Source organism: Canis aureus, chromosome 10, assembly GCF_053574225.1.
Source record: "Canis aureus isolate CA01 chromosome 10, VMU_Caureus_v.1.0, whole genome shotgun sequence".
Lineage (NCBI taxonomy): Eukaryota > Metazoa > Chordata > Mammalia > Carnivora > Canidae > Canis > Canis aureus.
Genome location: NC_135620.1, coordinates 6942452 through 7230809, shown reverse-complemented (window position 1 = coordinate 7230809; position 288358 = coordinate 6942452). Strand labels below are relative to the sequence as shown.

The 288358-nt window shown below is 37.8% G+C and overlaps 2 protein-coding genes, 1 long non-coding RNA gene and 1 pseudogene across 6 annotated transcripts; 1 reads left to right on the top strand and 3 right to left on the bottom strand.

Annotated features, from left to right (window-relative positions):
* Window positions 1-65578: 65578 nt before the first annotated feature.
* COMMD10 (COMM domain containing 10) lies at window positions 65579-255714 on the bottom strand. Of its 4 annotated transcripts, XR_013387431.1 has the most exons (8): window positions 255563-255714; window positions 253940-254030; window positions 249912-250022; window positions 248119-248274; window positions 222978-223088; window positions 127468-127577; window positions 69727-69786; window positions 65579-69004 (listed from the first exon to the last, which is right to left on the bottom strand). XR_013387431.1 is itself a non-coding variant. In XM_077911280.1 (7 exons), the coding sequence occupies exons 1-7, from the start codon at window positions 255601-255603 to the stop codon at window positions 68966-68968; spliced, it is 609 nt and encodes a 202-aa protein (XP_077767406.1). In that variant the 5' UTR covers window positions 255604-255712; the 3' UTR covers window positions 65579-68965. The 4 variants fall into 4 exon arrangements, 3 of the variants coding, with proteins under 3 accessions (XP_077767406.1, XP_077767407.1, XP_077767408.1); XM_077911280.1 differs by lacking the exon at window positions 127468-127577 and having other exon boundaries at window positions 255563-255712; XM_077911281.1 differs by lacking the exons at window positions 127468-127577; window positions 255563-255714 and adding an exon at window positions 255174-255400.
* On the top strand, window positions 200662-254840 carry LOC144321932 (uncharacterized). Its single transcript, XR_013387433.1, has 3 exons — window positions 200662-200863; window positions 204674-204835; window positions 252902-254840. It is a non-coding gene; the product is annotated as an uncharacterized LOC144321932 (long non-coding RNA).
* LOC144321929 (small ribosomal subunit protein eS24 pseudogene) lies at window positions 229058-230244 on the bottom strand (annotated as a pseudogene).
* A 12437-nt stretch (window positions 255715-268151) lies between the features above and the next one.
* On the bottom strand, window positions 268152-279796 carry ARL14EPL (ARF like GTPase 14 effector protein like). The gene is made up of 3 exons (XM_077911279.1): window positions 279701-279796; window positions 277421-277560; window positions 268152-273278 (listed from the first exon to the last, which is right to left on the bottom strand). Exons 1-3 carry the CDS (start codon window positions 279794-279796, stop codon window positions 273056-273058), a joined length of 459 nt encoding a protein of 152 aa, XP_077767405.1. The 3' UTR covers window positions 268152-273055.
* Between the last annotated feature and the right edge of the window lie 8562 nt (window positions 279797-288358).

Sequence of the window (288358 nt, the reverse complement as noted above, 5' to 3'; positions counted from 1 at the left end):
AGAAAGGGCAGTTGTTCAAATAGTGTTGTTGTTTGAGAGTGAACCATTAATCAGTTGTTCCTTCAACAGATCCTTCAAGAATCTATCAAGGGAGCTTCAGTTGTTCAGAGGGGAGAGACCTCTGCCAGAGCCAATCTGAGAGCAACTGGAGGATTCGTTACATCTGGTCAAAGGGAGCCTGTCTGGAGGAAGGAGGAAACCGGTGATCTGGGGAAAGCTTCGGATGGCACCTCAGCCAGTGGGGTTATTCTAGGTCGAGGCAGACCGTGGGAGGCCAGAAGCAAAGGGACACAGCCACCAGCAGGTGGGGCCGAGCGGACAGAGCAGGGTAGACCAGATGACTTTTCTCCTCAGCTGCCCCAGCCCTGGGTTCTGTACCTGAACTTTTTTCTTTTGTGAAGACAACTGTCTAGACGAATGAAGATAACCTTTCCAGACCAATCATGACCTTCCACTGGGACATTTGCATGCAATTCTTACAGAAAGGTCACCCAGAAAATTCCATGGTTGAAGAGCATCCTTCCAAACAACAAATGTGACAATTAAAACAAAGCACCCTTCTCATGTGGTGGCGCGGAAGCAGCTGGGCTCCAGGATGGCTTGGCTGGCCCAGGCTCATGGCATTTGTCACCTAAAGGAAACAATAGCAGCTCTGTAGGCATTTCTGTCTGAAAGGGCAGGAGCTATTGCTGGCTGCTCAGTTCAGGACAATGAGACAGGGCAACAAGAGACTTCCCATCAGGACTACAGGGTGGTTTCACACCTTCCCCAAGCCCCTACCTACCCCTGCCTCCCAGTGTGTGCGTGCATGTGCTGGTGAAGAAGACTTGGTTTTGATTCCAGAGCAGGACTTGAAGCTTGGGGAAGGGCACAGGCAAAGAGGCTGTGGGTGTGTCTCTTCCATTCTACTCTGAAAAAGCCAGATCGCCCACGGCTTTGTCTGAAATTGAAAAATGTATATTAGACTGTTAGAGCCAAAGACACATTTCTCACTTTCTCCTGTGGAACCAGCTCTTCCATAGAAACGAGTGTTTATGGATAGATTATGGCTCCTCTAAAAAGATACTCAACTGCTGGTTATCTTGCTGGGTACTCTACCTAAAGGGAAATTAACCCATGTAAAGCCCTTACAGCTTAGATGGCTTACTTTTGAACCTTCTTCCCCATCCATACGCCTCCTACACAGCTCACTGGGTCAGGGGTTGGAGGCCTAACCCACAAAAAGGACCCTTCAATACCTTTCCAAAGACCTATGAGCCATATGGTTTCCAAGAAAATAATAAAAGGAAGAGAAATAACTGAACCTATTACATTCCCTCTGCCTTTCTGTGTCTCTTTCTTTTTCTCTCTCTCTTGGACATGAGCCATGAATAAGAGAAGAATTTCCCACTGGCAGGAGAAATTACTCCTGAAGAGTCATGAGGTAAATTTAGAACAAAAGCAACCAAAATTAGGGGCGAGCTGGGGCAGGAGACAGGCAGAGGAAGCTCCTGTTGGCTGGGAGTGAGCAAGAAAGAGACATAGAATGTAGGTATTTTGTCTCGATGGTGCAGTGCTGGAATAATGACCCTGCTGGAGCCCCCTTGAATCCTGCTCCATTTCCAGATGACCCAGCTACCGATCCCCTGGTTTCTGGACTTCCTCACTTGCACACGCACCTTAACATTAATTCCCTTTACTTTGGCAAGCTTCAAGAAGTCTCTATCCCTTCTTTGAAAATAAGCCTGGGAGAGGGAAAAAAACCCCCACACAACAGACATCTTGGGGAGACTTGCTTTGCCCGGGCCCAGAAAGGAAAGGGTGATTATATTGAGAACACATTTAATTGTTCCTAATCTATTTGATTAAAGGAAGGAGGACCCAAAGCTCTGCAATCACTGGACACAGAGAGGATGATCCGAGGCAGTCAAAGGCGCTGCCATTTATACAGATTATTGAGTAACCTGATTGCCTCAGAGGGAGAGTGATGGGTGTCTGATCTCTCCCAGCAGGAAGGCTGCCCATTGGAGACTGGAGAAACTGAAGTCACAGCAGCTCTCCTGTCTCCCTCTGGGCAGGGCCAGCAGCATGGGCACCATAGCAAATACGGCTGGAGAAGAAGTCAAAACCCTGTTCCACCTGATTCCTTGAGCCTTGTGGACTCTGACACAAGATGAGAGGCTACAAGAAGGCTAGGAGGATGCTAAATTGTCAATCACTCAGGTGTTTTATCTTTTTCCTATTGGGTTTACAGTGAACATGCTCTAGGTGAGGAAGAATGCACAGCAGTATTACAAATATCAAGAAGTTTCTACGCCATTAAATGTTCTTTGCAGCCTGTTTGAGGAGGCTGGGAGGACAAAGGTAGAGCAGATTATGTAGTATAAAAAGACCTCAACTAACCAGAATTCAACTAACCATAACTTCTCAATTAATTAGACACTTAACTTTCTACTTTTATAAACATGAAAGGTCAAACGGCCAAAAAATTCAATTAAAAAATGTCAGACTAGGTTATTTCTTAGCACTACACATTGAGATCTCTAGGATTATGACCTTGCCATACTGCAGGATCTTGACTCACATGAGAATGTTTGTTTCGTTCAGTAAGTTCTAGTGACAAAGGCATGTGTATGATTACAAATACTTTGGATAGGTTTGCAATAGGTTTCTGTTTTGTTCTCATAGAAGCAGGGAATTGGATGCTTAAATGCTCACCCATGAGATCCTATACATTATTCTTTAAGACTATATTATAACAGCCTGAATATCATATTTTCTTCTGAGAAGAGGGATCATGAGGATGGATTTTTCCAGGTGCTCCCAACTTAAACAAATGCCTCAAGCACTCAATGACATGAATGAGCCATTGCCCATAAACAAGTCTTGGAATTTGGACTTCTTTGGTTAAGAGACATGGGTTTAAGTCTCAGCCTTGCCAGTCGAGGAATGACCTTGAGAAAGCCTAGTCTCATTTTCCTCAGCTATAAAATGGAGAGATTGTATCAGTGTCAAAAATGATCTATCTTGGGCAGCCTGGGTGGCTCAGCGGTTTAGCGCTGCCTTCAGCCCAGGGTGGGATCCTGGAGACCTGGGATCAAGTCCCATGTCGGGCTCCCTGCATGGAGCCTGCTTCTCCCTATGTCTCTGCCTCTCTCTGTCTGTGTCTCTCATGAATAAATAAATAAAATCTTAAAGGCACCTGGATGGCTCAGTGGTTGAGCGTCTGCCTTTGGCTCAGGTCATAATCCTGGGGTGCTGGAATCGAGTCCTGCATTGGGCTCCTCACAGGGAGCCTGTTTCTCCCTCTGCCTATGTCTCTGCTTCTCCTCTCTGTGTAATAGAATAAATAAATAAATAAATAAATAAATAACCAACCTTAAAAAAAAATAACAACAGGAAAGTGTTTTGGAAAACACAAAACAAAACAAAAAAAAGCAATCATCTATCTCCAAAGATATTTTCACTTCCAAAACCTGCCACCACCATTTGGAGAGGAAATTTCAAGGCTACTTGTCTTAATTTGAGCCCTAAATTCAAGGCAAGTTGTGGAGGGTGGTACCTTTGAGCGAATCTCCTGCTCAAAGTATTACAACTTTGCCCTCTGAGGGAAATTCCACCCGGGACGATCATCCTGCATATTTAGTCCTGATTGTAGTTTACAAACTTCTTGATATAGAAACACTTTGAAGGTTCCAGTCCATCACCACGGTTTGGCATTTAAAGATATATGCCTCCCATACTGGAGACCCCCTGACCAGACCTGAGATTACGTAGCCTGGAGGACACCTTTGTATCCCTCAGACCTCTCATTCCAGGCGGAAACTAGAAGTTCTTCCAAATCCATTTGGAGATGAAGAAGTGGCAGGCTTCACATGGGAAAATGATGAGGTGCTTCCTTCCTCTTAGAGCTGGTGACCTCGCTTTTCAGGACTCCCATGGCCTCATAGGCCAAGGGGTCAGGGGGCTGAAAAATAGGGCAGAACCAGGTTTCCTTTTAGACCACACACTCAACCCACTGCAACAGCTGCGTGTAAGCTAATGTAATCAGCGTGGGAGAGACAATATTCCTAATGCTAAGGCTTGGGCTCTGGAGCGATGAAGCTTGGACAAGTGACTTCATCTACTAAGATTTTAATTTCATAGGCAAAATGGGTTTAGAAACAATCCTCACTTCATAACCTTGGTGTATCCATTCAGTGAGAATTTATGCCAAATACCTGGCAGATAGAAAGTTTTTAGTAACATGTAGCTCCTATCTTGTCATATCCCAACGACCCCAAAACTTTTCTCTGTCCCCTCAGTCTCCCGAGGACAGGGCATCACAAGAGCCAAGTTTGCTATGACCTCTCTGTCTCATCTAGGAGGAGTGGGGGCTGAAGAACCTTCTGGTTTGTGGTGAGCATGAATCGGTTCACTGGCTGTGAGTCAACAGCTCTGATTTCTGCACCTGTGACTTCACTCAGTCCTGAAGTACCACCTCTGCCCTTTGTGGATAAAGGTGAGAAATGAGTCATTTTTGCCACCCTCAAAGCCCTGATGGTTTCGATCACACCTATGTTCATTAGAGTTCTACAGGAATCACAAAATAACTTTTAGTTGAGGTTTGGGCAATCAGATGCAGCCAAGCTTAATTAGAAAAGAAGAGGTTGTATAATTTGACACAAGGAGGGATAGCCAGAGTTTCATTGTGGCACTTGGGCTAAACCAATGGGCTTGAGCACATTGGTTCACTCATTCTGCCTCTGCCATTTGCCAGCTGCATAGCTGTGGGCAAGTTGGCCCTCTCCAAGCCCACACTGCCTTCATTGTGAGGAGAAGGTAAAACTCTAGTAGTAGCTCTATCCTAGGGTTTTGCTGGAGACAAGCATTCTGTAGCTTAGCGTCTGTTGATATTGAGTCTACTGAGCTTCTCTCCCAGATCCACTGATGGCTAGTAGGCAATTCCATGAACCATCTGATATCTCTCCATCAATGGCAACTGTAAGCAAGCAGCTCATCCTCCTTCTGGACTGGTCTCCCAATTTGCACCACATCTACCAACTTGGACTGCCCCAGGACAGCCCTGAGCCTGCAAATCCACCACCAGCAGGGGCACACTTCTTTATCCCCTGCAGGTCATCAGCCCTGGAACAGGCTGGGGTCAACAGAACAGGGAAGGCTTCCACCTGATCCCCTCTGGAGATCACCTGCCCCTAGAGAGACTCTATATCCAGCAGGAAGGTGGTAGGGACTTCATGACTCTGGGTTGTAGCTCTGGTAAGATACATGGCAAAGCTTCCTCCTCCTCTTCTTCTCTTGACTACCTCTTAGTCTTCCAGTGGAACTTCCCACCACCCACCTGATATCCTTCAAGTCTTGGTCATAGCATTTCCTACTTGGACTTAGTGTTTATTTCAACCTTTTTTTTTTTCTATCAAATGTTCAGCCATTCTTAGCATGGACTCTGGTCTCAGACTACCTGCATTGCAATGCTGCTTCCTATGGATGTGGCTTTAGCCAAGTTACTTAAACTCTCTGCAGCTATAACACTAGGATAATAATAGCTCCTCCTTTACAGAGTTGTCCTGAGGACTGAACAAGTGGATGCAGGTAAAGCTCCGGTGAGGCATCTGGAGCACAGTAAACAGCTGACTGCGGTGCTATTGTGTTCTTATGCCTGAGGGACATCTCATAACCTGTGGTGTTCTTCAGAGGTTTCACCTTGCAGGAGAAAGGGAGTAGAGACTGTCCAGTCAGCTCTCCACCAGGATGCAGAGTTAATCCACTGTGTTGTAACACACAGTTGGACTCTCCCTCTGCCTGTTTATCACGATCCTAGGGCAGCTCAGAGCTTCCTGCACTGGGGACAGTTCCTCTTCTGGAACTCTCTGTTTACTCACATTTCTGTAGATCCACCCTTCCCCAATTACACACAGGGAAATATGTATCCACATTTTACAAACAGATGTAGATTTAATTTTTAAAAACTCAGTATACCCCAAACATGTCCATCTTGCCACCACTCCCATGCTCAACCCCATATCTTCGCAGGAGATAGGCGAGAAAGGGGCAGTTATGCTGTGTCCCTCACTCTCCCTAAAGATGGGCTGCTGTGGTTCTTAATATTTCTCCTCAAGAGCCTCTTTTAACAATCTTCAACAGCAGAGGAGTAGAATTAAAGGAAGATTCTGGGGAGCATCCTGTCTTTTTGGCCAGTTGGGTAAAACTCATGGAAGTAATGTTCCCAAACCCCACCCTCCATCCTCTCCCTACCCAGACCCCAATCCTCACAGTCCTAAAAATGGCTCAGGACAAAAGTCATCTTCACAGAAAGTGCTGGCAAAAGACCCAGTGGGAAGGAAGCTACCTTTGCTGCATGCAGGGGCTTGCGAGGGCGACTCTGAGCACTCCTCACACCTCTCCCATCTGTGTGGCACAACAGACTCCAGACATTTCCAAATAATTGCCCATCAGCTTCCCAGTAAAACGAAAAGGCCGTAGTTGGCACTTTCTTTTCGCTCCCCACCCAAGCTGTTCACGCAAGAGGAAAAAAAAATTTTTTTTTAAGCCTACGAGTTGAAAGGCTTTTTTTAAGCACCTACCCACATGAAGGGAAGACTGTTTAATTTAGAGCTAGAGCTACAAGATCAAAAATAGGAATAATTAAAGCCTGAGATGTAACTGTTAAGATAGGCATTTTTATTTTCTTTGCCAAGTTCTTAAACAGGTAAACCACATATTTAAAGAAAGTGCTAAGATCTGAAAATCCCAATGGGGATTTTTTTTTCCCTTGTTTAAGACGTAATGAGTGCAGTCTTCAGAGACCAGGGAGCAGGGTTTGTTAAGCTCCCTAAACTGTCAGCTGAATAATTACCTAGCAAAGTCTGTGTGTAGGTGACTCCCCATGATTTAGCCTCTTTCCTGTTTTGAAACAGAAGGTTACTAACCTCTGGAACAAAATTTGGCAAACTCAGGGAATGTCAGTTTGTGGCCTTCTTTTTCATCATGTGATTATTTGATTTTTAAGCCTGGTAAATATACTGAATTTCACTCAAGTACCCTTTCCATTTTGTCCTAGAGGATGTAGAATTTAAAAACAAAACAAACAGACCAACAAATAAAAAACCCAACCAAACACAAAATATCTCCCTTTTTCAGAGTGGCTGGAGCCAAATGAACTTTATGTCAAAACCCACCAACAGCCTGACAGTTTATACTCCAAGGAGAAGATGAAACCGGCACATTAAGAACTGAATGCAAAATAAGAATTCTGAAAAAAAAAATCTCATGACTGCCAAACCTGTTGGTTTTTTAATATGATTATAATTTTAAATTATGGCTTTAAAATATCTGAGTGCTTAGATGTTATTGCTTTAAAATCTCCACTTGAGGGGCTGTGGCTGTGGGGTTTCCCATTCACCTAAAAGGAATCTGGACAGCTGACTAAAGGGCTCATCCTCTTGTGGCATGGATCTCCTCCTCATCATCATATTGAAACTGAAGTATTCAACCTCCTTCCCCACAGAGTGCAAGGTACCTTCAAACAAAGACAACGCGTGTCACTATGCTAACTTGACTGAAAGCACACCTAAGCAATGAACTCAAGAGCTGACACAAAACCTGATGTGGAGCAGAGATCATACCTGGCTTGCTGGTGTCCCAGAGGAACTTTGCCTGGGTGTTGGGCAGGTCTGGTAGCTTCACCTGACCAGGCGCGAGAGGTGGGATTTGCAGAAGAGAACACCAAAATCTCAGTTCCTTGTTGTAAAGGAGGAAAATTAAGAGCCCACCTGTTCCAGAGCTGGCCAGCTTCCTTTAGGTTCAGTTGAATAGGATGTTCTGTTGCTTCTGCCCTAAAATCAGCAAACTACCTCCCAGCTTCTGCTACTACCTCTGTCATCTGCCAAACATCAAAATGGGCCCCGAGTAGGCCACCTACTTCTCTATCAGGGATAGTAGGAGAGTTCAGAGGAGGGCAGTGATCAGCCAGTGTTATCTTAGACTCCTGTCCCCAGCTAGAAATCTCCATTGTCCATGTAGACAAAGGTCATTGGCAAAAGAGGCAAATCCCCAGTGTGGCTGTAGAGTGTTCCTGATGGGACCTTATTTCTAGACTTACCAGCCTTGATCGTGTTCCTGGGACTGGAGACTGGCCATCAACATTCACTGGACAAACCACAAAATGAAGAAACAAATGTAAAGGAGCGATCCTGTGGCCACATATTTGGTAGTTTCCCATTGGAATCAGGAATTAAGTTGTTAAGATGTTTTATTTCACTTTGATTTTTTTTTTCAGGTCACCCTTGCCCTGGAAAGACTTCTGTTTATATGAGTACCCCTTGCCTCAAGACAAGCTGCCAACTTCTTGGGAAACTTTTCTATCCTGACACCCAGAGTTATTTCCCAAAGTTTGGGGCTGGCATTTGTCTCCACTCTTTACTTAGGCTACTAGGTTATCAGTGTTCCAAGAACCTTGAACACCTTAGGATTTTCACTGTGTCTCCCTCAAGTTTCAAATCGCTTGTGAAAACCGGGTATGTCCCGATGTCTTGTAGATCCCAGCCAGGACGCCAGTTATGCCTCGATGGGGCTGCAAACCGGTTTCAAATATATGGAACACACATATACACCCGTGAGAGCTTGAAAGCCACCACTGTTGATGCCAGCCTGCCTCTGTGACCAAGAAAATGGCCCATGAACCCAGTCCTCAAAAGATGCTGAGAAAATATCTCAGCATAAGCAGAAAACAGATATTCCTCCAATCCCCACCTCCCATATTCTTTGATAATATTAACTCCATGGCTGCATGATTGCTGCTGTTACCAGATCCCACTCTTCCCTGCTGCCCAAATCCAGCCAAAAACTGTCTTGATCCCTCCACCCCACTTTCTTTCTTTCTAGAAACTACAAGGACTGTATGATTTGCTTGAGCCGAGCAGTGAATACATGGCCTGTGGTCATTTCAAGGAAGAGCTTTCAGTTCTGCAAAACTTACACATCAAACTGAGAAAGAGACAAGTAGACAAATGGCTTGGGGTCAATCAGGGCCAAGGGCTCAAATAACATCGAATTCTGATTCTGACAGGTGCATGGACTTGTGAATTAAAATTTGGGACACCCTGTAGGAAAGAAAGTAAATCCATGCTCTTTTTTTTTTTTTTTAAGATTTTATTTATTTATTCATGAGAGACACACAGAGAGAGGCAGAGACATTGGCAGAGGGAGAAGCAGGCTCCACCCAGGGAGCCCAATGTGGGAGCCGATCCCTGGACCCTCGGATTGTGACTTGAGCCAAAGGCAGACGCTCAACCCTTGAGCCACCCAGGTGTCCCAAAACTCATGGTCTTAATGGGAAGTCATTGGTCAAATGTTATAGTGTGGTCCTGCCTCACCCAGACGGGCCCCTTCATAATTCCTACGCTTCATAACGTTTCCTTCAATCTGTGGGAAACTGTTTCTGTTTGGGTTTTTTTTTCCCCTTGTGTAGTTCTTACACATCTTCTAGTTTACTCTGGGTAGCTTAGAGTTCCAAAAATGTCTTTTTTTTTTTTTTTTCTCATGACATTTTGCAATTGCTTCTTAATGAGATGTAATATCTGGCCAACTTACTGAGATTCTCTTATTAGTTGAGATTATATTTCAGTCGATTTGCAAGGATTTTTCAAAGAGACAATTATATGGTCTGCAAGTAAAAAACAGCTTTGTCTCTCCTTTTTCAGTATTTATACGTTTTGTTATTTTATACTATTGTATCCCATTAGCTAGGATGTTGAATCATAATGGTGTTTGTCTTTGTTTCTGATTTCAAACTAGAGATTCACCATTGAATATGAAGTTTGTAGAGGGGTTTCTTTCCTTTGTTAAAATGTGGCTGTTTTATTTTAATTCTATTTTGTGAAGTGGTTTATTACATCACAGATGGGACTTTGTTGAACTCACTAAAATATTTTTTTCTGAATCTATCAAGAAGACATTATGGTTTTTCTCTCCTAATTCCTGATCAAATGAATGACATTAATGTTTCCTCATGTTGAAATATCCTGGCATTCCAAGGATAAGCCCTACTTAGTTAAGATGTATTATTCTTTTAGTGCACAAATGGATTTAATTTACTAATGCTTTATTTAGGATTTTGCTGTCCTTGTTCATAAATGTGATTAATCTGTAATTTCTTCCCTCCCAATATCTTTGTTTAGTCTTATAATATGGTTACGCAAGGCTCATAGAGGAGCTGAGAAGCTTCCAAGTTTATTCTGTGCTCTGAAAGAAGTGATATAACCCCCAAATTATCTGAGCTTTATGGCTAACTGCCTAATTTTTACATGTTTCTGTAATTATTTATCTCTTTAGTCCATTTTAGAATTTATATTTACCAAGAAATCACCCATTTTAAAATCCACATTAGCAAATTTATTTTATAAAGTTGAGCATGGTGTGTTTTATGTTTTAATTTTCTTAATAGAATATATGTCCTTTCTTATTTATAATGTTTCATTAATTTCCTTCTTGTTCATAATTGGCTTTGATCAAAGCCTTGATCATTTTTCTTTTTTGCATTTATTCTATTAACCCCTGCATTTTCTCATGCTTATTAATTCTTTCCTTCTGCTTTTTGGAGGATCACTTTAATTTGTAACCTAGCTTCTTGATTCAGATGTTCCATTTATTTTCAAAAAATCTGTCATGGGGTGCTTGGCTGGCTCAGGTAGTGGAGCATGCAACTCTTGATGTCACGGTTGTGAATTTGAGCCCCATGTTGGTATAGGGATTACTTAAAAATAACTTTTTTTCTTTTTTTCTTTTTCTTTTTAGAGAGAAAGCACAAGCATGAGGTGGGGGCAGAAAGGGAGGGAGCGAGAGAATCTTAAGCAGGCTCCATGTGCAGCACAGACCCCAACACAGGGCTCAATCTCATGACCCTGACATCATGGCCTGAGCAGAAATTAAGAGTCAGATACCTAATCAAGTGAGCCACCCAGTTGCCCCCAAAATAGAATCCTTAAAAAAACTCCATCTCATTATCTAATTAGGATATTTCAAGCTATAAAATGTCCTCTGAGTATCATTTTGCATGCATCCCACAAACTTTATGCCTAATACTGTGCTTACCTTTTCATTTATTCCTGAGTTATTTGTCATTTTGGTAAGATTTTCTCGTTAACTTAGGACTTATTTAAAAGTCTGTGCTAAAATGTCCTGGTAATTATATCTAGGAGACATAAGAACTCCTACAAATCAATACTGAAAAGACAGCTCATTACAAAATGAATAAAAATTTGAACAGTCAACTCATCAAGAAGACACATAAGTGGCCAAAAACCATGTGAAAAGGTAGTCAACATTAGCAGTCATGAGGGAAATGCAAATTAAAACTACAGGGAAATACCACTTGACATCCACCAAAGGGCTGCCATTGAAAAGATGTTAAAATATCAAATGTTGGTGAGTAAGTAGAACAAAAACTCTTCTATGTTGCTGATGAAAGTATAAAATCACACAACCACTTTAAAAAAGAGTTTCTAATAAAATTAAAGATATCCCTACTCTACAAACCAGAGACTCTGTTTCTAGGTATATACCTCAAAAGAAATGAATGCATATGTTCAGAAAAACCCTTGTTCAAAAATGTTACTATTAGCTTTATATACAATAACCCCAAACTGAACTCTGTTATTACCAAGTGAGTAATATATCTGCACAGAGAGATACTTAATAAATGAATAAATAGGGGCACCTGCATGACTCACTTGGTTAAGCATCTGACTTGATTTCAGCTCAGGTCATGATTTCAGGGTCATGGGATTGAGCCCTGAATCAGGCTCCATATTCAGCTCAGAGTCTGCTTGAAATTCTCTCTTTCTGCCCCTTCCCCAACTCATGATCTCTGTCTCCCTTTAAATAAATAAATAAATAAATAAATAAATAAAATCTTTTTTAAAGAAATGAATAATAAATAAATGAACTGTTGCTACACACAATAAACAGGAATGTATCTCAAAATATGCCAAGTTGAAGAAGCCAGATACAAAAGAATATCTTCTGCATGACACTATTTACATAAAGTTCAAGAACAGATAGTGATCATCTCTGGATAGCAGGATGACTGGAAGGGGCAGGAGGAATAATTTTTGAATGATGGAAGTGTTCTAGATCTGCCACTGAATGATTATATAGGTGTGTACATTGAAATTCTATGAGCTGCACACTGAATACCTGTGCATTTAACTATATAAATAAGAAGAACAACACCATAAAAAAGAGGTTTTCTGCCCACTTTCTGTATCTAATTTACAGTATTAAATGTAGCTAATATTACAGTATTATTAGCCAATTAGCAGTTGGCTAGTAAATGTATTTAAATACTTTCAGCTACTTAATATTTATTGAGATTTCCTTTGAATCATAGTAGATAGTACATTTTTGTTACTGCTCCATGAGTATTTGAAGGAATATATGTAATTCTGTTAAAAATAACTTATACAGCTTGTAGTTTCTTATTCAAACATACCAGTTTTCTTTTTTTTTAATGGTCTTTCTGAGAGAACTGTGCTAAAATTGTGGATTTTTTTCACTTATTTCATCCAGTAAATATTTGTTGAGTTCCTACCTTTGAGGAACATACGTTAACACCTGAGAGCAAAGGGTGTGGAGCCAGACCACCTGGGTGTGAATTCTGGCTCTGGTATTAACTAGCTATGTGACAGTGAACATGCCACTTAGGCTCTCTGTGCTCCAGTTTCTATATCACTAATATGTGGGCAATATAGCACCTCTTCTTTGTGTCTGTCATAACTATTAAATGAGAACATGTGAAGTCCTAAAATAATGCTTGCATATAAGAACTTAGTAAGTTCCTATCACATGAAAGGAACTATGCTAAGCCCTGTTGATATTACAATGAAAGAGAAAATATAAGACATGGTCTGAGGCCTTCTGGAGCTCACAATAGAGGAGTCAGACTTTTTGTCAATTGCATAAATAAATGTATAATTACAATTGGGATAAGTGCAACAAAAAAGTGAAAACAGTATCACAAGAGCATCTAACAATGGGACATGCACTATTTTGAGGGATTGGAGAAGGCTTTCCTAAGGAAGTAGCATTTGGGCTGAGAAGAACCTGGTTCTGACTTTCAAATACAAAAGAATTTCTTAAACGAGTCACAGTAAGTATAGCCTATAAAATCTGATTGCATTAAATTTTAAGCTAGTGTAGTTCAAAAATGCTGCAAGCAAAATGAAAAGACAAATCAAAGACAAGAACAAGATATTGCAATGTATATGGCTGAGAAAAGTTTACTTTCCAAATTTATAAAGAAATTCTACAAATCAATAAGAATAAGACAAAATGTATAAATGCAGGGACAGATGACAGGAACAAGCCGTTCATATAATAAAACTGGAATAGCAAAAAAATACTATAAAGTTACTCAACCTCATTATTAAGTAAGGTAACACAAAATACAATAACAATGAAATAGCATATTATACCTGATATACTGGCAACAATTTTAAAGTATAACAAAATCAATATTTGGCAAGGGGAACTCTACCACCACTCTAAAAGTAAATTAATACAATTAATTTGGAGAGCAGTGAGGCAATATCTAGTAAAACCAAATCAGCACATAATTTTTGACTTAGAAATTTTACTAATGTTTTGGAGTGTATCCCCCAACTTTCTAATGTTTTCACATCATGGCCCACAGTGGATTTTATTTTACCCAAATCATGAGTCTCTGTCTCAACAGGAGAAATTTAGCCTATTTACATATATTATGATAACTAATATGACTGGATATATTTCTACAACCTTATTTAATGTTTTCCATGTATCCTACTTCAAAAATATCTGTTAGCTAGCACCCCCCACACCTTTTTCCTTTGCTTTAATAGGGGGAAGTGCAGGAAATACAGGCATAGTGGTGGGTGTGAACCCAGCACACGTTGCTCAGGCCTGTGTCAGGCAAGAGGCATAGAAATGTACTCAGCACATAGTAGAGATGCAACAAATACTTGTTAAGCTGCAATCTAAGGGAAAGCAGTAGTGGACTGAAGGATAGCAGTTTAGAGGAAGTCATTGGTTTTTAGCTGCAGGTTGAATTCTTTGAATTTTTTTTCCTCCAGAAGTTTGGACATTATAGATCCTATATCTATGTTTTTCTGGTGATCACCCTTACACTTGAAAACACATTTAGGCACCTATTTTTCTATGGATCTCTGGTACTAGTCAATGTCTGTATACTCTCCCTGAAAAGTTATCTATTGATTTGATACAATTCTAATATTAGCCTGCTTTCACTTTCTTCTCTGTCCCAAACCCAGCACACTGAAATCATTTGGGATTATTTTTTATTATTTTAAAAATATTTTATTTATTTATTCATGAGAGACACACAGAGAGAGGCAGAGACACAGGCAGAGGGAGAAGCAGCCTCTCTGTGGGGAGCCTGATGTGGGACTCGATCTCAGGGCCCCAGGATCATGACCCAAGCTGAAGGCAGATGCTCAACCACTGAGCCACCCAGGTGCCCCAAGATTTTAGTTCATGTTTAGCTGTATTCATTATTTTTCACATTGTACTATCACAAACTTTTTAGATTTAACTACTAAGTTTATATGCTTATTGGCTTGCCACTTTCTTATGACTTGATCTGTTTCTTAGGGTCGCTTTTCTTCTTGCTAGAAACACTCGAGTGTATCTGCTCAGAGAGGGTCTGTGGGGGTCAAGTCCTTGTGTGTCAGTGATTTTAGTCTGCCCTTGAACTTTGATGCTAGTTTGGCTCTCACCCTAACATGATAGTTCTCTGTAGCCTTTCTTTCTCCTGCATCTGAAAACCAATGACTTCCCCTACACTGCTATCCTTCGGTCCACTGCTGCTTTCCCTTAGATTGCAGTTTAACCAGTATTTGTTGCATCTCTACTATGTGCTGAGTACATTTCTATGCCTCTTGCTGGGCACAGAGGGGTGCCTGACGCAGGCCTGAGCATCGTATCGTGTGCTGGACTCATGCCTACCACTGTGCCTGTATTTCCTGCACTTCTCCTGGATGACTGGCCGAGGGGCTAACCTGCTCAGGCATAGCCAATGCCCAGGCTGGCCAACAGCACGGTGTGGTCTGATATTCCACAAAACCCCCAAAACAGCAGCAAGAGAATGGAGTTGCACTGATTTAGTTCTCATTCTTATGCATTTCAATGGGGGAAATGCCCAAAGAATAAAGCTGTAAAAATAACTCTGGCTGCTGTTTGGCCATCTGCCCACCAAGGGCAGAGCTTAGGGCATCTGGTCCCTCTGATAAATGCTCTGACCCAGCTCTGCCTGACAAACCACATCTTTCTCACTATCGCTTTCTGAGCAATGACGTTTGGGAGAGGAAAGACCAGCTTCTTGGCACCGCAGTTCCCTAAAGAAAGAAAATAGGGCTGGGTGTGGGGAGCGCATTTATTAAATCACCTGGAAGACTTGGGTCCTCAACCCGAGAATGAGAGTTGACTTGTTGAGGATGGTAGGGTAGGTGTTGGAGGGTTTTGGGGCTGGGGAGCAAATAGAGATTTGGAAAAAGTATTTCAGGAAGTTATCATCTATATTTTATGTATGACCACTCTGCCATCTTGAGTTGACAGCCACGGATGTTATACATTCCTCTCATTTTTGTAGATGAAGAAACCATGACCCAGAGAGGAAAGATGACAGATTTGTTTCAGGCCACATAGCTAGCCATAGCGGAGCCAGGATGAGACTCAAGGACACTTGGCTCCTACACTGTACTTCTCTTGACTTTACCTGAAATATGTCTTTAACTCTTGCTCTACTTGAGATCATCATCATCACCATCATCACTGTGATTACCACCATGACCACCTCCACCCCCATCATCATCATTGTTGTCGTCATCATCATCATCATCTTCACCAGACATTCTATTGGCCACTTATATAAACTTATCTCTCGAATTGACAATAATCCTACAAGGCAAGTATTGTCTCTGTTTCTCACTCCTTGTTCATGTTCCCAACCTTTACATACTATGCATACTATGCATCCTGACACACAGGATCTATTACCACCAGGTGCCTCTATCTGTGCTCTTTGTCTTTAGTTGTAAGATCTCTTCATATCTTGCCCTAATGGAAAATTGGCTGTCTCCCAAAAAGGCCACATCATCTGTACTTTCTCAAGTGGAGAGGCTATTTGGGGCTCACCATCATTCATTCCTTATATCAGAGGGCTTGAGGGTGGGGCAGGTATCCCAATGTATTTGTAATTCAATTCTCTTCCCTCCAACTTCAAAACCCCCAAGTCCTTCGAAATTCATGTCACACTTTCCTACCTGCCATTCTTACTTGCAACTGTTGTCTACCAATCTACTCTCCTTCATTCATTAATGACTCTAGCATCTAGCTCTCCATGCCAATTCCTGTCACCATTCTTGGTGACTTAACAACCTTTTAGAAGAGCAGACCATTCCATACCTTTCATGACCGCCTCCCCTCTAACAATCTTTAATCTCTACTCTCCCCCTCAGCCACCGTCTCATGCTTGTGTTCCAAACCCTGACATCACATCTCTCCAATACCAATCCATTGACTTTACCATCTTTGTATATTTCTTTATAAAGATACAAAATATATGCCAAGATAACATATATGCATATGTATGCAAGATTATTTATATACAGTGAGTTTTTATATATAAGGAGATATATATATCTCCTTATATATAAACACACACACATATGTGTTTATATATATATATATCTCCTTATATCCTCACTTACCTCCTTGTTCTGCTTCATTCCATGGTTTACCATTACAATGGATGCTTTATGAATTCTCGTATTTTTCTTGCCTTTTGTTTTCCATTAAATCCATCTGGCATAAGTCCATTCAAGAGTAAATCCATATCCACATATCTTGTGACCATAGCTGAGATGTTCCAAGTGGTAGCTGAAAATACAGAGGGGCTATAGGGTTTACCTTAAACACATTACTGCACACCCCAAGTACAAACCCAGCATGTTTGGCAGTTTTATGATACTTCCACTCGATGACAATTGTTTCACACCTTCCCCTCCTTCTTTCAACTTTATGAATGGCTATCTTCATTTGAGTTCCCCTAAAGGCTGTGCCTGAGAAACAGGCTTACTTGAAGATAGTTTATTCGGGAAGTGATTCCAAGGATCCAGAGAGAGGACCTGAGTAGTGAAACAGGGAAAAGTGAGAAAGGCAAAGATGTAGGACTGAGTTGATTGCTCCTATGGGCAACAGAGGACCATTGTAATTTCTGAAGAGCCTGAGTGAGTGTAGCTCAGATTTCTCTGCTCAGGTAATGAAATGGTGAGCGTTGACTTATAGGCTGTCTCCCAAGGGTCAATGGTGGCTCTTGCACTAACTCCCCCACATCTCCAGGCTGTCCCAGGATGAGTGCCCAGCATATTCTGTGGGCATTCATGCAGCAGCTTCAGGAACATCCTGGGGCAGACACTGTCACATTGCTGTTGGGCTGAGTTGTTTTGAAGCCTTCCAGACTGGTCCCTGAGGATTTGAAATAAGGCAGAAAGGAAGTCCCCGGCACTTTCCATATCCATCATAGACCCTCCAATTCAGCTGAGTCTTTATCCAAAGCTACAAGCTTTGCCCAGACTCCAGGCAAGACAGCGAATGAAACGAGCCCTGGTCCCCTTATTCCAGCTGATCTTAAAGTCATAGCTGATACTCATTGTCTATTTCTACCACTCAGTCCCCATTTCCCTCATTCTCAGCCAGCACTGAGATGGTAGAAGTTGACTGCTTTATGCAGGGACCTTTGTCCCCTAAGAGGCCCACCTCTTGATGCCTTGCATTTAGCAGGTCATAGGTGCTGAACCACCCATTTACCATAGTTATTGGTAAAGAAAGCACTGAAAGTCATTTGTGTAGATCTCCTGAACCCTGACACAGATTTCCCTGCTTTCCTGGGCTAGGTGGCAGCCATCCAGCATGAGGAATATGAGGGCACTAGCCTTGGGTAGAAGGTAAGAGGTAAAAAAGTAAGTTGTTAGAAGCTCAACCTGATCAGATGTGTGTAAATACAGACAGAATCATGCGCTAAGACATGGCCAGCCACTCGGCATGCCCCCTGAAGCCTCTCTCCTCCATGCTTTCCCCATGGTACTCTTTGCTTCCTTCCCTACTGTTCTTTTAGGAGTAGGGCATCTTGGGAAGATTCATGTCCATCCAGTGAAGGCATGTACCTCTCTCCTTCAGGTCACTCTCTTCCCAGAGCTTTGTGATCCATCACATCCAAGTAGGTCATCCTTGGAGGGGTGGGTGAAGTCCAGGGGTATGGCCAGCAAGCATCCAGGCCACCTCTTTCCATGAGGAGACCCTGGTCTGTACTGGGAGCAGCCACAACACAGTAATGACAGTGTGCAGGCGGGGGCAGGGCGGGGTGCAGGCAGGACCCAGATGGGATACTGGCCTCTCTTGCAAAAGACGAAGGGAGGCAGCCAGGTCCCAGGAGCACATTGGTCCCACTTGCAAGCACCCAGTAGCCAGGGAAGAGCAATCGGATGGAGAAGTCCTAAATCAGGAGATGTTGGCCTGCAGCAGCAGGCCACCAGGGCTGACCTGTGGTCAGAATGCTGGGAGCCACAAATAAACTATGGATTTGAGAACATCCAGCATGGAGGAGCTGTGGCCTCGGTGGGAGCGACTGGAACAGGGCTGGCCCACCCCGGTTCCCACGTCCCCTGCTCCACCCCTCGGGTTTCCCGCCTAGCATGTCCTCCTGATCCAGCCTCCTCCTCTCATGTCTCATTCCTGTACTCTGTCTGCTGGCCCCATGTCACTGTCCTTCAGGGTGGCCTGAGCAGCTCCAGCAGGCCTGAGGTAGCAAGAGAGAGGGCTGGTGCTGGGCATGTGCCTCCTCCCACCAGCCATGGGCCCACCTGGGTGTGCTGGCTCTGGGCCACGCTCCCAGCCTGGCTGTGAGACTGGGGACAAGTCACTTGGCTTGTCTCTGCCTGTTTCCTCCTCCATAAGATGGGGATGCTGGACGGTGATGAAAAAACTACCCTCCTCCTAAGTTGTTGGTTGAGTGAAGCAATATGTGTACAGTCATTTAAGAGGTGCAGAGCTGATGTGTTTTGAATCATTTCGATTACTGTTCAGAGCAGTATAATTTGGTACCATTTTATAGATGAGGAAATTGAGGCTCCAGAATGAATCGGCATTCACTGAATGACATGCATGAAGCAGGCACCACAATTGGAAATCCAAACTCTGTGACTCTAGAGCCTAGGGTGTTTTTGGCCTCTCTAGGTACAGACAGGCAGGCAGGTGAACAGACAAAGAACACTCCCATCTCAACTGGGTGGGCCCTGGGCCCCCGCCAGAAGTGGGGATTCTGAGTGGTGCTGCTTCACTTTTACTTCTACTCCGCATCCTAGAAGCAGACCACAGTCTGGTGCCAAAATTCCTGCCACAGAATGAGAGACCCGACTCCAGACTAGATGGAGGCAGGAAGAGAGACCCAGGTGTCTTTTCCAGCCCCTGGCTCCCCCCATCCCCCATCTTGCAGGTAGGGCTTCCTGGCACCCCAGCCACCTGCTGAGAAGCCATGCCTCCCCCCGCCACCCTGCTGAGCAAGAGAGATGGGTCCCTGTGGGGCATACACTGAAGCAGGGGCTGCAATCCAGTGCCAGAGTCACCCCAAAGTCCTTCTCTCGGCCTTCCCATGGCTCTGTTCCTGGATGGAAACCAAGTGGGAAGACGGATGTTGTGCAGTCTGCGCCCCGTACAAAGGCTCCCGCCAACCGCATTCTCCGAGCTCTCCCAGGACCTGCTTCTCTTCTCAGTTTGCTTCTTGCAGCCCTGTGCCAAGCGTTCAATTAACTACCCTGCTTCTGCCCCCTCCCCAGCCAAATGGGTACCAGATGCACCATGGAGACCTTGGATAAAGTGGGGAAGAAAAACTTTACTCAGGCAAATCAGCAGAGAAAACACAATTAGGCAAAGCAAACAGAGCCGAGGAGGCTGGTAAGAAAGCCAAGCGCCCGGGAGCCCACCTGCAACACATTTCCAGGAGCCCCTCAAAAACCATCCTTTACTAATGGGGGCCATATGGAAGCCCCCACTCAGCAAGGGGGGCTCTGAGCATAGCAAATCAAGACAGCCTCCCATGCCAGGGGCTGGGGAAGTGAGAAGAGGGGAGTTTGCTTGTGTTCTACCCTGGAGTCTCCAGGAAGGATGTAGGTAGGGCCTGTGGCTGCTGCAAAAACATGAGAACTCAGTGCCAAGAAGCCACCAGAAAATTGGCCCAGCTCCTTCCTTATCTTGCAATCTAGACCTCCAGCCAGAGCCAGGAGTTGCAATCCCTGGAAGAGGGAGGGGTCGAGGCCGAGTTTGCAATAACTGCTTCTTTGGGAGGCCTGCTCAAATCACTGAGCTGCAAATAGCAGCTGGATCTCTGGGGAGCAGGGTGAGGGCTCCTTGCTGGCCAGCTCCAAGCAGCAGGCAACCCCAGGGGAGCTTCTGCCAACAGCTGACACCCAGAGCCCTAGGTAGTGTGGTCCTGCCGGTCCCCGGGAATGGCCGCTGAATGCGGGGCTCACTCATCGTCCAGCAACATCACAGATACTGAAGCATGATTTGAGGAGTTGCCTCTTACCTCCCGGAGCAGTACAGAGCAGGGAGGTAGGGGCTGAAGCACGGCCTCTGGCATCCAACAGACAGAAGCTCGAATCCCAGTTCTGCCACTTATGAGAAGCTCTGCAATGTTGAGAAAGTACCGAACCTCTCTGGGCTTGTCTTCTCATTTGTCAGCTGGAGATGCACGCTGAGGTTGCCGGGAAAATTAAGTGAGCCAGGTGCACATAGCTGGCATGTGGCTGGAACTTAATAAATGGCTGTGGCTTTGTGCTGAGCGTATCAGAAGGCCCTAAAAAGCCCGGGAAATCAGGAGGTGGGGGAGAGAGGCGTGAACATGCAGAATATATAGGGAGCGGGTCGGTGCAAGGACATGAAGGAGCCACTGTTGAAGGGCACACAGCAAGGGGCTGGTGGAACTACGTCATGAGCCCTGCCAGCTTCTTAGCAGGGGAACGGTTCTATTTTTCAAAAGCAAACCAGCCCAAAGAAGGCGCCAACTGTACTGTGTCTACGTGGTGGGAATGAGCACCCAGCTGTTTCTTTTTCCCCCCGAAGCCTTGCATGGTACCTGAGCTGGCGCTCCACTCCTTTCCTGAGCCTTCCAGCCCCGAAGAGGGCTGCCTTGCCTCTCTCCTGTCCCCCTGCTCTCTGGGGCAGAAGTAATGCCAGAGGGAAGTGCTGGATTCCACCTGGTAAGGAAGGGGTCCCGGGATCTTGCAGCAGATCACCTGCGTCATGGCTCAGTCCCAGGAGCTGGTCTTGACAGCCCAGAGGTCTGGCTGACCTTGTGGTTGGGCCAGACAGAAGTTCCAGCCTCTGTGCACAGGTGTGATGCCCCACAGCCCTTGGCGGGGGGGGGGGGGGGGGGCTGACATCTTCTGGGAACCCTTCCTCAGAGTTGGCCAGAGATGTGGACCTCAAGCATTTGCAGGGGGAGCTGGAGGGAGGAGCCACATGGCTGTAAAGTGGGATCTTCTATTTTGAGATTTAATTTGACAGCATAGCATGAACTTCAATCTAGAAATACAGCTTATCATGTGTCCTATGCATCTGTGTGGTCCTATGGTGGTGCAAAGGAATGAATGGGTTGGCTACATCAGTGGCCCAAAAAACACTAGGAGCAGAGTCCATCCAAACTGGCAGCCAGGGACCGGCCCCCGGATGACAGGAAGGCCGCAGGGAGTCCAGCCTTTGTCCTCTGTGTCCTAGGACGCCACCACTGGTATTGTGCTGCATGGCACGTGAGCAGGGGCCCTTCCCCCACTGAGAAGGCTCGGGGTGGTGGAGAGTACAAGCTTTGGAATCAGCCGACTGTTTGAATTTGAAGTGAGCATCTTTGTGTGGTCTCGTGAACTTGGGACTTAATCTCCTTGGCTTTAGCTCCCTGCAGTGCTCAACTACTAGGGTTTCCGTGAGGATTAAGTAGCATCAAGTATATACCAGGTCTGGTTCAGGGGGAACAAATTCCCTTTCCCTATGGTTTGGGTTCACAGCCCAAGTTTGCGGGGTCTGGCCAGTCTTACTGCACCCAAGCCCCTCCTGTGCTGCAACACTACCCCTGACAGCCCCTGGGCGCTGGACCCCACACACCACCCTCCCTTCTGCCTGGAGTTGCCTCTCTCCAGCTCCTCAGTACCCACAGCAATGGGCTGCTCGACCTGCACTCCAGTGGACAGCCTGATGGCATCTCCACTCTTCCACCCATCCTGAATCACCCAAAAGCAGCTACTCAGGAGTTAGGAACAAAGGATCTTCTGAGCAGCAGCAAAAAGGTCAGAGCATAATCTGTGAGAAACTGGACAGGATAGCTAGCATGTCCAGTTGGTAGGAAGCCTAGAGCATCACAGAGCTCTGAGACCCAGGCTGGAATTCAGATCTATCCGAAGGTGCTTTGGTTCAATGAGAGAGAAAAACCAGTAGGATAAATTTTTGCGAGGAAATGCAAGTTGGCTTTTCTGAAGAGACATAACCCTAAGGCTCTGACTTGTTTTCTATTTGTGCACATCTATCTCTGAAGCCAAAGGAATGGACAAAGGGCAGGATCAGAATCAGAAGAGTCTCAGGTCTTATAACACCTCAGCCCTTACACCTGTGTCACTCACCCTAAACTGGTCAAGCATAGTCATATTTGTATTTTAACCTTGCACATCCTTCCAAAACCTTAAGGTATTCCAGCGCTCAAAGCAGAATTTTACCAAACCTCTTGTAAAGCCTGTTAACTGTTTCGAAGCAAAAACTGCGGAAGGAGCAAGCCTGTTTTATCCAGGATTGTGTCTCCAGCATCTGCCCCAATGCCTGGCACCTAGCAGGTGCTCAGTGAATGATTGTGAGACTGAACTCCTCTGATCTGCCGTGGATCTGTGAGTCTGACACTTCTCAGAAGACAGAATTTGAAGGTAGACTTTAAAAAAAAAAAAAAGATTTTATTTATTTAAGCAGAGGGAGTGGCAGGCAGAGGGAGAAGCCGGGAGCCTGACACAGGGCTCAACCCCAGGACCCTGGGATCATGACCTGAGCTGAAGGCAGATGCTTAACCAACTGAGCCACCTACCCACCCCAAAGGTAGACATTTTAAACTCGGTTCCACATCACTTCAAACCCAGAGTGACAGAGTTGTGGACAGGAAGGTACATAAAATCAGGCAATTAATAAAATGCAAAAAAAAAAAAAAAAACTTAATAAAATGCAAGGAATGGGGAGGAGATCTCAGCTACTAGACTTGTTTAGATCATTTGTCTACTTGTTTAGATAAGGACAACTGCTTAAAAGATTCAAAACAAAACAAAACAAAAAACCCAAGAGAAATACTCATGCCTCAGACAATGGGTTTTCTATTCTTTACAGGCATGAAAAAGAAAAGAAAAAAGAAAAGAAAAGAAAAAAGAAAAAAGAAAAGAAAAGAAAGAAAAGAGAAAAAGAAAGAGAGTGACCTCAAATTTTGGAATCTCCAGTAAAATTACTTTTCAACCCAGCCGATCCCAGCCAGCCTATCCCAGCCATTCCAGTCCAGCTGCTAACAGCAAAGAACAGCTGCCTGCCACTTCAGTACCACTCAGGCTGCTACCCAGGAGACACCAGGCAGGGCAGGATTTCAGACACTCCCAGACCACTGGTGAGCTGGTCCCTGCTCCTGTGCTAGAAAAATCTGAGCTGGGAAGCCAGAAGTGCCGCCTCTCCTCCTGCCGCCAGCACGCAGACTGCTGCCCAATTGGCCCTTCACTGTGGTTTCTGATCTGGGCTTTAATTCTCTGAACACAAGCGAGCTGAGTTTGCTGTATCTTACTGAGAGTTACCTGCAGTGGGACACGTCTGACAACACGCGTGGGAGCAGCATGCCTTAGGAGGAAATACTCCTCCACTGAGACTGGGAGGTGGAACGTCTTTGTTCTTGAAAGCTACAAAATAATACCACCCAAAACTGGCAGGGGGAGGCAGAGGGCATGTGATGAGGGAAGAACCTTCAAGCAACAAAACCAAGACATGAAAAATACCATGTCTCAGTAAGGAACTCTAGGAGCAACGTCCCTATCAAATCCCAGGACTGGCGGATCGTTGGCACAGTAAGCAGCTGCCACCAAGGGAACACGGGACTAACGTGACTGTGAGCTCACATATACTGGACATACCAACTCTTCCTAACAACTACAGCAGAAACTAATGCTAATTTTAACCTCTAAGAAGTGAGTGAACATGGATACCTAACAGGATTTCAGTAACCAGTAATTCACAGGTACGAAGAAGCACTTTCTAACATAAATAAGATGTTCTCTTAATTATGTTTTTCCACGTATCATCTCAGAAAAACTTATGTTTTAAAATCCAGATCTCCTCATAAATAAATAAATAAATAAATAAATAAATAAATAAATAAATAAATAAATAAAATCTTTTTAAAAAAAATCCAGATCTCTTGTTTCTCCCTAAATATCCACAGATAACTTGTGGCTTCAGTCTTGAGAGTTCTGGGTAATATCCACTGACTCCTTTAGCCTGTTTTTTCTGCTCCCATGAAATGTAGGTAGCATTCCACCCCCCACCCCCACCCCCATGCCTCCACAAAACAACAAAACAAAACCAAAAAGGGCACCTGGGTGGCTCAGTCAGTTAAGTGTCTGCCTTCAGCTCAGGTCATGATCCTAGGGGTCCTGAGATCAAGCCCCACCTTGGGCTCCTTGCTGTGTGGGGAGCCAGCTTCTTCCTTTGCCTCTACCTCTCTCTCTGTCTCTGTCTGTCATGAATAAATATAAAATCTTAAAAAACAAAAACGAAAACCCAATGACTCAGTAATGGGTCCCCAACCAACTCCAGTCAGTTGTGCAACAGCTTGTCCCCTTCCCGATCAGGAGTGTCACCTGCCTCCACTCCCTGGCTTCTGCTGCACTATGCAGCTTAGCTGTGGTAGCCCAGCCACGCTCTCAAACATGATTTTCTTGCTTGCCCCACTGCCCCCTTCTGTATTTGGTAGAGCAACTAGCAGTAGAAGGGCTGCGGCCAAAAGGTAAATCTTTGGTAGGGAAGGGACAGGAAGGGAAGGAGATGACTAATGGGACAAAGACCTGAATAATTCCAGGTCCTTCCTTCTCCAGTCTCCTCTCTTGTCTTCTCTGGTGTCCAGTTCATCTTCCGAGGAAAGCTTCCTTGGAAACTGGCCACCAGCCATTCCCACAATAGACAGTCTGTTCTCAGAGGGGTTAATCTCTTTCTATAGCATGTGTGTGTGGGCGTGCATGCAAAGACATACACACAATGCACACTCCTAGAGAAGCATTCTGATTGACCTGGCCTAGTGCTACAGTCTGCATGTTTGGGTTCCCATCTCCCTAATTCTTATGTTAAAATCCCAAACCTCCTCAAACGGTGGTATTACTAGATGGGGACTTTGGGAGGTGGTTAGATCATGAGGGAGGAGACCTCATGAATGGGACTGGTGTCTTATCAAAGAGGATCCAGAGAGATCCCCAGCTCCTTCCACCATGTGAAGACACAACAAGTAACAAGTCTGTGGCCTGGGAGAGGGCTCTTACTTGACCATGCTGGCACCCTGATGTCACACTTTTGCTCTGCAGAACTGTCAGAAATAAATTTCTATTGCTTCTAAGCCATAGTATTTTTTATTTATTGTTTTTATTTTTTAATTAATTTATTTATTGTTTTTATTTTATTTTATTTCATTTTATTTATTGTTTCTAAGCCATAGTATTTTGTTATAGCAGCCCAAACAGACTAGACACTCAGTAACCAAGATACACAGGTTTTGTGCCTATTTCCATGACTATTGGGTATTATGATTGAAGGTACCAATAATGAAGGTACCAATGAAAGGATATAGATGGAGTGGAAGATAAGTTCCTCCAAAGAAAAGGAGAGTGCTGCTCCAAAACGAGAGGAAGAGTGATTACAAGTACACACACACACACACACACACAAGTGGTATCTACTATACCCTCCTTGACTGCAATCTATACCTTTCTCAAAATATCTGCTTAAGATTACTGTGGCTCAAAGTGTCCCTTAGGCATCCTTCCTGTGACTATTTTTCCTACACTTCCAGGTGACATTCTCATCACAGTGTTCCAGAGTTCAAGAGAAGAATGTTTTTAAATCTTCTGTTATTCCTTTAATGTGCACATGTAGACACACACACACACACACACACACATACAGAAACAATTGTATTTTCAAGTTTTATTATAACCACCACCCCCCAAATATTATGACTGGTTTATACAATCAAAGTTCATTTAGGTTTCCCTAAATATTTTCCACTGTATTTGCTCTTTATTCTTTCTTCAATCTTACACTTTCCATCTGGGATCACTATCTTCTTGCCTAAAGTATATGCTTTAGAATTTTCTTTATTGTGAGTCTACCAGTGATTAAAATTTCTCTGTCTTTTTGTTTTGGTCCTAGACTTTATATTTGTAAATTTAATTTCTTCTTACTCTTACAGACTATATTGGATAGATATAGAATTCTATGTTGATTGAATTTTGTTTTTTCAACATGTTGACCTCATTATTTTAGTGGTCACTAGCTCACATGTGATTGTTGAGAAGTCAGCTGTTACTCTAATAGCTGTTCCTTTGATGATTATCTCTCTTTCCTAACTGTTTTGTGATTTTACCCTTTGGTTTGGTAAAGGAGTGGATTTCTTTCTGTGTGTACAGTTCGGCATATTATGTGGTTTTAGTTCTAGAAAATTATCAGCAAAGAAGGAGAAGAAGAAGATCAGCAATTGTCTCTTTAAATTTGCATCTATTCCATTCTCTCCTCTTCTTCTAGAACTCTTTTTAAGCTTATTTTTAGTCTTCTTACTCTATCGCTTGTGTCTCATTCTCTCCTGTATTTTCCTTCTCTCTAGTTAATTAGTTTTTTGGTCTTTCTGTGCAGTAGTTGAGATAATTTCTTTTGATCTATTTTCCAATTTACTAATTCTCTCTTCAATCTAGTCTAATGTGCTAATAATCCCATTCATTGAATTCTTAATTTAAATTATATCATTTTTAGTTCTAGAAATTCTATTTAGGCTCCTTTAAATATCTTCTATATCACTTATACTTTCCTATTTTCTGCTGATTGAATTGACTTTAATAAGAGTTTTATAGTCTGTGTTTAACAATTCTAATCTTTTAAAATCTGTTTATGTTATGTTTCACTCAAGGTTCTTATTTCCTTGTATGTTTGGTTACCCTTGATTGCATGCTGGCCACTATGATTAAAAATACGATGTTTTTAGAGGTAATTCAAAGCTAACTAAGATGAAATTATCTTCCTCCCAAGGATTTTTGTTTCATTTGCTCATCATGAGTCTAGGACCACCTTAATACAAATTCAGGGCTGGAAGTTGTTTTGAACCACCCAAATTATGTTAACTCAGGCTACAAAGCTGAAACAGAGTGGGGGGGGAGAAAGAGAGAAAAAGAAGATTAAGAAGAGGAAGAGGATAAATGAATGAAAAGAAATTGAATAAAGAAGGAATTACTTTCAGTTCACCCTTACTTTGCAGATGAAGCCAATCGGGATACCAGCTTAATATGTATATGGAACAATTGTCATCAAACTCACATCCTGAGCTTTAAATCCTTGGCTTTAACCTCTGTTCCCATCACATGAGGCCATCACAACTATAACTCAGTTATCATCTGTTTCTTATGGATCAGCAAAAGTCCTCAGAGTGGAAGTTGAGTTGAGTGAGCAACCTATCTCTTCCAAGATTTTGCCTTGGTAATTCTTCCCTCTCTCGTTGGCTCTTTAGTGCTTTAAAATTGTAACTTTTATATTTCATCTGTAGTTTTGATTTTCCCCAGCAGAAAAGCTGATCTAAATTTCCTAACTCAGCATTTCAGGAGTTATTCTGTTTTATGTTAATAAAAAATGTCAAAGCAGAAAGTAAGGGAAAAAAATAAAAATAATCTGAAACACCACTGTCAGAGATGTCTAATTATTAAAATTAAAGTTACAGTAAAAACCTTTTCAGAATTATTTCTATGCATACATTCACACATACATTATTCTCTATAAACCTGTATTACTTGATAGTCTGTTACTTCTGCCCAACATGATCATTTTTCATGTTAATACAGATATCATCATTGATAATGTTTGTACAGTAATACTATCTAGCACTTACTGAGTATTTACCACGGGCATGGACTTTCAATGTAATTAACTCATTTAATCTTTGGGACAACTTTCTGAAATAGATTTTATAAATTTTGAAGCTATTTTAGAGGTTTTAAGACATCTTCTGGATTCGTAAATGTCGGCAAAGAGATACTCAATAAAATGTGTGATAAAAAAATCACACACGTACTGTGATAAAATCACACACGTAGTGGTAGGGTCGGATGTGAACTGAGACAGACTGACCCCAAAGCCTAGGCTTATAGGGGTTCTAAAGTGCAGAGTATTCCACTGTATTCCACTGAATGTGTTAAATCAAGCCACATATTCATGGATAATTAAGTTATTCAGTTTGTTTTGCTATTATATAAAAAATAAGTTTCAAAAAAATCCTTGCCATACATCTTTATGTACTTATTTACCTATGCTCTCAGAATGAATTCCTACAGAGAATCGCCATGCTAAGAGGATACATATTTCCAATCTTAGAGTTTGGTACATAGTGCCAGACTACGCTTCTGAAAGTTTTACCAATTCATAGTCCCTCTATCACATCAGTTTATAAAAGTGGCAGTCCATTGGCAACTTTTTTGTCAATATTTTCCTCCTTTGATGCTCTGAGCATGATTACCCGTGTTCTTTTGCAAACTGTGCTACTGAACTGTTACTGTCTGCTGAGCTATCTATATTCTCATTTGATGCATTTCTTCCATTCAGCCTTGGCTTTGTTTGCTTTTCCCCCCTTTTCATTAGTTTGTCCCGTGCAAAGTTCAGCTTTCTGATCACATTTTCTTTCATAACAGAAAGCTGTCTTCAGGGTGTGGGATCATTCAGAGTCTCCTAAACCACATTGTCTGATGAGGATGCAGTTACCTGAGTGACTAAGATATTAATTTCAGGGCTGCAATTCTTTTCTCTCTTGATGCTCCAGAATTGGCTCACTTCCTCTCTCCTTTTTTAAAAAAAATTTATTTATTTATTCATGAGAGACACACAAAGAGAGGCAGAGACACAGGCAGAGGGAGAAGCAGGCTCCCCTTAGGGAGCCTGAGGTGGGACTTGATCCCAGGACCCCAGGATCACGACCTAAGCTGAAGGCAGACACTCAACCGCTGAGCCACCCAGGTGCCCCTCCTCTCTCCTTTCCAGTCAAAGACAATGAGTGACTGGTGGTATCCCAGCAGTTTTTCCCAAGCCCATAAAATCTTCTATTAACAGTGTGCAAGCTTTAGAGAACACACATTGAACCTTGTTATACTACTTAAGGGGACTCCCATGGCCCATTTAAGAGCTGTGTTGCGGTCCCAGAACTTCAGTCTAGCCTTCGAAATAGAATTTTCAAGGTAACCTTCCATCGTCCCACCCTTCTTCTCTTTCTTGTTTCCTTCCTCACACATTTCTTTATCATTTCTTGAAGACCACAAAGACAGCACACATTCAAAAGAATAATTCTTAAAATCCCACTTCTCTCTTTCTTCTTCTATTCTCAAATATTCTGTATGCTTTCCCATTGTATTTCTCTTCCAAATTTCCTCCCTACAGCTTGCCTGTTATTCCAAACCTGTAACTCCAAAGTTCAAAGAGGACCTCTAAAAATGGCAGACTTCCTGGGATGGCAAAGGAGAGGGAAAAATTGAGGAAAGGAAACAGAAAAAGGAGATTCCCTCTTCTAAAGGAAATGGAAACACTAGAAAATGCAAAAATTTTAAGCTAAAAATTTGTGTCCTGTCAGAAACACAACGCAGTGTGTTTTAATATGAGTCCAAGTATTTTTTTGATCCTTTCTTCTGTATGCTAATGGACAGAGGAGTAATGTGCAGATGAACCCTCCTGCTGGGATGGGGGTGTCCAGGGACAAGGAAGTGAGCAGGTGTGACTTCCTGCCTTAGGGAAGACCAGAGATTTAGGGCAGCCCTCACACTTGCTGTCACTGATATTACTCTGATCTAATGCCACAGAACCAAAACACATTAAAGATGAGAGAAAGGAGTCTTATAAGTTCCTAAGCTTCTCATGTTCTAAACTATGTTCTTTGGGAGACTAGGCCATATTTAGACATCTGGTGAGGGACAGGGAGGGAGGAAAATAAACTATAAGCTAAACAATGAAACAATATTCCTTACTGCCAAGTCATTCTGACACTTTTATATGGTAATATTAATTACATAACTCTATGAGGAAGATACAAAATGTGGCTTTAATGTTTTCTTTACTTTATTTGACCGCAGGACTCTTCTTCTGGAAGCCCTACTTCTTTACAACAAAATTTGGCTAAGAGTGGATAGATTTGTATTTTTGTCTTCATTTTTATGGATGAAGTGTTTTATAGCTCCACATGCTTCATTTGGTAACAATGCACAGAGGGATTGTGTGTGTGGGGGTACTGTACAATAGGATGCAAGGCATTTCTTTACGTTTAAGATGCTGTAAAGCATAAGAGATTTTAATTTTTCTAAGTGCCCTTTAAGTTGATTTTAAAAAAATATATGCAAATCATAGAAAATTTATAAAATATAAGTGAACATTAAGAAAATACTGAAAATGGGGGTGCCTGTTTCAGTCAGTTAAGCATCCTACTCTTGGTTTCAGCTCAGGTCATGATCTCAGGGTTGTGAGACTGACCTCCACTTGGGGCTCTACTCAGTGGGGAATCTGCTTGAAGATTCTCTCCCTCTGCTCCTCCCCCCACGAATGCATGCACTTTCTCTTGCTCTTCCTCAAAAATAAATAAATCTTTAAAAAAAAAAAAGATACTGAAAATTGTATCAAGAAGAGACTGCAGGATACTGAGTTATCCAGAAAGAATTCTCTTAATGTATTGTGTGTTTTTTCCTGTATTTGTATGTAATACAATGTAGGCATGTCAATGTGCATACATAGCTTTTAAGAAAGTTAGTGTTATAACCTGTATGGCATGTTGCATCTTTTCTATTTGCAGTATGTTGATGAAGTTATTAAAATTTTTTTCAAAACTTTATTTTTAAGGGCTATTCCTCCATTTATATGGCTGAACCAAATTTATTAAACTTTTTCCATTTCACTAACCATCTAGGCTATGTCTAATCTCTCACTGTTTTAATAACACCATATTGGGGGAACTTGGGTAGTAGATCAGTAGATTAAAGATTCAACTCTTGATTTCGGCCCACATCATGATCTCAGGGTTGTGAAATTGAGCCCCATGGTGGGCTTTGTGCTCAGTTCAGAGTCAGCTTGAGATGCTCTCTCTCTCTCTCTCTCTCCCTCTGCCCCTCCCCACATGTGTGTGAATGCACGTGAGCTCTCTCTCTCTAAAAATAAAGAAATAAAATCTTTTTTAAAATAAATAAACAACATCATGGTGAACATCTTATATATAAATCTTTGATTTCACCTCTGCTTAATTTTTTCAGGATAAATACCCAAAACTGTAATTGCTATGTTAAAGAGCAAAACAATATATATATTTACATATTATATTAAATATATTACATGTAAATATAATATTTACATATTATATATTTATTTACATAATACACACCACTTTAGAGAAAGATATATAATATTTATTGCATGGTTGCTTGGATCTCATTTTGTCTTAGGACATAAAGGATGCTCCCATCTATTTTAATAGCTGCTTGGCATTCCACTGTATAAAATGTACTACAAGTTTTAAACCAATTGTCTATTGATGGACATTTGCATTTTTACAAAAGAAAAACAAAAAAGAAGGAATAAAAGCATAGCATTTCACGTGTGCAAAAATATCTAGGCCATGTTCCTAGAAATAGAATTGTTGCTTTGAAAGGTGAGTGGAGTCAACAACTTTGCCAGATATTAACAAAATTCCATGCAGATTGTGCTGTTTTATATTCAGAACAACAATAGTATGAGAGGGCCTCTTTTCCCCGTTTATCTTAAGTGCAGGCTTTGTTAAAAACAGAATGCTCTGGCATTCTGTGTTGGTAAATTATTAATAATCAGCCTTCTGGGAAGAAAATAAACTTAGGTTTAGCTCTTTCTCTTTCTCTCTCCATTCATTCACTCATTCATTTTAAGTAGGGTCCACACCCACTTGGGGCTTTAATAGGTGCCTGAAATCAAGAGTTGCATGTTGTACTACTGACTTCCCTTGTACTTTTTTTTCAAGTTTTCATTTACTTTTTATTTATTTTTTATTGAAGTTCGATTTGCCAACATATAACACCCCGTGCTCATCCCATCAAGTGCCCTCCTCACTGCCCTTCACCAGGTCACACCATCCCCCCACCCACCTCTCCTTCCACTATCCTTAGTTAGGAGTCTCTCATGGTTTGTCTCCCTGTCTAATTTTTCCCACGCATTTTCTCTCCTTTCCCTTATAATTCCTTTCATTATTTCTTATATCCCCCGTATGAGTGAAATCATATGATTGTCCTTCTCTGATTGACTTACTTCACTCCCTTCTACTTTAAAGATGTCCTTCGAGTTTATTCTTGAGAAATCTACTGTCACATTTAGCTTTATTTCTCCAGAAGATGTAATGCATTACTTTTATGCTTTCTAATCTTCATTTATTCCTTCTCCAATGTTCTTTCTTTATGTAAATTCAAGTTTCTTACCTATACCATTTTCCTTCTCTCTGAAGAATTTATTTTAAAATTTCTTACAAGGTGGATCCACTGCCAACAAACTCCCTCAATTTTTGTCTGAGAAAGTCTTTATTTCTTGTCTTTTGAAGACACTTTCACAGCACACAGAATTCTAAATTGGTATGTTGTTTTGTTTTGTTTTCTCTCTCAACACTTTAAATATTTCACTCCACTCTCTTGTTTGTGTGGCTTCTAAGGATAAGGTGTGTGCAATTCTTATCTTTATTCCTCTTTAGGTAAGGGTTTTCCTCCCCATATTTCTTTCAAGTTTTTTCTTAGTTTTTAAAAATTCTTCAGTTTGAATATAATATGCATAGGTAAAGTTTTTCATTTTTATATGTTTTTGTTTTTTGTTTTTGCATTTATCCTCTTTGGTGTTCTCTGAGTTTTGGATCTGTGGCTTGGTGTCTGACACTGATTTGGAAGACATTCTCAGTCATTATCACTTCAAATACTGCTTTTCCCTTTTTCTTCTCTTTTTTAATTATCCCACAGTGCTTGGGTACTCTATTCCATTTTTTTATGGTCCTCTTTTTACCTTGGTTTTTCAGTTTTAAAGTTTCTATCCACATATCCTCAAGTTCAGAGATTCTTTGTTCAGCTGTGTCCAGTCTACTAATGAGCCCATAAAAGGCATTCTTCATTTCTGTTACAGTGGTTTTGAATTCCAGCATTTCTTTTTGATTCTTTCTTAGCATTTCTGTCTTGCTGCTTATATACCCCTCTGTTCTTGCATGCTATTTTTTCCATTAGATTTTTAGCATATTAATCATACTTGTTTTAAATTTCCAGTCTGATAATTCCAGCATCTCTGTCATGTCAGTCTGATTCTAATGCTTATGTTGCCTCTTCAAACAATGTTTTGCTTTTTATATGCCTTGTAACTTTTTGGTGAAAGTCTCACCTGCTGTATTGGGTAAAAGAAACTCTGGGAAATAGGCCTTTAGTCATGTGGTGTAGTGCATGAGCAAAGAAGAAGCATTCTGTTCTATATTTAAATCTCAGTCTTCTAGTGAAGACTGTGCCTCTGAACTATGAACTTCACAAGGGCGTCTCAATGTTTTCCCTTCTTACGTGGGACATGAGGGCTAGAAGGGGCTGGAGTTGGGTATTTTGTGTCTCCTAAGTTGCCTAAGCTCTAGGGAAACCTCAAAAGATGAAACTCCAATAAAACAGTTTTTTTCCTAAGTGCAAGCCTTGTGAGGAACAGAATGGGATATTTCAGAAAGGTAACTTCCCCCTTCCCCATACCATAGAAGCATGAGGGGATTTTTCTCCAATATTCATCATGAGAACCTGGTGGGGTCCTTGCTGGCAAAATCCAACTGAAGTGTGGAGGGTCCTCTCTGACTAATCTCCCTGGAGTTTTTAATCTCTTATTTGTCTACATTGAGCCTCCAGCAATTTGTCATTTACAGTTTAGGTTTTCTACCTGGTAATGGTTCTCCAGAGCATTTTGCTCACAGGTATCTTCTCCTGGAGAGTGTGACTCTTTGAAACTGGTTGTCTGTCTCTCCAATGTAGGGGGACACTGGTTTTGCCCTATGACCTCACCTCTCTGACAGATCTAAGAGGAATCATTGATTTTTCAATTTGTTCAGCTTTTTACTTGTTAGGATGGATCAACAAGTTCCAAATTCCTTACCTACCAAACCAGAAGCCTGGGTACTATTTAAGATTTTCCCTTTGTCACTGATTTTCAGCAATTTGATTATTATGTGCTTCAGTGTGTTTGTTTGTTTGTTTGTTTGTTTGTTTGTTTGTTTGTTTTTTTGCTGTGTTTCTTCTGTTTGAGGTTCAGTGCGTTTCTTGGATCTATGGGTTTCATATTTTGTCAAAACTTGAAAAAACTTTGGCTGTTTCTTCAAATATTCTTTTCTGCTGCCTTCCATTTCTTCTCCTTCTGAGATTGCAACTGCACGTTATCTTTGACTGATTAATATTGCCACATAGCCCACAGATATTCTGTTCATATTTTTCAAAATTATTTCTGTTTCATTTTGGATAAATTTTTCTGTATTTGGATTTATATTCTACAACTCCCAAGTCTACCGATCTTTCCTTCTGCAGTGTCTACCCTGCTCTAAATGCCACTCAGTGTACTTTTTCATTTCATATATTATATTTTTCATCATCTTAAGTCCCATTTAATTCTTCTTTATTTCTTTCATTTCCCTCTTCATTATGTCCAGATTTTTCTTTAATTACTTGAATAAACAGAACATATTTATAATAGCTATTTTAACATCTTGCTAATTTAATTATCCCTATCACTTGGGGTTTATTTTTAGTGACTTTTCTCCCAGTTTGGATTGCATTGTCCTGGTTTTTTATATGTATAGTAATTTTTATTGGTTGCCCTGACATTGTTAATTAATTAATTAATTAATTTATTTGAGAGACAGACAGAGAGAGAGATTGAGATCATGAGCAGGGGAGAAGAGCAGAGGGAGAAGCAAACTCCCCGCTGAGCAGGAAGCCTGATGCAGGACTCCATTCCAGGACCCTGGGGATCATGACATCAGCCAAAGGCAGATGCTGAACCCATTGAGCCACCCAGGCATCCCCTGACATTGTCAGTTTAACACTGTTGAGTACTCAGTGTTGTTGTATTCCTGTAAGTAGTGAGTTTAACATTTTCTGGCAGGTAGGTGAGTTACTTTCACATTAAATTTGACTCCTTTGAAATATTTTTTAAAAGTTCTGTATAAAAGGAGCCCTTATTCCCTACTTCTAAGACTTGCCCTTCTGAGGGCTCTACTGGGAATATTCTTCAATTCAACAGTGTCTCTTTACTGTGGCTGCACATTAGTCAAATATCCCCAGTGCTCTGTGAGCTCTGGGAATTGTTTATTTTATAGTTTTCCTGTAATTTTTTTACTTTGGAAGTTGGTCTTGTCTAACTTTGTGGGATGTTTTTTACTTCTGTATTCATTATGCTCATGTTGCCCCTCAGTTCCTTGAACAAAGAGAGTACACTCAGATCGGTAACGACCAGACTCAAAAGACCCCTGTGAGTGCTTCTACAGCAGTTAATCCTTCATGGCCAGAAGGAGAAACAGTTCTATTTATGTTTATCAGGGATGGAGGGAGATGCAGAAATGTGGTACCATGTACATTTCCCAAAGGCTGAAGGGACCAAAAGTTGTTTTTGAAAAATGTTATCCAAAATATTTATGTCTTAAAGACTTAGACCCTATTATCAATAATAAGCCATTTGGGACTATATCTAAATTGCCGTATAGCCAACATCAACTCTGGCCTTTGTTGTACATAAAGCAGGGAACATATGGTGAAGGGTATTAGTACTTGAGGATAATAAGTGACCCAGCTTTTTAAATTTATGTAAAATCTATTGTGTACTCTATGCCTTTGTGAATATGGCTAAGACTAACTTTTCTAATGCAGTTGTGTAAATTCCTGCCACTCCTTGACACTGAACATAACAATAGTGCCCATTCCCTTTCCTTGCCACCTATCACTTTGAATAGGAATATTCACTGGGGATATATTATTACAAAGACATCTGACTATATCTCCAAATGTTTCCTGGGTTATCTAACCCTTCTTATGTCAACCCAACCCCTTACTCTTCTCTGACCTGTAAACAGCTCTGGGTCGAACATATCAGGATTTTGGAAAGAGAATCCATTGCCAGAGACCTCAGCAGCAATTCTTAAAGCTATTTTGTCCAATAAATGGCCCAGAGCTGAATTCTGATAGCATATCCAGTCCTGATGTCCTTTCTGCTAAAAAGAGAAAAATTGGGAAAATAGTATTTTCTGAGATGAAATAGTGGGAAGGAAATAGATTATACATAATCACTTTAAATGTTGGTATCAGCAGAGCTGGAAAAATCCCCTGGCTAAATCCCATGGTGAAAATCCCCTAATTTTGAGGGGATTAAATCAACTGAATAATTTTGGATGGGCAGATAATAGAAGTAAGCATACTGACAGTTAAACTACTCTAGGGAAGGAAACTTAATTTTTAAGTCTCTGGTAATAATTGCAAGTAGAATTTGGTATTTTTTAAGCTATACAACTGGGACTGTTTCTTCTGATACAATTTACATTTCTATAATCTCTGCATGCCAGGAGTGTTAACATTTTATTCAAATACAAATTCATAGTTTAACTATTACTGGCTAGAGACCATTAGATATTAATCTCCCCATTTACCTTATCAAAAAAGGACCCAGGCATGATCTGGTTGATATAATAATCCCTATAAAAGATTTTCCTTTCCCATTTTCAACACAGTGGCAGAGCTCTGAGAATGGCATTAATGTGTTTAGCAAAGGATCGTGAACTGTGGGGTCAGTTTCAAGCCATGAGAAGCACAAAACTTTCTCATGTCTTTTGCTTACAACTTTCTGCCTGGTTGGCATTAATTGCAGAGATATAAAGTTGGCAGAAGATACAGGCAGGAAGGGGAAACAAAAGGCATCTCATTGAGCACATTACTAAAGCTTGTCCCTTAGCAACTGCTAGCTAGGCCCTCAAACACGCAGAAAAAGCTGTGACAAGGCAGTGGGAGCTCCCCTGGGGCAGAGATTTGTGCTCCAATTTACCCCTGTTCTCAGTGCTTAGTGTACTGCTGGACAGAGCACAGGCTCAGCACATGTGATACATGATCAGTGGTGACATCCTGAGGAGCCCCTCTCTCTGAGAAGGAATGTGCCTCTCCCCCTTTTCTTGGTAAAATGGTGGTCAACAGAAGCAAAATGGAACCAGATAGGGTTCATTCCTCCTCTTTTCAAAGACACATCTTCCCTGATGGCCTTGTCCTTTACCTCTATGACCAAAATGTGAACTCTTACTGTTTTTACCCATCCCTGTTTCTTGTTTGTGAATTAGGGTCTTTCCAACAGAGAAACAGCATGTGCTAATGTAGGGAGACATGAAACTGCAGAGTATATTTGTGAAACTGTTCTCTTTTTCTCTTTGTGTTTTCTTTATCATTCTGGCTGTTGAGAGTGAGTGCAGAGGTTAGAGTGAATCATATTCCTTTGTTCATGGCACATTATCATAATTGCTCTGTTCAGATTTCTCTTGTTTTATTTATATATCTATTCCTAAGATTGACTTCTGGCTTATGACATGCTAAGGCTCACACTGATACTAGATAAGCCCTGTAACAAAAAGACACACCATTTTTCTTTTTAGAAATCATGTGTATAAAGACACCTGAGGGGATAACAGGTCAACATTCTAGAGAGAAACTGAAGACAAGTGAACTGATCCACTGTAGCTGCTTTTTCTCTGTAGGCATCTGTTGATTTTGGTTGAAGAGCAGAATGAGAGAAAATAGAAGACTTTTTTTTTTTTTTTTAAACCATCTCACAGGGCTGAAAACCACAGTTTCTCCCTAAAGATGTCTCCCAAATTCTGAAGTTTCACTGATTGTGAGCTTAAAAAGCAAGTAGAAAACATATCAAAAGTAGAATGGACTTTGGGGTAGTCTCACAATGATGAGGAAACAAAGACTAGAGTTTGGGACTTAACAAGATGGGTATACCAAATGACTACATCAGCACAGACTTGGATGATTATCCCCTAGAGCAGGGATGAAACAGAGGTAGACTGAGACTTACAAAAATTGCAGCTAAGCATTTCCTTAGTTCAGTCTCTGACTAAGTCATCAGTCTCCAGACTGTAAGCTTCATAAAGGAAAAGAAGAATCAATTTTGATGAAAGATGACATAGTTTGAAGCCTCTAAAATGTTTAAAATCCACAATTTCCAGTGTACAACAAAATAAAACTTAAGAAGCAGGAAAATGACTAATAATCAAGAGCTAAAGCAGTTAATAAAAGCAGACTAAGAAATGAACCAGACACTGAAGTTTGCAGACAAGGCCTGCAAAATACACAAGATTAATAGAAAAATAAAACAGAAAAAAAAGATATAACTATTGAATGGAAAAAAGTGAATCATTACAACAAAGAATTTGAATCTATATTTCAAAAGAGTCAAATTGATATCCTGAAACTGCAAAATGAGAAGCTCCACTTTTACTCTAGAAGGAGAGAGCTCCTAATGAACTTATGCTCCTTCAAATAACAGCTATAACCCCGAAAAACTACACATCAAGGTGAAAAAACTATCTGAAGGCTGGAAATGGAAAAACACAGGCTAATTGTAGAAGGGAGTTGAAATGTAGAAAAGTGATTTGTACAGAATAAATTTCTTGTTTGGGTCACTTTACCCTGAAGGTAGTCACAGATGTAGTGACAACAGTGCCAAGTCACTAAAACTTCAATAGGAAAATCTACCAACTAACTTACTGTTGATAGGAAGCAGAGAAAGAAGCATGGGACAACCACAGTAATTAAAGAAAAAAAGGGAATATTGGAAAGGAAAGAGCTAGAGAAAAATCACATCTTAATTCTGTATATAAACTTAGTCCAAGTCTATGGCTAATTAATGCCTCATGCATGCTAGGGAGAGTGAGAAGGAGCTTGGAGCTAAAACTTAGAGAACTAAATTCAAAACCAAGCCACCACCCATCACAGGCATAACAGTATGCTGTTTGAGTTTAATTAATTAGTATGATCCTCCATGTTTCAGCTCTTGGGGTCAGAATGTGCTCAGAATCATGCCTCAAGTGGGCAGGCTTTCAAGGTTAACACAGGATCTGATCATTAGCAGGAATTGGGACTTTTTCATGGCTTTAGCTGCCAACATTTGTGAAAGAGGGTTCAGGAATATCGTTTTAGTCATTAATTCATCCAACATTTCTCAACCCCCCACTACATTTCACAACCATCTGGCTCTCTGTACTCATGAACAAGCCAATCTCTTACCTTAGCAGTACATAAACGTGCAATAGAGATCTGGCCTGGGCTCCTGGAAAAAAAATTTGCATTTCAGTTCTTGGACTGAGGGAGCTTTCCTACTGAGTCTTGGGATAGGCCCCATGCTTTGTGTCCTGCCATATCTCCAGGAGTGAGCACAGTGTCTGTACCAGATAAGTCCTTATTTAATAAATGCTTGCTGAGTCAAACTGAATTTATTTGAGATCTTCGGAGAAAAATTCAGTGACTTCACATCAATTCTCCAAGGATATATTTTTCCTGCTACTTGTCACCTGTAATGGTTTGTAAAACCTATAATTCCTGTCTGGGAGTCCCTGGGGCTTAGGTATGTATATAGACGGTGGCTATGTGGCTACCAGGACCTTCATATACTTTACACAAATCAACTATGAGCTCTAATTGTTTTTAATCCTTGTACAAATTCCTGATGGAATCAGTATAGGCTGTATTCCTGGGCTCAGGCCACATCCACTTTCCAGCAAATAGACAACAATATGTACTGATTAAGAAATTCTGCCTACTGGGAAGATTTTCCTGCCTTTCCATCTTTCAATGCACTGTGAGTGGGACCATTATCCTGTAGCTGACCTTTCCAATATTTGCAGCTGCCAACATTTAATGCAAAACCATTTATAATTAGGCCTGAATTTTAATTTTTTCCCCTTCAGGTAGCTGGTCACAGGGAATTTTCCATGAGGCCTAATGGACATAGCAGACCCTGGTCTCATAAACATCACTTCTAGCCAATAATGGAATGCTTTTTAGCCTTCTCATCATTATAGAAAGGGAGAGCAGATAGCTTTCATGTTGGGGGTGGTTTGGATCATAGGGTCACTTAGTGCTTTGTGTCTAAAATTCACCAGAGCCCAGTAAAAAGCTGGGAGTAATGTATAAAAAAGAGAAGAGTTACCTGCCAAAGGCTTTGCTCCAAAATCTTACAGGATTCAACAAAGACTTGATATAATACTCCAAGCTGCTACAGATACCACAAGCTCTTTTGGACTCTGTTGAGTCACTAGCACCAGTGCCTACACCCATTAGACTGCCCTTTCTTTCCTTAAGACCTACTCAAACTTAACAGCTTTTTAAAAATTATATGGGGGGATCCCTGGGTGGCTCAGTGGTTTAGTGCCTGCCTTTGGCCCAGGGCGCGATCCTGGAGTCCCGGGATCGAGTCCCGCATCGGGATCCTGGCATGGAGCCTGCTTCTCCCTCCTCCTGTGTCTCTGCCTCTCTCTCTCTCTCTCTATGTCTATCATAATAAATAAATAAATAAATAAATATTTTTAAAAATTTAAAAAATTATATGGTAGGGTTGACTGCATGGCTCAGTTCATTAAATATTCAGCTCTTGATTTTGGCTCAGGTCATGATCTCAGGGTCATGAGATCAAGCCCTGCATTATCAGGCTTTACACTCAGTGGGGAGTCTGTTTGGGATTCTCTCTCCTTCTGCCTCTCCCCCTGCTCACATTCTTTCTCTCTCTCTAAAATAAGTAAATTTTTAAAAATCTAAAAAAAAAATCACATGGCAAATGAAGACTAGATTATTCATTAAGCAGAATAAGTCTGTGCTCAGGGGAGAAAGAGAGACAGACAAACAGAGGAAGAGAGGGATACTGATTGATTCACTTTCAATGAACTTAGGTTTTTGAAATCTAAAAATCTAGAAAGAAAAATTTAATTTTAGCAAACATATTAAATCTATCTTTCATAAACTAGAATTTTATTTTGGATTACTTAGGTAGCAAAATATTTTAAGTATTTAGATCATCTAAATATCTTAATCAGGTAATTACTGAATGGGCAAAGCTGCCATCCCAACGAGAAACATTATACTTGCAGAGTCCAAATAAGCCCACCAAGCATTGTGTCCTCCCTTTAATGGAATAGGACATAAGGTTCAGCAACTTGTTTGGTAGGTCCTGACAACTAACCAGATCCTTATGTATTTCACTGAGGTGGAAACTCACTATATTTTCATGGATATAGCTCTTTCCCACTGACACAAACATCTTTTCAATTTTAAAGTTGCAAGCAGCCTAGGTGAGGGTTCAAAACTCTTCTGTGACTTTGGAAAATTGCTTTCTGTGCATAGCATCACGTGAGAGAAAGTTTGAGAGGTACTGAGGTAAGTACATGTGCTAACAGTGATGTGTAATAAAAAGAGTTCTTAACATTTTCCCAGGGGTTATATTGAATTTTGCCTGAGCTTGCTCTTCTCAGTGAAAACTACCTATTACTAAACACATGTCCTGAGTCTAGTTATAAGATTGTAGAAAATGCTTTATAAGAGTTTACCTAATTACTAAGAAAAGTCTAAGCTCTGTGCTTTTATTTGTCCATCACAGGCATCACCACTCACTTGGGGACAGTCACACATTCTAAGGCGCAGGAATGGTTCATCAGGCTTTAGAAAGCTTGTCCCTGGGGCACCTGGGTGGCTCAGTGGTTGAGTGTCTGCCTTTGTCTTAAGGCGTGATCCCGGAGTCCTAGGATTGAGTCCTGCATCGGGTTGTCCTGCAGGAACCCGATGCAGGAGAAGCATTGGGAACCTGCTTCTCCCTCTGCCTCTGTCTCTGCCTCTCTCTGTGTGTCTCTCATGAATAAATAAATAAAACCTTTAAAAAAAAAAGATAGCTCTTCTCTATAACTTAAAGCTTTTAATGACAAAGAATGTCACTTCAGTAGAAAAGAAATCTTATACTTCCTAAAACCTGTTTACACATCCCTGTGTTTTGGACACAGAGTGACTTGCCATTTTACTGTGAGAGGTGAGAGGCTGGGGAGAGTCATTTTGTCTTGGAACCACTAGGACAGTACCTAGAACCACAGTGTTTATAGAATCCTTGATCTAGGTATAAGCAGACTTTTGGCCTTTTTGTCCTCAGATTCACTCCCTAGGTCTCTAAGGAGGCGGCTCAGTTTTTAGTTATCTTACCAGCACTGCCCCAGAAAAAGTTTTCTTATTTTTTTTCTTTGAGCCTTTTTCTATGCAAAGAATTATGGTGTATGTGGGAGGTAAGATCACAGTGAGAGGCACAGCTAAAGCAAAACAGCCAGGTAAGTGGCTGCATACATTCCTCTTCAAAACGTGACTTCTTGGGGTTGAGAGAAGACAGTCACAAGGGTACTCCCACACCTCTATGTGATTCCCACAATGCAGGAAGGGACTGGTGACCTCATGAAGGTCAGAGAAAGGAGACACCAAAATGCTACCTTCAGTTCCATTTCTTTCTCCTGGCTTCCCTCACTGGAGGGGACTGGGAAAGGGTTATGATGAGCATTTACTCCTATCATGGTACCTTTTCACACCCCAGACACTGTCAGGTGGTTACAGGGTGGTGGCTCTTACATGTGCTGGTCCCATCAACAGTAGGACCTGGTCAGCCCTGGGCCCTTTTACTTATGGAGAACAAGCCCCAGCATCCCTTTGGCTGCATTCAGATGACAGTTAATAATCCTTATAAACATGACAGTGCACCTAGCTGAGGCTCACTCGTAGGTTCTGGGAGACACCTTACTTTGCTACAGTGGGATAAACCTCTGTGAGATTTATCATGAGTATAGTTACATAAACCCTTCTGTGAGAAGTCAATAAGACACGTTTCCCCAGTCTAAGAGCTCAAGAAAACTGGGCACTTTATGCATTTTTTGCCTAAAACAGACATTTTCAGAAGGCTTTTCATCCTTCTGAATGAGGGTTCCTTATTTCACTGTAATTTATCAAAATGTCAATGTTGTTAGCTTCAAGAAATAAGAGAGCAAAAGTCCTGGACTGGGGTAGCCAAGTGAGGTTCTTCCCTCAGGCACAAAATCTGTGGAGGGATGCTGCAATCAAGATACATAATATTTTAATGCAATATCTTAAAAAAATAAAAAATAATGCAAAAATAATTCAAATTTTCATAATGAAGAAAATATCAAAAGTTTAAGAAAAGAGACCAGTGTCATTCTGAGCTATGTTGAAACCTGAGGCAAATGAAAACTTCAGTAATATTTTGTTCATCATGGACACAGGATGTCTCTTCACACTGTACAAAGAGATAAAATCATGATCAGAACCAGACTCAAATATGATACAGATGTTGGAACTATCAGACAGGAAATTTAAAGCAGCTGTGATTAATAATATTAATCACTATAATGGAAAAGGTAAACAATATGTAAGATCAGATAGATTATTGCAATAGAGAAATGGAAAGTATAAGAAAGAAAAAATGGAAATGTAAGAAATAAAAAAACACAGTAAAGAGATAAAAACTCTAATAGACTCATCAGTACATATGACACAGCTGATGGGGGTGATAAATCAGTGAACCTGATGAATTCTGAAGAAGAGAATTCGTGCAAACTAAAAACAAAACAAAAAGAAAAGGGAATGGGGAAAAAAAAGAACTAGAGAAGATATCAAGGAGCTGTGGGATACTATCAAGTGCCTGACATGCACAAAATATGAATCCCTAAGAAAGAAGAGAATGGATCAAAGTAAATACTTGAAGAAATAGTGGCTGAGAATTTTCTAAAATTAAGACCCAGACATCAAACTCAGATCCAAGGTCAGAGAACACCAAGAAGGATTAAAACAAAAACAAAGCAAAAAACCTAGGTGGACATATCATAGTCCAACTGTCCAACTGCTGAAAACCAAAGACAAAGAGAAAATCTTGAAGGCAGCCAGAAAAAAAAAAAAAAGATACATTATCAATAAGAGAAAAAGCATAAAAATTAGAGTCAATGTCTTATCAGTAGCCAGCCGAGTAAGAAGAAAATGAAGAAAGATCTTAAGTGGGCTTAAAAAAGATACTGTCAACCCAGAATGCTATATGAAGTAAAAACATCCTTTTAAATGGAGGAAGAAATAAAGATTCTCTCAGATGAACAAAAACTGAGGAACTTGAGGGTATTCAATTTTGCTGCCACCTTCTCTACAAAAAAATGTTAACTGAAGTTCTTCAACCAGAATGAAGAGAACATAGGTCAGAAATTTAGATCTATATAAAAAAATGAAGAGGTTGAAAAAAAATGAAGATAAAGTGAAATATTTTACCTTTCTGGTTATTAACTATTCTAAAAGACAACTGATAGTCTAAAGCAAAGTAAGAACAATGTATTATGCATTTATATCTTATCGAGAAGTAAAATGTAAAACAATAGCACAAATGATGAATGGGAGGCATTGGCAATATGTTGTAAGGGTTTTAAGTTATATATAAATTAGTATAATATTGTATGAATGTAGATTCAGATTAACTTAAAAATGTATATTGTACACCCAAGAAAACCACTAAAAATATAAAGCATAAATAAGTCAACAGAGTGGGTAAAATGGAATAAAAATGTTCAAATAAGTAGAGAAGGCAAAAAAAGAAAGAAAGAATGAGGATTTTAATCCAATAACATCAATGATCACAATAAATGTGAGTTGTCTAAAAACATTAGCTAGGGATCCCTGGGTGGCGCAGTGGTTTGGCACCTGCCTTTGGCCCAGGGCGCGATCCTGGAGACCCGGGATCGAATCCCACGTCGGGCTCCTGGTGCATGGAGCCTGCTTCTCCCTCTGCCGGTGTCTCTGCCTCTCTCTCTCTCTGTGAGTATCATAAATAAATAAAAAATAAAATAAATAAAATAAAAACATTAGCTAAAGGACAGACAATGTCAGATGCGGAGTGGGTGGAAAAGTTGCCCAACCCTAGGCCATCAACAAGAAACCCACTATTAATATAAAGACATATATAAGTTAGAAGTAAAGAGTGGACAAAGATATATAATGTACTCTACACAACAGCAAAAAATGGATTAGCTATTTCAACTTCAGATGAAGTAGACTTTAGAACACGGAATGTTGGGCAGCCCCAGTGCCACAGTGGTTTAGTGCTGCCTTCAGCCCAGGGTGTGACCCTGGAGACTCAGGATCGAGTCCCATGTCAGGCTCCCTGCATGGAGCCTGCTTCTCCCTCTGCCTTCTCTCTCTCTCTCTCTCTCTCTCTCTCTCTCTCTCTCGTCTCTCATGAATAAATAAGTAAAATCTTAAAAAAAAAACAAACACGGAATGTAATCAGAGATAAGGAGGGCCTTTACATAATGATAAAGGGGTCAATTATTCAAGATGACACTAATCCTAAATGTGTATGCGCTTTACCTCAGAGTTTTAAAACAAATAAGGCAAAAACTGGTAGATCTAAAGGGAGAAATATACAAATCCAATATTGTGGTTGGAGATTTTAAGTCCTCTCTTAGTAACTGATAGAACAAACAGGCAGAAATCAGTAAAAATATCTGATCTGAACAACACTATCAACCAACTTGACCTACATGAGATTTATGGAACATTCCATCCAATAATGTCAAAATGCAGGTTCTTCACAAATGCAGTAGAATATTCTCCAAGATAGCCAATTTTGTGGCCCATCAAATTTTTAATGATTATAAAGAAAAGAAATCATCCAAAGTATCTCTTAGCATATGCCAGAATTCAGCTAGAAAATATTTAAAAATTCTTTGGAAAACTACCAAATATTTGGAAAATTAAACAATATACTCCTGAACAAAATTTAAATTGAATGAAATTCAAAACAAAATATGTCAAATTTGTGAGATGCAGCTAAAGTGGTGCTTATAAAGAAATATATCGTATTAAAAGTATTATAGTATAAAAGAAGATCTACAAGGATTAACTTAAGCTGCTATCTTAAGGAGCAAGAAAAAGATAAATACATTAATTCAAAGAAGCACAAAAAAGAAAAATACCACTAAAGATTAGGGTAGAAATCAATGAAATTGAAAACAGAGAAACAGAGAAATCTATTAATCTAAAACTAGGTTTTAAAAAAGATCTATAAAACTGATACAATTGCACCTGAATTACAAGAAAAAAAAAAAGAGAAGACACAAATTACCAATATTAGAAACAAAAGATGAATATAATTATAGACCCTACAGATACTAAAAAGTTGCCAAGGAATCATTATGAATAACATTTAGGCCACCAATTTGACAGTTTGGAAGAAATGGGTAATTTCTTTAAAGAAACAAATGATTAAAGTTGACTCAAGGATAATTCAAAAACATAAAGAAGCTAACTGTCATTAAATCATTTGTCACAAATAAAACTCATGTGGCTTTATGTCAAGTCTATTAACTTTACAAAAAATACTAATCCTACACAATATACAGTGACAAATTTGGATTGAATCCCAGGAATGTAAGTGTGGGTGGACATATAAAAATCAGTCAATGTAATCTATCATATTAATGGAATAAGGGAGAAATACTAACATTTTCCTCTTGATAAGTACAGCAAAAGCACCTGTTAAACTAATCCATGATAAAAATTCTCAGCAATCGAAGAACTCTCTCAATCGCCTGGATGATATACACCAAAAACTTAGAACTAACATGATACTTAATGGTTTAAAGACTTGCTTTCCAATCCATGGTTACCAGAAGGGAGGGGAGGATGGGGATGGGTTACATAGGTGATGGGGATTAGGAAGTGCATTTGCTGTGATGAGCAGCACCAGGTGTTATATGGAAGTGTTGAATCACTGTACTGTCTGCTAGAAACTAATATTACATTGTATGTGAACTGACTGGAATTTAAATAGAAAGAAGAGAAGACAAGACAAGAGAAGAGAAAAAAGGGGAAGAGAAAAGAAGAGATTTGCTTTCCTCCTAAGATAAGGAACAAGGCAATTTTATTTGTTCTCATCCCTGGGTCACTGCTAGTGCATTATTTAATATTTATTTAATATTGTCCTGGGGGTCACTGCTAGTGCAATAAGAAAAAACTGCATAGAGATCTGAAAGGAAGAAGTAAAGCCATGGTTTTCCTCTCAGACTGCATGATCACATGTGCAGAAAATCCAGAGGGATCCTTAAAAAGTTACCATCATTAAGAAGCAAGTTGATCAAGTTCACAGAAAGCAAAATTAAAATACAAATATCAGTTGTAGTTTTAGATCATGGCAGCAAATAATTTTTTTTTTAAGATTTTATTTTATTTATTCATGGCAGACACAGAGAGAGAGGGAGGCAGAGACACAGGCAGAGGGAGAAGCCGACTCCATGCAGGGAGCCCGACATGGGACTCGATCCCAGGTCTCCAGGATCACACCCCGGGGCTGAAGGCGGCGCTTAACCACTGAGCCATCCAGGGATCCCCCGGCAGCAAATAATTAGAAAGTTTAACATAAAAAATACCACCTAACATGGCATTAAAAAATTAAACCCTAAGAGATAAATTTAATAAAATGAGTGTCAGATTTGTGCAATGAAAATGACAAAACAGTGCTGAGAAAAATTAAACAAGTGGAAACTCACTATTGTTAAGATGTGACTTCTGTGCAAATTGACCTATAGATTAAATACAGTCTCAGTCAAAATCTCTAGGCTTTTTTTTTTTTTTAATCCTTCATGTCAACTGACAAGTTAATTCTAAAATTTAGAAAGAAACCTAAAAGCTCTAGAATATCCTAATCAATCTTGAAAAATTATAATGAAGTTTATTTTGTGAGTTACTATACAGCTACAGTTATCAAGTAGTGTGGGTTTGATGTAAGAATATGAGACCATGTAAAGAGTCCAAAATAGACCTTCATAATCAATGGTCAAGAGATTTTGACAAAGGTGCCAAGATAATTCAATGGGGGCATAAAGATACTCTTTTTAATAAATGATGCTGGCAAACTGGATATCTACTTAGAAAAAAAAACCTTGGCCTTTACCTTATATCATTTATCAAAATTACCTTAAAATAAATTATAGTTTCAGCTTTTATGTTTAAAACCAAATACAGGGGATCCCTGGGTGGCGCAGCGGTTTGGCGCCTGCCTTTGGCCCAGGGCGCGATCCTGGAGACCTGGGATCGAATCCCACATTGGGCTCCCGGTGCATGGAGCCTGCTTCTCCCTCTGCCTGTGTCTCTGCCTCTCTCTCTCTCTCTCTGTGACTATTATAAATAAATAAATTGAAAACAAAATAAAAAAAAAAAACAAATACAGGAGAAAATGTTTGTGAGTTTGAGGGAAGTAAAGGTTTCTTGGGACAGAGAGAGCAGGAACCGTAACAGAAAACAAGTGCTAAGAGTAGACTTTTTCAAAATTACACACTCTGCCTTTGAGAGGTAAGACACTGATAAGGAGAAAATATATGTAATGAAAATAACTGAGAGTGGAGTCATTTCCAGACAATATAAAGAACTGTTATAAATCAACATTAAGAAGACAATCATCACAATAAAAAAACAAGCAGGTATTTGAAAGGACAATTCTCAAAAGAAGGTATGTGAATGGCAGAGACCACAAGAGAAATTGCTCAATAGCATTAATCAACATGGAAATGCGAATTAAAACCACTATGCATCCAGAAAGACTAAAATTAGACTGATAATACCAAGTGTTGGTGAGGATGTGAATCAGTTAAGAATCCGATGGATGGATGGTGGGAATGTAAAGCAGTAGAGCTATTCTGGAAAAACAGTTTGGCAATTTCTTGTAAGTTAAACATTTTTCATACAACTCATTAGCTCTTAGGCATTTCCACAAGAAAAATCAAAACCAAAGACAGACACAAATGGTCATAGTGGCTTTACTCATAATAATCCCAAAATAGAAATAATCCAAGATCCCATCAAGTGATAAAAAGATAAACATTTTGTGGCATATGCATACAATGGAATATTCTTCAGCTATTAAAAGGAACCAACTTTATATACATACCACAACAAGGATAGATCTTAAAAATATGCTGGACAATGGAAGCGTGGTACAAAAGAGGACATACTGTATACTCCCCAATGGTGAGATTCTAGGATAGACAAAACAAATCTACAAAGACAGAAAATTAATCAGTGGTTGCCTTGGGCCAGGGGTGGAAGAGACTGAGTGTATAGGAGCACATGAGATTTTTTAGGAAGGGAAATGTTTTATATCTTGACTATAATGGTGGTTATGTGAATCTATGTATTCATGTTTCAAAGCTTACTGAAATGTACCATTAAAAATGAGCATACTCTATTGTATGTAAATTAAATCTCAATACATTTAACTAAAAATAGGTCCTAGGTTTGGGGCTTTTTTTTTAAATATTTAGTTTTCAGACAGACAGCTGGATCTCAACATCTGGGGAGATGCACTGCAATGGAGCAAGCTATGCCATTCTAAGGCCTGTGATGTATCCAACTGCTGGACTAGAGCCCTGGGATGGCTTTCCTTCAAACATAGGAACATCCCAGCTCTACAAGTCCACCATTCTGAATGTCTCTGTTTATAGAACCCTATTCTAGGTGTTAGGAGAGGGTGGAGAGGTCTTGGATAACAAGGAAGTCCCATCAAGAGCTAGTGTATTCTGAGTCTAGCACAGTGCCTTTGGGATGAATGAATAAGACACAAGTAAAAGAAACATTTCCAGAGGAAACCTTAGGTCTCTGGGACAGTACAAATGCAAAGACTGAGGCCAGTGGTGGAGAGGAAGCAAAGCAATAGCTTCAAAGACAACTATCAGGCTGGGAAATGCCTCAGTACTGGCTCTTAGAGCACACCCCAGCTATGAAGTACATGGCCTAAGCATTTGCAAATCCTGGCAGTGTCCTTCACTGATTTTGCTGGTCCAGGTAAATAGAGCCATCCTCACTGTAGCAGATTCCCCAGTGAGAGGAATTTTATTTCTCGTGCACCTGCAACTCTCAACAAGATTCATCTTCAGTCCAGGCCAGCCTGCAAAGTGTAACTCTCATTTCACTGGAACCCCTTGCAGACATCTGGCCTCTCTAGGCCACTCACAGGCAGGCCTATTTTCTGCACACCCACATGTCTATTGCTTCCCACCATAGAAGTGTATGCACATCCCAAATCAATTAATCAGCATGGGCTTCTTCACAATGACAGCCAACAAAGACATTGTAATCATGGCTGGACTTAGCTCACACAGCTCTTGCTATATCCACACTCCTCCTTGGCTCATGTGTGACCCATCTGTTGATGAGAAATTAATGACACACAGTGTATCACATATGCCAATACATTCATTGTAGGATTCAAGCTAGAAGTCATGCTTTTGGGGAAGCTTCAGAGAAGTATGTGGAACATGCTCTGTTGGCTCTCCTCCACTATATAAGACAGGCCGTGGCTCCCTGGAGAACATCTGATTGGAAATTGCAAAATGTCCTAAGTAAACCAACATGATAAAGGAAAATCATTAGCAAAATTAAGCCATAGATACTACAAAGAAGTGATGGGAGAGGCTTTATGTGAGGTGTATGACCACCTCAGAGAAACCAGTGATGCTTTGAGGATGGTAGAACAGGGAATATTTTGCTTTGCCCCACAAGCCTGAGATGCTGGGAGTTAACAGGTGGCTAATTACCTTAATGAGTGACAAACCCTAAATTCAATGTATTTGACAGACGGTTAGTTGCTTTCCCAAAGGTAATAGCATTGGCAGGGGAATTTCTTGAACTTCCAAAGAGACTCTTTTGAACTAGCAGGTAAGAGATAACCATGTTTTGGAGTGTTTTCCTCCATTTCCTGAGATGGCGGTTCCTATCACCCCTTTGCAGCCCACCGGAAGAAGTAATACAATGTAATTCATAGTAAGGATTTGGATCGAGGATCACGAGACCTGCTTTCTGTTCCAGGCACTGCCCACAAGATCTTAGATAGGTCACGCATTTTCTCTGAACCTCACAAGTGGTTAGACCACACTTAGTATTTCCCTCGTTTCTTCTGGGTCTTTTCATATTGTTTTCAGAATGTTCCTTTAGCTTGCCTTCTAGTAACAATCATTTACTTGACCTCCCAGTTGAGGGCCAATGCTGCTGCTCCCAACCAGCATTTGGTCAACTTTACGGTAATAAGGAAATCTAACTATTGTAAACATTTATGCACCCAACTTATGAGCACCCAAATATATAAACCGATTATTAATAAACATAAAGGAACTCATTGATGATAATATAATAGTCAGTGTTTAACACTCCACTTAACATCAATGGATAGATTATCTAAACAGAAAATCAACAAAGATCAACTTTCACATACACATACATAAACAAATTCCTGACTCCACCCTAATGGCATGTTGGATCTCTCCTTGGGCTACTACTGCTTCTAGTCAAATAGGAGTGTTAAAATTAAGTTATGCTGAGCTAATCAGTCCTTATTCAGGATCTTCTGTGTGTCAGGCATCAAAGTAGGCAGATGCTTGCACTGGTCAAAGATTTATGACAAGATCCCTGCCCATAAGAAACTCTACTTCCTTTTCTTTGTCTGTGACTATACTAACAGTTAGTGAATCTACTAGTCAGGGTCCAATCAAGAGACAGAAACTATACAGTGATTTAAATAAGGGAAGTTTAACATAAAGGACTATAAGTAATGACAAAACATTAACTATAAAAGAGAACTTTATAGGGTACCACAGAGCTGAGGGAGAATACTCAAAGAAAATGAACTTGGAAGAACAACTCCCTCTTTAAGGCTAACGTTTATAGCTGGTTGGAGAAGGTATAGCTTGAAGTCTGTTGGGTGGAAGAGAAGTCTGTTGGGTTTCCCAGGCCAGAGATGGTCCCTAGTCCCTGGGAGAGCACTCAGCAACCTTCTGGGAAGTAAGTAAGCCACATCCAGTGACCAGATGTGTACAGGTGCATAGAGAGTGCCACTGAAGGTAATACTCTGCACAGGATGCCCAGAGTATGGAGTGTCTGTGTTGGGAGGACCATGGCAAGGTGTTCCCTAGGCCAGGGCTGCAAGGTGGTCATCAAAGGATTCTGCAGAACCTGTAGGAGAGGCCTCTTCCTCCTGCCTAGTTCCTCCAGCGCCTCCACTGAGAAAGCTCAACATGGTGATCACTGTAAAGGAAAAGAGCTGGAAGGGCTTCCAACCATTATTTCAGAGCAGGTATTGAAGGGGACATTCAGAGCCGAGGGGCAAGACCTGATTTCAGAGAGCCCTAAACTGGGGGTTGGAAATTGAGTGCACCCATGACCCCAGTGTCTCAGTTTCAGTTTATCCATTTATGCAGTGGACATAATGCCTGCTTAATTTACTGAACAAGACTACTGTGAGGACCCCATAAGGGTGAAAGGGCTTTGTAAAGTGTGAAGTTCTACAAGTCTGCAGCGGGTCACTGCTGTGCTAGTGGTAGTCAGCATTACAGTTGCTGCTCCATCAAGCTGGGTGAAGTTAAGGCCTTGGAGATGAGATTAATGCCTTGGAGATGAGACCCTGTCTTATTTAATTTGAACTGCTGGTACCTGGAACACTAGGCACAAAGCAGGCACTTAGTCTTTGTTACCAGAACTATACTGTTTTACTTATTTATTCAGAGTCTCATTAACTGAGTTGCTGAGCTGAAGGTAACACTGTATCTGACCAGTAATGGATCCACTATAGTTCACCTTTGTGAATGTTTCCCCACCTTTCTTCCTACCACCAGGAAGCTGCTGGAGTGGTCCCTGGGGAGAGCCTTTTTGCCTCCTGATCAGCCTCTTCCTGGGGACCTGGAGCAATGCCTTTGTTGCAGATCCTGATACTCAAGCAGAACAGGAGTTCCACTAGGACTTCACTTGCTGGACTATTAAATGGGTGCATAAATGTATACATGTATAATATATGAATGAATTTATAAATGTATAAATGGTGGATAAATGTATAAATGAATAAGCAGAGTCACCCAGCTAAGGTCTTGCCCAGCATCTAAGGCTACCAAAATCAATCATTGCTTAAATATACAGCTTTAAAAAGCACACAAAAATCTGTCCATCCTTTTCTTCCTCTCCCTTTTTAAAAAAAATAAATGAAAAAATAAGGGTATATATGCAAAGCAACTGGTGATTTATTCATTTATTTACCGGATTTTTGCAGCAGAAAGCTCACAGAATTCAGCAGGGTTCTGTCCAGGCATTGTGTGTACCACTCTCTGAAGTCTGAAGAGTCTCTCTCTGAGTAAAGGGTAATTTCTTGGGGGTCTGCCCCTCCCACTCTGCTAGTCCTGGCACTGCTGCTGATTCAGGTATGGAGAAAGCTGGGAACAAGCTGTGGCTGGAGGGGGCAAAAACTCTGGGCATGTGGATTTGTCTAGGAGAGAAGCCTCCTGCCATCTGGCTCTCCACCTCCATAATGGCAATCCCGAAGGAGAAGCAGAAAAAAGGCAAGCAAGTTTAATTAGTACCAAATGTATTATGGGACATTTCAGAGATCTCTGCAGGGAACTGCAGAGAACTTTGCAAGTTCTTTAAAGCTAAACATCACTCATGCAATGATAATTTTTTTGTTTTTGTTCTGCCTATGACACGTTTTGTGGATGATGTTCAACCACTAAGCACTTCTACAGGTTTCGGCAATGGTAGCAGTTAATCGTCAGAGGCACAAACAACTTGGGTGGCAGAATCAGTTTGCTCTATTTTTGATACACAGAGGGATGGGTCCAATACCTCAGAGTGAAATGAACTATGGAAACAGTCTTTCATTCATTCATTCCCCTGCCTGAAGCAAATCCTGTGGGTTTCATATGATGTAAATCAGACCGACTTGTAGATAACAAAACACATTTAGAAAAGGAGGCACAAAGGTAGTAGCCCTCAAGTGGCTGGGTCATCTGTTACTGAACCACATAACGGTAACTTGATCAGTCCGTTAATATCTCATGCACTTTATTTCTCAGTTTCCTACTTGGCTGTGTAGTGTTGTAAATGCTTAGTCTGGAATGAGAGGAGCACTGTTTTCGATTGTTCTTGTTCTTCCACAAATTCAGCAAATGGTTGAAAGACAGAATCATGTCAGACTACCAAAGGTACATTCTTCCTTAGCTTCCTAGGGAAGTAGAGGGCGAGGATGGAGTTCAAGTTCTCAGGAATGTATAGGAAGGTGAGGGTGAGGTTGATTGCCGCCCTGCAGGAAACCAGTCTCACTTCTCTGTTGTGGTAGGTGTTCAACCAATGAGCCTTTGAAACGGACTCAGCAAACTGACTCTCTCCCCTCTGTTGTCAGAGAATAGGCTAAAAGTGTCAAGCTGGTCTTCGATGAGAATCAGTCATTGATTTTAAAGACTTGCTCTCTTATTCAGTGCCTACTTGAGAATGAAAAGGTTTAAATAATGTCTTAGGTATTTTTGTCCATAGCTCTCTAACACGTTTACCACTGAAAAATAAGGTCTGCTAAGAGCTGTAAGGGACAGAGAGAAAACTGTGATTGCATTTAATGGCACTTGACTAGAGAACCTCCAAGTGCTCAAATCTTGTCCTGTCAATCACTCCTCAACTTTTGATATTCCCAAGAGAGCTGCATACTGAAAAACTCCTAGCAGATGGGAAACAAAGTGATACTTCATCATTACCTTTCAGAGCTTGATAAAGCTGGGTTAGAGCACATGGTTCACTCGTAAGCCTTAAGAATGACCCTCCCACCCTCTTCTCCTACACACTTCTGCTTTATCCCCAATTTTGGATGCCAACTATATGGTATGTAACAATAATGTTTCACTAAGGTGGAGAAAGATGGTGAGACCCTGAAGGATCCTGGTTTCACTGGCATTCCAAACCATGGAGTGAAAGCAGGGAGTTCAAGAAAAGATGACCATGCACAGACACAGTCTTTTTATAGTACTCTATCCAGCATCTATCCAACAGTAAACACGGCCAACAATATTTCATTTTTTTGATTTTCAGAAAAAATTGATCTGAGTACAGTTGACACAAGTTTACATTAGTTTCAGGTGTACAATATAGTGATTCAACTTCTCTATACATTATGCTATGCTCCCCACAACTGCAGCTACCATCTGTCACCATACAAAGCTATTACAATACCATGCCTAAGTTCTCTCTGTGCTATGCCTTTTATTACCATGACTTATTCATTCCAACTGCAAGCCTATATATCCCACTCCCCTTTGCTCATTTTGCCCATGCCCCCACCCAACGTCCAGTCTGGCAACCATTAGTTTGCTCTCTGTATTTATAGGTCTGATTCTGTTTATTGCTTCTGTCTCTGTCTTTTTTTTTTTAGATTCTACATATGAATGGAATTATCTGGTATTTGTCTTTCTCAGTCTGACATATTTAATTAGCATAATACCTTCTAGATCCATCTATGTTGTCACAAATGGCAAGACTTCATCCTTTTTAATGCTGAGCAATATTCCATTGTTCCACATGATTTTTACCCACTCATTTGTCAATGGACACTTGGCTGCTTCCCTATCTTGGCTGTTGTAAATAATACTGCAATAAACATAGGGGTGCCAATGTATTTTTGAATTAGTCTTCTTTTTCCTTTGGGCAAATACCCAGTACTGGAATTACTGGATCATATGGTATTTCTATTTTTAATTTTTTTGGGAACTTCATACTCTTTTCTGCATTGGATCTACAAATTTATATTCCCACAAACAGTGGACGAGGGTTTCTTTTTTCTTCAAATCCTCCCAATGCTTGTTACTTCTTGTCATTTTTATTTTAGCCATTCTGACAAGTATAAGGTAATATATCATTGTGGTTTTGATTTGCATTTCCCTAATGATGAGCGATGTTGAGCATTTTTCCATGTGTATGTTGGCCATCTGGAAGTCTTTGGGAAAATACCTATTCAGGTCCTCTGCTCATTTATTTAACCAGACTGTATTTTTGGTGTTTAGCTATATAAGTCCTTTATATATTTTGGATATATTAATCCCTTATCAGGTATATAATTTGCAAATATCTTCTCCCCTGTAGGTTGTCTTTTTGTTTTCTTGATCATTTCCTTCACCATACAAAAGCTTTTTACTTTGACATAGTCTCAGTAGTTTATTTTTGCCTTTGTTTCCCTTTCTTGAAGAGACACATCTAGAAAAATATTGCCATGGCTGATGTCAGAAAAATTACTGCCTGTATTCTCCTCCAGGAGTTTGTGGTTTCAGGTCTCATATTTAGGTCTTTTTTTTTTTTTTTTTAAGATATTTAATTTATTTATTCATGAGAGACACACAGAGAGGCAGAGACACAGTCAGAGAGAAAAGCAGGCTCCACATAGGGAGCCCAACATGGGACTCAATCCCGGGACTCCAGGATCACACACGCCCTGGACTGAAGGCAGGCACCAAACTGCTGAGTCACCCAGAGATCCCTTCATATTTAGGTCTTAATCAATTTTGATTTATCTTTGTGTATGGTGTAAGAAAGTGGTCTGGTTTTATTCTTTTACAGGTTGCTGTTCAGTTTTCTCAACACCATTTGTTGAAGAGACTGCCTTTTTTGCACCATATATTCTTGCCCCCTTTGACATAGATCATTAATTGCACCATATATTCTTGCCTCCTTTGACATAGATTATTAATTGGTCATATAAGAGTGGTATATTTCTGGCCTCTATTCTGTCCCATTGATCTATGTGTCTATGTTTGTGCCAGTACCATACTGTTTTGATTACGACAGCTTTGTAACATATCTTGAAATCTCAAATTGTGATACCTCCTGTTTTGTTTTTCTTTTTCAAAGTTGATTTGGCAGTTCTGGGTCTTTTGTGATTCCATATAAATTTTAGGATTATTTATTCTAGTTCTGTCAAAAATGCTATTGGTATTCTGATAGGGATCATATTGAATCTGTAGATTGCTTTGGGCAGTAGTATGGACATTTTAACAATATGAATTCTTCCAATCCACAGGCATATAATAGTATCTTTCCATTTGTGTCTTCTTCAGATTCTTTCATCACTGTTTTATAGTTTTCAGAGTACAGTTCTTTCACCTCCTTGGTTAAATTTATTCATAGGTATTTCATTATTTTTGGTGCAATTGTAAATGGAAGTGTTTTTTAAATTTCTCTGTTACTTTGTTACCAGTGTATAGAAATGCTACTGATGCCTGGGTATTAATTTTGTATCTTGAAACTTTACTGAATTCATTTATTACTTCTAGGAGTTTTTAGTGGAGTCTTTAGGGTTTTCTCTGCGTAGTACTGTGCCAACCAATATCTTAAAACTGACCAAATGGAATAGCAAATCATACTCCCTTAAGAGATGCTGGGAAGCTAGAGAGAGAGAGAGAACAGGAAAATGGAGAACTAAAAGCATTTCCCCTCTACAAGACATTCACCTTCTCCCTGCAAAAAAGTTCTATTTAAAACCCTGTACAGAGAAGCTTATGAAATAATAAGGAATAGAATTCTTTAGAAAAACTCAGAATACATATTTAGTCTTAGAAAGCCAATGAAACAGGGAGTAATTATTTAATATAGGAGAATTGTTCACTTCTCAAAAAATATGACTGGATAGAAAGAAAATGTGATGGGATGACTAGGTGTTTAGGTAGTTAAGCATCCAACTCTTGATCTCAGCTCAGGTCTTTATCTTAGGATCATGAGTTCAAGTCCACAATGGGTATGGAGCTGAAAGAAAGAAAAGAAAGAAAAGAAAAAGAAAAAGAAAAAGAAAAAGAGAAAGAGAAAAAGAAAAAAAGAAAAAGAAAAAGACATTCCATGCTCATGGATTAGGAGAACTATTGTTAAAATGTCTATACTACCCAAAGCAATCTAAACATTTAATGCAATCTGTATCAAAATATCACCAGTATTTTTCACAGAGCTAGAACAATCAAAATTTGTATGGAACCTTTACAAAAGACCCTAAATAGCCAAAGCATCTTGAAAAAGGAAAGCAAAGCTGGAGGCATCACAATTCCAGACTGCAAGCTGTAATACAAAGCTATAGTAATTAAAATACTACGGTACTGGCACAAAAATGGACACAGATCAATGAAACAGAAAAGAAAACCCCCCAAAAAACCCCACAACTATTCTTTTCAACACAGTAGGAAAGAATATCCAATGGGAAAAAGACTCTTCAACAAATATTGATGGGAAAACTGGACAGCTACATGCAAAAGGATGAAACTGGACCACCCTTATACGCCATACACAAAAATAAACTCAAAATGGATTAATGATCTAAATATGAGGCTTGAAGGGTACATGGGGGGGCTCAGTCAGTTAAGCGTCAGACTCTTGGTTTTAGCTCAGGTTACAGGGTGAAGAGATTGAGCCCCACATTGGCTCCACAGTCAGTGGGGAGTCTACTTGAAAATTCTCTCCTTCTCTCTCTCCCCTGACTCACATGTATGTGTGTGTTCTCTAAAATAAATAAATCTTTAAAAAATAAATATGAGACATGAAACTATAAAAACCCTAGAAGAGAGCAAAGGCAGTAAAGTCTCTCACATTAGCCATAATAAAATTTTTCTAGATAGGTCTTCTGATGCAAGGGAAATAAAAGCAACAATAACTATTGGGACTACATCAAAATAAAAAGCTTCTGCATGGCAAAGGAAATACCAGTAAAACTAAAAGGCAACCTAAGGAATGGGAGAAGATATCTGCAAGTGGCGTATCTGATAAAGGGTTAGTATCCAAAATCTACAAAGAACTTACAAAACTCAACACCCAAAAAGCAAATGATCCAATTTAAAAATGGACAGGAGGGACGCCTGCCTGGGTGGCTCAGTGGTTGAGTGTCTGCCTTCGGCTCAGGGAGTGATCCTGGAGTTTGGGATCAAGTCCCACATCGGACTCCCTGCATGGAGTCTGCTTCTCCCTCTGCCTGTGTCTCTGCCTCTCTCGGTGTGTCTCTCGTGAATAAATAAAATCTTAAAAAAATAAATAAATAAAAAAATAAAAATGGAGAGGAGACATGAATACACATTTCTCCAAAGAAGACATCCAGATGGCCGATACATGAAAAGATGCTCAACATCACTCATCATTAGGGAAATAAGTTAAAACTACAATGAGCTGTCCACCTCACATCTGTCAGAGTGGCAAAAATAAAAAATAGAAGAAACAACAGGTGTTGGCCAGGATGTGGAGAAAAAAGAACCCTCGTGCACTGTTGGTGGGAATGCAAGTTGATGCAGTCACTGTGGAAAACAGTATGTATGTTACTCAAAAAGTTAAAAATAAACTTCCCTACGATTTAGTAATCACACTCCTGGGTATTCAACCCCCCAAATAAAGAAACACTAATTCAAAGGGATACATGCACCCCTATGTTTATTGCATTATTTACAACAGCCAAATTATGGAAGCAGCCTAAAGGTCCATCAATAGATGAATGGTAAAGAAGATGTCATATATATATATATATATATATATATATATATATATATATATATATATATATATATATAATACACACACACACAGCCAATGGAGTATTTATTATTCAGCCATCAAAAAGAATGAAATCTTGCCATTTGCCATGACATCGATGGAACTAGAGAGTATAATCCTAAACAAAATAAATCAGCCAGAGAAACAGGTGATGGGGATTAAGGGCACTTGTCTTGAGGAGCACCAGATGATGTATGGAATTGTATATTGGGTACCACTATATTGTACCCTTGAAACTAATATAGCACTGTAGGGTAACTCTACTGGAACCAAAATTTAAAAAAAAAAAAAAGACAGATGTATAAAATTGCATAAAATAAAAATAAATAAATAAAAAGAAAAAGGAAAAAAAATAAAATTGCATAAAATGCAGAAGTAGGACAGAACAGGGCTAAAGGAGAATGATGTTAGCATTTAAGAATTTTTAAACTTTTTGTTTTAACATAAACTCTGCTAGGGGGTATTATTACAAAATAAAAAAGAATTAATTAAAATGTCTTTCAGATTATCCAAATTGTAAATTGATTACACTGAAAGTGTAACCTAAAAAAAAAGGGGGGGGGATCCAGAAGTATAAATGCATCTAAGGGAATAGTATTAATCCAAGGAAAATGATCCAGGAAAACCAGAGATGGGAGGAGTGGTTCCTAGAAGTAAGTAAAGGAGCACTGCTAAAAGTGACACATTTGGGCAGATTCCCAGAGTGCCTGAAGGAGTCACCCCACATATGGCCCCCATACTGGCCCATCTGCTCAGGGCACCTATCAACACATTTAAGTCTGCCCAGCAGAAGTGAGTAAGATCACTGACCCAAATGTACAAGGGAGGTTAACAGCATTCTGGGCAAAGGAGCCCTCCAAGCCTGCGGGTTGAGGGGTGCCTGCACTGGGTAATCTGTAAGTCCAGAAGTAGATGCATCCAAATCTTCTTTTTATTGCTCCTCTAATGACTTTGGATCACACAAGTAATGTATAGAACAGACTTTGCAATAGGAAACAACAAATTTCTGAAAGCAGGAGCCTTCTCTGCTGTGAGGGAGAAAAGCTGGATGTTATAAATCATCACTCTGTCAAGAAGAAACTGTTACTTCACATTGGATCCTACATCTAAAGACACAGTTGGTTGCACTGGGAAACTTTTATTATTATTTTTAAATATTTGAGAGAGTGAGCGAGAAAGAGAGCATGAGCAGAGGGAGCAGAGGGAGAGGGAGAAGTAGACCCCACTGAGCAGGGAGCCCAATATGGGGCTTGATCCTAGGACCCTGGGACCATGACCTGAGCTGAAGGCAGATACCCAACCAATTGAGCCACCCAGATGCCCCAGCTTTGGGAAATTTTTAATTAAAATGTTGCTCAAAAACTTTCTGCATGGCTCTCTGCATCTTGCTTGCATTCTTCATTATCTAGGTGAACATTTTTGGATCTTTGCCCTGTATGTTTTTGATAACCTAGAACAATCTGTGCCATGGAAGGGGAGACCTCTCTAAAACTGTGTCATTGAATTGCCCCACATCAGTGAGGAAAGCCTCTTTGTAGGCATTGTGTATATGTGTGTGTCTTTAATCAAGACACTCTTCAACAGGAAATGAAAATCTGGGTGAAGAGCTCACAAAATCCATACATATTTATCATCTTTCTCTACATAAGAAGGTGGCTGATGTCTTTCCAGAGCACTTCATTTGACCCTCGTACGTTAATTATCTCTGAATTTCATAGGAATGTAATTGCTTTCCAGTCTTCAGAGCACTGGCACCAAAAGCATGTCTAGGTCAACTGCTTGACTATCATAGATTTCACAGCAGTGGGAGAACTTGCTCTAGCATTCTGGATGGGAGAAGGCTGGGTCTCTAGCAGTTCAGTGCGCTGTTGTTCTCCCCAAGAACACCTCCTGCTCAGTGACCTTCAGGAGATCCTCCCCAGAACAGTTGTAACTGTTCCCTCGTGGGATTACCTGTGCATTGCTAAATCAGTTTGAAAAATACTCTTGTAAATTTGAAATTTATGATGTCTCTGTTTTTAAGAATTTGGATGGTACTGTGCAAATAAGAGAGGCATGGGGGAAAAAACTAGTTATGTACTCTATTAATTCACTCAGCTAATATTTCCTAAGGACCCTGATGTCACAGGATTACTTACATCAGCATGTAATAGAGCGAGATGCTGGATGGCAAAGTAGAGCACATGGCCTGGGATGTATGAGTCACTACTTTCTCTGATCACTTGGAAAATTACTGTGCTCTGCTGCCAGAGCATAACCACATTTCTGGACAGGGAGGGATGCTGAAGATTCAAAGGTGGGAGGGATACAGCAGCCTGTTTTTGGGGACAGCTTTTTGCTTTGTTCCTAAGTAGCCTAGAAGAATCTGAAATGAACCTGCATGAAGAATGGGAGATGTAAACTAGAAACAGAGCAAAAAGGAAATCTGGTAGTATCAGAAGCAAGGAGGCTTGGGGAAACACCTTGAGAAATCACGGAGCTCTGTGCCTCGCAGCAAAGCTGCATTTATTACAGATGAGAAAAACCTTATTATTGACTTTTTCTTAAATAATTCAGGTGCAATGTATTGTGTTCTTTAAAAACTCAGTTCCAGAAATAAATGCAACAGGTACATTTACTATTAACTGCTTTCGCCTTCTGTCCTTTACCTAGATTCCTTTGAAGAGAAAATATTTTAAAAACCCGAGTCATTTAGAAAATGAGATTCTCAGATTCTCATTAAAAGATGCTAAAGATGACTGAACTCTGGTTTTTATGAAGGGAAGCTTATTATATATTCATTATTTTTCCTGCCAGTTTCACTAATCCTGTAGCATCCTCTTCCTTACAGATTTTTAGACTGGGCCTGCTTCAACTGTCTTGTTTTTGCAGACTATTTCTTTTGAAATAAAAACTAATAACTTTCCATTTCAAATAAAGCAAGCAAAGCAGTCTATGAAAACCACCATCAGTTGGATGTAAATTGTGGACCTTCAATCAGCTAGTACAACCTTTACACCTCAGAGAAAAGCAAAACGACTATTAAAAGCTTCAAAAGTATGCGTCAGGGTGGGGAGGAGCAGCAGAGAAGAAGCAATGATAAAATCCTTGAAGTTCTCTAAAATTATAAATGCCATTAAGCTTTACTATAAAATCCTTCAAATTAATGTGTTCCTAATTTTAGCATTAAATGAGGCTGGTGTATTGAGTAGAAGTATTTGCATAATGATGACAAAAATCAAAGTTTCAGGGGAAGCAAAATGGACTCATCTGAAACTTAAATTCTAATTCCTGAGCAGCTTCTGACTAATGAGCCTGAACAAGCCAGAATTGTCCTGGCCTTCTTCCTCAACAGTGGAAAAAAGGATTATGTAAAGACTTTGGGGGAAATTTATAATATACACCGCTGGCTCCTCAAACTTTTCCTTCAAAGGAGCCACGTTGGGGGAGGAGGGTGAATATATCTATTCCCAATAGTTCAAGGGCTTAGCCTAAAGTTGCAGGCAGCAAGCACAACGATTTTTTAAAGCTTCCCTTTTTCTCCTTAATATGTATATGTGTTTTGAACTCTCTGCCATAAAATATTCATGTCTCTTTAAAAATACAAATGGTTTAGATAACTGGTGAATAAGAATCATGTTACCCCCATATTAGTTAGTTAGGCTTTAGGCTAAGCTGCTGAATGAAAAAGATCCCAAACAGAGTTGCTCAAACAAGATGTTGAATTCCTTATATGATGGTCTAGAAATCGCAGCTTGTTAAGGATGTAACAGTAGCACTGCTCCACAGGATATCTGGGGACCCAGCTTCCTTCCATCTTGTTGCTCCCTACCCTGATGGCATTATCCTTGTCTGCTCAGTCAAATCTATGCTTCAATCCTAGAAAGGGGAAAGAAAACTGCAGATGAATGTCATTTCCACTCACATTTCACTGGCAAGATCTAGTCACATGGCTGCAGTAGCTGTAGAGGATGGAAAATAGAATTTTCAACTGATGGCCATGTGGCTGGTAAAAGTTAAAATGCTGCTAAAGAGAGATACACCACATCTACCTTACAGATTTCTGTATCCCTGCCAACTGCTCCATCCTCTACGGATGCCCCAGGGAAGGATGGCCTAAGGCATGTGCAAACCTTTCCTCTAAGAGCCACACAGTAAATATTTCAGGCTTTCTAGGGCACATATTCTCTTTGGCAACTACTCATCCGTGCTGTTTCAGGACAAAGGAGTCATAGACTCTATGACTAAATGTCAACAAAAGAGCATGACTATTGTTTTAGTCATCCGTTAGAGTATAACACATTACTATACATTAAGAAGTTTAAATCAACACACATTCATTATCTCACAGTTACTGTGGGCTGGAGTTTGAGTCCTTCACATAAACTCTCACAAGGCTGTAGTCATGGTCAGTTGGGACTGTGTCCTCATCTGTAGGTTTGACTGGGAAAGGGTTCACTTCCTAACTTACTTGGGTTGTTTGTAGATTTATTTCCAATGGCTGTGGGGCTGCCGGCCTAGGGACTCAGCTTCTTCCTGGCTGCTGGTTGCTCTCAGCTCACAGAGGTCACCCACAGTTCCTCATCGTATCATTCTGCCCACAGCCCTTCTCACAACATGGCAGCTTGCTTCTTCCAAGCCAAGGAGAGAGGAAATCTCTACAGCGAGTTTGGTAGCACAACAAAGTTTTACATAATGCAACAATCAGGGGAGTGACATCCCATTTCCTTTGTCAGATTTGAGTGGTTAGAAGCAAGTAACAGTGGTGCTCACCCTCAAAGACAGAGGATTGTACCAAGATGTGAATACCAAAAGGCAGGGATGACTGGGAGCCTGCCTACCTAGCTATGTTACAATAAAACTTGATAAAAACAAGGGGTGGCCTGGCATAGTTTGCTGACCCCTGGAATAATGAGTAAGGTGTATAAAACACTGTTTAGGTAAGAGATAAAAATTCATAGAACAGAGTTAGAGCAAAAGACTGGTCAGAATCAGAAGAGATATGTAGAAAGAGAGCTCCAGAAAAAAAAAAAAAATTCAGATTCTGATCCCATCCTGTAATATACAAGTTATCTTGGGTTATGATGAAGAAACTGAGCTTGAGCAAATTTAGTATCACATAAAGTAGTGGAACTAGGACATGACTCTTAGACTGTCATGAGGGTCCAGACACTTAAAATTTTATTTAAAGTGTAATGGATGCCTTTGAAGGATTCTAAGCAGAGAGATGGTATAACTAATGTGACTGATGTTTTAGAAATATCAGCTCTGTGTGAAGAGTGCATTGAAGGAGGCTAGAGTGGAGGCAGGGTAGTCCAGGTCAAAGACAGCGGTTGCCCAACAAAGGCAGTGCCCTAAATCTGCAAGACATTCTGGTGGTAGAAGTGACAGGACCACCTTATAACCATAATGCATTCTATAGTCTCCTTACCCATGACATCTGGTCACATGGATCTTCTTTGGTTCCTTAAATGTGCTAAACCTTTCCCAATCTCTAGAATGCTGCATGGGCCATTCTACATGTCAAGAAGGCTTTTCACTCTGTTCTTCTATTATTTACTCTATTTCTCATGGCTTCTTGGCCTTTCAGCTAAGATCAAGTATTAGTTACTCTGTTCTTCAATTGCTTTGTTCTACCTCATCCCACAGGACTCACTTCAAATCTCAAGTCCTCAGTGGATCTTTCCTTGGTGCCCCAATCTAAGTTTGGTTCTATCTTTGATCTTCTCTTAATAGAAGCCAATTATTTTCCATCCTATACTTCGTCACAATGTATTACATTTTCTTGCTTTTAAAAAATTGACTCTAAAATATTGTGCTTTAAGAACCATGTTTATTTTGTTCATCATTGTTAATATGGTGCTAGTATACAAAGTTCCTAGAATCATAGGCATAGGCACTCACTGAATATTCGTTAAAATACATGTCTGGCTTTAATGTCCTTACACTTAAATACTGTGCTAGTGCCTCTCACATTTGCTAATTATAGAACAGATCTCCTCTTCAACTTTTCTGGTGTCATCAGTGTGACATACCCCAAGTAATTAGTGATGTTCCAGCGTCCAACTATCTCACATCATACTCTTCCCAAAACCTGGTCCCAGGTTAAGGACAATGTGGAGAATGAAATGATGAGCAGTAGGAGAAACCGGTGATGAAGTTGTCTTGAGATAGCTGAATTCTCACTTACTGTTGGTGGTGGTATAAATGGATATGGGCCTTTGGGAAAAAAATTCATCAATATGCAAACATGGCTTTAAAATAAATATAAATAAGGGTGCCTGGGTGGCTCAGTCGGTTGAGTGTACTAACTCTTGACCTCATCTCAGGTCTTGATATCAGGGTTGTGAGTTCAAGCCCCATGTTAGGCTCCATGCTGGGTATGGAGCCTACTTAAAAATACATACATACATACATAAATATAAGTAAAAAAATACACAAAAAGGCACGTGCACGTGTGTGTATTTACGTAAGAGATCTGAAAAGATATAGATCAAGAGTTTCCAAGTAGTTAGGGAGGCACTTCTGGGAAGTGGGGAGTGAGACTGGCAAAAGAGGAAATTTTTTTAAAACTATGGGCAACTATTATTTTTATAATAAAATCTCATTAAAGATAAAAATTGAAAATAAATCTTCATACTTTTTATGTAATCCCACCTCTAGTTGTCTATACTACTAAAATAATGACAGATGTGGTCCAGGGGTTGTAGATATAAAGATATGTCACCAGTGAGTTCTTTTATGTGTTAAAAAACTGGAAATAGTCTAAACGTCCAACAACAGATTGGATAACTACATAAAGTGGAGCTCATGCACATGATGGGCTATTTAATATACATTAAAATTATATTTTAGATTCTAAGGACAGGAAAAACGCTCAGGTATAATGTTACATAAGCAAAGCAAAGTATGGAACTATTTATGGCATTATTTCAATGTGTTAGGAAAGGAAGAAAAAAAGAGAAAAAAATAATGAGAAAGTCATATGGGTAAAAAAAAAAATACCCACGTTAGTAAAATCTACCAAAATGTCATTTAATGGCCATTTGGATGATAAGAGTCTATAATTTTAGGTTATTTCTTATGATTTTTGTTTTTTCCTAATTAAAAAGAATCACAAATTATTACTGGAGAATCACAAATATTATTTGTAGTAGGTGTAAAAATAGTACATTAGTTCTTTTCTAGTAAGTGTGCCCCATCCTCATGTCAAGCACTCATTTAAGAGTGCCTGCTAAGAGAGGAGATTCCAGCACTTGTCTCTATCTCCCATATTTCTATGAAAAAGTTAACAGGTACTCAGTACTGTTTGGGAGTATTTTCTTTGGCGCATCACAACAACAGTGGTGCCTTATGGAATGAAATTATCTGCAATTAAATATATTTTGGGAATAGCTATGTTCTCAGTTGGAATTCGACCTTCTACTTGTCCTTTCTTCAATGCCCTTGGTCAGACTTTCTTGAACTAGACTCATTGAGAGGAAGCTCTTTACCACATTTTTGTATAGTTTTAGAAAATATTCTTAGAGAGTATAAAACCAGGCCTTTTAGGGAGCATAAAATGAGCTACTAATCGAGAATTTCATTTTGGACTGTCATGTTTAATTTAGATAGCTACAATGGGAGTTAAATTGGCCATTAAACCAATGAAAATTTCTACCTATCCATATGGTCACTGTCAGGAGGCCCTAACAAATTCCACTTGAGATGATGTATGTGTTTTTGTATATAAGAAGTCTGAAAGAATAGCTCCCAAAATGTTTAAGTAGTCAGGGAGCTCCCTCTGGAACAGGCAGAACAGAGTGTAACAACATTAGACAGTTCCCATAAGCTACATATGGAAATAAATGCTGTTATACTATGAACACGTCTTCCAGATATCTTATTAATGGAAGTTTAAGTTAAAAACTTTTTCAAATTAATCAACTATGGACAGCAATGGTAATATTACTTTCTGAAATCATCCAAACTGCCAATCATTCTAAGCAACAACATATGGCATACATAAGGGCATAACTTCCAAATATTGAACATTTATTTGAGAGACCTTCAGCACTTATATGATGCAGATACCTCATAGAAGGAATGTGATTTAATTTCAGTGGCTGTTTGTTTAACCATAGGACATTTCTGAAATCAAATTTCTTCATATGAAGAAAGTTGTGTTTGACTCCAATCAATCTCTGTCTTCCTCAAAAAAAAAAAAAAAAAAAAAAAAATCTCTGTCTTCCTCAATTTTCCCCCTTCTATCTTCCCACTCCCTCCTCCTGTCTTTCTTTGTAGAAAGAATATAGAACAAGTATTTCAGTCATAAAATTTCAACTGGTAGTATTTTTTTTTTATAGGCGACCATACTCACATTTATATAATCACCGCATAAAATTCTGTGTGTACCTCAGTTCACCTAATTCTAAAACATAAACATTTAATGGACTAAAATAAATTAACATATTTATAGGAAGAAAATGTAAAAGGTATCGGTTTTGAAATTTTAAGGATACTTATTTAGCACTCATGACAATTATTTTTATTGATGGTCTGAACCTGTCTTCCATACTATGAAGTGAATCATTATTAATTTGTAGTACAAAGAAAAGCACATGAAAACCTAGACTATCATTAGATCATTACACTCAATGAAAAAAATTAAAGTGTATTCAGAAGCTCACAGTGGAATTAACTGATATACTACTACTTGCTCTATTTTAAATTTCTTTCCTATATTTCCCAAGCAAAACATCATTATATTCAAGGAAAAATAAAGTTTTTTATTGCATTTGGTTGCTTTCTTTGCTTTTATTAATGTAATTACTGGAGTTCTGTATTCTAAGCTACACATCGTACTTTGTATCCATGGATCCTCCTTAATACATAAAGTATCCTCAAATATGTAAAAATAAACAGGTCAGGCAATAAAGCGAAAACAAGACAGTAATAACAGTATGGTATTTACTGTTCCCTTTAAAGTGAAAGTATTCTTAACAATTGTTTGCCCTTGGCTTACAGAGCGAGAGAATGTGTGTTAGGAGCTCTAAAAACAATCATCTCCCTTGGCTGTTATTTCTCTATGAAGTGATAAGCTGTGCAGTTTATAAGAAGAAAGCTACTGAATCCTTCAGAAAACACAACCTGGCAGTCTATCTTCAGAGCCGAATGATGAGGTGGCAGGAGTGTGATGGAGGAACCGGTCTTAGAGAACATCATGTAAGGGAATCCAGCTGTGCTTGTATGGTCTCCAGCTATTTATAAAGACAAAACAAGAGAAGAAATGGCTGAAAAGAGAGAAATGCATATGAAGGGTTGTTCAGAAACTTGCAGATAGGAGGGAAAGGATGGCAGTGGCAACCATGCATATTAAAATCCATTCATACAGCAATAGATCTACCATGTAGAAAAGTTTTCTTTTTGTATGAAGATATTAGAATTCATAGCAGTGATCTAAGTTTTCAAATTTGTTAAGGACGATGTCTGAGTTCTACTGTTTTAAATATACTCAGCTGTTTTAATTTGAATGATCACTATGCAAGACTTTTGAAAGGGTGGGTAGTGCATCTTCCTGGATTTCAAAGTCAGTAAAAGAAATAAGACATACCCTCAAAGACAAATCTTTACAGGCCTGACATCTCCCTTCTCCCTTAGGCCCCAAATTAAAATATTTAGTATTAAATATACCTAACATGCCAGTGTGGCTAGGTACCACATACTTCATTACTTAATGCTTTACTTTAAGGTAAGATAATAATCCTCTTGCCTTAATTAAAAACATTTCTACTTTCTTCCTGATTTAGTTTGTCAGATTCTCTTCATCTCAGCAATGCTTCCTGCCGTGAAACATACGGTGTTTACAAGGGATGTTTAAAGAACTTAGCTCCATAATAGGTCATTTAAAAATAAGAACTCATAAAAAGAATGCAACATTATGCAAACCCCACATAGCAGATATTATTTTAAAAATACAGACCTTGTTGTAGAAATCAAACAACTCTTTGTGACTGAATTCCACAAGAACTTTCTCCATGCTCTGGAAGGAAGAAGAAAAAGAATGAATTTAGTTATACATAATTTACATTGTAGCTTTTTCCTCTCTGGTTAGCTCCAGAATATGCCTTATTCTCCAAGTGGTTTAAAAAAATATCTGCTCCACTCAACCCCACTGTTCCTAGAACTCACAGACCCACTTAATGACCCTCTACTTTAGCAAAAGATTTCCACTCTGTGGGGACATCTATTCTTTAAGTTGACTCCACAAAGGTTAATAAAATATATGCCAGCAAAAGAACAATTTCATGATCTACTTTTTTTTTTTTCAAGACAGAGATAATATATGAGATTGTATTTCATCTTTCTCAGCAGTCCATTTGAAATCTAGCAAATACCATTACGCAAAGACACTGGAGGCGGCGTATCTGATTGAACTCATCCAGCCATTAATGCCTCCCGTCAGCACAGCTGCTGCCTCCAAGCATTAATCTAGCAGTTATGATCTTAACATGCTGAGATTGTTACCTTTTCTAATGTACAGACTCAGCAAAAGTTAACAATTAACGAGACAGCTTCAAAGCAGAGACTTCAACACACTCCTTCCTTTCGCCTCAGATGTGACAAGGGCAACCTTTGTGGGAGTCATGGGTGCAGAGGAATACTGTGCATATGTGCACAATGGTGTAGCAGAGTGCAACGGGGATCTGGCCCACCCCAACCTGCTTTTAGGTGATTTTGTAAACTGAGGAAACATTTAGAATAGTTTCTGAAGATGGGTCAAATGTGTCTGATTCAAGGTACCTTTGGCAAATGAAAGTTAATGAGGAGAGAATGCCAAGAATGTGTTTCCTGCTCTGACCATGCTGTCATGCTCACAGGGCAAAAATGGGCACCATGAACGAAGAAGCAGACCAAGGTTGAAGACAGATGTGAATTCACGTGCTTCATCGCTTGTTTCTATGGCTATTTTTTTTCTTCATTTTATCTGTTTTGATGATTTCCATTTCTACTTTAAAAACCAATGTTTTCAAAACAAAGTATTTCCACTAACTCCAGGAAAGTCAATGAGCCTATGTTCAGATATGCTGCCTCCCTTTTCAAGAAGCCAAGGCACAGAGGATCAAATTCCACACTTCTTTTCTCTTGCAACACCTAGCTAAGTTGTTAGCTTTAAAATGAATAAAGGAGCATATCTGCTTTAAAGTTTCATTCTTTAGGAGGGATAAAAGTAGTAGGCTAATTGACACATTATTAAATCTCCAAAGGTTGAAATCAGTATTATCTAGTAGTGCTATATTTCCTTCCAGCAGTTACAGGAAGAGGATAGGCCTCAGTTTATCCTATAGAAAAGCAAGACAAGTTCATTACTTTCCCCCCATCCAAATGTTAGGAAGGACTAAAGACTGAATCAGTTTGTGAACAACTGATTTACTGTATGGACACTCAGAGGTCATAGCCAGGCTGGGTCCTTGTTTCCTGAATTTTGCTTTGTTTTGAGGTAGCGTTTTCTAAAAGGTTACATTAAGGAAAGGGAAGGAAGGTAACTTTGAAAATGTACTTCTTAAAATAACAACAGCTAAAATAACATGTGTGCACATGTGCATGTCAGTGTGTATATATATATGTATATATAGGGAGAGATATGTATATATATTTAGTGTTTTGCTTGACTGAAATACTCAGCAACAGGAAGGGAAACTGCTGATACCTGAGATAAAATATGCAAAGAACTTATGCCAATATCAGGTATAATCACTGACAGCTATTATCATTTCCCATTCAACCCACAGCGACTTAGAGAAGACCATGAGAATATGGGAGAATACGGGGAGAATACAGGAGTGGTTTTAAGTGTTCCATATCTATGTGTACAGATATTCTCTTTAGAGTTTGAGAATCTACGTTTACCCAAGGGGTGGCCAAGGGCAGTTGTGTTAGGGTGTAAATGATGGAACTTAGATATGTGGGACAAAAAGGAAAGGAGGGCTGGCTGAGAGCCAACTCCCCACATTGTCAAGCTCTGACACGGAACCTCAGAGAGCCCAAGAATTCTAAATTCAAATCTCACCCTTCAGGACACTACTGAAGGTACATTATCAAGGAAGGAGTACAGATTGTATTTACTTAGTAGTTTGATAACTTTATTTATGACTTTAAATTTAGATATATGGCCCAAGGCCTCCATTTTCACTACTGCTTCAGGTCCTGCAAATATTAGGAATGAGTGTGATCAGAATCTTTCTTTGGACAATGATATTTTTAGGAGAAAAACACACTCTGAGCTTTCTTTGAGAATGTAACCAGAAAGTCACAAATAGGCTTTATCAAACCACAATTAACTCTCTAGCTTCATTGTTTACTCTTCAGAAAATGTGTGGAAGATTCTGTTCACTAAGGAAGCATGTTTTCAAACAACTTCTCTTCAGTTTCATGTCTGGACAGAAATCAGTGCAGCCTAGACCCAACAAAGATATAAGAAGTGTATTTAGTTTAATGAGAGTCCAATTATTAGTATTTCAGTGCTTGGGCTTGGACTGTCTAGCTCTATTAACACTCTGGGCCTTTGACTCAACTCATGGTTCATTAGTATCTTTGTTAAGGCAAGAAAAAAAAATAAAAATGAAATTCAAACGTGCCATCTCAGCTATCAATAGCAACTCTAACAACAAACTTTCAGGTGAGAGATGTAGAAAATCCTGGCTATGGTAGTTTTGTAGGCTATTTGACAATGGGTTTAATTATCCATGGGCTTCATGTCTATCACTGTCAATAGATAATGAGATTTGACGACTTAGTTCTATTTTTCCCCCCAAAGGGTCAGAAAGATAGTCTGGATAATAAACTGTAGCCTATTACGTCATTCTAAATAAGAAGAGAAATATCTTAGTGACATAAAACTATAGTTGCAAGTAATCAAAATGCTGTCGCCTTGTCCATTATATACCAAAACTTGAACTATATACCTCTAATCACTTGGTGAAACAAATACATGTATGTATTTTTCATATATCTTCAAATAGTACTGTACTTCACTACTTTTTATGTAGTCAAATGTTTAAGAAAAAACTTTATGAGAACATTACATTCCCATTTTTCCAGTAATTAGATACAGAGGATATTTTCATACAAGGCAAAATGTATTTTAAGTTAAAATAATTTGTTTAAAAAATGGTGATTCTAACAGGGAGTTTATATTGTCTGGCAGAGGAATATAATGACTTGTTAAGTACTACAAATTATTTCTGGAAGGGCTTTTCATTGCTTGTGTGTTTAAGAGGAATATCAATGGATACTTGTTATTATCCAGGACAACTTACGGGTAACATGTAGTAGATTTGGTGAAGAAGAAAAAAAAAAGTAAATTCAGACATGAAGAAAATGACAGTAATACAATAACAGTAGGGGACTTCAGCACCCCATTTACTTCAATGGATAGATCATCCAGACAGAAAATCAATAAGGAAACACTGGACTTAAATGACACATTAGACCAGATGGACTTAAGAGACATATATAGAACATTCCATCCAAAAGCAAGATGCATATTCTTCTCAAGTGCACACGGAATATGCTGCAGGAACGGTTACATGTTAAGTCACAAAACAAGTCCTAATAAATTTAAGAAGACTGAAATCATATCAAGTATTTTTGCTATAATGGTATGAAAATAAAATCAATCACAACAAGAAAGCTGGAAAAACCACAAACACATGGAAGTTAAACAACATGCTAATAAAAAAGCAACCAGTCAACAGAGAATGAATAAATAAAAAAAGTACCTTGAGACAAATAAAAATGGGAGCACAACCATTCAAAATCCATGGGACATAGCAGAAGTACTTCTAAGAGGGAAGTTTATGGCAATACAGACTCACTTCAAAAAACAAGAAAAAAAATAAACTTCAAACAACTTAATCTTATACCTAAAGGAATGAGAAAAAGAACAAGCTAAACTCAAAGTTAGTAAAGGGAAAGAAATAATGAAGATAGGAGTGGAAATAAGTGAAATAGAGACAAAAAAATCAATGAAACTCAGAGCTAGTTCTTTGAAAAGATAAACAACATTGCTAAACCTTTAGCCAGACTTCTCCAGAAAAAAAGAAAAGGCCCAAATAATTAAAATCAGAAATGAGAGGAAATTACAACCAATGGAGAAATACAAAGGATCATAAGACAGTACTACAAATAATTACATGCCAACAAATGGGATAATCTAGAAGAAATGAATCAATTCCTAGAAACATACAACCTTCTAAGACTGAGTCCAGAAGAAATAGAAAATCTGAACAGACTGATCAGTATTGAAATTCAATCAGTAATTAAAAAAAAAAAAAAAAAAAAAACCTCCCAACAAACAAAAGTCCTAGGCCAGACAGCCTCCTAGGTGAATTCTAACAAACATTTAAACTAGAGTTAATACCTATCCTTCTCAAACTATTCCAAAAGATTGAAGAAGGAATGCTTCCAGAGTCCTATGAGGCCAGCATCACCAAGATACCAAAACCAGACAAAGTCACCATAAAAAAGGAAAATTACAGGCCAATATCTTTGAGGAACACTGATGCAAAAATACTCAACAAAATATTATCAAACTGAATCATACATTAAAAGGTCATATACCATGATGAGGAAGAACTTATTCCAGAATGCAAAGATAGTTCAACATCCACAAATTAGTCAATGTGATACACCACACTGACAAAAAAGATAAAAATCATATGATCATCTCAATAGATGCAGATGCATTTGATAAGATTCAACACACAGTTATGATAAAAACTACTGACAGAGTAGATACAGAAGGGAATATACCTCTGACAGACCCACAGCTAACATTATACTCAGTGGTGGAAAGCTGACAGCTTTTCCTCTAAGGTCAGAAGACAAGCATGCCACTCTCACCATTTTTTATTCAACATAGTATTGGAAGTCCTAGTCACAGTAATTGGATAAGAAAAATAAATAAAAAGCATCCAAATTGGAAAAGAAGATATAAAACTGTCACTATGGGCAGATGACATGATACAAAATATAGAGAACCTTAAAGACTCTACCAAAAAACTATTATAACTAATAAATTCAGTAAAGTCGAAGGATACAAAATTAATATACATAAATCTGTGGCATTTCTATACAATTATAACAAAATCAGAAAGAGAAATTTAAAAAACAATATTACTTGCAATAGCATAAAAAATAATAGAATACCTAGGAATAAATATAACGAAGGAGGTAAAAGACCTGTACTTTAAAAACTATAAGACACTGATAAAAGAAATTGGAGAATACATAAATAAATGTAAAGATAGTCTGTGTTGGACTGGAAGAACAGATTCAATGCAATCAGTATCAAAAACCAATTGCATCTTTCACAGAAATAGAACAAACAATCTTAAAGTTTGTATTGTATGGTCAAAAAGACCCCAAATGACTTAAAGTGATCTTGAAAAAGAACAAAACTGGAAGTATCACAATTCCAGATAATCAAGATACACTACAAAGCTGTAGTAATCAAAACAGTATGGTACAGACACACACATGCAAACAAACCACATAGTTCAACAGAACAGAACAGAGAGGCCAGAAATAAACCTATGCTTATATAGTCAATTAATATTCAAAAAAGGAGTCAAGTACATACAGTGGGAAAAAGTCTCTTTAATAAATGTAGCTGGACAGCTACAAGTTAAAGAATCAAACTGTACCACCTTGTTTCACTAAATACAAAAATAAACTCAAAATAGATTTAAGACTTAAGTTTAAGACCAGACACCATAAAACTACCAGAAGCAAACACAGGCAATAAGCTCTTGGATACCAGTCTGAAAAAGATTGTTTTGGATCTGTCTCCCCAGGAAAGGACAATAAAAGCAAAGGTAAACAACTAAGAACTACAGCAAACTAAAAAGCTTTTGTATGGTGAAGCAAACCAACAAAATAAAAAAGCTACTGAATGAAAGACGAAATTTGTAAATGACATAACTGGTAATGGGTTAATTATCAAAATACATAAAAAGCTCACACAATAGGAAAAAAACCCCAAACAATATGATTAAAAATGAGAAGAGGAACTGAATAGGTATTTCTCCAAAGAAGACTTACAGATGGCCAAAAGACACATGAAAAGATGCTCAACATCACTAATCATCAGGGAAACACAAAACAAAACCACAATGAGATATCATCTCACGACTTGTCAGAATGGCTGTTAACAAAAAGACAAGAAATAACAAGTGTTGGCAAAGATGGGGAGAAAAAGGAACTCTCCTGCACTGTTGGTGGAAATGTAAATTGGTGTAGCCACTATGCAAAACAGTATGAAGGCTCTTCAAAAACTTAAAAATAGACCTACCATGTGGTCCAGCAATTCCACCCTCTGGGTGTTTATGAAAAACAAAACAAAACAAAAAACCCACCAGCAAATCACCAACCTGAAGAGATATATGAACACCTATGTTCACTGCAGCATTATTTATAACAGCCAAGATATAGAAGCAATCTAAATGTCTATTAATAGATGAATGGATAGAGAAGACATAGTATATATAAATAAAATAGAATATTGATCATGAAAGGAATGAAAGCTTCCCATCTGTGACAGCATGGATGTACCTAGAGGGTATTATGCTAAGTGAAATAAGTCAAACAGAGAAAGACAAATACTGTATATTTTCACTCACATGTGGAATATAGAAAACAAAACAAAACAGAAACAGATTCATAGATACAGGAAACAATCTGGCTGCCAGAGGGGAGAGGGGTGAGGAGATAAGTGCAACAGAGAAAAGGGATTAAAAGGTATAAACTTCCATTTATAAAATAAATAGACATAGGGATACTATATACAGAATAGGCAATATAGTTAATAATATGTAACAATTATGTATGGTGACAGACGGTAGCTAGATTTATCATGGTGATCACTCTGTAATATACATAAATGTTGAAATATTTGTACATTTGAAGCTAAAGTTGACCCTTGAACATGAGGCTTAGGGATGCTGACGCCCTCCATTTAAGTTGAAAATCCATATGTAACATTTACTCTGCCCAAACTTAACTACTAATATAGCCCACTGTTGACTGGAAGCCTTACTAATAATGATAACATAAACAATAGATTAATACAAATTTTGTAAGTTACATAGATTATTTACTGTTTTTATTTTCTATACTGTATATACATCATAAAGCTACAAAAAAGAAAATGTTATTAAGAAAGTCATAAGAGAAAATATATTTACAGTGCTGTACTGTATTAATGAAAAAAAAATCCATGTATAAGTGGTCCTGCCCAGTTCAAATTCATATCATTCAAAGGTTAACTGTAATATAATATTGCATATCAACTCCACTTTAGGAAAAAGAAAAGAAAAAGAAAATTCACCCTGGGCTTTAGCTGTAATGGATAACTCTTAGAAAAACTCTTTTTAGAGATGGACCACACGGGTCCCATAAAAATTGTCAGGTTACATGCGTTTATATAATTACTTTTTCCGTGTTAATGCAGACAACATGAAATTCCACAAGTGTGCTTTTAAATAAAAAATATTACAGTTGTTTTTCAGACACACACAAAAATAGGCTCACAAAATATGGAGAGAGCCCAAATGTCCATCGATTGATGAATGGATAAAGAAGATGAAGTGTACACACACACACACACACACACACACACCATAGAATATTACCCAGCCACCAAAAAAAAAAAAAAAAAAAAAAAGAAAGAAATCTTACCATTTGCAACGACATGGATGGAACTAGAAGACATCATGCTAAGCAAAATAAGTCAGTCAGAGAAAGATAAATACTATATGATTTCATTTATATGCAGAATTTAAGAAACAAAACAGATGAACATATGGGATGGGGGCAAAGAAAAGGAGATACGGAAAACAAGCCCTAAGACACTCCTGACGACAGAGAACAGAGGGTTGAGGGTGGGAGGTGGGTGGGGGATGGGCTAGATGGCTGATGGGGATTAGGTACTTGTTATGATGAGCATCTGGTGTTGTATGTAAGTAATGAATCACTGACTTCTACTCCAGAAAGCAATACTGCACTGTATATTAACCAAAATTTAAATTAAAAATAAATAAATAATTATTCAATTAAATAAAAAAAGAAATAGGCTCGTATGATGATTATATGTAATCTAAAAGTCCTGACACTGCTAACATTTCAAAGTATTTTCACCTACATTACTTCATGTTAATTTTAAAACAGTCTGAAGAGGCAAGGCATGTCATAAAATATTCCTCTTTAACAGATGAGCACACAGAGGCACATCATGGTAAGAAAGCCACCTAAGAAAAACAACCATGCAACAATGGACAATGAACTAGAAGAGTCTGAGTTGGAAATTAAGGGCTATCCAGAACTGTTCTTTTCATGTGAGACAAAATACAGATAACAGTTTCAATAGGTAAGATGTTACTAGAAAAAAAAAGGAAGTAATTTAGCAATACCCAACTAGGTCAAGATACTATTATACATACCATTTCACATAAACAAAGATTTTTTTTTTTACATTAAAGGTGAGATCAGTAAATAAGATCTTTTTTGTTTTTTTTTTTTTGTTGTTGTGATTCTGCTTTGTTGTTATTGTTGGGTGGGGGATAAAGAGGATGGGTGATGTGTACTGTTTATCTCACATACTAAATATAAAGGAAATGATGGATAAGTGAGAATATATTAAAACCCAAAATTTCCATTCATCAAGTCATATCATCAAAAACTAAAAGGAAAGCCACAGAGGGACACCTGGGTGGCTCAGCAGTTGGGCGTCTGCCTTTGGCTCAGGGTATGATCCCGCAGTCCCGGGATGAAGTCCCATATCAGGCTCCCTGCACGGAGCCTGCTTCTCCCTCTGCCTCTGTCTCTGCCTCTCATTCTCTCTGTGTTTCTCATTCATGAATGAATGAATGAATGAATAAATAAATAAATAAATAAATAATTTTTTTTGGAATAAAAGGAAAGCCACAGAGACTCATACCCAGAATATACAAAAATTACTACAAATTAAAAGAGGCAAAACTCCATTTAAAAATGGACCAGAACATATATCCAATCATTGTGTTGTACACCTAAACCTAGTACAATGTTGTGTCAGTTATACTTCATTAAGAAAAAAAGCCACCTGGCTGGTGGTATTTGGCTGGAGTGAAGGAGGAAACAGTCAGAAGACTCTCATGATGCCAGATGAGATTGTTAAAAGGGACTCCAGCTATGTGCTGATGATCTGGAAGCCTGGCTCTGGTGGAATACAAGTGGGAGAGAAACTAAAAATTCTGGATAGTTCTCTTCTTGGTAGGTTTCCTGGCAGTTTCCCCAGCAGACAGCAGTACTTCTGGGCTGCCCAAGAGTGCCCTGGTTTGACAGCCTTGCTCTGATTTTAAAAAGGCAAAAAAAAAAAAAAAAAAAAAAAAAAAAAAAAAGACAAGAGGCTTGAAGAGTCACTTCACAAAAGGCATCCAAACAGCCAAAACCATGTAAAAATGTATTAGCAACCATATGGCTGGAAGGCATGAAAACTTGTTAACTACTCTGAAAACTTGGCTGGTATTATTTACTCAAGCTGAATATATGCATACCCTATGACCCCAAAATTCACTCCTAAGTATTCATGTTATGTTCAACTGAAATGTACACATACAGACACCATGAGACAGTACAAGAATACTGATAGCACTAATATTCAAAAGAACCAAAAAATGGAAGTAACTAGAATTTCTTTCAACAGAATATGTAAATAAAGTGTAGTACAGCAATACGATGGAACATTATATAGAAGTGAAAATAACTAAATAATAAATAGCTAAATACGACATCATGCATGACCCTCAAACATATAAATGTCAGAGAAAGGAACAGAAGACACGTATTGATTTTTTTCATTTATATGGGGACTTAAAAAACAACAGTAAAAAAGGTTTTAGAGACAAATTCTTAAGTGGTACAACTATAAAGTAAGAAACAAAGATATTACCAGATGTATTCAAATAGTGATCACCTCTGGATGACTGGATAGAGGACAGAGGAGGTAGTACTTAGGAGGAGGAGGCATAAGGGAGGCTTCTGATGTAATGACAATACTGTATATATTTCTTGGTGATGGGCTAAAGGTGCTCTTTTACAAGTCACTGTGCTTCTTCTATGTATGTGTGCCATATTTTACCAATTAAAAAAAGAGGATGGAACCACTAGGTATTAAATTCATTTGTTCATTTTTATTCAATAAATATGGATTAAATCCCTACAGGGCCTATTCTAGAAATACATATACGTAATGAGTGACAGAGACAAAAGTACCCCTCATTAACAAAGGCAGACAACAAACAAGATTTGTAACAGTAAGACCAACAGCAATAACAATTCACATACATACATGTAAGAATGTCTATTGATGTTCAGTGTTAGGAAGAAAAATAAAGCAGGGAAAGGGGAGGTGGGTAGGTGGAGATTCAGTGGTAGGTAGTTAGAGAAGATCTCACCGAAATGATGACATCTGAGCTAAGATATAAAAGAAGCAAGGGACAAAAAAAGACAACCTATAGGATGGAAGAAAATACTTGCAAATCATTATCTAGTAAGAGTATAATACCAGAATATATAAAGAACTCCTATAAATCAACAACAAAAGGACAAGCTCAGTTTAAAAAAAGGCAAAGGACAAAACAAAAAAGATACACAAATGGTTAAGTAAGCCCATGAAAAGATATTCAACATCCTAAGTCATTAGGGAAATGCAAGTCAAAACTGCAATGAGATACTTCTTCATCTTTAGTAAGAAAAATATAATTTTGCCAGTGGAAATGGAGAAAACCCAGCTGTTGATGAGGATGTAGAGGAACTGGAATCCATACACATTGCTAGTGGGAATGTAAAATGGTGCAGTAGCTGTGGAAAACAACCTGAAATTCCTGAAAAAGTTAAACAAAGAATTACCAGCAATTCCACTCCTGAATATATACCCAAAAGAAATGAAAACAGGGAGTGAATACTTGTACACCAATGTTTCTAGTATCTTTTCAACAGCTACTCAAAGCAATATGTTGACCTAATAAGCAGTTAAGATTTTGATGAAAAGATGGTAGTGGAAGCAAGACCATAAGGAACATTGAGACATTACTTAGAGTAATGCAAATGCATGTATAAAATTATACATGTTCACAACTCTCTCAACCATCAGTTTAGGTACTGTTGTGGGCTGAGTTGTGTCTCCCCCATATTCACATTGAAATTCTAACCCCCAGGATCTCAAAACATAACTGTATATAGTGTTAGGGTCTTAGACAATTAAAGTAAAATGAGGTCATGTAGATGGGCCTGAGTTCAACATGACTGGTGTCCTTATAAGAAGAGGAGTTAGGACCCAGAACACACAGAGAAAGACCATGTGAAGACACTGAGGGAATATGGCCATCTATAAGCCAAAGACAGAGGCCTTAGAAGAAACCAATCCTGTTGACACCTCGATCTCAAACTTCTAGCCTCTAGAATGTAAGTAAATAAATTTCTGTTATTTAAGCAACCTAGTCTGACCTACTTTGTTATGGCAGCCCTGGCAAACTCAGATGGACTCCTGGCAAACTCAGATAGACTCCATCTTCTGGGATGGACAGAAGATCTTTCTTCTAAGAACAATGGAAAACCACTGGAGAGTTTTAACTATAAGAATGACATAATTTGGGCAGCCCCGGTAGCCCAGTGGTTTAGCGCCTGCCTTCAGCCCAGGGCGTGATCCTGGGGACCCGGGATCGGGTCCTGCGTCGGGCTCCCTGTGTGGAGCCTGCTTCTTCCTCTGCCTGTGTCTCTGCCTCTATCTGTGTCTCTCATGAATAAATAAATAAAATCTTAAAAAAAAAAAAAAAGAATGACATAATTTTATTTACATATTAACAACTGCCCTGCTTTTATTTGTAAATGTAGGTGGCCAAACTGGATGTGGAGAAACCAGCTAGGAGGCTACTGTATTGGTTCAGGCCACATAGTGTTTTGATTTAATGTGATGGCAACAGTGATAAAGTAGAAAAATGAGATATGGTGTAGAGGTGAAGAGATAGTACTTGGTGACAGATTTGAGCGAGGGTATTTGTATAAAGGAGTAGAAGTCAGAAGGACCCTCAGCTTTCTGGCAAAAGATGGAGGCAGGGAAGATTAGGAAACTAGAGAATACCTGAAGAAGGAAAGAATCAAAGGGGTAGTTTCAGACACAATTAGCTTGATTATGTCTGTGAGACTTCCCTGCAAATGAATGAAATAAATCCAGAAAGCCAAAAACGATACTTACATTGATATTTTGTTATGATATATTGATATTTACAACTGCAAAAGTGTGGGGCACCTGGGTTAAGCACAGTTGGTTAAGCCTCTGGCTCTTGATTTTGGCTCAGACCATGATCTCAGGGTTGTGCAACTGAGTCCCACAATGGGCTCCATGCTTAGCAGGGAGTTGGCTTGAGGATTCTTTCCCTTTGCTCTTCCCCCTACTTGTGCATGCTCTCTCTCTCTCTCTCTCTCTCTCTCAAATAAATAAATCTTAAAAAAAAAACAAAACAAAACAAATAAGAATGAAACTGTAAGAGTAGATATGACTGCCCAGGAAAAGAATGCAGTATAAGAAGACAGGAAGGTCTGGGGCTCACCCTATGGAACTCCAGTATTTAGGGTAGGTGGTGTTCCATAAATGACAAGTACCACCAGGCCCACAAATTAGGCTAAGAGCACTGACAGGTGCATAGTATGTGAAAACGTATGGTGGGCACTTATTACATGGGTCAAAATAATTTAGTGAGTTAGTATACAGGTAATAAAACTGGGGAGCCTTATTTTTAAATATATCTTCAATCTTCCATTTTCCAGTAAAACACATTAAAGTAGGGATCCCTGGGTGGCGCAGCGGTTTAGCGCCTGCCTTTGGCCCAGGGCGCGATCCTGGAGATCCGGGATCGAATCCCACGTCAGGCTCCCGGTGCATGGAGCCCTCTGCCTGTGTCTCTGCCTTTCTCTCTCTCTGTGACTATCATAAATAAATAAAAATTAAAAAAAAAAAACACATTAAAGTCACTAATAATATTAGGTAAACATACACAGACTAGAAGATTTACTCTCTTTTGCCTTCTACATATAAGATTACAACCAAGAACCCATTTAGGAAATTCATTATTTATATTGCCTAAGCTGGTCTCCTGCATTAAAACCTAATTTAGACTTCTCTGCATCCTCTCTGAACACTCTGCAAAGTGAAAATCAGAGTGCGAGATTAAAATTCTGCCAACTTCTTAAAAAACAAGAAAGATACATTTGTTCACCCATTCCTTTTCATTTTTAATTTGTAGTCTTATCTACAAGCACCTGGATAATGTTGCACTACCCATTAGCAAAACTCTCATGGAAATAAAATTTAGTAAGGCCTTCAGAGAGGTCTAAATTGAAGAAAGCTGACAGTAAAAATATCCTTTGCTTTCTCATTACTTAGGAAGTAGGAACACATACATTTTCCAAGTGAGAAATGCATTAGCCTTTGCACAAATTATCCAAGTAAAAACAACCCCCAAATAGTACAGGTCTCAACTAGTTAAGAGTTAAGCCAAATTTACATTGCTTAGTTGGATATTGGAATTAGAAATGACACAATTAGCTTTTCACCTAGAAAATCAGAGGAGGTGAAGGATTCCAGTAAAAGAAAAACTAATCTCATGTTCTGACAGAATCTAAAAATACTTTGCTAGGTACCTAAAGAGGAAGTTTTCTCCTTTTCAGTTACATGAAGGGCAAAGATAATACGTAAATAATATTTCAAGCTCTACTGAATGTTGACTGGATTTACAAAACAAAAGACAGTAGGCATCATTTATTTAATAAATACATCTAAACATTATGTTCTAACTATATACAGTAATAGATAACTGTAAATATATTCCAGTACCTCTATTCACTATTATTGCTCAAAAAAACCGAGGGATGTAATTTAAGCTCTCATCACAGACTGAAAATAAAACCCCATGAAATTCTACGATACATATAAGCATTAGCCATTTCTGTCATCATTCAAGAAACATTACAGACAGCCAATACAAAGACAAACAGGAAGGTGTGATATCCTTGACCAAAGAAAGGTCCTTCTCTAGGTAGGCAGGTTGCCCTTTATAGCTAAGAAGGTACGTGGGACAGAAGGGAGGAAGGGATCCTCTGCCCATCTGTCAGATCAGTGGAATCAATCCTGGCAACCAAAGGGGTAACAGATGTTACAATCAGCTCTGATTCGGAGGGTGCCAGCTTGAGAAGGTGCAAGCAAAAGCACCGTAGGTGGAGGGAAAGCAAATTTCCACTTTTCTATGAAGCAGCTTGACTACATGACCTCCCAAGGTTCTTTTCAATTCTAGAGCTTGAAGATGTTGAAAGGCAAACCTCTATAAACAAATTAAACTGGTGAACTGAGATAGTTAAGAGAACCACAAAATGTCAGTAAGAAAGAGCTCTGGCAATAACCCTAGTTCAACCCTTTTATTCAAAAGATGAGGCAGCTGGTCCCACAAAGATGAACCAACATGAAGTATATTATGGGGAGACCAATCATTGTTCTTTTCATTTTACTGTTAGGATAACTCAACCTAAAATAGCACTTTCACCTGCAAATCAGGCTAATTTATAGAAAAAAGTTCTCTCCGTGAATTTGCACATTTACACCCCCTCTCTAATTCTACACATAAATACACAGAAGCTATGCTGAGAGTAAATCTTTTGAAAAATAGGGTTGATAAAGCACCAACGTGTCTTAAATAATAGGGAAATAATGTGAACTTAAATTTTCAAATCCTCACAACTTTCCAGAAAAAAAAAAGGTAATGATTGTCTTAAAAAAAAACAAAAAACAAAAAAGAAATACTAGGAATATTTCATAGAAGTTAACATAGTATCACTGCCATGTTTAAAATTCTAATTCCAAACAAACAAAAATATGTCAGCCCAATGAATACAGAACATCACAGAGAGAGTAAGAGAAATAATCACTTGCACCTGACTATGGAGCTGATCTCTATCACTCCACCAAACCCTGTGATTCCAAAGGCTCTTCAGGAAAACAGCAACCTATCCAGCAGGCTCCCACATTTCCCGGGCACAATAGCCCGTGCTGCTTGAGGGGGGGAGCCGGCAAACTGGAGACACCTCAGTTTATATCAAGGTTTTATAAAAGCTGCAAAAGGACAATTTCAACAAAGAGATGGAATACAAGCCACGAAAGACATTTCTTAAATCAACCAAATGACAGCTTTTCTTTTTTAAATCTTTGAAAAAGTTTGCCAAAACACTTTCTATTTAAGAATATAGACAGTGTGTGTGTGTATATATATATATATATATATATACACACACATACACAGTAAAGGTGAATTTCATGCTTATTAGCATAGCATTCAAGACTTCCAGAAATCTGGCCCTGACTCCACCTATAGCTTCAAGTTTTCGCATCCTTTTAGCACACTGTACACACCAGCCATACCAGTACACTCTGCAGACTGCCCTTTGGGTCTTTGGTCATGCTGTTCCCTGTGTTCTTTCAGTGGTGCTCCCAATGGCTCTTGTGGGTAAAAGGAGCACACATGTGGATTTGGCCAGATCCTTAATTCAGTTGACCTAACAGCCCTTTGTGCATATTTCAGTTACTGCTTTTCCATGCTATACAGAATGGAATGACCCACCTTTGTACTACAGATGGTAGGCTCTTCAAGGGCAGGGGCTATGCTTTCTTCATTGTAGGCCAATAGCCAAGTATGGTATTGATCATAGTACTTAGTAATATGTATGTTTACTGAGCTCAATTTTTATTTATTTTTTTGAGAGAGAGAGAGTGTGTGTGAGTGGGGGTGGGAGGGGCAGAAGGAGAGGGAGGGAGAGAATCTCAAGTAGGTGCCACTCCCAGTACAGAGCCTGAGGCAGGGCTCTATCTCACAACCCTGAGATCATGACTTGAGCCTAAATCAAGAGTTCGACACTCAATCGACTGAGCCAACCAGATGCCCCTTATTGAGCTAAGTTTTAAGAAAATGTGTTTGCTAAATTTAAGCATGCTTAAATACTTTCCCTCCCATGGGGAAAAATACTATACAGAGAGGATTAGAATAACTGGATTTTGTCTAAATGATAACAATATTTTTCCATCATACTATAGTATTTACCCCACTGATGAAGTACTCTTGTAAGTCTCATAAATCTTGTTTTATTCAATATATATGCATAAAGTACAAAGTACAGTAATTTAACTACTGATTTCCTAGTTAGCTTGAAAAATGGCTTTTCACACTTGAAGGCCCCTTCCTATGCTGGTGAAATCAGAAAATTTGAAGTTTTTCACATATTTAGCTAAAAACACAAGTTTTGGCTGTCAAGAGAACAGTGAACCATTTTTGACCAGAAACTTTTACTCAATATAAAAACTGTGTCAAAGTGTGTGTGACATATTATCACAAAATGCTTAATCAGAGGTATCTACTTCAGCTGCTAGGACATTTGACCCATTATTTTTATATGCCCTTTTAATTCTGGCTAAAATATTATTTTGTTCTTGCATAGACAAAACAGTATGTTTAGCAGTCATATCATCATCATATTTTCTGTCCTCTTAAAAATTACAATATGCTATGCATGAGCAGATCACAAACTTGGAGCCAATCAACATGCAGCTTCTATAGTATTCATTAACTGTAATTTATTATGTGTATGCTGATATGTCATTATGATTTTCAGCTTTGGTACTGAAATATTTAGCTATGGTTGCTGAATATAATCAGCAAGATAAGAGGTTTTGAATATGATTACAAGAAGCTCCTTAAATGTAGTGAGAAATTATGTTAAGAGCACTGACAGCTACAAAATGGAGCTTCTTTTCTGTAATAAATATTATAGGTGATGCTATCTTTTTCTGGAAATTACTCTTTATTCTAATTATAAGTACTTATCTGATTACTGAAGCATTATCATTACAGATTTAGAAAGGCTGCATTCCTTAACTTCTTAAAACATGTGTTAGTATCCCAGCTGAGGGATTCCAGGTAAACTAGATACTAAATGAAATGTTCCCAGTGCATGGTTTTTAAAGACTCTGAGCTCAATGTCCAAATTGGAGTTTCTCCTTTGTTCATAAAATCACTTTATTGTATTCAGAGACAAAAATGTGGATGATGTGTGTGGACTTCAAGAGCTACCATGGATTTTGCATCCTAAATTAAATAACTGAATATAATTCACAGTGTTAAGAAAAAGGTAATTAAAAACATGTTGGTTTAATTTTTGTCTATTTTGCACTGTCATGTCAGTCTTCAAGGAAGAGGGCTAATATATGCACCTAAATGGATATTAATTTCACAATTTAGTTACAATTTATATTTCTTACTGGCACATTGGAAGCTCTGTTTCTGGAAAATAAAAAAGGGTAAGTTCAACATTTGCTTCATGTTCTTAATGGCACTGGATTTATCGTGTAAGGGACAGCTAAGAATGCACTGTTTGTGAACCTGCAGAGTAATCATAAGACAACCCCTATTCTACTCTCTACACTTAATGGACCCAAAGTCCTAAAGACAGGCAGGAACAATAATTTGATCATGGGGTTAATTTAAGGCAGTAGCCTTCTAGAAGAAGTTGTTATCTTGTAATCATGTTGCTCCATTACAAATTTTTAACTTGTAATGGTGACAGATGAAGCCCGAGCTCATTTTCCCATCCTCATTAATTCCCTGCTAACCTAATTACCTGATTACAATTTGCACAATCTTCTTGGAATTGTGAAATTAACTAACAATGCGTATTCCAAAGATGAAATGGTTCTAACACGTTAGTACTTTTCTATAAGCCCGAGTAAATCTGAGGTTCATGATTACATTTTACATTTAAAATACAGTATCTGCTTGTACATTTTAGTTTTTTCAAAATAAAGTTCATGCTTTTTGATATACTCTTCCAAGAAATCCATCTGAAGAGATAAAGGAAAGTTGAAAGATTAATTTCAAAGAAATTCATCACCATGGAACAATGTTCAATGTTCAATGGAACATTACATAGCCAGTAAGAATATGGGCATATATAGATACTATAATTAACAAATATATTAATGGGGCATATTACCGTGTCTGGGGCATAGTACAATGAACTCAACACAGAGAGTACTGGCAGGTAGTTAACTTGGTATTATCGTAGTTGAGGAAAGGGTAGAACAAGGGTTTTATTTTTAATTTAGGGAAAATAATAACTGGAGAATTTAACTAATAATTTTTATATTTTATTTTATTTTATTTTATTTTATTTTATTTTATTTTATTTTATTTTATTTTATTTTATTATTTTATGATTTTATTTATTTATGAGAGACACAGAGAGAGAGGCAGAGACGCAGAGGGAGAAGCAGGCTCCATTTAGGGAGCCCGACGTGGGTCTCAATCCTGGGTCTCCAGGATCACGCCCTGAGTCAAAGGCAGTGCTAAACTGCTGGGCCACCAGGGCTGCCAGAACTAGTAATTTTTTAAGATTTTTTTACTTATCTGTTTTATTTTATTTTATTTTATTTATTTTTTTTTAATTTTTATTTATTTACTTATGATAGTCACAGAGAGAGAGAGAGAGAGGCAGAGACAGAGGCAGAGGGAGAAGCAGGCTCCATGCACCGGGAGCCTGATATGGGATTCGATCCCGGGTCTCCAGGATCGCGCCCTGGGCCAAAGGCAGGCGCCAAACCGCTGCGCCACCCAGGGATCCCACTTATCTGTTTTAGAGAGAGAGAGAGCATGCACAGAAGTGAGTGTGAGCTGGGGGTAGGAGTAGAGAGAGAGAGAGGAGGAGAGAATCTCCAGCAGGCTTCCTGCCAAGGGTATGGAGTCCAACACAAGGCCAACTCTCAACTCAATCTCATGACACTGAGATCACAACCAGAAGAGAAACCAATAGTTAGATCCTTAACTGACTGAGCCACCCAGGTGCCCCATTAACTAATACTTTTTAAACAGCTTTATAGAGATATTAATACACCACACAACTTTCCCATTTAAAGTGCATAATTCAGTGGTTTCTACATCCACAGAGTTGTACAACTCTAGTTGAACTATCACCACATGTAATTTTAAAGCATTTTCATCACCCCCAAAAGAAACCCCATATCCTATAGATATCATCCACCTACTCTCCTAACCCCAGTCCTAAGCAATGACAATGTACTTTCTATACCTATAGATTTGCCTATTCTGGAAACAATATAAATTTTAAACTGATCCCTAATGCACACCAATATTTAAGGAATGATATAAACAAGTGGAAGTTTGCAAACACAAAAAAATGAGGGATGCCTTGAGAGGCAGGATAAAGACCTGGAAACTGGAAAAAAACTAGAAAAGTGTTATTATGGACCCTAAGAAAAGAGTTTTAAGAAGGAAAGTGTGATTCAAGTGTCAAAGGCTCCCAAGAACCAACTGAGACAAGATACGCTTTTATTTCGATTCCATGACAAGGACAGTGTTAGCGACACTGGCCCAAGTATTTTTGGTGGATCAGTAGAGAGAAGCTAATCCCTGCTGATTAGAGGGATTATAGAGTAAGGGAATCAAATGAATGTAGACCAGGGGCTGATAAACTCTAGTCCACAGGCCAAATCTGCCTTGCTATCAGTTTTCATAAAGGCTTATTGGAATGCAGCTACATTCATTTGTTTAGGGTTCATCTGTGGCTGCTTTTGTGTTAGGAGAGCAGAGTTATATAGCCTGCAAGTTTAAAATATTTACTATTTGCCCTTTTCAGAACAAAGTTTGCCAACCCCTACTGTAAAAAAATGTCTCAAATTATTAGTTCTATTTACCAAAAATGCCCCAATCAGTATCCATATTCCATGTTATGTTCACAGTTTAAAAGGTCCTGTTGTTTATACCCAAGGGGAGGTCAGTAAAATCAGCTGTCTTGAATATAGTGCAATTATTACTCACCTCAGGGTTGAAAACTTCCTACTCTCTTCACTATAATCCGATGTGCTGCTGTTTTAATAGGGAAGGCTGGTGATAGGCCCAGAGGCTGTTAGATCATATTCTCTGATTATGCAGAATACATTACTTAGCGGCTTATATTTATGTAACTTTTCAAACATTAGTAAAGTCCTATCTTATGCACACTTCTTTAAGCGAATACAAATGTGATTTAAAAATTGATATTTTGGGGCAGCCCCAGTGGTGCAGTGGTTTAGTGCCGCCTGCAGCCCAGGGCGTGATCCTGGAGACCCTGGATTGAGTCCCACATTGGGCTCCCTGCATGGAGCCCGCTTCTCCCTCTGCCTGTGTCTCTGCCTCTCTCTCTGTGTCTCTATGGATAAATAAATAAAATCTTAAAAAAAAAAATAAATAAAATCTTAAAAAAATAAAATAAAAATTGATATTTTTAAAAAAGTAAGTATTGGCTCAAGTTTTCTCTCTTTTCTAGTTTATACTAATAAATACTTTTTTGAACGATTAGTGCCAAGGGTTTTATTTTAATGAGTCATACACTCCTATGAAGTCCATAAAAAATTTGTCTGAGTGTAGTTCTAAAACTCCAGTTTATCTACAAAGAGAAGTAAGAAACCAAAGGTTTGGATCAGAAACATTAAAACTCAATTGTTCAGCTTTTGCTTGTCCTATGTGGCCTCTGACTGGAATGACTCATAACATAATAAAGCTACACAATTTGGTTTAATGCTTTGTATCTGTTGATGATTAGAGAGTCTTAATGCCTCTCTAGTCTAAGTCATTAATATTAATGAGTTTTGTGATGACCTAGGCCAAGTTAATAAAAATAAAACTTTAAATATTCTATTAAGAAGTTCTTAATAATTTTGAAGCTGAAATTACTTTACAGCATTTTTTTTTTTATAGTGCTAGAAAATAAACAAGACTTTCAAAGGCATTTCCTATCCTGAATGGGGGGGAAAATGACAGAACGGTAAGAGCATCTATCAAACACTGCTTTTTGATTACAGGTTACATAGGGCTGCTTCAAAATTACAGATTAATGGAATAGGGAATTTAGATGTATATTCTCTAGATGACTGGAATACAATATCAGAAGAGGTTAGATCTACTTAACCCCAAAGCGATTACAGGTAATTTTTACTTTCAAGTCAGATCTGATTTAATAAATACAAAATTGATCAAGTTGGTGGGATTTACCCAAATAACTGTGAAAAAATTACTCATTTATGTCATGGAATTGGAAAAAGTCAGTGATTTTGTAAAAACGAAATGTGTGGAGCAATGCTATTTAAAGTGGGGTAAAAGAATGGCCTAAGGATTTTTCTTTTAGAAGTTTATAAAGAGACTGGCTTGAATAAAAGTTTGCAGAAACTTGTAGAAGCAGCCAAAGACTGTTGTAAATGAGAGCTCTGCCAAATAGACACAGGCTCCATGTAGACGGGCCAGAGTAATTTGAAATCCATATTGTTGGTAACAGAGCTAACTGATGCTTTCTTAGAGGATGATCTTCCACATAGGTGACAATATTACAGGTCTTGGTTTGGAAATGTTAACCCAGTTCACGGAGAGCACTTAGGTTCAAGCAGTGAACAACTAGATCTGAGATAGGCAGTATATAAAATATATTAGGCAGAATTGGTAGTACATTCTTTCATTCCAGAATGTTTACCAAAAATGATGACATAAAGAAACAGTATTCCTTCCTCTTTCCTTTCTATTCTCGATGCCACCACCTGGTCTAAGAACTTATTTATCAAAAACCAGAATGCTGAATTTGCCTAAATTCCATTTCTTCCGTTTCCTTATTCTCTAGGTCATTCTAAATATAGAGGCCAAATTCAGCTTTGTAAAGTGCTGCTCTTCTACTAAAGGGTATCTCCACCCATTACCCTCTTTGCCTTATTGGTCAAGATTTTCAATAAACTGATCCCAGTCTATCTTTTCCTTTTTAATTAAAAAGTTTTTGAAATATTAAAATTAGAGGGACCAATATGGCAGATATTCATATATCCCAACACTTAGGTCTATCTCATATTACCATTTTGCCTTTAGAAAGAGTAGATTAAAAATACACTTAAAGTCAGCCACCACTCATCCCAAATCCTTCCCTTTAAGAGGATGAAGCCTTATTGGAAATAAAAACATAAAGCAGGAGAGACGCCTTGGTGGCTCAGTGGTTGAGCGTCTGCCTTTGGTTCAGGGCGTGATCCCAGAGTCCCAGGATGGAGTCTCACATCGGGCTCCCTGTGGGGAGCCTGCTTCTCCCTCTGCCTATGTCTCTGCCTCTCTCTATGTGTCTCACGAATAAATAAAATCTTAAAAAAAAAAATAAAGTAGGAAATCAGAGATAGTGAACAAAAGACTTAAATATGTAAAAATAGAATTACTGACTACACCAAGATGAGAATAATTTTAAAAAATGCTATCCATTTATTAATCTTAGATTGGAAAAGTGAAAATAAGAAGATAACAATAAAATGGCAATTAATACCTCTTTTGCCTTCATTTCAAACTTGTGCTGGAGGTGAAATCAGACCTAGTATTTGGAGATGGGATTTGAGTATGCAGAAATGGGGTAAGGGTATTCACTAATTCTCCTGCCCCCATCCCTTATTCTTCTACCAAAAAGTAGAAAATTAAGACTAGCAAAGTATAGATCAGAAGGGGTAAGACAATTACCTTCTTAAAAACTTGTATGTATGCAAACCAAGATGGCCTGCAATCTAAGGAACCAAAATAACTGGCAAAAATTATTTCTCAGTACATAGCTACATTCATGGAAAAGTTGGGGAGAGGTTTGCTTAGGAAGGGGCTAAAATACCTGAAAAGAATAAGTATGGTATTTAAAATGTGTTTCTTAAAGAAGATGAAGATTAACCCTAAAATTAAAAATACATAATTTATTATATTAAAAAAAATCACAAAAAGTAACATGAAAATGCATGACAGGATACCGGGCAAAAATACAGCTCAGACTAATCCATTTTTTTCTAACATGAACAAATTAAGATTTTTTATTTACTGCCTGAAATCCAAAGATCAATATAGCTTGTGAAGTAAAACGTGAAAATTCTAAGGGGGAATCATAGACTGTGTAATCATCTCAGTACAACATGGTTCAGAAACTGGGTCAGGAATCATAGGTTTGGTAGGTGGCCCAAGATTTCTCCAAGTGTATCAGCTTTCCTCTGATAGACTTGGTAGGAAGTCCCCCCTCTACAAATACTACATTCCGACAATACTATTTCAGTACTTGGAAACAAGGTATTCACATGCAATCATGCATGTGACAGTAAATGTAAAATTTTGTTGTTTTTTTGATTAGTCATACTTTAAATACTGGCAAGTTACAGAAAGGGACTGATTGATTGGTTTTAAAGATTTTATTTATTTATTCATGAGAGACCCAGAGAGAGAGAGAGGCAGAGACATAAGCAGAGGGAGAAGCAGGTTCCCTGTGGGGAGCCCCATGTACTCGATCCCAGGACTGGGATCACACCCTGAGCCAAAGGCAGACATTTAACTGTTGAGCCACCTAGGCATCCCCAGAAAGAGATTTATTTATTATTTTTTAAATATTTATTTATTTATTTATTTATGATAGACATAGAGAGAGAGAAAGAGGCAGAGACACAGGAGGAGGGAGAAGCAGGCTCCATGCCAGGAGCCCGACGTGGGACCCGACCCTGGGACTCCAGGATCGCGACCTGGGCCAAAGGCAGGCGCCAAACCGCTAAGCCACCCAGGGATCCCCCAGAAAGAGATTTAAATTAATAAGTGTAGTAAGAGTCATTCTTTAGAAGGTAGTTTTATTTTTGTTGCATCAATGCAGACCTATTAGTTCAGGTACAGATAGTGTCTTTTAAAAAAGATTAGAGGTAAAACATTAAAACCTGTAAAATATTTTCCAACATCTTTGAAAGAAAGTGATGCTAATCCTTAGCACCTTGGCCAGATTCTAGTTTGGACAACTCCTTGCCATTGAACTAGTCTCCAACATTTATTTATTTATTTATTTATTTATTTATTTATTTATTTATTTATTTATTTTATTTATTTTTTTTTTATTTTTTTTTTAGTCTCCAACATTTAAAGAAGAAAAATGTAGCAATTCAATTTTAAAAGAATCTATAATTTGGATCTGTAATTTATTAATACCTCAGAAATGATGTAAAGTTTCCAATTTTAAGTAAAAACGTGTATTATATTCAAGGATCTGTGTAAGCAGATTTTTCTTTTCTATACAGTCAAACTAACTTTGGCTGCCCTAGTTTTCATTTAGTTACAGAGTAAAATATATTTAAAATATTTGATGCAATCCTAAATATGCTCTCTGCCCAGATTTTAAAAAGTCCGAAGGCTACTCTTCTCTTCCCACTTGAATCTAACTGATCATGGACTTTTTTTTTTTGTTGAGTTCAGATCTTTTGAAGATTCTTCATTACTGGCAGAAGTTCAAATTCCTGAGGTTGCCACTCCAATCCTTCCACAATTCAAGTTGAATTATCTTTTTCTTATTACCTCCCCAAGGATGCTATACAAATTTGCTAATTACTACCCTCAAACACTTGTGTTTCTCAAAACAATGCCTTTGCTTCCACGGTCTCCTTCAAAGAGAATGAACTCCTCCAGCTAACATCCACAGCCCAAATCCAGCTATTCCTCCAGCGTCAGCCCCAATACCTCTTCTATGAGGCCTTTCCTTGTCTCTCAAAAGGAACGCATCTCTCCCTCTGAGCCTCAATACTGTTCATACTTGAGGCAGTAGTGCAGTATCTTATGACACATTTTACCTGGTATTGCATTTCCCCCAAAAATACATCATCACCTTTCCTGGAGGATGAAAGCTTCTTTAGGGTAGGATCTTGTCTTCACTTTAGGATAAACAGCACTGCTGTGAAGTGTGGGGCCTCTGGTGTCAACCTGCTTGTGTTTTAAACCAGCCTTTACAACTGTCCTGAGCAAATTATGAGATATTCTATGCCTCAGGTTCCTCAGTTGTAATACGGGGATGACAAATGCAGCTACCTGACAGGGATGTGAGGATTATGTAAGTTTTACGTGTTGGAAGCACTTTAGGCCAGAGGCCTGGTATTCAGATTGCAACTGTTTGTAATCATTGTCATCACCATCCTGGTATTTGATACTCCACATGTACCTAGCCTAGAGCCTTGAACAGAACAGACATTTAATACATGCTTGCTAAGTTGAATATTTTTTGGCCTTTTCAATTGAATGGAAAGTAAAGCCATATATAAAATACTGAGTAAAGAAAATAAAAGCAAATACTCTCTCAAATATAACATTTTAAAAATAAACAATTAAACACATAGAGTTATGTAAGTGTTATCCAAATATATTAACTTTTTGGAAAGGGTATAATAGCACTGCTTGGATATAATCTAAACATGCTCACAGTTCTGAAAGCTACTTTCATACCTATAAGTTGTCTAAGAGAGCCTTTACATAGAAAATGAAGGTCAGTTCCAAGAGCATTATCAGGACTGCATGAAAGGATCCTGACTCTGGGCAGGGAAGGAAAAGAAGCCAGTATGTATAATATTATGTTCTAGGCAGAGAGCATGGGGAAGATTGGCTTCCTTTCGCACATGGCACACGAGGTTGCTTCCTATTAAAACTGCAACTTCTAGCTATTTTTAGATGTAATATCTCTTGAACACAGACCACCAAATAATGCAAAACTATGTTACTATTTTGTAAAGTAGACAAAATGACTTTTGTAGGAAGTCTATGGAGTTCATATCCACTGGTGACCTAATCCAGAGGTGAAGACATAGTATCAGTAGTAGAAATATTTTCACTATTCTTTTTCATCTATATGTGAAAGCAAAATGAAATGCCAACTACTCCAAATACAGTTGGGATCTGAGGCTTTTAGGACATGAACTTACTTGTGGTTTAGTACTACATAGCCATATATACAGTACAGATTTGTTTCAGAGAAGTAAATATTATTCTTGAAGGCAAGGCAAATAAACAATGTCTCACAGTAAAAAAACAGACCACATTTTGCATTTAGAGGACACCTTTCAAAGAGGTCAAGATATTTTGTGAAAAGCGAGATAAACAGTATCTTTTTTCATCAAGCTCCTAATTAGGAAAAATACATGCTAAGATAGGCAAGCAAGGAATCAGCAATATGACACAGGGCTCAGGCTCAATAGTCATAATGGAGATCACAGTGCTGTGTGTGTTATGTCAATGGGTAGGCCTCAAAACTGCACACTTTTCTTTTCAAATTAGGCCTTGATTTGTGTTTTACATGGCATTGTGGTTATTGTCTTGTGAGAAGAGAAGAAACAAAGACTCTAGTCTTTGCATGCTGAGTGTCGTGGCAGGGGGGGCGGGGGGGGGCGGGGGGTAACAGGAATGGTAGGTGCTGGGAAATGCTGCAAAATGGCCCAGTGAGATTCTACTGAAGGGATATCTGGAGTAGTTGAACTTGCACGAAGCCGTGCATTTTCTGACTATTGAAGGGAATGAACTAGACTATTACACAGTAGTATGGTTTCATACATATATTCAAAATTTGACTGAATTACTGCTGCACAGATCTGGCAAGATGAAATCCTCTCCCCACTGGCCACCAGGTCCTGCACTTCAATCACTAGTAGTCATCTAAGGATAATGTACACCCCAGAAAGCAGAGCCAGATGCATCCTACACAGCAAGAGGCAGGTATAATGTGGAATAGTCTGGCTTGATTTAGGGGCTACATTATAATAGTAAAAGGCTCTGAAGTACCAGGTTCCTGCTCTGGGTAAAGTCCAGCTCTCTTTAATTCTTAATCTTTCTGGGAAGTGTTGTTTGGTACAATTCAAATACACTGTAGCATTTAACACATGTTCAAAGAAAGTCCTTGAAGAGTAAAGTATGAACTATTCATTTCCTAAAGTGTGTGTGTGTGTATAAATAAAAACTTCCTTAAATATTATTGAAGGTCTTCTGTAAACCATAGACATTTTCAGTCCTGACAACCAAATATCAAACCTCATTTTGAGTTTTTCTCCTTTGCTACATGAACTGTTTCTACTATAGGGACTAACAAGACAATTTCCAAAGCAATATTTTCAAATTTTATGCTCATTTCCACAAAGGAAATAATGGTGTGCCTGATAGCACACTGGCCATTTTAAAGCAAGACTGTAGATTTCTGTGCCATAGAAATATTGGCAGATATTGTACAAATGGGCCTAACTTGTAGCTCAGATTATTTTGGAAATGAGGAACAAAGTTTGAAAAACGTATTTTCATTGTGCAGGTACAAAATGTAAAGAACAAAATGCAGAAGCATTTTGTCCTTGGCTCACTTCAGAATAAAAGACTTGGAAATGCACAGACTTGGACTTGACAACTAATATTTAGGCAATAATCCATTTCTTTTCTTTCTTTCTTTTTTTTGGCAATAATCTATTTCTAATGATTAGGGTCATATATTTCCAAATAATTAACCCTGAAAAAGCTGACCCTACAATTACTCTTTGGCCCTAAGAAAATCATACCTTAATCGCTAAAGATAAAATTTAAGCATTATAATGTCTTGTTATAGGAGTGGCAATTAAGAAAATAAAGATTTATGGATAACGTAACAACACACATGTATGCCACCTATAAATCATCTTAGGCCTAACTTTGAAACTAGTAATGACTGTTCTCAATTTTAATTACAAAGGGCAAGAAATTTGCCCATAACATGTATTAAACTTTCACTCTGTTGAAAAGTACATTACATGATATTTGGACAGTTTTGAGGGATGTAGAAAGTTTTAACATAATAGGAAAGGGTGGGCCAAATGAAAACATGGACTCAAACAGAAAAAGATGAGAGGAAACATTGAATAAAAAGCAGTAGAGCACCAAGAAGTTAAAAGTACCTGCTCTGGAGTCAGACTGCCTGTGTTTGAATCCTGGGTTCACAAATTATTAAGTTGCAGGGCTTCACAGCAAGTAATAATTAATCTCTCTGTGCCTCACACTCACTTATCTGAGTAACTTAGCTCAGGATGATAGTGAAGACTGTATGACATGTAATGTCTTAGAATTGCAAATGACACAAAATAGATGCTTAGTAAACATTAGCTAATATTAAAAACTATGGGAAACACAGTATTTCTGAAACCCAAATACTACAATGGCTGGCTAGTACTACCACGGATTGACGGATTGAGAGATCCCAAAGACACAAAACAGGAGCATGGAATCTGCTGGTAGTCTTAAACAAAGAATAGTTGAAGTTGATAAGCAAAGATAAAAGTAAGAAACTAAAACTCAGTGTTGGTTCATAGGAATGAAAAAGCCAGAGATCCACATCTATGCAAAAGGATGTAAAGTAACAATGAGAAAACGGATGAGAAAAACAAAAAAGGCAGGAGTCAGGAGTTTTGGTCACTAATAAACAGAAAGATGTCAAATAAATGCATTGAAATGAAAACTTCTAGACATGGTAACATATTTTTGGAAGGACCCAGCCGCAGGCTGGACTGATCAATTTGATGAAAGAACTTTACTAACATATGAAAAAAGTACACATTAACATCACTCTAACCTGACTAAAAAATAAACATAAAAAACATCACCTCCCTCCAAACTGCTCCCCGCACACCCCCCATCCCCCACACACCCCACCGCTGCAAAAAGACCCAAGAAAATCCTCCAAATAGTTGTAGAAGAGCTATTTAGTATTACCCTGGTAAGATTAGCCAAACCTTAAAAGGAAACAGCAATTGTCACATCAAGATTTTCAGATTCAGTATCTCCATGGGTATATCTCTGATTTCTGATTGCATCTAGCTTTTCTATTCAATAAACAGTTTTGAACATTATAATCAACTTCTTTTTATTCAAAACTAGTCATATTGGCAAATTAGGTAGTACTGAGAAATGTAATTCATTATGGCAGTTTTCTTTTTAAGTATGTTTTTAATCAGTTTTGGATGCAGGTGCACTTTTAAAAGAAAAGCAACAAATTTCCATGGGCTACTGATGTCTCTAAAGTAGAAACTGGTTTTGTTAGAAAAAGTCAAAGAAAAGTGAAATCAAATTTTCTAAGTTTCCATGAGGCAGTTCATGTACAAAACCACTCTGATTTGTTAATAATTTCTAACTTTCACAGAGACCTTGTTGCTTCATGTCTTCCTGTTTTTGAAGAGTTTAATGAAAAAAGCATATAATACTATCCCATAAATATATCAGTACCGTGTAAACTAAAATTTTTACTTTTCTCTTCTAAACACCTATTAGCAAATTTTGTTTCAAGATACAATTAAGAAAAATATGACAAATTCAAGCCTGAGGTCTAATTTTAAACCACATTCATTTTCCAAAAATGTAATTAATTTAAATGAGGTTATAAAGAAATCAATCTGTTCGTTTTAGCAGATAATTTACTTGTGCAAATTAGCTATTGCTTTGCATGACTATTAATACCTGATTTTCTCTTTCTATTGAATCTTGCCTAGAATAAGACAGTGAAATTCTTTTATTATGCCCACTAAAGTTTGTGTTTACTTCTTTTAATACTGATAATTAATATATATTGATCAAAACGCTGATACACCATGGTACTTTTGAAAGCAACATGTCGTCTTCTTTTTTTTTTAAGATTTTATTTATTTATTCATGAGAGACACAGAGAGAGAGGCAGAGGGAGAAGCAGGCTCCATGCAGAAGCCTGACGTGGGACTTGATCCTGGGACTTCAGAATCATCCTGAAGTCATCCTGGGCTGAAGGCAGGTGCTAAACCACTGAGCCACCCAGGGATCCCCAGCAACATGTCTTCTTAATAAAATGAGTCAATACTGAGTACTGAATACATCAAAATACTCCAAGTTACCTTGGAATAAAAATACTACTTAACCAAGTTCTTCTCAAATAGGGTAACTAAATATAAACAATACCCAAATATTACTCAAAAGTCAGTACTTTAAATCTGTTTTTTGGGGGGAAGAAAATGAGCCCACAAAAGAGGTTAATGCTAAATAAACAGCTTTTACAAACTCATTAAGTACTATAAACATTGAAAACGTTTTCTGCCCATTAAAATGTGTTGATAAGCCTCCATTAAATTTTCATCATTTTCCCAGTTTTTCTTAATTTAAAAATCTGTGCTTTCTACAATTTTACTATAAGAGAAAATGGATCATGATGGCAAATGAGGCCACATTTACCTCTTCCTTTTCTCCTCAAATTTCAGACAGAATATCTTGTTTAAGAAAGGTAACATTAGGGGCACCTGGGTGGCTCGGTGGTTGAGCATCTGTCTTCGGCTCAGGTCATGATCCTGGGGTCTGGGGATCCTGTCATGCATGGGGCTCCCTCTGAGAAGCCTGCTTCTCCCTCTGCCTATGTTTCTGCCTCTCTCTGTCGTCTTTCATGAACAAATAAATAAAATTTTTAAAAAAAGTAAAATTAATAGTTCAGGAAAACAAGAAAGAGTACCTTCACAGAACAGGAAATTCGAGGAAGTTCTATAAGCTAAAAATCAGAGATTTTTTTTCGAGAGAGAGAGAGAGAGAGAGAGAAAGAGAGAGAGGAGGGCGGAATGAGGGAAAGAGGGAGAGATAGAATCTCCATGAGCAGGAGAGAGAGAATTTCTCCGTGAGCAGGCTCCATGCTCAGTGCAGAGCCCAACTTGAGGCTTGATCTCGTAACCCTGAGATCACGACTCCAGCCAAAATCAAGAGTAGATGCTTAACTGACTGAGCCACCAGGCACCTCAAAATCAGAGATTTGATTAAAGGGGGGAAAAATCAAATCATAGAAAATTGGACTAAATATAAGCAAAGGGGAAGCTACTACAGAAGTTCAGAAAAACAAACCTCATGATCAGTAAATAGTACGAGGAAGAGCATATTTTCTCCAATGTGCTTTTTGACCATGCAAAGTCCCAGAGTGGACAGTGGGATCAGAGGAACACAGCAAGGTGCCAGGTCACTTATGGTAAGGAAGTCCCAAATCCAGATAACAAATTCCTGCAAGAAGTCACACCTTGCCCAGCCATACTGTCTGATTTTGCCTTATAAGTCACTGAATGAAGGCTTCTTCTCTGTCAGTACTTACTTATTACCCCCAAGAAATAAAGAAGAATGGGTTCCCATTTGGACTGAGAATTAAATACTGTACAACTACCAAAACTGCTCAACCTAGAGTTTCAACTATACATACGAACAACCAACAGTCACCAATCATTTAAGGAAACATCAGCAAGAAAGTCATCACATTTAAACTGAAGAAATAACATACCAGCAGAGTAAAATAAAATTAACATTCTAAGTGAAATGAAAAGATAGCATATCATCAACAACAAAAGGAACAAGCAATTAGTATTTTGATAGGATCACATTAAATTTGTAGATTGCTTTGGGTAGTAGAGACATTTTAACAATATTAACTCTTCCAATCCATGAGCATGGTATATCTTTGCTTTTTTGTGTGTCGTCTTCAATCTCTTTCATCAATATCCTATAGTTTCCAGAGTATAGGTCTATCATTTCATTAATTAAATTTATTCCTAGGTGTTTTATCCTTTTTGATGCAACCACAAATGGGGTTGTTTTCTTAACTTCTCTAATTGTTATTTCATTATTAATGTATAGAAATGCATCAGCAGGGGCACCTGGGTAGCTCAGTCAGTTAAGCATCTACCTTTGGCTCAGGTCATGATCTTGGGACCCTGGGATTGAGCCCCACATTGGGCTCCCTGTGTAGCAGGAAGCCTGCTTCTACTTCTCCCTCCGCCTGCTGCTCTCCCTGCTTGTGCTCTCTAGCAAATAAAGAATTAAAAAAAATTTTTTTTAAAGAAATGCAACAGAAATGCATTACAGAAACGCAAAGTATTTTAATTTTGCATCTTGCAATTTTACTGAATACATTTATTGGTTCTAATAGTTTTATGGTGGTCTTTAAGGCTTTCTATATATAGTATCATGTCATCTCTAAATAGTGGTACTTTTACTTCTTTCTTACCAATTTAGATGTTTTTTATATTCCTTTTCCTTGTCTGATTGCTGTGGCTAGGACTTCTAGTACTATACTGAATAAAAGTGGCAAGACGGGCATCCTTGTCTTGTTCTTTATCTTAAAGGAATAGCTTTCAGTTTTTCCCCCACTAAGTATGATGTGGTATGCCACATATGTTCTTTATTATATTGAGCACATTTCCTCTACATCCATTTTGTTGATTTTCTAATCACAAACAGATGTCGAATTTTGTTAAATGCCTCTGCATCTACTGAGACGATCATATGGCTTTTATCTTTCATTTTGTTAATGTGGTGTACCACAAGAATTCAATTGCAGATACTGAATCATCCTTGCATTCCTGGAATAAATCCCACTTGACGTTGGTGAATAATCCTTTTAATGTATTGCTGAATTGGGTGAAAGGGATTTGGAGGTACAAACTTCCAGTTTTAAAATAAATAAGTCACAGGGATGAAAAGTACAGCATAGGGAATATAGTCAATAATATTTTAATAACTTTGTATGGTGACAGATGGTAACTATACTTATTGTGGTAAACACTGTATAATACATAGAATTGCTGAATCACAAGGTACACATGAAACTAATAGAACACTGTATGTCAACTATATTTCAATAAAAATGTCTATTTTGAAAAAGATTTCTACAAAATTAAAAACATGCCTGATAAAATAACGACAATACAAAGCCTAAGAAAATGGACTATAAATGTAAAGGACCTGTCTAAACTTCAAATCATTTAGCCTAGACAAGAAAAGGCAAGAGATTCTCCACAATCTCCAAAATGAGAAAAACATGAAGTAAGAGGAATGGAAGGTGTAGATTTAGAAGCTCCGGAAGCTACCTAACAAAAGGATAAAACAGAAGTGGGTGAAAAAGTAATGACAAAAATAAAAGAAGAAAATTTTCCTTGGCTGAGAATAGATTCAGGCTTTCAGATAAAAGTACGAAGGGATACACTAATAATAAACACAGACAATCTAATGTTGGTAATACCAAAATTCTGTGGACACAAATTTCAAAATCTTCGGGGGGGGAGGGGAGGCTGAGGAGGGGAAGAGACCAAAGGAGAAAGGGAAATAGATCTATAAAGATATAAAAATCATATTGATATTAGAATTCTTTTTAACAAAATTAGATAATGAAAGTCATGAGCAAGGTCTTCAAAATACTAAAGTTATTTAAATGTAGAATTCTGTCAAGTCTAATAAGCAATCAAGTGAGACACTAAATGTACATTATCAGTCATGCAGAGACTCAGGTTAATTTATATCTTCAGATATAATCTTTTTTTTTTTTAATTTTTATTTATTTATGATAGTCACAGAGAGAGAGAGAGAGAGAGAGAGAGGCAGAGACATAGGCAGAGGGAGAAGCAGGCTCCATGCACCGGGAGCCTGATGTGGGATTCGATCCCGGGTCTCCAGGATCGCGCCCTGGGCCAAAGGCAGGCGCCAAACCGCTGCGCCACCCAGGGATCCCTCTTCAGATATAATCTAAAAGAATTACTAAATGGTCAATTCTACTAAAACAAAACAAAACAAATCAACGAGGAAGATGTAAAATAAAATTGTGATGTCGAAAGTAGTAAAATTCAATTTACTAAAATCAGTAAAACTAAAATTATTTTTTTAAAAGATTTTATTTATTCATGAGAGACACGGGGTGGGGGGCAGAGACATATGCAGAGGGAGAGGCAAGCTCCATGCAGGGAGCCTGATGTGGGACTCGATCCCAGGACACCAGGATCATGCACTGAGCCAAAGGCAGATGCTCAACCACTGAGCCACCCAGGCGCCCCAGTAAAACTAAAATTAAATAATTACTCATACATAATGTTAAAAAGAAATAATAATCTAAAATTAAAGTCCAAAAGTATTTTAGAATAAAGCCAGGAAGAAATAATACACATATACTAAACAGCTCTAGATACTGTTCTGAAAGGTTATCAAAGTTCAGTAAAAGAAAAGCTTTTGAATGTTCTCAAAATATTCTTTGTATTCAGTTATACAAAGAAATGCCCAACAAAGAAAAAAAAAGATTAATTTCTGTGCCTTTATATTTAACATGAGTTTGCTAGTCCCCAGATATACCCACATTTAGACATCAATAAATCCTTACTGGTATGTAAAAATCACCATAATACTGTTCCTGGAGCTACTGAGCTCTCTTTAAAACTAATTAGACAAAAGTTATAGTGTATGGCATTGAATATTCTATACAGATTGGAACTAAACAATGAAATAACATATGAAATGAAATTATTACTCAGAAAGGTTCAGTATTAATTCTTGGAAAATACGTCCTCCAAAGTTCAGATGACCACAGCATTTTTTTGTTTTTTAGTTTCATACATTTTATTTTTTAAGCTTTAATTTAAATTCCAGTTAGTTAACAGACAGTGCAATATGAGTTTCAGGTGTACAATACAGTGACTCAACACTTCCATATAACACCCAGTACTTATCACAAGTATGCTCCTTAATCCCCCATCCACCTTCATTTTCGTAACCATCAGTTTGTTCTCTATAGTTAAGACTCTTTCTTGGTTTGCCTCTCCTTTTTTCCCTTTGTTCATTTGTTTCTTAAATTCCACATGTGAGTGAAATTATATGGTATTTGTCTTTCTCTGACTGACTTATTTCGCTTGGTGTAATACTCTCTAGCTCCATCCATGTTGCTGCAAATGGCAAGATTTCATTCTTTTTTTTTGTGGCTGAGTAATATTCCATTATATATAATATATATATATATAATATATATATATATATATATATATATATATAGAGAGAGAGAGAGAGAGAGAGAGAGAGAGGCACATACAGATACACACACACACACACACACACACACAAACACATACCACATCTTTCTTATCCATCCATCAGTTGATGGATGTTGAGCTGTTTCCATAATTTGGCTATTGTAGATACTGCTGCTATAAACATTGGGGTGCATGTATCCCTTTGAATTAGTATTTTTGTATTGTTTGAGTAAATATCTAGTAGTGCAATTGCTGGATTGCAGGGAAGGTCTATTTTTAAATTTCTGAGGATCCTTCATACTGTTTTTCAGAGTGGCCACACCAGTTTGCATTCCCACCCACAGTGTAAGAGGGTTCTCCTTTTCCCACAATCTCGCCAACACCTGTTGATTTTTGTGTTGTTGATTTTAGCCATTGTGACAGGTGTGAGGATTCATTAACCATATTACAATGGGTTCATTTCTGGGTTTTGTATTCTGATCCACTGATCTATGTGTCTATTTTAGCTCATTGTAGTTCTGATTTGTACTTCCCTGATGATGAGTGATGTTGAACATCTTTTCATGTGTCTACTGGCTATCTGTATGTCTTCTTTAGAAAAATGTCTATGCATGTCATGTGCCCATTTTTTTTAAACTGGATTGTTTTCTGGGTGTTGAGTTTTATAACTTCTTTATAGATTTTGGATATCAATCCCTTATCAGATATTTCATTTGTAAACATCTTCTCCCATTCTGTAGGTTGCCTTTTAGTTTTGTGGCTTCTATTACTGTGCTGAAGCTTTTTATTTTGATGAAGTTCCAATACTTTATTTTTGTTTTTGCTTCCCTTGCCTCTGGAGACATATCTAGAAATAAGTTGCTATGGCCAATGTCAAAGAAGTTACTGCCTGTGTTCTCTTCTAGGATTTTTATGGTTTCAGGTCCCATATTTTGGTCTTTAATCCATTTTGAATTTATTTTTGTGTATTGTATAAGAAAGTGGTCCATTTTCATTATTTTGCATGTTGCTGTCCAGTTTTCCTAGCGCCATTTATTGAAGAGATTTTTCCCCATTGGCTAATCTTTCTTGTTTTGTCAAAGATTAATTGATCATAGTGCTATGGGTTCATTTCTGGGTTTTGTATTCTGTTTCATTCATCTATGTGTCTATTTTTGTGCCAGCACCTTACTGCTTTCATCACTACAGCTTTGTAAGTAATTTGAAGTCTGGAATTGTGATGCCTCCAGCTTTTCTTTTCTTTTTCAAGATTGCTTTAGCTACTCAGGGTCTTTTGTGGTTCCATACAAATTTTAGGATTGTTTGTTCCAGCTCTGTGAAAAATGCTGTTGGTATTTTGATAGGGACTGCATTAAATGTGTAGATTGCTTTGGCTCCTACAGACATTTTAATAATACTTGTTCTTCCAATCCATGAGCATGGAATGTCTTCTCATTTCTTTGCGTCATCTTCAATTTCTTTTTTATAGTTTTCAGAATACAGGTCTTTCACTTTTTTTTTAAAGGATTTTATTCATTTATTCATGAGAGACACATGCTTGCATGGGGGGCCTGATGTGGGTGGGACTCGATCCCAGGACCCTGGGATCACAACCCGAGCCAAAGGCTCAACCAGCTAAACCACGAGGCACCCCCAGGTCTTTCATGTCTTTAGGTACATTTATTATTCCTAGGTATCTTATGGTTTTGGGCACAATTGTAAATGAGACTGATTCTTTAATTTCTCTTTGGGCTGCTTCATCATTGCTGTATGGAAATGGAATTAGATTTCTGCATTCTGTGATTTTACTGAATTTGTTCCTTAGTTACCGCAGTTTTTTGGTGGACTCTGGTTTTCTATAGAGTATCGTGTCATCTGCAAATAGTGAAAGTTTTACTTCTTCCTTGCTGATTTGGATGCCTTTTATTTCTTTTTGTTTTTTTATTGCTGTGGCAAGGGCTTCCAGTAATATGTTAAATAACAGTGATGAGAATAGACATCCCTATCTTGTTCCTGACTGTAGAGGAAAAACTCTCAGTTTTTCCCCCATTTAGGATGATATTACCTCTGGGTTTTTCATATATGGCCTTTATTATGTTGAGGTACGTTCCCTCTTTATTGAGGGTTTTTATCATGAATTGATGTTGAACTTGTCAAGTACTTTTTCTGCATCTATTGAAATGATCATATGGTTCTTATCTTTTTATTAAAGTGGTGTATCATGTTGATTGATTTGCAAATATTGAACCACCCTTGCAATCCAGGACTTAAACCCCACTTGATTGTGGTAAATGATTTTTTTAATGTATTGTTGGATTTGGTTTGCCAGTTGAGAACTTCTGCATCTGTTGTTCATCAGGGATACTGGCCTGTAATTCTCTTTTTTAGGGTGTCTTTATCTGGCTTTGGTATCAGGGTATAATGCTGGCCTCAGAGAATGAATTTGGAAGTTTTCCTTCTTTTTGGGGGGAATAGTTTGAGAAGATTAGGTATTAACTCTTGAAATGTTTGGTAGAATTCGCCTGTGAAGCTGTTTCTGAACTTTTGTTTGTTGGGAGTTTTTTGATTACTGATTCAAATTCTTTGCTGATTATCAGTCTGTTCAAGTTTTCTATTTCTTCTTGTTTCAGTTTTGGTAGTTGATATGTTTCTAGTAATTTATCCATTTCATCTAAGGCTATTCAATTTGTTAGTGTATAAATTTTCATAATCTCATAATTGTACTTCTGTGGTGTTGTTATTTCTCCTCTTTCATTTGTGATTTTACTTATTCGGGTATTTTTTCTTTTTGGTAAGTCTGACTAAAGGTTCATTGTTTTATTTTGTTTTATTTATTTTTTCAAAGAAACAGCTCCTGGTTTCCTTGATCTGTTCTACTTTTTTGTTGCTGTTGTTTTTTAGTTTCTATATCACTTATTTCTGCTCTAATCATTATTTCCTTCCTTCTGCTGGTTTGGGGCTTTGCTTTTTCTTTATCTAGCTCCTTTAGGTATAAGGGTAAGTTGTTTATTTGGCATTTTTCTTGCTTCTTGAGGTAGGCCTGTATTGCTATAAATTTCCCTCTTAGGATGGCTTTTGCTGCATTCTAAAGGTTTTGGATCATCATGTTTTCATTTTCATTGGTTTCCATGTATTTTTTTAAAAAGATTTTATTTATTTATTCATTCACTCACGAGAGACACAGAGAGAGAGAAGCAGAGACATAGGCAGAGGGCAGAGGGAGAAGCGGACTCCCTGAGGGGAGCCTGATGTGGGACTCCATCCCAGGACCCTGGGATCATAACCTGAGCCAAAGGCTCAGCCACTTAGCTACCCAGGTGTCCCTGTTTCCATGTATTTCTTTTTAAGATTATTTATTTATTTATTCATGGGGGTGGGGAGGGCAGGGACACAGGCAGAGGGAGAAGCAGGCTCCACACAGGGAGCCCAATGGGGAACTCGATCCCGGGTCTCCAGGATCATGCCCTGGGCTGAAGGCCATGCTAAACCACTGAGCAACCCGGGCTGCCCGGTTTCCATGTATTTTTAATATTTCTTCTTTATTTCTTGGTTGACCCATGAATTGTTTAGTAGCTTGCTGTATAGCCTCCATGTATCTGTGGTCTTTCTAAATTTTTTCTTGTGGTTGACTTCTAGTTTCAAAGCATTGTGGTCAGAAAAGGTACATGCATGGTATGACTTCAATCTTTTTTTATTAGTTGAGGCCTGTTTTGTGACTTAATCTGTGATCTTTCTGGAGAATGTCTTCTTCTTCTGGGAATCCTATAATACAAATGTTAGTATATTTGATGGGGTCACTGAATTCCCTAGGTCTGTTCTTGTGTTCCATAATTATTCTTTTTCTATTTTGTTCAGTTTCATTATTTTCTGTTATTTTGACTTCTAGGTCACTAATTCCTTCCTCTGCTGCTTTCAGCCTGCTGTTCATTGCATCAAACCTGCTTCCAATCTCATTCATTGCACTCTTCATCTCTTGACTGATTCTTTTTTCACCTCTTTTATGTCTATGGTAAGGGTCTCGCTGATGTCTTCTATTCTTTTCTCAAGCACAGTGAGTATCCTTATGATTGTTGCTTTAAGTTCTTCAGCAGGCATGTTACTTATATCTGTTTTCCTTAGATGTCTGGCCATGGCTGTATCTTGTTCTTTCACTTGGGATAAATTCCTCCATCTTGTTATTTTGTCTAAGTCTCTGCCTCTTTTCTGTGTTAGAAAAGTCACTTACATTTGATTGGCCTCTTCTTTCTCTTTAGTTGTGGAGTTTGTTCTATCTGTCTTCAGGTCAATTTCTGGAGTATTTAGGATGATTGGCAGTTACCTAGTTGTTTTTTTGGGATGAGGTGAGCCTAGGGTCCTTCTACTCTGTGGCCATCTTCCTCTTCTGACCACAGAATCTTGATGTTAAAGCAGTTCCACACATGAGAATCTTCAAATTATCTACTGCTGATGTTTCAATTAAAACTGACCTGGACCTACCACAACAGTCTTCCTTTTGTTTTTGTAACCAAGTTTGAGGTCTTATTTTTCTTTCTGAGAACTGTACACAATTTTGAAAAGAAATGGTATTTACTAAAAAGAACAGCAAGTCCTAAACTAGCACCATGACATCGGGTAGAGGGCTCTTTGCTACTAATGCTCATGGAAATTAATTTTGAGAGTTGAAATGAGTCTTCAATTTACAATGTTCACATTAAGAGTAAACTGATGTCAAAAGCTGTTTTGTCTTCACGGTTTTGCTAAAATGTCCTCTTGTGTATTTTCCTTTCATAAATTTCAAATGAAAATAAATAAATTTTCTATAGCACAGGCCATCTGGAAATGAATAATTCATAAGTTTAAAATATTAAATAGAATAAAAACAAAAGAAATTTAACTTTCTACTATTAAAAAAGAGACAGTGGGCCCAAAAATGGAGCCACTTGTGCTAAGCACATGTCAGGAAATGTAGATGTAACACCTAACTTAATTACAGTTTCAACATCTCCAAGGAGTGCAATCTTAAACCAGTCAATGTGGAACAAGCTGGTCAGTTGTAGTAAGATAATCTGCCTGTAAGATCCCTGCCATCCCTTAAAGGAAGGTGACCTGAAACAACAGACTTCTTGCTAGTAACTTCCTTGTCCTGCTCCCACCTGCCTATAAAAATCTTTGTGCTGCTCTTTGGAGTTCCTTTCTATCTGCTAGATGCTGTCTGATTCATAAATGGTTGGGGGAAAAAAGCTAATAAAACCTTTAAAATTTACTCAGTTAAATTCTGTTTTTTTTTTAACACTGCTCAGTAAACAAGCTACATACTTAAAATATCTATAAAGGGTCTTTGTAAGATTCAGAAGACTTCTTTTTAAAGAGGAAGGAGGAGGGGTAGGGGGAGAGGGAGAAAGAATCTTAAGCAGACTCAGTACTGAGCAGGGAGCCTATCACAGAGCTCCATCTCATGACCTTGAGATCAGGACCTGAGCTGAAATCAAGAGTTGGACTCTTAACCAACTAAGCCATCCAGGTGCCCCTTAAAAGACTTTTTGTATCTTTTTAAAAGATTTTATTTATTTGAGAGAGAGAGAGAGAGAGAGAGTACAAGCAGGGGAGGGGCAGAGGGAAAGGGAGAAGCAGATTCTCGATGAGCATGAATCTGGTTCAATCAAAGGACCCTGAGATCATGACCTGAGCTCAAATGTCAGACACTTAACCAACTGAGACACTCAAGAGCCCCAGACATTTTTAAAATTTTGTTTCAAATGTCAATATGGGGCACCTGGGTGGCTCGGTCGGTTGAGTGCCCAACTCTTGGTTTCAGCTCAGGTCATGATCTCAGGGTCCTGAGATCAAGCAAGCCCTGCCTTGGGCTCTGCACTCAGAGCCCTCTGTCCTTCTTCCAAAATAAATAAACGTAGACAACACACCCAAATCTCAATATGACACAGAAGGAAGAAGTTGCCCATCCTCTGGCTTCTTGAAACATAAATCCAAGGACCTTTTAACTACCAGTCTTCAGATTTCAACTGTCATATACATGCTTGGAGCTGTTAATTTTTATAGCACCCAGAATATAAAACATTAAAGTCCAGTACAGATTAAAACTAATACCCAAATTATACTTCAGCATAATCCTGTCCATGCTTACTGAACTTTAGGAACAGGTATAACAGTGTTCATCATATATTCAGTAACTCCAAAATGAAGAGAAGTTGCAAACTCTACATATGAAGTTGGCCCAAGTCTCCAACTTCAGTGTCATTCAGTGATACAAGATCATCTTGGGCTTTACAACAGTATGGTCAACTTTCATTACATTTTAGATTCTTTTTTTCTGATCATATATCCATCTAGAAGCCAGGCACAGCATTTTAATATGGTAAAATATTATGGACTTGCCACCCTTGGGATATTTTTCAAATGCTTTTGGAAATTTTTATAGAAGGTAATTTCAGTCATGCATATTTGGGCTAATTTATTTAGCTGAGAAAGAATACAAAAATAGCTCCATATGCATACCCATGAAAATTTAAGAAAATGAGAAAAATTAAGATTGGATCTAACTGCAATGTTTCTGTAGACTGCAACTCAACTCACATTAGTAAATGTTTCAAAGATAAGAAATATGCTCTTCTCTCCCAGTTAATGAGATCAACATTTCTCAATATTTTAATAAAGCATTTTATATCTCTTACAGGCAAAAAAGACACAATCCAAGAATCCAATTTACAGTAAATCTGAATTTACAGTTGGCATAGATGTGCACTATTAAATATCAGTGTCAGCTTATGCTATCATTAAATTCAAACTAAGATCATGATATGTGAAGACTAATTGTTCCTAAATCATACTGCATCAATAGATGACCAAAGGAAAACATCTTCAGGGGAAACATGTAGTTAATGGTAGATTCCCAAGGCTGATTTATTCTTTTAAAAAGAGAGTCTGCTTCAATTTGTGAAAAATTTGTACAATGGGGCACAAACACTTAATGAACAACAAAAATGAAGATAAAGTAACACAAAATTAAGCATTTGTAATAATGTGAGGGCTTCAGAAACAATGGAGAAGAATAATACCGAAAATGGGTTTTCCTCTGTCATTCTGCCTAATTGGTAGCATTAACTAGGAGCTCTGTGTGCAAGGGTCCGTGTGGATACAGGCAAGCTCCAGATCAGACAGCAGGAGCCATAGTGGGTATACAGGAAGCCGTCTGCTGGGCTGTAATCCCTCAAAGGCCAGAATAATGCAGGCCTATTTATGCAGTGCCAAGATGTACAATGGAAACCTTACCCCTTCCCATAGGGTTTGCTCCCTTTCTTCTGGGATGAGGCTCTGGTTTCTGGCCTGGGGATGTAGACCTGGAGTGTCCTGGTTTCATGTATAGACTTGTAATGAATCTTTCTTTTTTCAGCTCTATATCTTCTTCCTGCCCTTCTTCACACTCGCAGATTTTCTGCACAGAGGCTCCTTCAGATTTAGCCAGGTGGAGAGAAGTCCTCTTACCCCTGTGGCTCCCTCAGGGCTTGTTTCATTTGTCAGCTTACTCCCATCTTTCCTTCTCCCACAAATTTCTTGAAAACCTGCAAGTGCAAGTGAGTCTCTCTGGCTTTCTGGGATCTCTGGCTGCACGGGATCTACCGCTTTAGGTGCTCCGATGTGCCTCTTTTTTTTGAAGTGTCAGGAGGGACAGGAAGTCCACCTGTCTATTCAGGCTTCCATCTTGTATCGGCTGGGACTCCTTTTCAAAAATTTTAACCAGACTTCTTCCATCTAGTGCTTGTAACTGTGTATAAAAGTCTTCTCTGCTAACTTTAGAACAGCTAAACTTTCTCACCTTTAAATAAATTTTAAAACTCCACAGCATTTCAATTTAATATAAATTGATGGGAAATCAGTAGCGATTTTCATAACTGAATGATAACAAATTACTATTGCTACACCCAATGCTCACTTAAGTCTAATCTACCTCCAGTGAATCTTAAGAAGATTCAGTTTCTATTTCAAGTTCAAGGGTTTCTTTACAAACTAAAAGATAAAATGTATTTTTTTCCCAATTAACTCAGCAATTGAACAATAAGCAATTAGCTGTGAGACAATGAAAATAAAAATCTTGCCTTTTTTCCCCTCAAGAAGTCAACAAGTCAAAAGGTTGCAGAGGTGGGGGGATAGGGTAACTGGGTAATGAGCATTAAGGAGGGCACATGATGAGATGAGCACTGGGTGTTATACTGAATGTTGGCAAATTGAATTTAAATAAAATTTTTAAAAATCACAACCCTCCCCAAACAAACAAACAAACAAACAAACAAACAAACAAGAGAAGGCAATGAATCAAAGGGATCAATGACAATAGTATATGGAAATTTGGGGAAATAAAGTTTGCCATTATTCATAAAATCAAATATGAAAAATAGCAATAATATAATCTTTAAAAATTCTAGAAACAGAAACTAACTTTAGGACAGACACATCACTGAATAACAAATATGATTGTTAAGTGACTATGTGAATCACAATTAATTGAATCATTATGTTGATTTATTACTTTACTGCCATTGTCTCATTGCTGGTGCATAAAATCAGATGTGGAACTGGTCTCTAGCCAAGAATTCCCAAAGAAACAGAATAACAAGAAGTACAAGTCGTATAAAGCCTGCTTAAAGTCTGCACCATATTATAGTCTATTTTAAAGATTTTAATAAGATATAGAAAAACGTTCTGAAAAATTACAAAATAGTATAGTTTATGTGATATAAACCTACAGCCATCTCTGTCATGCTGCCATTATCTTTTAAGTGTTTTAGAATTCAAATTTAATGTGGTGGAGAAAGAGCCCTACTAAAGGTGGGAAAAGTAAATAAACTGACCTCCACAATGTCTTCTCGTTTCTAAATTTTCTAGACTATTTCACATTCTCAGTTCTTTACTTATTAATGCTTTAGTACCATGAGAAGTAAAAGTTACTTTTCACTTCACAGTAACCTCAAAATCCTACATGAGACAAATGTGTTTAGAATTAAGATCTTACATTAAGACACATGAACATTAGGAAATCAGACTTGGTGATCTGCCATGGTCAGGTTGTTTAATTTATCCAGATGTCTGACAGATGAAAGATCCAAATGCTGATCCACAACAATCACTGGAATAATGTTTGGGAACCTACCTAACTATTGGCATAAAACAAAAAGTAAAGTACTTTTCAATAAAAAGTAAATACTTACTTGTAATCATTTATATATTTGAAATAGTCCCAACCGTAAGAGTCCTGAAGAGACCACGGTAAAGAGAGTATGGTGATAAAAATTTTGACTTTAAAGGAAGAATATGCTAGTAATCATGCTTTGAAGTGAACTAATAACATAGTTAAGAAAATTTTTTTCACTAAAAACAATAAAAATTGCTAAAGACAGTATTACTAACATTTAATGCAGCATAAAATTATAATAATGTATACTGAACTATTTTTGTTTTTTGCTTTAGTATTGTTTTCAAAGCCTGGTGGGAAAGTTAAGAAAAATAAGATTATCTGCACAGTCAGAGTGGTTTTCAACTCTGGTACTAACAGAACCAACAGAGACCACTAGCAAACATTTTCTATGCTCAGGCCCATTCTCAAATCTTTAGACCAGGATAAGTTCATTACAACAAAATAAAATTGCATCAGAAAACACAAACTGCATGGGCTGTTCTGATGCCTATTTAGGTCTGGAACACCAGGAACAGACCAGCTTTACCTTCTCATATCTTCCACGTCTTTGGTGTAAACTCTTTATTCTTCCTCTGTCATCCAGTTTACTTCTGCTTTCTTTCTTTCTTGGTCGTCTTCTTCTTCTTTTTGATTTTTAAGTTTTTATTTTAATTCCAGTTAGTTAAAAGATAATGTTATATGAGTTTCAGGTGTACAATATGGTGATTCAAGACTTACTTCCGCACCATCACAAGTACACTCACTCCTTAATCCCTGTCACCTTTCCTGACTTTGACGTTGTACTTTCTCTAATTATTCCTCACAGGGTTGCCCTGTAGTTCATCTATATCAGAACTGAAACTTCAATGTTGCCCCAAAGCTACACTGAAGTCAACTTATGCACTCTAAAATTTCATGTAAGGGGAATTCAAGGTCACGGAGGGTTGACTGTTTAATGAATATTCTGATGTGAGCACACGGTAGTACACAGTAGAGGGAAAATACACATGTTTTGATCCTTTATGCAGTTACAAAAAGCAATATATGACAAAGAGCATGAGTTTCTGGTGAAATGTAGTGCAGATGAACTCAAAGATATATCCTGGCAGATTCCAGTGGGTACCCCAAGATGGTTTAGAACTCAGTAATGGGAAGGAAAAAACTGATCATCTTTCAGTAGAAAACATCTCTCAGTGATAAGAAAGTCTTTATCAGTCATTATAGGGGATCTATTGTAGTGGCTTTGCACAGTACCCCTCTTTTAAACAGATGTGGCCTAGAAATGGTTAGATGTATTGTTGTCTGGCTTGAAATTCATGCCCTTCAATCTTTTATATTTTTGGAAATGTTTATAATGTTTTTGCAGCAGATTTTATTCTATCTTAATAATTTCTTTTTTTTTTTTTTTTTTGAAAGTAGGCTCCACACACAGAGTAGAGCCCAATGTACGGCTTGAACTCACAACCCTGAGATCAAGATCTGAGCTGAGATCAAGAGTGGGATTCTTAACCAGCTGAGCCACCCAGGCACCCTTCTACCTTAATAATTTCTAATTTCTTACTTATTCTGTAAGTGGTAAGCTCATATGAATATCATAATAACAGCACCAATCTTATGATGCTAATGTACACAATTTACCAACCTTCAGACAATGTATACACAATAATGAAATGCATATACTTCGGAAGGTACCCTGAGTACAATGAGTTCTGGTGACATCAGACTTTGGCCTTTGTTTTTCATTCTTTATATCCAAACCTACAATGTCTTACTCTAGCTCAAATGCATTAAAATTCCAATTCATCAGTATCCAGATTTTCTGATAATTATGTAATCACCTTTAAAAACTAATGGCTGCATACTGTAGGTTATTGGAAAACCAGATGCTTAAATAATTCCAGGAAACCTATTTCCTTCTTGAATGTTTTGAAACCTAACTAATACAAAGATATTCTTTAAATTGTTTTTATTTTGACCTTATCCTCAAAAAACAGATTAAAGAAGAAGTCACAGGATTTTATTTTTGACGCAAGGGAATACTCGAACATTAAAATGATAATAGCTTAAGAGCCAGAAATAACTCTATTTTCTACTATTTTTTTGGGTAAAGATGCCAAATTAAGTTGTCCAAGATATGAATAGATTAGAAGGTCAAATAAATAGACAAATCTGAGTTTGTTGTAAGCTGAGAGAAGATTTATTTTAAAATATGTGAATTCCTGCATAACACAGATAATATAAATATGCTTTTATTCCAAACACCATTTGTAAAAGGTCTAACTTTGGGACTGCTGATCCCATAAATAAGAAGCCTTCTGAGGAAAGAAAGAGCTGGAGGCCATGTATTGGGTTTAGTGATTGAAGTCAACATAATCCAAAAATTTATGTATGGGAAGACAGAACAAATCTTTAAAACACAAAAGTCTTTGCTCAGATATTTTTTAAAAAGGAAAAAAAATACTGACTTTTTTTCTTTTTCTTTCTTTCTTTCTTTCTTTCTTTCTTTCTTTCTTTCTTTCTTTCTTTCTTTCTTTCTTTCTTTCTTTCTTTCTTTCTTTCTTTCTTTCTTTCTTTCTTTCTTTCTTTCCTTTCTTTCTTTCTTTTTACTTAAAATTTCATGCTTAGTTCAAGTCTTTAGCATACCCAACCAAATCTTAGACATAAAAAACCTTAGACAAATGTATGATGTGAGGAGCTGTTTGGTGAATCATTTGAGGATTTAAAGTAGGGAAATAAAATGATTAAATCTGCATTTTAGAAAAAATCAAGTATTCCCTGTCTGTCACACGCTTAAATAATTTGAGACTATGGTAGTTCCTAAATTACAACTTGTAGAATAACTTCAGCCTTATAGAATATTTCCTCAAACTGATTATCAAGTGAATTTCCCAATAAAACTTTCTGGCTGGACTGTCAATGAGTGAAGTTTCCTACTTGACAGTATATTTTCATTCATTCATTCATTCATTCATTCATTTATTTATTTTGAAGATCTAATTGGCTTTATTATGTGATTCACAAATTGGGCTGTATCCCATCTAGCAAGTATTGGGGGGGGGGCTCCCTCCTACTTCATGGTTTAAATAACTTACTTGACAATATTATTTGTTGAGTATATTACACACATATGATACATATAAATAAATTACATATAGAGTGGACATACTCCTAAATTTTTATCGATAGTGTATATAATCAAGGAAGGTTGAGGTAAAAAAAAAAACTTCCAACAACAACACTGAAGAAAATTTCATGACATTAGACTGGAATTATTTCTTAATTAGGACATACAAAGTGGAAAACCATGAAAGAAAAGGTTGAGAAATAAATGAGATAAATTGTATCACATTACATTCAAAATTTCTTTTCCTTGAAAGATGCCTTAAGACAGTTTAATAGCAAGCCACAGAAAGAAAAAAGATAATTTCAACATATACAACCAACAAAGGGCATGTATCTACAATATCTATAGACCACTTGAGAGATAAATGGACAAGAGATTTAAAAAGGCACTTTCTATAAGTGGTTATTTACACAGTCACATGTACATCACTTGTCAAACATGCTCGACTCACTAATAAGCAAGGAAATGCAAACTACAAGTTCAGTGTGACACCTGTCTACAAAGTCACCAGAAATGACAAACACAACAATACCAAGTTTTGAAGATGTGTAGCAACCATAGCTCTCACACAGAGCTGGTGGGAAGTAAACTGGTAGAGCCACTCTGGGAAACTTGACTATCTATTAAAATTGAACCTGTGATCCAACAATTCATATCTAAGTATATACTGAATAGAAATGCATGCACATGTGCTCCAGTCATAGTACAAACTCAAATTCCCACCAATGTGAAAAATGGTTAAATACTCTATGGTATGGCCATATGGTGAAATGATCTGCAGCCAGGGACAAAAGTGATGCTACACAAAATATGGAGGACTCTCACACAAAGTTAAGCAAAAGGACCCAGAGACAGAACAGTACATTCTAACTGATTCAATGTATACGACATTCAAAAAACACATCTAATCCAGCATATTAAGATAGTAGAAAGTGTGGTTAACTTTGGGGAGCAAAGTAGGGGTAGTGGTCAGGAATCAATAAGAGGGCTTCTGTGGGCAGCCCCGGTGGCGCAGCGGTTTGGCGCCGCCTGCAGCCTGGGGTGTGATCCTGGAGGCCCGGGATCGAGTCCCACATCGGGCTCCCTGCGTGGAGCCTGCTTCTCCCTCTGCCTGTCTCTCTGCCTCTCTCTCTCTCTCTATGAATAAATAAATAAAATCTTTAAAAAAAAAAAAAAAGAGGGCTTCTGAACATGCAGATGTTTTCCTTCTTCAGTGGGTGGTGGTTACACAGGTGTATTCATTTTGTAGTAACTCACTGAACTATAGATACGCTATACTTCATTAAAACATACGGAGACCAAAGGCTAACTTTAGCAACTTTAGTCTGAAGATAAATTTATTTTCTTAAACAATGGGCAAATTTTTCTTCTGACTTTTCAGAAAACCCTGATTAGAGGGAAAGAGAAAATTATTTTAGTATGATAGCTAAAATGTTCTCATTAAAAAAAAAATCATCATTATATGTGTTTTTAAAATTTTTGTAGAACTGGCATTGGAAACTTATAAGTCTTCAGAGAAACTAATTGGGAAGTAACAGGTGAATATGAATACTGGAGCAGTTCCTTTGATATGATCCAGAAACGAACAGATAAAGAGGAGAAAAAGAAAAGTCAAGTCGTATTTAAAGAACTGTTTAAGATACGTATGAAAACAACTCCTTCTGAACTCAACAACACTGCTTCACACTCCCTCCAAAGCAGAGAAGTTATCTAAATTACTTGTACTCAACTGTGTCAAGCTTAAGAGCCACTTCATACTGAGCTGAATTTTATTTTATTTTTTTATTTTTTATTTTTTTTATTTATGATAGTCATACAGAGAGAGAGAGAGAGAGGGGCAGAGACATAGGCAGAGGGAGAAGCAGGCTCCATGCACCGGGAGCCCGACGTGGGATTCGATCCCGGGTCTCCAGGATCGCGCCCCGGGCCAAAGGCAGGCGCCAAACCCCTGCGCCACCCAGGGATCCCTGAGCTGAATTTTATATGGGAGCTGGAAAGCCACAGACTTCAAAGCCACAATCTGGAGGATTTGTCCCTAATGGCATGTCAGGATTGCATACTAGAGCTATTTAAGAAAGAAGTCTTGGGCTCTATTTGCATACTTCTTTTCTTACCAGCAGCACATCAGCTGCCATTTGTGACTTACCCATTGGCATATAGGTTTGAACCAAGCTGGGCTGAGCCAAAGCAGCTCTGATTAGAAATGGAAGGCTTCAAAGACGTTACAAGGCTGGGGCCTTCATGTGGGTTTATGTAACTGTTTGGACATACAAGTTAAATATCTCTGTCCTAAAGAAAAATTTTTTATACTGAAGTATCAAAATTGTCATAAGAAAAAAAAGATAAGCAATTGAGTTAGAACAAAATCCAATCCACAGTGTCAGGACCAGTACTCTCTGCTCAAAAGAACCTTAGCATAAAAGTTCAGAAATAACAATGCTTGATAAACTGGAAAAAAAATGACAAATGCAAATTCGATGATGTTGAGTATTTTCTTAGACATAAAATTATAAAGTACTTATGTGTGCCAGACACGATTAAAATTGCTTTATATATATTAACACATTTAATCCTCAAGCAACCTATGAGATAAGGCATGAGACCCAGAAATGTTAAGTACTTGTGCAAAGTCACATGAATTATATCTGAACCCAAGTAATCGGATTGTAATTTCCATGCTCATACTGGAAGAGATTGGTTGATTCTAGCTAAAATGTACACCCATATAAAATATGGGGCATAGTAGCATTTATTATATTCATCCATTCAACAAGTATTTATTTATGATGGGCCAGGCACTATTCTAGGTGCTTGGAAGGTAACATATAAAACTAAAGCTCCCTGCTCTTGCAGAGTATGCATGCATTCCAGGGGAGGCTAACAGACAATAAACAAGTAAATTATGTAATTTATCTAATAAAATATATAGCTTGTCTGAAGCTATAGGGCATGGGGTATGCTAAAAATATGGTGAATTATTAGTTCCTAAGGTAGACAGGGAAGTCTTGCTGAAAAGGTGACATCTGACTAAACATTTGACAGAAATAAAAGAATAAACCACAGGATTATCTGGGAGAACATTCTAGACAAAGAAATAAGCAAGTACAAAGTCCCTGAGAAGCAAGGATGTATGGTATTTTTAAGAAACGACAAGGAGACATTATGACTGGAACACAGAAAGCAAGAGGGAAATTAACAGATGACTGGTTAAGAGAGGTAGTAGTGGGATACATTATAAAAGGCCACTGTTAGGATCTTGGCAACCGTTTTAAGATGGGAAGCCATTTGAGAGATTTGTGCAGAAAACCAAAAAGCAAAGTATTTTGCGTTTTAAGGGCTCTATAAGAATCCTTGGAGTTTTTTTTACATGAACACAACAGGCTAACAGTAACAAACAAAAATAGATGGTAATAAATGAAGTAAACATGTTTGAAGGGGCAGGGTCCCTATTGACAGTAAGAACGAAGTTAGAAGCGGCTAAATTTTCACTGGCACTGGAGTTGGAAAATGGGTCTGAATCAAAATCTGCTATGGATGCCAGGTTGACAGCAGAGGCTGAAGTAATGGGAATGCAGAGTCAGCAGCACCAGAGTAATGTAATGAATTCCTCAAAGAAATATTCCCAGGGAAAGACCGAGAACGTCATTTGGACAGCTTTACTAACTAACAGACACTCTTAGTCAGGCATTTGAAAGACTGCCTGTTCTAAAAACAAACAAAAAAGTACTGGTTTAGCACTGAAAGGAAAACCATTTCAATTTCCTAACAGTCATTAAAATAAGAAAACAGGAAAATACTTCGCATATAAATTCTCAGGGTAGTAATAATCTAATGCATATGGCTTTGAAGATGGGTAAAACTGTTACTTTAATACACTAAGATGGATGAATAAGGAATGACACAGATTGCTTAGGCAAACATAGTTGAAATGAAGTAAAATTCAGTGTTCAATGGATAAACTATTGAAGTATCCAGTAATGATGCATTTAAATAGGGCAATTTGGCTGGAACTGTACTCATATGTAAATAATTTAAACACACATTGAGCTATGAACTAGCTAAAAAATATTATGAGTTCTAAAAACATACCCAATAGGATAATTTTGTCTTTAAGGTTAAAGAGAGTTGATTTTAAAAGGGTCTCAGGTTCCCTTTTGTGAAGCGATCCCTTAAAGTATAAATGGTTGGTGGAACACAGGAAGCCGCTGACGTGGAACCTTGGGGGGTGCCAGAGGAGAAGGGGCAACAGCTCTACTAACCAGCCACTCAAAAAGAGTCCAGGTCATGCAGTCTCTGTGGGGTCTGAGACTTCTTAATTTGCTACAAAATCCTCACTCTATCTATCCAAATGTCTACACCCTACCAATGAACTTGAATCTTGAAGGTACTATTTGTAAGACGACAAAGACATCAATCATTTGTGTGATGTAATTTCAGATTGGTGCTTTTTATACCCGCTTCACTGTTTATTTTTCTCCAATTGTGAAATGTGCCAGAACCTACTTATCTTTTTTTTTTAAACAAAAAACACTGATACAATTAAGAAGAGTGTGGGTTAATAAGAAACAGCTCATCATTCAGAAACATAGATTAAAGGGCAATAGTAAATACTTAATTCCCTAGAGGGGTCTCTCTGGTCCTTCAAGACTGAGAATTATAAAAGCTGTAATTCCCTATGGCTGCTAATTGTGGGACTGCTGCTTACCTGCTGAGTGTCAGTCTGAATTGGTTGCCCAGATAGCTACAAAGCTGTCACATATGTATTTCAGGTATTTGATTTTCCTATTAAATTCCTAGGGCTAGATTCACTGTTTCTTGGCTCTCATCTCTTCATTTTTGCCATTTTTTTGGAGATACTTTCAGAGGTTTTTGCATGTCTGAGTTAACTATTTGCATTCACATTTCATGGATAGATTGGCTGGGTATATACACTTCTAGTTTCAAAACCAGTCTTGTATAGAGCCATAATGACCTTTCCTTGTTGTGCCCTAGAATTCAGGGTTGCTGGTGACTTTAGCAGTCTAATTCATGTTCTTTTGTTGGTAACCTATTTTTTCCCTTTTTTAGAATCTCTTAAGATTTTCTTTACCTTTACTGGATTGAAACTCTAAGAGTATGTATTTATATGGGAATATTGTATTCATTTATTCTGCTTGATATATGCTTAGCCCTTCCACCTGAAGATTAAAATAGTTTTCTTCAGGTCTTGAGATTTTTAAAAAATTATTATTTCCTTAACTTCCTATATGTAGTGCACATATATTATTTATGCACATTATCTTTGAATCCTTCTGTGTTTTATTTCACACATCATGTTCTTAAAAAAATCAAAATATAACACAGTATGTTAGAAAGTGATAGACTGTAAAGTAGAAGGTCTCTGACATGTTTGAGGAACAGTAAGGTTGGTAAGGCTGAAGTGAACTGAGTGAGGGAGAGAGAAGAGTGGAAAATATGAGAGGGGAAACCTTGAGGGCACCATACCATTTAGGATTTTGTAGGCTAAAACAGACTTCTCAATTTTTCTCAATTTGAGTGAAGTGGTAAATCTTTTCAGGGTAAAAAGCATGGTTAAATCATGCATTTCCTCTTTGTTAGTATTTTTAAAATAGAGTTAATGTTCCAGTTATAAAAATTATGATTTATTTTTAATTTATTTCTATCAGAAGCCCAGAAATTTTGAAAAAGAACAATACCACAGCATACTTTTATTCCAATTTGTAGTGATGCCCCCCCAAAAATTGTATGCAAGATTTGTAAGCTGAAGCACTCTTAGAAAAAAAGTTTTTTTTTTTTTAAGATTTATTTATTTGAGAGAGAGCAAGAGAGATCACAGAGGGAAAAGTAGAAGCAGACTCCCTGCTGAGCACAAAGCCCAAGATGGGACTTGATCCCAGGACCCTGAGATCATGATCTGAGCTGAAGGTAGATGCTTAACTGATTGAGCCACACAAGCAACCTCTTTTCTTTTCTTTTCTTTTCTTTTCTTTTCTTTTCTTTTCTTTCTTTCTTTCTTTTCTTTTCTTTTCTTTTCTTTCTTTCTTTCTTTCTTTCTTTCTTTCTTTCTTTCTTTCTTTCTTTCTTTCTATTTTTAAGAGAGAGAGAGAGAGAGACAGTTTGCACGCCTGTGTCCTTTGTGGAGCCCAATGCAGGGCTCGATCTTAAGAACCTGAGATCATGACCTAAGCTGACACCAAGAGCCTGATGCTTAATGACTGAGCCACTCAGGCACCCCAGAAAACATTTCAATCAAGTTAAGTAGTTATCACCTTTAATCTGCTTTTTATTATATGGTCAAATTATTATTTAGCAAAGTTCAGTTGGTGTATATATATATATATATATATTTTAAATGCAATAAGTACATACTGCATTTCTTCTAAGCCGACACTTCTTAAATCTTCTGCCTGATTTACACTAATGCTATCAATTCCTACTGAGAAGAGTAAGGCTAACAGAATCCTTTGTTAAGGTGAAATGACTGCAAAGCTAAGGGGTCAGAATATAATGTCATTGGTGTTTCAAACAATTTTCCTAGTTGTAATCCAAGTGAACTTAATACGACTAAAAATGATTTGGTCTAGTATGTGATAACCTTCTGTTCTGAATAAATTCATTTTATCTGGAAATCAATATAGCTCATGCACACAAACGAGGTCTGAAAATAATAATACCCCAGAGCTCCAACAGGATGCCATATCCTTGAAGTTTTTAGACCAATATGAAAGGCTCCTTCCTGGGAGAAATGATGCTTCTGAGCAAGATATTTCTTAAAATACTATTTCCAGAATGGCTTGCAACCACCATAATAAAACATCATCAGGAAATTGTCAGCCCAATTGTTCACCACATTGGTAACATAGAAAAAAATTCCCAAATTTCCTGGAGGACAGTAATTAACAGAACAGTTTTACGATTAATAGGCTTAAAGGCAGGAGTTTCAGTGAATCTAGACCAAGCAACTTTTATATCTTTGATGACTGTCCTGACCACTTTTAACTGGTTTAATGTAATTTTAAAATGTTTCCCTAAATGGCACATCTGTTAACAGAAACCAGCTTAAACTCCCATTAAGTTTTATTCCACAAACCTCAAGGTTCTGCTCTGAGAACCTCATAAGTATCCACCATGCTGTAACAGGATTAGTCGTGTATTTCAACGTTAATCTAATGGTTGTTTTAAAAAAATTTTAAATGTGTTTGCTCTCCAGGAGTTCATAGTTAAGCAAGCAATATCAATTCTGCTTGGTATAAAAACCCATTTCTACTGGCAATGATATGAAAACCCAAACCCATAACCCTTATATGGGTGGGACAAACCCCCAGGGAATGGGCTCATCAAAGCACAGAACCAAGAGTATGATGGAGACTGAGCTTTGACAAGGTACCACTGGGTAAGACTCAAATCAGTAATCATTTCTGTCATTTTCAAATATGGATCTGTTTAATGCCTTCACTAGTTTGGACTAACCATTTGGACGATCCCAAACTGTTCTGAAACCTTTGCATTTAGCTGTCCAAGGTTTTGTTTTTGGTTTTGTTTCAAGCTTGAAGTAATTCAAGGCATCCTGTAGCAACATACTGCATCAACAAGTTGATTTTTAAAAAATAAATGTCTTCCACTGAAGAGATCAATGTTCTTAACTATTATCTCTTTAATTAAAGAAAAGTGCATGTGGGTGGCTCAGTCAGGTGTCTGTCTTTCGCTCAGGTGATGATCCTGGAGTCCTGGGATCAAGCCTCACGTTAGGCTCCCTGCTCATCCCTGCTCAACGGAGAGTCTGCTGCTTCTTTCTCTCCCTCTGCCCTTCCTCTCCCTCAGCTCATGCTCTCTATCTCACTCTATCTCAAAAAAATAAAATCATAAAAAAAAGAGATGTGCTGTACAACATAGCACCTAACTACACCTGATGATACTGTATCAAAATCTGTTAAGAGCACAGATCTCATGTTAGTTGTTCTTGCCATGGTTGTAATAATAGTAATAATAATAATAGTAATAATAATAATATTACCATTCAGCAAGCAATGAAGAAAAAAATAATAAACCTGAAGGTAGTGAGGCTGCTCAGCCACATGGCCTCCTTATACAAAGCTAATAAGCAGAGGACTATGCTCTTTGACGGGAACTTTCAAATAAACACAACTCAGAAAACCTGGACAATGGAAAAATTAAACTGTGCTTAGAATACATAGTAGAAAACTGACAGAGTGAATCTTTAGGATATGAGAGAAAAGAACAAAAACTGGATAAAACCTAATAAAGTATATATTCGATGGACTGAGCCAGAAAAAGGGAGTAAAGCATTCTTGAATTTATTTACGGTCTCACGTACCTAACTAGTGTTTAAGTTGGGCTCAACGATATTTTAAATAAACATGTTTCAAATTACTTTTCATTTCAAATAATTAAAAATCTTAAATAACCCAGGCTATGTTACTTCATGTACAAATATATCTTTTCATTGCCAAATAACTGTGCATGTATTCTGGTTCACAAACAAACCCACACTAGATTATATATTGTCATATTCTGTTCCCCAGCTGTTTCATATATGAATCGTTTGTCTCCCTATTAGATGATAAACTTCTTTGAAGCAAACCAGACTGCCTTCTCCTTTTGTATTTGTTCCTGCTAACATACCGCTGGACTATGGAACCACTCAGTAAGTGCTTGTAGAATTGAACATATCCTTCATCATTGTCATCTCTGTTCTCTGAAGTACAGTTGAATAGATTTAATGCCTTGGTGCTGTCAGCTTTTATACTTTGTCCTGCTTCCGTGACCACCATGGTAGAACAGGGCAAATTCAATCTTTACATTTATTCAATGTTGCTCCTGCCAGCATTATCAACAAGGATAATGCCAATTCAAGTGGTGAGTTTTATTACATACGAGTACCTGTCACCTAAAGACAATCCAAAACACCTATAGTAGACTTTGTCATTATTCATTTGCAGCTGACTCAAAACAAATGATCAATCCTATATATAAATTCACTGCCTGCCTCCATAAATGGGAATTTAAAAAATAGTTAAGAAGGGAAATAATAAAAATCACTATTTTTAAAGTAGAAAAGTTGAAAATGTTCTCTGTGTACCAGCATGTTTATGCCCAAATGTGAAGGTAATGTGAACTGACCGTACTGCCTATAGACAGATATTTATTTTACACTTTTACAGAGAGATAAAATAATCAACCTTAATCCTATCATAAGCAGGGAGTCAAAATCAAAACCACAATTCTCACAGTAAGTTAATCTTCCAAAATAAGACCATGTCCCAGTGCTTATTCACTGACAGTGAATAAATTTTTCTTTCCAATGCAGAAAGATTAAACTGAACTATGAAGTAGTTAAAGCTTGTTTATAATCAGGGTTAAGTTATAACATGAAACTAATTGAAGAGATAGTCACAATGGTCCCAAAAGGTCCTATTTTAATAAGCTTGAGAGGAAAAGGATCAGAATCCAGGCTTAATTGTCATCTACAATCCTACAACTCATGACAAATCACAATTTATGCAGCCATGAAAACATCCATTTAAAGTCATAGCAGGATTATATCATCTCTTCAGATTTAATTGAAACTCTGAAGGCAAAAAAAAAAAAAAAAAGCAGTAGACTATTAATGGTTCTTTGACAAATCTATTTTATTACACCTTTTATCTAATTCTTTCAGTTGAAATAAGAAAAAAAATACTACTTATGAACATGATAAATGTGTTATTTCCTTAACTTTAATTACTTTGCCTAAATTAATTTGTATTAAAATTAACATCTAGTTTGAGTCATGCAAAATCAACAATAATGAATAAAACTGTACTTTATTTTTCCAGTTTTAAAACCCTGGCCCAGAATATAAATGATGTTAGCATCAAAATGGTGGTTTTATGGCTCACACTATACTAGATTTTATTTCTCCTAACCCACTTTTTAAAGGTGAATTCAATGTGTATTTTTAAATCAAGCCACTACAATGACTATGTAGCTGAAAAACTCCTATCTGTACCAATTTCCAATGGCAAAGTTGAGATTTTTTTCTCTAATTCAAGGAAAGCAGGAATGAAACCAAAATGAACACCTAAGAGTCAGTGACAGTAACCGTATTCACATTTATCCCACGATGAAAAAAAAAAATCCTTTTAGTCCTGATTCCTATAAAAGATTTTAAGCTCCATTGAAATGTAAGCATATGTGCATTATCCTGATGACATTTTATTCCCTCTCTTGCCTTGTTGACATTTATAACATGACCCAGTTCAGCTAAAATTACCACAGTGAAAAAGTAGCAGCATTGTGATAAGTGATTTTACCTAGACATGCTGTCTGGTTCCCACTGGTATACACATACTGACAACTGACATCCCTGGGTGAGGGAGACTAATTTCTTCTACTTGTCTTTTCATGATAAAAGGCATTGATAGTGACTTTTTAAAATTCTTTGCTTCCAAACTGAGAAACTGAAAAGTCGTGAATGCTTGGCATCATCAATCAAGTTGGAAAACTAAGCCCTGTAATAACACACAAGCAATAAATAAAATAAAATAAAATAAAATAAAATAAAATAAAATAAAATAAAATAAAATAAATTAAAAAAATAAAATAAAATAAAATAAATAAAAAATAAATAAAATAAAATAAAATAAAATAAAATAAAATAAAATAAAATAAATAAAATAAAATAAAATCCCAAAGCCAGTACCTTGGGAAATGAAGGTAACAGGAATGAAACCGCCAAAGTAGGGGATCTTAGTATTTCTGGCCATGTTCCCTGCTCCCCACCGGTAACAGTGGACTGGTGCCAGGAGGCATCTGAGACAAAACATAAATGCAGTATTTCAAGGACAGTACTCTTCAATGTTAAATTATCAGTAACTATGAATGGAATAAGAAGTCTCTGCAGGTGGCACCAGATTACAGCTGTAAAATCAAGGAGTCTTTCAAAGATACTGTGAGAGATAGAAAAAGGAAAGTAGAAGAGTACCTCCAATGGACTGATGGATTAGAGAGAGGACGGATAATCATAACTAATGTACCACAAAGTCATTAAAATTAGTGGTGGGAATAATAATGTCTGCTCAAAGAAACCCAGGCCCTGTTGACTGAAAATTGAAGCTCTATCAAGGAGGGAACTAGGGAAGGAGGATCAGAGCCCTCAAATAAGGAGAAATAAAGAGAAAAGAATTTCTGTCCTGGCCTGAGTCCAGTACTTAAGTGATGATACTTCCTAAATGATTGATTCTAACTTGTGCCAAGGAGAGTGAAGCTGGAGTGCTGATAGAGACGGGCCCTGCTTACCACCCTTGTGAACCAGGAATGCAAGAGAGTAAGAGAGTCAGGCAGAGTTTATAGTATAGGTACATTCACCAACACCTTGGGCCTGGGGCACAGAAATCTTGAGAATTTGTGCAAAATGAAGGTGCAGTTATACGAAGTCTACCAATGAGTGCTTGATGTTTTTAAACTGTCAAAATCAGCAATGTGCCTATATGAAAAACTCCTTATACTGTATTAGGGGTTAAATAAATCATAACTGCAATTTTATGAATAAATATGTAATTTCAGTGTGGTTGAAGTCACGCTAGGTGGGATTTGGAGGTACCTGGGACACCTGCTGTGGGATGGTAAGAGATAGCAGGAACATCCACTAGTGTGTGTATGACCTGACTGGCACAGGAGTACACACTTACGGGTACCTGGCTTGAGGCAAGAAAGGGTAAGGCTGGACCTATACAAAGGTGGTCCAGAGACAAAAGTTGTTTTTAGGAAGAATTCTGTGAGATCCGGAACCCAGCACAGCTGCGATGATTAAAGTGAACCCAATGCCATTTTGGATGCTCCGACTTCACATCTGGAAGAGCATCAAGAGACAGCATTGCTAATGAGAAATGCTACCCAAGGCACACATTACAGATGTGGTGGTGAGGATCCTGTGAATGCATGACAAGACAAGAGTAGAGGAACAGGCGGAGCCTGTGTGCACTAGTGAAAGAGCACTGGAGACTATCAGAATAAACTGAGGTACACATCATAGGGAGGTGACAGGTAGGACATGAACCTGTATAACAGAGATATTACCATTAACATGACTGCACTGAAGCCTCAAAATGGTGTGTCTTGAGTCTGCGAAATGTTCTATTCTGACAGATGTGATAAGGGAGAGGGAGTAATCTAGCAAAGGGTGGAGGTTAGGGGAAGAGCACATACTCTAGAGCAGACTTGTACTTCTATAATATTTAGAAAAAGAAGCTTCTCTCTAGTGACATTCTTTATTAATGGTCCTGTTGCGGGGGGTGGTGGTGGTGGTTTTCTTAACCACGATGAGGACAGCTACAACAAATGATATTTGCCTAGTGCCAGTGCCCATGAAAAACATTTTATTATTCATTAACTCACTGAATTCTCACAATGAAGTTAGGAGGAAGGTACTGCTATGATTGCACTTCACATGAATAATGGAACTGAGTTTATGATTTATCCAAGGTTCCATGGAAGGTTAAGTGATGGCAGCAGTTTAGGGACATTTTGGCAAGACCTCTGCTCCAGAAGCATTCTGTTTGGCAGCTTCACTGAGAGTGCACAGAGTGGAAACCTGAAAGTATCATTAGCCAAAGCCAGAAGCAGGGACAGGGCCATAGCAATGAACCATGTCCTCAGTCTCCACCTTGAGGCTAACCAAGAGAGGAGTAGAGCTCAAGTATTCTAAGTCAGGCTGTGTGGGACTTAAAGACTATGCTCCCCATATTCTGTCCATATTAAGGAAAGTCATAGCTCCTCAAATTAAGGGAAGAAGATGAATTTCCTCCGGTTCAAGGGGCTTGGAGGAATGAAGAGGGCTTTAGTCTTCTCAGGCTGATCTCCAGGTTCTCCTCAAACCTTAGGAACTCAGCATTCCTCAGTTCACCAATGGGAATATGGATCCCACAACTTGAATTCTCCCCACAACCTAGCCACTGTCTGTATTCCACTCCAGGCCCAACCACCACTGGGCTTCTAAAAAGTGCAAGCTGGAAAATATTTACCACCTGAATTATAAAAACTCTCTGTATGGACTCTATAGGAAACAGACTATGATAAATTTTTCAAAATAAGCAATAAATAATAAACATACATGATACAAAATATCACAAATGAGAAAGCCAAATATGAAATGGTCATGTTAGTTTATGTACAATCATTTAAAAATGCTAAATCTTTAAGCAAGACATAATTTCAGTTGATAAGTAGTCTGGAACATCAGCACTTAAATTTTTAAGACACATTTACAGTCTAATGATACATACTGAATGCTATATTTAATAGTGGCAAAATAAATTTATGGCCAAATTTTAAATGCAAGTTTAGATAAAATCAATTACATTTTACAGGTCCTTTTTTCTCCCTATAGACTCTCTAGCTTAAGCTGAATTACTTGTCCAAAAAACTCTTAGCTTTCATTCAAGGAGTTGGTAAAAAATGAATGCTTATTATGGATCAGACAGTGCATTTGGGATCTTTTACTTTAATGAAATGTATATTTTAAAAAGATGAAAATAGAAGAAAACAGGCAAAAGAATGGCAAGCTGTAATAATAGGTGAAAAAGAAATTAACAATAGATGAGATGGACATGGTGCTGGTGACGTACCTCCCTAAGGACATACATTTAAGTTAAGAAAGTCAGAGAAGGAGTTAGCTATGTGCAAAACTGGAAGAAGAGTTCCAGGCAGATGAACAAGAATGGCAAATAAACTGCAGCAGAACAATACTATCCTGTGAAGAACTACAAGGACATGAGTGTTACTCTGGTCAATGAATGAGGTCAGGTGGGAGAGTGAGAGAGTTGGGCCCAATGGACAAGGTTTCACAAGCCACAGAAAAGAGTCTGGATGTTATGCTAAATACAATGGAGAGTTACCAAAAAAGTGTTCTAAGCAAGGAGTATTGTGCTCCAAATAACATTTTTAGGTGGTCAACTTTAAACTGTATAAAAATGGATTAGAGAGGCTCCAGTGGGAATCAGGAAAGTCAAAGGACAATGAGACTTTGGAACAGGTGGCAACAGATTATAAGAGGGGAAAGTAGATTCAAGATACAATTTTTTAAAAGATTTATTTATTTATTTTAGAGAAAGAGCACACGTGAGTTGGGGGGAGGAGCAGACAGAGAGGGAGAGAGAAGCCTCAAGCAGATTCCATTGACGCAGGTCTTGATGCCAGGATGAGTAAGTTAAATTTATGGTCATGACTGAAGTTGTCATACAAAATGTCAAAGACAACAATGATAACATACAAAGATTAATACAAACAAACTACATATATATGCTGTAGTCACTTCTACTCATCAATGGGCGGGTAGTTCTGGAATGTGAAATAAGGTCAGAAAGAAAAACTGAAAGCAAACACAACTGAAAATAAGTAAAATGTTTGTATTCTCAGGTAACATGACCCTGTATGTAGAAAACCAGAGAAATCTGCTCCTTCCAAAAACCACTGGAACTAAGAAATGCATTGAGGAAAGTCATGGCTTACAAGACCATAGTAAAAGTTAACTGTATCTCTATATACTATCAACAACTCAAAAGTGAAATTGAGAAAATAATTCTACTCATAAGAGCTTTTAAAAAAAATTAAACTCTTAGGAATTTAGCAACAAAAAACAATCTTTTCACCAAAAGCTATCAAGCTGATCTTTATAGAATTTATATACAGAAATGCAATGAATGTAAAGTAGGCAAAATAATTTTAAGAAAGGAAAGTAGAAGGACTTTTATAACTCAGTTTCAAAAACTTGGTATAAAGCTACAGTAATCAAGATGATGTGGTATTGGTCTAAAGATGGACATTTATATCAATGCAGCAGAATAGTCTGGAAATAAACCTTTCCATTTATGATAAATTGATTTCAGACAAAGGTACCACCAGGGAATTATACGAAGGAAAGAACAGACCACATGGCTATCTAATTGTCCCAGCACCCCTAACTGAAAGACTCTCCTTTCTTCTATAAAACTATAAAACTTCTGGAAGAAAATATAGGAGAAAATTATTTTGATCTTGGGCTAGGCCAAGATTTCCTACATATATCACCAAAAGTATAATGAAAAAAATGTGATTATTTGGAACACAAAATTAAAAAGTTTTGCTCTAAAATATTACTCATATTTAAGGAAATTCAAATTGAAAACCACAGTAAGATACCAGTATACATCTAACAGAATGGCTATAATCCTGAAGGCTGCCATTATCAATCATTACTGAGGAAGAAAACTGAAAACTTCTTACTTGGCTGGTGGAAATGTACAATAGTATAGCCACTTTAGAAGAGTCTGGCAATTTCTTAAAAAGTTAAACATAAACTTACCATATATGAGCCACCAACTCTACTCCTAGGTATTAGCATAAGAGAAATGAAAGCATACATGTATCCCTACAAAGACTTGCATATGAATGTTACAGAGGCATTATTCATAACAGTTCTAAATTGGAAAAAATCCAAATGTCCATCCAACTGTGGAATGGCTAAACAAAATATATTTATACAATGAAATACTATTAAACAATAAAATGTAATCACCAATATATTCCACAACATCAAGGAACCTCAAAAACATGATGTTAAGTGAAAGAATTCATTGTAATACTTCATCCATCTTAGGCCTAGATTTTATCACAAAACCATGGAACTATAAGACATTCAGCAGGCATTAAAACAAAAATAAAATTTAGTACTCATTCAATGAACAAATATTTATAAAGCATAAGTGACAGATCAGGAAATGGCTTGGCATTGGAGATACAATGATGAGTAAAAACAGAGGTGGTTCCTACCTACATCCTTCTAATTCTACTGAAAAGCAAGTTCCCTTCCAAAGTCCTCCTGTAGATTAAGGATTTATTTGAGCAGCAAGATTTATGGACTATTTCTCAATGAAAAAGTATTAGTTCAATTTGTAAGAAAAAAAACAGGTTGAGTTAAACTTCCAAATTCAAGTTTCCTTAGAGGACTTGGACTAAAGAACCAAAAAGAACATCATTAAGTGAAGAGACCTGGAGATGGAAGCTCAAAATGCTTTGTTCTTTTCAACAGCAAAAAAAAAAAAAAAAAAAAGGATTAATAGTAAAACCATTTCCAAAGACTTATAATGGTGCTTCTAACACATGCTTTCTTTAAAAAAAAAAAAAAAAAAAGGTACAATGAGCTCAGCTCTTAGAAACATAAAAATGCTTGAAGCAATTAGGCAAGGAGTACAACTGGAATACCTTCATTCTTAAGGCTACATTGAGTGCTTCATTTTAATCAGATGATTTCAAATGCTGCCTTTTGAATCACTCCAGTCTGGCTTTACCTTCTATCACTGTTTGCATGCCAGTGATCACAAACTTCTTTAAGAGTTCCCAACAATACATCATAGTCTCTTCAGGGTTTTTGAACATGCTATTCTTACTGCCTATAATATTCTCTCCAAACCCCTTCTCTCTCTCTGGCTCTGATTCAACCTTACAGTTTCAGCTCATGTCTCAGTTTAGATCTTTCCTGACATTCCCCGGTCTAGGTTAAGGATTCCTAGACTGTGCTCTGAAGGTACCACGAACTTTTCCTTCCTAGAACTCCTAAAATATCTAATTATAAATGAAATATCTGATTCAACAATATGTTTGTAAATATGTTCCCAGAGCCTAGGAAAGTCTCCAGCATCTAGTTTGGAACTCAATAAAGATTTGTTCGATAAATGGCATTCAGGTAAAATATGGATAAGCATACTCATTATTTCTTGTTTCACATATTATTTTGTATTTTTCCCTGGTATATAAATTTAACTTATTTTGTACTCATTACTGAATCAATAGAAATATACTGACATTTCCAAAGTATTTCCTAGATTTCATTTCCTCCTGTTTTTTTTTTTTAAACCACATCATTTAATATAGACTGTATCTGATTCCTATAAAGACTTGCAATGTGTAATTTATAAGTGGACAGCAAAAACACAGTGAAAGAGGTCAACTTGAAAGGAATAACAGACACAAAGCTAAATAACACAAAACACTATTAAATATTTTACAGTCTAATTTAGAGCAATTTACAGATACCAATCAACTAAAATAACTAATGTAAAAAAAAGTCTAAATGTTGTGTTCTTTTGAATTCGAATTTCTTTTGTGAACAAAGGTCAGAATGAATAACTGAGATCATTTTTTCTAAGGTTATCTTTCTGTTCAACCTCACATTTCAGAATGGAACATTAAATTTGCTCATAAAGCACTATGTCAACTTTATGGCTACAAGGAGACACTCTCTTACTTTTAACAGCATATTCCCATTTAACTAGATGAATCAATGAGTCCATTAAAAATCTTCTGGAATATAAGAGTTCGATAGTCTAACAGATACATGAGCCATAATTATTAACCAAAATAATTCTAACCTGTATTACAGGTTTCCATGTTTTCACCAACAGAAATTTCAGGATAAGTAAATTTCCAAATTAAACTACTAAAATTTCATTCCAATAGTCAAAACTAACTTTTCTTAAGATCCACATAAACTATTTTTTTCTACTTGGGAAACATTTTCATGAAAATAGAACAACAGGCTTAAATTGAACTTAATTATCCCTAGACAGTCAGACATCACAATTTCTTCTTAATTGTACTCTGTGTCTTCCCCCAACTCTTTAATACCCCAGGGAGAATTAACAAGTTTTCCTCCCTTGATCACACATCTATTTGGAACATATTCACACACTTATCAATGCTGGCTGATGCACCAGGCATCCCTATGCCCATATGCTCACCGAAGGACATACCACATATCAAAGGACTCAGTACAGTACATCTTCTCACGAACCTGCTGTGCAGATTTGTTTTTGTTTTTGTTTTCTGGTTGAACTGTCTGTCCTCTCATCTATCTCTTTATCTAGTTATTTTTGCTCTGGTAAGAAAAAAAATCTCAGAAAATAAAGGACTCCAAAAATCTACCCTGATTTTCTTCCTGACTTACAACCCATTTAAACAAAGAAGAGTGGCTAGAACTAAAATGTAACATCGGAAACAACCAGCAGGACCACCTTAAACATAGTTTACTAAATCGAAAGAACAAAAACAATTTTTAGTTAAAAAAAAATTTATAAAAAACAGAAACTCTCCTCTAACTTTCAGAAAGTGATGATACAACTTTCAATCTATACATAGCCCATGATCAAGAGATGTGAGTATCTATACTTTTTCCAAGTTCAACACCAGTAATTAGTATTGTAAATCTAAGGAGTCTTTCTCATTGCATTACTAGGTGATCTTGAAAACACAGGCTTCTATCAGGAGTCTGTGACTGACTAGCTATGTAAACAGAGTAACTATCACCATAAATATCCTCAGCAGTAAGATGAAGGGACTGGTATTTCTTTAAGAAAACAAAAACAAAAACAAGACCCTTTACAGATTCCCATGGGACAAGAGGTATAATCATTACTTGTTGCTTAAAACAGTAATGACCAATATATCGCAAATTCAAAAACCTAATTGTTCAGTTGGTGATTTAGATGAGTTATGAAATAATTGCGTACATCTGAAAATCTGAAATAACAGATGTACGCTATTCTATTTTTTCAGTGTTGAGATAATGTTTGGTTAAATAGAGGTCAAAGGATCCTTAGCAATAACTCTATTTGTCTTTCTCCCACCACAGGCCAAGGCTCAGAAACTCTGATCCACACAAATATGTTCCTGTTATCCCCTTACATTCCCAGAGTTTATTAATCTATGTTGCCTACCTCTTCCAGGCAAAAACAGAATGGAATTAAAGAATCACAAGACAGAGATAAATATGGTCAACTCTTAGTTACCCACTAGGACATTCTCTCGTGCCCCAAAGTTCCCTTGCTTCCTGACTGAATACCCTGTAACACACAGAAGCCTTCACTCCTGAAGAACATGAATGGAGGAGAGTCTGTTTGAGAAACTCAATACCTGGATTTGTTATCTGAGACTGTAATACTTGATAATGCTGTGTAAGTAATTATAGATGACTCTGGATGCACTGTTATATCTTATTATCTAATCCCTGCCCCTTTTATGAGGTCTCTTTACTGCTTAAGAACCAATAATAGCTCCCAAATTCCAGTCAGAGGAAGCTTCAGCTTTGATGCTTGGCTTCCAAAGATAGCATAATCTGAGCTCTGGCTACACATTCAAACAAATTGCATATAACCTTAGGACCAAAACTTGACAAAGACAGTATCAACATGGAAAACTAGCGCCCAATTTCCTTAATACAGGAAAAAAAAAAAAGCACTAAACAATCATCAAAATATTATCAAACCCACTGGGATATTAAAAAACAAAATATAATGCCAGAATCAAGAAGCATTTATCCAAGAATAACATGATGGTTCAACAATAGAAAAATAATCAATATAATTCATTATTTCATAAAATAAAAAGCCAATAACACATGATACAAAATCCTAATATTACGTGGATAAGATGCTAAAAGGACTTGGTATATTTAGTTGCTATTTATTTATTTTCCTATGGCTGCTGTAACAAATCATCACAAATTTGATAGCCTGAACAACAGAAATGTATTCACTCACAAAGTCTGCAGACAGTTGCACTGGGCCAAATCCTTAGTGTCAGCAGGACTGTACTCTCTGGGAATCTACTTCAGCATTTCTTGACTTGTGGCCATGTCTTTAGGGATCCCATCAACTTGTCCTATGTAGGTCTGTCAAATTCCCATGGTCTCTCATAAGGACATTTGTGATTATGTTTAGAGCTTACCCAGAACTCTAGAATATTCTCTCCATCTCAAGATCCTTAACTTCATCAAATCCGAAAAGATACTTTTCCTTATAATATGTACAAGGTCCAGGGATTAGTACCTGATATTTTGAGGGACCCATTATTCTACCTACTACACTTTTCCTTTAAAAAAAAGTTTTATTCTCAGTATTAGTTTACTAGAGCTGCCATGCAAAATGCCACACAGTGGGTGGCTTAAACAACAGAAATTTATTTTGTCACAGTTCTGGAAGAAGTTCAAGATCAGGTGCCAGCAGGACTGGTTTGTACTGAGGTCTCTCTCGTTGGTCTCCTTCTTGCTTTGTCTTTATGTGGCCTCTTCTGTGCAAATGTATCCATGATGTCTCTTCCTTTTCTTAAAAGGACACTAGTCATTTTGGATTAGTGACCCATCCTTAGAATCTCATTTAACCATAATTATCTCTTTAAAGGACCTATCTCCAAATACAATCACATTAAGGCCTAGGGCTTCAACCATATGAATTTTGGGGAAACAAATGAGTTCCATAGCACACTCTAAGAAGGTTCATGTTGGGGAAGAGTAAAAGCCCTAGTCAAGGCTAGTTAAAATGTTTTGTTTTTGTTTTTTTTTAAAGATTTTATTTATTTATTCATGATTTATTTAATCATGATATTTATTCATGATTATTTATATGATTCATGATATTTATTAATCTTTTTAAAAAAGATTTTATTTATTTATTCATTATTTTATTTATTTATTTATTCACATAGAGAGAGAGAGAGAGGCAGAGACACAGGCAGAGGGAGAAGCAGGCTCCATGCCGGGAGCCCGACGGGGTTTCTTTCGATCCCGGGACTTCAGGATCACGCCCTGGGCCAAAGGCAGGTGCAGAACCACTGAGCCACCCAGGGATCCCCTAGTTAAAATGTTCTAATGACATGGGATCCCTGGGTGGCGCAGCGGTTTGGCGCCTGTCTTTGGCCCGGGGCGTGATCCTGGAGACCCGGGATCGAATCCCACGTCGGGCTCCCGGTGCATGGAGCCTGCTTCTCCCTCTGCCTGTGTCTCTGCGCCTCTCTCTCTCTCTCTCTGTGACTATCATAAATAAATAAAAAAAAAATTAAAAAAAAAAATGTTCTAATGACAAAAAACTCAATGCAAGTTTTTTTTGAGCCCTTATTACTCTACAACTCACCTCTAAATGGTTATCCCAATGTCTATTTTCCTTTTTCTACCCTGTCTCACAAGAGACTGCTTGCTTCCTAGAACTATAACTCTACTTTTCCTACTTCCCAAAAACATATGCCAAACCTGAATCAGGGAAACTCCTACAGCCAGCTCCTGTGCTATTCTGAAAGGTCCAAAAAAAGACCTGTTAGTTTTGCTTACTAAGCTGGGTCAACTTACTTAGAAAATTGTGTTTTCACCAGTAAGTATGCTTACAAACCGAGCAAGGCAAAACTGTTTTTAACAGTGTAAATTGGTAAACAACCCAAATCTACACAGTAGTATCTGTATGGAGTTTACTGTTAAGAGCAGTTGATTTGGGATTGTGAAACTGGGGGGATTTTCTTTCCTCCTTTATACTTGCCAGTATTTTCTAAATCTTCTATTATGATTATCTATTACTTTTGAATTAAAAAACCCTTTTGTAAAAATATGTCATTGTTTCTTAATGGCTACTGAATAACTGTTTACTCAAAAGTATCTTTAAAAGGATCTATTAAAACCTATCCCCCCTAAAATCTTTGTGAATCCTACAAATTTAATTTACAAGTTTTCACCTTTTTGTCACTTCAGCTGATAATGCAAGAATTACAAAAGATAACAAGAACTTGAACAAAATTATAATTCAGGATTGGTATGTTTAATTTATAGCCACTTTAGAAAGTTCCATGCTAGACATGCATAAAATTTACTGGTGATTGATGATGCTGTTTATAATAATAATTTTTGTGGAAATAGGAGTCTCCAGTAAAAACATAACCTAATGCTCTTAAAATTATTTCTATATGATGGGGTGCCTGGGTGGCTCAGTTCAGCAGGTGACCCTTGGTTTCAGCTCAGATCATGATCTCAGGGTCCTGGGATCCAGCCCTGCATCGGGCTCTATGCTCAGTGGGGATTCTGCATGAGATTCTCTCTCTCCTCCTGCCCACTTCCCTCATTCATGATCTCTCTCTTTCTCTCTCAAATAAATATAAATAAATCTTAAAAAAAAAAACAAAAAAAACCTGTTTTTATGAGAACATCAGATTTGTCTTGTGTTTTCACTGAAAACACAAACCTTTCTGGTCCACGTAAACACTGCACACACATACACACTACATATATTTTTTATGACTAGCTTTTCCTCTTTTTTGTAATGCAGATAATTGAGAAGTAGGTAAAATAATTTTCTGAATTAACAGAAACACAACAGGAAATATTACAAATAAAAACTCCGTAAAAATTCAAATTTTCTCCTCACTGTGAAATCTGATCAGTTTGCTATCTCTTCTTTTTCCAATAATAAAAACTTTATGTAATGGTTAAAAATAAGTATCAAAGGAAAAAAGATTTCCTTAATGTTAAAATGAGTCTTTTGTATGTAAAAACACTATATTAAAAAAATCGGACATTGTGTTCTTTTAGGATTAAACCTCTAAGCTGTCTAACTGCAAAAAATTATCAGTGCTGTAATGGTCTGGGTTGTCTTACTTCAGAACAACTGTCCCCTTGGTATTAAGTTCCGTAAGTGATAAGGCTTTTCCTTTCCCACAGGAGGCAACCTCAAGAGCAGTTTTTCTATTCTTACCTCAATAGTAAGAAGGAAAAAAAAAAAACTGTTTTTCTTCCAGGCACTCAGTATATCTTCCAATATTTATACCAAAGTTTTCCTCACAAAGGCAATCTTTAATTAAAAAAAATCTCTGAATTGATCTACAAAGAATTAGACTATATTAAAAATATTGATTATAAACAAATGAGAATAAAGGGAAAAGCCATTTATTTTTAAACTAAATATTATACCTGCATTAACAAAATATTGAATATAATCTTCATCAGTGACTTTTTAACTTGACTATAATGCATTGATACTAGCTATAACACTGAAAATATTCTGAGATATTATCTTAAATATAAGTAAACTTTATATATGTACATCTTTACACAATGCTGACTATGCAGATAATAAAACTACATAAAACATTTTATCAATCACATTCACTGATACTGCATTTGCATTAAAATATGAATTCACATAAAAAAACCTCAATCTATTATGAAAAGGCTACAAATTTTCTGGACTGTAAAATTAAAATGAGACCGATAAGCAAACCCACATGGTGTCTTCATCCCTCCAGAGGTATGTGCTGTCTATCAAGGAGATGAGATGGCAAACATCCAAAGGGTAACGTCATGAATTCATTGGTCCTTAACCTTTGTGGATTTATAGGCTTGACAGTACTCATAAATGCTACAGACTTCTTCTCAGAAAAAAAATTGTGTGTGCACAAAATGTAGCAATTTTAGGAGCTTCACAGACCTTCTGGACACATAACCCCATGCCCTTACACAGATGCCTGGTATTCACTGGCTACTTGCATAGTGACCCAAAGGTCCAGAGACTGTGGTAACTTGTCATTTTGCTGGGGCACACATTTGAGTCACACTAAAATAAAGCTGAAAGACTGATGTGAAGCAGCAAGTCACCAAGTTAGTGGAGAGGCCTGGCATTCACATCTCAGTTTGACTCTGGCAGCTTTACAACTCATAATTAGCAGAATAATTATCAAGAAGTACTTTAGTGGTAATCATGAATATATTCTGAAGGTCTCTGAATTTCTCATAACAAAAAGGGCTCAATGTGCTTTCATATATTTTAAGACTCCTCAAATTATATCATGATGATTCTCTAAAAGAAAGCAGGCTTATAAAAGAAAATAAACCAATAAAAAAATAAAGTACATTATCTTCATAGACATTAACATATTTATTAAATCCATATTTTGTATAAGGTACTTCCTAATCATTGTGTAGTTTATGGAAATAAAAAAGATATATACTCAATCTTCTAAGAGCATTCGATATGCACTGTTTATTTTTTTTTTTAAGATTTATTTATTAGAGAGAGAGACAGAGTGCTTGCATGTACATGGAGGGGGGGCAGGAGAGGGAGAGAGAATCTCAAGCAGACTCCCTACTGAGCCTGGAGCCCCATGTGGGGCACAATCTCCCAACCTTGAGACCACAACCTGAGCAGAGGTTAAGAATCAGATGCTTAATGAAATGAACCACCCAGGCACCCCATACTAGGTTTATTTCTAAAAATATTGAGCACAAAGAACCACATGGCTGAAGTTTTATTATGGATACGCTAAAACAAGTAGTTAGAAGTGTTAGATACATCCACAGTATCCTTCAATTCTTATAATCATTACAGTTTTTTTCTTTAAGATTTATTTATTCATGAGAGAAACAGAGAGAGCGAGAGAGAGCGAGAGAGAGGCACAGACACAGGCAGAGGGAGAAGCAGGGTCCAAGAAGGGAGCCTGACGTGGGACTCGATCCCGGGGCCTCCAGGATCACACCCTGGGCTAAAGGCGGCGCTAAACCGCTGAGCCACCCGGGCTGCCCCAATCATTACAGTTCTAACATGGATTTGCTGATAGCCTTCAATGTTTGTACTGACTTATGTCATGTGAAGACAAACCATTAGAAATTCAGTTAGTTATCCTAAAATAAACAAGGTTGGGATTATAAAATGTAATGAATTCATTATCTAATTTTAACAAAATGCCAAGAGTAATTTCTTGAACTAGTGTAGAGTTGGCGTGTTTGGTATTTTTTTTTCATCAAAAGTTCTACTGCATCTATCACCTGGGCCCCCACTTTACATTCTCCTTTATCCATTTCCCCCCACCAGCATACCTTTCCCGGGCACATACATGCTGTTTCAGCACCTCCTATCACTGGAACTTCATTTCTAATCTTCAATCTCCTTGCTAGGCCCCTTGCAAAAAGCTCCAGCCCCAGGTAACCAGAACCATCACCCCTGGCTTAAATATGTGGGCTTATCCACTCCTATACCTCAAAAGGTATAAGTACCTGAAGAGAAGATTCCTGCTTCTATTCCTAGAACTTTATGAGGGGAAAGCAGTTTCTAGTTTCTCAAGTATGAACTCTGATCCTATTTCCTCATCAAAGCTACAGATGGTTGACTTACTCTAGGTGCTATAAATATTACCCTGAGTTACATTACGGATCAAGTCAACTTTTGAGTGTCAGAAAAGAAATCCAAATGATATTTATCAGATTGTTTTTCAGGAGAAAGAGGTTAGAATTAATAGACTGATGATTTACTGAGTACGCTGGGTCGGAGGCCCTGACTGAGGTGGTTTACATATATCCTCATTTGGTCAATACAATGAAAGAATTATTATCACTATTTAACACGTCATAAGAAAACCAGAGAAAGGGAAACTTGCCATGGTTGGAATTCAAACGCAGTCCTATCTGATCCATGTGTGTTCTCTTAGCAGCTACACATCATTGTGTTTTATGTTTAAGTTTTAATATCATTGTATAATGTAATTATTTTGAGTTGCTGATTGTGTGTATGTAAAATGCAGTTTTTAAAAAAAGATTTATTTGATTTAGAAAAAAAGCAAGCAAGCAAGAGTGCAGAAGAGGGAGGAGAGGAGGGATAGAGAAAATCTCAAACACACTTCCTGCTGAGCACTAAGCATAGAGCCCTGAGGGGTTCCCATGACTCTGAGATCAGGACCGGAGCCAAAATCAAGAGTCAGATGCTTAGCCAAATGAGCCACCCAGGTGCTCCTGCATATGTAGTTTTTTTTTTTTTTTTTAAGATTTTATTTATTTGACAGAGAGAGCACACACACAAGTAGGCAGAGCGGCAGGCAGAGGGAGAGGGAGAAGCAGGCTCCCCTAGGAGCAGGGAGCTCCAGGTAGGGCTTGATCTCAGGATCCTGAGGTCATGACTTCAGTGGAAACAGATGCTTAGCCAATTGAGCCACCCAGGCAACCCCTAAAATGTAGTTTAAAATAGAGATGTGTTGAAAACCTTTATCGATCTTCCAAATCCATGTATTTAAAATTCTGCAAATATTTGAAAAAGCAATTGAAAAATGCCTAAATATGTGATTTGAAGCTCACTAGAAATTCCTTATGCAAACTTATATGAATTACTAATGAGTAAAAATAGCAAGCTAAACAATAATTATTATCAAACTATTTTAATATGATCTCCTGGTAATACATCAGGGAATAAACTGAAATTTCCCTAAGTTAATGGCAATTTCAAATAACATTAACTTTTATACTTTACTTTTCTTCCCCAAATTTCTAGTCAAATACTTGCAGAAGAAAGGAGACTATACTGTATTATTTTCTTTTTTTTTTTTTTTTTTTTTTATTGGTGTTCAATTTACTAACATACAGAATAACACCCAGTGCCCGTCACCCATTCACTCCCACCCCCCGCCCTCCTCCCCTTCTACCACCCCTAGTTCGTTTCCCAGAGTTAGCAGTCTTTACCTTCTGTCTCCCTTTCTGATATTTCCCACACATTTCTTCTCCCTTCCCTTATTTTCCCTTTCACTATTATTTATATTCCCCAAATGAATGAGAACATATAATGTTTGTCCTTCTCCGACTGACTTACTTCACTCAGCATAATACCCTCCAGTTCCATCCACGTTGAAGCAAATGGTGGGTATTTGTCATTTCTAATAGCTGAGTAATATTCCATTGTATACATAAACCACATCTTCTTTATCCATTCATCTTTCGTTGGACACCGAGGCTCCTTCCACAGTTTGGCTATAGTGGCCATTGCTGCTAGAAACATCGGGGTGCAGGTGTCCCGGCGTTTCATTGCATTTGTATCTTTGGGGTAAATCCCCAACAGTGCAATTGCTGGGTCGTAGGGCAGGTATATTTTTAACTGTTTGAGGAACCTCCACACAGTTTTCCAGAGTGGCTGCACCAGTTCACATTCCCACCAACAGTGTAGGAGGGTTCCCTTTTCTCCACATCCTCTCCAACATTTGTTGTTTCCTGCCTTGTTAATTTTTCCCATTCTCACTGGTGTGAGGTGGTATCTCATTGTGGTTTTGATTTGTATTTCCCTGATGGCAAGTGATGCAGAGCATTTCCTCATGTGCTTGTTGGCCATGTCTATGTCTTCCTCTGTGAGATTTCTGTTCATGTCTTTTGCCCATTTCATGATTGGATTGTTTGTTTCTTTGGTGTTGAGTTTAATAAGTTCTTTATAGATCTTGGAAACTAGCCCTTTATCTGATATGTCATTTGCAAATATCTTCTCCCATTCTGTAGGTTGTCTTTGAGTTTTGTTGACTGTATCCTTTGCTGTGCAAAAGCTTCTTATCTTGATGAAGTCCCAATAGTTCATTTTTGCTTTTGTTTCTTTTGCCTTCGTGGATGTATCTTGCAAGAAGTTACTATGGCCGAGTTCAAAAAGGGTGTTGCCTGTGTTCTTCTCTAGGATTTTGATGGAATCTTGTCTCACATTTAGATCTTTCATCCATTTTGAGTTTATCTTTGTGTATGGTGAAAGAGAGTGGTCTAGTTTCATTCTTCTGCATGTGGATGTCCAATTTTCCCAGCACCATTTATTGAAGAGACTGTCTTTCTTCCAATGGATAGTCTTTCCTCCTTTATCGAATATTAGTTGCCCATAAAGTTCAGGGTCCACTTCTGGATTCTCTATTCTGTTCCACTGATCTATGTGTCTGTTTTTGTGCCAGTACCACACTGTCTTGATGACCACAGCTTTGTAGTACAACCTGAAATCTGGCATTGTGATGCCCCCAGATATGGTTTTCTTTTTTAAAATTCCCCTGGCTATTCGGGGTCTTTTCTGATTCCACACAAATCTTAAAATAATTTGTTCTAACTCTCTGAAGAAAGTCCATGGTATTTTGATAGGGATTGCATTAAACGTGTATATTGCCCTGGGTAACATTGACATTTTCACAATATTAATTCTGCCAATCCATGAGCATGGAATATTTTTCCATCTCTTTGTGTCTTCCTCAATTTCTTTCAGAAGTGTTCTATAGTTTTGAGGGTATAGATCCTTTACATCTTTGGTGAGGTTTATTCCTAGGTATCTTATGCTTTTGGGTGCAATTGTAAATGGGATTGACTCCTTAATTTCTCTTTCTTCAGTCTCATTGTTAGTGTATAGAAATGCCACTGACTTCTGGGCATTGATTTTGTATCCTGCCACGCTACCGAATTGCTGTATGAGTTCTAGCAATCTTGGGGTGGAGACTTTTGGGTTTTCTACGTAGAGTATCATGTCATCGGCGAAGAGGGAGAGTTTGACTTCTTCTTTGCCAATTTGAATGCCTTTAATGTCTTTTTGTTGTCTGATTGCTGAGGCTAGGACTTCCAGTACTATGTTGAATAGCAGTGGTGAGAGTGGACATCCCTGTCTTGTTCCTATACTGTATTATTTTCTTTGTAGAGATATTTTATGAGCTATGAGAACAGTATCAGACTTGCTACTTCAATTATATTTTAAAAAGCACACATTGTTTTGTTTTAAAACTTTACAAAATTGGGATGCTTGATGATTCAGTAAGTTCAGCATCTGTATCCTAATTTTGGATCAGGTCATGACTTCAAGGTTGTAGGATTGAGTCCCTAGCTGGGCTCTGTGTTCAGCAGGGAGTCTGAGGATTCTCTCTCCCTATTCCCCTTCCTCAACTCTGGCATGCTTTCTCTCTCTCTCAAATAAAATAAATAAAATTTTATAAAATTCCACCAAACTGTATATTCCATTTTGTAACTTGCTTTAAAAAAGAAATCAGTACTGCTTTTTGAAATGTATCCATGTTGGTAACATAGAAGTCAAATTCTTGCATTTTGATTGTTATATCTCAGGGTTAAAGAAACCTCTTTAATCATCTGCTTAACAAAGGCCATCACATTGTTTCACTTTGCCACTATTACAAATATAATTATCATCCTATATATTAGGATGCTTTCCAGTGTTGCTATATGAAGGCATGAACTTCAGGGTCATAGAGATGTGCATCTTCAAAATTACCAGGTGTGTTAGGTAATTGCTTTTTAAACTGCCTATGTCATTTAACTTTGCCACCAGAAATGTATAAAGAGTTCTCATTTCCCTACATAAATACTTGGCGGTATCAGACTTCCCATTTTTTTTGTCAATTTGATGTGTATGCCAAATGCTATCTCATCCATGTTCGTTACCTGATACTCCATTGGTTATATCATTACTGATATAAAATTTCATTTTTCTTAGTGCTGACACTGCATTGTGACAGTGTTTACATATTTTAATGGCCATTTTCAAGTTGCTATAATTTAAAACATTTAAGAATTAGCTTTTCAGTCTGGAAACATAATTTCTCCCTCTTAGGAAATGTTCTAGTTTTGCCACTAGATAGGGCAGTATCTCTTAAAAAGTGCTTGGCCTATTCAACACAAACTTATCTGGTTTTGAGGATTCTATTAAATAAATTTTTAAAAAAAGTACTTCTAACTCTTATGCTATAAAAATATTTGGCACTTATGACAAAGGGCAGGCAATATTAAAGACATTAAAGGTACTTACAATGTCATCTTTTGACACATATCTCAATGAAATTAGTAATTCAATCCTCTGCTTACTGAAAGCACTTTATACATTATTTATTTTACTCAGCCTAATAGCTGGTTTGTTGCTCTTACATTAAGTTAGTTCTTCTAAGGCTGGGATCTTTGTGTTGTAATATCTTTAAATGCAAAATTTATCTTTAAGGAACAAAACATTAGAGCACCCTAAAAGTTTCTCCTCATGTCCTCTTCCAGTGCTATACTATACTTCAAGGATAAACACTATCCTGACAACTAACAACATAAATGTGAACTTCATATACGTAAAATTATGTACTTTGTGTTCTTTTGCCTTTGGCTTTTTTCTTTCAACACTGTATTTATGTGATTATCCATAGTGCTAAATACAGCTGTAGTTCTATACTGTCATTGACATCCAGTATTTCATTATATCACCATATTAAAATGAATTTATCTATCCTACTGTGCTTGAGCACTAGGTTAGTTTCTACATTGGGATTCTCATGAAGAGTACTGCTAGGAACACTGTTCATGTCTTTGGGTGAACATGTATCTGTGCTTCTGTTGGGTATATATCTAGAAGGGTGAGTTCCAGGTTACAAAGCACATGTGCGTTCAATTTTACAAGATAATGACAAATAGATTCCCAAAGTGGACTACCAAAGCCTAATTTTTGCATTCACTCATTCATTTATTCCCTAATTTTAAAAAATGCATCAAGCAAAAATGTGTTAAGGTACTATGCTTGACACTGATGAAAGTGGTCAGCACCAAGTTCCTGTATCTCCACAGCAATCATTCCTTCCTATATTCATTTTCCTGAATACTTAAGGTAGGCCAGGCATTGTTCTACAGGTGGAGACCATCAGATTAATAAAAAGGACAAACTCCTCATCCTCATCCTCATGGTACTTACATTCTGATGGGAAGACAAACAACAAAACATAGGTAATAATAAGTTAAAAAAGATGCAATATCAAAAAGGAGAAATGCTATGAAAAAAAATTAAGTGGAACAAGGGGGAAGAATGTGGGAGTATTTTAGATACAATGCATAGGGAAGGTCTCTCTAAGAAGGTGAAATAAGGTTCTGACGTAAGGAAGTAGAGATAAAGGTAGTGAGAAGTAGTTACATTTAGCATCTACATATTCTGAAAGTTGAGATAATATGACTTGTGATGGGTTGGATATGGGGTGTGAATACAGTGATTATGATAGACTATTCATAAATGTTTGGATGAATAACAATATCTAATAATAAGTTTGTAGAATGAGCCTGTCAACAAATGCACACTAATTTATTAGGCAGTCTTCAAAGTGCTGAGTATGTCCTCTATAATAATACTAAGATTGTATTTCAAATCTTCCTCTGCTGACATCCCAACAATCAGTTGATACTAACTTTAGTTCTTGTAAACAAATAATTCTTATTCTTCCTAGGAAAAAAGATTTATAAGTGAAACAAACATATGAGCATGTCTGTATATGTGTGTTTGTGTGTGTGTATATACACAATCTTAATAACATCAAATGCTTAAACAAGTAACTATATAAAATGTTATTTTCTAATTAATATGTTATCATTTTGATGCATGAGTACTAGCAAAATCTTAAACAAATGGCTAAATCTGCCAAGTAAGTTTTTTTTTAAGTACATAAAAACAAATCTTTTAAGGGGAGCCTGGGTGGCTCAGGTCATGATCCCAGGGTCCTGGGATAGAGCCTTGTGTCTGACACCCTGTTCAGTGGGGGTGTCTGCTTCTCTTTTCCCCCTCCCCCTCCCGCACTGGTGCTCTTTCTCAAATAATTAAAATCTTAAAAAAAGGGCAGCCTGGGTAGCTCAGTGGTTTAGCTCCACCTTCGGCCCAGGGCGTGATCCTGGAGTCCTGGGATCGAGTCCCACGTGGGGCTTCCTGCATGGAGCCTGCTTCTCTCTCTGCCTGTGTCTCTGCCTCTCTCTCTCTCTCTCTCTCTCTCTCTGTGTCTCATGAGTAAATAAATAAAATCTTTAAAAAAATAAAATCTTAAAAAAAATCCTTTAGAAGTGCCTTGAGGAAGTTATTTTTAAGGACAAACATTATATGTTCTCATTCATTTGGGGAATATAAATAATAGTGAAAGGGAATATAAAGGAAGGGGGAAGAAATGTGTGGGAAATATCAGAAAGGGAGACAGAACGTAAAGACTGCTAACTCTGGGAAACGAACTAGGGGTGTTGGAAGGGGAGGAGGGCGGGGGGTGGGAGTGAATGGGTGACGGGCACTGGGGGTTATTCTGTATGTTAGTAAATTGAACACCAATAAAAAAGAAAAAAAAAAGGAAGTTATTTTTAAATGTTTTAATAAGCATACTATGACAACGCTAAAGTTGTATACTCTATGCTATTATTACCAACTGCTATTGTATTTTTAGTGTTGACTTTTTTCTTAGTGTTTTGATTTTAATTTATGACAACTAAACAAGAAGGCAGGTAACTTGGTTTTAAGTTTAGTAATACCACCACACACTGGCTAATACTACTAATAATATGAAAGGACAAATGACAAATAAGTCTCTTTAACTATTCTAGCCTACTTTTTGCTTTACAAAATAAGAATAGCAATACTTTCATGTTACTTCTTTAGAACTAAAAATCATATAAAGTACACTGTAACTTTGGTTTTATTATGCCAAGGAACACTATCTGGAAAATCAGTCTTAAATGACAGATATGGCACACCAAAATGGCAGCCTATGTCATAAATAGTCAGTTAAGACATCTTTTCTCTATTAAAACAATGAAAATCTTAAGTGCTTGGTTTACAAAGCCTTGGTATGTACTTATCCAGAAAGTGTTATACTTGATCCTTGTATCTGTAAAGAAAGGAGGGGGAAAAAATGAAAGTGAAAATTTCCACACAGAATCAGAAGAAGAAAGAAGAGTATTAATCTAATTGTTTAGTTTTGAAAAGCTTTAGAATAAGATGGAACAAAATCTTAAAAAATATTAAAAAATGATTTCCCCCCTCCCTCTGATAAGGCAATGTTCTGAAATCAACTGAGAAAACGTGATGAGACAGAACACCTACATTATTACCCTTATGCCATCTCTTGGAGGACCCACAGGAAGAACCCAGGAAGTCAAAAAATCCTTAACCCTAGTACTCTTTAGGAGATTACTTATTTTAGTGGGTCAAGACTTGGACATATAGATTCATCTAAACTATTAGTAACAAAACATAATATAATTCATGTCAATTCAAAACACAGCTATTAGACAATTGTAATACCTAAAAATTAAATGCTTATTTCAAGATTAGAGAAGTAAAAAGACCAAATATTCTAGATTGCATATAATTTAATGCACATAGTAATGCAATAATTATATTGATAAATCTAACCAATTAAATTTAGTAAGATCAAAAGCATTTTTAAAAGTACTTCAGATTTTCTTTTCTTTTTTTTTTACTTCGGATTTTCCAAGTTCATTAACCCTAATTCTTAAAAAAATAAAAAGGCTTACTGAAATAGGAGAAGAAAAAAAGCTAGATTGTATTATTGCAGTTATTTGGACACAATATTTCTATTTATAATATTTTAGGAGGAAGGGAGAGGAGAAGAGCTGATTGCTTCCTCATGCCTATCAGCTCAACATCAAGGAGTGTCCCTGTTTCTCAAGGAAAGTCAGACAGAAGACTCTGCTTTGGTTGGAATATATTTCTGACCCAAACATCTGCCAAAGAGATTTGCTTCTGGCAGTTTATCTCTCATAAAGTAAATATGAATTTTAATTTTATTTCACTAATCCTATTTTCAAGAAAACTATCTCAAAATATCCTCCTTCCTTTATTTTTTTTAAAAGATTTTATTTATTTATTCATAAGAGACACACAGAGAGGCTGGCAGAGACATAGGTGACAGAGAAGCAGGCTCCATGCAGGGAGCCCAACGTGGGACTTGACCCTAGGACGCCGGTATCACACCCTGAGCCAAAGGCAGACACTCAACAGCTGAGCCATCCAGGCATCCCTCCTCCTTCCTTTAAATATAAGTGAGCCAACTCATATAACCTCTACATTTTTCCAGTGCTGGAAATCAATGAGAAATGTGTGCATGGGTTCACCTACCCATAAGGGAAGTGGAAATTGCTGTTTCAACTCTAATACCACTCAGTAGAACAAATGGATTAGGAAGTTTAGTTTTTTTTATTTTTAATATTTTATTTATTTATTTATTTATTTATTTATTTATTTATTCATTCATTCATTCATGAGAGATTGGGGGGGAGGGGAGAAGGCAGAGACACAGGCAGAGGGAGAAGCAGACTCCATGCAGGGTGCCTGACATGGGACTCGATCCTGGGTCTCCAGGATCACGCCCTGGGCTGAAGGTGGTGCTAAACTGCTGAGCCACCCAGGCTGCCCTGGATTAGGAAGTTGTTTTTGTTTTTATTATTATTATTTTTTGGATTAGGAAGTTTAAAGTTCAGGGATGGCCTGGGTGGCTCAGTGGTTGAGCGTCTGCCTTTGGCTCAGGGGGTGATCCCCGAGTCCTGCGATCAAGTCCCATGTCGGGCTCCTTGCATGGAGCCTGCCTCTCCTGTCTCTGCCTCTCTGCCTCTGTGTCTCTCATGGATAAGTAAATAAAAATGTTTTTTTTTTTTAAAGTAAGTTTAAAAGTTCAGTTGGCTAAAAATTCAGGATAAACTTGTAGAAATCTCCTTCATGAATTTTGCACAATACACAATTATATACTGCAACCATACTGTAATACTGTACTGTATTTACTGTAAATGTAATTACATACTGTAATTATACTGTAAATGTAATTAGTTAATTACAAAACACCTAGTAGCTGATATTCTGAATGCTTGACTTGAAGACAATTCAGCAAGGAGCTAATAATTTCAGTCAACAATTTTCAGAAATAAGAAGGATGAAATCTTATCCAACTTTGTTTCTAAATTGCCTTTTTACTTTCAGCTACTAACACACCAGTCATGTATATAAGCTAACAAAGGAAGGGAAAGAATCAGTGGAGGTAGAATTCAAAGTGTTTTAGGCAAATAAGAAACACTGTGAGTAATAGGAAGCAAATATAAAACTGAGAGTATCAAGAAAACATAGTAAAAACTAAACAAATGCTAAAAAAAAAAAATTTCTAGGGGCACCTGAGTGGCTCAGTCGGTTAAGTGTCTACCTTCAGCTCAGGTCATGATCCCAGAGACCTGGGATCAAATCCCATGTCTGGCTTTCTGCTCAGCAGGGAGTCTGCTTCTCCCTCTTCCTTTGCCCCTCCCCCCACTGCCCCACTGCTCTCTTGTGGGTGCACTTTATTTCTTTCTCTCAAATAAATAAAATCTTTTAAAAAACGTCTAACCAAATTAATAGGCGTCAACTTTTCCTAGTATCTGTGTTGTGAAGGTGCTTAAGAAAGTGATGATATAATGTAGGTGCTAAGAAAGTGATGACATAACTTAGTCTCTTAAAAAGAAGCCATCACAAGCTTAGTTTTGGGTTGTTATTTTATATTTTGCCAATGTATAAAGTATAATACTATTTAGAAAGGAACATAGGTAAATACACACAAACATACAATACATGTGTGTATATGAAAATGTGTATATATGTGTAGCATATGAGTATGCAGGCATATGTATATTCTTATAATGAATCATGTAACTGAAATATATAATTTTTGTTCAACAAATCATGTAACTGAAAGAGAGACTAAAAAAACTACCTCATGAAACAGAATGGTGGAGCTTTTTTCTCCAGGTAAGGAATGATTACTGCACTGCTTCTAGATACAGGCAAAAACTCACTAACACCAGATGCTACCATAGGTAGTATGGCTAATTAAGATTTAATGTACTTTTCTACTTCAACAATTAAATGGGAGGAGCTGCAGGGAATCTGTTTTATAGTGCCAGGCAAATCATATGATGATCAGAAAAGTGAAAATAAATTCATACGAAAAATCCTGTTTTCTTGCATTTGTTGGAAGAACATTTGCACTTAGGTGGAAGTCCCCTTCTCCCTTTCAGTTTAAAACGTATGCCTTAGATTTTAGCGCTTTCAGAGTAAGGTTTTAGACATGCCAGATGTATGTCTAAAAAATCTAGAAAATCGATGTTTAATGAAAGAAAAAGAAGAGCTGCTGAAGCTTGGGAGCCATTTTACTACTCTCTGATTTAGCAGCATCTAACAGAGATGGCAAGTTTTATCATGCACCTTTAGCTACTAAATTCACAAAACAAACAAAAGGTTTACCAGGGGAGGAAGAGAGTGATCAGACTCTATCCTCTAGTTACTCTTCCAGTAAAACAGCATGTGTTGTCTAAAATTGCTATGGGAACCTGGGAGCTCATAAGGCAAATCGAGTTCTAGTTGAATGTCTTCTTTAATATCCTATACTATGACCTCCTCAGTAAATAAAAAGTTTACATCCAGATATCCATTATAAGTATAATCAAATATTCACATTAAAATGAAGTACAATGAGGTTAAACTTTGTGATTTAATTATCATGCTGAATTCTTATTAAGCATGTAAGTAGTCTGACTGCACGATGCTTTTGTTTGCATATTACAACTGATAACATATTCTGTAAATTCCAATGCATAAAGGGAAAGACAGATTTGTCCTCAGTTATCCTTCTGCCTATTAATATAAAGAAACAATAACATTAGTAGACATTATTTTCTCCTCAAAATGGTATAAATATCTGCCATTTATATCTAACTAGTCAGCCCAGGAATTAGATCCAAAAGGAAAGTTAGTAAAGAAGGCACAGAGAAGAAGGGAGGAAAAGAGGAAACATCTAAATGAGTATGAGATCAGAAATAATAAGGTAAGCCCCAGTGTAACGTGTCCCTATAGGAACCATTCACATTTCTTTTCAGAAAAGTGGAGTTTAGTTCAGGAGAAAGAAAATTTGATTGAGAGAGCAAATATTTAGGTTCACCCCCACCTTTGTCATTTACAGGCTGTGTAACTTTGGATAAATCAAAAACCTTCCAGGAATTTGCTCTACAGACTTCAAACCAAACAGCAACTTCCTATTCTTTCACTTAATGCTACAGTAAGTCAGGGTGTCAGCTCATGACATTAACATGATTTGCACAGCAACAAACTGACATTAGTCCATTATTAGAAACCCTTTATAGTATTGGGTAAAGTAAAGAGACTACTACAGGGGAACATCTACTAAAAAGCATGCATCTCTGCTACGTAGCAAGGGGGAAGCCAAAATGCACTCAAAAATTAACTAGCTTCTTCTTGGCTTCCTTTTCTTTCTCTGTGACTAATATTCAAATCTTTCCCTTTAAGGGAAGCAATGGGCATTTCTGAGGATAACCTGACTTAAGGCTTTAGTTTTTAAAAAGTTAAAACTGTGGAGTATGTGTACATGTGGCAGAAAAAAGAGTGGAAAGGAGTAAAAATGAAGGGGTCACGATGGGTGGCAATTCTCTTTACATCTTTGGTTGTCAGGCCTTCCATGTGATAATTGCAAGGAAAGAAAGCATCCATAGTTCTGGCACTGGGCTGAACCCACTTGAGAATCGCGGCTAGTACACTTCAAGTCCACCTCCACTACTAACTCAATACTTACTGTAGGCAAGTCACATAACGTGCTTCCCGTGCTTTTGTATCTGAACTGGATTCTACTCAAAGGGTAACTGGCCACGTCCATGGGAGCCTATATGGTAATTTACACTTCACTGCACTTTCAGAAAGGTAGAAAAAGTAGCAGAGTTCTTCTACAGATATTCTGTTTGTGTAAAAATAAAATTCTGTCCTCGGCTATACTTATAATTCTTTTTGGCAATAAAACAAACTGTTTACAAAGGACAATAATATTTTAGAAAGTAAAAAATGTTACCCAAGGTGTTCATTTAAATCTCCAAAACACATTACCTACAAATAGACAAGAGAATGAATGAAATGACCTTTATGGTGTCTTCCAAAACTGAAGACTCTATCATCATGAACTACATTATGTAAAGTATGAAAGGCAATCCTACATTTAAAAATGCCAGAAGTGTTTACTGCAGAAATGATGAAAAAGTATGGATACTTATCTGGCAGAAATAATTATCCTTTCTTGATTATATACTTCTGATATAAATTATTAACAATCTATAAAGGGAAAACACTTATCATCAAGATGTTATTTGTGTATATACTGGAAGACAGGTACAGAAACGCTTTTAAGCTTTATTTAGAAAACCATCTGTCACACTAAAACAATATCCATTATTTGTTAGGTTTTTAGTGTTTAATAAATTTGAAAATTAATAATATTCTACCCATACACATAATTCAGAATGTACTATGTTAGCTATTTCTCCAAACACTATATTAGACTGGGATGAGCCATTTATACTAGTAACAACATGAGAGATGTTTGAAAACAGCATGCCATACACAATTTATAGCTATATATAGTGAACTTTCTTCCTTAAAGTAAGCCAGTACAGTAAAAACACCCTAACTCTGACACCTTAACATCCTCGGATAATCACGTACATTAATCAAAGCAGGCATGGGAGTATTAAGAGATTTCGCTATTAAGTTTTTTTATACCAGAAATTCATCCTTATAGCTTTGCATAGCAAAAATTGTTTAGCCATGAATTTATTCCCATGGACAACAAAGCAATTAAAAGTGGAAAATAATTTTTGCAAATATGCATAAGTACAATTCCTTTAAATTTTCTGAATACAAATAGCCTATAAAAATATCCATCTATACTGTATATTATTGGTAAAACCAGGAACAACAGATCCACTTGACCACCCACTATATGGCTATGTGCATTTATCCTAGCATATCCGTGTAGCTTTCATTGAGATCAGTGTTCAGGACAATAAACAGCCTCAAATTCAAGAGAATTCTTTGTCAGCTTACCACAACCACATTTCTTCATATCAAGTCAATCAGCTTACCACTATAAAGGGGGCCACAAGTTATGACAGAACTTTTAAAGTGAAATGGTAAACATCTGAATACATAACCAAATGAAAAAGCTTGAAATTTCATTTCTAGCTTGATTAAGGCTCCGAGTTAAGCAGCCCCCAAAGCAAGCCACATGATTGTAATACAAGTTCATACAGCAATCAGAAGCCTCTGTGAAAATACTTTATTCTAGCATTTATTAAACAGATCCTCACTACTTAGCTGCCTGTCCCTCATAAAAGGTACAACTAGATATAATCAAAGACACAGCAAAAAGAGGCTAATTTTACTGAAGAAGTTATATTAGAAAAATATATTTTCTTCGAGTTGAAAAAATATTTCTCCATAGAATCAAAGTCATGAACAGTAGATTTCCAGACTCTTGTAAAATTTGATGTGAGCCTCAATGTAGCTGAATTATGGAACCACTGAAAACTCTTAATTTCTAGGTAGTTGGAAACCCTTTAGAAACAGGGGTGGAGAGGGAAAAGTGATTATTATTACTGTTATTAGTAGTGCGGATAATATTAGCTATCACTTACTGAGCATTGTGACTCATGGCCACACTATAAGACAGGTATTATTTTAATCTTACAGATTTAAAACAATCAAGCTCTGAATAATGAAATGACCTGTTTAAAGGCATATCCAGGACCACATGACTTCCAAGGTCCAGCTGTCTATCACACTGTGACACAGCCATGCTTCAAAATACTCTCTTTTCCACAGCCCAAATCTCCAATTCTTCAATATAGATGGTACACATGAGAAACTATTCCGATCTAATTTACACTGAACTTAAGTAACTAAACCCTACCAGAGGCAGTATTTTCATTTTTCAAAAAGGAGATAACTATATTCAAGGATGGTATAGTAGATTGTGAAATAAAAACGAGGAGAATGACTTGCCATGGGAAGTAGATTGGTCCTCTAGAAGAGGACATGTATACATTCCTCCTGGCATCTATTCTTTTTTCTGTAAATATCACTACTCCAAATTCAGTGTGGTACTACCAATCACGTGGCCTTCCTCCCCTAAAACCCTGGTGACCATGAGAACCATGGAGGGCCTGGACTTTGTTTTCCTTGGTGATTTTTAATTGTCCCTTAGGCAAACAACAGTCATTCAACCTCATCAGAAATCTGGGACTGCAAGAATGATTTGCATGTGGAATGTGCAGCCCAGGGGCAATACCTGCCTGAGAATAAAGCCCACAAGAGCAAGGCTGCCCTGAAGGATTTGGAGACAAAACTGTGGTGATATTCCTCAAAGCCCTGAATCCTGCCCTGAGACCTCTTGGTTCACAGTTCTACCTGAGCCAGTGAGTTGTGACTTGTTAATTTGTGTTAGGTCTCCAGATACTAGCACCCAAAAGAATGCTGACTAACAGGTTTCTGAGAGTTGCTCTTGAGGTCATCCTCCACCAGGAGTGCTTTGTTAGTTCTTTGCTTTCTCCAGTGCATTACCCAAGGATGTGGGATTCAAGCAGGGCAATGAAGAGAAGCAATTTCAATTCCAGCTCAAGAATGATTACTGAATGGTAAATACAGGCATACAGAATGAGATTTGGCGGCTAAAGGCAGTATTTATGGATATATTTGTGGAGGCCGAGAAAAATCAAGCCCATTCCACCTCAAGTTTAGCGTTAGCACAAGTACTTCAGTTACAGGAAGAAAACAGCTTACAGCTTAATGTCCTAGAAAGCCCCTATTAGAATAAGAACAGAGCCCAAGCCTAGGGCAGGAAGCACCTATTAGAATAAGAACAGAGCTCAATGTCCTTGAAAGCCCCATATCAAAATGTAAATAGAACTTGAGAAATTCCTCCATCCCTTCTGAAAATCCCCTAGACCAGCCTATAAAAAAAACAGCTGTAACCCACTTAGGGGTCCAAGTCCCTGTTGCGCTTTGTCAGGTATACTTGGACCCAAGCTCGAGCTAGCTAATAAACCCTCCTGCGCTTGCATCAGTGTCGGCTCCTTGGTGGTTTCTTGGATTCGCAATTTTGGGCACAACATATTTTCCTACTTGGGATACCTATGTACAAAATCCGAAAGGAGCATGACTCTCATCTGTAAAGTCCTACTTTCGGTCATGATTGATAGAAAACCACTATGTTACAATGTCAAGACTGTAGAAAGTTATAATAATAAGGCAACAAGACAGCACAAAATGTATAATCAAATGTATCTGATTATAAATCAAATATAATCCAGCAAATATCTGTAATTATGTTTGTTTGTTAAAATACAGATTTTACATAAGTTAAATATTCTTTTTAAGTTTTCATTTCCCAATTTAAGTTTTAGATGTAAATCATATAGAAAGTAAAAATGCAGCTACTTCAAAGTTTTACAGAATTTAAGGTTTGAATTTTCGTACTCATCTCTTTCTGGATTGGTATTTTGCCTCTGAGTATTAGTTGCCTTACCTTATTAATATTTCAGACACAAAATTTATATATAATTAAGATATAGACAAAATGCCATAAAGTGTGGTTAGTAATGTATCTATCATGACAGCAATTCAAGATGATTTAGCATTCATATCCCAAAAAAGCTAGAACTCTTGATTGCCAATGATATAAAACCGAACCCAATTAGCATAAGCCAAATGGTAATACATTGTCTCATAGGATTAAAGTGTAGGAATAGGGATCGCTTCAGGACTAACTGGATTTAGGCCTCAAAATACATACCAGGACTTAGTTTCTCTCTCTCTACCCTCTTAATTCTACTTTCTGGCATGCTGGCCTCTTCTTCCTTGCTTGAAGGTACTATAGTCATCTTTCAAAGTATACTGATAGGTATTTAGCCAATTTGGACAAATCAGTGTGTCCACAGAGGCACAATGTGCTGACAGCTGACTGGTGGAGCTCACATACACCATCTCTGAGCTGATAGGTGGGTGTGGCCTGACCCCAGGAGTGAGGAAGGGATGGATTCTTCAAAGGAAAATCAAAAGGATGTTTTTCAGAATATCAGGAATACAAATTACATCTTTTTCATAATAAAAATTATGTGAACAAACAATAAAAACTACCAAAAAATGCCCTAGGTGTTTTTAGTATGCTGAAAACTAAAAATACTTTCTTGAAAACAGTATTCATTAGACTTTTGTTGCTGTTTCCTTAATACTATGACATAAAGCATTAAAACTTCTATTTTCCACTGTTCAAATTTCCTTTTACAATGTCAACTGAAATACAATGTTAACTGACAAATTCCCTTTTACAGTGTTAACTGACAGTTGTGGCTGTCAAAAAAAAAAAAAAAAAAAAAAAAGGATATATTTCTGAATAGTTAGAGACTGAGACCAATTTTTGCCAAAAAAATAATTGTACCAGAGTTCTTAGTTGCAGAGAATTTATGCAGAAAAGGACGAAGAAATAGGCGAAGAAACAGGAATGGGAACAAGCTGGAACTAAAGGGCACAAGGAAGCCAGAACTGTGCCCAATATCATGCTGAAGGACGAGTTGGCCTAGAAAGCCTCTAATGAAAATGCTAGAACCACAGTGCCTCCACACAGTGGGAGGCAGGGCCTAGCACCTATAGTAAACCCTAACCTATAATAAACCCTTAATAAATGTAATTTATTATTCTCCTAAAAGCAGATTTTAAGTAAGTATGCAGCAAGTGCTATTTTCACCATGGTCCTCTATGATTGATAGATGATCATTAAAAAGGAACACAACTAAAGATAATTTCCCAAATCATACAATTATTGGTAGAAAGTAAGCAAAACAAAGTATTCAGAACCAGCTATTTGGCTCTAATTGCAGCAGAAAGAATTCCTTAAAAATAAACTCCATCTCCTCCCCCAACAAAATTTACCCTGCCTGTACAACAGGCTTTATTTAAGTTGAGTGGGCTTAACAATACAATCGATAAACCTGGGAGATAATCAAAGTTTGACTTCTGGGGTAGGTTATAGCAGGTCATAAACAAGTCATTTCTTTCTCAGATATCTTAACCAGATACCATGAGTGTGTCTGGTTAAGTGGTCAGTCACTTACTACAAAATAAGTATCACTGTGCATCCAGGTGGATTTCCATTATGGCCGCTGGAAGCTGATGGAGTCAATATTCTGGTGTCAACTGACAGAATAATGTGTTAGATCAACCCTTCAGATTCCTGTCCAACCTATGAATCTACATACTTGGAGAAAAAGTTGTCACCTGGCTTCTATATTACCAAACCACTTTTGTGGTTGCAGGATAAAATCCCTTATCATTCTCTTTGAATTCTACCCAAAACACAGAGCTATAATTTAAGGAAAATAAACCATAAGATATAAAGGAAGTATTTAAGAGGAAAATTTGGCTTACAACATACAGTTGTTTTCATTAAAGTACAAGTATTTGGAAGCCAACAATTTTATCTATAAAAAAGCTTTGTTTAAAAAAAAGAATTTAATTACTACAATACGTTTTCTTAACTCAGTTAAATACAACTACAGTCATTTCTACATTTCTGTTGTGAGTCTGAATTAGAATATGCTAGGAGGGACGCCAGGGTGGTTCAGCGGTTAAACATCTGCCTTCCGCTCAGGGAGTGATCCTGGAGTCCTGGGATCGAGTCCTACGTCGGGCTCCCTGCACGGAGCCTGCTTCTCCCTCTGCCTGTGTCTCTGCCTCTTTCTCTCTGTGTCTCTCATGAATAAATAAATAAAGTATTTTTAAAAAATATGCTAGGAACATATCTGCATATAAATGTTAATACATGAAGTAATTTTTTTTAAATTTTTATTTATTTATGATAGTCACACACACACGTACAGAGAGAGAGAGAGAGAGAGAGAGAGAAAGGCAGAGGGAGAAGCAGGCTCCATGCACCGGGAGCCCGACGTGGGATTCAATCCTGGGTCTCCAGGATCGCGCCCTGGGCCAAAGGCAGGCGCCAAACCGCTGTGCCACCCAGGGATCCCTACATGAAGTAATTAAGAGATCATGTAATCTACTTTATAGTGGTGCCCCAAATTCTGTCATATTCTTTGTCATATTCATATCTAAGTAGGTTGATGGGGATTTTTTTTTACTTCGGTAAAGTAGTTGTGCAAGTAACATAAAAGTTACTTTTAAACACTAAAATAACTTCTAATGCTATGTACTAATCCATAAAATATGGTAGCAATCTCTGTATATATGTGTAACATTTGATAGTATTGAAATACACACATTATCATTTGTCTGTAAATGAGAATTCTACAAAAAAAAAGAAAAAAAATACCGCCACTACTATCTTCTCCTATTGATATTCACTAATTTGGGTTATATTTTTTGCTATAATTTTAGCCATCAGTTCTTAATTACAAAGGTTTTGTAACATTTTATGTATTAGAGCATGAGAAGCTGAGGAAAGTCTGATAAGTTTAGGTAGAAAACAGAATCTTTGGGGCTTCCTTTGGGGATATGTATTTTTACACTGTTTTTGAAGTGTTTTTGTTTTTGTTTTGTTTTGTTTTTTGTTTTTGTTTTTGGAAACTTGAGTCATTTATCTATATCTTAACTTTCATTTGGGGCATACACTGAATAGTATTCAATAAATGTAGTTTAATTAAAAATGCCACAGAAGGGCACCTAGGTGGCTCAGTCGGTTAAGCGTCTAACTTGACTTTGGCTCAGGTCATGATCTCAGGGTCATGGGATCGAGCCCCAAGTTGGGCTCCCTGCTCAGAGTGGAGTCTGCTGGTCTCTCTCCCTCTTCTCCTCCACCTGCTTGTGCTCCTCCTCCCTCTCTCTCTCTATCTCAAATAAATGGATAAATAAAATCTTTAAAAAATAAGAAAATAAAAATGCCACAAGAAACAAAATATTCAACTTTCTAGTGAAAGTTCAAATTCTTACATATTTCTAATGTTTTAAAAAGGCAAGAAGCAGAAGACCATAAGGAAAAAGAATGTATGCTGTGCAGCTATCATGCACTACTGATTACACTACACTTTTGGCTCAGTAAACTTCAGTAGAGAAACTAATAGTTTCACCTCCACTTAAAACTTATGATCCTGCCAAGGAAAACAAGTTCTCAAAAGGTCAAAGACATATTGATCTACTGAGCCAGGGAGAGATGATGTTGTTCCCTTACTCAGTCATTTCTTAAATATTTCTTGGGGTCCTTGCGAGTATTGGGTCTCATGACAAATGAGATCCTTATTCTCTAGAGGCCACATTAGAAGACATGGGACAAAAGGCACTAAATGAATGATCACAAATGTGACAAGTGATATGATATGAAGAGGAGGTATAGTAAGGCAGGAGGACTAAGCCAGGTCAGGTCAAATTGGGAGAAAATTTCTCTCAGGAGATGACACTGGACAACTGAATGGTAAGTAAAAATGCTGAGAAGTATTTTTTTTTTTCAGACAGAACAAAGAGAATCTGTACAAACCCAGAGAGGCAAGGACAAAGTAAGTATATGTGGAAGTGTACATGACAGGAAAGGAGGAGTAGAAGGGCATGAATGTAACGTGAGGGATATGAGACTCACACAGGAATGAGAAGATCCTAAACATTATTAGTAAGCAGGGAAGCAAAACCAATTTACAAAAGCAGTTTTGGTTATAGGAGCAGAAACTGCAAGGACTATGAAAATAAATGTGTTTTAAATAAAAGTTTGTGAGATGAGAGAGAGGGCTGTATCTCGAACAGTGGAAGGACTCGTCTGTTACTTCCATTTGATTCTTGGATTCATTTGAGCATGGTTACCTGTTGTCAGTAAGAGGCCAAGAGAGAGGAGGACTCTGAGGAGGGAGCACAGAGAAGCTGCTCAGATAACTGGAAGAGATGGAAGGGATGACAGCCAGAGCTCAGGAAACCACAGGCAACTAATCCACCCAATGTGCTACTTTCTCCAACAGCATTGGGCGGCACAGTAGAGTCAGAGGAATTCACCCAGTCAGATTTCATGAAGGTGGGTGCAGGAAGAGAATAGGGGAAAGAGCTTTAGGCCACTGAAAAGGGAGTCAAGTGATGGGTCAAAGTCCAAGGTGGATGAAGAAGAAAAGGAGAATGGGAAGTGTCAACTAAAGAAAGCTCAATAAAGGCAAAAAGGAGGAAGTAATCAGAAGCAAGATGTCTGTACAGTGTTTGTTATTTCAAAGTCAAAAAATTTCTGAGGATGGCTTGAAAGGTGGCTGTGTTGGTGATCAACTGTACAGGGAGAGGTCAAGGAACTGTTTCACCAGGAATGCTCTCTTTGCATAGGACCCCTTGCCCTCTCGGGAGAGGGCCCTTGTTGCCTGAGAACTCTCCCAATAAGACAGCCTGGAAAACTGCTACCTCCTGACCCACCCATTCTACTACCAACTTGAAGAGGCTAAGGGAAAAGCAAGAATGAGAAAGCAAAGTCAAGGAATAGAGTGCTTGAGCCAGCTTTTCAAAAAAAGCTTGAAAAACACAGACCCTTTATTGAATTGCTATCTTCCACAAAAATATAAAAGGTAAAACTGAAAAAAAAAAGTATAGCTCCTCTACTAGACAGTAGGACTGGGGGCCTGTTAAACTGCCCTTGTTCATCATTCTCCTTCCCATATCCTTATAACTAGCAGCTACCTATAATATAAATTCAGAGTACAAATTCACCTTTTGTTCAAAGCAAACAAAAATACAAAAATTCCATGCCCTTTTAAAACACACATCCTTGCTGGGATCATTCTGAATCACTCAGGTTGAGAAAATATACAGATCTATGGGTACAGAACTCCAGTGAATCACAGAGACTTTTTTCTACATCTCCCTCTCTATATTTAGCAATAGAATCTATTTGTCTTTGGGGGAAAATTCTAGATGTGCCAAACATTTCATTTGGCATTTTCTGTATGTAATTGCATTCAATTCTCTCAAAATTCTTGTCAGGAAATCATAGTATTTACATTTTGCAAAACAGGAGGCTGAGGCCTGGAGAGGTCAAAGTAACCTGCCCACAGTTACAAAGCTACTAAGCGAAGGAGGTCAGGATTTGAAGGATCTGATCACAAAGCCCCAAAGTCCATTCATATCACTTTGTCTTCAACTTAATAAATGTTACACTTTTCCTTTATTATCATTTATATATAAAATTCCCAGGTTTAAGCACATAGAATGTTTTCTCATACATAATATTAAAAACAGCTCAACCCTTGAGATGCATCAACTATTTTTCAGTAATAGCACGTGATAGTCATTCTAACAGACCTCCACTCAACTGGTTTTCCTTTGTTAAATCATGATGCTTCCCACTGCTGCCAGTGAAAGGTGATGTCGCCTCTTTAGTGTTATTTCCTCATTCCACATGTCCATAAGTGATGAGGCTCCACCCTAGGAGTTAGGGTAAACCACTAAGATTCCCCAGAAAGGCTGGTGGAGAAGAAACTGCAACCACTAAAATGTGCCTATGTAAAAGGAAGAGAGGTCAAAGAAATGAGTATTTGAGAAGATAAACACTGAATTACAGGATCACAACAAAGGGAATTCAATTCAAAGTTAATTCAAATTACTCTAGAGGGAAGTTGATTTTAGTAAAGAGCTTTAGAGAAAAGAAGAGAAGAGAAGAGAAAGGAAGGTAGGTAGGTCAGTACACAATTAGGGAAAATAAGGTATGGGTACAAAACTAGGGAGTGAAGAACAGAAGAACTTATCTGCTAGGTGAAAAAATTAGAGAACTATGGAGAAGACAGAGAGGTCTGCCATGTTTCTGCATGTGATTACAGTAATAAGTACATCTATTGGACTTCCAGAAATAAGTCCAAGTAAAATGAGGTCCTGTGCTATCTCATCTGTCATCCATAAAATGTCTTTCAATAGTCATTGACAGTATTTGTTCTCAAAAGCCTCACGAACTCAATCCTTGAGTATATGGAATTTAGGAAATGTGGTCAACCCCAAATTATGAACTTTAAAGAAGAGAATGATCAAAATCATTAAAATCCACAAAAATTATAAGAGGAAGTTAGACTGGCTTAAAATAACCCCAATATTCTCTACAATGCATGGGAAAACATAATCTTAAAGATGTTCTCCCCCATTTCTGAGGATCAACACTTACATCATTCAGTTACAGCCCTACCACTGTACTGACTGAAGTAACGGTAAAGACATCTCCTCAGTCACCACAAATGAACTGCTTTGTAGATTATCAGCTTCCCAAAAACCCCAAAACTGATTGTAAAACTTATATTCATTCAACAAGTATTTACTGAAAGCTCCTATATGTCTGGCACTGTGCTCAGTATGGTGAACATAATAATGAACAAAACAGAAATGCTCTATTTCTTTCTAATGAAAAAGAGAGGTGTTCCCAAAGAACAAAGCTTTCTTTTGAAGAAAAAAAAAAAAAAAAAGTCACAAGTTTAAACTGACTGCTACTCCAAAAGTCTTTACCCTTATTAATTTCAAGGAGGCCTATCATTTCCTTCTGGAAGGATATGGATTCTTTAAGTCCTTCTAAATAAGGATTTAAAGAACTGGGAAATATCACATTAAAAGTAAAAACAAGACTGACTCTCATTTTAATGAGTTCATATTCTATGTAGTCTCTGAAATTCTCAGCCATGAGTTGGCTAAACCCAGATTTTTAAAACTACTGAGGCCTTTAAAGTTTATTCTCAAGGAGTTTGCTAAAATCTATAGGATTTAGATCCTCTAAAAATTTTTTTCCTTTCAATTCTGGTATCATCTCTTCAGTATCTCCAATATTTCATATTCCAACTATAATGTTAGATATAATTACTTTCTGTATTATCTGATGAGCCAGTGGCCTCTCTCACCAACAATCTCTTGATGATTATGTATTTTAATTTATTATTTTCACTTACCTTCTTTCACTTACAATCTACCTTTTGTCACTTGGCTGGAATTTTGATATCTTTTTACTTAATTTTCTAACTTCTTAAAAGATTTTATTTATTTATTCATGAGAGATACAGAGAGAGAAGCAGAGACACAGGCAGAGGGAGAAGCAGGCTCCATGCAGGAAGTCAAATGTGGGACTCAATTCCGGACTCCAGGATCATACCCTGGGCAGAAGGGAGGTGCTCAACCGCTGAGCCACCCAGGTGTCCCTGAGCCACCCAGGCGCCCTGACTTTCTAACTTTTTAATCTTTGTGAGGGTCAAGGTACTTTAAATCCCCCAAAACAGACTGCTGTTTTTCTAAATCCTTGATAGCTTCGGTGCTTACCAAGAAAAATGCTTTGCTCTCTAAATTTTATTAACATTTGAGAGATCTCCTAAGTTTCTTAGCAATAAAGTTTCTTCTCCACGTAGTTTTACTTTCTTTAAAAATTTATTTATTTGTTTGTTTGTTTGTTTGTTTATTTATTTATTTCAGAGAGAGAGAGAGAGAGGAAGAGACACAGGCAGAGGCAGAAGCAGGATCCTCACAGGGAGCCCGACGTGGGACTCGATCCCAGGACCCTGGGATCACATCCTGAGCCAAAGGTAGATGCTTAACCGCTGAGCCACCTCGGCATCCCACGTAATTTTACCTTGATGTAGTAACAATTTTAATTACGTCAACTGACTACTTCTTTGACAAAACTCTCTCAAAACAGGGCTGAGCTCCCACTGACTCTAACCATACAATTCTTCCCCATTTTCTTTTCTTTTCTTTTTTTTTTTTAATTTTTATTTATTTATTCATGATAGTCACAGAGAGAGAGAGAGAGAGAAGCAGAGACACAGGCAGAGGGAGAAGCAGGCTCCATGCAGGAAGCCCGATGTGGGACTCGATCCCGGGTCTCCAGGATCATGCCCTGGGCCAAAGGCAGGCGCTAAACCGCTGCGCCACCCAGGGATCCCCTTCCCCATTTTCATAAGCAATACTACCACTCATCCATTTACATAACCCAGAAACCTAAGGATCACCCTCAACATCTCTTTTTTCCCCTCGCCTCCCTCCTGGTTCCCAATCCTAAATTTGTAAGTAGGCTAATCTACTTCCAGTTACTAAAGAATTTTTTTTAAAGACTTTATTTATTCATGAGAGACAGAGAGAGAGAGAGAGAGAGAGAGAGACATAGGCAGAGGGAGAAGCAGGCTCCCCGCAGGGAGCCTGATGTGGGACTCGATCCCAGGACTCCAGGATCATGCCCTGGGCTGAAGGCATCTGGGACCCTGGGATCACAACCTGAGCCAAAGGCAGATGCTCAACCACTGAGCCACCCAGGCATCCATAGAATAAAGAATTTTAATCTTGCCTCAGGGCCTATGCACATTTTATTGTCCATATTAAAGCATATTAAGGCAATGTTCTTCCCTCCTAAAAGACCTAGTTCCTTCTCTTTTTTTTTGGGTTTCAACTTCATGTCATCCCTTTCGCCATAGCTAATATAGTTTTTGCTCTCTGATCTTAATCTTCTTCCCCTCTGTGTGTCCTTCATATAACACCCTTCACCTGGTAATTCCATAATTTGCCTGTTTACCTGTTCGTGTCTCTATATGTTCCCCAGGAAAATGTGAGCTCTGTGAAGGCAGGAGCTACCTCCGTCCTTACTATTTACCTCCTACTCTAAATATGCCTGGCACATATTAAATGTTTAGTAAATATTTATTGAATAAATTAATAAATACACTTGAAAGTCTAGATGAAGAAATGCTGAGACGCTGGTCAGTTTTATAATACATATAACTGTGGTAAACAAGACCACGGATGCTAGAAGTTAAAAATGACTTTCTTATGTTAGAAAATCTTCCTTCACATTTTCATCTTGATGACTTCAAATATGTCTCCCCCTGACCAGCAGTACCAGGATCACAGTGCTTTTTCAAAATGATGGCTCTCTAACAAATGCTGCATTCAACTGAATAGACTCCCTATTATTGTTTCCCTACTTCTTTATGTGGATTTTTATGATTAAGTGTGCTTTGCACTTTTTAAATCTATGACTCAGAAGTAATACATATTGTACATAGGTTTAAACTACTCCCACTTCTAATTTCTCACACATTAGTTACAAATCACTAGTTTAAATTTACTTTATATTGCTACTCCATACATTTGCAGAAAATGGCAGATACAAAGCATAATCCTGGTCTATATTAAGGATACTGATAAATAAACATCCCATAGCATAAAAGTCAGCTTTCAGAAGTCACAAACTAAATATCCATTCACCATAAATTCCATTTAATTTATTCAACATAGAAATACATTTGGGAAATGAAATGTGATTAAAATAGATGTATAGCAGGAATAAAGATTAACATTTCTCTATTTTCTTCTCAAAATGACAGCAAAAAAAAAAGTCTTTTATATCACAAGAATGAAAATGTAGTCAAAAGCTGATAGGATACTATAATATACATAATCTCCCTAAATGTCCCTGAATTAAAAGAACTGATTCTCTGAGAACAGTTTTAAAAACTCATTTTTTTTAACCAGGAAAATTTTTCTTTCTTAATTTTAGTTTTACTACATTTGCTTTTCAAATAAACTTTCAGATTAGAGGCCACAAACAGATAAAAGCTAACATTTCTCAAACGTTTATGAACGAATTGCTAATAGAAAATGTTCTATCAGCTGTACTCTCATTTCGGCAAGTACTATTAAAAACATACTATACAAACTAGCGTGTTGTATGAAAAAGCAAATCCATTATTCAATACAGGAAAAAAAAAAACTGAACTGGAAAAAAATGCCTGTTTCTTATATTTTACTCTATCTTGGTGGCCTAGGATCTAAACAAAATGTAAATGAATAACTTGATTGTAGAAGGGATCTGGTGAACATGTTAACAATTCATTCTAAGCAAAAGAGCAATGATAATTACAAACTGAGGTATATTATTGCTTTTAGATTTAAACCATATCCAAGTGTTCTTTCCCAAAGACTTTTTTTTTAGAGAAACAAAGAGATAGAGTGTGTGGGTACACAGGCAAGTGGAGGGAGGGGCAGAGGGAGAGAATCTTAAAGTGGACTCATTGTTAAATGTGGAGCCCTACTCAGGGCTTATCCCACAACCCAGAGATCATGACCTGAGCCAAAACCAAGAGTCCCAAGAGTTGGAAACTCAACCAAATGAGCTACCCAGGCACCCCCATAGTGGTTTTTTATAAATTTGAATATAAATAGCCTTCTACTCAAAACTGTTTATACATATAAGTGAGAAACATACAGAGATAACCTAATGGTCTCTAAGGGTACACGGCAGGTATAACTAACATTAACCCTAAATTAAAATGCAAAGACTTCATTACTGACTGTCCAAAGATACGTGAAACTCTCAAATGAAAACCTAAAATCCTATTTTAGGTTAAATGTTAATATATTTACAGTAAGCCTTCATTAGTACTTGGTCCTAATACTTTTAATATCAAGAACAGGAAAAGCTTCCTTAGTTCTTATTCTTTGAGTTGGAATGATTTAATTCTATTTCAAAGCCAATTCACCATGGCACAACCAGTGAAAAATGTGTGTTAGGTTCACAGAATTAGGACTCTATTACAATACTGCTTTACTCAAAACCCATCTTTCAGATGTTACCTGTTAGTTTCTCTTCCTGCTTTTCAGAGACACTGTCATTTCTTTATTCTTTGTAGATTCTAGGGCCCTATTCACTATAAGATTTAGTGAATGTACCTGGGTGTTGAGCACTGAGCTAGCTAAGTATTTTGCTGGCTTTATTTAATGCTTGTGGTATTCCCTATCTAAAATGTAGGTACTATTACCACTGTACTTTACATAGGAGAAAAATCAACTCTTAAAAAAAAGATGATTTATCAATGAAGCAAAGCTAACTCGAGATAGAGATGGCCTTCAATCTAGGCCTGTAGGAGTGAAGTCCATAAATCCAGCTCTTCACTATTGCTTAACACTCTTACAGTTTGAGGTAATATCTCCAAGACGGTCTCTTCTCCACCCCTATTTCTTCAGTGTGCTGCTATCTCCTGACAATTCAAATACAATTATATAGACAAGATCCTAAAACCTCTATTTTGGCCCTTTCACTGCAATGTTGTATTTCCAAACTCCCAAGGGACACATTCAGTTAGGTGATCTAATATTGTCCCCAAACTCAGCAGAGACGATTTCCAAAATCCTTTACAACTGAATTTTAATTTTTACACAAAAAACTCTACACATTAGTCCTCATCCAAGCTATTTTATTTCTATCCATGGAAATACCATTCATCTATACTCTTCAACCCTTCGTTCTCTTTATAAAACTACAATCGTAGGCTATGTTTTCCCCACCTAGAAATGCCTTGTGGGTTTGAATTTTCTACTTTGTTCCTACTACCACAACCTGACAGCCCAACCCATCCTGTCTTCCTGCCCTTTGCATTCTCTTACTTCCATCCTTCCTGTTCACCACCACAGACTGATCTTCCCCAAACATAATTTTTTATCAAGTCATTCCATTTGAGAAATCTATAAAAGCACCCCATTGTCTACCACTAAAAATCTACCTGTCTTGAAAGGATTCCTTATTCCAACCCCTACTATGTGCCCTCTGCTCTCATAAGGCTGTTCCCTTCTTAGCTCTTCCCCAGTTCTTTCAATCCTGCTCTAGCATAGAACATCTGGTTTTCGGTCCACAATCTAACTCTACTCACTTCTTTGGGTCTTTTTTTTTTTTTTTTTTTTTTTAAGATTTTATTTATTTGAGAAAGAAAGAGCGAGAGCACACAGAAGCAGGGGGAAGGAGGTGGAAGGGCAGAGGGAGAGGGAGAAGTAGATTCTCTGATGAGCCATGAGCCAGATGCAAGGCTTGATCTCGGAACCCTGGGTCATGACCTGAGCTGAAGGCAGACATTTACAGACTGAGCCACCCAGGTACTCCTTCTTTAGGTCTTGAATCAAGCCTACCCAAGCCTACCCATTCATGGCTGCTTAGAAACAGGAAGTACTACAAAAAGGCTACAAGTCAGTGAGCGTCTGGTTCTGACATTATCCAGTATGGTAACTTGGGAGAGACTTCTGAGTCTCTGCTCCAGATTTCTGTTTCCTCATCAGTATAATGAGAAACTGAATTAGATTATCTCTAAAATCTCCCTTGCTTTGAAAACTCTTTAAATTCCTACAATACTTACTGCCTTAATACTTCAACACTTAAACATTAAAGGTTGTGTCTATATTTAATCTTCTTTACTAGGTTTTAAACATCCTGGGGATAAAAGTTATGTATTAGATGTTTTTGCAAACTCAAAAGACATAGCACAATTTGATAAGAGAATCCTAAATAAACATCTGTGACTGATTAACTTTGACAACTCCTCTATTTATATCAAGATAAATAAAGGAATCCCCTTTTAAGGAATAAAGCCTTAAAATAATCTCATAATTTTCAAAATCATGAAATTAGGATATGAGGGCAATTTGTTTTGCTTTTTAAATCCTCCCCCCACCCAATTCCCTTCCTTTTCTTTTCCTCAGTTAATGTAAGTAGCAAGTGATAAAGCAGAAACTGAGAATTTCTTGTTAGGAGATCCGTAAGAATATATTTCCTAATACTTAGTATCAGTATTTCAGAAAATTATTCTGTGGCAAAAGGGGCAGACCCCCGTTTAGCTCAGTTAGCAACTTCTACAGCAAAATATTGACCTTTTCTCATATTGGTTCCCTTTCAGCTCTTTTATTTTAGTTAAGGGATCATAAAATCACATGGATGAACACGGGCCCAGAAGTATGATGAATTATATTTAAAAACATGCTTACTTTGTATCCCCTTAACAAAGAGCACGTGGAATCCATATGTCTGTGGTCCAGGTACATTACAGAATAACCTATATCTAATGCAACTGAATGATTAAGGCATATAATATTATGTTTTCAAACTCTTAGGGATGGAAGATAATTTGTATGAATATATTCTAGTGGCTGTTTTCACAGCTAACCACTCTTGAGGATATGTCATGGCATCAAATTTTTTGTTAAAATCTTATCAGGCTAATTTTTCTTAAGGCTACTAGGAATGGCAGAACCAACTGCAAAAAGGCCTTATCGAGGCTAGAAAATAAACTTTGCCAAAGAGGCTGTACTTTCTGGTTCTAAAATTTTACATGCTTCTTAGGAATTAGAATGGTACAAGTTTTTCAGAGACAGGAACATCATCACCCATACTATATTTATGTGCCAATTTTTTAAATTATAAATTTATGTGCCAATTTTAGAAAATATAAATATGCATACATGTTTTTGCGAGTAAATATGAGCATGTGCAGACATATAAAAAGCTACATTTTTAATACTGTCAAGGAGTACAGCATAATGTTCATTAGATATTTTATAACCTTATATAGTATTTTATTTAATGTGATAATTTTACAATAGAGCTAATAAATATTTAACATAACCATCCACAATGGGAAAACATTTAAATAAGTTTTGTTTAAAGCTTAAATCTTACAAAGCAATCAGAATCTGAGACATGCAAGAGAACCTAGTCACGTATCTAACACAATGTTACATAAAAGGGGTTCAATAAATAATTATCTGTCTGCTTGATTTTTAAGACTAGATTAGTGACAAAAAAAAAAAAGACTAGATTAGTGGTTTCTAATTTCAACTTCATCATTCATCTATAAAATTGGCTCATGTCCACCTTGTTTTCCTTATCTCTAACTTGTTCTACAAATCACATAGCAATATATATGCAATATTTAAGCATTAGGAAAATAGAAGTATAGAAATTAAGGTATTATTTCTTACATAGATATAAACACAGAGAACCCCAATAATTCTCATAGTGTTTATTCTTCTTAAGTCTATTTTTTTAAAGTTATGGCAGGTGATCATGTTACTTGAGTAAAAAAACTGAAGCCAAGTATGCACAGATACAGTTCATTCATTCACCTAACAAAAATCTAAGCCCTACTATGGGCTGTGTGGTATAGTACGTACCAAGGTGAAAAGATGAATAGGGTGTGATGGCCTGAATATTCAGTGTCCCCCCACCTCCACCACATTGGGATAGAGGTGGTATTGGTAGATGAGGTCTTCAAGAAGTACTTAAGTCATGAGATGGAAGCCTCATGAAAGGGATTAATGCCTAACAAAAGAGGCTCCACAGAGATCCCTCACTCTTTCCACCATGTAAGGATACAATGAGAAGGCTGAGAGTCAGAAGAGGGCCCTCACCAGATCATGCTGGCACCCTGATCTTGGACTTCACCCTCCAGACTGTGAGCAATACATTTCTGCTGTTATAAGCCATCCAGCCTGTAGTTTTGCTATTGCAGCCTGAACAGACTAAGATATAAAGTTAAAAAAAAAAAAACAACAAAACAAAAAAAAACCAAACCTCAGTTCCATTGTGGGATGAGACATACCTCAACAAATAGAAATGTGTTAAAGTGGTCACCTTGCACTGAGGAAGCCTTGGGCAAACAGGAATAGAATAGGTGAAATTTAAGATTTAAAGGATGAGTAGGTATTTTCCAGATGGCAAGGTAAGGAACAAAGAAGGGACAAAATATGCAGGGAATAAAATGATGTCTGGCAATCTTAGAGAAACTCAATCCAGAAAGCATCTAAGGTGGTGGGTGGAAGGCAGAGGTACAACCTACAAGGCTTTGACACAACCAAAGGAGTTTGGAGTCACTCAGAAGTGGGGATGGAGGTGGGGGTCATTGAAGAATTATAAGCAGCAAAATGTCACATTAGACATTTATATATGTATTTATGTATTAAAGATTTATTTATTTGAGAGAGAAAAGTATGTGAGCGAGGGGAGAGACGGGGAGAAGGAGAGAGATAATCTCAAGCAGACTTCTCCATTGAGTGGGGAGCTTGATGCAGGGCTTGATTCCACAACCCTGAGATCATGACCTGAGCCAAAATCAAGTCTCAGTCACTTAAACAACTGTGCCACCCAGGTATCCCTATTTATTTATTTTTAATGGCACTAGATTGGAAGAGGAAGACTCCTGAGGGCAAGATGATAAATCAGGAGATTAATTCAATCTCTTGTGATGGAGATGATGAAAGCCTCAGCTAAAGCAATGGGGATGGGAGAAAGATATTAATAAAAGTAGAATTTATAATACTTACATATACTTTAAATATGTGAGGACTAGTAGACAGAGAAATAACGCTTTCTCTTGAATCTCTTCCTTTCTTCTCTCACACCGCATTCTACCCGCCCAAGCTTCTTTCTGCTCTGCCCAATACCATTAAGCCCTTGCAGATTCTTTGCCTCTATCAGGACTCTATCCATAAGATTCCTGAACCCACTGCTGTGGCCTGAGCTCCGGGCCCCATGCTGCCAGTCAGTAGTCCCCTGACTATTTCTGCATGCCCACCCACTAGCCTCAGCTCGACTCTGACCCATAGGGTCAGGTCCTGCTTGCCCAGTGCTTGCCCAGTGCCTGGGACCTACTCAGGCTCTGGCAACCCAGCAAATGTGTCCACCACCCAGGAGGCTGCAATCATATCTTCTCTAGAAAGGTTGGAACCCCAACTCTGGGGAGGGGTCCCCTTGTTGGAAGCATTCCTTCCCTGGACACATTCTCCTCTCGCCCTAGGGTGTCTATTACCCTTCTCTCTACAGTTTATAGTTACTTGCCTATAGTAGCTAAATAGCTCTATGTTAAGTTTCCCTTGTTTAAATCACTTTGTGGTTTCTGTCTCCTGACTGGACCCAGAAAACTCTGATAACAATAGTAAAAAAATAAGTAACTTACTATTTCACAATGAAGAACATGAGAATTATAAGGAATATTTTTTCACAAATAATGAGAAAATGAAAGTGAATCATCTATTAGGAGTATAACCTGATAGGACCTAAACATGAGAAAACAGAATTTAAGGCTTTATTTATTTATTTTTAAATTTTATTTAAATTCAATTAATTAATATATAATGTATTGCTGGTTTCAGAGGCAGAGGTCAGGGAGTCATCAGCCTTATACAACACCCAGTGCTCATTACATCACGTGTCCTCCTTAACATCTATCACTCAATACTCTATCTCCCCAACCCCCTTCCTCTCCAGCGACCCTCAGTTTTTTCCCTGTGATTAAGAGTCTCTTATGGTTTGAGAATCTAAGGCTTTAGAATAAAAATCTGAGATACATAATAACATTTTTATATTACATAAAATAACCATAATACAACTGAATTAAAGTACCTACAAATGAGGAAACACAAAATTAAAGTCCTCAGAATAATACTGGTAAGATCTCGACTCAGGGAATACTTCAGTTCTGTTGGTTAAAGCCTAAAGTGATACCATGAAAGTGTCCAGAGAGCTGAGAAGGTCAAAGTAAAATTCAAACTCAGAATAGCCTATCAGGCCCATTTTTCTACTTTTTAAAATTATAGTAAAATACATATAGCAAAAAATTTACCATCTTAATCATATTGAAATGTACACCTAGTGGCATTAAGGACACTCACATGACTGCATGACCATCACCACCATCCATCTCCAGAGTGTTTTTAATCTCTAACAAACTCTATAGCCATTAAACACTAAACACTGCCTTCCTACTCCACCCTCCTCACAGCCCACAGCAGCCACCCTTCTGTTTTCTGTCTCTATGAATCTGACAACTCTAGGTGCCTCACATAAGTACAATCATATTATATTTTGCCATATCTCCAAGGTTCATCCATGTTGCAGCATGTGTCAGAGTTTCATTCCTTTTTTAAGACTTGAGTAATATTCTGTTTTATATATATTTACCATGTTTTTATCTATTCATCTGTGAAGGAGCATTTGGGTTGCCCCACCTTTTAGCTACTGTGAATAATGCTGATATAAACATGGGTGAATAAATATGTTTGTGTTCCTGCTTTCACATCTTCTGGGCACAAACACAGAAGTGGAATTGCTGGATCATATAGTAATTCTATATTTGATTTTTTGAGGCATCACAATACTTTTCCACAATGGCTACACTATTTTATATTCTCCCTGGCAATGCATAAGGATGGCCATTTTTCTTTTCATGCTGCCATTTGATAAACACCAATTCTGTGCCATACTGTGCTGTGTTTTCACATAAGGATATCTACCTAAAACTATTCATTCATTCAATTCATGTGTAATTATTTATTAACTACTACATGTGAAGTACTTTCTAGACCTTGGGACTACAACAGAGGAAAACAATGCCACTGACCTCGCAGAGTTTATATTTCAGTAGGATGACATAGATACAAAAATAAGAAACATATGACAGATGATGAAAAATTCAGTGGAGACAAAGGAAGGTAAGCTGACAGAAAGTACTGAGGCTGAGAGGAGTCCCTCTCTGAATGGTGCCACGTGAGGGGAAAGGTAAGGGAAGGAGAGGAAATTGCTCTGAGAGACTACAAGAGCAAAGCAGACTTGTTCCACAAGCAAACCACTGCTCTCCACAAGCAGTGTGATGGCTGAAAATAACCATGACCTCTCTGGATATAAATATATCTATACTTACTATATAAAATAAATTACATGATCCAGTCCACCAATGCAAAGTAAAAGTTACAATTTTAAAAGTCAGGAAATTCCAATGTTTATTCTCCTACTCTGTTACTAACTTGCTTAGTACAACTTGGATCATACAGCATTATGAAGATATATACAACAGGAAAATTGAAAATTACTATACTTGTAGAAATAATGTTGGAATATGTTTGCTAGAGGAACTATAACTTAGACATTTCCTCATTTCTAAGAAAGGGAGTTTAGTGACAAGGCTTTTTCTAATTCCTTAAAAAATGAAATAAGTAGGGAACAAGAGATAGTTGTTAGATGAATCAGGATTATAGGATTTTGTCTTGCCCTTATCTCATTTATTACCTAAATATTTTTGATATATATTAAAAGCAAACAGGAATTGGGGTGCCTGAATGGCTCAGTCTGTTAAGTGTCCTACTCCTGATTTTTGGCTCTGGTCATGATCTCAGGGTCATGAGATTGAGCCCCACATTGACCTCTATGCTAAGCATGGGAGCCTCCTTAAGATTCTCTCCCCCTGCCCCTCTCCCTACCACATCCCCCCAGTATGTACTCTTTCTCAAAAAAAAAAAAAAAGAACAAAAAAGGAATACAAGAGGGTTATACATATTCATTTATATTATTATATACATTAATGAAGACTACAATAGAGACATAATTTTAGGTAATTTAAATGTTACAAACTTTATAAGAGCAAAAGACAAAGGTTTGATTATATTAAATAAAATTACTAAAGATGTCTTCTCATACTCATCTATGTATTACTCAAATGTTTACAAGAATATCATCACTGAAATATTAAATAGTTTTTCAAAAAGTTATAAAAAAGCACAGAGAGTTCAAGCCCCAAAACTTTACTACTCCAAATGAGTGACTGAAGTTATTAGTATTTTTAACTTTAACCTATGTACATGTACACGCAGAGTCAGACTCAGGAGCACCGGTCCCTGTTCCACGCAGCAACATGGTTCCGAGCCTGGTCCAGGGCTGTGGCTACAGAAGGCAACACTCCAGAAGCACGATGGCTTCACAACACAGAACACTTTAAGGAAATCATTTCTCCAAATGAGAATTTAGCCCTGTTTTCTAAGGTATCAGCCTAAAACTGTAGGAGTGAAGAAAAAGCAGTTAAATATCTCCTACCTAGGACAGATACCATAGAGCAATTGCTAATCCAAGCAAATGCTCTAAGTCGGAGGGAACAAGTCCTATGCCTTTGTGGAACCAAAAAACTAAAGTTATCTCATAATCTAGGGTAGCAAAATTAGAGAAGGAAAAAGAATGCAGTCAGCATCAGCACAGAATTTTTCTTTATATAATCTTTCTTTCTCTCTTCTTACCCTCTTGTGAGCCTTGAGGCAGTATATATAATATCCTTCCCAGTCCTGTAATAATTGAAAGTTTTTCTTTCCTTTTCTCCCCACCTCCATCCAACCTTAGATATTAACTTAAATCAAATTTTCTCTATAAAAAAATATCAGGTGGTAAAGGCAACATGGGATTTTTCCATAACATTTTTCAAACTTACCAATATGCAATATGTAAAGTGGCTGGGCTAAGAGATGTTTTTTTCCAGTCTTGGGATATTCTTCTATAGCTCTAGAAAAATCACTGAGTAAAATCTTTTATTGGGGCACCAACCACGGCAGCTGAGTTTAGACATAATTCACAAAACAAAGCACAGCATTTTGGTTTACTGCACAATATGGTGCAAATAAAACCTTCTGGGACTTTACCTAGAGTACCTGCCCATACAGAATTATAATCATTCTGGGAAAATGGGCATATTTGGCCACTCACAGAATCCTGAAACGTGGAATTAGAAGATTTGGGTTCAACTCTTTAAGCTTTGCAAATACAAAAATAACACTGAATATCTTTATAAAAATAACTGATCTTTGCATCTTACTTTATAGTTCTTGACATATTTTCCCTTAAAGAATGGTGACCAGGGTGTCTGGGTGGCTCAATCAGTAAAGTATCCATTTCTTAGTTTTGGCTTAGGTCATGATCTCAGGGTCATGAGATCAAGTCCCACTTCGGGCTCTGCACTCTGTGAGGAATCAGCTTGGGATTCTATCACCCTATCCGTCCGCCCCTCTTCCCACTCACTTTCTCTTTCTCTTTCTCTCTGTAAAAATAAATAAATAAAACTTAAAAAAAAAAAATCATGATGAGTAAAAACTCCGTGGAACGATTATTACCACCATTTCACAGGGAAACAGACTCATCAAGTCCACAGAGCCATCTGTAGATGAAAAAATGAGAGGCAAAGAATGACAAGCTTGGGCAGTCTGCTATAGCAGTGCACTCACAGCAGTGACTGAATATTTGTGCTCCCCCAGATTCACATGTGGCTGTATTTAGATAAGGCCTCTAAGGAAGTAATTAAGGTCAAATGAAGCTACAAAGGCAGAGAACCCTACTATGACAGAATTAGCATCCCTCTAAGAAGAGAGATCAGAGCACTCACCTGCTCTCTCTGAGTGCAAACACCAAGGAAAGACCAGGTGGGGACACAGTGAGAAAGCCAGGAAGACAGCCCTCACCAGAAACTGAGTTTTCTGGTACCTTGATCTTGAATTGCCCAGTTTCTAGAACCATGAGGAATAAATATTCTCTGTTTCAGTCATCCAGTTTGCAGTATTTTGAGATGGTGGCCCTAGCAGACTAACACACTGTGTACATAGGAGTTTTAAGAGTGGCTGATTATCATTTTATGTTAAGAAACTACAATTACAGGGCAGCCCATGTGGCTCAGTGGTTTAGCGCCTCGGGTGTGGTCCTGGAGACTCAGGATCGAGTCCCATGTCAGGCTCCCTGCATGGAGCCTGCTTTCTCCCTCTGCCTGTGTCTGTGCCTCTCTCTTTTTCTCTCTCTCTCTCTCTGTCTCGAATGAATGAATGAATGCAATGAATGAATAAATAAATAAATAAATCTTTAAAAAAGAAAAGAAAAGAAACTACAATTACTAAAAATATGACATGGTGAACTGTATTCCTTACTTGAACTGTGCTTGGAGCCAGGAAACAAAACCAGGGGGGCTTAAGGGGTATGATGTTTTAACGGCCTGAAACATTCTTCTCACAGAGGCACCCTCTCAACCAGAGAACCAGATTATTCAGACTTTCTTGAGTTAAATTTGCTTTCTTTATGCACTGCCAATTACAGCCCTGGTCTCAGAGGCTCTCTTTGGCCTTCAACAGCAGCACAAGGCCACATTAGCAACTTCAGAGGGGCACACACTTTCTTTAGATATGTTAATAAACTGGAACTGTTATAAGCTATGGATTGAGATAAATACTGGCTTTATCTGTGAGTTTTGTATCTTGGTCATGAATCATTCTGTGTAAGGACAAGATAACTCTCAAGGGCAAAGCATTTTCTTCACTTCCAAGTCTTTAGGTGTGCTTTACTCTAGCCTCCAAGGACTTTAAACAGATTCCAAGGCTCAGACTATAACCATTGTTTTTTCTATTTTGCCAGGAGCACATTATAGCTTATTAAGTGGCTGTCTGTAAAATATATTTGATCAGTACAATGAAATCTCTCTTAAAAAAAAAAGGTCTAAAATTCCCCCCGCCAAATTATGAAACTGAATCTTAGAAAGTGGTAAAGCTCAGTTGCCATCTTCTTTTTACAACTTTGTATTTTATGAGTAAATGAAGTAATCCATAAGCTTCTTTGAAATAAAGGTACATGTGGAGGGGTCGCTCCAAGATGGAGGGGTCGCTCCAAGATACAGGAAGATCTTAAACTCACCTCCTCCCACAGACATACCAAGTCTACAACTACATACAGAACAATTCCCTCTGAAAAATCCAAAGTAGCTAAGTAAGTTTTTCACAACAAATGGTAAAAGGGGCACACTGAGACAGGTAAGGAGAGGCAGAGACAGGGTCCTGCCAAAAAACCCATCCCTGAAATTGTGACCAACAATCAGGAGGAGAGATCTCCTAATTCTGGAGCTTCTCCATGAAGACTGAGGGGTTTGTGTCTCATAAGAGACACCTCAACTCTTGGGACCAACAATGAAGAAATGAGCCACAAAAACATCTGGCTTTGAAAACCAATGGGCTTACATCCAGAAGATCCAAGGGCTGTAGGGAACTAATACCTCTGTTAAAGGGTTCATAGGCAGATTCATTCACCCCAAGGACTAGCACAAAAGCAGTAAGAAAAGCACATAGACTGCACATAGACTGCTGTGGTGGAGATTTGTTTGCTTATCTTAAAGCATCTGCTTGAGGGGAGGGGGCTTGTTAGGACTCTCTCTGAATATGGAGGTGCTGACAGGTGCCATTTTTGTGCTCTCCCTCTATCCTGATAGCATTAGGGGTGCACTCCAGCCCTGTGTTCTCCCACACCTTGCCGGTGTGCTCTGGCGCTATGCTCTTCTGCTGCCTCATGAAAGCAGATGGGCACACCCTGACCCTGCACTGTCCACTGCCTTAGTAAACCTGTGAGAGCATGCAGTCCACTCAGGAGATGCTCTCTGATCACCTGGATCTAGTGGCCAGCAGAGCTTGGATTCCTGGGCCTCATGGGACTATAACAACGAGAGAGACAGTTCTTGACAGGCTATCAGTCCCAGAGCACTACAGACAGCAGAGGGAAACGTCCTCACTCTTTCCATGAAAAAGGCCTATTTATTTATCTGACCTGAGGGTCAGACTTCAGGTTTGCCACACATCTAGAGGCTACAAAGGTACTCTTAGGTAATCTAGTACAGGGAATGCCATCTTCACACTCTTCCTTGGTGTTGCTACAAATTCCACACTTCCCCAAAAGGAGCATACATGTTCATCTAAAAGCCCCAATTTTTGCAGTTGTTACTAAGAGGACACTTGCAGAGTGCCTGGTCTGCAGACAAGCAGAGATTATCATTATAGGACCACAGGACTATATTTGCATACTTTTAAAATAGTTGCTGAGGGTCTAGCTTCCAATCAGCTTGAAACTAAGTGCTGACTTAAATCCCTCATTTTGGAAAACTGACAGGTCTTGGCACATACTCAACAGCTGGACCTATCAAGAATGAAACAGGCTGCTTAGACAGCCTAAATCACAAAGGTTTGAGAGACAACCAAGAACTAGAGTAGGTTGAAAGATAAGACCTACTTCCTACATAAGGCCTCTCCTTCAAGACTGGGAAAGCTGGCAGTTTCACCTAATACACAGAAAAAAACCCAGAGTCAAGCAAATGAGAAAAAAGAATATGCTTCAAACAAAAGAACAACATAAAGCCTGGGGGAGAGGGAGACTTTAAAGAAACAGAGATAAGTAACTTAACTCCTAGAGAGTTCAAAGCAATAAAGACACTCACCAAAACAGGAAACAATGGATGACTACATGAGAACTTCAACAAAGAGAGAGTATAAGAAAGTACCAAACAGAAGTCCAGAGCTGAAGAATACAATAAATGAAATGAAAAATATGGTAGAGAGATTCAACAGCAGAGTAGATAAAACAGAAGAAACGATTAGTAAGCTAGAAGACAGGATAGTAAAACTCAATCAGAGTAGCACAAAGAAAAATGAATTTGAAAAACGGAAGGTAGCTTAAGGGACCCCATATGGCTTCAAGCAGAGTAACATTCAAAATATAGGGGTCCCAGAAGAAAAAAGGAAAGAAAAGGAGAGAGAAAACCTATTTGAAGAAATAATGGCTGAAAAGTTCTATAACCTGGGGAAAGAAATAGACATCCATATCTAGGAAGTGCAAAGAGTTTCAAAAAGGAGCCATATCACCATACATTATAATTAAAATGTCAAAAGTTAAAGGTACAGAAAGAATCTTAAAAGGGCAAAAACAGAACAACTTGTTACATACATGGAAACCCCAGTAAGAAAACAGGTAGATTTTTCAGCAAAACATTACAGGCCAGAAGGGAGTGGTAAAATATATGCAAAGCACTGAATCACAAAAATTTTCAACCAAGAATACCTGGCAAAATTATCATTCAGAATTCAAAGAGAGTTAAGGAAAAGCTAAAAGAGATTATTACCAAAAAAAAAAAAAAAAAAGAGTTTATTACCACTAAGTCAGCCTTACAGGAAATGTTAAAGGGACTTTTTCTTTAAACTGAAAAGAAAAAGTGTTAATTAGGAACAACAAAATATGTGAAAATATAAACATCACTAGAAAAGGCAAATATATAGTAAAGGTAGTTGATTAATCACTTATAAAGCTAGTATGAAAGTGAAAAGATAAAAGTAGCATTAAGATAACTAGGGATCCCTGGGTGGCGCAGCGGTTTGGCGCCTGCCTTTGGCCCAGGGCCTGATCCTGGAGACCCAGGATCGAATCCCACATCGGGCTCCCGGTGCATGGAGCCTGCTTCTCCCTCTGCCTGTGTCTCTGCCTCTCTCTCTCTCTCTCTCTCTCTCTCTATCATAAATAAATAAAAAATTTAAAAAAAAAAAAAAAAAAAGATAACTATAACAGGGCAGCCCCGGTGGTGCAGCGGTTTAGCGCCCCCTGCAGCCTGGGGTGTGATCCTGGAGACCCAGGATCGAGTCCCACATCGGGCTTCCTGCATGGGGCCTGCTTCTCCCTCTGCCTGTGTCTCTGCCTCTCTCTTCGCTCTCTCTGAATGAATAAATAAATAAATCTTTAAAAAAAAAGATAACTATAACAACAACAATCAGTTAAGGATACACAAAGAGACATAAAATATACATAGAAAAAATAAAAAAAAAAAACAAAACAAAAAAAAAAGAAAAAATAAAACATGGGTGGGAGTAAAAATGTAGAGGAATGTGTTCAAACTTAAGTTTCTACCACTTAAAATAGACTGTTTTATATATACGCTGTTATACATGATGAGCCGCATGGTAACTACAAAGCAAAAACCTACAATAGTTACATAAAAAATAACAAAGAAATATAAGCATAATACTAAAGAAAGTCATTAAAGCCTAACTAAGTGTGGCCCAGGTGGCTCAGCGGTTTAGTGCCACCTTTAGTCCAGGGCCTGGTCCTGGAGACCTGGGATCAAGTCCCACATCGGGCTCCCTGTATGGAGCCAGGTTCTTCCTCTGCCTGTGCATCTCTCTCTCTCTCTCTCTCTCTCTCTCTCTCTCTCTCCCCTCTCTCTGTGTCTCTCATGAATAAATGAATAAAATCTAAAAATAAATAAATAAATAAATAAATAAAGCCTAAATAAAAGAGCAAAAGAAAAACGAAGAAACAGAGATCTACAAAACAGTCAGAAAACAATTAACAAACAGCATCCCTATCTACTTATCAATCATTACTTTAAATGTAAATGGACTAAATTATCCAATCAAAAGAAGACCCATTTATACATTGCCTACAAGAGACTAATGTCAGATATAAGGACACAACAAACTGAAAGTAAAGGGATGGGGAAAAAATATTCCATGCAATGGAAACCAGAAGAAAGTAGAGTTAGCAATATTTATGTCAAACAAAATAGACATTACAACAAAGAGTCTATAATAAACAGACATAAAAGGGGGTATATAATGAAATATAACAAAAGGGGGTCAACCTAACAAGAGGATGTAACATTTGTAAATATGTACAGAGTCAACACAGGAGCACCTAAATATATAAAGCAAAAATTAAAGACCTAATGGGAGAAAATGATAGCAATAACAGTAGGGGACTTTAATACTCAACCTAGATCAGTGGGCAGATCATCCAGACAAAATTAATAAGGAAACACTGACCTTAAATGACATATTGGACTGGATAGACTTAATCAATACATACAGACCATTCCATCCAAAAGCAGCAGAATACAAATTCTTCTCAAGTACACTTAGAATATTCTCCAGGATAGATCACATGTTAGGCCATAAAACAAGTGTTAATAAATTTAAGAAGACTGAAATCATAGCAGGTATCTTTTCTGAACACACAGTATGAAATTAGAAAAAACTGCAAGACAAAAATTGGAGAAAATACAAACATGAGGAGACTAAACCATGCTACTGAACAATCAATGTGTCAACAAAGAAATCAAAAGAGAAATTAAAAAAATACCTTGAGACAAATGAAAATGGAAATACAACTTACCAAAATCTATGGGATACAGCAAAAGCAGATCTCAGAAGGAAGCTCATAGCAATACAAAGTTACCTCAAAACAAAGACCTCTAAAAACACAAGGTTACACCTCAAGAAACTAGAAAAAAGAACAAGCAAAACCCCAAATTAGTAGAGAGAGAAGAGAGAGAGAGAGAGAAAGAAAGATAGATCAGAGAAGAAATAAATGAAATAGAGACACAAAAGACAGAAGAAAAAAAAAATCAATGAAACTAAGAACTAATTCTTCGAAAAGATAAACAAAATCAACAAATGTTTATCTAGCCTCATCAAGAAAAAGAGAGGGCTCAAAAAAATAAAATCAGAAATGAGGAATTAAAAGTTACAAGTGATACCATGCAAATACAAAGGATCACAAGAGACTACCAAGTATAACCATATGCCAATAAATTGAACAACCTAGGAAAAATAGATAAATTCCTAGGAATATACAATCTTCCAAGAATGAATTATACAGAAAGAGAAAATCTAAACAAATCAATTACTTGTAAGGAGATTAAATTGGTAATCAAAAATTTCCTAAAAAATAAAAGTTCAGGACTAGGTAACTTCATTGGTGAATTTTACCAAACATTTAAAGAAAATTTAATATCTATCCTTCTCAAAAAAATTACAAAAAAGTGAAGGAGGAATGCTTCCAAACTCATATGCAGTGATCGTTATTACCTTGACAGCAAAACCAGATGAAATACCACAGAGAAAGATGATTACAGAACAATAACCCTGAAGAACATTGATGCAAAAATTCTCAACAAATTATTACCAACCAAATTCAACAATACATTAAAAGGATCATACATCATGATCAAGTAAAAGATTAATTCCAAGGCTATAGGGATGGTTCAATATCCACAAATCAATAAATGTAATACACTACATTAACAATAAGTAGGATAAAAATCTTACAATCATCTCAATAGGTGTAGAAAAGGCATCTGATAAAATTGACCATTTATTTAAAAAAAAAAAAAAAAAAAACCTTTAAGAGAGTGAATACAGAGTGAATGTACCTCAACATAAAAAACAATGTATATGACAAACCCACAGCTGACATCTTACTCTTAAAGCTTATAGCTAAGATCAGGAACAAAACAAGGATGACCATTCTTGCCACTTTTATTGAACATAGTATTGGAAATCCTAGCAATAATCAGATAAGAAAAAGAAAAAGAAATAAGAGGCATCCAAATCACAAAAGAAAAAGTAAAATCGTCACTATTGGAGAACATGATTTTATATAGAGAAAACCCTAGAAACTCTAAACAAACAAACAAACAAAAGCAACCTGTTAAACCTAATAAACCAACTCACTAAAGTTGTAGGGTACAAAATGAACATACAAAAAGTCTGTTCCATTTCTTTACAGTAACAATGGATTTCCAGAAAGAGAAAATTAGAAAATAATCCCATTCATAGTTGTATCAAAAATACCTAGGAATAAACTTAACCAAGGAAGTGAAAGACCTATACACTGAAAACTATAAGAAATTCATAAAAGAAACTGAAGGCAAAACAAATGGAAAGATCTGTGCTGATTTGAAAAATTAATATAGTTAAAATTGTCCATATTACCCAAAGTAATCTACAGATTCAATGCGATCCTCATCAAAGTCCCATCACATTTTCCTCCAAAATAGGACAAATCCTGAAATTTGTATGGAATAACAAAAGGTTCCAAATAGCCAAAGCAATCTTGAGAAAGGAGAACAAAGCTGGAGGTTTCACGTTCTCTGAAATTTCAAAGCTGTAGTAATCAAGCCAGTATGGTACTGGCATGAAAACAGAAACACAGACCAATGCAACAGGAAAGGGTTCAGAAATAAACAGTCATTCAAAACAAAAGGAGCAAGAATATAAAATGAGAAAAGGACAGTCTCCTTAATAAATGGTGCAGGGAAAACTGGACAGTCACATGCCAAAGAATGAAACTAGACTACTATATTATGCAATACACACACACACACAAAACAACCCCAAAATGGATTAAACACTTGAATGAAACCCTGAAACCATAAAACTCATAGAAGAAAATAGGGGGTAAGCTCCTTGACATCAGTCTTGGAGATGTCTTTCTGGACTTGACTTCAAAAGCAAAAGTGACAAAAGCAAAAAATAAACAAGTGAGATTGCATCAAATTAAAAAGCTTCTACACAGGAAAGGAAGCTCTAGCAAAAAAAATGAAAAGAGAATCTATTGCAATGGAGAAAATAACTGGAAATTATACATCCAATAAAGGGTAACAGCCAAAATATATAAAGAACTCATACAACTAAACATCAAAAAAAAAAAAAACAAAAAACAAAAAACAATATGATTGGATAACAGACATTTTTCCAAAGCCAACATCTAGATTGCAAACAGGTACATGAAAAGGTGCTCCACATTAGTAATCATCGTATCAAATCTATTCTGGTCTTACTATAGATAACAATAGTTTCACACCTGATTATCAAAAAGATAAGAAATAAAATGTGCTTGGGACGCCTGGGTGGCTCAGTGGTTGAGTGTCTGCCTTCGGCTCAGGGTGTGATCCCAGAGTCACAGAATCAAGTCCCAAAACGGGCTTCCTGAATGGAGCTTGTTTCTCCCTCTGCCTGTGTCTCTTTCTCTCTGTCTCTCTCTGTCTCTTTCTGTGTCTCTTTCTCTGTGTCTCTCTCTCTCTGTCTCTCATGAATAAATAAATAAGATCTTTAAAAAATAAAAAAATTTAAAAAAAGAAATAAAATGTGCTGGGGAGGATGTAGAGAAAAGGGAACTCTCCTGAAGTGTTGGTGGGAATGTAAAATGGTGTGGCCACTATGAAAATAGTATGGAGGGCTATTCCATGTGACTGTAGCAATTCCACTTATGGGTATTTATGCAAAGCAAATGAAAACACCAAATGAAAAGATTTACGTACCCCTGTGTTCATTACAGCAGTATTTACAATAGCCAAGATGTGGAAAAAACCTAAATGTCCACTGATGAATGAATGTATAAAGAAGATATAGTGTGCGTGTATGTACATATACATCTGTTTAGATACACATATATACACACACACGATGGTATATACTCAGCCATTAAAAAAAAAAATGGAATCTTGCCACTTGCAACAACTTGGAAAGATCTTGAAGGTATAATGCTAAGAGACATAAATCAAAGAAAGACAAATACCATATGATATAACTTCTATATGCAATCTAATGAAACAAGACAAATAATGAACAAACAAAACAAAAGTCATGGATATAGAGAATGTAGTCGTTGTTGCTGGGGAGAGGATTGGCAGGTGGGCAAAATGGGTAAGGGAGTCAGGAGGTACACATTTCCAGTTATAAAATGAATAGGTCATGGGGGTGTGTTGCACAGTATGGTAACAATGGTATGGTAGTGCATATTTCCAGCTGTTGAGAAAGTAGATATATTCAAAGCTCCCTCATGCACTTATTCTCACTCTCTCACTCAGACACTATATAGTTTATATATATATACATAAAGTTTATGTAATGTTTCTACATATATGAAGTTATAAAATGTAGACATATATTTTGTAACTTATGGTGAAGGATGGTGAGCAGACTTATTGTGCTCACCTCCCAGTGTATGCAGATACTGAAGCATTACAATGCACACCTAAAACTTATATAAATTTGTATGTCAATTATACCTCAATAAAAAATAAAAAGATATATAAAGTCATTTGCAAAATATGACAGCTTCTACAGTTAATGTTTAAAAAGCTAAACAGGTACTATTTTAGCTTGACATTTTTATTTCATTAGCAGGAATGAAAATAAAATAGACAACAAAGGCAAGTTCACTAGGAGGACTTATTCCAAACTGATGAAAACTTAAAATTTCATCATAGATCTACCCAAAGCTTTGTACAAACAAATGTCCATTATCCACATTTACATGGAGAGAGGGGAAAAGTTAACCAGAAATTCAAATTTCAGACTAATACAAAGTTTGTGTCTATTGTTTTGGGAAAATAGTTACACAAAGTAATCTCAATTATCCCTGTATAGCTATAAGCCCACAGTTTCAATGAAGAAAGGGTAAAAAACTATGTTTCCTCATATGCAAGATAAAACCAAAAACTTACAAATTTCATTGAAATGGAAACTGGATAGGCTTTTCTTTGCACATCATTTAATTTTTAAATTAAAATAGATATATCATCTAATCTTTTACTAAAACAGGGTACTATACAAAAAAATGATTTCAAAAGTGAAATATCACTACTTGGCGATTTAAATTACAAGAACATGGGATCCCTGGGTGGTGCAGCAGTTTGGCGCCTGCCTTTGGCCCAGGGCGCGATCCTGGAGACCCGGGATCGAATCCCACATCAGGCTCCCGGTGCATGGAGCTTGCTTCTCCCTCTGCCTATGTCTCTGCCTCTCTCTCTCTCTCTCTGTGTGACTATCATAAATAAATAAAAAATTTTTTAAAAAATAAAAAAATAAATTACAAGAACAGAAGAGTAATCTCATACTAATTCAAGAATTTCATGCCATAAAATAAATCCAAACTATAAGCTATTTGCAAAATAATCAAGATACTTCCCTTGTGTTGGTTTTTGAGTTTTAAAAATTATTATTTACGATCTTTTCAAGAAAAAAAGGCCATTTTAAAAATAAATTTTAGTAAGATGCTTTAAAAAAATCTAAGCAGATCTAAATAAGAGGTACTAACAAATATGTTTTATATTTTGATATTAACAGTATTTGTATATATCTATTTAATTGATGTATTTAGAAACTTCTCACTAAGGTAAATAATTATTTCCTTTTAGCTTATTCTTTACTTTGCAAGACTCCTCTTTTCTTATTTGAACCCCTAAAAAAGTGATAAGGAGCCCTCTAGTTGCTAGAGAGGTTTCCAGAAATGGAACTGGCCAAATTACTAACAATGCGTGGTTCCCTCACTCTAGTTTACTAAGCAAGAGTTGCTCCATGATTGTGAAATACACACACACCTGCACATACACAGTAAGAGTGGGGCAGAATTGGGGGGGGGGGGGTTGCATTTCTGAATTTCCCATCTATTTGAAGACAAGGTCTTCCACCTAAAATAGATGCAAAACTATTGCTCCAAAGTAGATCCCTAAGGTAGGATCTCAAAGTAAAATCCTCTACATGATGATGATCAAACACTGATGAGAACATGTATGTACCAGTATTTCTTCCAAAAGACCTAACGTGGGGCACCTGGGTGGCTTAGTCTGTTAAGTACCTGCCTTCAGCTCAGGTCATGATCTCAGGGTCCCTGCACTGAGGTCTCTGCTCAGCCAGGAGCCCACTTTTCCCTCTACCCCTCCCCCCTACTTGTGCTTTCTCTTTTTCTTTCTCTCTCTCTCTCTCTCAAATCAATATAATAAAAATTATATTAAAAATAGTAACAAGTAAATAAAATCTTTTAAAAATTTTAAAAGAAAACCAAAATACTTATGTTTCTCAACTTTGTCTCACAAAATTGGCAAGGCAGTACACACGCTGTTCTTTCACACAAGATGCACATTTTTGCTCACATTAAACTGTTGGGTTATCCACAATTTAAAGTCTTCATCCACAATCAGTTCTAAATTAACCAAGTTCAATTATCAAAAATTATGAATATACATAATCCACCCAGTTGGCGTGGGGCCTGGTCACCCTCCACCTGCATAAATACATTCTTTCTAACAGCAAAGAAATTCACCAAAAACAACTTGGTTAGATCACAGCCAAGCCTGGTATCTGAGAACCTAATTATGGAGACAATAGCCACCAAAGGTTATAATCTTTGGCCATTTAAAATGTTAAACACCTTCCCTCACACATACATATTATATAAAAGATACAGTTGACACTATATATATAATATATATACTATATATATATATATCTCACTAAATGAAAGTGGATGTGTATATGTTTGGTCCAGTTGAATTGCTTTATAAAACCTCTAGATATTTAAAGGAATTTGCAAAAGGTTCTCTAGAATATGTAAATCTGAAAACTTTGGTTGCTCATATACCTGGTATCTGGGACATCTATTCCAACTGTCTATGACAAGAAAGATTTCCTTTGGCTGATTTTATCCAAATGTCATGGCAACAATTGTTCTCACTGTAGATCAGGACAAGTAAAGGGGTTTAGTGATTAAATATATTCTGTTTCAGAATTATAAGATCATTAATGTGACCTTGGGGAAATCATTCTCTCTCTTTATAAAACTGCCAATTTATAAGAATAAGAATTAAAATGATTCATAGGAAGCAAAAGAGAAAAGTAAAATGCTGGAAATGCACTGGGTCCTACTAAAGTTGTCTCTGTCACACACAATAGCAACAGAAACAAAAGATAACTCTAAGATCTGGTTCAGATTATCACTTACTGACCATGACAACTATGCTAGTCACTTAACCATCTTGTGTGAATTCAGCTTTCTCTCATCTATTATTATTAATATGCACAGTACATGCAGAGTTAGAAGCATCAATGACATAATGTGTAAAAATATGTTAGAACAATAAAGGACACATATTTGAATTAGTACCAATTATGGTTATAAGCATAAATGAGATTGGAAAAATGTACTATTATTCCTTAACAAAATGACTTATTCATGTAAAAATGATATTTTATTCATTGTCTGATTTACTTTACTACAATAATAAAATTTAATACCTCAATTTTTCTCTAAATTTGATGTATTTTGGGGATCTCTGGGTGGCTCAGCAGTTTAGCGCCTGCCTCTGGCCCAGGGCGCGATCCTGGAGTCCCGGGATCGAGTCCCGCATCAGGCTCCCAGAATGGAGCCTGCTTCTCCCTCCTCCTGTGTCTCTGCCTCTCTCTCTCTCTCTCTCTCTCTATCATAAATCAATCAATCAATCAATCTTTAAAAAATTTTTTGATGTATTTTTATTTTATAACTCAATTATATTAATTCCCTTACCCAAAATTTTCCAATAATTTAAAATCAACACATATTTACTAAATTCCAAGTATGTACAAGGCACTATGCCATGTCCCTTTACTAAGAAGTTCACCAAACATAGAGTGCCAAGGCCCTTTCCTTTCTTCATTTTGTTCTCTTGGGTTTACATTCGATTTAAATGGTAACTTTACCTGAGATTCCCTCTACCCCCAACTATTTCTAAAAACATAAAAAAGAGGAAACTAAAATTATTCCACATCATCATGTACTTGGCACTACACCATCACACTCACATTGTCACGGTCAATCCTCACAATAACCCTAGGAGATAGGTATTTGCAACCCATTTTAAAGATGAAAAAGAGGAACACCACATCAGAGAAAGAATTTGAATCAGGCTTGCTGAGTCCAAAGCCTGTGATCTGTCCACTGTGTTAGCAGTTCCCAGACTTTTATTTTGTCTTCTCTGAATGCAGCTGACACACAAAGTTACATTTGTTCCCATGACTGGACTTCACAGACCAGTACCATACATGTGCATGTGCGCCCGCGCGCGCGCACACACACACACACTGGCGGGCCTCATGACACTGGCAATATTTTATTTTCTAAGAAATAACATATTTTTTAAAGCTCTATCTACCCACAGCATTATTTTCTAAAACAAAAGGAAAATGTCATGAAAAAGAACAAAGACATAATTGTCAAGTAAGAACAAGCCCTCGGAAGAAAGAACAGTCATCAAAGCTTGTCAAACTTCTTTCTTCTGAGGGCTTGTTTCTCATTCTGCCATTTTTATCACAGGGTGTCTAGCTGGAAGAAGTGAAATGAAGCATGTAGTTTCCAGTGAGAGAGAAGAAAATCAGAACCTCAAACAACTGTCCTACATCCTCTTCCTATTTTCAGAACCAAGGTGGTAAGAATGCATGTCACCTTGACTAAAGCAATGGGTTTTCTTGAAGTTTTACAAGCCAAGGATCTGAGGACAAATAAATTACTAGAGGTTTACAAAGAAGGTAAAGAGGGATGCTTGGGTGGCTCAGTGGTTGGGCATCTGCCTTCGGCTCAGGGCGTGATCCCAGAGTGCCAGGATCAAGACCCACATCAGGATCCCGCAGGGAGCCTGTTTCTCCTTCTGCCTATGTCTCTGCCTCTCTCTGTGTCTCTCATGAATAAGTATATAAAATCTTTCAAAAAAAAAAAAAAAAACCAAAGAAGGTAAAGAAGCTTTGGTACCAACAAATGAACATTTCCAGTATTACTATGTATCTTCACAGACAGCAGTCCTTCTTGAGGTTTCTCCTTCAACTAAAATCTTTACATCTGATGCAATCAAAAGAGCAGTTAAAAAGAGTCAATCTATTTCCTCGTGCCTGGGAGACTTACCCATCTTCAGCTGCTTTCCTGTCCCTCCAGCCTTACCTATCCCATTTAATTAAAAAGAGCAAGTACTGTGTCTTTCTCATGTTTTGATGCAGCATCTCACATTAGGATTCTGTGACTCTTTGAGGGTCAGTATATAATGAATTTATTAGTCTACTGCCAAGCCAGAAAAATATGTAACTTAATGAATTTGAAGTAAATTTTCAGAATAAATTTATATTTTAAAAAATTCATAGTTTGTCCTTAAAACAATGACCAGTAGAAAAAGAAAACCTTTTTTTTTTTAAGATTTCATTTATTTGAAAGAGAAATAGAGCCCAAGCAGGGATAAGGGGAGAGGAGGAGGGAGAGGAAGAGAATCTCAAGCAAACTGTGGTGAGAGCGGAGCCCAACACTTAGCTCAATCTCACAACCCTGAGATCTTGATCTGAGCCAAAACAGTCAGATGCTTAACCGACTGAGCTTCCCAGGGGCCTCACAAAAGATAAGAATTCTGGGAGTGCATATATCTAAATATTCATTAGAATCTCCTCCATATTTAAATTATAAACACAGGCAATTTCAGATTGTATTTCAATGATTCTCTGCTGGCATGAGAACTCTGGAAATTCCTGGATATTTTAGCAGTCTAAACAACTCATCCCCATTAATTACTGCCGTATAGTCCCACATGCTACAGAATGGCATGATACTGTATTCCGACAGGAACACTACCAACCACAAGAGTGTTTACAAAGGTAGAAGGAAAATCACTATATATGTTTGGTATCATTCAAAATGCAGATAAATGTGTTTCTCTGGTATTTCTCATTTAATCATTTATCCAACTAAAAAATAATTTTCTTAATTATTTGATTCAGCCCCTTAAATTATATATTTGTCACTAACACAAGCATTTTGCAATAAATTATAAATAGTCATGGTTTGATAACATTTTCTAAAAGGAAATAGAAATACTGACCTTTTTCTAAGCACGGTATTTGTATTTTTGTAGACTTACTAGGCAGAGGATGGGATCACAAGTATAGCAAGGGAGGCCCACAGACAGAAAACCACCTGCTGTTTGCTGGCCAATTGCACTTGAAACTGACCTCTACAATTCATGACCATTCAGAAGCCTCTAGTGTATCAGGCACCACATGAAGGTACTTTACCACTTCCAATCCCTGACCCACTACTATTTCATCCTGATTTATTCTCAAAAGTCTTCAGAATGGAACATATGCACTAGATGCCTAAAGCTTCTACATGGTCACTTTGAAATAAAGCTCATGGTTTTACAAAATAATTCTTATAGGCCAACAGAGTTAGGAAATTTTCTCTTTTAAGGATTAAATAGTATCCTGACATACTATACATGGTGCAGTTAGGTTAGGTATCCAATTGCCTGAAGATAAAAAAAAAAATTTAAAATAAGTATTCTTGATTTTGTCACTAACTCCCTTAAAGTATAGTACAATGCTATTGGAAGACTCTACTCACAATGTAAATAAACTGCTTTCTAATTGTTTAAAGAGAAAAACCACAAAGGAAGTGAACTAAGCATTTTTCTAGGTCCTATATTTAGGATTCAATCTTACTGAATATAGTCAGCCATTGTGCATACTCTTCCTTTTACTCAGATTATCCATTCCTTTTTTCACTCACTTTTGAAAGCCTATTTGAAATGTGTACTCCTCTGTGGAGTCTTCCCTAGGTATATAGAAAAGATCAATCCCCCACATCTATGTGTACATGCTGCACATTGAATACACCTCTATGACTCATTACCATTTAGAAGTATCTAGTATGTCAGGCACCATTTTAGGTGCTTAACAAATTTCCCAATGAAATGCATTGTTTCCAAGCCTTGCTCACATCACTGTGAGTCCATCCTGTGGAGAAACCTTCATACCCTTTTATATCCATGCAGAACCACCTATCACAGAGCATGGCACATAATGGGTTTTAAATATTTTCATACTTTATTAACACTATGCATTTCATTAGCAGAAATATACAATTGAATTTACCCAAAATATAAGATATAATTTCATCAGCATTTATTATTCTAATGTAAAATTTGATTCCTGATTTTCTTCTATGGCTGAAATTGACATAAATAATTGCTCAACATCAATATATTTTTCCACTATATATTTTTCATATTCTCATTTTTGACTCTTTTTCCCCATTTTCTATTGAAAATCAATTGCTGAAATAACTTTGTCTCTGAATCAGGAGAGTTATTCATTACATGCTTTATTACATTGGAGTCAGATCTGTATTCAGATCTCAACTCAGTTACTTACTAGCTATATGATCTTGCTTTTCTAGAATGGAAAGAATAGTCTCTATTACACAGAACTATTGTGAAGAATAAATTAGATAATTTATATATTTTTAAGATTTTACTTATATATCTGAAGAGAAAGACAGCAAACAAGGCAGAAGGAGAGGGGCTTGATCATGACCTGAGCCGAAGACAGAAACTTAACCAACTGAGCTACCCAGGCACCCCTAGATAATATATTTTAAGCGCTGGCACATACTAAATACCTAGTACTTGGACACTATTGTCCCTGTGACACAGATTTAGCCCTATTCCAGCAATGATTACAGTCTTACTTCAGACCGGTGGTACCCAAACAGATGTGTCTAACACAGAACATGAAAAATATTTGTGTGACTATCCTGAGAGTTTTGATTGATGGAAGATAGGTACAGGCTCAGGGAGTATAAGAGAAGGTAACTATAGGACAAGAGAAGGTAGGTACAGGCTCAGAGAGAAAACTATCCCTTGATGACTGAAATCACAGCTGAAATCACTATTTTAAGATATTAAATTTATTAAACTTTTTAAGCCCATTCCCAAAACCACTTATTAGCAAAATGTTGGATTTGTTAAAATGCCAAATTTGAATTCCCTATTTCCCATTTTGTGGATGGAGTTGGAGTGTATGATGCTACGTGAAATAGGGAAAGACAATTACCATATGATTTTACTCATGGGTGTAAGTTAGGAAACAAAACAGGTGAACATATGGGGGGGAGGGGTAAGAAGAGAGAGGGAAGTAAACCATAAGAGACTCGTAAATGAGGAGAACTAACTGAGGGTTGATGGAAGGAGCTGGGTGGATGGGCTAGATGGGTGATGGGTATTAAAGAGGGCACTTTTGATGAGCATTGAATAATGTATCTAAGTGATGAACCACTGAATTCTACTCCGAAACCAACATTGCAGTGTATGTTAGCTAAAATTTAAATAAAAACTTGGGGAAAAAAAAGACATATTCCATTCAACAAAGTATTTGTCTATACAGCCAGCTTCCTTAGCAATCATGCTTAATTAAAATAATTATACTCATTTTAAATTCTCATAAAGATTAAGATGCAGAAAAAAATATTTCCCTCTATAATCAATTCCTGATTGGCGGTTTATTAATTTTTAAGATCAGAGAGACAATGTCTTAGTCATCGCTGTCAGTGTATGAAGAGAGATCTTTAACATTATCACCATGGCCCGATGTGTTCAGGGCTCAAATTGGCTCTTCTGTGAGGTCAGAGAGGTCTCCATTCTATCTGCTGGTAAAAGTTTCTATGTTTTACTGTTGTCCGACTTAACTATTTAGCTCAGCATTTTAGAACAGTCTGTATGTGTGAAATAAAAACACTGTGGTGGCTACGGGATTTATTCATTAAAAACTTATGGGCAGCCCAGATGGCTCAGAGGTTTAGTGCTGCCTTCAGCCCAGAGTGTGATCCTAGGGACCCAGAATTGAGTCCCACGTCGGACTCCCTGCATGGAGCCTGCTTCTCTCTCTGCCTGTGTCTCTGCCTCTCTCTGTGTGTGTGTCTCTCATGAATAAATAAATAAAATCTTAAAAAAAAAAATTAGTAATAACTGGACACCTACCATGTGCCAGGCACTGTTTTAGGCATGTTTCTTCCTGCTCTCTGGGAGTTTGCTTTCTAGGACAGGGAAACAGCAAACAAACATAGTAAGTAACAGTTATGTTAGGGGTGACAGTTCTACGAAGAAAAGTAGAATAAGTTAAGTGGATAAAGAATGACAGGAGGGCCGCTGTCATTATGTGTAATGCGTTCCAGGAAGGCTTCTCTCTGGTAAGATATTTGGGCAGAGACCTAACAGAGGGAAACAGCAATCCACATAGATTTCAAGGAAAGAAGCATTCTAGAAGAGGAAATGGAGTGCAAAGGCCATGAGGCAGGAGCATGACTGAAGTGCAGCAGGACAAACAAGGCAACTTCTGTGGTTAGAACAGAGTGAGCAGGGGAAACAGGTAAGAGATAAGGTTGACCAGACAGCATAGAGCTATCTCTTGGAGGACCTTGTGGGCTAAGCTAAGGCCTTCGGGTTGTTATTCTGAGTAATAAGGGAAGCCCTTAGAGCATACTGCACAGAAGAATGACATAATCTGAACTATGTTTAAAAATTATGACTGTGTGAAAAATAAGCTTCAGAGAACAAAGGTAGAAGCAGGGAGATTAGAGGCACAGATGACAGATTCTTGTCAAGTATAAATGATTAGCCACAGGAGAAATAAAATTTCCTGGACTTAATTAATGAACATGTGACCTAGACCCTCTAGTCCTGGGGACAAGACTGCAAAAGATGTTAGCACCTGTTACATGTCAAAGCACAACTAAATTGTTTGCCAACAAATTAGCCAGACCTGGGGAAAAAATAATTGCTTGCAAGACAAATGGCACTTCATTTACAAAGTTTTTCTATAATGTAGATTAATTCTTAAAGCTTTAGATGCACATGCCCAAATCTGTCAGATTCATGAAAGTCAAACTACAAAGATAGGAATGAATTATCTACTTCCAAGAATGGGAGACTAAGACCAAACTCTCCCACTAAGGATTAAATAGAAAAACGTGACAAAAATCCAAAAACAAAAATTCAAAAACATTTGCATGAAAGCACTAGAGAGCTGACAACAAAGTAGCGATTTTTGTTCAGGATCCCAAAGCAGTCCAGGGAAGTAAACCCAGCCTTTGGAGGCATTCCTCCTTTCCTCCTTAATAGAGGCAGACATTCAAATGAGTAATTAAAAAAAGGTGCAGGAGGGGGTAAAGATGAGCCATCTTATTAGCAATTTACAAAATAAATATTTAAGCCACAATAAAGTAAAAGCTACATTTACCAAAAAGTCTAAAACTAAAAAGACTTCTTACCACGTTCTGGTAACGACGCCAAACAAGCATGCTGATACACTGTTGGTGTAAGTGTATTCCATACAACTACTTTAAAATTAAATATACACATACTTTAAAGCAGATGGTGAAAATGACTCCAATTCTTCACCCCTTGTTATAGACATTACCTCTGAAATGTGATTCTGTAGCATCTTCCATAAATAGAGTCTATTTCCCTATTTTTGACTCTACTTTGGCCAATAGAATGTGAAGTCAACAACAGGGAGCCAGTTCTGCACCTATGTCTCAAGAAGCCTGGTGTCATTTCACGTTCCCTCTGAACCAAGTGAACAAGCCCAGGCTCAGCCACTCAATGATGAAAGACATGAAGCCCAAGCACCCCCATCACCACAACGAAGGAAGCCGTCCTAAACTAGCCTACCCCCAGCAAACCACCCACACATGAGCAAGGCCAGCTGGGATCAGCCAAGCCCAGAGAGCAAACTATCTTGCCCACTCACAGACTCATGAACAATAATAAATGGTTAGCATTCTAAACCACTGAATTTTGAAGTGGTTTGTTATAAAGCAATGGCAAACAGTACCCACAGTGAAGTATTGCCATAATTATACCTATAATTATATGTAATTATATACATATAGTATATATGTAATACTGGCTTTGGAACCAAAAAGTGGCCTAAGGCTTGAAAAATGGTGCACAAACTGTAAGAAAAACTGGAAAACAGTAAGAAAATTTTCATCAGAGGCTAAAAAATTTAGGAGCCTGTGTATGTAGCAAAAAAAAAAAAAAAAAATGGTAAAAGTATGTTACCTATATAATACTCAGAAGGTTAAGAAGTTACTTAATGAACATTTGATTTGGATTTGCCTAAGATCTCTAGGCAAATGTGGAAAGTCACCTCATTGTTCCTAGCCACACATGATAAGGTAATAATGGCAAGAAAGGGATGAACCAAAGAAAAAAGTAATCCCTTTACAAGGAAAATTTAGGAGGAATAAAGATGGGCCAGGATTTGCTGGGTTGAAAAATACAGTAACTTCTCATCTCCAGTCTCTCAGCTGGCAAACATTCTCCAACACAATACTATCTAGGACTGTAGATCAAATCAGGTGAGTAGATGTAAAACCTTTTGTTAATGCCCTAAATGGACTATGGAGGGGCTTACTAGGCCCTCTCAGCTAAATCAAAAGCCTCCCAGTTCTCAAAGAGTTGTCTCACGGAAGTCTGACACATCCAAAAGAAGTCTATCGAAAGAGGCATGCCTCAGAAAGAATTTTCACTGTGGCTTTGGGCATATCATAAAGCCCAGCAAGTCCACTCACAAAGCAGAAACTCAAAAGGAATGGGTGATCCTATGTAACATGAGGCAATGTACAAGAATATCCACAGCGACAGTATATATATTAGCTAAAAACTGGAAACAATCCAAATGCCCATCAACAGTATAAAGAATAAGTAAAATGTCATTTGTTCATATAATAAAACACTATACAACACTGCAAACGAATAGACTACAGTTCTACATGACAAGGATGAATATCACAAACATAATGTCGAAGAAGCCAGAAACAAAAGAACATAATCAATATGATTTTTATGAAATATGGTCAAAAATAAAACCGTCAAAGCCAAATTGGTGTTTGGAGATACATGGTTAGGGGATAAAATTATCATGAGAAATAGGAAAATGTTACCAGAGAAGGGTGAGTGCATGGGAGAGGAAGGCAGGGGAATTTATTTAGAAGAAGCTAAGGAGACTTCTGGCAGGCTGGCAATATTTTATACCCTGCTCTGGGTGGTAGTTACACAGATGTTAGCTCTGTGATTAACTGTACATCTGTGTTTCATGCATTCTTCTGAATATACATAATTTGACAGGTGTGAGAGATGTAAGTCACACTACAGGTCAGACTACGGGAGCCACAGAACTAAGCAGGTGCCCAGTTCACGAGCACCACAGAAGAGATTTATTTTTTAAAAGGAGATGATCTGCTGAGATTTTATTGGATACATGTAATCAAAGCAACGCTGATTTATTGTGTCAGCCTGTTTAAGAGTAGAAGGGGTAAAAAGGATTGCCCGCGTTTGCGCCATTCTTATAAAATCTAGTGGATACTATATTATGACATGAACTGTGAGTGCATCTCAACAGGAACACAACTTGCTTTCAGTAATAGTTTACTGAGCTGTGTGTTCCACAGCCATTCAGAAAATCCTGATATTTATCTAGTTGCTCCTCGTAAGTTAAGTTCCGTATGGAATATTACATGAGGAGAAACACTTGAGAAAGAGTCTCTCCTCATGCCAGAATAGCTAAAAGCAGGAGGCCTCCGTGTGAGGCAAAGACCAGAGATGAGAGACTCCACAAGATACAAGGCTCCCTTGTATCCCTTGAGACTTCCTCAAGGCTCCATACTATCAGCTTGACCTATATGATAAGAGACATGGATAGCACAGAATAATAATATATTACCTAGTTTCCATTAGAGCTTTCTTTAAAAAAAAGGCACCACTATAAAACAAATAAGAGAGTTACAGACAGATTCAGTTAAGAGAATACTTTTCTTTAAAATTTTAAAGTCATTAAACAAGAAAAAAAATTCTGCTTGAACTGGCACCTAATAACTTTAATTAAATTCAGAACGTACCAGTTGGCTGATGTTAGTAGTGGATATACTATAGGACTATTATAAACAAAACTTTACATGTTCCTATGAATCTGTAATTGTGAAATGGGCCAGAAGATTAGTACCATTTTATTTTGAAAGAGCATTAGAAAGCAGACAAAATGCAATTTTAATATACAAGTTAACATACTGAGATCTGTAGTGTATTTAATTCTCCAAATATAGACACAGTATCTCATCCCTCTCTTACAACATGACTTTAAGACTTGTCCCGTAAGGCACCTGGGTGGCTCAGTGGTTGAGCGTCTGCCTTTGGCTTAAGTCATGATCCTGGTGTCCTGGGATCGAGTCACACATCAGGCTCCCTATAGAGAGCCTGCTTCTCCCTCTGCCTACGTCTCTGCCTCTGTGTGTCTCTCATGAATAAATAAATAAAATCTTAAAAAAAGATTTATCCCATATAGAAGTGGGGCCGGTATCACTCCTCCATGAACCTGGCAGACCTTTGTGATTGCTTCAACCAATAGGGGACAACAGAAATGGTACTACTGACTTCTGGGGCTGGCCAACAGAAATGCCTGTATTTCTGAATTAGGATGCTCACCTGAGGAATTTAGTGGCCATTGGCATGAAAACGAGGTGGAGAACATTAAAGCCAAAGGGCACTGAGGAGAGGGTTAGTGGAAGCCTCATGGACCTATCAGTGGTTGCAGGATCCTTGTTTCATTTTGGGAGAAAGTTTAGAAATACTGTTGTTGGCAGAAAACTTGAGAAGACGAAATATTCCTAATGTACATTCTCACTGCATATGATAACATATGAGAGGAAAGCTAAAGAATATACCATTAATTCTAAAGGGGCAAGGAAGCACCGGGTTAAATAAAGCCTTGTGACCTAATAAGCATCTCCAGGTGATAAAAAGATTCTCAAAGAACGTAATGGCTTCCAGGTAAAGATAAAATCTAGAGTGGGACTGGAAGATCCTATGCTGAGATTTCAGAGGGAGCTAACACAGAGCCTCAGGGAAGTGTTCAGACTGGTAAAAGGTCTCACAAGGTGTATTAATTTTTATTGCTATATAACTACTAGAAACATAGTGGCTTAAAACAACATCCAATTATTAGGTCACCGTTCTGTAGGTCAGAATTTCAGACAGGCATGGCTAGCCTCTCTGGTTTGAGTCTCACGAAGGTATTATCATCAGGTGTCATTCAGGTGGGGCTCTATCTGGAGGTTCTGGGGAAGCATCCACTTCCAAGCTCACTCAGGTTGGTGCAGAATTTAGTTCTTGCAGCTAATGGTCTGTGTTCCCTGTTTCCTTGCTGTCTACCAGAGAACATGTTTCCTCCTAGGGACTGCCCTCATTCTGTCTCACCAATTCTCCATCTTCAAATCGGAAACATTGAATGTGGAGTCTCTGGCTGTGAATCTTGCTGATTTCTTCTGCCATTAGACAGTGAAAACTGTTTAAAAGCATTTAAAAAGCATACCTGAATGGGTCAGGGCCACCCCAATAATCTCCCTGTCTTAGGTCAACTGACTTGAGACCTTAAATTTCTTTAAAAGATAATGATGTGTTTAAACAAAAATAATCACATAGTGTGAGGCTTATGAAATGTGTAAGAAAAATATATGGCAACAATAGCAAAAGTCTAGGAAAGGGGAATCAGCAGTATACTACTGTAAAGTTCTTATGAGTGCTTAGAACCTGAGGCAAAAAATTGTGTACACCATTCATGTATTTGAAAGCATACTTTAATGGTTAATATTTTTCCAAAACATTAACTGAAAAACTGAAACTCAAAACATTAAGTTTAAATATTTTATTTATATCAACAACAGAATTTGTTATAATTTGTTATACTTTCTTGGCTTGAATGAAAGCAAGCTCACCAATATTTTTTAAATCTACTTCTTTGCTTAGGTGATTTTTAACCAAGGGAAATGCCAGGTGAAACAATTCCTCCTGACCAAGCACCAATCTTAAGTAATTTTAAATTAGCTTCAGTTTAACTTAAACTTCTTTGACAGGACACCATTGTGACTGATACTGTTTAAAAAAAAAAAAAATTCTTAGGGATGAAGGAGTGCACTTATCATTGTGAGCATAAGGTGATATATGGAAGTGTTGAATTACTATATTGTATACCTGAAACTAATATAACACTGTCTGTTAATTACCTGGAATTAAAATAAAAATTTTTAGGGACACCTGGGTGGCTCAGCAGTTGAGCTGCTGCCTTTGGCTCAGGGCGTGATTCCAGGGTCCCAGGGATTGAGTCCCACATCAGGCTCCCTGCAGGGAGCCTGCTTCTCCCTCTGCCTGTGTCTCTGCCTCTCTCTCTTTCTGTGTCTCTCATGAATAAATTTTAAAAATAAATAAAGAACTCTTTAAAAAAATAAAAAATTTTTAAAAAGAAAAAAATTCTCAAGGTCACTTAAACATTTGGGGAAATTGCATTAAGCAAATTTCATGAACCAGTTTTTGAAGATCCAAACACCATGCTTATTTTATATTACAATTATAAATACTGCATGCTGCTAAAACCATTTCAGATGAAATTTCTACAGGACTTAGTCTAAATATTTAAGAACCAAGTCAGTGACTATTTTTTTTAAAGTAGTATTCATAGAAAACAACTTTTTTCTGGTTAGAAATTTAAAATTTGAAGACACTTCATTTAACTTTTCATAACTTTATTACAAATGTGAAATTAGAATGCCTATAATATCCCTAATTTTTATCTTATATACACTTTTCCATAATAATTTATACTCTTACCTGCTTCTAACTTATTTTAAAATTGAACAGGTATATTCATACCTCTTGCCAAAGTCCTGAGTTTATCAAATGTTCAAAGTTAGATTCTCTCCTTTGTTGTAAGCAAAGGGATAGGCTTTTATCTTAAGCATACAGCTTTCTATATAGTCAAATTTTTTCATTGTAGAATCTCACTTTTTCTACATAAAAGTCACACAGCTAATACAGTAATAAGCCCAAATGGTTACCCAACTCCAGTGGTAAAAGTTAACATTTTGCAATCCTAACAGAAGACAACAAAACAAAGCCTAAGTTCAAACACCACTATTATAATCTATCAATGTATTTAACAAATCAGTATATAAAGTACTTGATACTTACCCAATATACTCAGATCAAGGCTATGTGCAAGCCAGATTATAATGAAATATCCATCAATTTTTAAAAGATATCAACTATAAAGTCATAAATTCAAAAGAGAGTCTACTGTATTAAGATTATCTACCAATGAGGTACTAACAGAAAATGTTGACAAATTTATACACTTTTATTATCTATCTGTATGAGTGAGCCATTTTCTCCAAAATGTTCTGATGGTACATATTCTTTGATTTTGTATGTCTAAACATAAAATGACTTTCCTTTAAATATTCAAAATATTGCATATATTCTAGTAGGCCTAAATTTGACATTATCTCTAAAGATGTACATAGCTGTGATTAGCCCAGAGTCATTCAAAAAGCAATAGAATTGGATCCAGCTTTTTGCCTAATGTTTACTTAGTATTCATTTCTAATTTAAGTTCAAATGCTTCAGGAAAAGAAAAGAAGGTGACTAGCACCGAAGATAAAAATTCAGTAAGGTCTTATGACAGACCTAAACTTCCCTTATATTTTCTTCCAATTGCTGTCAAATAGCAATCTATCCTCAAGATATTAGAGAGGATATTTACAAATTCAAAGAAATCTTCTTTGTGCCTTCTACTTTCACAGCCAGCTCCACTTTTGACAAAACTCAGTATTAGCCTTATGAAGAGTGGAGTATTTAAATTATCTTGTCCCAACCTTCTCTTTAAAGGATAAAGATACTCATGAACTAAACTGTACTGTAATAGACACTTTTACATTTCCTATCATATTTAATTCTCAGACAAACCTTGTTAGGCCGCTATTATTGTCCAAATTTTCAGATTAGAATTTGAGCCTCAAATAGGTAAGTAACCTGATTGAGATTCTTCAGCTACTTCCTTCCTGGAAGGCTAACAGTGTGATTCTGAAGCCTGTGTTGTTTTCACTGCATATCAATGCCACCTTCAAAATCATTCACCTTACTCTGTCAGATCTAATATGGAGTTCTTTATGACCTGGATGGGAGAAATCACTGAACTCAAGCCCTTTATTTTGGACAGGAAAGCACCAAGATGAGGGAGGTGAAATGCTTTGGTTCCATGACACACAGCTAGTTAGTAACAAATTCTAAACCCTTTCTTCAACAATATTGACCTTGCAGGGGAAGGAGGACAAAACAAAAAACACCCACAAATAGTAATCTTCAACCAGACCTTTTAAAATATAATAAGTTAAATGTAACAGTTGCTCTCAAATTTTTCAGGTCCTAATTTGTTAGGATAATTGAGTTTTAGAATTCCTCTTATACTAATGAATGTGATATGTTTTAATGGCCTAGAAAATAAAAATAAAAATTAAAATTAAAATTAAAATAAAATAAAATAAAATAAAAATAAAGGGCAGCCCAGGTGGCTCAGTGGTTTAGCGCTGCCTTCAGCCCAGGGCCTGATCCTGGAGACCCAGGATCAAGAATGGAGCCTGCTTCTCTCCCTCTCTCTCTCTCTCTCTCTCTCTCCCTCCCTCGAATAAATAAATAAAATCTTTTTTTTTAAAAAAAAAGAAAAATAAATAGGTGATTAATGTTGCTAACATAAATTAAGGCAAACCCCTACTGTACAAATGGCAGAAGTCGAGTCTACAAGAGTGAAAACCATGGAGGATAGTCCTATCTGAATCTAAATCCAATTAAAATTACTTAGCTGGTAGCAATAGAACCCAGCTCAATATATTTAGAAGAAAACAGAGAATCATATTAGAATTCTTCAAACTGGCACTTATTAGGTCAATATACTCACACTTTTCCCTGTCAGTTTAAAAATTAGCAACTATCACCTTCATTATCTCATCCCCTCCCTTTTTCACTGGGCACACAGAATATTTACCTGCAAGATTTCCTAAGAATATATTTAGCTAACAAATACAGAATACCAGTGAGCTTCTATTTAAGAACCTTTTCTCTCTCCTAACAGACTCTAATCCTATAAATCAGCAGGAGGCTGGTAATAGGCAGGAGACTTTCTTAATGAACACAGCAGTACTTCTAAATTCTAAGAAAGAAGAACCTGACAACTCTGAAGGCAAAGAGAAGTGAGGCATGTGCGAGACGAAGCATGTACAGCACAAGTCATCAGGTAATACAGGGGAGTGACATGATATTGTAATTATGTGAATTCAACTATGATTCACTTATATGACTTCACCTACACACTTTGCAGAGAGAGACAGAATTAAATAATGCAGGTAATTTAGACCCACCATGTCCCTGAATGGGCCTAGAAAATGTCGAATTTCAGCATCCTCCATCATTGAACGCAGATGTGGGCTAACCGCGCTAAAAGACATACATGAACTGTACTTAACAAGTTAAAGAACCAGCACACTGTTCAACAAACTCCCAAAGGACAGTAAGATGGCAGACACGGACCTATTTAGGAACGTGATGCTGGTATCCAACATGACGCATTCCTAAGGGACTCCCTTTGCCTGAGAATAGTCCGGTCTCTATAAGATCATCACCAGCTGCATGGCCATGAGACTCTAAAACCCGTCTCTCCCTAAGGTGAGGTGCCACTGTATGTAAAAGAAAAAAAAAGTGGCCACCATTCTTTTTAACATTAATGTGCAAAAAGGAGACAAGTTTTGTGGGGGAGACTGGCAGAAATGAGACTGGTGGTTTCTGAATCCACGTTGAAGTTGATTTGGGTTGACTTGCCACATGAACCACTTAGTGGATGTTAATCAGTGTAAAGGAAGTCGACTGGGTGAAAGAATTTTTATTTCAGAGCCTCAAAAACTACCTAAAACTACTTGTAAAAACCAAACTGCTCCCAAAAGAATAATGGAGGTAAAAAAGCACCCTCTGAAAATAGGTCAGGCTTGCCCTCTGTCAATCCAATCAGCAAGCAGCCATACCAGTCAGGAAATGTTCTACTTTTATACAAATCACTACTGCTAACTTCTGAGATCACTAACAATAAGCTGCTAGATACAAATTTGAAGGTCTAAATTTAATTTCCCCCTAGCAATTAGACAATAGGTGAGAATTAGGTTAATAAAAAGATAAAATATGATTGCTACTTCTTACAAATTTCAAGGGGAATTATTATGTTTCCTGAGCCTAACTGCCATCCTGGTACTGAATAAATGGTTATGTTCATACTTGACTGTGTGGTGAGCCAACAAGTCAGCTTGAGGCTGGGTGATTGGCTGGGAACATTAGACACCCCACCTCCCCAGACAGGGCATGGCTGCCAGGGGCCCTGAGGCCTCACATGGTACCTCAGCTGGCCTGTTACCTACTTGCACTTCATTTGAGGAGCGATGCTCTAAGAACAAGTCAGTAAGGACTGTTTTCCTACCAGAAACTCTCAGATTCTCTAGTACTGTACGTACTTTACCACCCAGACGGCCTCACCAGGAAAGAACAGGACACAGCAAATGGAAATAAATCACCTACCCTCCGGAGATTTTTGTGGCTCTCAAAACAAATGTTTAAGAGCATAAAGATTGTGAGAATAGGCAGTGGTCTTGGACCTCACTAAAGACAGGTGGCAAAGTAATCATTATGGAAGCACAGTGGCTACTTTATTAAATTGTAAATTATTTTCAGTCTTCCTGGGCAAATAATTAAAAGTGACTCATGGTTTATTAACTTCAAGGGTCCAATGAGACAAAGCATAAAAGCATAAAGAATAATATCTGGCAGATATTAAGTGGTCAAGAAATGTTATCTACTACCGTCATCCTCTTGACTAAATGTGATGGGATCAGGGTAGTGGTCACTCGTCTGTGTGCCACAGATACAGAGATTCGGCTTGGATTGGCTCCCCCAACCCAGGCTGACTCAAATTCAGCAAGAGATAATTCCAGAAGGGATGACGATGTAGGTCAGCCACCTGCATATTTTAGATACTATTATGAAGAAATTAGATGTCCCTTGGGCCTCCAAATTGGCCCTGACCCATGTTAACTGACACAAGGCAACTCAGGGTTTTGCTTCTAACATAAACTAAATTTCTTTATGAGAAATGTTTCATCTTTTTTAAGGGATTACTACTAATTAGGCCACATTTTTCAACTGTATTTTTAAACTTGTTCTGTATCTTAACTTATAGGGTAATCTCTCCATCTCCAAAGGTCACCATTCAAGAAACAAACAGCTAAAAGATATATGATTAGGTAGTACTTTGTTCATAAAATGCATCATCAAAGAGAAGCATAAATGCATTTATGTGGCAGCAGTATTATTAAATAGTCACTACCATGCCAACCTAAAATATCTGAGGAGGTGACTATTATGTAACTTAGAACTGACTAATAGTAGTCATTTGAGTCATTGTCAAAGCTAAGACATATATAAGGGCGCCTGAGTGGCTCAGTCAGTTGGGCATCTGATTTGCTGATCTGAGGGTCATAAGACTGAACCCCATATGGGGCTCTGTGCTCAGGAATCTGCAACAGATTCTTTCTCCCTCCCGCTCTGTGCCTCCCCTTGCTTGCTCGCACTCACTCTCTCTCTCAAATAGATAAACAAAATCTTAAAAAAATGAAATACATTAATTATTCTACTCATCTGTCGAGAGCACAAAGGATTGACAAATTTACATAGTTCAATCAAACTACTTTAGGTACAGGTTTACAATTTTCTTATTTTCTTGTACTTTAGAATCAAAAGAAGTCTATATACCTTACAATCAGTTGAAAGTAGAAAATGCCAAATTGCAATGGGGATGAAAATCTTAAATATCATCTACATGAGGCAGAAAAACTTCAGGTTTCTCATTTTAAAACAAAACCATCCTATAACTAGCAACTTATTTTTCATAGACTATTTCTTTTCTCATTAGAGCATTAACAACTACATGATACCATCCTCCTCCTCTCTTAGCCCAAAAGGATAATTACAGTATGCCTGCCTCAAAGGAGTGTTTTGAGGCTCAATATTTGCAAAGAGTTTTGAGCCCTGTAGCTGAAAGCTATTAAGTAAATATGAAGTATTGTCATTGAGAATGGTCAAATAAAAGCAAAGATGATTTAACATCATAGAAAATTACATTGATAATTGGCACAGTGCCATGCTACCCCTGTGGACTTGTTCTTTCAGAGCACATACTCTATGAAAGGTCACTGTGGGTGAAAAAAAATCCCACAGGGAGTTCAAGGAGCCTACACGGCAATATTAGCAATTACGGAAGTTGTATTCTTCCTCTACATTCATTTGGGAATCCTTTCTACTAATTAAGAGAAAAGGAACAGTGATTTGTTAAAAATGATGGCTACAGACAATTCAATCTCAGCGGTTACAAACTAGAATATGGTGTAATACCGAACAATATTTTTTAAAGAGCAGACTATTATACAAGCTATCAAGCCAGTACTCAACAATCTTCCAACATAATATATTCCTAAAAATATTTTCCAGGATAACTTATGTTATAGTTTAACAAAAGGTTAAACTACAGAATTGCAAATTCAAATTCAGTGTATATTAAGTACCTTACTATGTGAGGCTCATTCTAACAGGCATTTTGCTGACCTTATTTCAATTAATTCTAAAAAATAATCCTAACAGACAGGTATTACCAGCCACATTTTCAAATTGGGAAATTTGCTAAAAAAAAAAAAAAAAAAAAAGATTCAGATTCTTGCCCACATTCTAAGAATTTAAACTCAGTTTGTCACTTTTAATCCACTGTCCCCTTCATTCTGTCAGACTAGTAATCAACTGACCAATTATTTAACTTCACTGGGCATGAGTTTTCTCATCAATAAACTCAGAAGGTTGAAATATTCCTAAAGTCTAAGAGTGGCTGGGTGGCTCAGTTGGTTAAGTGTCTGGCTCTTGGTTTTGGGTCAGGTCATGATCTCAGGGTTGTGAGACTGAACCTGGTGATGGGCTCACTGGGGAGTCTGCTTGAGATTCTCTCTCTCTTCCTGTGCCCCTTCTCCAGCTTGCTCTCTCTTACTTACTCTCTCTCTCTTAAATAATCTTAATAAATAAATCTTAAAAAGAAATGTCCTTAAAGTTGGTTTCCTTTATTCTCTTTCTTGATCTCTCTCTCTCTCAAATTTACTGTTTTAATACAATTCAGTGGCTCCTAATGCATTCACAGTGTTATACAACTAATGTTCTAATTCCAGAACATTTCATCACCCCAAAAGCAAACTCAAAACCTTTAGGCTGTCATTCCTCCACATTCCTTCCCCCTAGGCCCTGGCAACTGCTATCTGCTTGTTGTTTCTATGGATTTGCCTAACTTGTATATTTAATAAATGGAATCACACAATATGTGACCTTTTATGTCTGGTTTCTTTTACTAAGCAAATGTCTTTGAGGTTCATCTACACTGTAGCATGTATCAGTACTTTGTTCCTTCTTATGGCTCATTAGTATCCCATTGCACATATACACCACACATTGTTTATTCATTCATCCACTGATGGGCATTTGGGACCTTTTGGCTACTGTGACTAGTATTGATGTCAACATGCATGTACATGTCCTTACTTGAGTCCTTCTGGGTATATCTAGGACTGGAGTTGTGGACTCATATGATAATTCTATGTTTGACTTTCTGAGGAACTAACAAAGTATTTTCTACTATAGCTCAATCCCACCAGCAATTACAAGGGTCCCAGTATCTCCCCATCCTTACCCACACTGATGTTCTTTCTTTCTCCTCCTTCCTTCCTTTTCTCTTTGTAATTATAGCCACAATGAATATACGGTGGTATCTCACTGTAGTTTTGATTTGCCTAATGACTAATGATGTTGAGTATATTTTCATATGCTTGGTGGCCATTTGTACATCTTCTTTGGAAAAATGTGTATCCAAGTTCTTTGTCCATTTTTAATTTGAGTTGTCTTTTTGTTGTTGAACTGCAGGAGTTCTTCAAATACTTTAGATACAGATCTCTTAGATAGATACATGATGTGCAAATATTTTCTCCCATTCTCCAGGTTATCTTTTCATTCTCTTCATACTATCATTGATGCACAAAAGTTTTTAATTTTGATGAAGTCCAATTTATCTTCTTTTGCTGTTTGCATTTTTGATATCATAACTACCAATCAGTTGCCAAATCCAAGATCTCTTTTTGCTAGAAAATTCCATAAGCCTTTACTCATTTCATAAATAAAGTTGTATCTGAATGACTCTTTTCTTTTACTGCTTGAGAATTACAAAACTGGAACTTTTGGAGTATTTATTACATTATCCTTACTAAGGAAGTGGTAGCATTTTAAGTTTGGATAAAATTACCCTGTTAAGATGGATGGGCTGGAACTCCTTGAGATAAAATGGGTTATCTCTGAAAGAAACTGCACTTCTCCATTACAAAGAAGACAGAAAGAGGAGGTAAGAAGAAGAGAAGAAGAGAGGAAGGAAGCAAGCAAATTCTCCCTGTTTGAGAACCTCATAAATTAACAAATACACACAAACTTTAAAAACATTCCAACATGCACCCTTATGTTTATAGCAGTATTATCCACAATAACCAAAATATTGAAACAGCTCAAATATCCACTGACTGATCAATATGTGTGTGTGTTTACATATGCAATGGAATATTACTTAGCCATAAAAAAGAATGAAATCTTGCCATTTGCAACAACATGGATGGAATTACAGAGCATTTTGCTAAGCAAAATAAGTTAATCAAGAAAGACAAATACCATATAATTTTACTCGTATGTGGAATTTAAGAAAAAAAAAAGAATTAAAGAAAAAAAAAATGAGGCAAACCAAAAAAACAGACTCTTAACTACAGAGAACACACTGATGGTTACCAGAGGGGAGGTAGGTGGGGGAATGGGTAATAGGTGATGGGGATTAAGGAGGGTACCTGTAATGAACACCAGGTGTTGTATGAAAGTGTTGAATCACTGTATTGTACACCTGACACTAATACTACACTGTATGTTAACTAACTGGAACTTAAATAAAAATGTAAAAAATAAAATAAGTATAATTTAAAAAAGACATTCCAAACTCTATGTCCAAACATGGATAATCAATCCCTGGAAAAGACAGCTTACCCTGCAATAAAAATTCATTACTCTTGCAGTTACTAGAATTCTAACACATGCAGCATTTCTTTTTTTTTTTTAAGATTTTATTTATTTATTCGTGAGAGAGAGAGAGAGAGGCAGGCCAAGACACAGGCAGAAGGAGAAGCAGGCTCCACACAGGGAGCCCAACGCAGGACTCGATCCCGGATCTCCAGGATCCCATCCTGGGCCGAAGGCGGCACTAAACCACTGAGCCACCCAGGCTGCCCACATGCAGCATTTCTAATATCTACTTCCCTTATGCTGGTATCTACCAAAAGGTTTAAATATGGCTTCAAAAGGAAAGGTACTGCTGAAGGGTTACTAGAAAAATAAACCCTATTTACCAAAAAAAGAAAAATAAGAAGATGGAACATATAAACATAATATTCTGCAGCCATTTAAAATGGTGTTGCGGAGTAAAAGTTTATCTACTGACAATGAAAGATGTTTATAACGTAATGCTCTATGGCAGGAAAAAATGATTTATAATAAATGTACTATTTGGCAAGCCATATACTAATTCTCATTCAAAATTATTATCTGTATGCCATTTATGTAAGTTGTCAATTATGAGTTCTGATTAACCACAACCATAATAACAAATACATAGTGTTTCACTGATGTTATAAAAGCAGAGTTCTTCAGTATAAGCAAACTTTATATATACAAACTCTGGATGATAACAAAAAAAGTTTTAAAAACAAAGTATGACACCGTAAAAAGTGTATATATAGCATGGGACTTCCATTAATTAGAGATCAAAACTTTTCTGAAAAGTTATCAAGATTTTTGGAAATGAGATTACATTCTGTCTCTTGATTTTGCTATTAGCAGGAGCGGGGGTGAGTGGTCAGATACGGATAATGCTCCTTCACCAGCCTTACTGCTACCCCTTTGTTCATCTAGAAGCCCTACTTATGACATGTTCCCACTGCTTACAAATTTCATTCTCCGTTATATAAGGTAACTGAAGGCGACTACGCTCTGTGCATTAACTGAACAGTTGCCTTCGGAACCTCAGACATGTCATCTAAGGACAGACCAAAAACAAACTGGTGACACGGAGCTGATGCTACATACAAACAGATAAACAGCCCATAGGCTCACAATGACTAGGCATCTTGGGATGATTATGTTTCCAAGTAAAATGGCAGGTGATCCAAGATTTGAGGATCAGATTAAATCCTTAAAGAACTTTATATACAGACATGAGTTTTTTTTAAAGATTACATAATTTTGGATCATCATAACAGTTGAAAAGCTAAAAAAAAAAAACTACAAAGAGATTTTTATATGTGAACATATTAGAAAAATCTATTTCCCCAATACCACAGAAACAGTCAATAGTGCCCAATAATTTGCTGAGAGAAGAAATATAATAAAAGTGACTCTTCTTCTTCATATAAGTTTAATTTCTTCTAAATAATTCTGATATAAAGAAAAAGTTTGAAAGAAACACAACTTACCATTTAAGATATGTTTATGTAATTCATATGGCAATCTCACACCAAAAATACTTAAAAATCTCATTTAAACTAGCTCAGAAAAGTGTTTGCCAACTCCTTTTTTTGCCAAAATTATTAGGACTGATTCAACAATGCAACTTACTCAAGAGACAACTTAATCTAGCTATCTTTACTATGTCTTGAATCTAAAATTTATAATTATAAATATTATATTATAAATTATATAACCATCCCAAAATTAGAATACTAGACTTAGAAAAGCAATTCAGAAAATCACCAATGATGTTCAAAAGCTAATAAATTCAATTGAAATATAAAATTTTCACATTTTAATTGATTTCTAGCTATAGTATCATTGGTAGAGAGGGCTAGTTATGAACTACTCCAGTATTTTCCAACAGATGCTGAGTCTATCATCAAACAAGAAAGTAACAGATCAAGAAGCAGCCACTGGCCACACTCCAGAACTCCTACAATATAGACCAAATCTTCATAGGGTCGGACCACTTCAGTTTCCAAGTTGATGCAGGAGTAAAAGTTCATACAAGACCAGATACTAGGTTTTACTTTTATCTACCTCTCCCTTGTAAAGGATATGCTATATACCAGGCCAAGTCACAGAGGTATGAAGATTCAAATGAAAAAATCCCTGAGTGATCCTGAAACTAAGATCTCTGTCTGAGGGTAATCTGTACCACAAACTACTCTAGGGAGGCTATGGCCCAGGGTTCCAGCTCTATTTCCAGCCAGTTCCTCTCCATCACACTACCCCCAACACACATATCCTCACTTTCCACCTGACTTGATTTAGAATCACTCATGTGTGCGTGTGCACATACAGTCCATCCTTTCTACCTTCATCTGATACACTGGGCAAAGATGAAACCTTGATTAAATCCAATTTTCCACCTACTCTATCTCTATACCAGTGCAGCTAAAAATGGATCAAGAAAAATGTGCAACCTTCCAACAGTTTTCATTTTAAATCCATGGCCACAAATCTCAAATGGGCAATCATCACTGTTCAACACAGCAAGGTAGACTAAAATACCTAGTTTGTTAATTTTCTCAGTATCCAAAATACTCTTTCATACTTTCTCCTCTGTTCTCAAGCTTCCTAGACCTACCCACTGCCCCACCAATGACTATATAGAGAAAACAGAAACAGAGACACAACTTTTTCTTCCGACACCCAAAACTACCTACCTCACCCACACTCTTCCTTACTTCCTATTACAACAAATGGTATGTTCCCTTTCCCCATTCTCCCATCACAGTCCAACCCTTCCATTCAAGCTCCGGATTTCACATTTTACTTACTTTCTATTTTTTTTTTAAGATTTTATTTCTTTATGAGAGAGAGAGAGAGAAGGGAGAGAGAGAGAGGCAGAGAGAGAAGCAGGCTCCATGCAGGGAGCCTGACATGGGATTCAATCTCGGATCTCCAGGATCAGGCCCTTTGCTGAAAGTGATGCTAAACCACTGAGCCACCCGGGCTGCCCACATCTTCTTACTTTCTCAATTAAATTATAGCCCTCTCTGTGTTGTTAATTTCTCCACCAGAGGGATCTATCCCATCAGCATACAAACCTCTCCCACCAGCACTCACTAAACCCACACTCCTTACACTGCTTATCCTATCTCTATGCTTCTTAAGAGTTACTTATATGGTGGCTTTCACTCTGTGTCTTCATGTTCTCTCCTCAGTTTAATCCAATCATCTTTCTTCCTCTCAAATGTAACTGAGATTACAACTGTCAAAGTTATCAGAGAAGATCATTGAATCAAATCCCTCACTCACCTGTCTGTTCTCTTTCCTGACCTCTCAATAGCATTTGATACTGCCCTCCATCTTAAACGTGTCCTCCTGCCCCAGACAGTGATCACCAATGCTCTTCATTTCACTCAATTCATCTTTTTACCACTGAACAGTGATTATAAGCTCAGGCTATTGAGTCAGATGAACCTGGACTCAGATCTTGGCTTTATCACTTTCTAGGACCCAATCTAGGTACTTATATTTAACTACTGAGAAAAGTAGGGGAAATATTAGTACCTAATTCACAGCTGTGAGGGTGAAATTAGGTAATTTATTTTTTTCTCTTTTACCTCTTAGCAGCATGTGACATAATTCACTCTCTAAGAAATGTTCTTCCTTTGGTATCTGGCTGCTCCTTCCCAATCACTGTCATAAGCACCTCTAACTCTACTTGCCTTTGAAATTTAGGAGCTCATAAATTTCTATACTCTGTCCCTTTGTGATTGATCTCCTCCATTCTCATGACTGAAATTATAATCTAAATTCAATGATGTCCAAATCTCGATTTCTAGTCTATAATTTTCTCCCAAGCCCCAGATTGCCAACCATTTCCACCTGGATATCACAGCTATGTCATGCTCCATGGGCTCAAAAGATATCTCTATCCTTTTTCATATGCTTTTTCCCTCACCTGAAACTCCCCTGCCTGTCACTGTCTCTAAAACTCCTTGCCCTGTTTCCGGAGCTCCATATATTTCCTCTTTTGTAATAGTCACTAAACTTCTATTTACTGGCTTGCTAGACCATGATGGAAAATAAGACCTTTCTATCTCACTTGGATCTTGCCTAGTATCTCTTACACAGGTAATGTTTAATAAATATCTCTTGAATGGAATTTGAGCTCTTTAAAAACCTACTGCTTATTTAATTTATGAAACTGCATTTTATTTGTGCAGTTGTCTAATTCATTGCAAACACTTGTATTTCAATTACTTAAACCATGAGTTTCTGTTATTGTCATTTATATTCCATAAAAATACATCAAACAAAATGTAAAGGTATTTCTAAACACATTCTTATTATGTCTATGGAATATTATAATTATCAACTGCCTCTGGATATAAAAAGTTAAAAAGGTTCCAAGCTATTGTCCAAAGACAAATAAGGGTGATATTATTTGTCTCCCTACTTTGGAATCCCACAAAATTTTTTAAAATAATGTTAGTAAAGAGATGATATTTTAATGCTGAAATGAGCTTTCTGGAGTATTTTTTAAACGGATTTTCTTTTCCAAGATTCTTTTATCATTTCCTCCAAATGAACACTCAATTCTATCACATTCTAATTGTGTATCAATATTCTGTTTGTCTGAACTAGGGGTGGTGGAAGGGGAGGTGGGCGGGGGATGGGGGTGGCTGGGTGACGGGCACTGAGGGGGGCACTTGATGGGATGAGCACTGGGTGTTATTCTATATGTTGGCAAACTGAACACCAATAAAAAATAAATTTATAAAAAAAAATTCTGTTTGTCTTTACCCATCAAAGATAGCATCCAAAACTATATATATATATTTATTTTTCTTTCTTTCTTTAGCTTATAAAGTCCTTTCATGGATAAATGCAGTTTCCATTAGGGAACCTGAAATACGTAAAAAGTTTACATACACACAAACACTCTTCTCACACAGATACAGGGAGGTTCACTGTGATATCAAGGAGCTATACATAGATGATTTGAACACATCAATGTACTTGAATACATAAGATCTTTCAGAAAGTCCAAGTGACCAAAAAACTAAAAAAATAAATTCCACTAAATTGGGGAAAAACATTTTGTATTGCTCTTAGGTAGAAAATATGACACCTGAAGGCCACTATCATCGAGAAATTGATCACAACAAAAAAAGATACAAAACAAAGTTAAGAATTAGAAAACTAGAGCCAGAAAGCCTTAGGAATACTTAAATAAATTTGATTCCAAAGAACCAGGTTTAAAACACACACACACACACACACAACCAAAGAAATAGGTTTTGTTCCCAGAATATCTGGATAATTATCTCACAAATAAGGGCTGTTCCTATAATTCTCTAACTGCTAGAGTATTTGATCAAACTGCTTCTGCATGTTCTATAATAAAATAAAAAACGTATAGCAGGGATCCCTGGGTGGCGCAGCGGTTTGGCGCCTGCCTTTGGCCCAGGGCGTGATCCTGGAGACCCGGGATCGAATCCCACATCGGGCTCCCGGTGCATGGAGCCTGCTTCTCCCTCTGCCTGTGTCTCTGCCTCTCTCTCTCTCTGTAACTATCATAAATAAATAAAAAAAATTAAAAAAAAAAAAAAACGTATAGCAAAAGTTCGTTTAATTTGTTCACTAATTTTTTCACTAATGTTCATTTAATTTGTTCACGAATACAGAAATTATAAAATAGAGGGCTCTCTAATATTACAGAAATACCTGAGTTTTTCACTGGTCTCCCAAAATTATCCAAAGTAATTAATTAACTAGTTATCAAAGAACCTATATTTGAGATGGTAAACCTTTCTCCATAAGCTCTTAAATTCTTTGAATGCAAACTTTGAGTTTCTAGGTGTATTTGCAAAATAATTATGGAAAGCCATTTATCAAACTCAAAAGACCTCTTTTTAGGTCACGACCTTTCAACTCCTAATTACACTCGTGGGGAATAACCCTTAATACCAAGGAGGCTTCATTCATTCATCCATTCATTCATTAATCGGTCATTCAATAAATGTTTGTTTAGTACCTATTCAATATACACAAAGATGTTTATCACAACATGGAAACAAACCCATTATGTGACAATAGAGGAACAATTAGAAAATCATAGTATGTCATAACCAAAGGACAATGCAGTCATTTAAAATATATTCATGTAAGTATGAAGCAATATGGAAAAGATTTTACAGAGTTACATGAAAAAAAGCAGTTATACGTAAAAATCAAAGAATTCATAGGATCACTTTCAAAATAATCCATGGAATAAACACCAAAATAAAAGAGATCAAATAGACTGGCTGCATCTTGGTAGTAAATCTATGAGTTTTCCTGTATATCTCTGGAATTTTCAAGTTTTCTATAATATACATACACAACTTAAGTAATGAAAAAACCTACAATTTTTTTAAAAAGAAAGACAATCAATATTTATCAATCATTCCATTTGAGAAGAAAAGCCATTGACCAGTCTTCAAAATTTTCTGAACCCTAAATAATCATCTCAAATGATACAGATGAAAATTAGTATCTTGATACAGAGTTAATGGAGGCAAAGTTAAATTTATAAAATCACTCTTCAAAATCAGTGAGTAAAAAGCCCAGAACTTTGCAGAATGTTTATTCAGATCACAAGATAGCAAGTTGTAGAAAAGGTAATAATTGCTACTTATCAAAATGAGAAAAAAAAATTTGATTAGTGAATGAGATTATCGCCTCATAACCATACAGAGTACTGAACAGTACTAATAATACCTCAATTCTTGTTCCTAGGCCAAATATAATCATTATTTTTAAAAAATCACTTCTAAGAGATCCATTAGAAAAAACAACTGGAGTGTCCTATAGCAACACCTAACAGTGTTGTGGGTTTTGGAATTTTACTTGACTTTGACTTTTCTCCCCCTATAATTTTCAAAAGATCCATTATAAATATACAGCTATTAGAGAAAATTAACTCAAATTATCAAGGGACTACGCTGAAATACATTCACTACATGGATTAAATTTGTAAAAATACAACATTTGTAAAATGCAGTCCTGCTCATCAGAGTAGCTTAGAGAAATTTGAAGGTCCTTCAAAATCCGTCAATACAAACATCACTTTTAAGGAGATCAAAATTCTTTACATTTCTAATACAAGAGTTCATATATGAACAACATACGTATTTTCCTCTTACTAAGATTATCTGTCATAAGCAGATCTAAGGATGTTTTCTTTGTAATGAGATAGCCTATTTCTTTGTTCATAAGGTATCAGCATCATGATGCCAAGTAGCTATTACAGTGAAGTATGTTAATAAATGGAGCTTCTACTAAACATCAGAACATATAACTGTACTTACTATGTAAAAGTGTTCAGTTATATCTCACATTGACTTAAAGTGTAAAATTATTTCAACTTAATCAAAGGAAAAGGAAATTTAGAATCCATATCTCTATCACTTTTTGGAGAACCAACAACCAACAATTAGAACAGCTTTCAGGGCACCTGGATGGTGCAGTGGGTTAAACATCCAACTCTCGGTTTCCACTCAGGTCGTGATGTCAGGGTACTGGGATGGAGCACCATGTTGGGCTCCACACTCAGCACACAGTCTGCCTGGGATTCTCTGTCCCTCTCCCTCTGCTCTTCCTGTTCCTGCATGCATACATGCACACTCTCTCAAATAAATTAATTTAAAAAAAGAACAGCTTTCAGCACCCTCAAATATATATGCATATTATAGGATCAATTTCTAAATTATTAAATAAGCAAAAGATACAGTATAAATAAAGAACAGCAATGAATAAAGCACAGAGCTCTGAGGTAAAACTGTCTGGTTTCTAGTTCTGCAATTTTTTTAGTTGTACAACCTAAGAGAATAATTTAGCATGTATGTGTTTCCATTCCTCTGTCTATAAAATAAGGATAATAATAAGAATTCACACCTGAAAGAAGTATTTTAAATAAAGGAGTAGCTAGCACAGAGTGAGCACTAACAGGGCTTTCCCTACTTTTTCTTCACTCTCAATAGAATTTGCCATCCATTTTGGAAAAAAGAATAAAGATCTCTAACTCAAAAAATTGGTACTGAAAGTCCTAAATTCACTCGAAATTGTAAGTGCCCATCCATAAAGTACCATGTACAACCTGAGCATAATCCAACTTAACATCAAGATAAATGACCGTTCCTCTTCAAGGCGAATTTTGTCTCAGTTGTTTCAAAAGAAGACAAGATTGAAATACAAAAATTCTTTCTTAAAAGACGTACCAAAAAAATTTAGAACCACTGTACTAACAAAACACAACTGTCTTGGCATTGCAAAGTTACTGGGGAAAATGCAATAATGCTCACTCAATAGCAAAATGTAAATATTTTAGTGTTTCTGGGATATTCAAAGTTAAGGTGCTTTGATTATTCAAAAATGCCAACATTGTTAAGTATAAAATTGCTATTCTCTACACAAAGACATTTTAACTGTCTATGATTAGCCTGGAACTAGTTATACTATATAAGTTATTAGAGCCATTCAACTATCATGGGGATTATTTTGTTCTCTTTTCTCATAAAGAAATTAATACAAGTGACAGAATGTAACAAAAATATCAACAGTGTTGAAGCTTTTTAATAAATTTCATTTTGGCAAATAATCATAAAGAAATTAACAAACAATGGAATCATAATGATTTCATTTATTTGTTCTGTACATATCTGATTAATAGGCATTAATTTTGTTGATAGAAACAAGAGAACTCTATTGTTATATGCCGATTAGAAATGTGAACACTTAGCATTTCCCACAACTACGGACTTCACACATTATTTTGAATGTTATTTCAAATAACACTGTAAATGCCAGAGGTTAGGTAAGCAAAGAGCTCTACTGCCCTCTAATGAAATAAACCAAAAAAAAAAAAAAAAACTCATTTTGAGTTATCTTGAAACAGGAAGATAATCTTACTTTGCTAAATGCAGTAGACAAACGCTAAGACAATTAACTGCAAACAACTAGAATATATATCAAAATACTGTAGGAAAAGCTACAATCACCCAGTTTTCATGATAAAATTAGTAGCAAAACAGGAAAGCCCTGAGATAAGAATGTTCCAAGAGAAAGGAGACCAGTACAACAATGCTATCTAATGTGATAGCAATTAAAACTTCACTGCAGGCTACACTTTTCATGTGTATGTTGGAAGTGAATAAGAAGAAAGACTCTTAGAAACTGCACACTTCAGTGAATTACAGGAAGTTTTCAGTTCAACAGCTCAAAAGTAAACATCAAAAACAGTCTTTCTCATAATTTTTACTTACTCTAATCCTCTCAGAATTATTTCAAATGCACATCTATTTTCAGGATAACTGCCTTGTGTCATCTTCACTTAAAATAATTTTATTTAATGCTTCCTGTTTTAAACAAATGCCAATTTCAGAATATGGCAACTGTAGTCTATGATACTTTGCATCATAAACTAACAGTGTTAGCTTTTTGTCGTTCTTTAAATTAAAACTCTCCCTTCTTTTAACAAACTTGGTTTTGAAAATATGCTCCATATTCCTGTTCCTTTCACCTAATATTCCAACCTGTCAAGAATTCCCAAACTCTCATTCAAGTACAAAGAATAGAGTACCAGATCATAAAAAAGAGAGAGAGAGAGAGAGAGAGAGAATGTAAACAAAGGAAAAAGTACAGCTTCCCAGCAGCAGTTCGGTGAAAGAACAGAGATGTGGTAGTCAAGTGTAGACACACATCACTTGGAGATGGCAAGAGTCTGTCCAGGCCGACAGGGGGCAGACACTTCATTAAATGTCTTCTGTTTAGCAGATACAAGAAATGGGCCAAACCCCCACAATGCTATAAGGGAAGATAGGCAATACACAGAGGCTCACGTAAGTCTGCATACAAAATAAAAATACCCTTTACTTTTGTGTGCTGCCACTCTTCTTCCCAAGGATCTGTTTGCCAGTGAAAATGGTTCCCCAGCTCTACAAGTTATAAGGATAACCACACATTCATTCAAAATTTCAAACCAGCAATGCACAGGAACATCAAATGTACTCAAGCCTCTATCTCCAAAGAGGTGAATTTTACATCTGTAGAGATTTTCTAAATAATATGAATTAAAAACATGACTCTTTTACTAGAAGCATGATTCATTCCTCCCTATTGCTTAAAAATATCACTGCCATATAAACATTTTGAAGACATAAGGGACCTAGGAGGATTCATGCATCCCGAAGTCAAGCACTGCCTAAACTGTGATACTCAAGGTACCCAGTATATGGTCAAAATAGTATCCATCCCACCTATATTTTACATTTAGCTATTCAGACATAGTATATGGTAGTCATGAGAATACAACAGTGAAAGTGTACAGCCCCTTGGAGTATATATATATATATATATATATATATATATATATATATATATATATTTTTTTTATGATAGGCACACAGTGAGAGAGAGACGCAGAGACATAGGCAGAGGGAGAAGCAGGCTCCATGCACTGGGAGCCCGACATGGGATTCGATCCCGGGTCCCCAGGATCACGCCCTGGGCCAAAGGCAGGCGCCAAACCACTGCGCCACCCAGGGATCCCCCCTTGGAGTATATATGAATCTGTGTAGGTATGTATGACATACACAGGTGCATATATGTGCTTTCACTCAGAACAGTCCCAGTCTACACCAGTGAGGTCCAGATATTATCCTAAACCTAAAGGAATGCCTTCCCTAGTTTAGGGAAAGAAAAGAAGGACTTCCCAGGCTGTCCTTTGCCTCCCCAATTCCCAGATAGCCTAAATATGAAAATACATGACCAAAAAATAAAAGGGGAAAAGAAGGCAAAGAAAGGCAAAAGATTAACTCCATCAGGAAAAAAGTTTATTGTCAGCTTCAGTTTAAAACAAAGATATTTATTTATCCAGCAGCCAAAAAAAGTTTTATCGATGATAATGATGATGAAGATGGAAGCAGCCTGCATTTTTTTGAGCATTTACGTAATATTAGGCATTCAACAAAATACTACATACAATGGGTATCTACTCTTCATATAAAACCTTGTGAGACAGGTTATTATTATCCCCATTTTACAAGGGAAGACACTAACACTCATAAAGATTTAAGTAACTCTGCTACCAAATTCAGTATACTAGTCAGTTCAACATATATCAGTATACTAGTCAGTTCAACTCTTAACCACTAAATTTATATTATTTTACATATTATTTATATTTATTAACTGCAAATGTATGAAATGAAATACTTTTGAAACACTGTGGTGAATTAATTATATGTGGTGAGACCCAACTCAATTGCCTAAAATTTTGTAGACATGGAACGTGGGCTAGGTATTGGTTCTAGTTCTTACGGTTAATAAAAATGTGCATGATATAACACATAATGAAAGTTCTAACAAAGAAGTAATAATAATCCCATCCTTCAATGGCCATTATAAACAATAACATTTCTCCCGTCATCCTCTGATCACATCCAGGCAGAGTAATCTCTCCTGCCTCTGATCCTCCTACCTCATTCTCATCTTTATTTTATTTGTCTTAACATGAGGCAAAGTCTCCTTCCGTTAGGGGGGGGAGGGGGAGTCACTCCCTTAGAAAGAGAATCAATTACAATAAAAATACAACAAATAGCTTTTATTGATATCTTAAAATATATTTCTCTATATGCTACAGTAAAGAAAATATTCCAGGCCAACTCTTTCAAGTAGATTACACGTTCAAGCTTCTTGAAATTAACACTAAAGAAGAAATCACCATGCGGTAAAAAACAAATCCAAAATTCCATTTTGCAAGAATAGGAATTTAAACACATGCACACAAGTGCTACACACACACACATACAAATACAATTCATGCCACCTTCATAATCCAGGCATTGGTTAGACAACAATAGTCCCTCTAGCATATGTATGCAGCTTAAAACACAAAACACTCAGAAATATCCACAAATATCTGAATCATTAAAATCTTGTATCTGGCATTACCAAGTTTTCTTATTGCAGAATTTAAAAGGAGACATTATGATATGTTTTTGCAAGAAAGGCACCTTGCAAGACATTTCTTCAAATGAATACTAAAGTGACAAATCATTCTGATATCAAAAACTGTCACTTATAAATAAAGAGCTGTTAATTTGTTAATCCTTATTTGATTGTATTTAAATTTTCAACCAAGAGAGCAAAGACCTTGCTAACAATAAAGTACATGACCCAGTAAACAAAATACACTGTTTCAATGAGATACCATTTCTTACCTTTGAATCTTCATTGCTCACTCCTAGCTGTAATACAGCCTGAGGAGATTTCAGTTTCGCCTGAGCAGAGTGAGCCATCTGAAGGTTAAGCTGCCATTCGACTGTCTCAAGCTAGAAAAGACAAGTGCAGATTGGAATCAGATGGTATAGAAGGAAGACAACGGTCAACTTTAAGCATATCTCCCATCCATGGGAATGAACATGAATAACCTGGACTTCGCGGAAAGTCAGTTCCCGGGCTCCTTCAACCTGCATATTCTGCAAATTCTCCCTTTGGGCTCATAACACTGGCCTTGTGCCACACCTATCAAATTCAACAATAAAGATGGTCTTCAAATACGCTGTATTCTAAAAATAGAGGTCTTAGGCTAAGCAATGAAGTACACTAAAAGAGACAATGGCTTTTAAATAGTAAATTACTATTTTAAGATAGTATATATGTAAAGCCAATGATTTTTAAATAGTTAGAGATTTTAACTCACACTTTAATGACCTCTCATTATCTTTCAAAACTCTGCATTAGGTAGAATACAGGTAAGACTTTTTGTTTGTTTAAATTTAGAGGAAAATTGAAGTACCCAGATGGTAAGAGGTTCACACATTTAGACACAGTTAGTGAGACTGGAAAAGAGCCAGACAAAGAAATGATATTTATTAGTGAGCAGGTGTTATCATGCTTTCCAAAGTACTCTTATTATGGTTCCCGGTTATGACAGAAACTAATTAGAACATTTCCTTTGAACTTATTAATTAACATAATAATAGCAAAACTTAATCAGGTAGGGCAAAAGTAGTAAAGACAGACTAAAACAGTTTAAGTTTTCTCTTAAAATATTAAACAGCACAAATGTGGCTTTATTAAACTCGATAGATGACTGGTTTCTCTAATCTCAGAACTATGAGTATAAATTTTGAGATTTAACTTCCAGTGAGTCTCAAGTATCAATATTTAGGGAAGACTGTAACATGCAATTGTCATATGCCTCAGACAACATGGCTCTAATAACTGAATGAGTAAAACTAACTTACTACATTGGTAAGAATGGCAACCTCACAACAATTTTTACTCAACCAAAATACTAACTGCTACCTTGAAAGACTGTTCAACAGCTAGAATCACAGCAGTGACTCAAAGCCAAATTGGAAAGAGAGCAATGAAAGTATGATCTATTTGAGAGAGGATATGATGACAAAATAAAGATACGGTTTTGTTCTTTCTGGCACTGAGCCTTTGAGGGGTTATGGGTAAAAAGAGGAAAGATGTTGCAGAGACATAGCCCACAATACCAGAAATAAAACAATTTAATGGTGTATGTTAAGGACCCTTAACATACTGATCTTTAACACACATCAGAGTAAGTGTAGTCTCTAATACCAGCCCACCACTCTTTTGAACAGTTATGTGCAATAGATCTACCAATAAATAAGAAAAAGTATGCCATAACCATTCTCATATATCCAAGCATTTTGATACATGTCACTGTCTTAATTGAAAAGTACCTTCCAGATACTCATATGAACCTAAAAGATATTGTCTTGATCTTATTTTACTGATCCTATCCTAGCCCTTGAAGCACTTAGAATATTAAGTGAATGAATTAAAACACAGCCTCATTATGGCCAATAATTTGCATAAATTAATGCATGCTTTGTCTTTGCATAACAGTGGTAAAGGAGAATTTACAACAGCACTGAGCTTACGCTTTCGTTCAAGCTTCAGCTGTCATTCACTAGCTATGGGAACCATGGAACCATGGTTAAGTCACAATCTTTTAAGACCTCAATTTCTTCATAGGAATTAATCTATGTGAACTATCTGCTTTCTTGAATTATTAGTAATAACAATTAAGAAAATGCATATTCAAAGGTGTTTTGGAAACTGCAAAGTATTATAATTTTTTTTTTTTTTTTTTTTTTGGTCAGCAGAGTGTTCAACAATTTATTTTCACAAATATTTAAGGTTAGTATAATATTTGTTTACTTCATTAGCATTTTTTGTATTTTTTATTAGAGTTCAATTTGCCAACATATAGTATAACACCTAGTGCTCATCCCATCAAGTGCCCCACCTTAGTGCCCGTCAGTCACCCAGTCACCCCAACCCCCCTCCCACCTCCCCTTCCACTACCCCTTGTTCGTTTCCCAGAGTTAGGAGTCTCTCATGTTCTGTCACCCTCTCTGGTATTTCCCACTCATTTTCTCTCCTTTCCCCTTTAATCCTTTTCACTATTTTTTTTTATATTTCCCAAATGAATGAAAACCATCTAATGTTTGTCCTTCTCTGATTGACTTACTTCACTCAGCATAATACCCTCCAGTTCTATCCACGTTGAAGCAAATGGTATTTGTCGTTTCTAATGGCTGAGTAATATTCCATTGTATACATAGACCACATCTTCTATACCCATTCATCTTTTGAGGGATACCAAGGCTCCTTCCACAGTTTGGCCATTGTGGACATTGCTGCTATAAACTTTGGGGTGCAAGTGTCTCGGTTTTTTCACTGCATCTATATCTTTGGGGTAAATCCCCAGCAGTGCAATTGTTGGGTCATAGGACAGTTCTATTTTTAACTCTCTGAGGAACCTCCATACAGTTTTCCAGAGTGGCTGTACCAGTAGTATTATAAATTTAAGGCATTTTTGATTACCTGCTTTTTTTCTACAGTATCTTAAATACAGTAGACATTCTGTATCTGTTGAACTGAACTGAAATGGAAATGAATCAAAGAATCCTCACAAGGAAAGAAAGGTAATTTTTAAGAGTCATGACTAAAAGAGTTGGTGGGTTGCCTTTCTTAAATTCCAGAGCCTTTTCCATGAAACTGTGATTTAAAAATATTTGTTCCATGTCCATTTTAAAGAGTAATTTAAGAAGCAAACAAAATTGCTAAGTTCCATACGTATGTATATGCACATACCCACACCCACACACAAAATTTCTTAGAAAATGATCAGTATTCAGAAACCTTAAATGAAGAGGGAATACAGAAAGAACAACTAGAACTATAAAATACTTAACAACTACACAGAGTAATAATAGGAAAACAAATAAACCCTTTTCAGTGAAACTAGGAGACAAAGAAAAATTGAGAACCATTATAAAAAATAATTGACACATACACTTCAAAAACATAAATATCCTAAGAAACAAAAGTTTGGAAAGAAGTCATTCTTTACATGGTTTATAACACACTGCTATATTATTGGCCATATCTCTAATAGGCACTAGTAATAGAAATATAAGCAAAATCCCACTTAAAATGGGATGATATTGTATAGTATACTACTGTGGGTGAAAACTGTATAGTATACTATTGAATTATCATTCCATTAATATTAATAACTACAAAATACAAGAGTCACCAATATTTCAATTAAATATAAAATAAGAAAATCTAGTGTACAATTTTGACTTACATTAGCTCGACTATATATGCTTCTATTTAGAATAAAATTCTGCCTCATGTACAGCAGACATTTATACATTATAATATCAGGAATCATTTTAATATTTCTTTTCTTATTTCACACTCAGATTTAAATCTGAGAGTCCTTATATCTTAATCAACATCCTAGATTTAAATGTCACCTAGGGGATGCCTGTGTGGCTCAGTGATTGAGTGTCTGCCTTTGTTTCAGTGCATGATCCCGTGGTCCCTGGATCAAGTCCAACATCGGCTCCCTGCATGGAGCCTGCATCTGCTTCTGCCTATGTCTCTGCATCTCTCTCTGTCTCTCATGAATAAATAAATCAATAAATCTTTTTTAAAAAATAAAATAGAAAATAAATGTCACCAAAATAACATAAAACACAAGAAAAATAAGACACTGATATTTTTAAGGTGTTTCAACCCAAGTCAAACTGTTTAAAGGATAGTTCTTTTTTTAAGATCTTATTTGTTCGTTTGTTTGTTTATGAGAGACACAGAGAGAGAGGCAGAGACATAGGCAGAGGGAGAAGCAGGACGGAATCATGACCTGATGCTCAACCACTGAGCCACCCAGGTGCCCCTAAATGATAGTTCTTACACATCTCGCTAACATTACTTCTTACCTGACAATGTTACTAATATGTCAGTTCAAAATATGATTTAAATACATATATATGAAAATAAATAAATAAATAAATACATATATATGACTTCATTCTCTCTCATATTTCCATGTAATGACCTCAATGTAAACTTAAATTTTCGTAAGTGCTTTGTAAACCACAATTCCAAATCACACAGAATCAGCCAAAATTATAATTCTATTAACCGTTTTAAATGGAAAAAGAAAATGTAAAGTTTCATACCATATTTTAACTAGTGGGGTGCTCTAAAACAGAAGCCACTGTTTGGATCATACAACACAGTAAGAAATACTTTTTATGTTGCAAACAACCATATATGCCCCAAAGTTCCACAGAATAATTTTTACCTGGAGGTGTGTTCTTTAACAAGTTTCATTATGTTTCATTTTGAAAATGCTATTTGAAAATCCTCTAAACCACTAAACCACTAATATTTCAGGCTATTTACAGTTAGAAAAATACTGCTCAAAAATACTGAATGAGTTTTAGGAACTACATGTGTAGGTAATCATGAAAAATTTTATTATTTATCATAATAAATCATGAAAACACACAAAATTAGAGCCATATCTGCTAAAATAGAAAACACTATCTATATTGTTGCTATAAGCCACCATCTACTTTATAACTAGAAAATACCATAAATAGAAACTTCATTTCCATATGGCTCATTACAGAAACTATACACCTCTATTTACTCTAATGAAATACAAAAATTAGGCAGTTGACTAAATGTTTCATATGAGAACATAAACCTATTTGTAAAGCTTAGCTAAATACTTGCTCCACAAATTTTTTCTTAACCACTTCTGACTTCGATTTCTTCTTTTAAATCTGATCGATCCTATGAAGTGCCCAATTTACGAAATAGTGACTTCTGGTATCAAGGACTATGAACTTAGAAAAAAAGAAATCTTTCTACAAACAGCACCTACATCCCTTAACAAAATACAAAGAACAACTATCTGAGGGCTCTATAAGGCACAAAAAGTACATAGAATTTGGAGAATCAAAACATAATGCAACGTTAGCAGCCATGCATCAAAGAAATAAAAGAGAAGTAAAAAAAGCTACTTTGACAGAATTGAAAATACAACATACCAAAATTTGTGGGATGCCACAAAAGCAGTTCTAAGGGAGAAGTTCATACTGATATATGCCCACATCAAGAAACAAAAAAGATTTCAAACAACCTAACTTTACACCTCAAAAAGCTGGAAAAAGAACAAAACCCAATGTAAGTAGAAAGATAGAAAAAATAAATACTAGAAATAGATAAAATAGAAACTAAAACAATAAAAAAAGATCATACCAAGATCTAGAGTTTTTTTTTTTTTGAAAAGATAAAAATTAACAAACGTTTAGCTAGACTCACCCAAAAAAGAAGAATCAAATAAATAAAATCAGGAATGAAAGAGGAGACATTACAATTGATACCACAGAAATACAGAAGACCATAAAAGAATACTATGAACAATTACATGCCAATACATCAGACAACCTACAAGAACCAGATAAATTCCTAGAAACATACAACCTACCAAGATTGAATCACAAAAAAAAAAAAAAAAGAAAGAAAATCTGAACAAATTCCTAATAAGGAGATTCACTAACCAAAATCCTCCCAACAAACAAAAGTCCATGACCAATGGCTTCACTGGTGAATTCTACCAAATATTTACAGAAGAATGAATACCAATCTTTCTCAAACCCTTCCAAAAACAAAAGATTAGGGAACACTTCCAAATTCATTTTACAAGGCCAGCATTATCAATACAAAAATCAGACAAGGGTGCCACAAGGAAAGAAAATTACAAGCCAGTATCCTTGATAAACACTAAAGCAAAAATCCCCAACAAAATATTACCAAAGCAAATTTAACAATACATTAGTAGGACCATACACCATGATCAAGTGGGATTTATTCCAAGGATGCTAGGATGGTTCAACATTCATAAATCAATCAATGTGCTATACCATATTAACAAAATCAAAGATAAAAATCGTATGATCATTTTAATAGAAGCAGAAAAAGCATCTGACAAAATTCAACATCCATTTATGATTAAAAAAAACTCTCAAAAGGCTGGGTATAGGGGGAAGATGTTTCAACATAACAAAGGCCAGATATGTCAAGCCCACAGCTAACATCACATTCAATGGTGAAAAGTTGAACGCTTTTCCCCTAAGATCATTAACAAGACAAAAATGGCCACTCTTGACACTTTTGTTCAACAAAATATTGGAAGTCCTAGCCAGAACAATTACAATTAATAATAATAATAATCACCCAAATCAGAAAGGAACATATAAAACAGTTGGTGAAAATGACAAGATTTTATATGTAGAAAATCCTAACAACTCCACCAAATAGCTCTTGGAATTAATAAATGAATTCAGTAAAGCTGTGTGATACAAAACCAACATATAAAAATTTATTACAATTCTATACACTAATAATGAACTATCAGAAAGAAATTAAGACGATCCCTTTACATCTACATCAAAAGAATAAAATACCTAGAAATAAATTTAACCCAGGAAGTGAAACACCTACACATTGAAAATCACAAGACACTTCATGAAAAGAAATGAAGACACAAATATAGGAAAAATATTCCATGCTCGTGGATTGGAAGAATAAGTGTTGTTAAAATATCCATACTACCCAAGCAATCTATAAATTCAATGAATTCTCTATCAAAATTCTTTTTTTTTAACGTTCTTAGTTTATTAATCCTCTCGTGAAAAATCTGCACAATCACCACAGATAAAGCCACTGCAGAGTCTTTACTCCTTCTGTTGTCCAATCTCCAGCTCACTTTTTGCCAGCACCAACGTTGGCTTTTGCAGTCCCCCTGACTTTCTTCATTCTGTTTTTGCATTCTTTGCGCTGTTTTCTTGAAGTCTTTTTCTTCTTATACAGGCCATGTCTTGCAAGTCTATGTTTGGGTTCATTTTTCTTTGCATAATCCAAGGAATCATAAATCATGCCAAAGCCAGTTGTCTTGCCACCACCAAAATGGGTTCTGAATCCAAATACAAATATGACATCTGGTGTGGTCTTATACATTTTGGCTAGTTTTTCCAGAATTTCTGTCTTAGGTACTGTTGCCTTCCCAGGGTGAAGAACATCAATGACCATCTGTTTCCGCTGAAGCAGTCAGTTGGTCATGAACTTCCTGGTATGGATAGTTTGTGTCGTTCATGATGGCAGCCGAGCTTCAAGCAGCCGGGGAGGAAAAGAGCCTCTATCAAAATTCTAATGGTATTTTTACAGAAATAGAGCAATCCTAAAATTTATATGGAACCAAAGAAGACTCCAAACAGACAAAGCAATCTTGAGAAAGAACAAAGCTAAGAGACAACATGCTTCCTGATTTCAAACTATATTACAAAGTTATAGTAATCAAAAACACGATGTTGGCATAGAAACACACACACACACACAGGTCAATGGAACACACTACAAAGTCCAGAAACAAGTCCACACATATACGGTCAATTAATTTACAACAAAGAAGTCAAAAATATACAACAGAGAAAGGCCAATCTCTTCAGTAAACAGTGTTGGGAAAACTGAACAGCCACATTCAAAAGAATGAAACTGGACCACTATCTTACATCATGCACAAAAACGAATTCAAAATACATTAAAGCCTTTAACATAATACCTGAAACCTAAAACCCCTAGTAGAAAACATAGTGGTAAGATCCTTGACATCATTCTTGGTGAGGAATTTTTGGATTTGACACCAAAAGCAAACACAACACAAGCAAAAATATACTAGTGGGACTAAAAGTAAAAATCTTCTGCACAGCAAAGGAAATTGCCAGCCAAATGGAAACACAACCCACCAAATGGGAGAAAATATTTGCAAATCATATCTGGATCCAAGATCCATAAAGAACTCACAAAACTGCAAAATAAATAAATAAATAATCTCTTAAAAATGAGCAGAGATATGAATTGACATTTTTCCAAAGAAAATATATATATTGCCAACAGGTACATGTAAAGGCACTCAACATCAGGAATCATCAGGGAAATACAAGTCAAAACCACAATATCACCTCAACCTGTTGGAATGACTATCAAAATCACAAGAAATAACAAGTGTTAGTAAGAATACAAAGAAAAGGGAACCTTCGTATACTATTGATGAGGATGTAAATTGGTATAGCTGCTATGGAAAACAGTATGGAGGTTCCTCAAAAAACTTAAAAATAGAACTACCATATGATCCAGCAATTCCACTTCTGGATATTTATCTAAACAAACTCAAGAAGATATCCACAACCCCATGTGCATTGTACAATAGCCAAGATGTGGAAACAACCTAGGCACCCATAGACCACTAAATGGCTAAAGAAAATGTGAAACACACACACACAGAGAGGAATATTATTCTACCACAATAACAAAAAAGGGAAATCTTGCCATTTGCAACAACATGGGTGAACTCTGAGGGCATTATATGAAATAAGTCAGGCTCAGAAAGACACACCGTATGACCTCATCTATATGTGGAATCTAAAAACAACAACCACCACCACCAAACCTATTGCTACAAAGAATGACAACCACAGGTTGTCAGAGGACTATTGGGGAGGGAGATGGGTAAAACGAATGAAGGTAATCAAAAACTACAAACTTGCAGTTTATCAAATAAATAATTCTTGGAGATGAAATGGACAGCATGGTACTACAGTTACTACTACTATATCATATATTTGAAAGTTATTAAGAAAGTGTATCTTAAAAGCCCTTATCACAGAAAAACAACTGATAACTATATATGGACTAGATTTACTATAGTGTTTACTTCACAATGTATACAAATATTGAATCATTACAATATACCTGAAACAGATATAATGTTATAGACCAACTGGATCTCATTTTTTAAAGATGACACAACGACATGCTGTCTAGAGAAAAACACACTGAAGATAATGTGAGCAGTTTGAAAGTTAAATGATGGAAAAAGATGTATCATGCAAACATTAATCAAAACAAAGCGGGGTGGGGGCTATAAAATTATCCAAAGTGGAGAAAGACATTATATAACAATAAAAGGACCAATACACCAAGATATAACAATGCTAAAGGTCTTAGAGCTACAATATATGTCAAGCAAAAATTAATAGAACTAAAAGAACTAGAGGAATCCACAACTGTAGTTATAGACTTCAAAACTTATTTCTCAACAACTGATATTAGAATAACTAGACAGAAAATCAGCAAGGATATGAAGACTTCAACAACATCATCAACCAAAAGAATCTAATTGATATTTATAGAACACTTCACTCAACAACATCAGAATACATATTCTTTTCAAACACCCACAAAATGTATACCAAGACAAACCATATTCTGGGCCATAAAACGTATGCTTAACAAATAAAAAGAAATGAAATCATACAGAATGTGTTTTCTGACCACAATGGTACTAAACTAGAAATCAATAACAGAAAGAGGAAAATCTCCCTTGGAAACTAAACAACACACTTTTAAATAATCATTCTGTCTCAAGGAAAACCCATATATACATTGAACTATTAGAAAATAAAAAACACAACATATCAAAATTATGGGATATAGCTAAAGCAATGCTGAGAAGAAAACTTAAAGTACCAAATACTTAAATTTGAAAAGAGGAAAAAAATCTCAAATCAATGATCTGAGAACCTCAAGAATCACAGGCAAAATAATTAACCTCAACCAACTCAGATACCGTATATAAAAATTAATTCAAAAGGGATATGGATGGACATAAATAAAAAAATATAAAACTACAAATTTTTTTAAAAGATTTTATTTATTTATTCATAGAGACACACAGAGAGAGAGAGAGAGAGAGGCAGAGACACAGAGGGAGAAGCAGGCTCCTTGTGGGGGAGCCTGATGTGGGACTCGATCCCGGGTCTCCAGGGTCACGCCCTGGGCTGAAGGCGGCGCTAAACCGCTGAGCCACCCTGGCTGCCCAAAACTACAAATTTTTTAGGAAAAAAAAAAAAACCACTAAGCCAAAGTGCTTAAATGGTCTAGGGTCTAGGGCAAGGGAAAAAGTTTTGAGACACAATACCAAAAGCAAATCCATTCCAAGAGGGACACCTAGGTGGCTCAGGGGTTGAGTGCCTTTGGCTCAGGGCGTGATTCTGGAGTCCCAGGATCAAGTCCCGCATCAGGCTCCCTGCATGGAGCCTGCTTCTCACTCTGCCTATGTCTCTGCCTCTCTCTGTGTCTCTCATGAATAAATAAATAAAATCTTTAAAAAAAACCAGAAGTCCATTCCAAGAAAAACTGATAAACTGGTCTTCAACAAAGTGAAAGTTTTTGCTCTGCAAATGACCCTAATTAAGAAAGATGAGAAGTCAAACTACAGACTGGAAGAAAACATCTGCAAATCACACATCTGAAAGGATTAGTCTCCAAAATATATAAACAACTCTCAAAACTTAATAGTTCTTTTTTTTTTTTTAAAGAAGTGATCCAATTAGAAAATGTGCAAAAGGCAGAGAAACATTTCAATGAAGAGGATATAGAGATAGCAAAATAAATACAAGAAAAAATATTCAACATCATTAGCTATCCAAGAAATGCAAATTAAAGCCACAATGAGATATCACTGCACACCTATCAGAATAATTAAAATAAAAAATAGTGACAACTCCAAATGCTGCCAAGGATGTAGAGGGAATGGATCCCTTATACACTGCTGATCAGAATGCAAAATGATATAGCCACTCTGGAAAAGGGTTTGAGAATTTCTTATAAAACAAAACATGTAATGAAACATGTATCACCCAGCAATTGTACTCATGAGTATACTCTAGAAAAATAAATACTTATGCTCATGCAAAAACCTATATACAAATGTCTATGGCAACTTCATTTGCAACCAACAAAAACTGGAAACAATTCAGCTATCTTTCAAAAGCTAAATGCTTAAACAATCTGTTTTATATATATACCAGAGAATACTACATAGCAATAAAAAGAAATGAACTATTAATACCTCTACAACCTCAGGGGTGCTTGGGTGGCTCAGTTGGTTAAGAGTCTGACTTTTGATTTTGGCTCAGGTTGTGATCTCAGGGTCATGAGATCAAGCCCTGTGTTGGGCTCCATGCTTAGCAAGAAGTCTGCTTAGGATTCTCTCTCCCTCAGTCCCTACTCCCACCTCCTCCTTTCTCAAAGCAAAACAAGACAAAACTCTAACAACCAGAATGAATATCCAGAGAATTATGGTAAGTATGAAAAAGGTCAATCCCAGAACATTGCATACTGTATGATTCTATTTATATTATACTTCTTGAAATCACAGAAACTATAGATATACAAAAGAAATTAATGGTTGCCTGAAGGGTGTGGGATGGGCATGAAAAGGAAGTGGGTATGGCCATAAAAGGTAACTTGAGTGAACCTTGTGGTAATGAAAATGCTCTGTATCTTGACTGTATTAATGTCAATGTCCTGCTTATGATATTGTACTATAGTTACTCAAGATGTTATCACTAGGGGAAACTAGGTGAAGGGTACATGGGATCCCTCTCTATTACTTCTTACTACTGCATGTATATCTATCATTATCAAAAGGCTAGTTCACTTAGGAACAGCATAAATTAGAGAAAGAGAATTAGTAAATGTAAATAATTATGAAAATTCTGCTAAATTCATATTTATACCTCATCCTTGGGTACATGATTATGACATTTAAAGAAAATCTACCATTCTACAAGGTCCCTATGATTCTTTTTTTTTTTTTTTTAATAATTTATTTATTCATTAGAGACACAGACAGAGAGAAAGGCCGAGACACAGGCAGAGGGAGAAGCAGGCTCCATGCAGGGAGCCCAACGTGGGACTCGATCCCCGGTCTCCAGGATCACACCCTGGGCTGCAGGCGGTGCTAAACCGCTGAGCCACTGGGGCTGCCCGGTCCCTATGATTCTAATTGGCTTTTCCACATTCTTTGTTTCTAAAATTTATATATATAAAAATGAAGCATGAGATAAGATCTTCTTTTGCAAATTTCACACAGGGGAGAAGGGGATTTTTCAATTCAAATAATACGTTTAGTAAGGTTAGCTTCTTTGAAGCATTTCTCATTATAAATATGTATCACCAAGAAACCAATACATGCTGGAAAAATCAATTTCTGAATATATAAAAGGTCATATTTATGATCCCTGAATAATAGCACAGGTACATGTATGTTTATGCAATTAATCTTTGTTTAAAATGATAGAGTCAGTAATTTTACATTTGTCTAAAACAGAGAAGTTTCCTCTATTTCAATTATACTGTATGGAGATTTATTTCCTCAGGCAAAAGAGATACAGGGTTTGCCAAAGGACACAAGATGACACCACCAACTTAGGAGTACATTTCAGTGGAAACATTCTGTGTACCAATAAGAGTATACAGATGATTTATTCCTCAATTTTTTACCTTCTTTTCTTTGGAAAGAAATTGCTATTAACTATGAAGAAGGTACTTAAAATCAGCTCAAAAAGATCCATTAATCATATCAGCAAAATGTTAAACAGTCTATCATTTGGAGGCCCTCCAGGAGATCTCAAATTTTATTCCCCATTTTTAAGCTGGTTGTGCCCAAGTTACAAAGCTGCATTCTAAAACATCTCATGTGGAACTTAGAATGAATTTGCAAACAGAATAACATTGTAAATGGTGATTAAATTACCAAGTAGTTTAACAGAAGCAATGCAAGTGGTTCCCTACTTTTTTCCTAACTGGAGGAGTATCTAAAACTCAAAACGTAACAAAGTCAAGTTCCCTTACCCAATGGTTAAAGACAGGTAATATCTTAGGATTAAGACAAATCTTCAATTTCCATCATTGTATCTATGCAGTTTTCTTTATTACATACATAGATATCATCCTACACACAAGTATCCAATTTGAGAAAAAGCTTGATGCTTTCACGGTATTAATGTTTCCTATCTTTATGTAAATTCCATTAAGTTTAAGAGACCTCCATTTCTTATCATGAGAATCAGACTTTCAAACTGGTTTTTTCATTTTTAAATAATGGCAAAATGATATAAAGGCTGGCTTGTGCACATAGAGAAAATCAAACAAAGCAATGTCACCATTAATTGAAATGAAAAAACTACAGTAATAGTTTCAAGAAGAATGATCCAAGGATCAATTTGTTTATTTTTTTTAATGTTAAGTCTGAGATGCCTATAAGACACCCAATAAAATTATCAAGTAGGCAGGCCCAGGCTAGAAAAAGAATTTTATAAAGTAACATGTAAGCCCTGATGTCTAGATGAAATTGCCAGGGAAGGTACAAAAGAAAATAGAAGAAAACTAGGGACTGAGTGCTGGCATTATGCAAAATTGTGGAAATGAAGAGAAAGTAGCAAATATGATTACAAAAAGAAGAAGAAAAACCAAAGGAATATGGATCTGCCTTATATCCATCTTAGGCACTAGTGACATAAAAATGAGTAATTTTAAAATCTCTGCTCTCAAAGTTCCAAGTATAGTGATGAAGACAAACATGTACAAAAACAATTTTGATGTAACATGTCATCATGTCTGTAAAAAATCCTAAGTAATCTACTAAAAAGCTACAGAAACTAGTGAGTGACTTGAGGAAACTTGTGGCACATGAGATTAACGTGAAAAATCAACAGTATTTCAAGATATTAGAAACAACTAGAAAATATCAAAAATGCAATCCCACTTGTAGTAGCAAGCAAAATCATGGCAATACACAGTGTCTTGGTCTGTTCCAGCTGCTATGACAAAATACAATAGACTATGTGGCTTAATAATAAAAATTTCTCACCGTTCTGGAGGCTGGAAGTCCAAGATCACTGTGCCGCCATGGTGGGGTGAGGGCTGCTGACTTCTCTTTGTGTTCTCACATGGCAGAAGGGGATAAAGCAGCTCTCTCTGGTTTCTTTTATAATCCCACTCATTAGGATTCTGCCCCCATAAACTAATCACCTTCCAAAGGCCCCACCTCCTAGTGTATAATCACCTTCGGCTAAGTTTCAAAATATGAATTTTGGGAAGACACCAATATTCAGTCTATAGCACAGGGATACACTTTAAAAAATCTGACTAAATCCTGGACATTGAAAAACTACAAGTTACTGGAATGAATTAAAGAAGGTACCAGTATATGGAGATATACCATGTTCATGAATTTAAAGGCTTAATATTGTTAAAATGTCAGTTCCACCAAATGTGATCCACAGATTAAGGGCAATCCAATGAAATTCCCAGCAGGCACTTTCTAGAGAAATTGACAAACTGATTCTAAAATTTAAGTGGAATGGAAATAACCTAAAAAAGTCAAAGCAGGTTTGGAAGAGATACATTACCTGACTTCAAGATTTATAATAAAGCCACAGCAATAAAGATAATGTGCCACAGGCAAAAGAATAGAAATATAGACACACCAATTGACTTCTGACAAAGATGACAGGTAAATGATGCTGGGACAACTAGCTATTTACATGTTGTTCAGCTGCCCCCTCTCGTCACCCTCTATGTCATCCTCTGATCATTGGCAAGAATAGGGGGCAATAGGTCTCCAAGGACCAAACCACACAACTTCCCAAGTCCTATGAAAGAATTTTCAGTTGTGACATCTGTAAGTACACAAAGACAATGCCAGGATCCAGAGATAATTATTAGGCAATACAGCATCCATACTACATAGATGGGAGCATATGAGCATATATCAAAAGATGCAAACAGATAAATGCCTTGAATTAATATTGGAGTTAATCTGCACCCTAGGTGCTGCCCACCTTGACAAAACATACTGCATAAATCATACTACAAAGGGACACACATTAGGCACTCTCCAGAAGACATCAAAAATCCAAAAGTGACTAAATCAATGCCCTTCTTTACTGCTGCTGCTACACCAAATCATAATAAGAGGTACAAATGCTTTCTTATACATATCATAACTTAGGGATACTTCCCAACCTAAATCCTTAAGTTCAGATTCGACTAAAGTCAACCTAGTCTCGCCACTAGGGTCGCATGGAACTTAATCATACTCCTTGACTCACAGACGTGGCCAAAATACCTAATCATATGGTCTTCACACCCAAGCTGTAAAGTGATGAGGGAAAACATCAATGAACCATCCTTCAAACTGTTGGCCACTGCTGCATACCAAGAACATATGAGAATAATAGCGTAAGTTTGAGGACACTGTCATTTAACTAATGCTCTCACAATTGGCAACACTCTGAAAAGTACATCAACTCGATTTAGCAATCCTTGAATACTATGCACATAATAAGAGTAATTTTGCTAACGACGCAATTTTTGGCATTAGTAAAATCTTTAATTTGTTAATGGTTCTGGTTTTAGGCAATAATTTATAAAGCAGAGAACACATTTCTGTTTCAAATAAGAATGATTAAGAGTCTCTTAGAAATAAAGCTCTTTAAATTGATTGCTGCAATACAGCTAATGACATTACCTTCTTTTCCTGGAGAATCTCAGTTTTAAGCTAAAGCAATTCTTCCTGCATTTCCGCTTTTAAAAAGGGAAAAATGTAAATGGTTAAGCCAAGTATTCCAGCAAAACTCAAGAGTTATGAAATAAATGAACCACAAAAGGTTTGAAGTACAACCAAAGCGAAAACACAAAAGAATACTGGGTGGGGCATCCAGCTGGCTCAGTCAGAAGAGCATGCAATTCCTGATCTAAGGGTCGTGAGTATGAGCACCATGATGGGGGTGCAGACTACTTAAAATAAATAAACTTAAAAAAAAAAAAAAAAGAATACTAGGAAATAGGTGTACCGAAACCTCTTGGTTTCGGCTCAGGTCATGATCTCAGGGTCATTGTATCAAGCCCTGTGACAGGCTTCATGCTCAGAGTGAAGTCAGCTTGAGATTTTCTCTCTTACTCTCCCTCTGCCCTTTCTCCTACTTGCACACATTCTCTCTAAATTCTTAAAAAGAGAGAGAGAGAGAATACTAGGAAATAAAGAAACCCACTCCCTTATTTGTTCTTTCTCCACCAATCAATACAAATAATCCTTCTTTATAAGAAAATCTAATACACTGCACTTCAAAACGCCACAATTTGTAGAGCAGAGATATTATTGTTTACTAATTCAACAACTATTTATTAAGAACCCACTGTCCTCCAAGGGCTATTTAAAGTAATGGAAATATAATAGTGAACAACTGCTCTTGTGGAGCTTACAGTATAGTAATAGAGACAAAGAACTGTAAAAACAGACAAGCAAAATATATAACGTGCCACACAGGAATATATGTTATGTTAAAAAAATGAAGTAAGAAAGTACCATAGACGTGTGAGTGCTTTTCACTGTGATGACCAGGGCAAGACGCAATGACAAATGTGACATCAGAACAAACAGCTGAAAAAGGAAGCCAGCCATATGAACCTCTAGGAGAAGAGCTTCTCAAGTAAAGAGACTGGCAGTGACCAAAGTCAGGCAGGTGAAGGATGTTAAGAGGTGAAGGTCAACAAGATAAGGTGGTGGACTGAGGGGGTTATGGATTAGGAGTAACCTTAAAAGCAATCATAAGAAATTTGACTTCTACTGTTAACCCATGGAAAGCTTTTGGTGGATTTGGAGCAAAGGAGGTATAAAATAAGACTTAGAATTTTAAAAAATCACTTTTAAAGTTCCTAATCTGGGGATCCCTGGGTGGCGCAGTGGTTTGGCGCCTGCCTTTGGCCCAGGGCGCGATCCTGGAGACCCGGGATCGAATCCCACATCGGGCTTCCGGTGCATGGAGCCTGCTTCTCCCTCTGCCTGTGTCTCTGCCTCTCTCTGTGACTATCATAAATAAATAAACATTTAAAAAAAAAATAAATAAAGTTCCTAATCTGGTAATGGTAGGACACAGTTTATATCATATTACCCTTTTTACAAATAAAAATTATAACCACTAGACAAAATACATTATTTTATTATGATTTCTTTAGAGAGTGGGGGAGGGGCAACTAGAGAGTGAGAGAGAGAATGTCAAGCAGACTCCTGGCTCAGCACAGAGCCTGATATGGGGCTTGATTTCAAGACCCTGAGATCAGGATCTGAGCTAAAATCAAGAGTTGGACACTGAACCAACCAAGCCACCCAGGTGCCCCAAAGAGAAAACATTTTTTTAAAAAATGATTTGAAAGCATTGGGTAAGAACTAAAAGCTGGTAGAAGTTAAGGGAATTCAACTCATTTAAGACAGGAAGCACACATAGTAACAGATTCACATTTCTATGACACAGTACAGACTGTTCAAACTAAGAGAAAGCCTCAGATTTGGCCCTGTGGGTCAGCAAACCCATTCCACAGTATTGACCCAAGAAAAATGAAAATATCTGTCCACAGAAAGACTTGTACACAAAATGTTCATAACAGCCCTATTCATAATCCTGAAACTGGAAACAGCCCAGATGTCCATCAACAGGAGCATAGACAGACAAACTGATATTTTTATATGATGAAGTACCACTCAGCAACAAAGAAAATGACTGATATAAGTAACCACATGAATGAATCCAAAAAAATATTATGTGAAGAGGTATGAGTAAGACATTTGAGTCCATGTACATTAAATCCAAGAACAGACAAAACCAATCTGTGATGACAGAAAGTGAGGGCAAGAGTAGAGGAATCAACACCTGGGCATTTTTCAGGGGATGAAAATTTTCTTTATTTTGTTATGGATGGTGATTAAAGAGGTGTATATAATTTCTGAAACTCACTGACTGAACTCTTAAAATCTGTGCATTTTACTACAGGTAAATTACATTTCAATAAAAAGCAATAAACAAATCTAGCAGTATTTAAACCTCACAAACATTTATACTCAGTCAATCCCAGCACATGAAAAAATATGTCTTTCACTTGATTCATAACATGCCAATAACTAAACAACACAGAGGCATAAATTCAACTTGTACGTGGATATAATTACAACAAAATACTTTTTCCATAAATGCAGATGATAATAAATATTTAAATCTTGAAGAAGTGTTCAAACACGCATTCATAGCTCTCTGTGCTTCAAGATTTAGCTCCATGAAGTACACTGTTCCTGCCCTCTTTACATAACGCTATTCATCCATCCTTAGAATTCTAAAAGAAATGAAATATGATACTTTAAAAAATGCTAAAGCAAAATAATACAGTAAATTTACAAGTATCCAATCCAAATGTCTAATTTCTTATACTCCATATAAAAAACAGGTATTTAACAATAAATGAAGCAAACAATTAGCTGTTACACTTAACAAAGTGTATTGTACTATAATGGCCTTAAAGAGACATATTTTTTTAAGTTTTTTTTTTTTTATTTATTCATGAGAGACACAGAGAGAGAGAGAGAGAGGTAGAGACACAGGCAGAGGGAGAAGCAGGCTCCATGCAGGAGGCCCAATGCAGCACTTGATCCCAGAACTCCAGGATCATACCCTGAGCTGAAGGTAGATGCTTAACCACTGAGCCACCCAGGTGTCCCTAAAGAGATATATTTTTAAGAATGTCATAGAAGATTATGATTTTAGAAATATTGGCTATCCATCTTTAAATGGAATTTTCTCAAGAACCTGGAAGAAGATACGATGAAATTTCACTAGTGTACAATGAAATGAATAAATATTATGAATAAATTCACCAGGTATTTGGTAAAGTTAAGAACATTCTTAACGGGAGAAATTCACATTAAACGTATTCCAAACAAATTTAAGTGTCAAATATATTTTTAAAAACTCTAACAAACGGGATCCCTGGGTGGCTCAGCTCAGGTTTAGTGCCTGCCTTCGGCCCAGGGTGTGATCCTGGGAGTCTCTGCCTCCCTCTCTCTGTGTCTCTCATGAATAAATAAATAAAATCTTAAAAAAAAAAAAAAAAAAAAAAAAACCTCTAACAAACACAAAAGTGCATTTTAAGAAAAGGAGCAGGCTACTCAGAGTGCTTAACATATGCCTTACATGCATTTCTCATCATCACATCTGTTACTAACTAAGGAGCAGAGTTAACTTAAAACGTAAAATTATTTTGGGGAAAAATTATACAAAATATTTTGTAAAATCACAGGGCACAGAAAAATTACGCAGCTAACACCTAGGTTGTAGTATAGACTAATGGCTTAGGAATGCGACTACTTGTGTCAAATCCCAGCTCTGCCACTTTACAGTCTCAGAGAACAGACAAATATGTCAGTAATAACTGAAATAGAAGTTTTTACATTTTATAGAGTAGGAATAAATGTAAAGGAACTCTAAACAGAATTTTACGAGTAAAACTGAATACAGTATTCAAGTTCTATCTCAAGGGAAATTCACAATTTAATAAATGTTGTAACACAGGCATTATAACAAAAAAATTAACAGAAAGCCTGTTAGGAGGGCACTGCTGACACAGGCAACAGTGATAAGAGGGAAGAAAACAAAATTCGAATAAGTGGTGGTGACATTTCAGTATCAAGTCTCCAAAGAGATAAGGTATATTAAAAAAAAAAAAAAAGTGAGATGGGATAAAATTTAAAAATCCCTTCAATCATATCTGGCAAAATCTATCATGAAGATTAATTTTCAGTCTGCCTCTGACTTACTGGACCTAAATAATAAAAGACAAAAAGGGGTGTTTTTAAAAATTAAAAATAAGCACCTTTGATTTTTTAACTTATTACTTAACCGAATCTGACAATTTGAATTTATAATTATTACCCACAGATGTTCCACTGCAAGCACTACATAGAGAGTTCATGCAAGTGAGCCCCTAAATTACCCAAACCAACAGTCATTATAGATACACCTTTCGTTCACTACGTAAGAAGTCTCTGCCATATATTTTTGTTGCTATTTAAATGACACTATCTATTTTCACACAGCCTAAATAGTTATCAGAGCCAAAAAGGAAGACAGCATTATAGCTGCAGGAGGTAGCATGATTTAAAAGGAACAAAGCTTAAGAAACAGACCTGATTCTCATGTAAGCTTCACCACAGACCAAGCGCGATAAGGTGGTAAAGATACCCTTTATAAAGTATTATTTTCTTCCTTTTCAAAGATATCATACATACACAGAAAACTCTGTAAACCACCCTACATAGTAAAATTGTGCCTGACACAGAAAAACTGTGTAGCTAACATCTAGGTAGACGTATACTATCATGGTGTAGGAGTGTGACTACTTTTGCCAAATCCCTGCTCTGCCACTTATTCAGCTGCATGATCCTGAACCAGTTATTTAGTCCCTCTAAGCCTCAATTTTATTTTCAATATAAACTATAACTATTAAAAGGTTTTACAAGATACAAAGCACTTAGCAGAGCATTTGGCCTACAATAAATACATGAAATGTTTGCTATGATTTTAAGAAAGAAGAACAAAGCTGCTGGAAATACAATGACAGATTTTAAGATATACTATAGAGCATTAGTAACAAAAACAGCATGGTACTGGCACAAAAACAGACACAGAGATCAATGACACAGAATAGAGAGCCCAGAAAGAAACCCACAATTACATGGTCAATCAATTTATGACAAAGGAGGCAAGAATATACAAGGGAGAATAGACAGTGTCTTCAATAAATGGTGCTGAGCAAGCTGGACAGCTACACACAAAAGAATGAAACTGGACCACTTTCTTAGATCATGCACTAAAATAAACTTGAAATGCATTAAAGAAATAAATGTGAAACTAAAACCATAAAATTTCTAGAAGAAACCATAGGCAGTAAATTTCTTTGACATCAGCCGCAGCAACATTATTTTTTAGATATGTCTCTTCAGGCAAGGGAAATAAAAGCAAAAATAAACTGCTAGGACTACATCAAAATAAAAAGCTTTTGCACAGCAAAAGAAACCAACAACAAAATGCAAAGAAAACCTATTGACTGGGAGAAGATATTCAAAAATGATGTATCTGATAAGGGGCTAATACCCAAAATAAAGAACTTATAAAACTCAACACCAAAAACACAATCTGATTAAAAAATGACTTGGACATTTTTCCAAAGACCTACATGTGGCCAACAGATACATGAAAAGATGCTGAACATCATTCATCATCAGAGAAATGCAAATCAAAACCACACTGAGATATCACCTTACACCTGTTAGAATGGAGAGAATCAAAAAGACAGTAACAAGATGAGGATGTGGAGAATAAGGAACCCTCCTCCTGCACTGCTGGTGGGAATGTAAATTTGTGCAGCCTCTGTGGAAAACAGTATAGAGTTGCCTCAAATAATTAAAAATAGAGAGGCCCCTGGCCAGCTCAATTGGTACAGTATTGGACTTTTTTTAAAAGATTTTATTTATTTATTTGAGAGAGAGAGAGAGAGTGCATGAAAGGATGGAGGGGCAGAGGGAGAGAGAGAAGCAGGAAGCCAACACAGGGCTCAACCCCAGGACCCCAGGATCATGACCTAAACTGAAGGCAGACCCTAACCAACTGAACCACCCAAGTGCCTGTAGAGTATGTGACTCTTGATCTCAGGGTCATGAATTTAAGCCTCACATTAGGCATAGAGCTTACTTTAAAAAAAAAAAAAAAAGTAAAAGTAAAAATACCATATGATTCAGTAATTTTCTGAGTACCTATCCAAAGAAAACTAAAACACTAATTTGAAAACATATATGTACCTTTATTTATTATAGCATTATTTAGAATAGCCAAGATACGGAAGCAACATAAGTGTCCACCAATAGATGAATGGATAAAGAAGACACATGGTGTGTGTGTGTGTGTGTGTGTGTGTATAGAAAAAGAATTTTTCTTATAGAAAAAGAATCTTCTGCATTCTTAAGGGAATAATACACAATTTATCATGTCCTTACAGCCTCCTCTTTGCATATTTTATATGACAACTGATTAAGCCACTTCTTAGATGTTAATATAATGCAACATAATTTGGATAAAAAATATTACTTTAAAAAAACTATCATCCAAAAGACACTGAAAAATTACACACTAATGGAAGCAGGAAGAAGAAATATTTTTAAGTGTACAAGTATACTGTACTTGTATAAATTCAAGAAAGAAAATTATATAAAGAAAAAGGCAAATATTAAAAGGCAAGTACAGATTTTGCTAAATTGAAATGGTTGCTAAATTGAAAGAAGAACCTCAAGGACACAGAATGGAAAACTAAAATCTGTACAGGATATACAGAAAAGTAGAAATTTAAATGATGAAACATGAAGCCATGATGTGGAGGACACCTGAGAACTCTCAGAATGCAGTTAAAAAAAAAAAAAAAGGAGAGAAATGACAATAATAAAGAGCACTCTCTAACAGCCTGTAGCTTACATCATACGTAATGGTAAGAGACTGAATCATCACCTCCAAAACCGGAAACAAGGTGGAGCACCAAGCTGGCTCGGTCAGCACAATGTGCGACTCCTGATCTCAAGGTCCTGAGTTCGAGCCCTACATTGGGTGTGCAGATTATTTTTAAAAAATCTTAAAACAAGCAAACAAATTAACTAAGTAAATAAAACTGGAAACAAGGTAGGATGTTTGGGCTTATGAGTCCTACTTACCATCATATTAAAAGTACTACTCAGTGCAATAGGGTAAATAAAAATAGTAAAACACTGAGCAAAACAAATAAAACCTGAACAGACTGTCTCTATTCATGGACAGGTCATAGAAGACAAGATCAATATATAAAAATCAACGGTGTTTCCATATACTAGCAGTAAACAACTAAAACCCAGAATTTTAAAAACAGTACCATTAAAAAATAAATAAATAAATAAATAAATAAATAAATAAAATGAAAAACAGTACCATTTACAATAACTCTAAAAACAAAAAATACTTAGGCACAAGTCTAACATAATACATACTGAATTTATATGCTGAAAAATGAACAAAGCTGTTATAACAAATCAAAGACAACCTAAATATGTGAGAGAGCTATACTCAATACTACTAAGAAGTCATTTCTCCACAAAGTGATCTATCTATAAGTTAAACATAATCTCAATCAAATTCTCAGCTGGATTTTTTGTAAATTTTTTTGAAAAGCTCCTTTTCAAATTTATATGAAAAGTCAAACTAGAATATGCCAAACAATTATGAAAAAAAAAACCACAAAATAAAACCTAAAGTTAGCAAACTCACAATACTTGATTTTAAGGCTTCCTACAATGCTTCTGTAATTAAGGCAGTATGATATTGGCATAAAAGCATAAAGATAGACACAGAGGTTAATGGAACCAAAAAACAGTGTCCAGAGAAAGAGACACACAAGTCTGTCAAATGATTTTTGACAAATGGGCCAAGGCAATTCAGTGACAAAGGATGTTATCAACATATTATGCTGGACATGTATAAATGAATATCTAAAATGAACATCTTTATGCAGAAAAAAAGGAAATTTAATCTGCAACGTACACCAAATTAACTCAAAAGGGATCTTAGAGCTAAACATAAAACATTAACTTATAAAGCAGAAGAAAACAAAAGGGAAAATCTTTGTAACACTGAATTAGGCTACAAATTCTTAGATACAAAACCAAAAGCGGGATCAATAAAAGAAATTAACTGATAAAGCAAACTTCATTGGAATTAAAAGCTTTTCTTCTGCAAAAGCCACTGTTAGGAAAAGGAAAAGGGAAGCTATGGATGAGGAGAAAATATGTGCAAATCCCATCTGAGGACACATGCCCAGAATACATAAAGAATTAAAAAACGCAACAGAAAGAAATCAAACACTATCTCCATATTATAACAACCCAAAACAAAAACACTCCCATGCATTTCCATATGCTGGGATTGACACCTGAGACTGCCCTTTAGATTACTAACGTGGAGTTTCCTTATCTGTGATAGTATGGAAAAAACAGGCAAAAGCTCTGAACAGATGTTTTACTCATGAAAATATACAGAGACAAGTAAGCGCATAAAAAGATCATCCACATAATTTGTTGTTAGGAAAACACAAATTAAAAACACAAAATACCACCACAAACCTTAGATGAATAGCTTTGATAAGAGCAACTGACAATACTAAGTGCTAACAGGGTACTAGAACTCTCAGAGAATGCTGGGGAAAATGCACAATTATACCAATCCTTCACAAATCCTTTTAGCAAATCAGAGATGAGGAGAGAACACTTCCCAGCTTGTTTCACAATTCTAGTCTTACCCTGATACCATCAAAGATACCACAAAGAAACCATTATCTCCCATGAACACAGATGGAAAAACTGTTAACAAAATATTAGCAAATCAAATAGCAACATATAAAAAGGATGATATTCCACACCAAGTGAGACCCATCCCAGGAAAACAGAGTGGGTTGTAAATCTGAAAATCAGTTATGCAATAGAATCTAATATAAAAAGGCCAAAATCTGTGGGATCATTTAACCTCCAGTGACTAAAGGTAGAGCTGAAGAGCTCTGAATGTTGCTGCTATTTTACATTTGTCCCTAAGTGTTCACTTTGTTCACTAACTGCTGCTCGCACTAACACAGACACACAAAAACAACGTAATTATGTTATTCAGTAAAAATGTAGTAAGTCTTACAGACAGCTACACAGTTGACAAAAAAAAAAAAAACAACTCTGCCTGAGTACTCAGAAAAGCAAAAAAAGGAAGACTGTCTCATTCCCATTCTGAAGTCACTGAACATATTTTAAACTAGCAACTAAAACTAAATCACACTGTGGTAGCCAATACGTCTGGAAATAATCTTACAAGAATATTGTACATAGGGGCCCCTGGGTAGCTCAGTCAGTTAAGCATCTGCCTTTCGTTCGGTCATGGTCCTGGGATCCTAGGATGGGGCCCCGCATTGCAGTCCCTGCTCAGCCAAGGAGTCTGCTTCTCTCTCTCCCTCTGCTGCTCCTCCCTGCTCATGTTCTCTCTCTCAAACAAATAAATAAAATCTTTAAAAATAAGTAAAAAATAAAAGGAATATTGTATATATTCTTTTTTTTATTTTTGCCTGACTACCTCTCATAAAACATTACCACTCTAAAACCCTTAAGGTACAACAATCTTTGCCATTCTTATTGAAAAATATCTTTCGGTTAATAGAATCCTCTACCTTGTGGGGAGCAAGAATCCTCTGCCTGAATTTTTCAACTGTTTCTTGACCCATAGAAGACCAAGCATTGCTGAACGCTTCTGCTTTGTCTTGTCTGAGATGAATGGTCTCTAACTGCTGCTGCAGAGCCGCTGGCTTCACGTTGTGATACACTGCCTATTCAAGAGGGAAAAAAAGATCACACATATCTCCAAGATTCATACAGAGACCTCAGATTATAATTAAATACAAAATTATCTTTAAATGATTTGAATGAAATGAATATTTCCTATTTCTATTGCAGAGTTTTAAAAATTTTACCAGTAATAATATACACAACTGGAAGATGCAGGGTTAAAAGGCCTAAATTATTCAGGCTATGCTTTTCCATTTTTGCCTGTGTTTTAAGTAATCCTAAGTCCACTTCATGGAAAAACTTTTTTGTAGCTATGTAAATGGTACCATAATTAAAATATCATTTCCTTATTTCACTTAACTATCTCAAAGAAATGTACAGGGCACCTGGGTGGCTCAGTTCTTTCAAGCATCTGACTTGGGCTCAGGTCATGATCTCAGGGTTCTGGAATTGAGCCCTCAGTCAGGCTCCCTGCTCAACAAGGAGTCTGCCTGAGATTCTCTCTCTCCCTCTGGCCCTTCCTCTGCTCATATTCACTCTTTCTCTCAAATAAATAAATAAACCTTAAAAAAAAAAAAACAAAGAAATATACATTTATTTCTCAAATAAGAAAAAGTTTTCCAAGAAGCACTTTCTCAAAATTATCAATATCAACTTCCTAGGTAATATATAATAAAATATTATAAACATTTCTAGTAACATCTATTTCTTATCATCATTCTGGAACAATTTTTTTCATAAACTTCATGGTTGCTCTGTCCTACCTGATTATCTTTTACTAGTAATGAAAACTCACCAGGATTAAGAACTGTAGTCACCTTCATGATCCGTAATCAAGCCTGTATGTAGTAGATGCCTGGGAGCTTGTCTTCCTAACAGTATCTGTTCTCTACAAGACTCTAGAAGCCACAGTACTATTTAAACTTTTATTTCACAAATATTCTACCAAGTCAACGTTCAGGAATTTAGTGAGACTCTATTCTAAGCCCAGCAATGTGCTAGGTTTATACAAGAGGAACTAAAGATCTGATAGGTCCCTCACAGATTCAAAATCCTGTATGAAGGTTGACATACAGGAAGTGACAATGTGCTCCACTCTGACAAGCCAAGGATAGAAGGGATCCAGATGAGGGGAAGGCTGCCCAGGGAAAGATCATGGTGGCAGTGAGAGGAGTGGGACTTGAAAGAAAACTGAATGCACTGGAATGTAGACAAAAACTAGGGAACCAAAAGGGCAGCTCAGTGGGAAGAAACAGTATGACAAAGGGTCCTCTAACAACTACTTCTCTTCTAAATGTTTTATTTATCATTCTCGTTAAAGAAATCCCCCAAAATCATTTATTAAATTTCTTAAATAAGAGAAATTTCTCTAAGTTATCAAACAAGGTAACAACAAAAATGTCTTATGCCCGTCTCAAGTCAGTGAAGTCTTGATTCATGCTGTCAAATACTTTACTCATGCTACTCAACATGCAGATTGTTTTCTAGAATGCAATACGGTAGGGAAAAAGTCATACATTCAAATTTTTTTTTACTATATTAAAATTATCAATTAAAATATATTCGCAGCTTTCATCTGTACCCTTTTTTGGAAGAAATACGATGTTTACAGCTATCAGAGCAGTACCAATCTGCAGTAAACGAACCATGGTTAGGAAGCATGGAGCACTCAGAATACCTGTTCTAAAATGAATGATACTGTTTCAAGAACTAAGTGAAGATCTTGTTTCTCTAGAGAAAATGCGGCCTGAAGTTTTTCTTCTTCTTCTTCACTGAAACTGCTCTCAGCCTACAACATAAAAAGCAAGCTATTAGCACACATTCGAGTATTCAAAACTTAAAAACTCAACAGAAGAGTATTTGGAGATTCATGTATTCATATGTGGATGAGAAACTGAAAGAAAAAGTGAATGCAGGGTGAAAGAAACTGATGTGTTTGTAAATTTCATTATCTCAAAAATCACAGTACAACTCAATATTTGGATCATGCCAAATCAAGCTCATTTTAAATTTAAAAAAAAACCATCATCATCATTTTAAGTTCTATGATTTATAGGAGGTGGAAACTAACAGTAACTACCAAAAGAGATGGACATTTACAAAAAACAATACTAGAAGGTAAAACCCCAAAATGTTGACAGTAATTAATAGTAATGTCCACCTTCCTCATTCAAGTATATTTACTGAGTATTTATTATGTGCTACAGAGAAATACATTTCATGCCCTCAAGTATACAATACTCTAGTTAGAAGAGCATGTAAAGGGCAGCCCTGGTGGCACAGCGGTTTGGCGCTGCCTGCAGCCTGGGGTGTGATCCTGGAGACTCAGGATAGAGTCCTGCATCGGGCTCCCTGCACGGAGCCTGCTTCTCCCTCTGCCTGTGTCTCTGCCTCTCTCTCTCTCTCTGTGTCTATGAATAAATAAATAAAATCTTAAAAAAAAAAAAAGAAAAAGAAAAGAAAAGCATGTAAAAACAAATAGTTATTCAAGTAATTTTTATTTTGATGAGTTCTTCAAAAATGTGATTTACAAGAGCATCTAGGGGTACCTGGGTGGCTCAGTCAGTTGGGCATCTGCCTTCGGCTCCAGGTTATGGTCCCAGATCCTGGGATCAAGACCTGCATCGGGCATCCTGCTCTGCAGGGGTCTGCTTCTCCTTCTGCCCCTCCCTCTGCTCTTGCTCTCCCTCTCTTTCTCACATACTCTCTCTCTCTCTCTCTCAAATCAATAAATAAAATCTTTTTTTTTTAAAGAGCATCTATAGAACAGGAAATTAAGTCTTTTTTATAATTTGAATACATAATTTTCAAGACTTACACATTATACACATTAATTTGATAACCAAAATATCAGAGAAGATGGTTACCAAACTGAGTAGAACCTCTGACCAGTTCCCTTCTTTCCCTGACCTCCCTTCTTTCAAAATAATCTCCCTGACCTAAAGACACTGGTTTATTAAGTATGAAAAATATAAACTACCAGAATAACTTTACATAAAAATAACTACTTTATCCACACATACTAAAAACACCTTTCCCTTACGGCTGCCCCTCCCTAACAGCAATGTGGAGAAATTTCAGAAGTTCCACAAGTCCCCGCCTTGAAAGCTTAGGACAATAACTACATGGCTGTTCAACTGAAGCAGCACTAGAACCTAAAGGTAGCATATTTTGGGAGGTCAGTCATAACTCCTAGTCCCTACTACCTGTTTTATGACTGGGAAAATCATGAACCCAATTTGGCCAAAATGCCAATCACTTACCTCAAGAGAAATGTTTTGGCTTAAAAGTTGGAGGATTTCTGTGACTACCATACATCTTCTTGAAATAATCACGTAGGGGCACATGGCTCCGTCGGTTAAGCATCTGCCTCTTGATTTTGGCTCAGGTCATGATCTCAGGGTCATGAGATCGAGCCCCATGTGAGGCTCCAGGGTGGAATATGCTTAAGATTTTCTCTCTCTCTCTTCCCCCTGCCCCTCCCCCGACATGTGTGTGTGCGCACCCACGCGTGCTCGCTCTCTCAAATAAAGTCTTTTTTAAAATTATGAAATAATGACCTATAGTACCAGATTTTATCAATATGAGGAATATTATAATAATATTCCTGAGTCACAAAATGCAATGAATATTTCTAATTTAACTTCCAAGTTGGTCAATCTGATTCCTTTTAACATACATCAAATAAGTTGTTTTGACAAAACAATAGTAGTGACTGGGCAGGTAGAAAGATAAAGTTGCTGTAAGGAACAGATGAATTAGTAACACAAAGCCATTAGAACAGTATTGGAGGGAGCAAACAAACTGGGAATCACAAATACCGGGGAATGGAGCTGCTCTTAGGTTGTGGTGTCTAGTCTCTCCCTCTACATCACAGATTCCTTATAGCCAGGAATTTGAGGACCTATATCTGTTTTCTGTTTTCCATGCAAGGAAAAGAAATAACTCTAAGAATAGCTATTGAGCACCGACTCCATAAGCACCAATGTATTAGGTATGGAAAAGGTAAAGATGGGTAAGACATGATAATTAAGGTATTCAAGGTCAGCGAAAGACTTTGCCATCAGAAAACAAATACTATGCTGTACTAAACTGATGTGACAATGAACCAAGTGTTTTAGAAGCATAGAAAACAAATTATTGAGAGCGAGATGGCCAAATCCTTGAAAGATGCCTAGTTTATTCACTGAAGAAGGGAAGAAAGACATTGCAGTTAAGGAAAAGAGTGTATGCACAGACACAGAAGTAGAAAAGTTCATGTTCTAGTAAAAGAGCAGAGTACAGTGTGATTGGAGCACTTGCAAAGTGGGAATAATATAGCTTGTGGCCATATTATACTATTATTATAAAGTGATTATAATACAATGCTAAAGATTTTGAACTTTTTCCCATGGGGTAATGGGAAGTCGATGATGGCTTTAAACACTGTAAAGATATGATCAGGGACTCCTGGGTGGCTCAGCAGTTGAGCGTCTGCCTTTGGCTCAGGCCGTGATCCCAGGGTCCTGGGATCGAGTCCCGCATCAAGCTCCCTGCATGGAGGCTGCTTCTACCTCTGCCTATGTCTCAGCTTCTCTCTGTGTGTCTCTCATGAATAAATAAATCTTTAAAAACAAACAAGCAAACAAACAAAAAGATATGATCAACTGGGCTTTTTTTGTTTTTTAGGAAAAAAATATTTGGAGAGATAAATAGACTAGCATCATGAAGCAACAACAGGAGGGAGAAGACTTTGAGCAGAGATACCAGTTTGAAGACAGTTAATGCATTCTACAGCAGGGACATAAAGGATCTGAACTAAGACTATGAAGAGAACTTGAATTTGAGAGACACATCAGATGAAGAAAGGGCTCTGAAGCCGGTTGGCTCCCAGGAAAAAGAAGAGGAAGTGGTCCAGGTTCTCTGGGTGTGGTACAGAAGTGCTGAACCACTATATTCTACACCTGAAACTAACATTACATAGTATGATAACTAACTGGAATTTAAAAAAAAAAATTTTAAAGTTCAGGTTCTCATTTAATGGTGACGCCTGGCACCACCAGGCAGAGCAGTTACTAGTTACTAGGTGCTCCATAAACATGTATTGGATGGAATTAAATTTTCACAACGCATTAAAGAAGTTAACTTAGATTGGTGACCAAGGAGTAAATCACTAAACATCAATATGTCCAAAATAATCACACCCTTGAAATAGAAGAGACAGATTCAATAAAAGATTAAATATTGGGGTGATAGCAAAACCACATCATTATTTTTAAGAGGAAGAATGAAATCAGAATTTCCCCAAAGCATGTTACACAGAACCTGAGTCCCAAAATATATACCATAATATCACAGTTCCAAGGTCAAACACGTTTGGAAAATCTTGCACACCATATTCACCCTTAAATGTTTACTGTAAACACTACCATAAAATATATTTATATTTTATATATTTATATTATAAATATTTATATATTTATAAATATGTTTATACATGCATATGTATACACACACACTCTCTGAAAAGTTCCTTAAAAAAAAAAAGATTAAATTTAACGAAGAGAGAGTTTCCCAAATTTTTGACGATGGGACATTACAAAATTTTCTATAGACTCAGTGAGCACTGGGGAACACTGTACTTTGGAGAAAGTTTCTCAAGTAGAAACAGAGTTTCAGTGCAATCACAAGAAAGTATTATAAACTACAGAAATGAAAAATACAAACCTTCAGGTGAAGTTTTTGAAGAATTCGGGTGAGCAACCGTGGAAACCTTCCTATTTCTATCGCATTTATCAGCGACACTGCTTTTTTCATGCTAAACAAATTTGTAAAACAAAATTTTAACATGAGTTTTCTAAGTGATACTGTACTTGCCATAAGTACACTTGTCCATAATTACTATTGTCTCAAAGTTTCCATTTCAACAACTCTGATTGCTATAAAGAAGATAATGGCCAGCAAAGGAAGCAGGACATTTCCAGAAAGATGCCACCCAAAAGTACTTTTCCATTTGGCAGTTTCTCTTTCTTTGAAGCAAGGTGAACTACTGAGGGAAGCTTGCATTCTGTGGGGAGTGACATTAACTCAGCAGCGAGTATTTAATACTCACTTAACCCACAGAGGAACTATGGAAAGAGTGGAAGGAGGAAAGTGGCAATGACACCAAAATACGAAGAAAAGAATGCTGCACAGCAGATAATGCTATTATAAGTGTGTGTGTGATAGACAAAATCATTTGGGGTAACAGTACATAATTGTTTTAAAACCCTGCTTCAACAGTAATAATCAACTTTAGGCGATAAGAACTATTTTACTGCATTATACTGGATATAGCTTACTGATGTGGTGGGGATTAAACAGGTCACTGATGGGAGGAACCGGCCATCACAAATCAAGGAATCCAGGAAGAAGGAAAAACTTTAAAATGACAACTCTCTTCTTCAAGAAGATTCCTGCCCAGTCAGGGCACAAGGAAATTACTTTCCAACTTCAATTACTTACCGGCACACACCACCTGCGCTAGTATTTGTTTTCCATGAAATGAGAATCACTTCTATTTAAATAATTGCATTTTAAGAGAGGCCTTTATATCACCACCCTGGACAGCCCACCTCACCCACCAAAAATGAACCAAAAATAAATAAAATGAAATCAAAAGGCATGTTACCAAATTCTGGCTAGATACTGTAACCAGCTCAAAACCCGGCCTTGAGCTACTCTATCGGCCTGAGGGCTACTCTATCTTGACTGAAAAGGATCTGAAGGGGCGCCTGGGTGGCTCGGTTAAGCGTCTGCCTCCCACTCAGGTCCTGATCCTGGGGTCCTGGGATGAACCAGGAGGGGGCCTCTGCCCAGCAGGGAGGCTGGGTCTCTGTCTCCGCGGCCTCCCGCAAGCTCTCTCTCGTTCTCCCTCAAATACATGATTAAAAAAAAAAAAATTATTTTAAGGGATATTGACACGTGTTAGGGATTAAAGTCCGTCCGGCACCAACGCGAGCCCTTAGCATAATCAGGCCCGAGAGAGCGCGCCGAAAACAGAATGGCCACAGCTTCCCGCGTCACTCAGCAGCACTCCAGGGAGGCTCGGGTCCTCCCGACCGCACACTGGGCATCGCGACACACGCCACACGCCGGCCCACGGCCCCCAGCCGCCAGGCGCCCCGCAGCCCCGTAGGTGAACCACCGGGAACGGGAGACGCCCACAGTCCCCCGCACCCCTGCGGGGCCGCCCCGCCCTTTCGCCACTCCGCACGGCCACCCCCTCGGCGGGGCGCGTCTCGGAGCCCAGGCGACAGCCGGCAGGGGCGTCCCAGCACCGCCCGCGGCCCCGCCACCCCAGGCAGCTACCTGGGGCTCTCCGGCAGGATCAGCGCCGTGGCGGCCGCCATCCTTGTCGCTCCCACGCCTGGCCCCGCCCATGCGCTGTCAGCCCAGCCAATGGGGGCGGGCCTACGGAAAGCCGGGAGGGCCCAGCCGCGCAGCCTCCGCCTCGGGCGCCGGGGCCGCCGGGGCCGCCGGGGCCGCCGGGGCCGCCGGGGCCTGGTCCTGCCCCGGGGCGGAGGGGAGGGGCCGTCCTCGCCATCCTCCCTCCGCCGTCGCTGTTCCGCCTCAAGCCGGTGTGCCTGTCAACTAGTTATCTATTTGCTTATTAGACATGCGCAGCTGACCCTGGACCGCTGGCGGTTAAGGATGCCCAGCCGGCCACAAAGTCAAAAATCCAGGTAGAACTCTGGACTCCCTAAAAAAAAAAAAAAAAAAAAAAAAAAGAGCTTTGGACTCCCCAGAAACTTAAGTACTGACAGCCTCCCGTTCACCGAGTGCCTTGCTTGGCGACAACCTAGTAGATTGACTCATTTTGTAGGTTCTATTTATTGTATACTATATTATTATAATAAGCTGCAGTAAGCTAGAGACGAGAAAATGTTATTAAGGACATCCTCGGAAGGGGCGCCTGGTAGCCCAGGTCCTGATCCGGGGTCCGGAGATGGAGCCCTGCGGTTGGGCTCCCTGCCCAGAGGGGAGTCAGCTGCTCCCGCTCCCTCTGCTGCTCCCCCTGCCTGGTGCTCGCGCGCGTGCTCTCTCGCTCTCTCTGTCAAATGAATAAATAGAATCTTTTAAAAAAAGGAAATCAAAAGGAAAATACATTACAGTGCGGTACTATATCAAAAATCTGAGTATGAGTGGACTTGCGCAGTTCAAACGGGAGTTGTGCGCAGGTCAAAGGTATATATATCTGGATGTGAATGTGTATCTTTTTAAAAAAGATTTTATTTATTTATTCATGAGAGACAGAGAAAGAGAGAGGGGCAGAGACACAGGCAGAGGGAGAAGCAGGCTCCCTGCACCGGGCGCCCGACGTGGGACTCGATCTGGGTCTCCAGGATCGCGCCCTGGGCTGAAGGCAGCGCCAAACCGCTGAGCCACCCGGGCTGCGCTGAATGTGTGTTTTTATGTTGTAGGCATGTATAAACATATTGAGGTGTCTGTGCATATACATAAACGTTTACTTAGCAGAGAAAGTTTAAGCACCCCACCCCAGCCAGTGTCTGGTCTATGCTGCAGAGGGGCAGGCAGTGGTAAGCTCCCCCCAAAACCAGCCTGGGGGGTGTCACCCATCAACCCCCAGGAGAGGTCATGCCACCAGCTCCAGCCTAGGCACTGCGTAACCAGCCCTTCCTGTATCTGTATCCCTGCGACTGTAGGGCACCAGGCAGAGCTTGCAGTGTATACCTTCATTCCTCCAATAGAATTTGTTGAGCACCTATTGTATGCAAGATACTGTGTTAGGCATTGGGGATACAAAAAAAAAACAAAATGCCTGCCCTCAGGATTTGCCTGTACTTCAAATGGACAAATTTTATTGCTCCCCTCTGTGGTCTGGTGCTGAGCTAGGTCCTGCTTAATAGGGAAAATTGATACCCACCCAGACTGCCATTTAGAATCTCACAGTAGAGCAGGGACACAACATGGGTTCATACAAACCTTTGTAGGCCTTGGGGAAAAACACATAGTACATTGAAAGGATTCGGAGGTGAGAGAAGTGGTAAAGCACCACCTGGAAACCTCTCTGTTACAGGTGGCATGAAGTCTTGAATGATAGATTATGGCTGGTGCCTTTGAGCTAGTGAGAAATGCGGACTCATTAATGTTTTCAAGTAGAGAAATTTTTGTGATGAGAGCTACTGTTCTTTTTTTGTCTTGTTTTTGGTTTTTGTCTTTTGAAGATTACTGTCAGCCAAATGATGATTGGATTGGAAAGAGGTAAGCAGGGAAGTCAAACAGGGAACTATTGCAATAATCTATGGAAGGCAGTAAAATCCTGTGGTAGTAAAATAGCATTAGAGGATGAAAAAAATAGCAAGTGAGTTAGAGTTATATTTCAGCTGTAGAATCTTCGGGAGCTGGCAAAAGATTGAATTTAATTTTCCTACCTAATTATGTTTTACTTAAATTATTATTTAAATTAGTTGGCATTCCTAGAGCAGCCCAAAAACATCCTAAGTGAAAGGAGAAGCCAGATTGCAAATTAAAAGTGAATAATCCCCACATGGATAATTGAGTCAATTATACAGTGTGTTGAACACATACAAATACATTTAATTCTACAACACTCCACACACTCCCCAATTTGTGCAGTATCAGAAAAAGATGTATGTGAATCTACATAAATTATAGGTGCCTGATACAAACACAGATTACTTTACCTGGCATCATTTTAGAAGGGTCCCAGTTGCCTCAACTTCTGGATAATTTCCCTTGTGTTTTAATTCCTTGCCTGAAGTAGAGCCACTAACCAGCTAAAACCATTTTGAATCTGTAATGAAATTTACCTCCTCGTTTCCTTCAAAACCATAGCTAGTATTTTGAGCTAAAGGGCATCAGAATGGTTGAAGCCCTAAATCCATGTAACCTGGAATGAAGCCTCCCCTAAATTTCTTATTCCTGATCTGAAAAATGAGAATAAGAATAATATCTGTGTTTGCTCCCCTGGGCTGCGGTAAGAAGTAAAACAGTGTGATGTTTATGTGGGAGAAGTACTCTCCCCTCCTTTATAATGCAAAGCACCGACTTCCAAGGTTTTAGAAAAAAAAAAAAAAATCTCCAGGGTTTCTCTTAATTTCATTGATGGGGTTATTACTTTCTATTGGTACTTGTTGCTATAAAGGCTTGATGCAGAGAATAATTTTACCCCTTAAATGAGACTCTCACCCAAAATATTTCTGTGGTCTCTGGAGTATAGGTATATGAGACCACGAAAAAGTCCTTGTTGCCACCGGCTAGAGACCTCCTAGAGGTCTATGCACCTCCTAGAGGCACAGTTCTATACTACCCCTAACCCTCAGACTTGTCAACTTGTCTTGATGATGGGTCCAGAGCCCAGATAAGCTGCCCTGATCTGTTATGGCTTCTAAACATGCTGAATGCCCCCAAACTTCTTCCATATCCTTGCCTTCATTGCAACTTCCACCAAATCCAACTTTTTCTATTTTTTCATCCTGTGTTAGCCTGGGTTGTCTACAAAACAGCCTGAGGAAGTGAATTGCATTCACTTTTGCATTAGGAGTGAATGCAAAAGGAAAGGAGGGAAGCAAATACAAGGAGACATGTTATCCAGCTGGTTACAGATGGAAAACCTAGTTTATTTCTCAGTGCTGTGGTATTTCCAGACACACTATTTTGAGGTACGGTGTCTTAGAACAGCCAGGAGGTGGGAGTGAGCACATTTGTCTGCAGACTCTTTCCAATCTTCTTGTTGGTCAAAATTTGTCCCATCGGCTCACACCTGCCCTCTATTCCAGGGGTATGTTACCTGGCACTTGTAGGCATTCATGGGAAAATCCAGAACTTCCATGAGTTTGGCACAACCCCTGCCCCTACCTCTTGGATATCTCCTCTCCCATTACACACCCCGCCAAGGGTGACAGCAAGTGGCAGGGGCTTTAAGAGCAACAGTTCAGAGTTCACTGGGGCCCCTTTATCAGGAAAGTTGAACAATGAACCAAGATGATGAACCATCTCAGGATGAAGTAAAGCTGAGCATATCTGGGGAGGTACATAACTCAGAGACAGTTTTGCTCCTTGGGTGGAATCTCAACCCACGAGTTGAATGAGCCTTGAATATTTTAGCTCTTTGGTGATGCAGGCTTTTTAGTTCACATATACCCTGTGTCTGTAACAGCAAGGTTGGAGCACTGTATCCCAGGAGCTAACACTTCCATCTGGGTAAGACCTTTGTCCTGTTTGGGGACCCTCCCTTTGGGCAAGTTCTTTTTCAAGAGCCCCATGGCCACTTCCTACAATATAGTCTGCACCCACTCTCTCCCCACACCACATGATTTACATCTTTGATACCCAGTGGAGTAAATACAAGATCTGGGCCTTTTATCCCCCACAAAGTCTCCTCCAACCCTTAAGGAAACCCTGGGTACACCTAGGAGCCCAGCCCAAATCAATGCAAGGAAGGGTAATTTGGAGGAAGGGTAATACCTACTCACCCAACAGACTAGTATCTGAGTCCTGGGAACCCAGTCCAGCCAGGACAGCCTTGTAAGCAAGCTCTTGATACATATTGTCAAACTGGGAGCATAGGCATTTTATTACGCACCTCGAATATTCTGGCAGTGGGTTGGCTAAGCACCTGGCCTAGGTCCTTAACTCTGTGAAAGTCTGTAGTCCTACAACTCATCCCACATTTCTCAGGTAAACTCTCAAAGGTTAGAGTCACAGAAGGGCAGAAGGCTAGAACTACCAACTACTTACACCCTGTCCCCAGATGACTAGCAAATGCAAAATTCACATTCCGCTGCTTTGTCGCATTCTCTTGCAGAAGCCATTGGCCCAGTTTTTCTCCTCCTCAACACCACACGGAACACACACCTCCCCCTTCTCCACAACACCCCTTGGTCACAGTTGCTAGCCCTGTTTTTAGCTCTGAAGTAAGCACTTGCCTCATAGGTGTCAGTGAATTGGTTGAAGTGGAACCGAAGAACACCCTTCTAGATGAGAAACATGAGATTGTTCACTCCACATTTCTCCTCTGATTCTCGGGGGAATGAAGTCTCAAAACTGCATATTTTTTATGAGTCGGTTATGGGAAGGTTCCTGTTTGATGTGAGATACATCAGGAATAAAGAACACATGAGCATCATCTGTTCTCTGAGTATTTGCACATGAGGTTGTGATGTGGAAAGGTAGCAAGAAGCTCAGGGGAAAAGGAAGAGAAAAGAAGAGAAAAGCAAAGCAAAGAATAGCATCAAGGTTGCAGGCCACATTTGCCCATAACAAACAATATTAAGCAAATGGAGTGTGGGCAGGGGTATGGGAGGGAAATGTTTATTAAAATGTGATAAAGATATACTTTGTGCTAAATGAACAGATCCCTTTCTACTCTACTCTTAAAGTTGAAAATCATCTCAAATTATCACCCCTCCATTTTAATTTGCACCTAGTTTCCTCCGTTCTACTTCCCCTAGGCCTGTGCCATTAACAGGACTGATATTTACACATGGAAGGTGTGAAAGATTGAATGGTTTCTTCAGTAATTTCCACCACTGAACACAGTTGGAAAATAAGTTTCCCATACAGACATATTGTGTGTGGTGTTGTTACAGTTTCCCTTTAACCCCATCTCTAGTAAAGAAATAAAAGTAGTAGACACAACAAACATGCAACAGAAAAAGAAAAATCCACCCAGTGGCAGCAAATGAGAAGAGAAGCGTAACTTAATAACACATTTGAAAAAGTATCTTCCAGGAAAAGAAACAAAGCATCTGCCTGGTTAATATGTACCCTAAAGGTGATGCCCCACCTACTGAAACAGTGCTAGAAAGAGGTGTCCACAAAGCCATGAGAATTCCCCAGTGTATATATTCCCCAATTTAAAGAGGAGCAGGATGAGAGGTAAATAGCCAAGAGGAAAGTGTGGGAAATCCTGGGGGCTTTAAGTCTATGAGGGCTGGTACTCGGTGGAGGAACCTCCAGGAATCACTCTTTTGTCATGTCCGGGCAAGGGGAAAAGTGAGTGGTAAGGCAGAAAAAACAAAATTATATTTAGTATCCCAAATGAGGAGTAAGGAGTTAGAAATTTAAAAAGAGAAAATAAGAAGAAAAGATACCTGAAGACAAAGCCAATGGAAACGATTACATTGGAGCTGTAGTGAAAGTAGATTCCCTCAGTATCCCCTCCTCCCTCCACTATTAACACTGGCTGAAGTCCACAGGAACCCTAGTTCTTCCCCTATACAAAGTGGGAATGAGAGAATGAAATATGGAAATGAGGGGCACCTGGGTGGCTCAGAATCCTGACTCAAGATTTTGGCTCAGGTCATGATGTCAGGGTTGAGCCCTGAGATCAAGCCCTATGTTGGGCTCTCCTTTTTTTTTTTTTTTTTTTTTTTTGTTTTTTGTTTTGTTTTGTTTTGTTTTTAAGATTTTATTTATTCATGAGAGACACAGGCAGAGGGAGAAGCAGGCTCCATGCAGGGAGCCCGACATGGGACTCGATCCTGGGACTCCAGGAACACACCCTGGGCCGAAGGCAGGCACTAAACTGCTGAGCCACCCTGGCTGCCCTACGTTGGGCTTTCCACTGAGTATTGAACCTGCTTGAAATTCTCTCTCCCTCTCCTTTTGCCCCTCTCCACCTTAAAACAAAACAAAGCAAAACAAAACAAAAAAGATAAATCTTAAGGAATAGAGAAGTGAACATCAGGCCTGGCTCAGGAGGAGTCAGAGGCTCTGGGGTGCCACAGTAAATGAAGGGCTAATCTAAGAGCCTGGGGCATCCCTGCTCAGGGGTAAATTGTGATACAAGACAGTGACTAAAATCTCAGAGTTGAGATATTGGAAATTAAATCCACCAAAAAATGCTACCCTCAGCCCTGGCTTCCCCCTAAGTTTTTGGAGAGAAGTAGATAGAAAGCAACACTTAGCCATCAAGCTGGCATCCTGGATGGAAAAACAAACAGATCTCACAGTAGCAGGCAAAAGAACTAAAAAACTCTGGCACCACATCAGAGGTCTGGGCAGAGCTGTCCACATTCCACCCAAACAGGATGAGAAAAAGGGACATGGCAACTGCATAGTCATCCCATAGAAACCTATATGAAAAAGAGGTATACAGTATGAAAAAAAAAAAAAAACATGAAAAGTGCAATCTGGAATAAAATATAGCCTAAGAGGCAGAAGAAAATCCCATGTGAATGCTCAAGATAGCACTTAGTAAGAAAATTCAGTGGAAAAAGAGCTAAAAGAACTTGGAAAAAAACATCAAAATTAGATGTAGAAGGTGTTGTGAAACCAAAAAAGAGATAGAGGACTAAAATTGCACCATTTCCTAACTAATATATAAGCCAGAAACTGAGAAAAACAGACTAAACACAATTGCAAATTGAATTTTTAACAGAAAGGAAGGACTATTCATAGCAAAGGAAAGAGACAAACACAAAGTAGATACTGAGAACACAGAAAGGCCAAAACAAAGATAACTATGTCCCCAAGTCAAAGAACCCAATAGATAGACACAAAAATACATTCAAATAGCATAGAAGTCTGACTCTGTTTTTGATGTTTGACAGCTAACAGCTTTCAAGCCCCCATCACCACCTCCCCCTGCTGCCCAGTAGGGCCAGACTAATCAGGAAGCCCAGGGGCTCCCTCCTTTAGCACTGGGAAGAAGTCCAAACCACATAAGCTGCTGGTGTGCATGGGATAACCATGCTGGTTTCACTCCCTAAACACCATGAAACACCTTGCCAAGAGCCCTTCTCCCTTCTCCCAGGCCATTTTTGGACCTGCTTGGGGTGCCTGCCCTACTCCTCCCAGAAAGCCCCACTATGTGAGTAACAAACCTTTCATACTTTCCCATTGTGTGTTTACCTTCATCAGTCTCTACACCAAACCCAGTTCCAGCTGGGGGTGACAAGTCCACCTCACTTCGATGGGAGTATCATTACAAATAAAAGCCAGAAGACAATTTCTCCATAAGATTGAAAAAATTCTATGTGTAGTTTGATGGAAGAGTGTATTGTGTTCCAAAGAACCTGATACAAAATGGTGATCCCAGGACAAATTCTGGTAAAGTTATCAAACTCCAAGAATAAAGTAAATTATTTGGGCATCCAAATGAAAAAAAAGTGAGAGGAAAAAGAATCGACAAATTTCAGACTTCTCCATAGCAGGATCTACAAAGTTTTGAGAAAAAATGCTTATGTCCAGCCAAGAAGCTATTCAATTTTTAGGCAAAAGTTACATATTCTCAACCAGAATTACAGTAATAGTTTTTAAGAGTTCCTTTTGGGAAAAATGGTGGCTGAAAACAAATCAACCAAGACATTAATGAAAATAAAGAAGTCGGGAATGGGAGTCCTTTGGCATGTAGTGAACACTAAATCCATATAGAACTAAGGTTCAGTTAAAATGGAAATTAGGTTTATAAAATTAAATATGAGTATTTTAATGTTTGATGATGTAAAATTAATGTACTGCTAAGAGAACAAGTTTCAGAATGGACAAAATAAGTGCAATCAAATTTTAAGAGTACTGATTTCTAAATCTTTCACACTATCTTAAATGAATACATGGCATAAGCAATAAATTGGCTGTAACTCTGTAGGCTTTTCTTAATCTTTGCAAGGGTAACAATCTGCAGAACTGTGGTCTGAATATGGTCCATCAGTATTCCTGTGGAACTATTTCACTCATTTTGTTTGATCTACTCAGTGATGACAGAGGCAACATAATCAGAGAGATTTTTATTTTGAAAACAATATGAAGTGACTTAATATTTACATCTTGCTTCATGAATCATATTCTACTCCTGAAGGCCCTTGAGTTTGAGACTCTGGCTTTAGAGGAGTATTTTAGGAACACATGCCTTTGTTAAAGAAGCAATGATCTAAAATAATTTCCTTGGTTTCTTTTCCTTCTCTTATCCACTTTACTAAAATCATTTTACATGTCTATAGGTAGATTGCATATATCACATACAGATCAAGATCCAGACATAAATATGCATACAGGGATCACTGGAATTCAATTTGGCAAATGTTCGCAAGATTCCTGACTAGTAAGATTTTTTCTATAATTTTCATCATCTACTTTGTATTTCCCTGCCTTGCTGGAATTTCCAAAAATGAGAATGTATTGTTTGTACAGAAACAGTAAAGTCATCATTCAAAACATAATGAAAACAAAGTGAATTACTTTTGTGCCTTTTTTTTTTTTACATTAGATGCTAAAAGAGCTTACCTATCAATAACATTACTTTGAGTGACCGAAATATTAACATCATTTCTTGTGGTAATTTGAGTAATATTTATTCATTACTCATCATCAAAATTCACGTAAGATCTTTTTTGTGTTAAAGAAAGAAAGGTTCAAAGTAAATTATTAATACTACTGCATTTAGAAAGAGTGTAATCACTTGTCTCCTCAGCATAACCTCCCATCTTTTGTTTACACGAGATTTAAGAGCTTTTCCCGTTAGCGTTTGTTTAGATATTAGTAGTGACAAGAGGGGCACAGTAACTTTTCTTCAGCATCAGACAGCACAACATTACTGAAGATAATGCGGTTCTTCTAACAAGTCAAAGAGCCAGAGAGGTCCTACCTGGTCTCATTAAAACCCCAGGTAACTCATAGGATTTGTTTGACATGTCACCAAATTCCCTCATTTTTCCAACAACACACCAGCCCATTCTCAGTTCTGTGTCTAGAACTGGAGTCATTTCTCCTTTGTGATACTTTCAAACAGAAAAAGGTCATTAGGCTTTAAAAAAGCTAATAAATCCAAATAAAGTATGGATCTCAGTTAATAGTAATGTATCAGTATTGGTTTATTAATTGTAACAAATATGCCATATTCATCTGATATCTGTTATTTAAAAAACACAGTCCTACCCCATGAGGAACTTACGAACTAAGGTGAAATTAAAAAAAAAAAAAAAAAAGACAATGCAAAGTAGACAAGAGCGCCATGGTTGATGTGAACACGGGTCACTGTGGATGCTCTGAATCCACCATGGTATTCATGGTACCATAATAGCCACCCTTTATCAAGCTATGCTTACTGTGTGTGCCCAGCATAGTTTTAAGTGCTTTACAAGCATTATTTCATTGTACCTCACAACAGTTCTATGGGCAGATCCACTTGCAAGGATAAGGAAACTAACAAAGAGAATTTGCATAACTTTCCCACGGTCATTCAGTGGTGGTGGTAGGTAGAGCCAGGACCTGAATGCCATGTGCTAACTCAAGACTTGACTTTTCACCACTGTCCTGCTGAGAGTTCCAGAAAGGCTGAAGGTAACAAGGAGCATGATCTTCAAGAGAGCTCACAGACAGAAACTTTGTGATGAATGCATAACAACAGAAGAGGCTAAGAAGGAAGAGTCAGAGAGGAATGCGGTAGAATCAAGAGTTGAGATGGCTTCAAGAACCAGAGTGTGGCCATCAGCATTAAATACCAAGAGGAGGTCAAGCAAAAAAAATGATATAAAGGACCTCGGGCTTGGGACGCCTGGGTGTCTCCATCAGTTGAGTGTCTGACTCTTGGTTTTAGCTCAGGTCATGATCTCAGGGTCGTGGGATCTGCTCTGCATCAGGCTCTATGTTCAGAAGGGGGTCTGCTTGGGATTCTCTCCATCTCTCTTGCCTTGTGCCCCTCTCCCTGTTCACGCTGTCTCTCTGAAATAAATAAATCTTTTTTTTAAAGGTCCTTGGGCTTTAACTATAGTGGTGTTCTTGGGGATCTTGGCAAGGGAAGTTTGGGGTGCATGGAGGTTGGGGGGAGCCAATGCCAAACACAGTGAGTTGACAATGAAGAAATACGTGACAGATATGGATATACAGAGGGCACCCAGCTGGCTCAGTCAATAAAGCATGGATCTCTTGATCTCAGAATTGTGAGTTCAAGCCCCAGGTTGAGGGTAGAGTTTATGAAAGAAAGAAAAGAAGAAAAGAAAAGAAAAGAAAAGAAAAAAGAAAAAAGGAAAGGAAAGGAAAGGAAAGGAAAGGAAAGGGAAAAGAAAAGAAAAGAAAAGAAAAGAAAAGAAAAGAAAAGAAAAGAAAAGAAAAGAAAAGAAAAGAAAAAAGAGAAAGAAAGAGAGATACATTGAGTGCTGAGCATTATTTCTAGAAGCCTGGCTGTCCAGATAAAGGGAGAACTCAGCAACAAACGTCTACCCAAAGAGAGATCATTTTCTACAGTTGGTTTTGCTTTGTTTTTCTAAAAATGGAGAGACCAGAGCATGGGTAGTGGGTGTTGAGCTGACCCACCTAGCTTCTCTTCCACTCAGTTTTGCAACAGCATCTAATTTTATGACTATTCCTCTTCTCCCACTCCATGCTGTCTTGTTGGGATTGCCAGTCTGGGGCGCAGGTTCTGACCCACTTTAGGACCACTCAATACTGTCACCAGGGACTTTAGAACTTGATTGACACTAGGATAAAAATGGTTAGAGTTGATTCACCCCAACAATGAGGAGGAGTCCAGCCCATGGTTAAAAACCTCTTATGAGTTTTCAGCGTGACCATATGGAAGCTTTCCCTGGCAGGCCTCAGGGAAGAAAGTTGCCTGTCCCACACCAGTGGGGTGCACAGCCAGGGCACTGAGTCTGAGGGGGAGTTGTAGTCAAGGACTAAGCCCCTTTGGCTCATGCTCTTGGCACACTTGCATTTCTGGCCAGGTGCTTCCATTCCTTGGTCCCTTTCTCTGAGGCTTTGGGCACAGATCTTCTTCAGTTACTTCTACTCCTTATTGGGAGGAGGAAGGAATCTGAAAGACACCTTTCTCCACTCTGACTCGGTAGCCATTACTCTTCCATGTCTAGACCTTACCCACCTTGTCTCCCCCAACACAAGGGGCATAAAGTTTTATGCAGGAGCCTTCCGTTCAGGGCTCCCTCGGCAGTGTTTGCACAGATCTACCTGAACCTTGCCCAGGAGGAACATGGAACAGAGGGAGTCCTGCTCCGTCTGGTATTAGTCTCCCTCTTATTCCACTGCAGTGCCTAAAGACTTGAGTCTTCTTCTTTGGCTCTATTTGTTGCTTTAAGCAGCTACTATGTCAACCTGACCACTCAGCTCTCCCCCAGATCAGCGGAGATCCTGACCACTGGTCCTGAAGGCCACGGTCTATAATGCAACACTACCCATCCCCAGAGAGCTGCCCTGGCACCTGTTCTTCTCAAAGCCAGTTCTTGTGCATTTCCTTACACATGATGGGCCCTTTTTTGGCTTCAGTTAGCCAAAGCTCTTTGTAGTTGCAAAACCCTAGCTGTCTTGAATGTATCTATAGGCTGATCATGAAAAGCCAACAAAGAAACTAAAAAAAAAAAAAAAAGTCCATATCAGTCCACATAACTAACTGGGTATCTTCAACACAGACAGCTTGAGAAAGAGACATAATGGGAGTTATACATTTTATCTGAAATATTTTCTCAACTATATTTCAGCCAAATGTATCATTTTCAGTTATCGTCCTGAAGCAAAAAACAAAGTACCAAGATAAAGATATATTTACCATACCTAAGGGTCTGTCATAAATTTGGAAATGTTAAACTAAAATGTTGAATTAAACCTTGAGGGAAAAAACCCCAAATCTATTTCAGTAACAGTCTTGGTTTTGTTCTCTGTGTAAAACTTCAAATGCCCAAGAGTGGCCAGCAGAGGGAGCCAAAACCAAGCATGTAACTTTTTCTCCACAAACCTTTTAAGAAAATGGGTTATTAAAAACTGCAAAATGTAAATGAACCTCATCTTCTCAAAATATATGCAAAAATCACAGAAATCATATAACTTAATGCTATTCTCCTGCCAAGTGCTGTATAGAAAATTTTAAAGCTGGAAGGAGATTCTGAATCTCAAGTAGTTCTAAAAAGAAGCATCCCCACCTCTACCCCCCAACCTCCCTTCCTCTCTCTCTCCCTTCCACCTCTGGGACTTGCTTGCAATAACTCCTAAAAAGTAGGTAATTTGTATTTTATTTCAGTTGGCACATTCTGAGCTGTATAACAACTGTTTCTCATTTGTCACTGCTGGGAGCGTACTGGTTCATATTGGAAATAGGTTAGTTGAGAAGCCAGAGAGCCTCTAACTCAGACCTCTTAAATCAAGCCTTAGGTATACCTCAGGAAAGAAAAGGAACACGTTTCTTTTTTTATTTTTTTATTTTTTTAATTTTTTTTAAGGAACACGTTTCTGATGAAGGTTGGTTGAAAAAGAAACTGCTCCAAGTATAAATATCTCTCCATTTTCTAAGTAGTTTCGGATGTTTTGTTTATAAACAAGATAATTCAACTTTGCCCAACGTAAGAGAGGGAAAGGGATTTATTGAAAGGATACTGGTTTGTACTATCCTTTTAGTGGTTTAGAGTTAAAATGTGGGGGAGGGGTGCCTAGGTGGCTCAGTAGTTGAGCATCTGCATTTGGCTCAGGTCGTGATTCTGGGAGTCCTGGGATGGAGGCCTGCATCAGGTCACCAAAGGGAGCCTGCTTCTCCCTCTGCTTATGCCTCTACCTCTCAATCTGTGTCTCCCATTATTAAATAAATAAAAATCTTTTTTTTTAAACTGTGGGGGAGATATTTTCTGCATATAAATAATAAGAGTTAATTTTGTGAGAATTAAGTTTCAAAATTTGAAAATTTAATTAAAGATGGATTTTAAAAAACAAACCCTTCAGGCACAAATGACTTTACCTACAATTTCCAACAAATATTTAAGGAAGAAGAATGTCATCTGAAACAAAGTCTTCCAGAGAAGAAAAAAGAGATAGCTGTTCCCCCTCTTTTTGGGAAGCTAGCATTACCTGTATATCAAAACCTAAACAAGGGACTTCCACTTCCAATAAAGATGGGGTGGATATATTTTTTCTATTTCTCTCAGTAAATACAGCTAAAAAGGCTAGACATTATAAATAAAACAAGCATAAAACTCTGAAACATGGAGAGAGGCTGGCAGATGGATAAGGACCTGACAGAAGGCATGACACGTTCTCTTTTTACTTAATATCACCTATGATTTTTTTCTTTCTTTCTTACCCGCTCTATCCCTAGCACCTAATAAAGTGTCTGGCAAGTAAGAAGTGCTTAGTAAATTAACAGATGAATAAATGAATGAGGGATCACTAAGTGGTGGATTGATTAAGCATGCACGACTGTTGAAAGCAGTGTTGGAGAAAAAAAAAAAATTAAACTCAGTCCCTGGGGGCACCTGGGTGGCTCAGTGAGTCAAATGTCTGCCTTTGGCTCAGGTCATAATCACAGGGTCCTGGGCTCCCTTTGCCCCTCACCTCCCTCGTGCTTTCTCTCACTCTTTCTCAAATAAATAAAATATTTAAATAAAAATAAACTCAGCCCCTGATCTCTGAATTTATTATATATGCCCTAAACATTGGCCAACTTAAGAACACACAATCATACAAAGTGAGGGCGGATATCTGCTCAAACTACAAAGTCTAAACAAAAATCAACACTTCGTAGACATGTCAGTGATGATGTCATTTCCTTTCTACAGTACCATGGAAAAAAGGAAGAATTTTAGGCAATCTGTGAAGATGAAAAAGAATATTCCAAATACAGGATTAAAATAGAGATTCTAAAAAAGAAACAGTATAAAACTGCTTGGCTACATCATAACTAGAGACCATTCTCCTGAATAACCTGAAAACTGACTTCTGCTGTTGTAGACACCATGAAGAAGGAAGGAAAAGAAATAAGATACAATGATTTTCTTGGGTGCCTGGGTGGCTCAGTTGGTTAAGCATCTGCCTTCAGCTCAGGTCATCATCTTGGGGTCCTGGGATTGAGCCCTGCATCGGGCTTCCTGCTCACAAAGGAGTCTGCTTCTCCCTCTACCACTGCTCCTCCCCACCAACTCATGCTCTCTTTCTCTCTCTCTCTCCCCACCCCCCAAAAGATAAAATTGGAAAAAAAAATATAAGGATTTTCTTCTCATTATTTCATACAAGAATATGAGGTAATCTAAAGCACTCAATGCCTAGCACATACTAAGAATCAATAAATCCTAGGCAATCAAGAAATCCACACATCAAATGACACCTGCTTGCAGGGCTGCTTTACTGAACAACTGTAGGTGGTGCTGTTGACAGTGCCGTCTGTGCGAAAGGCACCCTCTGGCCACACAGCACATATCCTAGATGGCTAAACACTGCAGACCTGCTCAAATATATGTTTCAGTTTTCAAGGCATTACAAAACGACAACCTGATACCTACAATTTCTATACATATACATGAAGGCACACCACCAGCATTAAGAGAGAGCCAAGCAGCAAAAGGAATATCCTGTTCTACTGATAATTTCCTTGGTTAATGTCATCAGAGAGTTCGGCTATACTCCTTGTTAATCTGAATTCAGTTCAAATCACTAGAGAGCTTTGTTCATTTTGTGACAAAATTAGACACTTGCCAAATAAGTATCTGACAATTCACATAAATTTATTTTTGCAATGATCATTTAGTGCATGGACCTTTTAAAAATGCATAGAATTGGCAATAGATCAAGATGAAAAAATGTGATTTCTAAAAAAGCACTCCATCAAATGTTCTGGCTGGGTTTCCATAAAAGCAGTATGAGGTGTTTGCATAGTAATCATGCTGTCTTTTACTTTTAGTTTTTGCTTAACTCAGAAAACTCACCAACATAATTTCCCAACACACTTTTTAAACAGGTCCATTTTAGGGATACCTGGGTGGCTCAGTGGTTGAGCATCTGCCTTAGCTCAGGTCACGCTCCAGGGGTCCTGGGATCGAGTCCCTCAACAGGCTTCCCACAGGGAGCCTGCTTCTCTCTCTGCCTGTGTCTCTGCCTCTCTCTCTCTGTCATGAATAAATGAATAAAATCTTAAAAAAAAAAAGGTCCATTTTAAATCAGATTATCTCATCTAATGTTTAAGACATAAATGATGACAAGAGACAAAAGGGAAAGATACTTGAAGGTTAATTTGCCTAAGATTATTTTTGTTTTTAACATGAAAATAGGACAGCTAGTGATAAGGCAGTGTTTTTCAAACTTATCTGGTCATGAGACTTACCTGGATGACTGAATGGATGACAAGCATGGATTTCCAGGCCTCATCCCCAGAGGTTCTGATTCCTGAAGTTTGGGATGGGGTCATTCTTAAAAGCAGTTAAAGAAGCTTTACTATCAGGCAAATCAGGGAAATACTTGGCGTCAGGGAAACAACACTGACCTAGTCATGGAGTTCAAAATACAGGCTACCAGCTCTTCTGTGTGTCCTTAGCTGACTCATTTTATCTCACTGGGGCTAAATCCTCAGTTGTATAAAACACAGGATGAGTTTTAGTCTATAATCCCCTGGAAGACAGGAGCCAGCTGGGCTGTGCTCACAGCCCAGTACCCTGTGCCTTGCCTGATGCCTGGCACACAAGAACCTCTCGATTATTATCTGCTGACTACTTCACTAGCTAGACAACATGCGAGATTCCTTTTCAAATTTAAAATTACATGATTCTAAAAATAAATAAGCCATAACAGTGCACTTGGTCAGCCATTTATAAAACAATAGTTATTCTCAAAACAAAACAAAATATAAACCAAAAGAAGCACCCACTCCTTTTGACTGGCACGGTGTTGGTGAGCATTTCAGAGGATCATGCTCGTGCAGCTTGATCTCTGCCTTCTTCGCAGGACATGATGGTTCAAGGTAGTGAACTGGATGCACCTGGCTCACAAAAGTAAGAAGAGGCTCAGTGAAAGTGATTTGAAACTGGAAAACCCAGGAAATCATGTGGAAGACAGAGTAAGTTTTCCTGCTACACATACAGGAAAATGCTGTGACTATAGCATGGCTTTTAGGATTTTTGTTGTTTTAGTCCCAAAATATCCTGTCAAGTAACAAGTCAAGAATTATTAGGAACTTTCCCTGGCACATGTGGATTGTGCAGAGATGAATGCTTTTGGAACTGACAAAGAGGGGTACCTGGCTTAGTCAGTGGAGCATGCAAATCTTGATCTCAGGATTATGAGTCCAAGCCTTGTGTTGGGTCTAGAGATTACTTAAAAATAAAAATCTTACAAAAAAACAAATCCAAAGAAGCCTTAATTCAAATTTCTGTATACCTCCTACGATGTATCGGAATTGAGAAAAATCACATCACATGTCAAATCAACTGCATATCAACATGAGCTAACATACAATTCACTTTTACGTAATAACTTGTTTCCTCCCTTTGGAAAAAAATTTTGAAAATACTGATCCTGAAATGGAAAAAAAAAGTAAACCACTAGCTTTTAGGACATTCAAGTCCAGCTATATAAGTACAAATTCTTCATAAAAATATTGACAAGTGTTACCAAATTCAATTTTACTGTTATCAAAACATTAATAAAAAATAAGACTATGGGGTATACAGTGCAAAATCACAAGGCATGGGGGTTGGGGGTCTTTTATAACTGAAAGAGCAATTCTGGCTTGGAACTGGTGGTGGTAGGTAAGGTTGTAAGGGTAACTGGGTCTTATTAATTTATGATTTTGTGTGCTATGTAAGAAAAGCTCTCAGCTGCGGAATTCTGAACATCTTAAAACTACATTGTCTCAGGCAGTGAAGAGTAAAGAGATTTTCATCTTGAGAGCAGAGATAGAGGTGTCGTTGAGGTGACGCTGTCAGCCTCTGGTTACAAAGTGAAGCCGTCTGAGAAGACACGGTGAGAAGGCCCCAGAGTGAGTGCCCATTCTACACTGTTCTGTAGCTGCAGAGAAGAGGAGTCTTCCGTATACCTTCCCAACATTTCCCCACGCCCTAAAATCCAGGTTGGCTTGGCTGTAGAGAAGAACCAAAGCAGCCGGTGCAACAGCTCCTAGTCAGGAACGGGGTAGGGCAGCGAGCTGACCACCTCCCCGGCTTCGGTGACAATGGCATCGTACACCCACCGTCGGTTACAGCGGCACTCGGGCCCACACTTGTTGGAATTGCACTTGGGGCAAGGGTAGAAGCAGCCCAGACAGTTCTTCTCCAGGCAGTCACACAGATCAGCGTCATTACACATCAGCCTGCCACTTCTGTCGTACTTCTTCCTGACTCTGCCAGGAAAACAGATGACAGGACCAGTTTCCTCAGCATGGAAAAAAAAGAACCAGCATGCAGCAAACCTCGTAAGTACGATCCCTTAATTCCTAGGAAAGAGCACCCCAAGGATGACCCGGGCACGCTTCAGAATAGTCTCTCGCAGCGGTGCCCCGTCGAAATTCTACCAATTTCCAACAGGGCCAGGCTAGTCCCCGACAGTACCCTTCGTTCTTCCAGCGTGCCGGGGAGAGTAATATTGCACCAAAGCAGGTTATAAAGACCAGCTGGATAGAAGCTTCTTCCTACAAATGCCCTGCCCCCAACTTGTCTTTAAGACTATAAGCATTCCTGGGACGCCTGGGGGGCTCAGCGGTTGAGCATGTGCCTTTGGCTCAGGGTGTGATCTCAGGATCTGGGATCGAGTCCCACTGAGGCGGGAGTCCCTCCTTGCAGGAGGCCTGCTTCTCCCTCTGCCTCTCTTTCTCTCTCTCTCTCTCCCTATCTCTCATGAATAAATAAATAAAACCTTAAAAAAAAAAAAAGACTATAAGCATTCCTGATAAGAACTTTCCCTGATAAATTACACTTTTTTCTTTCTACAAACAAGCACTCTGGTGAATATGATTCTGTTTTTTAATGACTTAAGATAAATGTTAGAACTGTCTCTGTTCCATCAACGGGAAAACACACACACACACCCCTCCTCTGTTAACAGTCTCCAGGGGCCCCTGCCTCTGTTCCTTTCTGGTTCTGCCCATTACCCAGGGCGGAGGGAGAAAGCAGGTGACCGAGGTGGGACCCCTGGTAAGCGCTGTGCGTGGGCAAGAAGCTCCTTGCTAGAGGCTCATCAGGGGCTGCACCCCAGCTTTGGGTTCCCACCCTTCCTCTGCCAGCCCCACCATCGTCCAGGAGGCGAAAGCATTCACAAGAATTTTACCAGCCTCTCAAATACAGGTTCTTTTGAAATAAACCCTTTCAAAATTGAGCTGCTTGAAAGCCTTAGTGTAAGAAAAGTGTCTCAGGACAGCCTATATCCATTATTAAGAATTGGAAATTAAGGGCAGCCCAGGTGGCTCAGCGGTTTAGCGCCGCCTGCAGCCCAGGGCGTGATCCTGGAGACCCTGGATCGAGTCCCGCATCGGGCTCCCTGCATGGGGCCTGCTTCTCCCTCTGCCTGTGTCTCTGCTTCTCTCTCTCTCTAAATGAATAAATAAATAAAATCTTTAAAAAAAAAAAAAAAAGAATTGGAAATTAAAAAAAAAAAAAAAAAAGGCTGGCCCTCAGCTCGTGTGGTGAGATTAGGAGACTTCTCCACCCTTTGTCCTGAAGCAGACACAGTAATGCTCTCCCCTCTCCTTCCCTCCTTCCTTCTCCTAACAAAGCAGGGATCCCTAACAGAGGATCGCTATGGAGACTCGCTGCCTGACGCCTCATGTTCTCCCTTCCACAGGAATACCTTCCACTGAAGAGTGATATTTAAAGCACTTCATCCGTGGCAGGAGGGCTTCCCACCCCCTGCTAAGCCCACCAGGAGATTCAGATGTCAGCACACCAGGGGATTTAAAATCCATTATGGAAATCGGGGAGTGGGTGGTCATGAAGCCACCGGAGAGCCCATATGGGACCTTGTCCTGGTCCCTTTGCCTCAACCCAAATTATTCCCTCACCTTAATTCAGATACCAACAGGCAAATTTTATAATTTCCTGCCCACCTGATGCTATCTTCTATAAAATTCTGAATTATCATACACACACAAGCGTGCAAAACATACATGCACAAATAAAAAAGACGAAGCAAACCTCCACATCCCCACTGCCCAAACTGATAAAGGGTCTAACAGCGTTGACATCCTCTTCATGCCCTGCCCACTGCATCCCTCAACCCCACCTTCCAAGAGGAACCACAGCTTGCTGTTATAAAAATCATGTCATAATCATGTTACAAAAATCAGGTTACAAAAATCAAGTCTCTGTCTGGCTCAGTTGGTAGAGCATGCAACTCTTGATCTCGGAGTCCTGGCGCTTGGAATCGTGAGTTCAAGCCCCGTGTTGGGTGGGGAAAAAATCATCTCCCTGTTTCGGTTACATGTGTATGAATCCCCAAGCACATTGCATTTCCCTATGTCGTGATTTGCAACTTACTCATGATGGTACATCTAGCTGTTATTCAAATATTTTCACTTCTATGTGCATTCCACTGTATAACTTGTATATTCCACTGAGAATATACAAGTTTCTCATCTTTTCCATTATGGATGGGCATTTTGACTATTACTATCTTTTTTTTAAGATTTTTTAAAATTTATTTATTCATGAGAGACACACACAGAGAGAGGCAGAAACACAGGCAGCGGGAGAAGCAGGCTTCATGCAGGGAGCCCGATGTGGGTCTCGATCCCAGGTCTCTAGGATCACGCCCTGGGCTGAAGGCAGGCGCTAAACCGCTGAGCCACCCAGGGATCCCCAACTATTGCTATCTTATTTTCTTTATTGTTATAGCAATGCTATGAAATTTTTGAACATGTCCCCTGTTGTACATGTATAAGAGTTTTTCTAGGATATATAAGCAAAAGTGAAGATGTTAGGTCATAAGGTATATAGGTGATACTAAAATTTTTTAAAGAGTGGTTGCACCATATTAGACTAAGTTCATGACCAATAGCTTCATCAACATTGACATTATCAGACTAAGTACTGCCTCTCTGGGGAAGTGGGGCACTGCCCTGTACTACACTGATGTGATTCCATATCCTTTTTTTTTTTTTTTAAAGATTATTTATTTATTTATTCATAGAGACACACACAGAGAGAGAGGCAGAGACACAGGCAGAGGGAGAAGCAGGCTCCATGCAGGGAGCCTGACGTGGGACTCGATCCAGGGTCTCCAGGATCACGCCCTAGGCTGCAGGTGGCGCCAAACCGCTGCACCACCGGGGCTGCCCTGTGATTCCATATCCTGAATGTTTCTTAACCTTTTCTTCTACAAAATGCCTGTTCGTTGATTGGTTCATTTTTCTCTTTGGATGTTTAACCTTTTCTTATTGACTTGTATATATTTTGGATACATAATCTTTCAAATTATAAATAGCTTCTCCTATCTTGTGGTTTGTCTTTCATTATTTTTCAGGTGTCTTTTAATGGACATAAATTCTTAATTTTGATATAGTCAAATTCATCAATCTTTTTCTTTAGGGTTTGCTTATACTTATGATGTGCTAATAATTGATGTCGGAAACAAAGCAGAAAAAATTATTAAATTTCTTTACTACCTACAGCCCACTGACAAGTCCTTGAAATAGGCAGAGTGACAGTCCTCTGGGAACTCAGCAGCCTTGATGTTGATTCTTGGCTAAGGGCAAAAGGCAATCTTAGCCCAACCCCCAGGACCCTGTGAGTCTACTTTAACATATAACAATTCCTTTTGAAACTTCCTTTATCTCTACCCACCAAGATCCATGTTGGCAGTCATCCCCAAGCATATGACCCACTGACATACATCTGCATGGACTCATGACTGAAGGTTTACTAAACAGTAATAAATGACCTTTCCCAACAATAGCTAGGGCCCTCAGGATCCTGGAAACCTTGTTTCCAAAATACCTGGGAGGCTAACACTATCCATAACCCCCTTCCAACTTGAAAGTGCATAATGTGCCGTTCCTCATGACCCCAGTGAAGCTCTTTCTGCTCTTTCTATCCCTGTGCTTTAATAAAACCACCTTTTTGTACCAAAGATGTCTCAAGATTTCTTTCTTAGCCATTGGCTCTGAACCGTATCATCTTTCCTATATCAGCAATCATTGCACTTATGATATATCCTTGCATATTTGATACCTGAATTCATTCCCACGATTATATTATTTCTCCTTCCGGTGATACATCTTTCTTACTTTTCATCATCTTTCTTACTGAAGCTATTACTCTAATCCAAGGGCTTCTTGAAAAAAATTGATTCCTTCCTTCTTCTTTAAAAAAAATTGATTCCTAGTTTGGGATTATTGCCTATTTCTTGAAGTTACTAACTTCCAAACACATTGGGTGATACTGTACTTTAGAAAAGATATTTTTAAAACATAAAAAAGAGGCAACCTCTCCTTTGCCAAAACTCATGTATTTTATAATCCCACAAATCAAATGTAAGAAATCATGATCTTACTTGTATTTTACAGAAAAATACTCATTCATCTTTGACATCCGAGCTTTCTTTTTCTGCTGCCTTGTTTCAGGATTGAAGTCTGCTACCTGTGGGCCCGGGTTTTGAAACGCCAAGCATTTTAACTGCCGCTCTATCTGTTGCTATGAAACAAATAACATATATTGGTAGTAAGAACTGGATAATTTTGTTTTATGTTGTATCAAAATAAACCTTCTGTAGTAAGAACTGGATAATTTTGTTTTATGTTGTATCAAAATAAACCTTCTGTAACTTTTGCCATAATGTCATGAAAGTACAGATGTTTTACTTAGAGAAATAAACAGCTTAATTTCATCACATTTCAAAAGATGTTGTAAATTTCCTCAAAGCAGGGGATTCTGAATAAAGAAATCCATAGTATAAAACTCATATAATATAAATAAAGGAGTGTGTCTGGGTGGCTCCGTCAGTTGAGCTTCTAACTCCTGATCTCAGCTTGGGTCTTTTTTTTTTTTTTTTTTTTTTTTAAGATTTATGTATTTATTTTAAAGGAAGGGGAGGGGCAGACAGAGATGGAGAGATAGTCTTAAGCAGATTCCCTGCTGAGGACAGAGCTCAATCTCACTATCTTGAGATCCCAACCCGAGCCAAAATCAAGAGTCAGATGCTTAATCATCTGTGCCACCCAGGTGCCTCTCAGCTTGGGTCTTGATCTCAGGGTTGTGAATTCAAGCCCCACATTGGGCTCCACACTGGGCATGGAGCCTACTTTAATAAATAAGTAATAAAATAAATAAACAAATAAATAAATTAAATTTATAAATATAAATAGCTATATATATATGTATATATTATGTATATGTATTATGTATGTGTGTGTGTATTGCTGTTGTTGTTGTTCTGCTTAGTTGTTTTTATATATATATAAACCAAGCAGGAACAAAATTTCTTTTGTACTTGCAAAATACCCGGTGGCTTCTCAAATCTGGTGGGGATGAAAGTCAGAATTAGCGTTTTATGGAGGACAAAAACAAGGGAGTAAAGTCCTGCAGTTGTTGGCTTGAGAAACCCAGGTGGAGCGTCTGAAGCACCTCAAACCACAGTGAGAACCCCAGGTGCACACGGCCCCTCCCCCTGAATTCCATGTTCTCGAACAGGTTTCAAAACAGTCATTACTTGGGTGTGTGGACTCCATCAGGGCTTTGAGGCAGTATGAAGCCTGAAAGATCCGCTCTCAGTGAAAGCCACACTTGAAAAAGAAAATTTTCCTAGAATGGCTTTCTAGAGTGTTAGTGGAAATTTTCAAAAGAAACGGTCCATTTACAATTGGAAGGGAAACCAAGCCTAATGGAGACAAGCAACAAAGATGCTTTGATAAATCCTGATACCTTATTTCAAAAATGTAGCACATATGTCATGAGGAAAGGGCATGCCCTGCTCAAGGATTTTAGGAGAGAAGCATCTGAATGGCCCCCAAACACACAGGCTGATGGACATACAGATGAAATATTTTACCTGGAAACAAAAGGGGATGTTGTACAAACCAGTGTACAAACCAGTGACAGAGTCGCGGCCTGATCGGCAGTCCATTGAGCTTGATACTAGTCCAGGCTGCCTAAGATAACATACACACGTTTCTTGACATTTTCATCGCGGTGTGTGTTTGTATGGGTTTGCTTTACAAACTTAACCTCATGAAACAACTCGGTGATTAGGTATGGCCATGAAAAAATGCAACTCCATACCATCGATTACCATTCTCCGTTGCATAGCAAGAGTCTGGGGACAGAGACCTGAGGGCAAGGCCAGCTGTGTCCAGGTCTTGGCGCTGCCCCTCGGTAGTGGCATGCCTCCAGCCAGCTCCCACTTCTCTGAACCTCAGAGTCTCCTTTCTGCAAAATGGGCTAACAGGAGCATCTTGTTTGTGAGAAGGATTTGGCGAATTAATATATACAAAGTTTTAGAATTATGACCAGCACATAATAGGGAAGAAAAAAAAACAAAGGTTTTTAAAATACTCTTCTTCAAGGGCAGGATTTTATTGCACAGAACACTGGGCTATAAATCAAGAGAGGTAAGTGGCGGGGGGGTGGAGGAGGGGGGGCACATGTGAAATGGGACCAGCCCCGCAGGGACCAGAGTGGAAAGTGTAAGGGGAAGGTCCCATTCATAGAGAAGCAGAGAACCTTCCTGTGAAATCCTGACTGGACCCACCTTCCACCCAAGTCCACGCTCACCTCAGAGATCTCCAAATTGAGACCTCTCCAAATACCATGAAACCCTAATATCCATTTGCCATACCAGTTGCTTCTGTCCAATGTGACAGTTTTTCTCAGGAGGACTTTGACTTGTGTGTCCCTCGTGAGTGGAATTGTTTTTGTCTGATTGGTCATTCATTTCTGATCACTGAAAAAATAATTGGGGAGATAAAGTGGAATACATTAATATCATACATCCTCTCTGGGTGTCCCCACCTGGGTGGCTCAGTGGTTGAGCATCAGCTTTGAGCTCAGGTCAGGTGCTGGGGTCCTGGGATTGAGTCCTGCATCAGGCTCCCTGTGGGGAGTCTCTGCCTGTGTCTCTGCCTCTCTTTCGTGTCTCTCATGAGTAAATAAATAAAATCTTTAAAAAATATATATCATACATCCCCAGTAACTTAGTCCTGTGACTTTCTTCCCTACATTTTTCTTTCTTTCAAAGCCAGGTTTCCTGAAAAAGCCATCCAGCTTCCTCACCTTTTTTTTTTTTTTTTTTACCTCTCAAGCTAAGACCAAGCATCTGTGCCCCACCCCCACCCCACCAACTCCCAGATCCCTTGACTTGACTGACACTCTTCTCCTCTGGGTGTTTCATGAGCAAATCAAACATACCTTTTACAGTTCTCAGCATCACAGACCTCGCTGGAGCAGGCAATGCTAAGACCTTCTCCTCTTTAAGACAAGGATGAATTCTTAGACCCTCATTCTTCCCGGGTTATACTTAGGCCCTTGAAAAAAAGGAAGACATGAATGCCCTATATCCCCAGTAACACTGTGAAAATCTCATCCACTCCTGTGGTTCCAGTGTCACCTCTTTGCAGTCCAGAGAGTCCCCCAGGGTGCCTCTAAAATCCCTGACCTCCTCAGTCAGGTTTTCTGACAAATTTCTAGTACAACTGGGGATAAGGAGAAGGCATCAGTGTTCCAGAAAACTTGGCTGCTGACATACCTCTAATTTACTTCAAAATACTTATTGTATACATGGGGCACTGTTGTGTGTGTGTGTGTGTGTGTGTGTGTGTGTGTGACTCTGGTGAAGCTAACACATGATGCTAATCGCAAATGCACAGCCCAGGCTGCTCTGCAGTGTTGTCTCAGAGAGGACCAAGCTCTGAAGGAGGCTTCCACAGTCCTGCTGCTTTTCTTCTCCCTCATCCACTGCTGGGGCTGTCTTCAGGGCACTCTTTTCTTTTCTTTTTAAATTTTATTTGAATTCAATTTGCCAATATATAGTATAATACCCACTGCTCATCTCATCATGTGCCCTCCTTAATGATGGGCATTAAGCAGGGCATTGTTTCCACCAAAGGAGGCAGGGTTGAGTCACCAGGTGGCCTGGGGTTGGCACACCACCTGCCCTCCAGCTGGGCATTCCACCTCTGTACTCCCAGGTCTGGGTCACTAGACCTTGGCTGCCCACTCTTCTGTATCCTGCTCTCCAGTTTCCAGGATTAGGTTAAGAAGTTCATTTTTCTTTCCTACCATTGTTAACAGTGATCTTCCTTTTCACTCTCTGTCGGCTGGAATCTACCCTAAAGATGGGGTAGTAGTATTAATAGTCCTTACCCTTGACTGAGACAGCCTTAACGTTCCTGTCAGCTTGACAAAACCCAAGACCAGGCTTATTCCTGACTCTTGGCCCTGACCTCATTTTCCTTAGAGCTTTTACTTGGGTAAACTCATTACTGTAAGTTCTTTCTCTGTCCTATTGAGATATAAATCTACTCGGAGCTTCTTGCCAGTTGTACAACCCAGGAACATCTTGCCCAGAGACGAGGAGGCAGCCCTATGAGACGTAATCAGCCAGAAAGATGGCGCCTGCGTTTGCCAGTCTCTGGGGGAGGGAAAAGCCCAACTTGCTAATTGGTGGGTGCCAATTAGCAAACACAGGTGCCTTCATCACAGAGAAAAACACTTGCAAACTCGGGAATAATTCCATGTGCTCGACACTTCCCATGGACCAACCTCCCGCCCGTCCCCTAGTCTTTTCCTTCTGCCTTTTGTCTCACACTGGATTCACACCAAGTCCTGGGTTCCCTCTCCTATCACCACAGCCTTGGATAAAGTCTCCTTTGCCTTGTTTAACTTCACTCCGGAGCAATTTTTACTTTGATAACCTCTCATGCATTTTCACATCTGATCAGCCAAACGTTCTTGTGGAGCATTTCCCACTTTGATGATAAAATTACAGGGAGCGGTTTTAAGAATTATAAAGTTCTTGTTGAAAGAGGACCTCAAACTCTCTTGGGTGTTATACTATATGTTGGCAAATTGAATTTAAATAAAATATATATAAAAAAAACCCTCACTCTATAGTGACCTCAGTGTGTACGTCCTCATTGATTGAACCCTTCTTTCCAGCTTATCTCTAAACTCAGGCCAAAGACCCTGCAGGCAAAATGTGCCCTGACGTAAACAAAAGTCTCCCCTCAAGCCATCAGGACTGAGTCGAGCCAGCAAGACTCCGTGACTGACCCCATGACAATGATACACCTGACCTCTATTGCCCACCTGCACTTACCCACCGATCTTGGCCTCACATTTTCCTTGCATAAACCTAGAAGTATTTCTAACAGTTTAGAGATGGCCTTTGAGATGTTAGTCTGCTGTCTTCCCAAGTTTGGCCTCGCTGAAATAAATTCCTTTCTCATTTGGCCACCACCCATCTCTCTGCCTTTGGACTTTGTCAGTGGATAGTGGCCAAACCTGGTCTGTTTGGGACCCCCGGAACCAGGGGCCCTTGCACCCCAAGGCCCCAGTTACCCTGTCAAATTCAAGGTCTCCTGGGGTTATAATTTGTAGAGGAGAATCTCGGTAGTCTACACAGTTAATGAGTCCTGCAACTATGGGAAAAGATAGGCTAGGGAAAGTAGGTATAATTTTCTGTATCCAGTCTTACCATCTGATCCTAAAACCTTTGCCTGTATCTTCTTCCCACCCTCAATCCATCCAAACCACTGCAGTTATGTTAATATTACTAAATTAGATATTTCTTTATTTCAGGGGGTAGGGGTCCAGTAACTAGGTATATGGATGAAAAGGCCATGTGATGTAAGGAGCACTGGGTGTTACACTGATGAATCACTGGGTTCAGTGAACCCTACCTCTGAAACAAATGATACACTGTATGTTAATTAATTGAATTTAAATTCAAATAATATATTTCTTTATCTTATTCCTGGTAAGACATCCGTGATTCTTTTCTGCCAATAATATCCCATGAGCTCAACATAGCAGAGAAGATTCCTTACAATGACCTACCTCCAACCTTCCAGCCTAGTCTCACCTCCACCTCCACCTCCTAGCTCTTACCTGAGCTCACCACTCCCATTAACAAACATGCCTCCCATCTCTTACCTAACTTGGTGCTTCCCCCTTTGAGCCTTGGTTCTCTGCTCCAAGAAACCTCTAGAAACCTCCCCTGACCTGTCGAGTCTTTGAAGGCCCCTTCTTCCCTTGGGCTCTCTTTGGTGCTTCCTCAAGAAAATTTTCCCCCCAAAGGGACCCTAAATCCTCTACCATCTTCATGTGACAAATTTTCCTCCTCATGGGAAAAATATGATCTTCTGACCATCTTTGCAATCTAGAATTTTTCCTAAAATAGCATCCATATAACTGCGAGGGGAGAAACGAGTATCTTATGCAAATCCTCTGCCTAATTTATTTTATTTTATTTAACTCCTTTGTGAAATACAGTTCTCCACAAACAGGTTGGGGTGGGGGGGGTGACTTGCTCCTTTATATTCCAAATAAAGCAAAAGAAAATTATAATCGAATTTCACTGAGGACCGAAATTTAATTGGATTTTATTATGAGCCCGAGATATCTGTCCCAGGAAAAGTAATGAAAGTGTGCAGAATTCCCCCCCCCCCTTTTTTTTTTTTTGCTTAGCTTTCCAAAGATAAGGGCTCTTAACCAGAGTAGCAACACAGGGCCTTTGATCTTGGATGAGTAAAGAATAAAGTACATATTTATTCCCACTAACCTCTAACTGAAATTCTGGCATTTCCTTCTGTTATAACACAGCCAACAAATAATAACAGTGTTAGCAAGGACTTGTGACTTTCTTGCCTGAGAAAACACAGATGTTTTCATTACCGGTTAGAGTTGCTGTAGATCTATGTTAAAATGTTATTAACACTTCTCGCTTCTTCAAAATGATGGTAGTTCTTAGGCCTGCTGCTAGGATTTGTTTGATAGGCTAATAATGAAACACATATATTACTGTCACAAATTGTTTTTAACATTTGGTAAGTGTATTTCAATAGAATTGACTTCCTTTGTTAACTTACAGATTTTATTTCATATGATTAAAAACATCATTCCAGGGGCACCTGGCTGGTTCAGTCAGGGGAGCTTGTGGCTCTTTTTAAAATTATTTATTTATTTTTTCATCTTTATTTTTTAAAAAAGATTTCTTTTATATATTTAAGAGAGAGAAAGAGTGCACACAAGTAGGGTGGGAAGGATAGACTCTGCTGAGCTGATGTGAGACTTGATCCCAGGACCCTGGGATCATGACCTTAGTGGAAGGCAGATGCTTAACCAACTGAGCCGTCCAGGCATCCTGAGATGATGCCTCTTGATCTTGGGATTGTGAGTTCAGGCCCCACATGGGGTGGAAATATTATTTAAATAAATAAAATTTTTAAAAAGAATTAAAAAGGAACGCTTGTGTGGGAACTTTGATATAAATGCACACATTTGTCAGAGGGTCTGATGGAGCCCTTTCTTGGGCTCCTAGCTCAGCGATGAGCCTGCTTCTCCCTCTCCCTCTGCCCCTCCCCCATCTCATATGCTCTCTCAAATAAAATCTTAAAAAATAATTAGAAAAATAAAAAACAAATACATCATTCTAAACAAACAAACATTCTGAGAAATTGTCCATAGATCTAACAGTTGACCAAAGGGGTCCAGGACATATTTATCGAGAATTTTTCATTGATTTTTTTTTATATATAAACATTTTATTTACTTATTCACGAGAATACACAGAGAGGAGAGAGAGAAGCAGGCTCCATGCAGGGAACCCGAAGTGGGACTCGATCCCAGGTCTCCAGGATCAGGCCCTAGGCTGAAGGTGGCGCTTAAACCTCTGAGCCACCAGGGTTGCCCCAGTCCAGGACATAAAAATAAGATTTGGAACCCTTGCACAGATGCAAGGAGACCCACTGCCACCACCTCCACTGATCACAGAGACGAAAAACAACAGGTTTCTGGCTAGAGACAAGGCTCATCTCCAAGCATCAGGCTGGAAGCAGTGTGGTATATTCTAGGTTACTGCAGTGAAGGGAACACAAAGTGGAGGACATCGCTTTAACAAACTCTGAGTTCTGTCTTAACATCACACCAGGTTGTATATTAAAGAGCCAACATATGGTCTAGCCCACAAAGAAGAGGCTCCTCCAGGGACCAAGGTAGCACAGTCCTCCAGAGCTGGGCTTCTCAAAGTGTGGTCCAAGGATGGGGTAACTATTTAGTACCAGACTTGGGCTGGAATGAAAATCGATTGACTCACTAAGGACATTGGGTAGCTTAGCAGACATTTTTCTTCATAGCAAGATGGTCTTCCTGGAAGAGGCAGTTCCCTGATATCATGTCGTAGCACAAGTTCCGTAATTCACCAGATCAAGGACCACACTGGAGTTCCATTAGGTCTTTAGTTCTGGAAGTAGTCTTACACTTTTCTTTACCCTTCAGCAAGTCTGGAACTGCTGCATAGTACTCAGTACACATCTCATGAATATTATGCAAGTGGATGCCAATTATTTGAGACCTACTATATGTCAGGCACTTTGCTAAACATCCTACATATACTACTTTGTTCAATTCCACAACTGTGAACTAGATGTTATCTCTACTTTTCAGATGACCAAACTGAGGCCCAGAAGGATCTTTTGGCCCTATAAGTACAGGTAGGCTGCCTGAGTTTGAAACACAGAACTATCTGGCTCCCCAGACTAAGCTTTTTTCAGGATGTTACACATGACCACCATTTTTACACAGAACTGTGCTGAGGGAGGGGATGTAGTTAACGTCAGCCACTCAGAACCTTTTCAAAAAGAAGTGTGGAGAAGGAATAAGGGAGGATGCATTTGGGATCATCTCAGATTTGCCCCCACATCTCAAAGGATGTGCTGGGAAGAGACTCCCATCTCAAGCACACAAGCCACATCTGATTTCAGGATAGAATTTGGGAGTCAGCATGAAAGAAGAAAGCCCCTGGGGGCACTGGCTGGCTCCCTCAGGAGAGTGTGCAACTCCTGTCATGGGTTTGAGCCCCATACTGGGTGTAGAGATGACTCAAAAAAATAAAAAGAAGAAAGTCATATGCAAACAAAATTACCTTGAAAATGCCTTCAGAAAATGCTGCATAGGGAATAGCTGTATAATAGCTGGACATTTCACTAGTATTGGGATAGATTACTGTTTCTCAGATTGAACATCAAATGAGACAGTTGGCTTATGCACAGGAGCCATCATGGATAAATTGTTTACCTTTAAACCTCACAATCACATCCCCTGGCAAGTTGTTAGCTCTGTGGGGGCCTCGGGAGCTAGGTCACCCTAGAAATAGGCCCCAATCCAGATCATCTTCCTCTTCACCCTGGGGCACTGGTCATAGAAGGGAACACAGACCAAATGGCTCATGTTTGAATCCCTCACACTCATGTTTAGGAGGTCCCCAGCACCATAAGTTGAATTTTTGAGGGCCGATTATACCGTCTATATACAGTAGAATAAGTATTTTTTCCTACTTTTTATCCCTAAGGACTCAAGCAAATTATCAAAGCAAGAAAAACCTTCAGTTTAAACTCCAGCCCAAAAGTTGCCCACCGCTTTTATTCAGGAGCTGAAAAAGCCATTTATTCTGAGGCACTATCTGTAAGACACTCTTCAGAAAATATTTAGAAAAGACTCACACATAGACCTCCACAGAGAACATTCGAATGTGTAAAGTAGTAGTGACTTCATCAGAAGGTTTTCATTAAACTTGTGAGTCACGGTACAGATTCAGGCTGTTTTAATCTCATTCTGTCTCCAGCCTTAGTTTCCTCTACTTGCTAAAAATGAAAGGTCACGGGGCAGCCCCGGTGGCAGTGGTTTAGCGCCGCCTGCAGCCCAGGGCATGATCCTGGAGAACCTGGATCGAGTCCCACGTCAGGCTCTCTGTATGATGCCTGCTTCTCTCTCTGCCTGTGTCTCTGCCTCTCTCTCTCTCTGTCTCTATGAATAAATAAATAAAATCTTTAAAAAAAAAAGGAAAGTCACCAAGGTAATTGACAGCTGACACAGATCCCACCAAGGACGTGCGTGGGAGACAGGAACAGCTGTGGTGCTGGTGATCAATTAAACCATCCCCTGCTGCTGTCTCCCAGCTCAGTGCAAAGCGCAAAACTGCACACTAACCTCCAACAAAATCTCCATTGCCATTTGTCCTTAAGAATTCATAGTAAAACATTTTTTTTAATTAATTAAAAAAAGAAATCACAGTAATTTGTATCCAAGCCTTTGGGAGTGTTCTTAGATAAACAGTGTAAATGCTTTAGAGACAACTTACAAAATATAAAAATGTATCCTATGCTGTATTTTTCTACACACACACACACACACACACACACACACCCTTCTGTGGCTCAGTATGAAATAATGTGAAATCATGGCTTAGTCGGTTAAGCAGTTAAGAGCCTGATTCTTGATTTTGACTCAGGTCATGATCTCAGGACCATGAGATTGAGCCCCGTGTCTGGCCCCGAGCTGAGCGGGGAATTTGCTTAAGATTCTCTCTCTCCTTCTACTCTCTGCCTCCCCTGCTCTCTCTCTCTCTCTCTAAAAAAAAAAATGTGAAAACAAATATTGTGTATTTAAAGTAATTTGAAGGGACGCTCAGCAGAGATGGATAAGCAGTGGAGCAGAGTGGGACCACAGAGCAGTTCTTGCTGCTGCCAGAATGTGGCAAGCTGGCATCGATCTGAGACCAAACCCCCTGCAAAGCCCATCTGGGTCACTGAACAGATTAGCATCCACGAGGGCCTCTACAGTCACACCTTCTTCATAATCAGGATCTTTCGAATTATACATTTTTACATTTTTATTTTTATTTTTCTCTGCAATTTAAAAGATTACAAAAAAAACCCAGAAACCTGTGTGTGTAGTCTGCCCCGTTAATGGAAAAGAGAGACGGAGGGAGATTAGGCCATTTTCACCTGTAGGGGCCAAGGGCAGGTCACCCTAAAATGGGCCACTGCGGCAGAAATATTATTTTGAGTTAAAGGCAATCAAAACCCAGCAGATTCAGGAAAAGCTTTTTACCTTCCCCTCAACTGCCTGCTTGTACCAGGAAGACAGCCATTAACGGATACTCCCCTTTACAGAAGAAACGTCTCCTAACAGGGCAACCCTTCATTCTCCAAACATCTCTCACCTTCCTGCCAATGGTCTTCCTCCTTTTTGTACCCTCAAGCCCCTGCCCCTCCCCTTAGCTCATAGAAGTGTCCTGTTGCCCCACTGTCTTTGGAATTTCCACGTCCATGTGGATTCCCTGTATATACACTATTACATTTGTTTGTGTCCTGTTGATCGATTTGATTCTATGTCCAGCTAGAAGAATCTTGAAGGGCAGAGGAAATTCTTCCTCCCTGACATAGCAGTGTCCTGATAAATGCACTTCCAACCACTCATCTCATATTTTAAGTGTGGA

Coding starts and splice junctions, on each gene's coding strand:
- COMMD10 (XM_077911280.1), bottom strand. CDS start 255,603: ATGGCGGCCGCCACGGCGCTGATCCTGCCGGAGAGCCCCAG. Junction 223,089..248,118: donor GGATTCTTGCTCCCCACAAG/GTAGAGGATTCT, acceptor TGTCTTTTCTAG/CTTGAGACAGTCGAATGGCA. Junction 69,787..222,977: donor TGAGCAATGAAGATTCAAAG/GTAAGAAATGGT, acceptor TCTTCCTTCCAG/AGCATGGAGAAAGTTCTTGT.
- ARL14EPL (XM_077911279.1), bottom strand. CDS start 279,796: ATGAATGACCAATCAGACAAAAACAATTCCACTCACGAGGGACACACA. Junction 277,561..279,700: donor ACATTGGACAGAAGCAACTG/GTATGGCAAATG, acceptor TTTGTTTCATAG/CAACAGATAGAGCGGCAGTT. Junction 273,279..277,420: donor TATTTTTCTGTAAAATACAA/GTAAGATCATGA, acceptor TTTTCCTGGCAG/AGTCAGGAAGAAGTACGACA.